At 41.6% G+C, this 288,358-nt stretch overlaps 1 protein-coding gene and 1 pseudogene across 5 annotated transcripts; both read right to left on the reverse strand.

Moving 5' to 3' along the window:
* Positions 1-250: 250 nt before the first annotated feature.
* Positions 251-191,921, reverse strand: CDH2 (cadherin 2). 5 transcript variants are annotated; one of them, XM_005279996.5, is made up of 16 exons: positions 189,846-191,921; positions 174,706-174,817; positions 56,576-56,802; positions 53,504-53,650; positions 51,144-51,299; positions 48,996-49,140; positions 47,096-47,268; positions 41,663-41,800; positions 40,740-40,925; positions 38,438-38,694; positions 36,696-36,838; positions 34,659-34,892; positions 34,062-34,295; positions 27,858-27,997; positions 12,836-13,000; positions 251-1,629 (listed from the first exon to the last, which is right to left on the reverse strand). In XM_005279996.5, the coding sequence occupies exons 1-16, from the start codon at positions 189,915-189,917 to the stop codon at positions 1,423-1,425; spliced, it is 2,736 nt and encodes a 911-aa protein (XP_005280053.1). In that variant the 5' UTR covers positions 189,918-191,921; the 3' UTR covers positions 251-1,422. The 5 variants fall into 5 exon arrangements, with proteins under 5 accessions (XP_005280053.1, XP_042710791.1, XP_065441491.1 ...); XM_042854857.2 differs by having other exon boundaries at positions 27,846-27,997; XM_065585419.1 differs by lacking the exons at positions 174,706-174,817; positions 189,846-191,921 and adding an exon at positions 153,372-153,388 and having other exon boundaries at positions 27,846-27,997.
* A 50,833-nt stretch (positions 191,922-242,754) lies between these two features.
* On the reverse strand, positions 242,755-255,946 carry LOC101949779 (small ribosomal subunit protein uS8-like; annotated as a pseudogene).
* Positions 255,947-288,358: the final 32,412 nt, after the last annotated feature.

Consider the following 288,358-nt stretch of genomic DNA (forward strand, 5'->3'; position numbering starts at 1 on the left):
AAGGTTTTGCCTTAATAGTAACACCACAGCCTATTCCTATTTCATTTTGGCACTTTGCTTCCAAACTTATAACAAAATTCAGACTTTCTTCTAGCCTACATATAGTTTATTCACAGATCATGTGAACTGAATGATGGAAAACTGCACACACTTTTTCACTATTATTCAATGAAGCTTTAGTATTCTGTATTTTTTTTTTGCTAGAGTCAGAGCTGCTCAAGTGCAAAAGAAGTCCAAACCAGCCACCAGATCCAAAATTAGCATTTTATTCAGAACGTTGGGGTCAGAGGTGTATCATTTATATTCTGGTACACAATACAGAGGCAAAGCTGTTGTCAGAAATCTCTTCAGTTCAAAAGCTCCTTTTTCCAACATACTGTATATTTACTAGTACCACCAGTATCAGGCCACCCCTGTCTTCTTTTTGGTACAAATTATGTAAAACGTTTGTGCTAAGAACTTTTCTCCCTCCCCAAACCAAAAAAATTAAAATAAAAAATAAAAAATAAAATTGAGTACTCTAACTACAGTTCAACAATTGAATCAATGTCACTTGTTTGCAACCTGTTTTGTAAATACTTTATCCATAACGAAAGATATAAACATGCAAAAACCTGAATCCATAGTCCAAATAATACATACACATGTTCTGAAGTTTCTGCACTTCCCAATAGACTATGCCAATAAAACATTATGTACACATACCATTTTTACAGTGAAGTGGGAAAAAAACAGTACCAGAAATTTTTAAAAAAAGTGTACATGGATTAAGACCAAAATGTGCCTAACATTCTACCATAAGAAAAAAAAAATCAATTCTGCTACAAACTGGTGATATGAAAACTCCCTTTATTTGCAACCAGCTGCATAAGTTTTAGAATTTTAGTGAAAAAAACCCTAACATCTAAAACTAGAAGTAATGTACATTTTTCAATCTCATGGTCATCTCCCCCAGATAATAAAATGGCTCCATGAGGGGTTTTTTTGTTTGTTTTTAAAATTTCCTTATTTTAATAAAAGCAATGCAATGTAACAAAAGCATGTTGAAGCATACGGTGATTTAATTTACTCCTCCCCACCCCAACATATTTTGTCTCTTTAATGCATCATTTCAGAAATCAGTACCATTAAAGCCTTAAACATAAAACTAATTCCGATCTGTAAAAGGTACAAAAAGGCACATAAAATCCCAGTGCTTCTGTACTGTAAAATTCAAGTGTAACTGAGCTCAATATTTTTTTCCAAACAGCATTGGATTACTGATATTCCCACTGAGCCCAAATTGGTTTGCAGCCTATGCCAAAGCCTTCAGCAAGCACTTGTGCTAGTAGACTACAAAGTTAAAGCCTAGCTTCTGTATGCTTTTTGGGAATATCAGTTGAAATGTTTGTACTTGTCCAAAAACAAAGTTCACTTTGAAGTTCAGTCATCACCTCCACCATACATATCAGCAAGTTTCTTGAAACGTGGGCCCCAGTCATTTAGGTAGTCATAGTCTTGCTCACCACCACTACTTGAGGAGTTAAGAGAGCTCAAAGATCCAGCAGTGGAGCCACTACCTTCATAGTCAAAGACTAGGAGGGAGTCATATGGTGGGGCTGTAGGGTCATTGTCAGCTGCTTTAAGTCCCTGAAATAAGGAGAAAAGAAGAAAGACAAAATTCTATATGTGATACAGAGAGCAAAAAATGTAACAAGAATATCTCAATTCTATCACATCCACTGCAGGCTGAGAAAACCAGATTCTTGCTCTTATCCATTTCCTCAGATTTCAACTAATGAAACAGCATTCATATTTTTGAAACTTCAAAAATATAAGTAATGAGTCTTCTGTTCTTATGGTCAAGTTTCCAGCATTAGCCGATTTTGAATTTAACTCAACATATGGTTACACATCTTTAGAGAACATTATTATTACTGTTATTTCTATTGCAGTAGCATCCAAACAGGGATTAGGTGCTGTACAAACCAGTATAGACATTCCCTGAGCCAGAGAGCTCATAATCTAAGATATACAATAGGGACCATCACTTGAAGAAGAACTAAGATATGGACAGGTTTCAGAGTAGCAGCCGTGTTAGTCTGTTCCCACCTGTTCATGCTCTCTCTATGTGTGTATATATATCTCCTCAATATTTATTCTACTCTATATGCATCCGAAGAAGTGGGCTGTAGTCCACGAAAGCTTATGCTCTAATAAATTCGTTAGTCTCTAAGGTGCCACAAGTACTCCTGTTATTTTTAAGATATGGACAGTTTATGATAACATGAACAAAACCACAAACCATTGGAATCAGGGGTTTGAAGGGGTAAAGAAAGGAAAGATTATAGGACAGACAAGTGTGTTTGTATAGATAACTTACAACAGCGGTTTCACATGGTCCCCACCTGACCACACTGAAAGACAGTAGGCCTTTGGTTAATCTGCATATGCCAGAAGACACTGGTATCTCCATAAATAAGTAATTGGGAGATATTTAACTTCACTCCTGCTCCCTAGTTTTCAGCACTCAGGTCACCTACCTCTAAGCCCCACCATGAGGAAGAGAGCATTAATACATAATGGCCTAGGCTTTATGAGTTTTACAGTGACCACACACGAACTCTCGTGCATTAGTTCACAAGTGCAAATAATAAATTTCACAAGAGATCAAAGCTACATGTACGATAAAAATCTAGACACGCGTTAATGTTTTTTTTTCAATTATTACTTTCTAGTGATTGTAACCTTTGTTTCAAATTCTTCAATCTATCAGACAGCCAAAAGACAATCCATAATTTTAAAATTCCGCTTCTAAGGCTGAGCAACATAAACTAAAGAAACCCAGCACCCTGGGTGTCACCATAATTATCAATGGAGCTCGAAGGTTTGGTGAAGAAGTAGGAATAAGACAGATCTGGCAAATACAACAGCCTGGGTTTGCTTTGTTGGTGGGGCTTATTTCAAGGCAGGGATAGCAGACAGCTGTTGCCAATCTCATTTTGGAGGGATGACAATATTTCATTTTCTGAGGACATTTTGAAATAAATACAAAGCTGGACATGACTTATATTTTCTTTTGTGGATGAAGGATTTCAGTTATCAACATCCTGAAGATGATTTAGAAGATCACTTCTATAGCTTGTCCTGAGGAAGTAAGTGACTTGAATTTCACTTTCAGGGGAAGGCCTGAAGGGTTTGGAGCACATCCCAGAATTCGGCTTTTAATGAGAGACTGTATTTTGGTGAAACAATTTGATGCGTTAAAGGACAGATGTCGTGGCCATCCATATCTGCCAACCAAGGAGAGAGCCAGAATGCTCCATGATTTTACAGCAGGGCTTCTCAGCCCACAGGATACATCTTCAAATGAGCTGCAAGCAGAAGCGGATGAAGGTCTCCTACCCTAGGCCAGAACAAGTGGTGGTCCCCATGCCAGAACCGTGGCCCGCCCCACCCCTTCTGCCTGTGGCCCTGCCAACAGCCCCACCCCATTCCACCCCTTTTCCCTGCAGCCCTGCCCCTGTTTTGCCCACAGTCCCACCCAATTCTACCCCCCCACACTGTGGCCCCAAGGCCAGAGAAGCTCTGTCCCCCTGCCATGGCGTAGGGGCCGCAGCGGGGAGTGATAGCGTTGAGTGACCGCAAAGAAACTTGGGATTTAGAGGGTCAAGACGTAACCATGGGAGACCATGGTTACATGCCTCACACTTCTCCTCAGCAGCTAGTGGGTGGGGGATTAACAGAGCCATTGCTGAGAAGGACTACAGCCAAAGCACTCCTCCCTTGAAGCAAGGCAGAGTAGGGAAGGAAATCTCTCTTTCTCCCCTGCTCTCTCTCCAAAACAATTCTTTCCTGCTGCTCCCCGAACCATCTTCTTACCCAGGTTTAAGCCTAAAAGCTCCGTCTGGCCTTACAGATTTTAAAACGTTAAATTAGCTCCCTTTGCTAGAATCTCAGAGATAATGAAAGGAATGGCCACAAAGGCTCAACAAAGAGGGTTGAAGTCTGGAAGACAATATAAATAGAGTTACCATCCTCAGGGGTTTTCAACCCTGCAGTTTCTTCCACTGGATGTGCAGAATTTTTTCAAAGCCTTCAGCTGAAGTATCTACTTTGGCAGCCACTGTCCACAGATAAATTGTCAGCCAAACTGCCATAAGGCTTAGTGAAGAATTTAAGAGTGAGGGCCCTGTCAAGCCTCTCACTCTTAAATTAGCACTTAAAAATTTCTCTGAGAACAGCTTCCTGACAAAACAGATTATCTGCAAGATTGAGTATTTCCTTGGAGATTATCCCTTTTCAGTAAAATTCATTCAATATGGTTTGACATGGCATGTTGTAGGTCTAATCATGTGATGTAACAGCCTATTGCATGGACATTGATTTTTCTAGAAAACACCCCGGTATCGCTAAATCAGTTAATCAGGCCACATGTCACATATGCATAGGAAAAGAAACACCAGTAAAACTATGCGCCTGATTCTCTTCTGCCTTGTGTAACCATTCATAAATATGTAAAATGAGAGTACAGTGCTACCAATGTGCTTTAATAGCATGTTATGCCCCCTTTGCCTGGGTGTACATGACTACATAATGACAGGTTTCAGAGTAGCAGCCGTGTTAGTCTGTATCCGCAAAAAGAACAGGAGTACTTGTGGCACCTTAGAGACTAACAAATTTATTAGAGCATAAGCTTTCGTGGACTACAGCCCACTTATGCATCCGAAGAAGTGGGCTGTAGTCCACGAAAGCTTATGCTCTAATAAATTTGTTAGTCTCTAAGGTGCCACAAGTACTCCTGTTCTTTTTATGACTACATAAGGCAGCAGAGAATCTGGCTCAGGATATTTAGTTTTTGTATATTTATGATACTAATAACCTCAGCCAAGAACATTTCTAGAATTTAAATAAATGCTTTGGGTTGTACAACGTCACTGAGCTGGTAATTAGTAGCCAGCACTCCAGTCATCTTTTCGAATTACCTAACCAGGATAATTGGTACCCTTTGTTATATTTCTTTTCTGAGTTTTCTATCCTGATAGCTGTAATAAGGACAAATGAGTCCATCATCCTAAATGTCTGTAGCTGGAGTGCAATGTCTTATCTGGTCCAACTTCAAAGCTCTAGTCTTTTTTGTTCATTTCTGCTCTTGAAACAGAAACACAATTTTACTTACTGAGCTATATATAGCTGGGTCTACATTGTTGAATGTTCTTCCTTTCGGTCAGTCCCTTAAGCTTGCTCGGGGCTACGGACTCCCATCCTTTTGGATGTAGGTAACAGGGAAGGAAGAGAAGTCCTGCTTCAGCTGAAGAGGTTATGTGGAAAGTATCAGAGCTATCTTGTAAAAGCCATTCACAATGCTGGCCTGGAGCAGAAATTCTGGAGCTATTCCTATAGTTTTCACAGTTGATCCACTCTCAGGATGGCCAGCTTGTGAATCTGACTCTGGGATACTAGCTTAATCGGTATCTGTAAATAAAAATAGTTTTCCCATGCAACAGTAGAAGTTCTGTCAGGCACTAGCCATCTACAGCATGAAGCTAGGCTTACAGACTGAACAATCTCTTATTATTTTCAAGTTGGTACTTGGATTTTCCTGGTTCAGCATCCATTGCTGGCAGTGGATGAAATAAAACTGTTGCTGTGCCATTGAGTTTACAGGATAGAACGACAATGAAAAATTCACTGTTCCAGAGGCTGTACTTAATGGGCAAACTGTTTCCTTGAGAAAAGGTACCAAGAGGCAGCATTATGGAGATATCAACATGGTTAAACTTAAGTTGACAATTGCACTTAAAGCAAGGTTAAAAATCTCTCTATTTCATCTTCTAATGCTCCAAATTTAAACACAGTAACTCTTGGGAGGACAAGTGAATTTTCCACAATATATCCTTGGCAAAATATTTACTACATTTTACAGAGGAAATTTAAAATGAGACAATTTCACCTTCCTGTTGCGGAATACAATCACCACACTAACCAGTCTGCCATCTATTTCTGTTGTCTGGTGCTATTTCTATGACTAGCTAGCTCTCCACTTCCTCAGATGTGTTCATTACCAGAAGGAGTCCCTGTCTAAAGGAGCCGGTAAGGTGATGTGGACTGGGCTTTTCCATCTTAAGAACTACAGGAGGTTTGCCAGATGGATAAGCTGCCTCAATAGTGGAGATGTAAACTTTACTCAGAAAAATTTGGCTTCAACTTTCCCCTCTTTCTGCCCATGCCACAGCCCCTGTTACTCAGAGGAGGCATGAAGGAGGAAGGGGAATTTGCACCCAGAGTTGACCAAGGAAGTTCAGCAACATTATGTTTACATAATGCTCTCATTTTATCTACTGTTACCAAATGACAGGAAAAGGTAAACTACAGAATCCTGAACAGGAATGGGGAACATTAGAGAATTAATGTTCTTGTGCTTACATTTTCATAAATTCTAGTTCTTTATCGGATCTGAGAGATGTGTTTGGTGGTGCTGGGAGGGGGATTGGGAATAAGGAAGGGAAGCCTAAGGGTTATATGAACAATTGTGACAATCTAAGAGTTGGCTTTTGAAGAGAGAGCACATTGAAGGGCTCCACCTTGCAAAGACCTTGGAGATATCCTATCTCCTAGAACTGGAAGGGACCTTGAAAGGTCATCAAGTCCAGCCCCCTGCCTTCACTAGCAGGACCAAGTACTGATTTTGCCCCAGATCCCTAAGTGGCCTCCTCAAGGATTGAACTCACAACCCTGGGTTTAGCAGGCCAATGCTCAAACAACTGAGCTATCCCTCCCCCACCTTAACACCATCAACAACAATATTACTTCAAAATGAGTGGAGGGTCCGCTGCATCTCATGGGATAGGGCCTATGGTTTGTGATTTACATTTAATTTACCTCAGGCTATGTCCTGTGTTGATTAGAATAGAGCTTTAGCCTCAAGCTCTCTACCATAATACAATTTCTTCAAGATGATTTAGTTGGTGTTGGCCCTGCTTTGAGCAGGGGGTTGGACTAGATGACCTCCTGAGGTCTCTTCCAACTTATTCTATGATTCTAAGATTTCTGTTCAGGGACAGTTGACTCTTGAAAATGTACTGTTAGATTGAATAAAGCTATTGCAACGTATGCTTAAATTACACTGGTATGCAAATCCTCAAGTATTCTAAGTGTTAATAATGTTCCACTTTTTAAAAACTCAAAATAGAATGCAGAATGTCTACAGAGGATTCCTAATAACACATGACTTATCTTACCAACTTGTTTGTACACTGGACTGGAAGAAAAGGAGTTTTTTCCTTAAAATTAGAGACTCATCTATCCACTGAAACAGACAAAGCAAGCAAGTCCCTGTGGTATTTTTTGTTTATGCCCGCAAACCATATTATAACTGTAAGTCACAACTGGAATTCTTTTCTTTTTGGAAAGTGGTTATCTATTAAGCATAACTGTTTTAATATTTTCAAAATGCTTGAATATTTTAACAGCATTGCATATTTTAACAGTTGTTTTCAACTGACAAGTCATTAGGATGGTACAGCATACTCAGTTACATATTCCTCATCAAGTTAGGTAGATTTCCTTGCGTATTACTTGAGTAATTTGGACCATCTCAAAAAAGATACATTAGAAATGGAAAACATACAGAGAAGGGCAACAAAAATGATTAAGGGGGTGGGAAATCTTTCATATGAGGAGAGATTAAAAAGACTAGGACTGTTCAGCTTGGAAAAGAGATGGCTAAAGGTGATATGATAAAGGTCTATCAAATCAAGACTGCTGTGGAGAAAGTTAATAAGGAAGTATTATTTACTCCTTCTCATAACACAAGAACCAGGGGTCACCCAATGAAATTAATAGGCCGCAGGTTTAAAACAAACAAAAGGAAGAATTTCTTCTCACAATGCACAGTCAACCTGTGGAACTTGTTGCCAGAGGATGTTCTGAAGGCCTGAACTGTAACAGGGTTCAAAAAAAGAAACAGATAAGTTCATGGAGGATAGGTCCATTAATGACTACTAGCCAGGGTGGGCAAGGATACAACCTCATGCTCTAAATTAATGGAGATACCCTATCTCCTAGAACTGGAAGGGACCAAGTCATCCAGTCCAGCCCCCTGCCTTCATTAGCAGGACCAAGTACTGATTTTGCCCCAGATCCCTAAATGGCCCCCTCAAGGATTGAGCTCACAACCCTGGGTTTAGCAGGCCAATGCTCACTGAGCTATCTCTCCAGAGGCTCTGGATATCCCTAGCCTCTGACTGCCAGAAGCTGGGAGTGGATGACAGGGGATGGATCACTCAATGATTATCTATTCTGTTCCTTCCCTCTGAAGCACCTGGCATTGGCCACTGTCAGAAGACAGGATACTGGGCTAGATGGGCCATTGGTCTGATCCAGTATGGCCGTTCTTATGACTAGGAATCTATGCCCTTGCACTACCTGCATTTTTATAAGATTCTCGGTGCATACGGTAGAATGAAAGGAAGAGGCTCGTACAGCAAATGCACATTACAAAGTTCCATTCCAAAGACCTTTTTTAGGTGCTGGTAGGGACAAAAGGACTGCATTGCCAATTCTGGTAAAGACAGTTCAAGCTCTTTTGCATTCTTTGCTGCTAATTTCTCTAGCATTTCTCCCAACAGCATTTCACCTGTGACTTGGATGTGCAGAGTATCCACTCTGATGACTGTCTGCTGTCCATTGATGTAGGCACAGCTTCCTTGTAGCCACTGAGTTAGAGACCTTGTTTTTGAAGCAAATCACATTAAGGCCAATAATTTACATAAACATTGGTTGGACCTGTTCAAAATCTGAACCCAGTCAAATTTGCACCAAGCGAGAATCATTCTCTGAGGCCAATAAGCCACCAGGTTACCACAAATATATTTTCCTGAACAATGACAAGGAATCCTTTTGATCCTTAGATCCACAGTTGCTGATCCTGCAACATCTGTGATTGCTGCCACAATCTACATGGCTGGTGATGAGGGCTTCAAAGAACTCCCCACAAGGTGTCTTTTGTCTTAAAGTCTTAGTGATTTTTTGTATATAAGTCTGTGTGAGGCTACTCCTCTTCTGACTTTAGGGACCTGTGGTAGTTCATGTAAATGTATGAGATTTTTATGATTCTATTTAACATTTTAATTTTAACTGGGACTGCCCATTTGGATCCTGCCGTGTCCTCCAAGGAGGAAAGTAGGTGAAACATCTAATTTTATTTGGTGGGAAGATATTTCTCTTTAGTTTTGGGACCTTCTTCTTTCATTTTGCCAGGTTTACTGCCTTGCAGCTGTAGTATTAAAGCACTCGGGGGAAAACCTGAGTGTATGGCTCTCCAGGTCATCACCGGATGCAGAGAGCTTGCCCTCCTCAGAAGCACAGCCATCAGGAAAAGGGAACTCTTTCGTCGTAGTTTCTCATGAGTGACTGCTGCCCTGTGCAAATGGGGGTGAGGTTGCAATACCCTGACTGGACAAAGAGCTTGCCATGGGGCCTTGGGAACCATCTGAAAAGATCTTCCTGCTTCCCAAGCTCGTTAACTTCCATTTGAGTACTTAAGGACAGACTTATGAGCATTTGGGGCTTTGCTAAATAAAATATTAAGTGTTTTGAGAACAGAAAGGGACTTCCCACTGCTGAAAAACAAATTAAAACTGAAATTATAATACAATTGTTCAGGATAAGCCAAACTTCCAACTTGTTCAACTGGCAAAACCTGAGGCAGATGCTCATGAGGGGCGTGGCTTAGTCCGAAGAGCCCCAGCAACAACACTGGACTGTCTCCAGCTTCCACAAGGAAGAGGTGTAGCTCATTGTTTATGGCTGATACCGCGTGCTAGAATGATGCCTTCAGTGATGACTGCAGAAGAAAGGTGCTGAAAACTTGAGTCTAAATGGTTTAAAAAACTCTTTTAGCATTAGAAAAGTAACTGTTATAAGGACTTCTTAAAAATAAAATGATGTGTTTCTGAAATGTATTACATATTCAAGGATCAGTCCACCAACCCTTACGTACATAGCAGTCAATGGTACCACTTATATCTGTTTACTCATGTGAGTAAGGGTTTGCTGGAATAGCTCCCTACATTGCAAAGTAAAAAAAAAGCATAACAGTGAACAGGGGCGGCTCCAGGCACCAGCACACCAAGCGCGTGCCTGGGGCGGCAAGCCACGGGGGGCAGACTGCCGGTTGCCGTGGGGGCGGCAGTCAGGGAGCCTTTGGAAAGTCCGTTGGTCCCGCGGTTTCAGCGGTAATTCGGTGGCGGGTACGCCGAAGCGCGGGACCAGCGGACCTCCCGCAGGCATGCCGCCGAATCCGCGTTACGTGCCTGACCTCCCACAGGCATGCCACCGAAAGCTGCCTGACTTCTGTGCTTGGGGCGGAAAAATACATAGAGCCGCCCCTGACAGTGAAGTATAATTGTAACAGGGTAGTTGGCCCCTTAAATGGAATTGGGCCCAGCTCTCCTGTTTTTCAATCCAGGTGTGCCCTAGTTTGGTGTAATGTCCCTAGAAATTAGAAGTGAGAGACACCCCAAAGGCAAGGGAGAGTTTAGAATGCTGAGTCCATAGAGAGAAAGAGAGAATCCAGAGTTCTGAGAGGAGAAAGAGCTCAGAGCTTCAGGAAGGGGAGGCCCCTAATACAGGGAGCAGTGGCGCTGGTGAAAGCGGAAGGCAGGAAGGCAGTCAGGGGGTCACCTACAAATGTCCCCAGGCCAGAGAGCCAGAGCCAGAGAGAGCAGCAGAGGGAGATGCCTGCTGGCTCTTTCAGCACGAGAGCTGAAGCCAGGGGCCAGAGAGGGTCGAGTCTGGAGAACAATTGAAGGGTTAGCCCGCTGGTATTTCTGGGCAAGTGCTGGAACCGTACCCAGGAAGGAAACAAGGGGGGAAAGCACCCCACGGTTGGCGTGAGGAGTGGTGAGAGACACCAGAAGCGTATCTGAAAGTCTAAGAGAGGCAAGAGATGCTGGAGCTGTCCTGGAGAGCTGGAGTGCGGTTAGATGCCAGAGCTGTACTTAGGTGTGTTGATGGACTGTTGGGCCTTGAAAGACATGATGTTTGCACTTTGCTGGGGAATTCTGGATTATGGTTGTGGGACTTCTGAAATAAATTAACCTTGGAGAAGAGCTATTTATATGTGAAGAGCTTTTGTGGAGTTACTGGGGATTCCATCATGTGAGAGGCAAATGAGGAAGGCAGTCCAGTCATGCTGTGGCCTGCTGCAGAAGGGCACCCACCCAGGGCCGCTGTATGCCATTATGAAGGAGGATGCAGGCAGGCAATCCGCTCCTGGGCAGAAGACACCAGAAGAGGGAAATCAAGGCAGGCAACCACTTGCACAGCCAACCTGAGGCCATGAGGAGAAGGTGCCTTGAAGGTAGGCTCCCTGCCTTCATTTCCCCTTTCCATGGCCTAGCATGTCCACATTCACATTAAATCACAACTGGATAGTATAACATCATTGTACAGCACACAGAAACTATGTCACAAGAACAGCTGGATGAATAATATGTAAGAAATAATTCAAATGGAGCTAGACCATCTCTAGTCCTTGTTTGGTTGTGCAAGGAAGTTAGGATCATCCCCAGAGAGGGGATGGAGACAAGGGACCCATGATGAATTTCACCTTTTTCCCCACTTGATTCCATACTGTCCACCAGCAAATCGTGATTTTCTCAAATATTTATTAGTTGAAATGTTAGCCATGTGACTGGTCACCTTGTCACATGGTTGGTTTCTACCCCCTGATTCGAAGAATGCTCAGAATCAGATTTCTAATGCAAATTTTGAATGTTCATCGAAACTGAATACTAATATTCTCTCAATGGTCACTTAGAAATGGAGGTCTGTGTTCATTCCTGGGAGTAATCTTGTTGCATCCAAAAAATATTCTAGCAAACACAAAAGAGGTATGAACATCACAACAGGGATTTTGTTAAAAAATTCAAATATTCACAAGAGCATTTTTGCAAAATTTTCCTAGCTCCAATCAGCAGTTACCTTAAACTGTTTATTCAGGTAACAAACACTTGAGAAAATCAGAGAATATAAATGACAAGTTATTCTTTAATATTTTTTCTGCCCAAAGTAATAAGCATAAAGAACACACTGAAATGTCTAGCATTTTAAGTTCCACAAAACAAATGACTTAAATATACCCAAACATTTGGTCAATGATAACAATAATTTTAAAAAATGTTTGTAGGCAAATATTTCTTTCATAACTGAAAATATCTTTTAAAGTAAATTCTAAATCTTCATTCACTGTCAATTATCTTTTTGTTACTTTGCAAGAATCAAAAAGGCACAGAGCCTCTTAAAAACTCTTTGACTAGGAAATTATTTAAAGCACTTACATAACATTTAATTTAGCTGCCCTACTCACTAATCTTGTTTGCTGGAACTCTTTTGGTCTTTTTAAGGCATTGAATTTCCACTATTATCTGGATTCAAAGGGTAATGTGTGAGGAAAATCAAAATGAACTTCTTCCATTATTAAATTAATCTGCATTAATAAATGAATTTAGGCTAAATTATAATTTTGTTAGTCTATTTATTACTTGGAACCCATGGTATAATCCCTCTTGGAGATATTGTGGTTAAGGCTGATAACATAGTGTGAATGCAATTAATATAAATGTTCAAAAGTTAATTGACATATCTTCCCTTTCTATTTGAATGAGTTAATTAAATTTGTCTGCACTTAAAAAGGCCATATTTATTTCTATCTACCAAGGTCATTTTAATTGTATAAGCAAGTTTAAAAAAGTTATTATGTTCCAAATGTAACAGCTATTCATGCAGAGTGCAATTAGCAACATATAAAAGCCTATCCGATCCTGCAAGGAAACTATTTTTTCTCTTTTACCTCATTAATGAAGTCCCCGATATCCCCAGGATGAGGAGCAGCTGATCTGACTGGGTACTGTGGTTCTGCATGGATTGGTCTTTCATCAAGCCGTCTGATCCCCACAGGTTTGATGGCATCTGGTTCTATGGTATCGGGTTGCTGAAGCTGGCTTAAATCATAGTCCTGAAAAGAAGGAAACAAAGAAAATGGGTCCAGAGATTTTTCAACACTTTTTATAGGAAAATAAAATAGAAAGCACACATTCAGCAAAAGACATACCTTGCAAATCATAACATTTATGGAGAATGATTCTGTAGGTATCCTAATGGAAATTTGCCATTTACATTCATGAATAAGGAATAAAACCATCATTTCTTTTATACTCCGTGTCTACCTTCGCAATACCATGTCAAATGTCTATATCCCATCAGCTTTGTAGTGCAGATCATCAATTTTCCATTGAGAACAAAGATTTGGAGTAGCACTATTAAGCGACTAAACAATTTGCCTAGTAAATGCTGATTTACAGCATGTAGCGCAGATGCCAAATCTGACTTGTATTTTTCAAACCAAATAAATGCCAGACACCCTCATTCTGAGACATACGCAAGTGCAGAGTGCTGCAGTTTTATAATACCTTCAAAGACTGAGTTTAAGACTGCTTGCTGATTTCATGTGGCTTCCATAACAGGAAAGCTAAAGGGGGAAAATGTCATGAAAAGTACAAAGCTTCTCAGATTTGGCTTTAATTCTAAGCACTTTCTGGAGATTACTCTTGGATCTGATCATTAAGTACTTGATTCTGCAGATTCAGAACTCTGGCTGGTTGATGACACTAGCACAGCATTATGAATTTCATGTCATTAGTTAAATATCTATAGATGTAAGATATAAATCCCCATCCTGGGCTGCATCTGAATAGTGCCCAGTAGCTGGATGCCAGTCCAGTCCCTGGTATATAAGTAGCATAACCTCAAGGCTGCGCTACATTATGCCAGCGGGCCACTGCCCCACGGGTCATTCCAGCAGCCAGGGGTCACCCGGCCACTCACTCCCACATTTTCTGAGACATGCCCCCTATGCTGGGACTTGGGTTGTGGGGAGTGTAGAAGTTGATGTGGTGGTCCTCTGCCATCAGAGAGCGTCCCCTGTATAGATGAACTCGTCATGGAGCTGGATCCATTGGCTTTCTGGATGCTTTGCACACTGAAGTGGGGATCAGGATCTGGCCCATGAATCTTTAGATCAGGACTATGCCATGTCTGGCTATCATCTGAATTAAATATAAAGATTGTTTTTTAAAATTATGGTCCTGAAGGTACTTTCAGAGGAAGGTGTAAGGAGTTAAACCATGCCAACTGTATTTATTGGAAATGTTAAAAATCCCATAATATCATTTAACATTACTTTTCCACATAGAATTGGTCTAGTAAAGATTATCATTTATAATCGGAGCTCTCTGTATGTAGTGGGTCTCATTAAAGGCACTTCAGAAAATGTGACACAGGGTGTTTTGAAAATGTTACTTTGTGACCCTCAGAAGATGACTAATAAAAGGGGTCGTGCAGATGGGTGGGTGGACAGGTCTCCTGATAGCAGTAAAATTTGTTTGGGAGAATTGTAACAAAATGTCATTTGCACTCTCCATCCCAAAATTTGTTACTGTTCCTCAGCTTTGGGATTGAGACCTTCTGATGGCCATAAATATGTAGTTAAAAAGGTGGAACAGCATTGATGAGCTTTGGGAATGGAATTGCATACATTTAAAATTTATTGCCTGTTTTTTAATTAGCTGGTAAACTCTTCCTCTTTCAAGTGCTCAATACACAAAACAGAATAATAAAGCTGTCTCTACTAAATAGTATGTGAGGTCAATACAATGTAAGAACTGATGAAAGGTATACAAAAGGAAGAAAGAGCTCTTCATCCTTTCCCTCTATTAAATAAAATAAGCCAAAATAGTTTAGCGACATGTCACTATCAGAAAATTCAAGTAGAAGTAAAGCAGAATTTAGATTTAAATTTTAGAAATTATGAAAACAGACTCTAAATATACTTCCCACACCCTTATGAAAGACAAAATGTGGAAAACATCAACAGAGAGTACTCAGCATTTCATGAGGACGCACTCGAGAAAATATGGTTAATAACCAATTGAATACAACTGTGAGGCCTTCTCTGATCATTCAATTTTTATGATGTTAAAAAAGGCACTTTTTGAACAACAATCATACAGCAATATAATAACAAACAAGTCAGGCACAACAATTTAAATATGTTAGAGCTCTTTTTTTTTTGTAAGTTTCTAAATATTTCTGGTCTCTACAGCTATGGAGGTTACTCCCTATTGCAAGTGGGCACTGCTAATGCCAAGTTTGTTTTTACACAGCCACCTAGACCTGTTGGTTCCCAGGGCTCAGTCTATGATACTCCCCTGCCTTGTTTTCCAGCTGTGGAAACTGGTCTCACAAGAATGTCATTATCAGGGACGGTATGGAACATTCACCAAGGTACATATTGTGCCTATTATCAGCATATATTATTCTCTGATATCATTAAAACATCATTAAAATCAATATCTACTATATCTATCTATCTATCTATCTATATATATCAGTGAGCCATGTGCAGGATCCTAACCACTCCACCAAAATAATTCTAATTGGCCCAAAGCCACACAAGCAGCATTTCCAACCACTTGTCCAGCCTGTTGCTATAGACAGCAACGCTTTACAACCAGATTGAGAAAAGAGATGGGCTCCACACTTTGACCTGGAGTTCTGGAAACCAGACAACAGAAGTGAATTCTAGAGTGGAGAACCCGACACCAAGAACATTCCATCTAAAACCAATTCTGCTTTTTGAATGAAGGGAAATGGTAGATTGAAATATGCTTTTGGAATCAGGTAGAAACAGTGACTCAGTGCTTTTTACCCAGCCATCACAACTTGATGGGTCCTTTCTCTCAGATACGCCACAAGTCTCCATGACCCTGTCACCCTCTGGGGTTAACTGTTTTAGCACACACTGCTTAGGACTACCCTTGAGGACTGCTCATGAACTTCATGTAGTGCAGAAAATGATGGCCTATCTATTTAGTAGTGCAATCAGTGTTTAGCACATACCACATGTGCTGCATGTATTGCAGTGGCTTTCTTTTTGCAATTCACAGAGTTGATATTAATCTAGAAAGCCCTATATAGTTTGGGTCCTGACTGTTTAAGACATTTCCTCTTTCCCTCTTTAAACATGCAGCCAAATCACTGTTTGGCCCTAGTTTACGAACATTACGAACAAGGCTGGTAGACTATCAGCAAAGACAGCAGACAATGCCTGGCAAATCTTTCAGGGTATCTCTACACAGCCAAGGTTGACAGCCTCAGGCATGAATGGCTCGCACTAGCACTCTAAGAATAGATCTGTAGACAGCACTTTGAAGTTGCGGCTTGGGCTGGAGCTCAGGCTCTGATGCCTATGGAGGGGGGCAGGCTTCAAAGCCTGAGTCCAATCAACACACTGTCTACTCAGCTATTCTTAGAGTTCTAGCATGAGCCCTGCAAGCCTGAGTCTGTTGACCTAGACTGAAAGATTTGCTGCCATGGGCTGTGTAGACATATCCTCAGAGGCTCTCTTTACTTACCAGCATTTTCATCTTCTGTCTAGCCCAATCTCCAGCAGTTCTCAAATTAATCCCTCCCAGGGGCTTTCACATCAAGCAGATCAAATTAACCACAATTTATGACTAGGTGTAAGAAAAGACAGTTAACTTGTTCCGTAACTGGTGTTCTTTGAGATGTGTTGCACCATATTAGGTGTGTGTGCTCGCCACATGCACTGGTGCCAGAAGTTTTTCCCTCAGCAGCATCCATAGGGGACCAGCTCTGGCGCCCTTTGGAGTGGTGCCCGCATGGCGCGGTATAAGGGGCACCACCGGCTCCCCCCACCCTCAGTCCCTTCTTGCTGGAACTCCAACAGTGGGGAAGGAGGGCGGGTCATGGAATGGATATCTCGAAGAACAGTTACGGAAAAAGGTAACTGTCTTTTCTTGCTCATGTCCATTCCATATTAGGTGATTCCCAAGCAGTACCAATGGAGGCGGGTAGGATTTCACAGAAAGGTATAAAAAAATGGGGAGGATGGATCTGGGGAATAGTCTGGTGCAGTGGGGGGCAACGGGCGGCCTGCACAAGGCCCATCAGGATAATCCGCTGGTGGGCCGTGTGACAGTGTTTACATTGACCGTCCGCAGGCACGGCCGCCCGCACCTCCCAGTGGTCGCAGTTTGCCATTCCCGGCCAATGAGAGCTGCGGTAAGTGGCGGCCAGCAAGTCCCTGTAGCCTGCATCGCTTCCCGCCGTTCCCATTGGCCAGGAATGGTGAACAACGACCACTGGGAGCTGCGGGCGGCTGTGCCTGTGGACGATCAATGTAAACACTGTCTCGCGGCCCACCAGCGGATTGTTCTGATGGCCCGCGTGCAGGCCGCAGGTTACCCACCACTGGTCTGATAGGTTGCCTTTGGGCGCACCCTCAAAATGATCGCTTGGCCCCCTGCTTGTTTCAGGTTGAACCCGACTGAGCAGAGGGTGGAGGTGCATGGTTTGGATGGCATTTATAGTCCTTGGCTTTCTTGTGAGGCAGGTCCTGATGAGTTTGGCTCTCTTGGCCCTGAGGCTGCTTCGGTTTGAACTGCTTATGTGTCTGGCCTGGGACATAAAACTGCAGAGTTTTCAGGGTGGTTCGGGAGTCTTTTAAACCATGCAGTTTGTTGTCTGTCTGTTCTGCAAACAGGGCCTGGCTGTCGAAGGGAAGGTCCTGTATCGACTCCTGAGCCTTGCTGGATAAGCCTGAGAGGAGCAGACAGGGAGCCTGCTGCATGGATATGGCGGAGCCCATGGAATGGGTGGCAGAGTCCGCTGTGTCAGACGCTGCCTGGAGGGCCGCCCTGGCCGCGGCCGTGCCTTCACCGAGGATCACTCGGAATTCCTTCCAGGATCCTTCAGGAAGGGAACCCTTGAACTTGGCCATGGCCTGCCACATGTTAAAGTCAGAGCGGCCCAGGAGGGCCTGGTGGTTGGCCACTCTCAATTGCAGGCTGGAAGATGAATAAACTTTGCGTCCAAAAAGATCCAGGCTCTTTGAGTCTTTGTTTTTGGGGGTAGCACATGCCCCATCCCCAGGCTGAGTTCCGTTCGGAACTCACGAAGACTCTAAACTACTACTAAGGGTAACTAATTCAACTATTAACTATATACAACTAAATTACAGGTTATGCAAGTTCACAAGAACGGAGAACAGGTAACACTAGTTGAAGCAGCAGACATTCCAGCACCGTCACTGGTGGCAAGAAGGAACTGAGGGTGGGGGGAGCTGGCAGCACCCCTTATTCCTCACCATGCAGGTGCCACTCCAGAGGGCACCAGAGCCGGTCCCCTACAGCTACTGTTGAGGGAAAAAATTCCAGCACCAGTGCATGTGGCAAGCAGATACAACTAATATGGAATGAACATGAGCAAGCACTAGAAGAAGAACCAGCAGGACTAGAACCTGGGATGTTCTAGGCCAGTGATACTTCTGCATTGCCATTGGAAGCTTGGGCTGGGTTTACACTGGAGGACCCTGTGAAGCTAGGCTCTTCAGGAAGTACCGCTCTGCATGGCCTGATTGGTGGCCCCTCACAGCCCACTAGTTGGCTTATGCTGGTATACTGGGAAGCCATCATGGGGAGCTGTCTGAGCAACAATTCAGACTGCCTGCTTGCTTCTGCTCTAGACCTTTCTTTGCTATACACCCTAGACTCTGGCTTCTGACCCTAGTTTGTCCCTAACTCTGCTATTTGCTTGCTGTCTATAACTTGGGGCCTGAAACTAACTTCCTGGTATCCTGACCTAACATGATGCTGCTACTCATCTCCTGACTGCAATTTAGTAGCTGACCAGTGCACACAAGCCACCCACAGCCCAGCCCTGACACTAGGCAGCTCTTGCACTAGATCAGATACAAAAAGCTATATCTCCTTCCCAGCAATCTCCCAGGTCAGGCTCATTGCAGTACCTCTTTGGAAGAAGCTGGGCCAGTATTGTGCAAACCAAATTATCAAACCAGATCTCCATAATATAATCCTAAATGATTACATTATAAGATCAACTTGAAAAAAATATTACCTTTTAGTAGGAAATATTTTGCCTATTATTGCTGCTAAATACTGAAATAAGTTTACTAAATATATAATTTCTCACTATTTTTCAGTTTGTTCTCCGGGTGCATTTGGTGGCACTTTGTATATTCTCACTGTCTTACAGATATATGAGACAGGAAGCTCACGTTGCCTTTGGTATTGTTTCTCAGCCCTTGTAAAGACCCTTGTAAACATTATCATTGAAGCAGAAAAATCTAACTTTTTTCCCTTTCCTTTTTTAAAGAAAGGTATAAAGAAAAAAAATCTGGACATATTATTGAAAGGGTGAGCGAACAGAAACCTGAGATTTTTGAATTAGGCTATTTAAAAAAAATAAAGTTGACAATATCCCTTTAAATCATGGATGGTGGTGACTTTGCAATGGACAGCTCTGAGGGGAGATGTGGGTCACTGTTAGAGCCTGCCTTGCATTCCTGAACCCAGATACCAGATGAGACAGGTATTAAATGTCAACAAATTGGCCAAGCCCCAGAAATTAACCACTTCCTAACTAGGAGGTGACTAACAGGGTCCAAAACCCCAAAGTTGATTCCTTTCTGGATCTCCAGCTCCACAGCACCTGGAAGCATATACCAAATTTCTCAACTACCAGAATAAGATAAAAATGCCATTTTACAATCCCCACAAATCACTCATCCAAGAGTATACCCCACTCCAAACAGAGAGGTTCCTCCCCTATCCTCTTGACATGTGCCTAAACAACTTCCTCCTGACACTACAGGGCAGTTGTCACCCACCAGTCCTTACTCCTAAATTGAAAACCTCTCCTCTTTCATGGTGTAAGATAGCTGTAATCCAATCTCAACCTTCCCTCCAAAGACCTAGGTCAGTGAATACCAAAAACCTGACTGTAGGAAACTGGGGAAGGCCCCCTGGATATGCTCACTTGTCTCCAAAGGGGTAAGTAAACATATACAGATAAAAAAAGCTTCAACTTCTCCCACAGCAACAAAACACTCCCTCAGCAGTTCAATTACATGAAGACAGTAGTCTTCTCAGCAGTCTAAGAGAGTGCTGTCACTGTAATTTCTCCCTGACTAATGTCTTCATTACAAATACCACCGAGGGACAGGAGACGGGGTTGCGGGTGCATCCAACTGAAGGCTCTTTCCCATCTTGGCAATGAAGGGAAGAGAAAGGAGCAACTCACTACTGAGCAGGTGAAACTTCCCTTTTTATAACAGCATTGTGGGATGAGGTCTTGATCACGAATTGGGGGCAGGAAAGGTGATTATAAAAAAGCAACTGTCTCTCTCACCATTTGGTCTTTGCAGAATCCCAGCAGGAGATGAGGAGACAGACCAGGAATCAGGTGCTCAGTGGCCACTACATGGATGCTTTGAGCCCCTCCAATGTATTTTGTTTTGGACAGCGGGCAGACCTTTTTCTGGAATAGATACATCTAATGTATGTGCTGTATTCCAGAACAGCTGTATGATCCCAGAAGCCCACCTATATTTTAAATGTAATAGGTCCTTAAATCAGGGAAGTATGGTAAACTAAATTAAAGACGTCCCTAGAAATACTCATTTGATGGTTACTAGAGTCTGTAATGCTATCATTATGAAGGGGAAAAGCACGTACAATGCACATATAGTTTCTCTGTCTCACAACTGTCTGACAACTATCTCTGACTGATAACTGAATGAAAAATGTTTGAAAGTGGTTCAGTTTAACAAATGGCGCTGTCTGCAGTGAATATTATCAAGAACAATCTCTTATGTAATTTCAAGGACCAACGACTGACCTTCCAATAAGTATGTGACACCGCTGCAAGTGGGAAAGAAAACTAATTATGCCAAGGAATATATAACTGGAAACTGGGTTTCAGCAAGTTCATCAGGAATACAATACAAAGTACTTTTATGCAACATCCTTCACACTAAGCATCTCAAAATGATTTACAGATAGGAGAAATTTTACCATTCATAAAAAAACCCAAAACAGATGTATTTGAAGGCAATCCAATTACAATATATCAGTTCTCCTGAGTAAAACTTAAAGATTGGACTGCTGCCATGCATATTTAAATTATACGGATAGGCACACATTATATAGGTTATAGTATTAAGCAAAGTATAAGGTTATATTCCCAAGTATTCAGGTGCATCCCAAATTTAATGTGTGAAAGCTGACACAGTTGCATTGACTGAGGCAAAGCAAGTATTTGATACAGCTGTGCAATCCAAATTGGAACAAAACAAAATAATAGGAAATATTTTGATACGCTCAGTACATGAAAGCTGTTAAGAGTTTGGAAGATTGTAGCTCTGAAATTGGCCAAATTCTGCCTTATCCTGTCTACATGCCTTGGAGTGAAAGAGGGAACAAGTCTAGCAGCTGAGGGGGAGGTTGTACAATTCAGTAGGATGGAGCCATTATCCTCTCTTCCCCCAGTATATACCTACAGGGGAATGTCTTGGTGAGTGCAGGCTACATCTTTGCAACAAGTGTAGCAAGAGGCACTGTGCTGGGACCTCTGGAAGTATGCTCATAGTCAGACCAAACGTCCATCTAGCCCAATATCCTGTCTTCCAACAGTGGCCAAAGCCAGGTGCTCCACAGGGAATGAACTGAACACCTAATCATTAGTGATCCATCCCCTGTTGCCCATTCCCAGCTTCTGATAATCAGGGGCTAGGGACATCATTAACATGCCACAGTTAACATGGAACCTTCTACACTACTCCAGAGAAGAAGGTGCTTCTCGTGCCACAAAGTTCCACCATGCATACATCTAAAATTTAATTTAATCTATTTAGAGAAATGCACAGCAAAACACTGGCACCTTAAAGTTTCCTCAAAGAGGATTTTTATATACCATGTTTTTTCTTAATGTGGAAGCAATGTCATGGCTTTGAGAGCAACCGAAGGTAATTTTAAAAAATGCTAAAAGGCAATGCCTGTTGTGTTTGATTGTGCCTAGAAGCTTCTAAAAATGGGTAGGTAAACCTGACAGAGTATTACTAGTATCTTCAGACTGGGTAGTGTCCCTTCTGTCTGAATTGCAGGTTTGTGCAGACTCCCGATGAACAGGGCAGCTACGACCTACTCTTCCTGTTCTGGACCAGCTGCTCTGGTTGTATTTGAATGTTAAGATATTTACTTAAATCATTATCAAGAGTTTAACAGATTTTTGTTGTGATACAGTGCATTATACTGTGTGTAATTAGAGAACTGGATCTGGTCTACATGAATATGTATCATAACTGCACAAGCCAGATTCTCAATCAAGTGAACGGGCTAGCAACCTCTGTAAAAATACAAAACAGTGCACAAGTAGGGCAAATTTTTCAAGATAATGCTCAGATCCATGAATAAACTCGTAAGAGTTCAAATACGACCGTCCACAATTCCCGTGACTGTGTGCATAAACTGCATGGCTGCATACACAAATGTCTAGTTGGCCACCTAACTAGCTATTTTCATATACAATTACCCAAGCTGCATACACAGCCAAAGTAATTGGGTGTGGAATCACAGCTGCCTTTTATTTTAAATGTAGGACTTTTAGAAATTATATCCAGACACTCCATATTGCAATTTGACTTGACCAATCTCTAAGGCTCAGACCCATTCACTAGAAGAACTATCAATTTCAGCAGAATTTATCTGCTGTTGCACCCACTTAACTTAAGTTACCTCTTAAATAATATTAAAACACCCCCAAACCCTAACCTGGGAGGCAGTTTAAACTGAAAATATTGGCCCCGATCCTACCAGGTGCACTTTGCAGGCTGAATCCTAGACTGGCTCAAGTCTACAGGCTCCAGGGTGTGCAGTGATCTACATAGGTGGTGCAGTTTTGCAGGAGTACTGCTATTTATGAAAAGCCATATCTGCACCAATAGTTGATGGCTTTTTTTATTTGCCATTCACTTTTCTGTTACTTTCTGCTGCTTTGGTTTTTCCCATTCGTTTTTATTATCAATCTATCTGGAGCATTACAACTTTATAATTTCCTAAGATAACCAAGGAACCAGCTATCGTTTTTTATTAATAAAAAGTGAAAGTTAAGCCCAAAGCTGCAAATAAAGCTCTACACAAGGCCCCAGATTCTAGATAGGATAAAATATATTGCAATGATTTTTGTAATGGAATTAAGAAAACATTACCTTTTATATAATGAGGTAATGGTTCACAAAGGAATGAAAATAATTCTTGCACATGAGCATTGTATGTAATCATTCAGAAAACAAAGTCAAATTCTTGAATACGCAAATTTGATCCCAGTAGGAATTTCCTTTTAATGATAATAATGAAGATGCCTACTGGTTTACAACAGTTAGTTTATTCATTATCATTAAGAACTCGATATAAAATGAATGCCAATCTTATATAACACAAAACAAAGGTTAAATGATGAAGGAAAATGATCTGATAAGCCCTTTTAAGTCACTTGTCTGATCGGAAGGTGAAAATAAAACATGATAGTAGGAGTTTACACTTTGATAGGGTAAATGAGCAATATCTTAATATATACAAGAAAAATATCAGTAGGGTCCACAGCACAAAACTGATCAGGTCTTAAGATCTAGATATCTATGAAGAGATTACTTAAAATTTCCATAAGTACATTTTCTTTTGGAATATTAAAGGGGAGAGCAGAAAGAATCAAAGGCTAGCTGGATAAACTCGGAGGGCTACTCAAATATAAAACATATTTCACTACTTAAGTGCTGGAACAAGTTTATTCTTCTAATTATCAGGAATTATAAATAAGCTTGATCATTCTGTAACATGCCAAATACTCTATGTGCAATTTAGAAATTAGATCCATTCCTGCACAAGTCCATTCTGTTTTTATTTTTAATCTTCTGATTATCACCTCTAAAATAACTACTACTAAGTATAATAATGCTAGTGAATGATTTCTGTCTCTCTCTCATACACAAAATAATTCTTATAATCAAAATGATGACAAACATCTGAGCTGTAGGCTTTCTGAATAGTTTTTGAATAAGAGTGTCTCTTGTAGAGAACTAAGATCTTAAGGGAAAATATACTCAGAAAAATCTTAACATTGATTTAGAAACTCTTGGAATGAAGAGGGTTGTAGGCAAGATAAAAATATAAGTCTAAAACAATAGGTCCAAATCCTGCAACACATATGATGAATAGCATTTACTCACTTGAGCAGTCCTACTGACTTCAATGGACCAACTGCATAACTGCTATTCAACAGGAGTAAGGATTGCAGAATTGGTCCCAGAGTTAATAGGGGATTTGAGTATCAATGTATGTAACCTACTAAAGAAAAATTGTTATATAACCTAAAACAATGAGAAAAGAAGGGAACGATTCAATGTTATTTGGTCAACATTTACTTTGACATCCAAGTCAAACATCCCAGCGGCTCCATGTAAATCACATCAGTGTCCTGATTTATTTTTTAAAATTACTGATGTTCATTGGTTGTGAAAGCTATATATATCAACTGTGTTGCACACATGTGCTAAGTGCATTAACACTGAGTCAACATAAGGTTTTGATATTTAGAGCTGACTGTAGTGGTTACAAATTGAGTGCACATCGTGTCAAGGGAGAGCATTATAGTGTCAGTCATTTGTCTATTATACCTATCACATTTACCAACGATGGCAACCTCAAAGTCATGTAATCTGTTGATGATCAGTGCTGTCATTGGTGACTACAGAACTTGTCTAAAGCCTAAACTAGATATGTAAATTCAGGAGATAAGTATGAGATAATATTCAGATTGCGACGATTTTCTTTCCCTATAAAAATGTTGGGCTAGATCCTCAGCTTTTGAAGTCAACAGAACTATGCCAATATACACGAGCTGACAATCTCACTTGTTGTCTTGTACTCAATTGACCATATCAACAAACATTGGAAAATAAACAACTCCCTCCCGCCCCGGCCTCCCCCCAAGAGTCAACAGCTGTCTTCAGTACTTAGGAGACGCTTTCTACCCATCTTAAATGGAACATCACCTCTTTACTCCGGGCAGTCTCTCTTGCCAATCTAAATGTATTTGCCTATGATACAGTGGTGGTATTGTCTGACATCAGAAGGATGTATCTGTTGATGTGCTGGCCATGGTAACCTTCACACTCATCTCTAGCCCTCTGCCTACCACAGGACAAGTCAGCGCTGAAGGGACAGAAATCATGCCCCTCGCCAGTGCTGGGACATAGGGAGAAAGTGCAATACAAGCAGAATCTGTAATACAGTTTGTAATATAAGGCTATCGCTGCCTCGCTTTTAAAAATCAGAATGACGAAACATTGCCACAGAAACATCACTATTATTTACAAGATGAAAAATTGAAAATAACATGATGCTGCCCTCAATGCTAATCTAAAAGAGATTTCTATTAACTAGAGAAAGAACCAATGTTTGGTTTGTATTCAAATACTGCCAGTCACATCCCATCCCATCAAATACCATTGTAAAAATCTCAAACATCAAATAGCATACGGTATTCATTCACATGACTTGTGAATGAGAGCAGTAACTGGGCAAAACATCCAAAGGCAGCCAGTCATGCCATTGGTTACTGAAAACTCCATTTGGATTCTTTGCAGGAAGACCGTGAGAGAGAAGATGACACACGTCTTTCAGGAATTTTGCAAAGTTTGCAATAGCAGCTCAGAAAAAAAAATGACTGCATGACTGGTAATAAAAGAACATCTCACAGTAATTCAATTTCAGATTGCACTACAACAACTATTTAATGAATTAATTGACATTTCTATGGCTCTGATCACCATATCTGAGCACTAAGATGAACCACATGTAATTCAAGTGCCCCAAGATACATGAGGGAAAAATAAAAAAATGTCACGCGCATCATTAACTAGCTGTTCAAAAAAGTATACAGCTTAAACAATTTTTAAATGACTGGGATGCAAAAATAAATAAAGTGTTAAAAAGCCATTGGCTGGGGAAACATCTATTGCTGTAAACTATGCAGTGCTTTCACTGAGCTGTGACAGAAACTTTGAACATGGAACCTTATACAGTTGTGGAAGATAAGGTTTGGTTTGATTCCTCGGTGTTCTGGAGTCATATTATTGCTTTCCACCAAAGTTTTTTGCTCAGTCAATCCTGACATTTTTGGCCTAAAGTTAATATTGATAAAAAGCATTTTCTCTGTCATTCACTGGTCACTTGTGGATGTGGGATAACAATACAATTTTTCCTTGTTTTAATTTCATACTGGATTGATCTTGATCGTACTAAAAGGGCAGCAGTTTTCTCTAGGAGGCCTTATTTTGAAAAGAGACTAGAACTGCAATTTAAATTGCTATTCTGAAAGTGCTGGAAATATGGGAGCTAGCAGAAGAAAGCTCTCATACTATCATTTATGGCAAAGGCACAAACATTAAGAAATGGCTAATGGCTAACGTCTATCATTTACAACGTTGTATAGGTAACTCTGCATCTGCAATACCTTGCTATGCCCAGTGCCTGTGGCAGATATGACTGCTACTTGCAGGGAACTTGTTGGGACATTTCAAACATGCATTTCCGATATCTACATTTTGCATTACACTGTACAAAAAGAACTACGAATGCCTATTACCCAGTTAAACTCAGATGGAACTCTAGATTTTACATGGTAAAATGTCTTATTGGATCCCTTCCTTTCCCCACTCCCCTGAAGCCCCTCCCCCCTCAGTATTTGAGTGTACATTTTGGTTAAGAACCTAACACTACTCAATAGAACTTTGCAGTGACAGGGCTTTGTGTATGAGTCACATGAGGTATTAACCCCCAGGTTTATCTTCAGGTGGTGTCCATGGGGTCATGCCCAGGGCCAGCTCTAGCCACCAGCGTCCCAAGCATGTGCTTGGGATGGCACTTTTCAAGGGGTGGCATTCTGGCCCTTTGGGGCGGCATGGCACTCCGGCCCCCCCCCCTTTTTTTTTTTTCCCTTGGGGCAGCAAAAAACCTGGAGCCGGCCCTGGTCATGCCCCAAATCCCTCAATTTTATAAAAATATCCCTCAGCCTTCTTGTTTGCAGGTATGAACCTTGACTCAATGGGAGACAAGGAGACTCTTCCTCCCTTCCCAGCTGTTATCATTTGCAGCTCCTTCTTCTACCACGTTCAGTACTCAACACTGGTAAGAAAGCTCCATCTATGGAGGGTATGTACATTCACCAGAAATATGTCTACCTGTCCCAGCATCCTGGTATTCCAATGATGGTGCTTCCAGAGATGGAGGGGAGGTGGATGCACCCAGTGCCAACTTGTAAACATATCATAGAGCAGCATTCTCCTTTGGGGATTGAACACCCAATACCCTCTTCCTTGATACCCAATTGAAATGTAAAGGGTTTCTAATCTGCTGCTCCAGCATTGGCCAATCTCTGAATAGCTATTATTTACAAAGAACCCCAAAGAGTTTTACTGACTTTAAAATATAGGAAGCATTCACTTACCACTGAAATACAGTGATGTTCAGAGTGGAATGCATTAGGCATTCTGCACCAATGACTCTACACAACAGTATTTTAGAGAGATAGTGAAGAATAACATTTAAAAATTGAAATGACAGGGTTATTTTAATTTTCTTTTAAATGTAATTACCTAAGTTGGAATTTGGCCAGAATGTGAAGGGAAGCTTAATGCCTATAAGTGGACAAGATACTGGTTTTGTATTTTATGCAAAAGGTAGGAGTTGGACACCTGTAAAACTGATTGGACCTCACTGGAAAACAATGCCTGCTTTCAGGATTCTATCTGTTACTCAGCATATGTATAATTCATTGCAAGAACTGGCTGTTATATAATGTGGTAATGGAAAAGAAAATTTATTGCACCTTCAAGTCTAAACCCACATATTAGAAGCACTAACCACATTTCTCACCTGGTCTTCTTCTCCACCACCTTCTTCATCATATTTCAGAATATTGTCCCTTACGTCATCTTCTGGATCGATCAACAGCTGTTTGGCCTGACGCTCCTTATCACGGCGTTTCATCCATACTACAAACATCAAAACTAGAACTAGATTGGAAAGGGGGAAGACCAGAAACAAAAACATTACTACTCTCCACATTATACTGTAGTTTACACCTTATGAAAATACATATTAAATCACCCCCTTTGATATTAAATCAGAATTCTAACCCATGACATGGAAGACCACATTCTACAGGCCACTATCCTCTGATCCCACTGAGGAATACCAAAAGAAACTACACCATCTGCTCAAGAAATTCCCAGTTACAGTACGGGAACAAATCTACATGGACACACCCCCAGAACCCCGACCAGGGGTATTCTATCTGCTACCCAAGATCCATAAACCCGGAAACCCTGGACGCCCCATCATCTCAAGCATTGGCACTCTTACAGCAGGATTATCTGGCTATTTGGACTCTCTCCTTAGACCCTACGCTTCCAGCACTCCCAGCTATCTTCGAGACACCACTGGCTTCCTGAGGAAACTACAATGCATTGGTGTTCTTCCTGAAAACACCATCCTGGCCACCATGGATGTAGAAGCACTTTACACCAATATTCCACATGAGGATGGACTAGAAGCTGTCAGGAACATGTATCCCTGATGAGGCCACAGCACGCCTGGTGGCTGAGCTTTGTGACTTTGTCCTCACCCACAACCACTTCAGATTTGGGGACAACTTATACCTTCAAGTCAGTGGCACTGCTATGGGTACCCGCATGGCCCCACAGTATGCCAACATTTTTATGGCTGACTTAGAACAACACTTCCTCAGCTCTCGTCCCCTAGTGCCCCTCCTCTACTTGCACTACACTGATGACATCTTCATCATATGGATCAACGGAAAGGAGGCCCTTGAAGAATTCCACCTGGACTTCAACAATTTCCACCCCACCATCAACCTCAGCCTGGACCAGTCCACACAAGAGATCCACTTCCTGGACACTACAGTGCAAATAAGTGATGGTCACATAAACACCACCCTATACTGGAAACCTACTGACCGCTATATGTACCTACATGCCTCCAGTTTCCATCCAAGACACATCACACGATCCATTGTCTACAGCCAAGCCCTAAGATACAACCGAATTTGCTCCAACCCCTCAGACAGAGACAAACACCTACAAGATCTTTATCAAGCATTCGTAAAACTACAATACCAGCCTGGGGAAGTGAGGAAACAGATTGACAGAGCAAGACGGGTACCCAGAAATCACCTACTACAGGACAGGCCCAACAAGGACAATAACAGAACACCACTGGCCATCACATACAGCCCCCAGCTAAAACCTCTCCAGCGCATTATCCACGATCTACAACCTATCCTGGAAAATGATCCTTCACTCTCACAGACCTTGGGAGGCAGGCCAGTCCTCACTTACAGACAACCCCCCAACCTGAAGCAAATACTCACCAGCAACTACACACCACACCACAGAAACATCAACCCAGGAACCAATTCCTGTAGCAAACCTCGTTGCCTACTCTGTCCCCATACCTACTCTGGCGACACCATCAGAGGACCCAACCACATCAGCCACACCATCAAGGGCTCATTCACCTGCACATCTACTAATGTTATATATGCCATCATGTGCCAGCAATGCCCCTCTGCCATGTACATTGGCTAAACCGGACAGTCCCTCCGCAAAAGAATAAATGGACACAAATCGGACATCAGGAGTGGTAACATACAAAAGCCAGTAAGTGACCACTTCAATCTCCCTGGTCATTCTATTACAGATTTAAAAGTCACTATCATAGAACAAAAAAACTTCAGAAACAGACTTCAAAGAGAAACAGCAGAACTAAAATTCATTTGCAAATTTAACACCATTAATCTGGGCTTGAATAGGGACTGGGAGTGGCTGGCTCATTACAGAAGCAGCTTTTCCTCTCCTGGAATTGACACCTCCTCATCTATTATTGGGAGTGGACTACATCCACCCTGATTGAATTGGCCTTGTCAACACTGGTTCTCCACTTGCGAAGTAACTCCCTTCTCTCCATGTGTCAGTATATAATGCCTGCATCTGTAACTTTCACTCTATGCATCTGAAGACGTGAGGTTTTTACCCCACGAAAGCTTATGCCCAAATAAATCTGTTAGTCTTTAAGGTGCCACCAGACTCCTTGTTGTTTTTGTAGATTTAACTGAATTATTTTGGTAGCTGAAAAACACTGTGTCTCACAATCCATACACTAACTATCCAGGATCTGAGGCATATATAATGACCTGACTCTGAGATGCACCCTTCTGGAAGTACAGCCAAAGAAAAGGGGGCAAAAGTAGTTTTAAGTCAGAGGTAGCTTTAAACCTAGGGGCTAGTCTACTTTATGATGGCTTTGAGTGTCCACAGGTTGGTCACTCCAACAGCCCAGAATAGCCAGAGATCAGCGTGGTCTGGCCAGATTTCACCTCCCTTCAACCTACCTCCTTCCCTCTAACAGAACATCTCTCCTTCTTGGGGCTGCGTGGGGTGAGGGCAGTGTGTTCAACTAGCCCTACGAGACCTGATGAAGTTCCCTACACATTTGGTATTTGCTGGAAGATGATTAAGCCACCTTTCTGGACCCTCTTTGCTTGCTGAATTAGTATAGTAAAAGAGATGCAGCAGAGCCCAGAAATAGGATTTCCATATTATATTAATTATCGTACAAAGAAACTGTGTTAAAGACTATTGTTAAGGCTGCAAAGTTAAGCACTCAACAGTTGGGATGTTTCAGAAAACAGCTGGGGTGTTTGACTTTTCTAATCTTATTTGTAAGGGCAGTGTGCATAGTTTCGTTTTCTGAAGTTGAGAATTGTTCTCTCAAAATAAAAAAAAAAGTTTGTGTAAACTCATGTGACAAAGATGGCTGCACACTGCTGATGACTCGTGGGCTGAAGACCTAGGTATCCTCTCAAAGTGTTGGACTATCTCAAGGAGGAGGTAACTCACTAGTGAAGGATCAGTGGAAATGTTGTGAAACAGACTATAGTTATTTTACATAAAAACACTCTAAGAGCTAAATTCAGCTCTCAGCTTTGTTAGTCTAGCTCCAAATTATTTCCAATGACTTCAGAAGAGTTACTCCGATGTAACCCAGTTCAGAACTTAGGACCTAAAATAGTATCTCCCTCTGAGCTTTTGTGTTTTCAGTTTGGTGGGACTCAGTTGTGCCTTTAAGGCACAGCCCTGCATTGGGGGCATTACAGAGCTGCATCACTCCATGAGCAATGCTAGGAATTTATCTCATCTGAATGAGGAAGAATGCCTCCCAGAGCCTGTGTGTGCAGCAAGTGCAGCCACTGCTTGCTAACTCCCGCACACGGTGGAGCTTACTACACTGCCCCCAACTGAATGGCTGTCCAACTCTACTAATATTAGTTGGACTTCACATAATGCTTTTCAGCTATAGATTTCAGAGAACTATTACAAAGATGGGGAAATTAACAAACAGGTTAAGTGATTTCCCCAAGATCAGAGGGACCGAGACGGTAAGAGAACCTAGGTTGCCTGACTCCCAATCCTGTACCCTAGCCATTAGATCAAGCCACTTCCCTGTGATTTGGAAATTAATAATTCATTGTTGTACAATCTTTTAAATTTCTTACTGTAACACTGGTGTTTCAGTTCAGAAGTATCTAACAGAATGTTAGTTCTAGTTAGGATGATATTCTCCCTAACAGCTGCATTTCTCATCAAAATGAAACACCTTAAACTCAGAAATGCTTAGACCTAGCTCCAGTTAAGCAATGACTTGAACACCAATCGCTTGTTCCAACAATACAGGGTCACAAACCTGTCTCCTAGCCAAGTCTGCAAAGTAGGATGCACACTGTGGGCAAGAATGACTTAGACTGAGTTTCACAATGAGATGATTCACCAGTGAATCTCTCTCAGAGTAAAACTGAGCTCTGAAGTTGTATATTATTTATTTATACAGTGCCACAACAGTGCATGGCACATCATATGCTCTGAAGAGTTAGTCTTTGACTTTGATCCAGAAGTCTGAGCCATGTGGATGCATGGTACAGGGTCCACCTGAACAGATCAGTTTGCGTGAACGAGGCCTAAGTTTAGACTTGGGTTTGAAGGCAAAAAAAAAGAGTGACTGGAAAGGGAAGCTGTGTTTTTTGTTTGAATCTTGACAATTCTCAAACTTTAGTTATTTTGTTAGTTTATAAGCTACAGTTGTTTAAAAAGTAGTATAAAAAGGTAATTCTTGTAGCAGGAGATGGGTGACTTCATTCCTAGTACAGAATGTACATTTCAAATTAGAACTAAAAAAGCATCCAGGTGGCAAGAAATCTCAATTCATCTGCCATGTAACTGTCTGAAGAACATTTGTAATTGATTTGGTAATTATGATAGCACTTCACTAAATCAATGGCTAACATTTTAAGAACGTTTCAGTAACATGGAAACATGTTTAATGTATCATCTCTGTGCACAGCCTGCTTTTCCTGGACAAACTGCTACTATGCAATTCTTTGCCAGGCATGGAAAGTTTATTCTTTTTTATGACTCCACTCCATCATTCTGGATATTCGGGATTGGTGCTGAGTACTCTTAACAGGTGAATCCCTTTCTTGTGTTTCCACTGCAATCAGAGATCAGCTAACCATATATGTAGGAGAGTTACAGTGTCTAATTTTACTACACTGGACAGTCAGTCATGGTGTTTGGTGATTTCCCTCATCAAATGCACTAGACACAAAATAGAATACCACTTTCAGCTTTATGCAGCACTTAGACCAGGGGTGGGCAAACTTTTTGGCCTGAGGGCTGCATCGGGTTTTGTAAATTGTATGGAGGGCTGGCTAGGGGAGGGGGTCATGGCCGCCCCCGGGACTCCTGCCCCATCCAACCCTTCCGGTCCCTGACTGCCTCCGGAACCCCTGCCCCTGACTGCCACTTGCCGCCCTATCCAACCCCCCTCCTTCCTGACTGTCCCCGGGACCCCTGCCCCCATTCAACCCCGTTTTCACCCCCGACCACCATCCACATCTGAACTCCCCTGCCCTCTATCCAACCCCCCCTGCTCCCTGTCCCCTTACCGCGCTGCCTGGAGCACTGCTGGCTACCGCCGCCGCCACCACGCAGCACAGAGCACCAGGTCAGGCCGGGCTCTGCAGCTGCGCTGCCCCAGGAGCTCACAGCCCCGCTGCCCAGAGCACTGCACTGGCGGCGGAGTGAGTGAGCTGAGGCTGTGGGCGAGGGGGAACAGTGGGAGAGGGGCCAGGGGCGATCCTCCCGGACCAGGAGCTCGGGGGCCGGGCAGGACGGTCCCATGGGCCGGATGTGGCCGGCGGGCTGTAGTTTGCCCACCCCTGACTTAGACAAACACATACCTCTGCTCTTGCATGACTAGCTGCTTGTCAGGCCTTGTAGGAGGGACTGTGATGTGCCACCTTCCCAAATCATAAACTACTTTACTTAATTCCATTGGGTTTGAGATAACAAAGCCAAATTGTGCCTTACAGGCACTGACCCCTGTTGGGGATGGTGTGGAGTCACACCTGCAGCAGCCTCGGGAGAGACTGGGCCTCTGATGGCCATGGCCGTGGCCTCTCCTCTTCTCCACCCACATGAGGCAATGTGCGCCCCGCAATGGGCCTGGAGGAAGGAGTCTCTGCACTCCTATGAGCACAGAGTATGGTAAGCACAAAAGGGCAGGTCCTTAACCCCCAATCTTGAAGTGCCCAAAGAAAGGCCAGCTGCCAGCTGGGCTCACATATTCCTAATATTGTATTAGTAATTATCACCAGAAAATCTTAACACTGCATCAAAGCTATAAAGTTGAATATGGGCAATTCTTTAGGAGGCAAGATCCTTGTCTGGTCCTGCTCATGGCAGAGAGATCTGCTCTAGGAATTACTTTGGGGAAGTTTTATGGCCTGCGTTATATAGGAGGTCAGACCAGATGATCACAATGGTCCCTTCTGGCCTTGGAATCTATGTATCAGCACTTGGATGGCTGAGGGGTAGGTATACTATTACCTTACACGTAAAAATCTTTTTGAAAAAAACCTCATGTTATCTGTGTAGGTTTGCTCTTGTGAAATACTATGAGAAGAGCTTAAAGAACCAATTTTCGAAAGACCCATGTACTTACTGAGCAAGATGATGATACAGAGCAGAATTGCAATGATGGCACCTGTGCCCAGTCCTGCACCAACAATCCGATCTACGTCAGTACAGTCTCCGTTTATGTCACATTGGCAAACCTTCACCTTCAGAATAGATGTGCTAGACTTGGGAGGATTTCCAGAATCTGTGATTATTATAGGAACATCATAGATACCAGCCTCAAGGAATCTGATCCTTAACGAAAGTTGGGCATGATCACCTATATGAGAAAATATGTTAAGTGTAAAAATAAAATGTACTGCTTATGTGGATGTTAAACAATGATGGGAAATTTACCGGTTTCTGAACTCTATATTAACCTTTTGTTACTGGATGTACTGGATGCCACATAAGGTGCCACAGACTTTGTATTACTGTGAATGTTAGTTTCTAAATCTAACTTTTAAAATGTCTCTCATTCTCAAGGGAGCTCACTTTAATGGCATTTGGTATCATTTCATTCACATTAATCTAAAAAATCCGAGCATCTAGGGAAACAAACATCGCCAGACAAAACGAAACAAAATGCAGGGAGTAGTTCATTTAAAAAGATTAAAGTTTCCGTTGTGTAAATTAATTTTACCACTAATACGAATGATGGTCCAATTCCGCTTAATACTAGGAGGAGTTTCTGGCAGTTCAAAGGCAAATGGTCCTGCATTCGGATCAATATCCCGGTCTGTTGCTGTGATGTTAGTTGCATTGGGCTGTAGCGTTTCACAGGTTGTAGCCTCTTGAGGATGCACTTGGGGAGCATTATCATTAATGTCAAGCAAATATATCTGAAGAGTGCCAGTCCCACTCATAGGAGGAATTCCTTAAAGAAACAAAAATTGGTATCTTGATTCTGCTTCCTATTAGAAACCTATTTAAATATTTCATATTTCAGCTACCAATGTACATGTGTTCAGTTACAATGTAAACTGAAATTTGATTTGAAAGGACAATTAAAACACCGACAACAACAAAACACGCTTCTTCTACCCCTACATTACTCAAAATATACCACATTGTTTTATAATGTTTTTCATGTTTAATGTCTGAATGTCACTTATTAAGAAACCTTACACATGCTTTTGAAATAACTGTGAACTAGACTTCAAGCTAGACTCTGACTGGGCCAGCCCAAGAACTGCTTGAGCCTAGCATTGATAGCAGTGTCAGTGTTCCCTGAGGACAAGAGTGGAGCCAACTGAACAGGACTGGAATTGGTGTGTACTCTCTGCATTCTCTGAAAGCATAAAGCAGGGGCTGCTTTGGCCTGCCATCAAAGCAAAATGCCTCCAGGAGCTCATGCTGAGCAGTGCCCTTCCACATACCTATATTTTAGGGCTCTGGCTTTATAAACAAAATCTGGCGCTTGGCCTGGAGGCTGCAAACCTGCGCATGAGTAGTTTCACTGTCTTCATAGGGAATGTTCTTTGAAGGCACAAGTGTCTGCATGATTAGGGCCTTAGCTGGTGAATACAGGAACAAAGGAATTCCCATACTGGACCAGAACAGTAGTTCATCCAGTCCATTAAGCTATCTCCAACAGTGGCCAACACCAGATGCTTCAGAGAAAGAGGCGAACAACCCTGCAGTAGGCAGATCTGAGATAATCCCATCCTCCAGAGACCTCTCCACCTAACCTCCAATAATTAGATTGACTTATGCCTCTAAGCATGAGATTTTACATCCCTTCCAAAACTCTCTTTTTTAGTATTTACTTTTCTAGCTCTGGATATTCTTATCTGTATAGTATCTAATACTTCTTTAAATCTTGTTAAATTCTACCTAGAATGACAATCCATGGTAACAAGTTCCACAATATAATTACCCATTGTGTGAAACTTGCCACTTCAATTTCATTAAATGCCCCTCTATGCTTATGTTATGAAATAAGGAAAATAGAAGTTTCTGCTCTACCTTCCTTATACTATTTACTATTTTAAATACTTTTATGATGTCACCTCTTATTCATCTCTCCTAAATTTTCTCTTCATATGAGATTTTTTCCCACACTCTGAATATATACCCCTAAATCCGCAAAATCCTTTTTGGAGATGAGGTGACTAATAAGTAACACAGTATCCCAGATGAGGGTACATCACTGATTAATGGAATTGTAATATTTCCCATATTAGTTCCCATCCCATTCCTTGTGCAACCTGCAATTTTGTTTGCTTCTTTAACCGCAGCTTGACACAGAGGAGAGGGCTACACTGAGAAATCCACGATGATGGCCTGGCCTTTCCCCCCAGGTGTTGCAATTAGTTTAGAATAGAAAGATATAGTGCACTTTTTCATTCCAACATGCATTATTTTGCATTTTTAACACTGACTTTCATCTGCTATTGTGTTGCCCATTCACCAAGCCTGATTAGAGCCTCCTGCAGCTCCTCGCAGCCTTCGCTGGACGGAACTGTCCTAAATAATTTTGTGTCATCTGCAAAATTTGCAACCTCACGGGTTAACCCATTTTTCAGATATTTGATCAATATATTAACTCCAATCTTAGTACCTTCTGTGAAAATTGACCATTTATTCTTACATTTTTGCTTTCCGGCTAGTATGATACAATGTCATTCAAATATACAGAATTAAAGCTTTCTGAATATATATAAATGTGAATACATACCATTGTCAGATGCAAGGAAAGTCGCATTATACATGTTATTTTCCACATATTGTGACTCTCTGTCCAAAACTGCAATTGTAGTTATCTGTCCACTAACTGGGTCAATTTTTAGCCAGTTTGCAGGATCTGAAAGCTTTGAGTACCTGCATATTTGACGATAAGAAAAGTTATTTATCCTCCAATAAGGTTTTCAAAAAATGAAACGTAACAAATATATTTTAACTCATTTTCTGAAAACGCATATATCTGGTACTGTACCAATATTTTATGAGTTTCAGTTTTATTAGCTTGCATTCTAGAGTTTTTTGGCTACACGTACTGTTTTAATAAAGAAAGTTTTTAAAAGCCTTGACACGTAAGTAAGCTGTTACATAACTCTATTTTACATCAGTTATATACAACTGTCTGAAATGTGAACATACACGTCTTAAATTAGTAAAGTGCACAATTTTCTTAAGTTGCATATGACTTATTCACTACAAGAATGCAGATTTCACATTCAACCATGATTAAAGTATTTTAATAGGAACTCCTACTTGAATTATAGCATGAGAGCCATTTATGCGGCCTTCTCAATTCTGTTAACCATGTGTGCGTACATATGCAAAGAGAGGGAGGAGATAGTAGACATATTCTGATTTGACAGAAGTGACCCTATTATTTTAAGATCTTTCAGTCCCAGTTGATGACAATAAATAATTGGTTTTCTATAGATACCTCAGTGTATCCAACTAATTTTACTGTACTCTCTGATTCTGGTCATTCAAAACCACCCTTCCTTATGAGAAGTTGTCATTGTATCAATTATTAGTTTACATAAATTACAAACTATCTTAGTTCATGTGATATTTAAAATAAAAACAACAGTGCTAGGCTACAAAGTTATAGACCTATATATGACTTTTATGGCCCAAAATGAGCAAATGTCAGCAATAACAATTAATTAACTAAGACTATGTCTACATTTAAAACGCAACAGTGGCATAGCTGCTTACTTCTCCCGTCACTCTAGTAAATCCACCTCCCCAAGAGGCAGTAGTTAGTTGATGGAAGGATTCTTGTGTTGACCTAGCTCTGTCTACAGGGAACTAGGTCATCTTAACTACATCGCTTAGAGGTGTGGATTTTTCACACTCTGAGCAACATAGTTGGGTCGATATAATTTTCTAGTGTAGACCAGCCCTAAATAATACAGAAAAAGTAAAATTATATGAAGTCTCATTTTACAAGGAAAGCACAAATGAGAGATTTTTTTGCCTGCATGAAATCCACAGTTGTTGGGGATGGGATAATAAATCCTGATCTGATGCAGGGCAGCCATAAAGTTGAGCCACAGCAATCACAGCCTACGACCCTGATCAGCAAGGTACATCAGCATGAGCATAAATTTAAGCCCGACTCAATTCACTGAGACAGCCCACATGCTTAAAGTTCAGTATGTGTTTAGGTACCTTGAAGAATTTGAGCCCTGTAAGCAGAAGAAGATGCCATAGTTTGCTGTACCTGCAGATCTGCACTAGATGCAGACTTATTTGCAGTCCACCCATAATTCCCTCTCTGGGGTGCTGTAGTAAACAGAGAAATCGTACATGGGCTCTTCACTTCATGGCCAACCCCAAAGAGAAATACAACATTCTGTATTCTGTTTCAAGTCTTCAGAGCCTGTGCAGAGGGCTGGGGGGTTAGGCCCAATTTTGAGATTAACAGCATGGGATAAGACAGGAATGTGCTTTACACCATACCTTAGAGCAGTTTGCTGCATGTAACGATCTGGGTCCTGAGCGGTGAAAGTAGTTAACATGTTACCAGCAAGAAGCCCTTCCTCCTGCCGTATAAGCTTAGGGTTTGGGACAAAATATGGACTCTCATTCACATCAATGACGGTAATGGATACAGTTGCTGTTGACTGAGGAGGATGCTGAATTCCCTTGGCCAAAGGCACTTGATTTTCCGCAGCTACAGTAAGTACAAACATCCTATTGGTCTCAAAGTCAATTGGCTGGCAAAAACAAAAGGGGGAAAATATTAGCAGTTGTTCATAGTAGTGACTGGCATGCAAACAAAACATTACTTTAAAAGTTCTTCTCTTTTATAATGCTTATATTGAGCTAGATGAACACACAGCCTAAACGAAAGAGAACTTCTGCAAAACCAGAACATATAAAGTTTCTATATGTTTTTCTGGACTACAGAATTCTGTAGCACTTCAGGACAATTTCTGCAGCAGCTCTTCTAGTGCCAAGGGCAGCTAGGAACATCCATAGGCAAAGGGATTCAAGGGGCAATGATAGCTAATCTGACCCCTGCTTAGTAGGTTCAGCCACTCCTTGTCCCTCAAGGAGCGTGTTCCTTTTTCACTGTGGCTGGTGTAGAATCTCCTGCCAACTTCTGCCCCCTCAAGAGTCCTTAAGCCAAATTAGTCCTAATCGGTGCTTACAACTTTTCTGGGGGGTTTCCTCAGAATGTCATTTATTTATCTAGATTTACTTTTTTGCCTCTCTACTGTCAGTTTAAAAAAATAATTTAATTTGAAGTATTTCAAGCAGATTATGCCCTTGGGAATTTTATTTAATTCTCTTTATACTGGTTTGATTCGAGTATCATTTTGTTTGCTCTTTCAGAGGTTTCAAGTTTCTAACTGTCAACAGATCTGAAATGGATTAATACGTTCCTAAATACAAGGCACACAGGCAGTCAAGTGTGTCTTGTCAGCAGAATCAAACATAACTGGTATCTCTCGAGAAATGACAATTATACAGCATAGGGACTTGTGGAAAAAAACAAAACAAGCATGCAATGTAGCCTAGATTGCTGTATAAAGCCACAGATTTCCCACCCCCCAAGGTACTGAAGGATGGATAAATAAATAAATAAATAAATAAATGATTCCACCATATCCCAAACTGGAACACAGGCATTTCAAGCTTGAGTGCTGGATTTCATATCCTGTCACCCACTTGAGTGGATGGATCCAAAAATGAACCAGACAAACTAAGAGTCCGGACACTTATCAGACAGATGAGAGGAAAGGGGACTACTTCTTGACAGATTCAAATTGTAGTACTGCCTTTTTATCATAACTTAAAAAATAAGTCATTCCTTCAGTCCAGGACTTTTTTGGCTGGTGAATGAAGATGAAGAACCTGCTCCATACAAGGCTTTTGAATGAGGTTTTAAAAATAGCATCGTCCTTTAGAAGCCTGTTGAAAAGTAGCTTCCTACCATCACTACACCACTCTCCTTCCCCTCTGATATCCTGATTGGCTATTTTGTGTCGTCAGCTGCCTAATGGGAACATACTGGCATCATACTTGTGGGGAAAGGCACCCCTAGGCCTGGAAGACCAATGCTGACCAAAAGAAAGAAAGCAGTTTGTTTACTACTCCAGCAGACAGCCGTTAATGCTAGTTCTGATGCCACCGCTAGGCGCATGGCTTTTTCACAGGCTAATTTTTATTTCTGGCAAATAAAGGTTTTCTAATCTGCTGGCTGGTGAGTCTTGCCCACATGCTCAGGGTTTAACTGATCGCCATATTTGGGGTCAGGAAGGAATTTTCCTCCAGGGCATATTGGCAGAGGCCCTGGAGGTTTTTCGCCTTCCTCTGCAGCATGGGGCACGGGTCACTTGCTGGAGGATTCTCTGCACCTTGAGGTCTTTAAACATGATTTGAGGACTTCAATAACTCAGACATAGGTTAGGGGTTTGTTACAGGAGTGGGTGGGTGAGATTCTGCGGCCTGCATTGTGCAGGAGGTCAGACTAGATGATCATAATGGTCCCTTCTGACCTTAAAGTCTATGAGTCTATTTAAAAGCTAGCTAACCTGATTTTCAGAATTGGTAGTTTTAGATTGTTCATGATAATGTAAGTAGGAGGACCATTCAAAAGGTGAACAAGTTACTTTCAGAACAAGCATGGTGAACATTAATTTTAATTTCAAAATTCGCACTGGCCTCAGGATTAAACAGCAGGGAGATACTTATTCTCTGTGCTCTCCTACTTATCTGTCTCTGCTTAATTTAATGAGTTGTGGATATCACTTACCTTCACAACAGTTACCAACCCATCATTACTATTTGGATCAGTCAGAATAGTAAATCGGCCTGTAGGATCTCCACCAGTCATTCGGTACATTGCGTTCCAGGCAGGAGTGTGTGGCTGATCCTTATCAGTTACAGTTAGATTAGCTACTATGACATCCACTCTATTTTCAGGTACCTCGCCATAGAACTACAACAAAAAAGCATACATTTTTACAGATTTTAAATTCTGTTTACCAGAAGCTGGGAATGGTCGACAGGGAATGGATCACTTGATGATTACCTGTTCTGTTCATTCCCTCTGGGGCATCTGGCATTGGCCACTGTCGGAAGACAGGATACTGGGCTAGATGGGCCTTTGGTCTGATCCAGTATGGCCGTTCTTATGTTCTTATATATATCAGTGTATAACAGCATCATGAAATACTCATCAGAGCACAGAAACTGGTATTCCTCTTAGTTCAATTGTATACTAAGAGGTGTAAATTGTCTTCAATGGAGCTATGACAATTTATATCACCTGAGGATTGAAAACCTGTGAGGATTCCTGATGTCTTGCTTTAGTCAATTTAATCAAAAATCTCTGTGATCCATTTATTTAAAAAAAAATCTGACAAATACTTTAATAAAGGAGAACACCACCTGGCAGTCTACCATTATCAAACAGTAACGTGAGCTAGCAAACTAAAACCTATCTGAAACCACCTAGAAAATGAGGGGGTTGATTCCTTAGCTAAATACTGTGTTTTGGATTAAGTATGGTATGTCCTAAGGGACAGATTCTCCTCTTGGTTAAATCCTTGCAACACAGCAGGCTATTAGATAAGTAACAAATATTTTCAATTCATATATATATATAATGTGAAAAACTCCTTAATAATGGCCATAAACATTCATACCCTTCATTTACTTCTGTCCTGTACTTACAGTCATAGCAGTGAACTCTGGAGGATTGTCATTGACATCTGTCACTGTGATGACAGCAGTTGCTGTGTTTGAAAGACCATATGTTGGGTTTCCTTCCATGTCCGTAGCTTGAATTATTAATGTATACTGCTGTACTTTCTAAAACACAAAATGACACCAACATAAGTTATAGACAAAAACAACATTCCAGTAGGACAGCAGGTGTTCCATAAATTGTGCTTTATTACGCAAAGAGCCTATCATACTGTTTATTCCAGTTAACATCAGTTGAAATGACTGAAGCAAAGTTTACATCACTAGAAGTACAGCAGTGGTTTGCATCTAAATATATTAAACTGCCTGCATTTTTCATACATCACTTGTGATTGGGGAGGCTTGCATGATATGCTCTTACTATGAATAATGAAAGAACTTTATACAAGTTACTGTTATTACCACAGAGGTAGAATTTTGACTAAACTTTTTGTTTTGTTTTAAATGGAAAAAAAGTATAATAGTTCAACCTGAATAAGTAGTAAATCCTAAAGGGTTTTATGAAATCTGAGCCAGAGAATATTTTTGTCCAAATGACTATAACTGCCAAGGCTTTATTGTAGTAAAGCCTAAGTATTAGAATGTAGCTGCAAATTCTTGATATCACTATGGAAACTGGAGCTGTCAAGGCTAACAGAAACTAGTAAAGTAACTGGAACACCCCCTTTCCTCCGTCCCTGATTATTTCTATAAATGTTAAACATTCCAAACAAGATATTCCCTTCCTTCTCCCAATTTGCCAGTGCCGGTTGCTTTATGTGTTGTTAAAAACAGCACTCAGTACAGAGAATCTCTATTCTTAAATCATTGCTGGAAGTATGCCAGGTCTTTCTGAGGCTCAGTGTTAGCTCTATGAAAAAGAATTGCCTGACAGATTAGATCTCAAAACCAGCTAGACCTTACTAGTGAATTTATAAGATTCTTTTTAACAAATTACGAAGTTTTTCTGTACATTTCTATTGTGAAATGTAAATAAAGGGTTTTTTTTACACTTCATTTACCAATTCAACTTCAGCTTTAGCACTCCCTAGCTTGGTGGGATGATACTATGGCATGAAATTCAGTTCTTCCTCCAGCAGAAAACCGGCAATGACATGAGCATTTGTTATTACTCTGAAATGTTACTTTCATGAATGGTTTATGGAGACAGCTAAAGAAATTTTTTTCTGTCAAAATAAGGATACTTAAAGAAAAGCACAGTTTTTTTTTATTTCCTACAAAACCACATCCTCTCCCCCACACATTCTGATTGCTTGTAAATTGGAGGTATGCAACTGATTATTTCACAAGATAAGTTACAAGACAGAAATCTTTGAGTTAACCCCTCCCCCACAAAATAATTACTTTTAAGAAAACTAACAAGGATCCATTCAATTAAAATTTCTCATTTGCTTTCAAATCTTGGATTGATATTATCATATACATAGTGGCCTCTGTTTTTAAAAATGTGTACACTTATAAGTGTATGCACACTTGCACCTGACTTTCACATGCAAAAGATCCAGGCTCTAATTCACGAAACCATCCCCATTTAGGGACGGACGTAAGTTTAAGTCCCTAAAGCATGTACTTCCATCCTTTTCTATACAGGGCCTGGACAGTGGGGGCAAGTCATTCTTTCTAAAACAATACTGTTTATATATAAAACTGATTCTGCTTCAAGAAAATACAGGTATAAAAATCCTCTTAAAGGTTTGTTCATGACACATAAACAAGACATGTAGTGATGAAAGAATCAAAGGAATACATTTGTTACATTTATGCTATGGAACAACTGTGCATTGCTTATTGTGAAACAATAAACATAACATAAAAATATCAGGCCAAATCCTGGGCCCAGATTCTTCTGTGGCAGAAAGATAGCAGGAGTTCTATGACCCGTCTTTGGCTCTGAAGTCACAAGTCCTGAAGCGCTAGAGAATTGTGTTAGGATTACATGGCTACCCAAGTCCTCCTCTTTTCCAGAATCTTATTATTTATTTTTGACGTGCACTCCACATATCAAGCAAACATAGGGTCCCACCCCAATGAGCATGCAATCTAAATATTCTTCTTAGTCTGACCCTCATGTGTGAAAGATGAACTACTTGGGATGAGATTGTTGGGAGGCATTGGGCATGCACAAGAAAGGAACAGCCCAGCACGCTTCAGCCTCTGTAGGACCTTCACAGCAACACCCCTGAAAAAGAACTGTCAGGTAGGGAGAGAAGACAGTCCCACTGGCTGAAATCTTTCCACTCCCACCCGAGGCAGGCAGTAAGAGAAAAGAGCACTCCACCTACCTAACCTCAGATACAAGGCAAGAATCATTGGTTATGTCTACACTACAGTGGCTACAGCGGCACAGCTCCGGTGTGGCAGCAGTGCTGCTGTAGTGCAAACAGTTCCTACACAGGGGTTTTTCCGATAATGTAGGTAATCCACCTTGTAGTTAATTTTCACCTGGGAAGTGAGTGTGGGTTCCCTCATTTCCCCTTTTACACACCAGGCCCAACACTCCATACCATGGGTCAGCTTGATATTCAGTTGGTTCATCAAGCTACCTAGAGCTAACATGCCGCTTACTACTCTATAAACAGGGCTAAAGGATCTGGCCTACATAGTTTAGACTTTTACAAAGAACAGGTATATGTCCAATGTTCTACGGGCCAAATTAAAGCTCTTACAAGAGGAACAAGCCTGGGTAGACATGAAATGATAGAACATTATCCAAGTGCAGCCTAGCACCTTCAGAATGCTCACTGGCAGCTCCTGTAACAGTGCAGTATGCACTTCCCCACTCCGGGTTAGAGCATCTGGCTAGTGAATGAGTACTTGGCCTCCTGAGACAGGTCCCTCTAACAGCACTATTAGAACTGCAAACTATCTGGCTTCTTCAACATGATCTCCTTTATTGAAGCAACCAACTGATGGCTGCCTCTGCCTGGGAGGGACACTCTATATCCTCTCCACTCCAGGGCAGTTGTTTTAGAGCAGTCACAATTTGCTCCTAAATTTCCAAATGTGCATACCATTGGCTTCCATCATCTGGAAATATACTAATGTTGCTTTAGTCTATTATGGATTAAAAATGCCTTTATCTTATTTTTGTCTAGTTTAGTATTTTAAATGAGTATTTCTCAGGCACTTTAATACAACAATATTCAAAAAAGATGTCAAAAGCACTTATTTTTTCCAACATCTTTTACAAACAATTATTCATTTGGACATCAGTAAAGTGATCAGTGAGTAGAATTAATGGCAAACTACTGTGGTGGAATGCCTCCTTTATTGTTAGTTTGAGGGTCTACAGGGAAGTCCTGATGTGGCAGCTGATTTCTTCTGTGGTAAATCAGGTAGTGCTAGTTGCTATGTAGTAGAAGACAGAGATATCATTTATACAGACTGTAAGTCCTTCTGAAAGTACACATGTCAAAGAAGATCCCAGGGCTCCAAAACTGGAGGTAGATGAAAACCCAAACCTTTCTTTTAGTTTAAAGGGCAACATCAAGTGAATTTAAGTGACTTTTCCAACGCCACATGGAGGAATTATTGTTAGAGACAGAATTAGAAGAATTCAGAAGTTCTTGGATACCAGTCCTGGGCTCAGAACAACTGACTAAGAATACCATTTCCCTTATTCATTATTAATCCCGATGTACTCATTTTAATTATGCTTTCAAAATGTAAAAGTAGTAATATTTTTTCTGTTTATTTTGCTCAAAAAGTTTAGGCTTTAGATGGCTTGATGGCATGAGAAACCCTCAACGAATCCTCCATCAATCTGAGTGCCAGAAAATTTATCCTACATGCCACTAGTGCAGTCCAGGAATGGAAGGAAGGTTAGATCCTTCCTCTTCATGTGGAGCTCCTGATCACAAGCCAGGAGAAAGGCTCCATTTCCCATCCCCCTCTTTTCCTGAAGAGCTGAGCAGGAGGAGGATGCAGCCTCTCTCCTGAGGAACTACTGCCACTTCTGAGTCACAGCTAGCTCCGGCTGTCCTTGTCAGCACTGTTCTGCCACAGCATTCACTGTGTGTGATTTTTAATTCAACAAATGCAAGCTGGCAAGCATGTCTGTGAAGGGTGAGCAATTATAGCACGGTTGTGTAAATTAATTAACACTAAAATACAGGTTACAGGACAGTTCACAAAAAGTTTTGAGTTATGTGCAAAGAAATGTAAAATGAACTGTGTTAAATAAATATATATTAAATAACGTTAAAGAAGTAAATATATATTTTTATAAGAAAATGCAAAAGGGAACTTTTCTGCTTTCTGTATGTGTCTTATTGATACAGCTTTCAAAGGCTGTAAAAAAAAATCAGAAAGTCAGTTTTTGTCTTATCGACAGTGGATTCTTGGTCTATGTAGAGGACAGGGCAAACAATGACTAATTTATCAGCCAGGCCCTAATCCCCCTAGCAAGACAGACTAGGGAAAACGGATAATGACTGGACAGAACTAGCCAACCACTCCAAGGCTATAAGAAACAGATAAGTAACAATAAGACAACTGTTGTAAAAAATAATGAATACATAAAAGCAATGGTTTAAAAAAATAAAATAAAAAAGACAGTACCAATTAGAGTTGTAGCAGAATAAAGTAAAAATGTATTAGAAAATATATTTAGAATGGAATGTTTATAAATGAGGTAATTTTAATAATTTGAAATTGTGTGCTGTTATGAGGCAAAGTACAAAAAATGTGTGTTTAACAAAGGCAGGTGTGTGTGTCAATGTTTGTGTGTGCGTGAAGCAACACAGGACATACGCCAGATTGGACCAGCATGAATTTAATAAAGACAGAAACAGCCTACCTGTGCCCAAGGACTGGGTAATTCATCACTACATTATCCTGCTCATCTACTTTACTTATGTTTTATGCTTTATTAAGGTGGTAAAATCTTGTCCTAAAATGTTCTTATTAAACCTTTAAACTAGTTAAGCTCAGTAAATGGCGCGGACAGTGTTTTTTATCCAACAATACAGTAAGGACGTTTGCTGGAAACCGCAGGATGAGTCTGTTTCTAGACTGAAATAAACTCACCTCTAGGCCATCCCATCTCATCCTCTCCCCCAAACCATATCCATGGCAAGACCCCCACCTTCCTTACTCCTTCTCTTCAAGACCCCTTCCTCTTTCTGAGCTAACTCCAGTGAATGTGAGTGAGACTAGATGCTTTACATTCTATGCAAAACAAAGCTTTAATTATCATTTACCCCTAGGATATTTGTCAAAATCCAAGTTTTCAAATCTTGGGGCTGGCCAGCTCTAATGGAGTACTGGTTAGGCAGTGCTGTGCAAGGGGGAAAAAATTACATTTGAAAAAAATGTGTAAATTACATACAAACTATTTTACATACGCACAAAAAGGGACAGCATTTAAAACACAACCTATAAAATTTAGGCCTGCCTTACCTCTCTATCAAGTCCAGCTGCCACTGTGATAATGTCACCAGTTTCATTGTTGATTGTAAACATGTTCGGTGAGGGGGTGCTTGGGGCCTGTGACAAGATTCTGTATCTCAGCATCCCATTCAGTGCATTAGGATCATCAGCATCAATAGCAGTAACAGTCATCACATAGGTTCCTAACAGCACAATACATAATTAGTGTTAAATAAATAGTTTACCTGAATTACACAAGGTCACTTACAAGCACAAAAATGGTCAAAACGTTTACTTCTTTTGATAAACATTACACATTCTTTCTCTTACCCAAAGGAAACTGAGTAGGCCTGAGTCCCAGGATTTATGAAGCAATTAAGATACATAACAGAAGATAACAACACTAGTGTTTATAAAGTATCAAACTTGCTTATTACTGAAAAAGCTCTACAGGCAATCAAACCCTGCAATTCTGCCATAAACACATTTAATTAACAATGAAGCTTCTAAAGTTTAAATAGTAGGCTCAATCACTGGGCCAAATGAAACATTTGATAATCAAAACATGTTTAATTTTAAAATGTGCCGCATGTGTTAACTGTGTATGAAAATCAACGCAAAATCAAAACAAGGGCTTTTCTAGATACTATTTCTTTCCCTTTGCAATCCTGACTGTTTAAAATCATGTTGGTTCTTGGCACTTGAACTTGGCATAATATGTCTTGAGAGAAACTGAAGGAACATGTCAGTTCCTAAAAATTCCTTGTTGCACTGCTAAGGAAATGGTTTCTGACACAAAATTTGCATTTAGATGTAAATCTGAACTTATTCCAATTTTGAGGGTGGTTCAGATACATTATTTGGTTCTGGAGAAAGTCCTAAGTTGTACAGTTTGGTTCCAAATCCAAACTTCCCCAGAATTACTGAGATTCACATCCAGGACTATATATAGGCTCCAATCCTGCAATTAATGGCATGGACTGTATTGTTGCACTGGTGCACTGTCAACTGCATGATTGCATCTGTATATAGATATAGACGCTAATTTTAGACTCTCATTTTTGTCAGCCTTGGCCTAAATAAATTGTATCACACAGATCACATAATCTATTATGTAATACATACTATATTAGGTGTATTTATTTTATATATAAAACAGAGAATGGGCTTAAAATGTATATATAATTATATAGACTCTCCAGGGATATTACATGGCATTTCCTTTCTAACAAGGAAGCTATTGTAAAACTTTTGTTTTTAAAATGTTGACATTGTCTTTTCTAGACATTGGGTCACTGGTTTCTTGCTTGATTTCAAAAGGACACTCAAGTAGGTTGCTAGAGTACAACATATGGATGTACAAATACCCCAAATTGCCACAGGACAAGCAGAGAAAAATGTGTTCCACAACCATATATGGTATCATTACTGTAAATCTATTCGACTTCTTTTAGTTTTTATTTTTAATCCCCTAGTGTTCTTTTTATTCAAAAACTCACTAGTCAGGGGAGAGAGATATTTACAGAAAGAGGCATATTAAAAGGTCACTAATCAGTTGTCTAGCAACAAACTAATCCTCAAAGTTACAAAACAACTGTTTGGCCTCCTTTATTTTTCAGGTGACTCCAATCTTGCATGGGTGCTGCCATAATATAAATATTTGGGTGCTGTCCAAATAAAGTAGTCCTTCCCCATTTTCCTTCTCTCTGCATTGTCCCTTACTCATTCCCTAACATGTGTAATGAAGTCTTTCTTTTAAATTAATTTTTAGCTTGCAAAAATGTAAATTAAAAATTAAGGGTAGTGGCAATCTAGCTTCCTGAAATTTTTGTCGATTGCACCTTTCAAAAATGTTACGACTTCTAAATGTATTTTTCTCCAAAACTAAAAAACCCATCTATTTTCACACAGAAAACCTGCTATATTTTACCTGGCTTTGATCCTTCAGGCACTGTCCCATTCCAGACTTGGTGTAAGAACTCAGGCCTATTGTCATTCATGTCAATAACATTAATGACAATGTCAATAGGATTCTCCACCTGGTTTCCATTTACATCCACTGCATGTGCTCTCAGCTGCAAAAGCCATTGGGAATTGTGTGAGTTTGCAAAACATATGAACATACATGGACATTAGCACAGACAGGAAATCTTACACTAACTATTTTAGCCTGATTTATTTTAGTATCTTGATGACTTAAATTTTCAGTTTATTGAGGGAGCCTTTGTAGATGGAGTTCAATGGGCATAACACATGTGTAACTGAGGGCAGAACTGAGCCCTTTACATTTAACGAAGGATATAAATTTCTTTGTTTTTTCTATCTATTTTTGAAGGCCTTTTTTCCTTCTGGAAATTTCTTCAGTTGAGAAAGAAAAAAAAATCTGAATAGTTCACCCAGGGGGGGACAGATTTCTGTGGGGCAGGTTTCAGACTCCCATCAGCCTATTTTACGGACTCCAAATGACTTTTGGAATAATAATACTACCTAATGTTTTATAGGCTTTTTGTACTTCTTAACCCTGATTGCCAGTGGAAAGTCTTCAGGAACACCCAATCCTGCACTATCCATATGGAGGTCTTCTGTCCTTCATCAGAAAATTTTTGTTGGTAATCCATCTGAAATTAATATTGCTTCATTTTTGTAAATTTTGAAATGGTATTATGGAAACTGTATTGTAAGAATATTTCAAAGGAAAGATAGGATTCTAGACAATATTCTTCATTTAAAGCCTAAAAAAGAAAAAGACTAATTGTGTATATCTATTTTGTTTTGCTGGCAGAGTATGGCAAAAATTGTTCTCACTAAACAACTGAAAATTCAAGAGTCTAAAGTTTATGCCTAAATTTTCCAAAGTGGTATTTGGTTGCCCTATTTGAGACACCTTAAAGAAGCTGATATAGAAAGTGTTATGTTGTGGAAGAGCTTCTCCCGCCGACATAGCTACCACCTCTCGCAGAGGCAGGAGTTATTAAGCCAACAGGCGAAATCTCTCTTGTTGGCTTAGAGTGTCTCCACCGTAAGCATTACGGTGGCATAGCTGCCTTGGTGCAGCTCTGCCACTGTAAATGCTGTAGTGTAGATGTATCCTAAATTGGAGATCTGGGAGGTAAAAACTTGTCAATGTAGCTCAGACGTCGTTTTGACACAGAGTTATAGGAGGCAGGGGGTGAGATTAATCTACCATGTTCTGGAAATGGTCTTAGAGGTTGTCAGAAAATTCCTTAGTCGCTATTACTTAAACTGGAACTGAAAGGGAAAGAGCTAAAACAAATTGTATTCGTTAATCCAAATTCTTGGTAAAATCCCATGAATTCTAGAGCTGCTGCACCCTAACATGGTCAAACTCTATGAATAGCAACTGCTAAATCCTCTGTACAGAAAGTAGGATTATACTTGCTCCTCAGATGGGCCAACAAATTGTGCACTAAAACTATTCTACTCTGGAAATTATCTCCAGGAACTGTCTCTCTTCCCTATTGTTTCAAGTAGGGGCCATTTCAGGTCAAACCTTGGTTTCCTGCTTTGCAACCAATTTTTTTTTCCTACTAGTGCTGCCGAAATATTTGGTCTACTTTGCAATTTCTCTAGAGCAAAGAACATAGCTTTTATAAACAGAGAGATCTAATTTACAATTATAATTCCATTAAAATGCTTAGATTTGCCCTGAAAATGAAACCTGGTAGTTTTTCTTCCCATCCATTTCTCAAATTTTAGCTGCTGCAATTCCAGTATAATTATGCCCAAGTTAGGGTGTTATATTAAAAATAAACTCCTGTCAAACAAACAATATGGTGGAATTTGTAATCAATGGTATAAATCAGAAAAATAAACTACAGCATTCACATTTCAGCCTTCTTTAATTAACTAAATACACTAACTCACATTTGTTAAGCTGTTTCAACATGCTAGGAGTTCCCTGTATTATGTATAATAAGTAGAATAAATATAAATTCCAATCCAGTATAAACTCTTTAAATCACATCTTGTAGAAAACTGTGCCAGATGCACAAGTCAAATTTGAAGCAGATGTTAATCTTTGATTTGATAATCTGGTTATGGTAAATTAAAATCTTACATGAAAGGAAGCTATCTGCTCCCGATCTAAAGGTTTCGTCACTGACAGTTGACCTGAGATGGGATTGATGATGAAGATTCCAGTTGGAGGTTGGTCAGCTCCTGGTCCAGTAACACTGTACCTCAGTGAAAGACTTTTATCACGATCAGACCTAATCTAAATGTCAAGAAGATGAGGTTTATGTTAGTTAAACAGAACAAGAAATTGGAACTGAGAGTGAAGAACAGTAGATTGGCATTCATTTTTAACATAATATTTAGGCTGAAATTATATTTACAAGAAAACAATGGCAGAGACATGAACACTAATACAATGTTTGGGCTTTTCAATAGTATAATACATTGTCAGAAAATCAGGCACTGAATTTTTCAGAAAAATTTTTCATGTAAAGTGACCCTTCTTATAAATCTCTACTTTTTACACTAATGGATGAATTATATTACTAAAAATAATTAAATACTCTTATCCTTAAATCTATTGCTTAGCTCCTAAAACAGTACACAAGATTTGTGAACACTAAAATATACTGTAAGACAGTCTCTTTCATTTACCTTTCAAGACCCATGTTCAGCATTCTGCATTTCTTTTATAATACAGTAACTCCTCACTTAACGCTGTAGTTATGTTCCTGAAAAATGCAACTTTAAGTGAAACGATGTTAAACGAATCCAATTTTCCCATAAGATTTAATGTAAATGCAGGGGGTTAGGTTCCAAGAAATTTGTTTGGGGGCAGACAAAAGGCGTTATATACTGTACTGTACTGTGGAGGGGAGGTGCCCCTGGCTTAGCCCTGGGGCTCAGGGCAGGGGGGTGCGGGGTCTGGGAAGGAATTAGGGTGTGGGAGGGCGCTCAGGGTGGGGGTGCGGGAGGAGGCTCAGTGCTGGGGCAGCAATTCTGGGAGTCGCGATTCTGGGAGCTGCCCCCACCCCCTCCAGACAGTCAGGGCCACCCGGAACGAAGGGGCTTTAGGGGCCTGGGCTAAGGGGGCCCCGGGGCCCTGGCCTGCAGCTCTAAAGCCCCTTTGGGAACGCGGCCCTGTGAGCACGGGCCGGAGGACTCAGGAAGAGCAGGGGCAGATGCACAGCCAGCGGCCGGAGAGAAGGGAAGGCCAGCCGGAGAGAAGTGGCGCTTTGAAGAGGAAAGCGCTGCTTCTCTCTGGCCGCTGGCTGCACGGCTGCCCCTGCTCCTCCTGAGTCCTCCGGCCTGTGCTTGCAGGAACATATTCCAAAAGGGGCTTTAGAGCTGCAGGCCAGGGCCCCGGAGCCCCCTTAGCCCAGGGCCCTGCAGCCCCTAAGCCCCTGCATTCCAGGTGGCCCTGCCTGCGGGGGGGGGGAGAAGTGGGGGGGGGAAGCTTCCCTGCTCGCTCGCTCCCTCCCTCCCTCCGAGAAAGTCCTAAGCACTGGGGTGAAACGCTGGGAGGGAGGGAGGAACGGAGGGGAAGGAGGCGGAGAAGAGGAACTTGTGCAATGCTCCCTTGTAAAGTCAGCCAAACAATGTTATAAGGGAGCATTGCACAACTTTAAATGAGTATGTTCCCTAATGGAGCAGCAACGTAACTTCGAAACAACGTTAAGCGGAGGACGTTAAGTGAGGAGTTACTGTACTCAATAGTATTGCAACCATTTAGGTGCTTGTGATCACATGGTTACTGCAGGGGAAATACTGAACTTTTAGCTGAGTTCTTGGCTAACAAATAAAGTAGAAATTGATTGTACAGTATGTTCACTGGTAGCCTTTGCTACACCTTTAAGAAAGTCACTTGCAAGTGCATAGACAGGGTAGAGCCATGTTCACATCTGTTACCCTGTCCACACAAACACACACACACCTTTTGGTAAATTGACTGTGCGGGCAACACTAATGGAACACCTCCCCCCTAATTCCCCTGCATCTTGTGCAGGAATGCCTGGTAATAGACACCTACTTGCTGTGCATTCCTGCACAACAGGCAGTGTAACCTCAATCAGCCATGTCCCTTTCCCTTGTTCCCCTCTTCTGATATGCCTATCTCTCTCCGCCCCCCACAACAAACACATACACAAACACACAAGTGGGGAGTTCCAGTGCAGGACGCAGCAGAGTTGGCTGAGTCACAACTGCCACCTTTTGCACCAGTAGAGGTTCCCCCTACTTCAGGGCAATTGCTGTCTGATTTAAATTCATTGTAATTCAATGTAAGAAGAACAAAGAGTTCTTGGCAGACCACAGAATTTGGCCCAATATCTTATGTATAGATGTAACAGCAGAATTTGGTCCTTTAATCTTTGATAAGCAGAAAGACTATCAATGACACCGGAAGTTCACTTCCAAGGAATTCTGAAATCACACCTCTGCCTTCTTGGTTGTTAATTACCTTACCCTAACTAATTCCTGAGGAAAAGGCCCTCTGGAGTTTTCTGGTAAGTTGATTGGAGGGATGACCCAGTCTCTCTTCTGTCTCTGCAGATGACTGCTGGGCTTATATTGTTGCCGTGGAAATACTATTTCTTCAATCTTCTTTTGGTCCTTAAAACAGACATTAGAATAAGAATTGGTAAAAATGTGTATATTGAAGAATGGTTTTCATACCATTACATGACAGCCTGAGACGCACGCTTCATGACATGTTTATGAAGCTATTTATTGGGTTCACAGTACATTATGGAAATAAGCAATATTATTACATTTTTCCTATGAAATAGTAGCAATTCCTTCATTTTTCAGCATGCCACTTGGAGGTCAAATGGAATTATAAGCAATTTATTACCTGGTACTGCTGTGTAAACTACTTTGCACTTTCTATATTCCAGTTTGATAGTAGTTAATATTGTGCAGAATTTTAATAGGATGCCTTTATATGTATATAATCTCATTAATTGGAACTACAGTTCAGGTAATGGGAAGCTGTATATTAAATTTAGATCTGGGTGTGCTAAATTATAATTTGAGTTCCAAGAGAAGTTTAATACATACTGGTAAGGAATGTCTGAAATATTTATGACCTTATTAAATCCCATAGAATTAATGCTGTAATTATTTTAAACCTATGTCACCCATGATGGATGTTGTAGATGACCCACTTTGCACAGTGGGCATTAATCTCTGCTGGGTGTCAACATTGCCTTTATATTCCTCTCTACATCTGTAGTTATTTCAGCATTTAGCTCTTGATGCACATGTGCATGCAGACATGTTACTCTGGGTAGGGAAAAAAAGCCCAAAATACATTCTTCGGTTACTTTGGGGAAAAAAGTTATTTTTAATCAAGTAAATGTGTCGGAGGCTAAAATCCGCAGGTGCAAACTGAAGGCCAGTTTCTGCTACCCTCACTCCCTTTGAGTAGTACCTTACAAGTGAGTAGCCCCAATTTAGTAAGGCTACACTGTAAAGAAAAACCCATGATGCTGAGTCTCAGAGCCAGAGTCAATTGGCTTGTGGTTGCGGGGCTTGGGCTGTGGGGCTAAAAATAGCAGTGTAGACATTCAGGCTTGGGTTGGAGCCCCGGGTCTGAAACCCAGTGAGGGCAGAGGGTCTCAGAGCCCAGCTTCTAATCCAAGCCTCAGTGTCTACAGTGCAATTTTAGCCAAGCCCAAGTCAACTGACCTGGACTCCGATTTGGTGCAGCGGGTTTCTCTTTGCAGTGTAGACATACCCTCACATGTAAGGCATTACCTGAGTGTGACTGAGGGCACCAGAACTGGGCCCAAAGGGTTTGTCTTCACTGCAAAAATGTGACCTCTTAAGTCAGGTTAGGTAACCTGGGTTAAAATAGCAGTGATGACACAGCAACTTGGCTTCTAACTCTGGTTAACAGCTGGAATTTGATCCCAGGCTTTCTTAGGGCTGGTCCACACTAACCCCCCAGTTCGAACTAAGATACGCAACTTCAGCTACGTGAATAATGTAGCTGAAGTCGAAGTACCTTAGTTCGAAATACAAGGTACTTACCGTGGGTCCACACACGGCAGGCAGGCTCCCCCGTCGACTGCGCGTACTCCTCTCGCAGAGCAGGAGTACCGGCATCGACAGCGAGCACTTCCGGGATCGATTCATCGCGTCTAGACAAGACGCGATAAATCCCAGAAGATCGATTGCTTACCACCGAACCCGGAGGTAAGTATAGACATACCCTTAGAGGCTTTAATTTGAGTTGCTAACTCAAGTTAAAAGCTGAGTTGTCACTGCTATTTTAACCTAAGTTTCTTAACTCATGTTAGCAAATCCAAGTTAAGAACACTACTTTCTTCGCAGAAAAGACATGTCCTCTGAAAGGAACAGTTTCTTGTGTGCGTATTTAATGTGAACCACCAAGTGCTTTATTAAGACTTGGCCTTAAATATCTAAAAAACGCAGAACAATTGCTTATTCTTAGAGAAATATCTAGCACAACTAAATGCAATCTATTTTGAAACAGATACTTAAGTCTTTGATCTGTAACTATAAGTTTAGCGTGGCTATATCAACCAATGAAGAATATTTATTTTTGTAAAAGATGCTTTGTAAAAGGAAGTAAAAAAAGCAGGCAGTGGTATAAGGGGTGGGTGTAGCATAACTATCACATTTACTACAGGGAGTATATTAGGTTAACTGTATATTGGTAGGTTAGATTTTGTGTTACTTTGGCTTGGTCTACACTACCCCCCCTAATTCGAACTAAGGTACGCAACTTCAGCTACGTGAATAACGTAGCTGAAGTTCGAAGTACCTTATTTCGAATTAGTTGAAACTTACCTTGGTCCACACTCGGCAGGCAGGCTCCCCCGTCGACTCCGCGGTACTCCTCTCGGCGAGCTGGAGTACCGCAGTCGACGGCGAGCACTTCCGGGTTCGACTTATCGCGTCCAGACTAGACGCGATAAGTCGAACCCAGAAGTTCGATTTCCAGCCGTCGAACTTGCCGGTAAGTGTAGCCAAGGCCTTTGGCTTGGCTTATATTGGTTTCCACCAGAGGGAGACTATCTTCCCTAAAAGTAGTGCTGGAATTCTAAATAATTTCCAGTCCCCAATTTGATTATTGAGGGACAATACAAATACTCTATGCCAGGAATGCTTTCCCGCTACTGCTGTAAATCTACAGTTCCAATCTAATCTTGATTGATGGATTCTAGCAGAGATTTGTTTATTTTGTGGTTAAATTTAACTGCTTGAATAAATACTGTAATGCTCTCCAGCAATTTAAAATAAAGAAATGACCACTTCCAATTTAAATTCAGGTACAAATCTCAAACTGTACAAACAATATGTTCAAATACAAATGATTTCTGGATCTTTAAACAAAAATGGGTTTCCATGACTTTAGCAGGGCTACAAAATAATAGATTATGGAACATTACTTTTAAAGACTACAGCTTTATAATTATTTATGCACTAGTTACCCACTAGCAGGAAGTCAGATGTTGAGGTGTGTGACAGATGTAGTCTAAAACCTATTTCCAAAGGCAAATGTTTTACCTTCTCTGAATGCTCTGCAAATGTTGGCTTGATGCTCAGCTTCACCACCACTTGCCACTGTTGCTGGGTTTCCTTGTCTTGAGCGTAGATGATGAATTCTGTGGGATCTGTAGAAAGCTGAAAGCTTCTTGCTGCATATACCACACCATCTTCACCTACTCTAAAATCTGCTGGTTCGCTGCTTTCAAACTGTACTTTCCTCTTTTCATCACAGCTTCTAAACCCCACTGTGAAACACAAAAAACATCGAGAATATAAGAACTGAAAGAACAGAGCCTGCTTAAACTCAGTCATCAGCTGGTGTTAGGTCAAGAACAAACACCTGTATCTTAAAAGCCTATTCTCCGCAGTCACAATAAACTCACGGTCATTTCATCATGTTAAGTGCATACATTATTTAGGAATTAAAAATCATATTTTATGGATCAGCCCATATAATAGTGGCATCCTTCAGAGAGGGAAGACCAAGTTCTATTTCTCAATCAGATTGCCTGTCATCCACTACAGAGGCCTTGAGCTCCACAACAACCATCCGCTCTCTCTCGCAAAGGGGCAGAACTGATTGGTTCCAAATACAGCTCCAGCCTCTTTGACCTTGACTGGAATTACTATCACTAATAAGTATATATGACAGCTGTAGCCAAGGGGTGTCAAAGGCAATAGGGGATTAAAATGAAGAAAACTTTGGGCTCTTCTACCCCACACAGAGGAGCTTCTGTCAAAGGGAGATTTTTATATTCATAACTTTTTAAAAAAAGGATAGTTTTTCATATCCAGAGTTAGATTTTATTATGACCTCATTAGACTTTCTGCAGAAAATGACAAAACAAGTGCACAAAAGAACATGCATTTTGAAAATTAAAACTGTCTTTTCCCCTTTATGAACACCTAAAACTACTGAAAAGGATTGAGTGGAGAGAAAGTAGTCAAACTGCTATCATGGACTGGGGAAAAAAATGCCACGGACATTTTTAATACGTGGCGATCATCACAAACTTGGTTTAGATTCAGCACCTCCAGTGCTAACGGCACTGAAGTAGCAGCCTAGAGGGCAGTGCAGCACACGGGGAGTTAGACCTACTTTCTATTCCTGTCCCTGCCACTGACATGCTGTATTACTGTGGACAGATCACATAACAGCTCCGGTCCTCCGTTTTCCCATTTGTAAAAGGGGAATTATAATATACGCTTACCTCATAGGAATGCTACAAATCTTAAAGGGATACAATTCACTTGAAATCCAGTCAATTTCAAAAAGTAGATTTAAAGCAGTTGCAGGTACTAGTCCTGACTATAAGTTCCCTTTAACAATCACATTTTCCTACTTTAAAATATCTTCCTATTTACAAATGTTTTCCTCTCCTCTTTTGCTATGTGAAAGATCCACTGTGAAACAGAATATATACACACTACTGTAAAATGCACAAAGTACAACAGATTTTTCTCTCTCTGATCCGCTTCATTTCTAGTTATCATCAGTGTTACTTGTAACAATAGCAAGTAAAAAATATCAGATGGAAATGTGGCTTTAAAATTGATGACCTTCCTTTAATGTTTTCAGAGCATTTTGAAACCGTTAGATTGTATGAACAACAGAAGAGTGAAGCATTATTATTAAAGGCTGGGCTGAAATGCAGATAGTGAAGATGAATCCTAGCCTTGTGCCTCATTCCAGTTATTGGACCTTTACACTGAAATGAATGATGCACAAACAACAAGTCTCCAAAAATCTAAAGGTTCCCCCTCAAGAGAAACCCTGCTAAACGCTGCACATCATATGTTGTTTTTTTTAAATATACTGTAGTTATAAGGAAGTTAGTGAGAAGAGAGATTATAATTTTTGGTACTTGAGCTCCAAGGACTGGTACCAATGTTCAAATGACAGATAAAATTAGTTTCCTCGCTAATCCTTTTGTGTCATGCTGGGTCTTCCACATGCCTCCCTTTGACCTTCTGATACACACACGCACACAAAGAAGATGACAACTGGAAAATTATATATATAAAACTTTATTTCTTTTTTCAAAAACACAGCAAATTCAATAGAAATTTTAAAATGTCAGCTTTTTGAAGGAAAATTAAACAAGAAAGTTCACCCTTTTCGGCAGTAAAACCTGCTTGAGTTGTTCGGGGGAAGGGGAATCTCCTTGAGGAATATTTAATGAAGTTCCCACCATATCATTCCATCAGGGGCAAGGTTCATTTCCTCCAGGGAAAAAGGCACACGAATGGCCATCAAACCTGGCAGATCTCACTGAATCTGGGGAAGGACAAGGCTATCCATGCAGAAGCTCTGAATCTCTGCACTATTTCATCCCCCCTTTTATCCCTGCCTGGCTCCTTGACAATACTGCCGCAGAGATCCCATGCTGTTTGTGGGGATGCTCCACCAAAAATTTCATCCAAATTGGGACTCCACTATTTTTTTCTAGATAAGTTCCCTTAGGCTGTACCTCCCAAGTCCCGCCTATTTCATAAGGTATAGCCAACCCCTTCTCAAACATGGATCCACAGATTTACAAAGAGGGCTCTGTGGGACGAAGGGACAGTGACATGGGGCAATACAACCCCAATTCCGCATGGGAGGAAGGAAAGCCACATGTAGAGGATCCCCTTCCTAGATGTGAGCCAATCCCTTATCCATACTGCTTCATTATATGACCCAATTTACCAAGGCAAGTTCATATTCTGAATTGCAACAGCTAGCCAAAGAAATACATGCATTCTAAATCAAGTAAAATAATTGGTTACAGCAACTCTGTCATTATGAAGAAATCGTTATAGTCCTAATTAGACATACTTCTGTGTTCTGACCTTCTAACCAGAATACAACCCCACACTAGACTCTATTAATTATAGAAATGTAAGAGTAAAAGTACCTAGAATGGGTCTTCTTAATTATCCTGAAATCTACTATTGAAATATCCTCAAAACAGCATTCAAATAAACTAGGGTAACAATATTCCACATTCTGCTTTAGACAATGCCATTAAGAGCAATCGTGAATCCTATTTACAAATAATCAGATCAGCTGTAGGGCTCTGTGGAGAAGAGAGGATCTTCTCAATGACTTTTTAAATCATTTCAGAGAAGAAAGTGAACAATCAGAATGGAATGGGACAGAAGCTAGGGTACCCAAGAGCATGTCTTCATGCCGGCTCTGCTCCAATGGAGATGCAGAACTCCCAGTAGAGAGGGAGCCCTGCAAGACACTTTGTTAAAATAGTTAGGTTTGGAAGGGTCAGCAAGGAGTCAGAACCATGCACATGACCCATGGGTCTTTGTCAGCCTTCCCCCACCAGCTGGGGACTCCTACTTAACAGGGGATTTCCCTTGCAGGGGAAAGGAATGATGATATTCGTCTGTGGATCTTGGGGGCATGATCTAACTCCTGACAAATGTGGGGGGGGGGAGGAGAAAGGGGTAATAAATGTAAATTGTAACCTGATTTATTTTTTTCCTTTTTCTTTTTTAAAGGTAAGACTTAAAATGAACACTGCAATGAGCATAGTTCAAAAGAACTATTGAGATATAATGATATGAAAAAATATAATTAAAAAAATATTATTCAGTAATTTGATGCATCCAATTTTATATACTAAAATTCATGAGAAACTGAAAGATTCCCCCCCCCCACCCCACTTTCTCTCATATAGATACTAATAACTCAAAAAAAAAAAATTAAGCTGCAATCCATTTCATTGATATTCTTCCTGCAGGCAACTATATGTTATAAGATTCAACGAAAACCGCTGTCTTTTGACAGCAACCTGCCTAAAATGTATAAAATTGTCAGTGCCCTGGCAGAATTATTCTCCTTCTGCAAAGAGCACATATTAACAAATTACAGAGAAGTATAACTGTTCATAATTAAATTACCTTGACAGAGTACAGGTTGAGTAGTAGCTACCTTTTCCCCAACTGCATGGCTATTAGTCTTGTAAATTTGATTCAGTTTAGTTTGCTTCATTTTTCAGTGCTCAACTGGTATCAACAAAGATGGAATCCTAATTATTTGCTTTCAATGCTAATTAGTAGTGAAATTTTGTAGAAGTAGTAAGGAAACATTTTTCATTGAGAACAGACATTACTGGTACTAATCATGTTCCAAACACCTTGAAAGGGATGCATATTTCCAAAACAATGTTACTTTCAAAAAAATTATTTATAATGGATATTTTTCACTTTAAAAAGACTTATCAGCTATATTTTTACAGCACATTGTTCTTTCAGTGCCAACAAAAATAACAGATATTTACATAGTCTTTTATTATTCTTTATTAATGGTATCCACATAATCAAATACAAATCTCTGCAAGTTAAAGGAGGCAGATTAATTATGAAAGGGTGAAATTTAGATTTTAAAAAGTCTTAGACCACAATCCTACCAACACTTACGCACATACTTAACTTTAATTATGTGAATATTCCCATTGAAGTGAATGGGACTCCTGGGTTTAAAGTTATTCCGGTGTGTAAGTATTTGCAGGATATGGGCCTTAATCCAGAAGCAAATTTTATATTTATGTTATTGTTATTTGTATTGTTATTATTTTGCTGTTAAAGATGGAGTATTTTAAAAGGTAATCCATTTGACAGTTTTGAATTTAGAGAGTAAATCAAATTTAAAGATTTAAGATTGATTTTTATTATATGCCAACCAAAACAAATATATATTTGTTGCCTAAAAGGGAAAAAAAATAATCTCTGCAACCACCAAAAGATAAATTAAATTCCTGCATCTCTGTGGTATTAAATAAAGCTCTCAAATTTTCTTGTATGCAATTAACAAAAACATATGTCTTAATGTGTAGTGTACAAAACCTGAAGTACTACTAAACATGCAATTTCATTTAGAGTACACTAGAGAACTAAACCATTCACATACTTGTGTCTAATGAAATGAATGATTCATAATATCTGTAAAATACATCTCTGCTCTCATGTACCTTACTAGTAACCTTCAATTAACTAGCATAATTTCTCATACAATTAAAATATACTTTCAGATGCTCCATTAACATGTTGGTTTGCAATTTGACAGCCCGGTCTTGCGATCTCCTCTCAGGCAAAACTCCCACTGAAATCAATGGGATTTTTAACTAAGGACTGAGAAAAAGAGTATAAGGAATGGGCTATGTTAGTATAATAAGTAAAGATACTTTCATACAAAATATTCATATATAACTTCATTTATTTGTGCTAATCCTAAAACAGTGAGGGGTACTTTGCCATTTGGATTTTTCAGCTTTAAAATGTGAGAGTCTATGCTTTCAGGTTAAAGGCAGAAATATGATTCAACATTGATTTTATTTTACAGAAAAAACATTACTTATCTTAGCCTAATGTTGTCCTCAGAGCTAATGTCCAATCAGTGGATATTTTGGACATTATAATTTCCAAGTGCTATTAAACACATATTTCCTAAAAATAGCAAACAAAATATGTCTTAAAATGGGAAACCCAGGTATATTTATCCCTGCAGGATAACTTCTCAGTGAATCAAACAAATAGCAACAAAAGTAACCATGATACAATTACACATCAATTACCCAGTTTGCATGCTTCTAGTCATGTTTCTTTACTTCTGACAGTGCAAGAAAGCATTTAGGGATGCTCTGCCTTGATTTCTGACAGTCTAAAGATTTTTAACATCTGAACACTGTACTGTTTCCAAAAAGAAAGGGCTATTTTTTAGGCCTCCCTAGGGATAGGGATAGGGAAACCGGAAAAAAAAATACACTGCTTTATAACACTGTACTTTGTTCAGACTGGTTACCCCTTTCTTTGTAAGGAGATCTACTACCCAATTTAAACACCTGAATGGAACCACTCATATTTCAACTTGTGGTACAGATTGACACAAGAAAGTCCATGAGACATCCTTCAATACAAATATAGGTAATCTTTAAGTAATATATAAAGTTAGATTTTTTTATACTATCAGAAGTGTAGCATTATTGTAGTTGTGAAGAAGTATATTCTAGCCTGCCTTATGCATCTTCTGATTTCAGAATCTTTATTACTGATGATGTACATAGAAGAAAAAACAAGTTTGGTTTCTGGGTAACAGGATGAGCTGCAGTAATTGCATTTAAAAAATATCTTGTCTTCACTTACAAGACAAGCAAATTTGATAGGGAAATCATTAATTGTAGAATAAATATCAAATATTAGGTCATTTTTACATAGTCACTTTTCTGATTATAACCATTCTTAAATGTTATACTAAAACTTTTCACTGACTCTTTCACAGATGCTTCAATATCAGTATTCTTTTTAACATGTTTTTTAATTCTTTTTTGTAGCACCTTTTGGTTCTGTCCTTACACACATGCACCACATTTTATAATTATTCCATGCACTACCAAAAAGATTTTTTTTTAAATCTAGTTACTTTTGGGTGCTTCTGTTATTTGGGGGCCTAACTTGAGACACCTTAAAGTGGACTGTCATAGAGAAGTTCCTTCGTGCTTTCAGAAAAGCGAACATACTAATCCACTAGTCCCTTTTAAATATCTTGGTCTACAATCTTAGGGTATCTCTACACAGCAAAGCAAAAACATGGGAGCTGACTTGGGCTCATGAGGCTTGGGCTGTTCCATTGCTGTGTAGACTTCCAGGTTCAGGCTGGAGCCTGAGATCTGGGACTCCGACACCGCTTATGTCCTACTCCAAGCCCAGAAGTCTATACAGCAATGAAACAGCCCCACAGCCTGAGCTCCGCAATCCCAAGCTGGTTAGCACAGGGTAGCCGTGGGTGTCTAGTTGCTGTGTAGACATACTCTATGTACTACATTCTGACATCCTTACTCATGTTGAGTAGTATCTAACGTCAATTAGTCATATGCAGTACATATGATACAATGGGAGTTGAGATGCTTATTAAGGGCCATATATAGCTCTTTGAATGCAAATCCTCTACTTTCACAACATGCGCTGCAAATTTGTGCAAACTCAGGGCAAGATTGTGAAACCGTTACTCACGATGATGTGGAGTTAATCACACAAGCAACACAATTGAAATCAGTGGGACTATTGGTCTGAGTAATTGCAATGTTAAGGGTTCCACAATCTGACTCTTAGTAGCTCAGCTTTCCACATCTTCATGTTGTAAGGCTCCTTTACTCAGTTCACTAATCCTTTAGTAACAAAAAACAAAAACAAAAAATAGTCTAACTAAAGGAAAAAATATATTTGCAGAGTTGAGACCTAAGTCACAGGGTTTGTTTATCTCATCAGTTGAAAACAGTACTAATATAATGGTTTAAAAACAAGTTGTGGTATGTATCAGTTTTAACCTACGGCTAGAATACAAATGTTACTTCTGTGAAATTTATGCACTTTTACACTGCGGATGAGTTAGAAGGGCAATATCCTGACAAAAATACTTTGTGCCAGTTTCTGCTATTTTTTTTTTTGCCATTCAGTACAAGAGCTAATTTCTTTCCAAGTAGCAACAACACTATATGCAACATCTTCATCAAACACACTGAGTATACTAAACACTGTTGTGCCAGCCAGAGTGCCCACGGTTGATGGCATCACACCAGGCGTTGTGGTATATGCGTTGTCCTAAAATATTGCATGTTCAAGGCAATCTGGGTGTTTATACCAGAGACAGAGAGAGACAGACAGAAGTTTCACCTTTATTTACTCTCTGTGCAGTTTTAGTTTTTAAAATTAAAAACTATGCTTTCAGCTGTACTGAATATTTTTGTTGCAAAATATAAATGAGAAATATTGAAAACGTAAATAAGAAATATTACACCTTACAGTCACTTTTTAAAAGCAAATTTTCATATTCAACACTACTTGGTTTCCTCTTAAGCTAGCTAAATCAATATAAGGGCCCTATATTTTTAAAGTTACCTGTGAACGAAAATATTATCACAAGACTGTTCAATCCTTCAATTCGCAGTGAAAGACTTGCACAGTTCTTTAATAAAACATGTCACCTACTTTCCATTTCCCATAATCCTCTTTGCTTGCTGAACAAAGTCATAATAGGCATGCCAGAATGAAAATAGGGATAAAGTTCTTTCTGTTTGATAGAAGTGCCTATGCAGCTTTTCAAAACAGGAATACTGGCCGTCAGCAAAACACAGATTTGGTATCTCAAACAGAGCCCAAATTACATCTGATTCACTGATCCTTTTCAGTTCTTTTCCCTACCGCTCACTAACACAAAGTCTTTCTGAGCTCTGACATCCCTTTTGTCTTTATTTCAGAAAAAATAAAATACAAGAGAAGAGAGTAAACATCTTGGGGTGAAGAGGAAAAATGTTTATATTTAGACAACTTTAGTTTTAAAATATATATATATTAAGAGATTGCAGTCCTCCTTCACTTCACATTATTTAACACACTGTTGGTAAATATAAGGTTATGCATCAATGCAGAGCTCCGCTGGAATTTTTTCTAACTGGTGCCAATTGGAAGAAAACTCAGTAATAAGTCTCATTTCTGTACTCTGAGTGTGCAATACACCTGCAATATTTTCTCAAGTATACAATTTTAGATAGTAATAAAAAGCAGGATTAAACACTAATCTCATGTGCCCACAATGCATCAACTCACTACAACTGCTAAAATCCAATTTGGTAATTAAAGAATATCTGTTGAACAGTCAGACCAGGAGACTGAAGGGAAAGTGTAGCCTTTCACACAGCCAGCACAAAATAGACCACCTTCCCAGTTTAGGCTCTAAGTAGGGACATTTCTTTGTCTTCAGTACATTTTAAAATAATGGCTTCTTTTCTAAGGCAATTTTTTTTGTGGTTTAAGAAACTGAGATGCTATTACTCGTCAGCACATTATAGAATTTAGAAGGCTGTTTAACTACAATAAAAATAATGACATATTAAATTGTAAAAGGAAAACAACCAATTTTTTCTGTTTGTTTTTAGTCATCCCTAGAAAATGCAAGAGACAGCTCTTCCCCCACCCCTAAATGCAAAAGCCCAGGGTGCAGAAGAGAGTCAGTGTTTGTGTCCCCTTTGCTATTTTCTCCCAGTCCCAGTTCCTGCACTGTATTTTCCACCATCTCTATATATTCAGGCTCCAAGTTCTATCTTATTTTTTGCTCTTCCCTCTCTCCTACTTTCTCCTTCTGCCTGAGTTTTCTGTTTTCATATTTTTTATGATTTTGTCTATCACTTAGCCTCTCTTTGCCCCAACTTTCAATCTACAAAATCTCCAATACTCTAAATTACGAGGTGTTGTGGCTGTCCTGCCAGTAGGCTTGCAACCTTCAATCATGCCCAGTCAGAGTGAGTCCATCACTTAATGTGATCTGACTGTAAGTATAGGGTAGGGATGGCTTGAGAAGTGGGGCTTTGTAGGGTTAGCGGTATGAGAACAGGTCTGGTGTGTTGATCCTTGGTTGCTACACATGCTTTCAGTCAACCTACTGTTCATGTGTGGATGAGACAATGGACGAATTCAGGTTTGTTAGGAACTGTGGAACATTTTGGGAAAGGGGGAGCCAACACAGGCACATAAAATTAAAAAGGTTGGAGAGGAGTTTTTAAACTAAGGGCTGGGGTAAAAGCCAAGAGGTACAGAAGAACACATGGTTTGGACAGACACATCCTTTAGGGGAGGATTTATTAAAGGGGATACTCTGTATCCCAGTAAAGAGGAAAGGAGAGACATTGATAAAGCATAGATAAGAGCTGAAGAGAAACAAATGAAAAAGAGTCCCATTCAATTACATCGTATGAAAGCAGACAACTAAATATTGACAAAGTTGATAAGTGATTGTATACAAATACAAGCAGTTTAAATACTAAGATGGGTGAACCTGAGTGCCTGGTATTAAATGAGGATATTGATATAATAGGCAGTGGAATGATGTTAATCAGTGGGATGTGGTAATACCAGGGGACAAAATATATAGGAATGACAGAGTAGATCATACTGGTGGGGGAGTGGCACTATATGCAGGAGAAAGCATGGAGCCAAATATAGTAAAAATCTTAAATGACTCAAACTATAAGAATATAGCAGTAGGAATATACTACTGACCACCTGATCAGGATGATGATGGTGATTGTGAAATACTCAGGGAGATTAGAGAGGCTACAAAACCAGAAAACCAAGTCATAATGAGGGGTTTCAACTTATGACAATATTGACTGGGAACATGTCACCAAAGGATGGGATGCAGTGATAAAATTTCTAGACACTGCTTTAGCTAGTCTTGGATCCCACAAGGGGAGAGGCAATTCTTGATTTAGTACTTAGATATGGTCTAAGAGGTGAATATAGCTGAACTGCTCAGTAACACCAACCATAATGTAATTAAATTTAACGTCCTTGTAGGGGGAAAATACTAAAGAAACCCACCACAGAAGCATTTAACTTGAAATAGGGAAACTACACAAAAATGATGAAGCTCGTTAAATGGAAATTAAAAGAAACAGTCACAAGAATGAAATGCCTGCAAACTGCATGGGAACTTTTAAAAAACATCATAAGAGAGACTCTAACTATACGTATTACCCTCTCCCTTCCAATAAAAATAATAAACACTAGGGGACAAAAAAAATGCCACCGTGGCTAAACAATAGTGTCAATTTGGAACTTAGAGACAAAAAATATATTTAAAAATTGGAAATCGAATCCTACAGAGCAAAATAGAAAGTAGCATAAACTCTGGCCAATCAAATGTAAAAGTATAATTAGGCAGGCTGGTGACAAATCTGAGGACCTATCCCTGACTGAAGTGTCAATAGAGAAGGTTTTGGAACAAAATGATAAATGAAACAGTAATAAGTCACCAGGATAGTATGCACTTGTGAGTTCTGAAGGAACTCAAATATGAAATTGCAGAACTACTAAATGTGGTATGTAACCTATCGCTTAAATCATCCTCTGTACCAAATGACTGGAGGATAGCTAATGTAATGCCGACTTGTTAAAAGGCTCCAGAGGTGATGCTGGCAATTACAGGCCGGTAAGCCTAACGTCAGTACCAGGCAGTTGAAACTACAGTAAAGAACAGAATTATCAGATACATATATGAACATGATATTCTGGGGAACAGTCAACATGCCTTGTGTAAAGAGAAATCATGCCTCACCAATCTCTCAGAATTCTTTGAGGGGGTCAACAAATAGACAGGGGTAATTCAGTAGATATAGTAGTGTAGTTGGACTTTCAGAAAGCCTTTGACAAGGTCCCTCTTGGGTCTTAAGGCTCTTAAGCAAATGAAGCAGTCATGGCATAAGAAGGAAGGTCCTCTCATGGATCAGTAACTAGTTAAAAGATAGCAAATGAAGGTTAGGAATAAATGACCAGTTTTCACAATGGAGAGAGGTAAATAGTGATCTGTACTGGGACCAGTGCTGTTCAACATATTCACACACGATCTGGATCAAAGGATGTCATAACTATAAAGGGAAGGGTAACAGCCCTCCTGTGTACCATACTATAATCCCTCTTGGCCAGAGACACCAAAATCCTTTTACCTGTAAAGGGTTAAGAAGCTCAGGTAACCTGGCTGACACCTGACCCAAAGGACCAATAAGGGGACAAGATACTTTCAAATCTTGGTGGGGGGAAGGCTTTTGTTTGTGCTCTTTGTTTTGGGGGTTGTTCGCTCTTGGGACTGAGAGGGACTAGACATCAATCCATGCTCTCCAAATCTTTCTGAACAAGTCTCTCATATTTCAAACTTGTAAGTAAACTGCCAGGCAAGGCGTGTTAGTTTTATCTTCATTTTCTCAACTTGTAAATGTACCTTTTACTAGGGTGTTTACCTCTGTTTGCTGTAACTTTGAACCTAAAGCTAGAGGGGGTTCCTCTGGGCTCTTTAAGTTTGATTACCCTGTAAAGTTATTTTCCATCCTGATTTTACAGAGATGATTTTTACCTTTTTCTTTAATTAAAAGCCTTCTTTTTAAGAACCTGATTGATTTTTCCTTGTTTTTAGATCCAAGGGGGTTGGATCTTGATCCACCAGGAGTTGGTGGGAGAAAGGAGGGGGGATGGTTAATTTCTCCTTGTTTTAAGAGCCAAGGGGTTTGGATCTGTATTCACCAGGGAATTGGTGAAGAGTCTCTCAAGGCTACCCAGGGAAGGGAATTAGCACATTGGGAGTGGTGGCAACGGACCAGATCTAAGCTGGTAGTTAAGCTGAGAAGTTTTCATGCAGGCCCCCACATTTGTACCCTAAAGTTCAGAGTGGGGAAGGAGCCTTGACAAAGGGTGAACAGTGAGGTTGCAAAACCTGCAGATTAACTATTGTGAATAATTTTGTATCAAGTCCGAAGCAGGCTGCAAAGAGTAACAAGGAGATCTCACAAAACTGGGTAACAAAATGGCAGATGAAATTCAATGTTGATAAATGCAAAGTAATGCTCACTGGAAAACATAATCCCAGCAATAGATACAAAATGATGGGTTCTAATTTAGCTGTTACCACTGAAGAAAGAGATCTTGGACTCATCGCGAATAGTTCCCTGAAAATATCTGCTCTATGTGCAGCAGCCATAGTCAAAAAAGCTAACAGAACATTAGGAAGCATTAGGAAAGAGATAGATCATAAGACAGAAAGTATAATTCCACTATATAAATCCATGTTACACTCACACCTGAAATACTGCCAGCTATTCTGGTCACCTCATCTCATACAAGATGTATTAGAATTGGAAAATGTCCAGAGAAGGGCAACAAAAATGATCAGGGGCATGGAACAGCTTCTATATGAGGAGAGGTTAAAAAGATGGACTGTTCAGCTTGGAAAAGAGATGACTAAGAGGAGATACAATAGAGGGCTATAAAAATCATGAATGGTGTGGAGAAAGTGAATGAGGTGGTGTTATTTACCCCTTAACACAACACAAGATCCAGGGGTCACCCAATGAAATTAATAGGCAGCAAGTTTAAAACAAACAAAAGGAATTACTTCACACAATGCACAGTCAACCTGTGGAACTCATTGCCAGTGGATATTGTGAAGGCCAAAAGTGTAATTGGGTTAAAAAAAACTAGATAAATTCATGGAGGACAGGTCCTTCAGTGCCTATTACCCAAGATGGCCAGGGACGCAATCCCATGCTCTCGGTGTCCCTAAGCCTCTGACTGCCACAAGTTGGGACTGGATGACAGGGATTGGATCACTTGATAATTGCCCTATTTTGGTCACCCCCTCTGAAGTATATGGCACTGTCAGAAGATAAGATACTGGGCTAGAGAGACCATTGGTCTGACACAGTATGACCATTCTTATGTCCTTATGTTAATCTCACCAGCACAGCTGGCTGGCAGCTCTCACAGATGGCCAGTCTGCAGGGGTTTAAAAAACCAGAAAAAAAGAGTTGCTGTATAGAACTGACATGGATGCCGAGACAGGCCCTGAAATATGGACATTCTCACGTCTCTCTATAGTTTATGGACTACTTGACAATTAGGCTACGTCTAGACTATGGACCTTACAGTGGCACAGCTGTATCGCTGCAGCTGCGCTGCTGTAAGGTCTCCTGTGTAGCCCCTCTATGACAGCAGGAGAGAGCTCTCCCACCAGTATAATTAAACCACCCACAACGAGCACCGGTGCTTTTGTCAGTGAAACTTATGTTGGTCAGGTGTGTGTTTTTTCACACCCCGATCGACAAAAGTTTTGTCGACAAGAGTTCTAATGTAGACAAAGTCTTAATCATTATCATCATACTTAGTTCTTATAGAGAAGTTTTCCATTCATAGATCTCAAAACAATTCACAAAGGAAGGTGGGTATCGTCATCTTCATTATACAGGTAGGAGTATGAGGGATAGAGATGAAACGATTTGCCCAAAATGAAACACTGACTACATGCGTCTTTCACCACTTTCTAGCCAACATTCCTGCAATAAATAAGTCCTATTACTCAAGGCTGTATGAGCATTAAAATGTACATTTTAATTAAAGGCTGAAATCTTGGAGTCTCCAAGATTTCAGCCTTTAATTCATTACTCTGTAAGGGATTTTATATGTATATGCACAATCCCTCCCCAAATAGCCCAGCGTGCAGAAGACATTTGGTTCTGCGAGTTGCTGTCTGAGCCTGTATCCTTATATATCTGAGTTGCTCCCTCAGCCGGCTGCTGTGGGAGCGGTGAGGGAAGGCAGGCATTTTTTCAGAAGTTGCCTTATTCTTTAACTTTTGAAAGAGGTGCATATTTGTGATGGAGTAATGCAATGAACCAGAGCTCATGCTGCTCTCTCCACCTGACTTGTGTCTCTCTGTCGGCTGTCCTATGCCCACCCTCTCCTAGTCTGGCACAATCAAAAAGCCCTGCCCCTGGGATTCAAACACACTGTGGTCAAAATTTTAGAAACTATAAATATTTATGACAATGCAGTGGCCTCTATTAATCTTTCATACAGAACAACAGTGTTGTGTAATATGTTCTAGTGATGCTTTTAATTTCCAGAAGATGTCTTGTTTTTAAATAGCAAATCAGCTCTTTAGAGAGTCTAGTGAAACTCCTGGAAAGTTTAATTAATGGGAAACATTGACACAGCTCTCTCATATATAAGTATTAAATATAATGTACTTGGTATTATGCATCAGTGTTTCCAGTCAAACTGTGAGTACGATGGAACTTAAGTAAAATAGAAATCTAGATCTGGAGATTCAATTTTAGCCTATATTTTAGGAAAAAATAAAATATATTTTTCAGGAAAAAATCCTTAATTGTACAAAAATATCCTACTTGTTTTAACTTGGTGATTTTATATTCAGAAGGCATGGAATCTGCAGAAGAAAAGCAGCGACAGCCTACCAATATTTACACTGATGTATTAGAGAGACAGAGCAATAAAACTCATAAATAATAAGGATTATATTATCAATGGATCATGTCCAGTCTACCTCTGGCAGGAAACTAGTTGCAGTGGTTGCTTAATGTTACCTAGACTACCCTCAGGATTTTTTTTTAATGAACATCTGCACACTGATATCTACCTTTAAAAACCATCCAGTAAATTGGTGAGCTAGTGCAGTACATTTCACATACAAAGACTGCCCTAGAACAGTTGTGAAATTTCAAACAAATTGTTCCTCTGATATTTCATTGTACACTTAAAATAAACTAAAGATAAGAGAACTAGCAGTACTTAGACTGACAGTGAATTGCTTGTATTTGAAGAGTATCAATTACGTTTTCATAGTCATTTGAATGCATTTTTAATATACTTTACACATATATAGGAATGAAAACATAGCTATAGCCATATATAATAGTAAATTTAAGGAGAGCGTGTCTGCAACATAGTGATTAAAGAAAACAAAAACGTATAAAGATACCAAAGGCATTGACAAGGTAATACACGTCTCTCATGCTGGAAGGAATCTCTGTTAGTATTTAGATTTTTCACCATTCTGATGGCTCAGTGCACCTGCTTGTATACATTCTTGCCCCCTCAACCCATTGTTGAGGTTAAATAGCCTCAGCGAGTTTCATTATTCTTAGAAATAAAGAAAGAAGGGTTAATATTAGGCCTCACATTCATTACAAATGAATAACATTAATTGGAGGGCTTCTTCTGACACCACAAACCCTGAAAACTCATCTATGTTTTATAAACTACAGCAGAATCTCATGGATGAATACTGCCTTATGTTCATTTTAGAGTTAGGCAATACTGAATATGTGCTTTTTAATTTTGACCTTAGTTCTTTTGAACTAAAACATTAAGAAAAAGTATAATCACTAGAAGAAATCTACTGCCTAAACACTATGCAGTGACTGGCACTCTATGAATACCATGGATGACTGATTATCTATGAAAGAAAGGGTATCACATCCTCATTGACATCAAGAGCAACACTCCCACTTCTAGCTGGCCCAGTAAGCAGGAAAGAAGAGGAAGAAAAATTTGGATCGCTGGTGTGTCAGCACAAAGAGATACCACTAGGTTACTAGACCAGCTTTGTTACTCGTGTTAATTAGAGTTCTTTGAAGGCCATATTTTTGACAGAGTCTCATGTTAGTGTCACTTTTGCCTCAGACTCAGGTTTCTTTACAAAATACGTAAAATTACTGAATTCTTTTACATAAGGCTCACCTGGCAGTAAAGCAGATAGAAATACTGATTGTAGAAAGCCATTGTATCTTTCCTTTCATCTCTATGCCTAACTACACCATAAAGTTCAAGCCCTTGAAAACGTAAAGAGCAGATAACTGTGCTTTTGTATGAGAAAAGTCAAATTACAAGTAATAATTATTTTCTTTCAAAGACCACGACCCTCCCTCATATACTCAGTCTAGGAGACTACAAAATTGCAAGGCTCAAAAATAAGCCACTTCAATTAGCGTAAACAGAGAATAACCAAAATTAGAACAAAAAAGTGTAATGCTAATAAAAATAACTGAGAGAATTGTTTTCTTGTTGAAATGCAGATGAGTCCAACAGCTATACAACATGAATACATATGATAATGCAGGACAGGAAAAAGGTCCTTGGATGTGAAATGCAGACAAATGAGAGGGATTGCAAATTCTACAGCATTCATCTAAGAAGCATCTTATGTTATTACACAGTCAACACAAATTAAGACATACTTTAAGAGACAGTACCAAGACAACGCTGTGCAAATGTATGCAATATATTCCAGGTAACATCTTATTAGGGAACCGACTGCCACAGACCTGGCTGAATATGCTTTTAATTTAACCATCATGATTCCTTCCAGCCACTGAAGAACAAAAAGGGAAATGAACAGACCTTTTGATATGTTTGAAGATGTGCTTCCTGTGACAAATGAAGCAAATTTTTATCTGTACTTTCCAGTGGGTCTTGCTAAGTGAAAAATACAAGACAGTGTAATTGAGATTCAGCTTGTGTTGGATTGGCATATTGGGTGAAAATGGCAGGAGGCTTGATTGATTAAAGTACAACTAAAAGTCTACTTTTAGAAAACCATAGGGACTGGAGTAGAATATTACCTTTCTGAAATCTATTGCAGGGTGAACAAAATTACAAGAGTTTGGAAATTACCGATTACATGTACCACAACAAAAATCTTACTGACATGTTGTTCCTGAAGGATTTTCATTAACATATTCAGAAACAATCCTTAACCTCATATTGCCTACAGCCAGAAATTCTCTGTGATAAGCAGCAATACATTTTGGCCTGTGAAATCCTGATTCATGAGGTTTCTAGGTCATGATACTGCAAATTTTCACAATTCTCAGTAAACACTACTGTGTTTGAAGAGAGATGTTACATATCAGAAACTTGTTTGCCTTCCACTACCTAGATTGAAAACTGAGGCGGCAATTGTCTTCTTTGCTCTTTAGTGACTAGCACGATGGGGTCCTGATCTTTGATGGGGGTTCTTAGATACTACTGACAAATAAATAATATTAATAATTTCCAAAAAGAGATGAGTTACTCTCAAGCATGTACCAACATTTGGGTGATGGAAATGCAATGTTTGGTAATTTGCAAAGAAAATAAGATGTTTGTTTTCCCTAAAGGCTACTACTTCTACTTCTTCCCCTTTTCCCAGCTATCTGGAGTCAGGTTGCAGGATTAATCTTTTTCCAAACTTGCCGGTCCATTGCCCGCTCCATATGCACTCCATCCTCCTGTACACAATCAATCCGCAGTTTACTAGGCAATTCTCTTATTGTCAGCCTGCTAATTCTAGTCTCAAATGCCTCCCTAACAGGATTCTCTTCATTCATGCCCATACCATCTCAACCTCCTTTCTTGCCACTTCTCTCTAATATCACAGACCTTGGCCTCACTTCTGATTACATCATTCTGCACATGATCCAGCAATGTCACCCCCCATATACACTGCCCTCAACCATCTCATTTCAATTGCTTCAAGTCTACTCAAGTGCCTCTCTTTGGTCACCCATGTCTCTGACCTGTACAGAAGAGATGGTCTTAACCATGGTTTTGCATAAGTGTTCCTTAAGTAGTCTGGGCTTCCATTTATCATAAATAACTCCACTTATCATGAGCCAGACTTCCCCCATACTCAGCAGCCTTGCTTGCAGTCATCTTTCTATTTCTCCACTTGTCACTAACCAGCCCCTAAGGTACTTAACCACAGGAACCTGATTTAGATGCTGGCCCTTGATGCTAATATTCATCTTTCTGGGTTGCGCGTGAGTCACCCACATGACTTGTCTTTTCTTTACTAATTCTATAGCCATAGTTTGTTAGTACCCTGTGCCAGACATCAATTGCCTCGAGGAATTACTACTCACTGATGGCCATTGACACAATATCATCTGCCTAGATCAATTTCGTACCACCTTCCATTTGGATATGTTTACTTACAAAGTCCATCACAATTAAGAATAGTAATGGACCAAGCACTGATCCCTGGTGGAGCCCAACCTTCATCTCACAACCCTCCGTTACACCAAAGGGCATCCGCACTTTTGTCCTGGAACCACCATGAGCACCCATAACCATCTGGACAAGATACTCTAATACTTCATAGAATCATAGCAAAAGCACCAGCAGTTGCCTACATACTTTGTTGAATGCTTTCTCCAAATCCAGGAAAGCTCAACTGTGCACAACATTTCCCTCCAGCTTCTTTTCCACCAGCTGTCTAGCAATAAACATACCATCTGTCATCCCTTTTCCTTTTCTAAAATCAAACTGATCCTTTCCTACAATGGGCTCCACTATTCAACAAATGTGGCTATCTTTGATTCTCTCTAGCAGTTTTATGCAGTGAGACAACAGCTTCATTCTTCAGTACTTCGACCAGTCGTGTATGACACCTTTTTTTTGCACATCTGGAGCAGTATAGACTTTCTCCAGTCTCTTGGGATTTAATTCTCTTTCCAAACTGCGTGCAGGACTTGTGTGAGCCAGCATACACCAACCTCTCTCAAGGCTTTGATGATTTCCACCACGATGTCATGAGGATCTGCTGCTTTTCCAGGTGCCATCTTCAGCAGTGCAGTCTTGACGTCTGCCTCTGACATCCATAATTATCGGTTGGCATGATGGTAATATAGTGCATAAAGGGTTCTCCTCATTAAGCAGACCCTCAGAGTATTAATTGCCATTAGTTCGTACCGTGTCCTCTGTCACAAGCCGTCTACCCCTGGGGGAATTCTATGCCGAAAAATTTAAAATTCTGTGCACAGTATTTTAAGCTTCTGCAAACTTCTGCATATGTTATTTGTCAAAATAACACAATATAATCATGTCAGTTTCAATTATTTTGGTAATTGATTTCAAAATACCTGTCAGCAAGTATGTTTGTAACAATACAGACAATAAAAAAGATTCAAGAAATGTTTTTTAGCAAATAGATTTCTTGTTAGGAATATGAATACAGAACTTTGAGAAATAATTCATTTAAACTACAATACTGAAATGTACTTCCTGCACCCCTCAGAAGCAGTGCCAAGGCTTGGGGGAGTCAGGGGTAATGGAGAAGCTTAGAGAGAGGGAAAGTTTCTGGGAAGGAGCCTGGGTGTGAACCTGCGGGGGAGTATGGGTGGGAAAAGTATGGAACAGTTTTTTGAGGGGGTGGGGAGGGCAGGTATTGATTGTTAGGGAGTTGGGGAGCCTCCCCCATACAAATCCTGGCTGACCCCTAGCCTCCCCCATCCAATCAGGCACATCTGCCCCTGCCCCCATGTGCCCCTGCATCTGCACTCAACCAGCCCGCTCTCCCCATGTATCCCTGAGCCCTCTTCCCCCTTGTGTCCCGGCACCCCCACTCAGCCATCCCCGAACTCCCACTCCCATTCAGCCCTCACCCCAGTCTGTCCTCCCCCCATTAACCCTTCTGAACCCCAGTCTGTGACCGCCCCTCCCCAGCAGCCCCATGTGCTCAACATGGTCAGTACCCCCATATCAAGTGTCTCCTGACTTGGCCCATAGGCAGGAAGCTGTGAGGAACGCAGCTTTTCTCTTCTCTATTCGCAGCTGGGGCTGCTTTCTGTTCTGGTGCCAAAGTGGCCCCTGGTTGGCAAAAGGCGTAACTGTAGCACTAGCACTTCTCAACAGAATGTATTTTCTGCTGAGAAAAAAAATTCTGCACAGCACATGAATTCTGCACATGCATGGTGGTGCAGAATTCCCCCAGAGTAGCAGTCTGCCTCCTGTGCTCTTCAGGAATGGTGTGTTCACTCTGTCTTCCTTTCTTTTGTTTCTTGTCCACATGATCACATATATTTTCTTTTCAGCAAGTTGAAGGTAGTTGTTAAACTCATTATACAGCTTCCCTAAAGCTAGGTTTATCGCCTGACTGCTTGCTTCGCTTCTTGCTTGGAGGCACTATATGTGGCAATCACTTCTTCTGAAGGGTTATTTTCCATCACCTTTCTGGCATCTCTTTAATTTCTTACTGCTTTCTGAACCTCTTTTTTCCACCACCATTCTTCAACAGATCATGGTCTACCCAGTTTAGCATGTCCACATAGCATCTCCGATTTTGGATCAATACATTCTTGAAGAGACACCACTCCTCTTCTGCTGTTCTAATTTGTGTATCTCTTGACTCAAACTTTGTGAGTGTCTCAGTAAACTTGTCTACAGTCACACTGCACAGTTTAAACATTCTGATGCATGTTTCATTGGAGCAAAGCTTACACTAGATTCATTTGCCAGTCTTGTCTTCGGGTGTGACAGTGTTGCTGTTGTTGGAAAAATAATGTGTTAAAACAAAAAATGTCCAGTAAGTTCTTGGAATGTATTAGGGACAACTTTTTGTTTCAGGAAGTGGAGGAAGTAACCAGGAGAACAGCTTTTTTAGACTTGATTCTGACTAACAATGAGTAATTGTTACCAAATCTGAAGGTGGAAGGCAATTTGGTGAAAGTGATCATGAAATCATGATTTCATGATTCTAAGGAAAAGAAGGAGTGAGAGAAGCAGAATAAAGGACAATAGACTTCCAAAAAGCAGACTTTCACAAAACTCAGAACTGATAGGAAAATTCCCCTGGGAAGAAAATCTAAGGGAAAAGGGAGTTATGGGGAGCTGGAACTTTCTCAAGACAATAATATTAAAGGCACAACTTCTAACTATCCCGATGCAAAGAAAGTAGAAAGAATAGTAAGAGGCCGATATGGCTCCATCAGGAGCTCTTTAATGACCTGAAAATCAAAAAGGAAGCTTACAAAAAGTGGAAGTATGAACAAACTGCTAAGGAGGAGTATAAAAGAACAGCAAAAGCACGTACAGAGAAAATCAGAAAGGCTAAGGCATAAAATGAGTTATACCTAGCAAACAACATAGAAGACAATAAGAAGTTCTTTAAATAGATTAGGAGCAAGAGAAAGATGAAGGAAAGTGTAGGTCTTCTACTTAGGAAGGAAGTAGAACTAACAATTGATGACATCAAGAAGGCTGAGGTGTTAACACCTATTTTGCTTCAGTCTTCACTATAAAGGTTAATGGTGACCAAATACTCAACACAATTAATATCAACAACAAAGGGGGTAAGAATGCAAGCAAAATAAGAGAAAGAACACATTAAAAATATTTAGATAAGTTAGATGTATTCAAATCAGTAGACCTGATGAAATTCATCTTAGAGTATTTAAGGAATTCGCTGAAGCAATCTCGGAACAGTTGGAAATTCGAGAATTCATGAAGGACAGGTGAGATCCCACAGAACTAGAGAAGGGCAAACATAGTACTTATCTTTAAAAAGGGGAACAAAGAGGACCTAAGGATTAATAGATCAGTCAGCCTGACTTCATTAGTTGTAAAGATACTGGAACAATTTGTAAGCACTAGAAGATAATAGGGTAATAAGTAATAGATAACATAGATTGGTCAAGAACAAATTATGCCAAACCAACCTAATTTTCTTTTTTGACAGGGTTATTTTACTGGCTTAGTGGATTTGGGGAAGTGGTAGGCATGATATATCTTGATTTTAATAAGGCTTTTGACACAGTCCCATGTGATATTCTCATAAGCAAACTAGGGAAATGTGGTCTACATGAAGATGTTACAAGGTGGGTGCATAATTGATTGAAAGACTGTTCTCAAACAGTAGTTATTAATGGTTTGCTGTCAAACAGAGAGTGTATCTCCTCGGTGGGATCCTGCAGGGGTCAGTTCTAGGTCATGTACTACTCAATATAGTCATTAATTACTTGGATAATGGAGTGGAGAGTATGCTTATAAAATTGCAGATGACACCAGGCACTCTGGAAGACAGGATTAGTATTCAAAATGATCTTGACAAATTGGAGAATGGGTCTGAATTCAACAAGATGAAATTCAATAAAGATAAATGCACTTGGGAAGGGGGAAAAAAGCATAACTACAAAATGGGGATTAACTGGCTAGATTGTAGTACTGCTGTAAAGGATCTGGGGGGTTATAGCGGATCACAAATTGAATATGAGTCAACAATGTGATGTAGTTGTGAAAAAGGCTAATATCACTGTGCGGTATATTAACGGGAGTGTCCGATATGACACAGGGTGGCAGCAAGGGAGATTTAGATTAGATACTAGGGAAAACATTCCAGCTACAGTGAAGTTTGTAAAGCATGACTAGGCTTCCAAGGGAGGTTCTGGAATCCTCATCACTGGAAGTTTTTAAGAACAGGTTGGACAAAGACCTGTCAGGTTCACTTGGTCCTGTATCAGCACAGTGGTCTGGACTTGTTGACTTCTCAAGGTCCCTTTCAGACCTATGTTTCTGTCTCTTGCCTCCTTTGCTTCAAGAGAAGATTGCCAGTTTTCAAATAGAATTTATGGCTCAACAGCTTGACTGAACTTGAGAAAATACGTGCCCAGCACACCCTACTGACATGACTACTTAATGAGCATGCTCTTTCTCTGCTGAGCTGTTTTTTCCCCCCATACATAGGAGATTATTATGAACATCTTGTATAAAATCACTTAAATGTGGCATCTTGAAAGCTAATATAAGCATATTCGTGACCTATCTAAATGATTGTTACAGTTATACATGAAAGACTTCTTTTTTCTTCCAGTGCATGAAGTGCAGTTCACCTCTAATACATCTCAGACACTTACTACAACCACAATGTGTTTTTATATGCATATGAAAATCCCTCTGGTCCATAAAGGCATCAGGTTCCGCTATCTAGACTAGAGAAAGTTGTTCAGTGAAACAACATACTGAATTTCTGTTGAAACAAAACTGCAAAGTGTGAAATAGCAACCTGTCATCAGACACTGAGAGCTTGATGTTCATCAATGGCAGCTAAAACAAGCATCCTCTCCCATCTATGTCTGAGCAAATTGACAAATACCATCTGCATGGCAGTGAGAGTGCAAGTCTTGCCAATCTACTTACTGCACCCCAGGACTATATTCCAGCTCTGGGTTGCTATTTGGGGTCTATTTCACTCTCTGAACATGACTGTTCCTCCAGGTTGTGTGATTTAGGACAGAGAGATAGATTAAAACAACCAAAACCACACTTTCTTCTGCTTGTATCATATTGCTTAATGCAGAGGTTCTCCATTGTGATTGCTTTATTTGGGGACATCTTGAGGTAAAAGACAAGTTTGAAAATTAAGGTCCCATTTCAGCAAGGTTTTTAAGGTCTTAACTTTAAGCATGTGAGTAATCCAATTAAAGTTACCCATGTGCTTACGTACCTTGTTGAATCAGGGCCTAATAATAGCTTAAGTGCCATCCTGAATAGGGATGGACTTGCATGAATCAGGGCCTTAGAGAGCTGAGAAGTCAATCTGACCAGGTCAGTCAATCGCATCATGTTACAATGTGCTTACTGCATGTCCACATAGAAAAATTTACAATGACATGAGGTGTAGGCATGTAACACACCGATGAAATGGTTGCAGAGCTAAAATTATCTGTGCATACAGTGTCTGCATTACATAATGGTGTAAGAGTTATAATTTTGGCATACAATAGATATGATAGCTGGGAGTGATTGATATTCTGTTCAGATTCTCTCATCATCACTTAAAATATGGTCTTTAAAGCTCACCTTCTGTGAGAGATGGATCTCATATCAGTTTTAGTGGCAGCAGGAGAAAGAAACAGCCCTAAAAACATGAAATTGAGCAGCTATGACCCTACATTAGGCATTTGAGCTAGATTTTAAAATACTGGCGCCAAAAAACTGGTAGTTTGCTTTGATATGCTGCCAAAGGAAGCCTGAATCTACTGAAAATTCAATGCTATGCAAAACCAAGCATCCATTATTAAATAATGCTTGTAATTCTTTAAACATAAGTTGGTGATTTTACAAAAGACAACAGACTGTGATATCTGTCATAATGTTAATGTGAAAGCCCCGACAGGTTCATTATCTCTCATCAGGAAACCTACAGAGATACAATTACTGTGTGCCATAACTGAGCAATGTACAGTACCCGGGACATTGTGAAAGAGGTTTGGGTCAGCAGCCAGCCAGTCAAATTAACAATTTTCTTAGCCCACAAATACATGATATGGCTGCTGCTCTTCATTAGCAACGTTTGACAAAGTTCATGACATGTTTTTCATTTCAAGTGGACAGATGTGCCTTTTAGTGCATAGGTTCATTATGAATGTAGTTAATCAATTTTCAAGAACTTTTTGGGTGACTACATTTTCGTCTAACCTTTCAGTTGCTGCAGTGCATTTTTTTCAGTGCTGCTCTTTCATTTGTACTGACAATACCAGAGAAACAGACTAAATAAGCTAAGACGTTTGGATATACAAACCATATATTTGTGCAGGATCCACTAAACTTACTAGTGAATGCATGTACTGGCTTGTCGATTTGCTTCCAAATCACAGTCAGACTCCTCATCTTCAAGTTCTGCTTCTGCTACATCTCAGCTTCAGTTTCTCTATTCCTTTGCTCTTGTCCTGTACTCTGCCAAATCAGCTTGCTTTGACACTCCACAAATGACTCCATATCTTTCCTCATGCTGCCCCTGTGCATGACAGCACCTCACTCTTCACCTTTGTATTTTAGAGCAAAAAAAATCCCTCAAACACTATTTAATGAGCTTGAAAAATAGTAGTGCCCTTACCATGAAGTCCAATATGCCCATGTTAAGAGGGGCAATGCTGGTGCTATATCACCCGGCACCTGTTAGGAGCCAACCATCAGTTTTCCTCCCCCATTGACCTCTCCCTCAGTTAGAGGGCCAGTTTCTCATCTCTTTTCCATAGGGTATAGCTCTCCAGGCAGCGACCAGAGACATGAAAGGGCCAGCTCGCCAGCAGGAGAAAGGACAGCTCTGCTTAGGAAAATAGTCAGCTCTTCTTCATGAAGGCTGTAGGAGCATAATATGGAACATGAAAAAAAATCTCTGAAATACTACTCCTTTTTAACATGGAATGAACAATCTTAACTCATTCTATGTACATAAAGGCTTCCTACAGGAATTCCTTGATTATTTCTCTGCACCAGACAAAATGGGAGAGAACTGAATTCAAAATCCTTTCACAAAGGAATCAAAAAATAGTTCTAAACTGGACATGATTCCTCAGGAATAGGTGATCTTGTGGCAACCTCTATCTAATCAGCCAATGCACATTGAAATTTGGAGGACTTTCCAACAGAAAATAGAATAAACTAGGTTTTAGCTGCCATATAATTAACTCCTTTTTTTAGGGTTTACATTTACAAGGATTAAGGCTTTGTCGCCACATAAAACTGGTATCACTTTAATTGTACTGGTAAAGCAGTACACAGTCCCACTTGTGTGAACATAGTTATACCAGTATAAAAATGTTCATACCCATTTAGATATTCCCATACAGGAAGGGAAGGAAGCTGTACTTCATTTACATTAATATACCATTTTTATATATATAAAAAAACATTACACCCATAAGTGAAATAGTTATACTGGTACAAAATATGTGTGTAGACCAAACCTAAGGGACATCTTCCTATTCCTCTCTATTATACTGAATACCATGTTTTGTGTTAACACCATCTTCCCCCACACTCATTTTTTTAGTAGATTACTACTATAATTGAAATAAAGCAGTCTTCACCTGGTAGGAAAAAAATATCAAATTTATTTCGTTTTTTAAAACTAGTCAAGGGCTATATACAAAAAGAAGAAAGGAAAACTGAACCAGAATGAACAAAAAGTAAAGAAATTAATAAAATAACCTTCACAAAATGCAGACATTTCAGCTACTACAGTTATGTTGAATAATACACAACAAACCATGTCCTTATCTAACAAAAAAAGCATTAAATAGGTTAATTTTATCCATATTCTCTCTCCTGATCAATGGAGATACTCCCTCTTGCTAGCCTCAGCAGATCAAAACTGTAGTTGGACGTGACAGTCATGCAAGAGAAATCTGAGCCTTTAAAGGAAAGTACTCAGCTCAGCTTCCAGTAGTCCTCTCACCGGCTGAGTTTGGGATTTTGCTTCCCTTTCAGGGAAAACATGAATCTGTCCCCAAATGATTTTTTAGTCAGGCAGTATTTTCAGCACGTATGGTATTTATTTAAAAAAAGAAAAACAACCCATACACACGCCTGACATTTTTTTTTCAGTCTCATAGTTATATTCATAAATTGAGAAATGTTGAGACACTCTGGCCAACTCCATTTGATTGTATCTGTGACGACTTTGAATGGGTATAGAGAACAGTTTGGAAAGTCTTGGAAAGAAGCCTTTGACTTCAAAGTACAACACTGACAAAACTAAATACAGTTTTGATTGCAGTTTAGTACCAGACTCAAAAATATTTTCCTTTCTGATGTTAATATTTAAGGTTCTGGAAGGTGCATCAGTGCTTCTTGAAGCTACTTGACTATGCTTTGGAGACCCACAAGCCAACTCTACATTACCCACTGAATAATATATATTTGCATATATAAAATTGCATATAATTTGCCTGTTGTCGTTCCCATCCCATTAACTTCCATCTACTTATCTGACTTTGGATTGTGAACTCTTCAAAGCAGAGATCATCCTTCTTGAGTGTTTTGGAAACTCTACAGAACAAAGTGTATGCTACTGTAAAAAAAAAAAAATTCTCCAGTGGATAAGACAGAGTACTGGATATACATCTATTCCTGCCTCTCTCATTGATTCACTGTGTGACCTTGAATGAGATACTCAACCTCACTGAGATACTTCAAGTAACCTCTGTACATAATTTTTCATATTTATACAAACTGGAAATAAATAATATTTAGCAAACCTTTATGAAGTCCTTGGAGATGAGCTGATGAAAGATGGCATGAAAATGCTACGTATTCATTATTATTACAATTATTGTAGCAGAGGATTACTCATATTATAGAATCCACTAATAAGAACGCTGGGCAGAGAAGCTTGTTAGCACATAGGTATATAGAGCCTTAAATATTTCTCTGATCTCAATGGTACACTATTTCTGCACTTCCTTTAAATGTCAAGAACTCCTCTCTTCTTTCCAAACACAGAAATGAGCCTCCACTTTCTCTGGAATATGAATTCAAACTTGGTCATATAAGCATTGATAGATAACAATTTCAGTGGAAAATGTAAATGCCACAGAAACGTTTCCACCGGTGAGTTTTCCATCTTTAAGCTGCTGCAGGGTCAACTCTACCATATAGGGAGAACAAGAAGTCATCTAGGGCAACAAAATACCAGGGGCAGCAAATTGTTTAATGACTATTTTGTTTACTGTGCAAGTGACTTTTGACTAGGAAGGGAAGTAATCTTTCTGGTTTGCCTGGGCAGTCAATACTATAAAAGCATTTGTGCTTGACTGGTGTCTGGGGAAATCAGAGATGGAGAGTTCTAGATTTGCTTCTTTATCAAATCTGCCAAGTCTTCTACTGCATGTGAAAGACTTTTATATTTTTCATTTTGCTCTCATTTTATTTCAAGTCATATGACCAAGAACATTACTAAAGGTCTAAATAAAGGAGTATGTATTTGACAAGTTTCCCTTTCCAAAGGTTTGCAATTTAAATGAGTATTTTCGCCTTGTTTCTAAAAGAAAAAACACAACATGTATATTTTACACATAAAAATGTCAATACTGATAAGTGCAAAGTAATGCACATTGGAAAAAAAATACGCCGAACTATACATACAAAACAATGGGGTCTAAATTAACTGTTAACACTCAAGACAGATCTTGGAATCATCATGGATAGTTCTCTGAAAACATCCACTCAATGTGCAACAGCAGTCAAAACAGCCAACAGAATGTTAGGAACCATTAGGAAAGGGATAGATAATAGAAATAGAAAATATCATTATGTTACTGTATAAATCCATGGCACACCCACATCTTGAATACTGCTTGCAGTTCTGGTCACTCTATCTCAAAAAAGATAATTTAAAATTGCAAATGGTACAACGAAGGGCAACAAAAAGATTAGGGATATGGAATAGCTTCCATATGAGGAGAGATTAAAGACTGGGTCTGTTCATCTTAAAAAAAAGTTAACTGAAGGGGGCTATGAGTGAAATCAATAAAATCATGAATGGTGTGGAGAAAGTGAATGAAGTGATGTTATTTACCCCTTCACATAACACAAGATCCAGGGGTTATCCAAGCAAATTAACAGGCAGCAGGTTTAAAACAAACAAAAGGAAGTACTTTTTCATACAACGGACACAGTCAACCTGTGGAGCTTGTTGCCGGGGGATATTGTGAAGGTCAAAAGTGTAAGTGGGTTCAAAAAAGAGTTAGATTAAGTTCATGGAGGCTAGGTCCATCAATGGCTATTAGCCCAGGTGGCCAGGGATGCAACTCCATGCTCCAGGTGTTCCTAACCCTCCAACTGCCAGAAGATGGGCCTGGATGACAGGGGATAGATCATTCTGTTCATTCCTTCTGAAGCATCTGGCACTGTCCACTGTGAGAAGTCAGGATATGGGGATAGACGGATCATTGGTCTGACCCAGTATGACCAGTTCTCAAGGTTCTTATGTTCCTAGGCTGAGAATTTGTATGGCAAGTTAAAATAAATTATAAATCGCTGAAAAATTATTTATTTGTAAACTGACAGAACTTTATAGCTATGCTATCGGGTACTGATTTAATAACAATAATAATAAAGATTGATTTCTTTATTTATTGGTAATTTATTTTAAATTAAATTGCTTTAATATTTTAAATATGGGAAATTATAACACAGCTGATGGCAAAGAGGACCTTCAATAATAATCTTGAAAACAATTTATCGCTCTTTCACAAATCTTATCTAGGCAAAGGAGCTATTTTTACCAAAACTACTAAAATTACTGTATGAAATGAGACAAATGTAAAACATTCAATTTCTTGAAGACTGAGAAGGTGACTTTGGTAAATATTGATCTAATATCCATTTACAGAAAGGAACAATCAACCTTTCCAAATGAAAATGTTTGTTTAACATGAAACACAGAAATAACTAATCACAATTCATAATCTGTTAAATTATTAAACTCAAATACCAACATCATCTCTGAGAAAAAGCCTTAGTTTTGTCTTTTTCATTATTTTGATACTGCACAGTGGATGAAATTATAGTTTCAAGGTCTTCATAATTATGTAAACTCTATGCTCACAACATCAGCTGATTTACTAAAAACAGCACATACACATGAAACAAAATGATTTATTGTGCAATTGAACGGATAATGCAGGGCAGCCACATTATTAGTGTGAAATTATACAAAGGCTGAAAAGCTTATTCTAAACAGAACCAACTAGCAATGTCCTGTTAACGCCTGAAAGGGAAGCAGATTGGAATCCAATCAAATAAACCTTATATTCTCAAAAGTCTATATAAAATTTTGAAAACATCTAAAAGATTATAAAACTTAAATTGAGAAAGTCAGACTCCAGATAAAATATAATTTCACTGTTCCATTAAAACTGTTGGACAGTATACTTGCAGTATCTTCTTGCTATTTAATAAATTAAATTAATGGAGATATCCTATCTCCTAGAACTGGAAGGGACCTTGAAAGGTCATCGAGTCCAGCCCCCTGCCTTCACTAGCAGAACCAAGTACTGATATTGCCCCAGACCACTAAGTGGCCCCCTCAAGGATTGAACTCACAACCCTGGGTTTAGCAGGCCAATGCTCAAAACCCTGAACTAACCCTCAGCTCATGACAATCAAAATCTGAAACTGTTAGAAGGTTCTTTGTATTGTGCTTTCTATAAATGCTACACGAGAGAAATAACTTAGGAGAATACTGACACAATAATAATTAAATAAATGCTAATTTTCAATTTTCAATTGTGACTTCATTTTGAAAGTTACACCAAGAATACAAGACTACAATCATAAAGCACAGCTTTGTGTTTAAAATCTAAATAAATAAATGCCAAAAAAAAAAAAATCTGAGGAAATATAGTGTCACTGCTGTAGAATAAAGTCACTGGATCTGCAAACACAACGCTAAAGAGAAGCAAGAGAATATTGCCAATACTCCAGTTGACTATACCAACTCCAACTGACTCCAAAGGGAGTTTTGTGTGAATGAGCACTACAAGAATTGGCCCTTATTTGTCTATATTAGGGGAAAGTCCTCAGCTGAAGTCAATGGAGATATGACAGTTTACACAAGCTGAGGCTCTGCCCTAGGATTTTTCTCTCTAAAATTTCCCACCATTGTTACCCCAGTGGTAGGAAAATGGGAGCGCTAGTATCAACAGGGCATCAAGCAGACATTGGCGTTTCAAGCACTGTACCATATAACCTTGCTCAGACCAAGTCTAGATGACAGTTCTAAAACCGCCAGCTACCAAGGATGCCTGGTCTATGCTAGAACTTCGACGATGGCTCCTGTCAGTTCAGATTGGTAGAAAATATTAGAAAAATCCTAATGTAGACAACGGTTAGGGAGTACAAGAGTTGGTCTCCATAACTGCAAGCAAAGAAGAATGGGAGATTTCTTCCAAGTTATTTATGGTAATGCTCACACCCAAAAATATCATGTTTTGCTCTCATCAATGGCACAGAGCACAAAAGCTTCATTAATACATGCTAACAAATGCCTTAGTACTTCCATCTACATGCAAAATTGAAAGTCAGTGGGAGCCAATTTACCTTGAAGATGCCAGTGTGTGAAGTTTGAACATACTAATCGTCTGCAACAGGGTTTAGACCAATTTAGTGATCTCAAAGAAGATGGGAATGTATATACTTATAGGCACATCTGGCAGCATCACATTTAGTTAAGGTTTCCTAAACCCTTCTATTATAAAAGACCCTCCTTTTTTCAATAGCTTATAAAACTTTGCTAAACTTCAACTATTCTGGCTGAAATTTTCCATACTGGGCATCTGCCCTGGATTGCATTTTTTTTTAAGTTTCTGCAAAATGGTTCAACTACTCCTGAGAATGAGGTTGGGGAAAAAAATGTTTAAAAAATTCTTACAATTGTTGATCTAAGAGGCTCCTCTATGCTTGGGAGCAGGGACTTAAAATCTAGCAGAGCAATCACGCTGGTATTGAAGGGGTGTCTTTTGCTTCCCTGAGGAAATCTGGTTGAATTATACACCTCAGTCTGAAAATAGCCAGTTGCACACGCTCAGTAAAGGCTGGCAACAAAATGCTGTGAACATTCCATCCCCACTGAGAATGCTCCACTCCTACAGAGTCCCATGCTAAACACTATGAGCTTGCTACACACCCACAAAGCACACTGAGCATGTTCCAGCCTGGGGCTGCGACTCTCCTCCTGGCTGATGTGCTGCACACCAGAACTGAAAGAAAGGAAACCGTCTCTCCTGTGTTCTCAATTCTCCTCTCCCAGGACCCAGGCAGTGAGGAGGAGGAGGAGGAAGCAGCCTGAGTGTTAATTAGGTGAAGATTTGGGGAGGGAGGATAGGGTGACCAGATGACCAAACTAAAATATCGGGACACATTGGAGTGCCATCAGCCCCGCCCACAGTCCACTCCCGCTCCTCCCAGACTCCGCCCCCACTCGGGCCCAGGTCCTGCCCCCTCCCCGCTCAGCCCCCCCCACCGCGCCCTTCCTCATCCCCCGGCCTGCCGCTGGCTTGCTGCGTCCCTCCTCAGTCCCCCACCCACCGCTCGCCTCCCCGCCCACTTGCTCACCCACCCTCTGCTCGCCTCTTCACCCCCCCGCCCGCCACTCACCCCTACGGCGCTGACTTCCCATCTGCCGGGTGGGTGCTCGCCCACCCCCCGCCTCTTCCTGCCCCTGCACTGCCCTTGTCCCACCCCCATTTCACCCCCTTCCCCAAAGTTCCCGCCCCTGCCCTGCCTCTTCTCCACCTCCTCCCGTGTGTGCTGCGTACCCACTCCTCCCCCCATCCCTCCTGGAAAGCGCTAAGTGCCACCAAACAGCTGTTAGACAGCAGGAAGCGCTGGAGGGGAGGAGGAGCGGGGATGCGGTGCACTGGGGGGAGAGGGGGAGAAGGAGGCAAGGAGGGGGGGAGCTTGGCTGCAATTTTTCCCCGTGGGTGCTCCAGTCCCGGAGCACCCACAGGGTCAGCGCCTCCCTCCTGCTCGCCTCCTTAGCTGATTATCGGGACAAATGGTGTCCCGATCGTACATTGATCGGGACACGGGACAAAGGGTTAAATATCGGGACAGTCCTGATTGTTTCGGGACATCTGGTCACCCTACGGGAGGAAGAAGGGATAAGAGGGAAACAGGGACCAAAGCAAAGGGGGAATTGTACAGAATAGAGGATGGGACAGCAACAAAGGGGGAGAAATGCAACAGAGACAGAAGGGGACAGGCTACAGGATAGGAGATGAAGGCCACAGGCTAGTGGGGACAGGAGCAGAAGTGTCTAATCACTAGAGAACACTTCCCTCAGAACATGGGTTAGAACCCATGATGTCTGAGTCCCAGTATTCCTCCGTTGCCCACTGGAAAGTGTTTCCCTCACCCCATCCAGTAGATAACCGACACAGAGGACAACAGCCTACTATTACCACCAGTTACTCAGTTAGCTCAAGTGACAGAACACTAAAAGGTTAGGAAATACCGAGTTTATGGTTGTTCATGCAGCCTTCATTCAGTCCTCTTTTACATATGCATTATGATCTAATCTTTAATTATGTGATCACATTCTGTTTTTCCACATCAACTCTACCTCATTCAGTGCACAAGATGGATAATACATTCTGTTAAACATTCTCCATAAAATTTGTGAACATGTTGTATCTTTTCTGCATACTTAAAACATTAATGTATTATATGACACATTGCTACTGATAATAAACAGAGATATTTATCTATCTGTAATTGTTGTTCCCTATCGCTATAACAGTCACCACGCTTGGGGCTGGCTCCTGCTACAAGTATAGCGGAATTTTCCATAGCTTAAAGTTTCAAAACCACTGACTTAAAAGCTCCTGAATTGCAACCTCCAGAACCCTTAGCGCTCCCAACTATTAGCTCTCTCTGAGCAAAACGTGGTATAACATGCCATTAGGAAAGTTTGGAGGGCAGGTGAGCATGGACATGCTTTTAAAAGTATGTGTATGTTTTGAAAGTCTAAGCTTAAATTTGCGACTTGCAATGATGTAAGAAAAATAGAAAGACATGTTAACGCAGCAAAGAGCAGGCAGAATAAATGGTAAAATGTGCCTCCCATCACCCGAAGGAGAGCTCTGGGTGAGCTCAAAAGCTTGTCTCCTGCCAACAGAGGTTGGTCCAATAAAAGATATTCCCTCACCCACCTTCGTCCCTTGGTTCAGTGGCAGGAGAATGCTTACTTTTAAATTTAAAACTGGCCAAAATGTTATACTGTTAAAACAAACAGTTGAGACAGTCCAGCCACAAAATAATTAGGAGCCAGAAGAGTTGGGACACTCAAAAATTTTTTAACATCGATAAACCAAACATTTAAAGTCTTGTGTTAAGCCTGATGCCAAGCAACACTGCTCTAGCAAGAGTATACAGGTACCCTATGCACTTATGTGGCTGTTCTAAAACTCTCCTGTATAAAACATGACTTGAGGTTGGATGCAGAAGCAGACCTACCAGTAAGCCTATTACAGAGCAGCAATGAGAGATGCAGTCAGACAACTTTTTCGACATGGTTGTCTTGGAGATAACAGAACCTACTATATTGGTTACAAAAGAAACAAAAAGCCGGGTGCATTTTCTAAGGCTTTTAGTCTACTCCCTTTCATGTTGATTTTGCGGAGAAGGGCTTTGCTAAGATGGGCACGCAAAGAATGTTGGCAGGATGACTAACTGATTGAGATTGAATTCTAGCACTAGCTTTGGATGGCATTTAGGATGGGTTCACAGCACCACTTTATCCTTAGAGAATGTAGTATTTCTATTTGGTGGTCAATTGACAGAGATTGAAGATGGCTCAGTTGGGGAGTTTAATACTGCAGAAGTGTTACCTTCCATGTAAGAAATTTAAGCTCACAAGTTGAAAAAGAAGTCCCATCAGCTTTGTAAGGCCCATATTAGTATCCCATGACACAAGAAGTTTTCTGAATGCGAGATTTTAATTGCAATTAGCCTCTCATGAATCTGAGTGATTAGTAATTGCAGATAAATTGATCAACTTTTAAACATGATTATGAAAAGCCCGAATAACTGCAAAATGTACAGTTGGGGAAGAGGGCTGTGACCCAGATTGACAAATAAAAGAGGCAATGTCTAGCAGCTTGTCTAAAGGGTTTCACACAGTCCTTTTGGAACCAAACTGTGAACTATTTCCACTTGATTGGAATGCTCTTCTGATAGATTCCTTCAAGCAGCTGGAAGCAATTCAGATATCCAACCTCTGGTCATGGGTGTGTGTGATACAGTGGCCAACAAGTAAAGCACACTATATCTAAGAGACCAATTTCCCGCTACGCATAGAATAGGAAAGAACTGTGGTATTTGTGTGTTAACTATTATTGGCAAATGGCAACCATTTTACTTCATTTTCTTATTTGCAATCTCTGATTTTTTTTTAAAGTGGACATTACTGCTTCACGGTATCAGTAAAAATATCAAAGTATCAAATTTTACAAATCCCTCTCACTTTTGGAGTAAGACAAAGCATGAAAAATTTCAGCTCCCAGGGAATTTTTAAATCAGATTACAGTGGAATGAAGACAGAATTCTGCAGTTCTAACTATTGAGTTGCTACCACAACTCCATAATCCGGTAACTTCTCTACTGAACTGTTCAATTAATTAGCATATTGCACCTTTAAATGTCTGATCCATCCCATGCAAGTAACTGTTCAGCACCTTTCAATTGCTAGAACGACTACAGCAATAAAGTAGCATTCAGTTTAAGCGGATCCCTCCTGGGAGTTTCTATCAAGTGCATGCTGATAAGGACTGTTTCTATTTTTCATAATTTTTCTTGATAACCTAATTCAAAAATAAGTTTTATTGAGTATAATTGCCTTATCTTGAAAAAGTTAAAATTGAACTAAGGAGCTGTCACCACCCATCTTGTTATTTGTTTTAAACAAAGGGGCTAAAAATCACAGTATTACCATTGCAACTGTGGTGATTCATATCAGTATCTTCAGGTACATGCTGCCACCCTGCCTGTAGTACTAGCATTAAGTGTCCATATTGTCGGGTGGTGGCTGGCTTCCATGACATCTGCCTGAACACATGTGTTATAAGGATGATGACATGGTGATTACCTACCCCCGTACCTGAACCTCTCGCAGGACAGACTTGCTATTGCTTTGCACTGCTGTAAAGAGGTGCTATTAGAGTTGTACTCATTTCTGATAAAGAGGATCTGGATTCTACTCCTGTACTGGATAATTTGTTTGTGTGTGTGTGTGTGTGTGTGTGTGTGTATTTGTAATTGTAATTGTAATGATTTTAAGAGTTATGATTTTTTGTACATTCATTTTAAAATTCTATATCTACACTAAAAATTTGGCTCAATACATTCACATTCAGTTCTGATTAATGTAGGGGAACATGAGATGATCTAGAAAAAACAATTGTTCACTGATAATACTCCTCATCATAGTCTCTTTCTTCACGCTACTTCCCCCTTCATCTTACAGTAGATTGTTTCTTGACTGAAGAGGAAGAGTCTAGCAAAACACACGTCATTAACGTTAGTGACTGTTCTTGTCTGACTACTCCTTGTCTTCATAGACTCACAGCCTTTAAGGCCAGAAGGGGACTCTGTGATCATCTACATCACCTCCTGAACATTGCAGGTCACAGACCTTCATCCACCCATTCCTGTAATAGACCCATAATATCTGCCTGAGTTACTTAAGTCTTTAAATGATTATTTGAGGACTTCAAGTTACAGAGAATCCACCATTACACTAGTTTAAACGGGTAAGTGACCCATTCCCCATGCCAGAGGAAGGCAACCCCCCCCCCCAACCTCTGGGTCTCTGCCAATCTGACTGGGCCCTCCCCATCTAGTATCCTGAGCCCTCCCCATCTAGTATCCCATCTCCGGCCGTTGGGGATATTTACAACTAGCAGTTGCATATGGGCCACAAACCGTTGTATGCTGTCTCATCATACCATCCCCTCCATAAAAACTTATCAAGCTCAGTCTTGAAGCCAGTTAGTTTTTTTGTCTCCACCCCTCCTCACCCCCCCCCCCCCCCCCAGGAAGGCTGTTCCAAAACTTCACTCCTGTGAAGCTAGAAATCTTTATCTAATTTCAAGCCTAATCTTGTTGAGGCCAGTTTATATCCATTTGGTCTTGTGTCAACATTGGCACTTAACTTTAATTCCTCTCCCTCCATGGTATTTATCCCTCTGATGTATTTATAGAGAGCAATAATATCTCCCCTCAGCCTTCGTTTGGTTAGGTTAAACAAGCCAAGCCACTTGAGTCTGCTCTCATAAGGTAGGTTCTTCATTCCTCTGGTCATCCTAGTAGCCCTTCTCCACACTTGTTCCAATGTGAATTCATCTTTCTTAAATGTAGGAGATCAGAATTGCACACAGTATTCCACATGAGGTCTTACCAGTGCCTTGTATAATGGTACTAACACTTCCCTATCTCTCGTGGAAATATGCATCCAGAATTGCATTAGCCTTTTTCACAGTCACATCACATTGGCAACACAGTCTTCCTATGATCAATCAATATACCCAGGTCTTTCTCCTCCTCTGTCACTTACAACTGATACATCCCCAGTTTATAGCAAAACTGCTTGTTGTTAGTTCCTAGGTGCATGACCTTGCACTTTGCACTATTAAATTTCATCCTATTCTATTATTCTAGTTTTCAAGGTTGTCCAGATCCTTTTGTACGATATTCCAGTCCTCCTTCATATCAGCAATACCTCCCAACTTCATGTCATCCACAAATTTTATTACCATACTCCCACTTGTGCCAAGGTTATCAATGAAATATGAAATAAGATTGGTCCCAAGATCAATCACTGAGGAACTCCAGAAGGGTACTCCTGGGGGAATTGTGTGCCAAAAAAATTAAAAATTCTGCACACAATATTTAAAAATTCTGCATAATTTATGTGTTAAAATAACACAATGTAATCACGTCAGTTTCAATTATTTTGGTAATTTATTTCAAAATACCTATCAGAAAGTATATCTGTAACAATAAAAACAACAAAAAAGATTCAGGAAATGTTTAACAAATAGATTCCTTGTTAGGAATAATAATACAGAACTTTGAGTAATCATCAATTTAAACTACAATACTGAAATGTACTTCCTGCACCCCTCAAAAGCAGTGCAACGGTTTGAGGGAGTCAGGGGTAATGGAGGAAAAGGGAAGTAATTGCTGGGAAGGAGCCTGGGTGTGAACTTGGAGGGTTGTTGGGTGTGGATGGGAGAAGTCTGAAATAGTTTTTTTGGGGGCGGGGATTGTTAGGGAGTTGGGGAGCCATCCCCATACAGACCATGGCTGACCCGTAGCCTCTCCCATTCAGTCAGGTACATCTGCCCCGCCCTCATGTGTCCCTGCACCTCCCTCCCCAATCCCCATGTGTCCCTGAACCCCCACTCATCCACCCTTCCTTCCCCCATCCCCATGTGTATCTGTACCCTCACTCAGCCAATCTTCCACACATCCCCATGTGTCCCTGCACTCCCTTCAGCCACCCCTTCCCCCGTCCCTATGTGGCTCTGTGCTCCCCCACCCAGTCCCCATGTGTCCTTGCACCCTCACTCCCACTCAGCCCCTGGCTCAATACTGTCACCCCACTAGCTCCTGTGCCTCCATCCCAGTCTGTCCCGCCACTAGCCCTTCTGAACCCCAGTCTATGTGAACCCCCTAGCAGCCCTGTGTGCCCTGCTCTGTCCAGCTCCCCCATATCCCATGCCTCTTCACCTGGCCTCCCTCTGCACAGCTGGCTGAGCCGGCTGTCCTCTCTTTTGGTGCCACAGCAGCCCCTGGTGGGCAAAAGGTGTAATTGCAGTGCCTACCCAGCAGAATGTATTTTCTGAAGGTGTGGGGAAATCTGCAAGAGACATGAATTCTGCATGTGTGCAGTGGCACAGAATTCCCCCATGAGTACCACTGGTAACCTCCCTCCAACCTGACAATTCATCTTTCAGCATGACCCATTGTAGTTTCCCCTTTGGCCAGTTCCTTATCCTCCTTTCAATTCTTATATTAATCCCCACTTCTCCAATTTAACTAACAATTTCTTATGTGGGACTGTATCAAATGCTTTACTGAAAACTGGGTAAATTAAATCTATGCATTTCCTTTGTCTAAAAAAATCAGTTATCTTTTCAAAGGAAGAGCGAGCTCCGGCTGGTCTGGCATGATTGACCTTTTGAAAAAACATGTCACATTTTATCCTAATTACCATTTACCTCTATGCCCTTAACTACTTTCTCTTTCAAAATTTGTTCCAAGATCTTGCATACAATTGAGGGGAAACTAACGGGCCTGACGTTTCCGGGATCACTTTTTTTCTCTTTCTTAAAAATAGGTAAAATATTAGTAGGGCTTAAATTCTCATTGAGTATTTCCCAGAGGCTCGGGGCTTCAGCCCTGTGGGGAGCACTGGGGCTCCTGCAGGTTTGGAAATATTTACTGGAGCTCTGCTCCAGACAGCTCCGCTGAATTTAAGCCCTGTATATTAGCAATTCTCCAGTCATAAGGTATGATTCCTGAGTTTATGGATTCATGAAAAATCCTTGCTATTGGGCTTGCAAGTTCCTTTAATATTCTTAGATGGAGACTTTCTGGGTCCTCTGATTTGGTCCCATTTAGCTGTTTGAGTTCAATTTCTACCTCTGATGGGGTAATTTCTACTTCCATATCCTCATTTCCATTAGCCACCCTGCTGCTACCCCTATGCTCTTCATTACCCTCATTACACACTGACACAAAGTATTTGCTTAGGTATTGGGCCATGCCTAAATTATCTTCAATCTCCACCTGATCCTCAATGCTTAGCAGTCCTACTTCTTCATTCCTTGTTTTCTTGTTATTTGTGTGACTATTGAACCTTTTACTGTTGGTTTTAATTTCCTTTGCAAGATCCAACTCTGCTTGGCTTTTGACAGCTCTCACTTTTCCCCTATACTTTCTGACCGCCAAGAGGTAGCTTTCCTTACTGATCCATCCCAGCTTCTATTCCTTGTAAGCTTCCTGCTTTCTCTTAATAATCTTCTGGAGATGCTTACTCATCCAGTTTGGTCTGCAACCCTTCCATATTCTGTTCTGACTGGTTGTAGGATAGATGAAGAGGTGGCACTTGAATAAAGGCTGTTTCAGTAAATTAATGAAGACTAGAATCTCTTTCATTATTTTCATTTACAATGATATGCCCTTCAAGTGGATATATCTGAACCAGCTAAGAGATTTCAGAAGCAATAATGACAGGGACAGAAAGCCTAGGTCAGGTTGTACCTGGTTGTGCGATCAGATGAGGTGAGATGAGAACTTCATGGATCAGTTACTACCAATCCTCACAGGTTTAAAAATCAGATTTCCCTCAGCTGTAAGAGGCTGTTAAGACCACAGACGCTGTCTCTCTCCTGAGCTTGGTCAGGATTTTTGCTACCAAACAGAGCTGAGGAAAAGGCACACTGTGTTAGTTAAAGTAACTGGTGGCTGGCTGGGATAATACCTTTGAAAAAACAGGCCACTTAAACACCTACTTTAGGCAGCCAGTTTTTTAAATCTTGGTCCAAATTTCTTGATTGTGGGCTCCCTCTCCAGGGTGGGTGCATCTGCAATTACTGTACTATTACTGATCTGGAAATCCTTTCCCCAGTGTCAAGCGTACCTAGACTGTGAGTCTTGGAAGGACTCTATTACCCGGAGGTAGTGGTTGCTTCTATGTGCTTTTTCACCTCTAAGTCCTCAAAATCCACTGAGGGGTGCTTTTACATGGAGGCATGCTATAGATATCACAAATACTACTGTAGCTATACAGCCTGGCATCTACAGCCTGATTCTTATTTAAACCGGTTAACTCTGACAAATCCTATTTGCTGGATTTCCAATGTCATGGATCTGGTCTTGAGTCAAACCAAGTCTACCAGGATCCCAGTTGTCTTTTGGGTTCTAGCCAAGTACCTTGGAAGTTTAGAATGAACACTTGTGACTCCAGCCCTCTGATGATGGTACAGATTGATGCTTGGATTTCTTCTAAAGTGCAGTCCTTGATTAGCCAATCATCTGGGTAAGGGAAAAATATTCACTCCCATTCTGTGTGTTACAACACTGAAGCATTTCCCCAGTGCCAGACTGAACATGAACATTGTGAACTGACAAACATAAGATGCGTCTGGTGGCAAACATACCGATGCATCCCAGTATGAGTTTAGTGTCTCAGTATATCACCTTCCTCTAGCAGAGGTAGAATTGCACTTGCATACCTCATTTTGAATTCTTTTTACAATGAGCAAGTTGATAAAATCTGAAATACAGATGGGACAAGTGTGTCTTTGTACCTTAAAGCATATTTGAGAGGACAATTTGGGAGGATTTATGAAAACCAAATATTATACCTCCACCTAATAATGTTGAAGACCCAAATATACAAGCTGATCATGCCACATCAGACATTTCACAGGAACATAACATCCAGACTCTTGCTGTGAAGTTTAGGAGAACTAAATAATCAAGTTGTGCCCTCCGTTTTTCATGTATCAACACCAACAATAAAGACTGAACTCAGAAAATAGATGATCATTTTGTTGATGATTCGTGAGGGAGAACAACATATAAAATACTGTTCCTCAGTTCTACTGAATTTGCAGAAATAAAAATACATTTTGTCAATAAACTAAATAAATATTTGAAATACATACAGATAGCAGTAATATACATATTTCAATGATATTTTTATTGTCACTTTTCAGATCCTCTGCACACTGTAATGAGCAGGAGAAGCAGCTGTAGGATTTAAAATATGCATACTCTTTGAGATGAAAATTTTTCCTTTAACGCAGTGGTTTTCAAACTTTTTTTCTGGCGACCCAGTTGAAGAAAATTGTTGATGCCCGCAACCCAACAGCGCTGGGGATGAGGGGTTTGGGGTGTGGAGGGGCTCAGGGCTGTGGCAGAGACTTGGGGTGCAGGGGTGAGGGCTGCAGGGTGGAGACGGGAATGATCAGGGTGTGGGAGGGGGCTCTGGGCTGGAGCAGGGAATTGGGGTGCGGGAGGCTGTCAGGGCTCTGGGATGGGGGTGCAGGAGGGGACTCGGGGTTTGGGGGAGGGCTCAGGGATGTGGCAAGGGGTTGGGGTGCGAGAGGGGGTCAGGGCTCTGGGGTGGGGCCAGGGATGAAGGGTTTGGGGTACAGGAGGGGGCTCTGGGTTTGTGGGGGGCTCAGGGCTGATGCAGAGGGTTGGGGTTTAGGAGGGAGTCAGGGCTCTCGGGTGAGGCCGGGGATGAGGGGTTTGGGTTGCAGGAAGGGGCTCTGGGTTGGGGGGAGGGGAGGGCTCAGGGCTGGGGATTGGAGTGCGGGCTTACCTTGAGTGACTTCTGGTCAGTGGCGCAGCGGGGGTGCAGAGGCAGGCTTCCTGCCTGTCCTGGCACCGCGGACTGCACTGCGCCCCGGAAGTGGCCAGCAGCAGGTCCAGCTCCTAGGTAGAGGCGCGCATTGGTTCCCATCCAATGGGAGTGTGTAGCCGGTGCTCAGGGCAGGGGCAGCACCTGGAGTCCCATGGGGCCCCCCGCCTAGGAGCCGGACCTGCTGCTTGCTGCTTCTGGGGCGCAGCGCAGTGTCAGATCAGGTAGGGACTAGCCTGCCTTAGCTGGGCAACACCACCGACGGGACTTTTAATGGCCCAGTCGGCAGTGCTGACCAGAGCTGCCGTGACCCAGTCCCTTCCATTCCACGACCCAGTTCTGGATCGTGACCTACGGTTGAAAACTACTGCTTTAACGTATGCTTGCCATGCACAGTGTATCCCTTTTTTGGAGAATATCTTCAAATAATTGCTCAAAATTAGCCCATGTGAAGTTGCAACATAATGGTAGATCAATCTATGAAAATTTGGTTAAACAAGTAGATATTATAGGTATTTAATTTTGCTTATTGTATTATTGCAATATTTCAATGCAAACTCTCTTCAAGGAGATGTGGAGAATTTTAAAACCCTCTTCTATTGTTCCTTCTACCCATGCCAAAACAATACAAAAAAAAATTCTGATCCTTCCTCATGCCCCCAGAAAAACCAAAATTTTAATCCTGATTTTTCGTACAGTCCATCAAGGACATTATCAGGAATTAGAATTTCTACTATCTCTGTTTATAGTCAGGTGACACAAAGTAGTTGGTATTCATCTAGTGTTTGCTAAATTGTGCCACTGTACTCATGTCATACCAGAGAGAGTCTATAAAAAATTAATTCATCATAGCAAAGTGGGGAAACAGTGATCTTCAAGTTACCTACATATTTATAATTTCTTTCGTCACCGTTTGAAATCTATAAAGTTATTTTTTTAGAATTTACAGGAATGCTCAATTTCCAAAGGCCTTTACTTGTAGAATTCTTTGCTGTGTGTGGCAGAGCTACATGGAATGCCTAATTCTAAAGTTATTAGCCCACCTACCAGGCTTCAGTAAAACCGAAACAAGCTCATTTAAGAAAAACAAAAACAAAACGTGACATAATTATAATAACTAGAATCAAGAAGGTTCCCCCGCCCTACTTTCTCTTTTCATAGAACAGAATGAAACGCTACGAATGTATTAACATTTAGATTAGCAGACTCTGTGTGCTCTCTGTAACAGTAATTGGTTAGCCAATTTACAGAATCTTATCAAAACTAGTGAGTAAAATAAATATTTGCAAACTTACATCTTGAGGCTTTTATTACACTAAATAATAAAACTTTTTTTTTTCCTTTTTAACAGAAGCCACTAGTTTCCATTAAAATGTTTTATGGGAATTCCAATCCTTACTCAGTCTGTACTATGAAGCTTTATATAGTCTATGGATAAAATTCCAAAGCCAGCTAGCATTTATCCTGCCAAAATTCTCTTGGGGAATTTGAGGTTCAAAGTTCAGCTCCAACACCCCTCTAACATATTTTTCATGACATCTGAAATTTCCAGACTAAAGCCAAACCTCCAAAATGTTTTTGAAATCAAGAGTTACCTAACAGATCAAGCTGAAATTGCTAGAATAAAGGGAGAGGGAAGAGGATGAAGAAAAGAAAGGGGTTGGTATTAACTAATGTACGCAAAACCAATAATGGCCTGATCCTTCAACACTTACTCATACAAGTGGTTGTGTTGAGGTTTTGTATGACTAAAGCCTGGAGGACTGGGCAGTCAGGCCCTGATTCAACAAACTGCTTGAGTAGGTCCTCACTTTAAGATGTGAGTAATCCCCAGTGAAGTCAATGGAACTATTCATATGCTTCAAATTAGGTATATGCTTAAAAATTAGGGTTATAATTATCTCTGTATCCTGATGTTAACTGAAGCAGCCAAATTTTAGTGCACTCTTGATATTAAATCCAAGATGGCAATGCTGTTATGCAGTTCATTTTTACCTTATGTTTATAGCTCAATTCCACATAGCCTTTCCTTATTTATCTCCCTTTCTCCTCAACCCTCTGTATTCTGTCCTTCTTCCCCCTGCTTCAGACAATTATCCCACTGTGCAGAAGCAGAGAAAAGCCAGAAAGTGCAAAGGAGCCTAGCCTGTATCCCAGCTCTGGGATTGTGTTTCAGAAAAGCAGAGGGACGCTAACTAGGCTCATACAGTGTCAGATTCACTCGGTTTCCACTGACACCACTGGGAAGGCTTTATTGTGGAGAAGAATAGACACTACAATGCTGCAAGGAGATTTTTGCAAAGTTCTTGTCAATATGTAGGGAGGTGGGGGTGCCAGGAAAAATGGGATTTCTGGGATTCAGCCATTTAAAATGTAAACTGGCTTCATAAAATTTTTTAAATTGCCGTATAAGACAACATCAGAAAAGCACTTAAAATTGGACATGGCTGTTTGTTGTCACCTCATTACATTCTCTGAGGCATAATAAAAATTACAAACTATATTGTCCCATGCAAAATTATTGTTCGTTAAACCACATTCACATGAACAGAAGCAAGAGGACTGCGATTCCTGTAACCAACATTCAAGTATTTTATACACCTGTAATTTTTGATACTCTTATCTCATATTATTAATCATGGTTCAAAGCTAATAAATTCAAATAAAACCACACATTTACAAGGAAATATTTGTTTCCCTAATATAGTGTTTACACATCAATTTTGGTAACAGCTTCTTTTCATGTAGAGACAAAGATAAGTACACTTCACATAAAAGAGATCTGGTTACCAGAGCTGTTATTAAATAGTTTCAAAACGATCTGAGTTTGCACAGCAGAAACATTTAAAAGTTTCTGACAGAGATGAGTCCTTCATTTTGTCATCCATTTTTAGATCTTTAAAATCTATACACTACTGTTAAGCTAATACTTATTCCAAGTTGAGTAAAATTTCTACACAAAATAAAAGTCGAGAATATCTAGGCTCCTGAAGAATTGTGATTACAGAAGATTGCATCTGTAATGGATACTGCATATTTAACTTTCCTTTTGGAGAGCGCAGTAGGAGACTGCAATCCTGATTTTTTACACAAATATATACCTCTAAATGTGAAGGTTTTCTTTGGCCCTGATTCTGCAAAGGGTTATAAACATGCTTAATTTTACAGGCATTGAGCTCAACAGGACTACTCATATGCATCAATATTTTCAGGATTGGGGCCTTAGATTGTCAACTCTTTGGGGTAGAGATGAAGCTCTTGTTGTCACTGCAACAATTAGCTGAAATTAGTTATTCCATTACACTCCAGCTATTTAGGCCTTGTCTACACTTGAAATGCTACAGCGGCATAGCTGCACCACTTCAGTGTAGATACTACCTACACCGATGGCAGGGGTTCTTCTATTGGCATATGCAATCCACCTCCCCAAGAAGCAGTGGTTAGGTTGATGGACCCACTGTCTCCACTGGGGGTAAGGTCATCTTAACTATGCCACTCAGGGATGTGGATTCTTCACTCCCCTGAGTGACGTAATTAAACCGACTTAATTTTCTAGGGTAGACAGGCCTCAGGGTGGCAACACTCTTAGTAGCAACAACACTCCAGCTAATCAAAATGGTTAGATTAGAAAACCGATTGGATTAGCAGTTGAGGAATTGTAACTTGAGTTTCTGCATCCCCACAGCATTACTATTAGAGCTTCAGCAGCACTCCAGTTTCAACCCATCCCCTCCGAGGGACCACCTAGCTCCAGCTAGAGATTTTTGTATGTGGACGGGAGTTGGGATAAGGGAAAAATTTGAGTTATAGCTCAAGCTAACAATGAGCGAAGACAAGCCCCAAGTCTGAACATGTGTACAGCACATAGGACACTGATCTTGACTGATGGGTCTGTGCACTTCTGCAGTATAAATATATTAAATAATAATGAAGTAATTACTAAAATATAAAATGAGGGGTAATCTTTTTCAATGGCTGTTTACAACTTACACCTCTTAATGTGTGCCTGTATAACTTCTATAGTGCAACTAGGTGGGGGAATATAAGTAAAAATAATAAAATACATAATCACCCAGATAAAAAAGACAGTTATCTTTTCCGTAACTGGTGTTCTTTGAGATGTGTTGCTCATGTCTATTCCACAGTAGGTGTGCGTGCTCGCCACGTGCACCGGTGCCAGAAGTATTTCCCCTAGCAGAACCCGTAGGGGAGCACCCCAGCAACCCCTGGAGTGGCACCTCCATGGCGCAGTGTAAGGGGCGCTGCGTGCTGCCCCCACCCTCCATTCCTTCTTGCCAGACAACTCCGACAGAGGGGAAGGAGGGCGGGATGTGAAATAGAGACGAGCAACACATCTCGAAGAACACCAGTTAAAGAAAAGGCAACTGCCTTTTCTTCTTCGAGTGATTGCTCATGTGTATTCCACAGTAGGTGATTCCAAGCTATACCTGTTGGAGGTGGGTAGGAGTTCACAAATTCTCAGGACGAAGCACAGCCCTGCCGAACTTGGCGTCCTCCCTGATTTGGGAGATGATCACATAATGCGAGGTGAAAGTGTGAACTGAAGACCACGTAGCAGCCCTACAAATGTCCTGGATGGGGACATGGGCCAAAAAGGCAGCCGACGAGGCTTGCACTCGAGTCGAGTGCGCCTTCACAATTGGTGGCGGAGGGATTCCCATCAGGCCGTAACAGGTATGGATGCACTAGGTGATCCAGTTGGAGAGCCGCTGAGTGGAGATGAACAGTTGCAAGGACTTTCTGAACGGCTTAGTCCACTCCAGGTAGAAAGCCAGACCCCGTCTCACATCCAGCATATGGAGGCGGTGCTCCTTACTAGTCGCATGGGGCTTGGGGCAGAGAACCAGCAGAAAAATGTCCTGACCCATGTGATAGGCAGAGACCACCTTCAGGAGGAATGAACGGTGTGGGCGGAGCTGGACCTTAGCTTTATGAAACACCGTGTACGGGGGCTTGGAGGTCAGGGCCCTGAGTTCCGAGACCCGCCTAGCCGACAAGATCACAACCCGGAAGGCCAACTTCCACGAGAGGTGTGACCAGGAACACGTGGCTAGCGGCTCAAACGGGGGCAACACCAGGTTTAGGTCCCACTACTGTGTCCTCCTCCACCAGCGCTTCCTTCCTGTCGCGCTCCTGGAGGGAATCCTCGAACCTGGGCAGGGGGCCCCACAGATTGAACTCATATCAGCCCAGGAGAGCTTGGTGGTTCACCACCTGTAACTGGAAACTCGAGGATGAATACATTTTTCTTCCAAATGAGTCCAGCCTCCTTGAATCTTTATTTTTCGGGGTAGAGGCTGGTTGGTCCTGCAGTTCCCTGTGGTTGACCAACTCGACCACCAGGGAGTTAGGAGCAGGGTGGCTGTATAAGTATTCATGCCCCTTGGCGGGTACAAAATACTTGTGTTCTGCTCTCTTAGAGATGGAGGCCAATGAGGCCGGGGTTTGCCACAGGGCATTTGAAATTTTCACCACCCCTTTGTGGAGGGGCAAGGCCACTCTGTCCGGTGCCGAGGAGGACAATACATTAAACAGGGAGTCCGAGAGCTCCTCCATCTCCTCTGCTTGGAGGTGGAGGCTTGATGCTACCCTTTTTAGGAGTTTTTGGTGGGCCCTAAAGTCCTCCTGCGGGATGGAGGGAGGACGGGCTGTAATCACCTCATCCAAGAAGGGTGAGGAGGCTGGTGCGGTACTTTGTGTGTCCACCAGCACCAGAGGGTCCACCACCTGGTTAGTCTCCGGGCATGGTGCCGAGGATGTACATCCCATCTCCCCTCGGAGGTCTGGAGAGGGAGACCGATTGTTCTTCTGAGGCTCCAGCCACCAAGCAAGCCCCCACCAGGAGCTGTGTCAGGGACCACGATGCCAACTGGTACCATTGTGCTGCCCACGGGACCCAGTACCACTGCACCTGCTGTGGCACTGGCAGAGCTGGCTGTTCGGCCTGGCCCAACAATGGACGAAGGGAGGCCGAGCTGTCATATGTCTTGCCACTGTCCCTGGACCAGAAGGAGCGGTGGCGCCAGGAGCGATGCCGACCATGGGACTGCGATACCAATGTGGAGGACCAGTACTGTCAGTAACAACTGCTCCACGATCAGCTCTGGCGGGTGGACCTGTGACTGCGAGACGGCAGCAACTGATGCCCGGGGCAGTGGAGGCGGTGCCGTGGCGGGGTCCTGGAGCGGGATGTCGAACGGGAACGACGTCACTGTTCATGCCATGACCGGCTGCGATAACCCCTCCGAGACGAGGACCTTTGGCGTCATCTGCCTCGGTCCCATCAGTGTTTGCTCCTCGAGGCGGAGCGATGCCAAGAGTCTCAGTCAGATGGAATCCAACCAGACAGCTTGGTGGGTGCCGAGGGCGATCCATGTGGACTTTGCCCTGAACGGGCAACGAACAGCATCGGGAACGTTCCCTCGATCAAGACTGGTACCAAGCCGGGGTGACTGGGGAGATCCCAGTGACAGCTTGCCTCTGGAGCGCAGGGCCAACATCGGTGGTGCTCCAGATACCGGCATGGACATAACATCCTGGGCCGCCTGCAGGGCCTCCGGTGTGGAGGGCATCCGGACATCCGGGGAGGCCTGCTCCGAATAGGCCAGGCTACTCCGCTCGAGTTGAGTCGGAGGCCTAGAGGCTGGTGGGGATGGAGGACTGCCCGACATGGGTCTAGCCTCTGTCCCGGGTTTACTCTGGTGATGCAGCGAAGAAGGCCTCTTTCCAGCCTTCTTGGCGTGCCCTGTGGATGGGGAGTGGCGCTGACTAGTCGATGGCACTGAAGGGTCACCATGCACAGACACAGCGGTGCCTGGTGCCAACTTGGAGCGGCGCGCTGGAGCCGGGGTCAGCGCCGACTCCATCAAAATAGCCAGAGCCTAATGTCCCTTTCTTGGTCTGAGGCTTACACGACTTGCAAATCTTGCAGCGATTGCTGAGATGGGTTTCCCCCAAACAGCGCAGACAGTCCGTGTGCGGATCACTCAGTGGCATTGATTGCCTACAAGTGTTGCACTACTTAAAACCCAGGGCACGGGGCATGCCCCACCCCGGGCGCTCTAGCTAAACTAAACAACTAACTAACTACAGGCACTGCACACTGAACGAACAAGCAGTTTTGGGGACGAGCTCCAGCAAAGCTGGAGCAGAGCAGTTCCGAAGCAGCTTCACTGGCGGCAAGAAGGAACTGAGGGTAGGGGAAGCGCGCAGCACCCCTTATACCGTGCCATGGACGCGCCACTACAGGGGTCACTGGGGCGCTCCCCTACCAGTACTGCTAAGGGAAAAACTTCCAGCACCAGTGCATGTGGCAAGCACAAACACCTACTGTGGAATACACAGGAGCAATCACTGGAAGAAGAAACCAGAGTTTTCAGTTTATCCTATCTCCATATTTTATTTGAAGGCCCTCATCTAAAATAAATTAAATATGATCACATTTAATTCAACAAATAAACAAATCAGAGATTAGATGTAGTTTATTTAGAAATATATTAGAGAGACAGGATGGGTGAAGTAATATCTTTTAGTTGACCAAGTTTTGCTGGTGAGAGAGAGAGAAGCATTTGAGCTCTTCTTCAGCTCTGTGTAGCTCAAAAGCTTGTCTCTTTCACCAACATACATTGGTCCAATAAAGAATATTACCTCACCCACCTTGTCTCTCTGATATCTTGGGACCAACATGGCTATACCACCACTGCAGACAAAAATATGTTACATACAACTTCTGCATAAAGTGACTCATTGAAGTATTTCAATGCACAAGAACAAGCAAACAGATTCTAAAAGTTATGGAGTGGTATTTCATATTACAAAGTGCATCTTAGGGTTGTTTTTCCTCTCTTTTGTGAAGACAAAGAGACTCAGAAGTTCCTTAGAATTCTCAAAGATCACCAACAAAAAATCCTCACTTTTTTCAATAGAAAAAAATAAAAGAAAGAAAAATCTAAAGAGTATATTTCATGTTTTTTCCTGATAACCTAATCAAAGTATTTGGGATCGTTTTAATAGTTTAGGCCTTAATAGGAAGTCAGGACACTTTTTCACAAACACAGACTCCAAAACATATCAGTCATTCCACAAATGAACATCTGTGATATTTTTAAAGCAAGTATGCAAATGCATATGAGTTATAAATTATTTGCTTTTCAAAGCATGCACAATTATTTTTTTTTTACATTGCAATACATTTAGTTTCAGAGTAAAAAGTAAAACTTCACACAAACAAAGAGATAAGGCAGTGGTTACTTAAATAACTTACCGGTAATTCATGTCCGTTTATTTATTGAAGGAGATTTTGCATTTAAGTACATACAGTATTCTCTCAATATCATGGGGTTTTGTGGGCAAGAGAGATTTTCAAACTGCGCCTATGCCCTTGACACACATCCCAGAATGTATATGATATCTCTTCAACTTAGCCAAATAAATGCAAGCCATAATGTATGAATATTGCAACATTATTTGTCTCTCCAAATCAACCATTTCAAATACAACTGTAAGGGTCAGTCTGGACTAAGCAGATGGTGTTTGCTGCTGTAAGAATAAGAGCTATCATAGCCAATGTTCACCTGTTGCATAAAAGACCATGGTTTCTCCTTTGTCATTAATAAGGAGTACATACAAGGTCCAGAGATTCAGAAAGGGGCTCCTTGGAAGCAGAATTCAAGAGGAAAACAAAAAATAGCTCTAAAAACCTCTATCCCAAAGGTGCTATCAGAGTGATTTACATACTGACATCCTTGATTCTCCCAAGTAGCACAAGAATCAATGGCAAAAAATTCAAAGAGGGCATAACTTCTCTCCAGGTTCCAATTCAGGAGGCATCTTTGGCTGTCATGGGATAGCAATCCTCCCATCTAGGGCAGAAACAAGGATAGAGGAGCACAGACCTAAGTAATAATTAAAAAACAAAACCCTATTTAACTATCTTAGTTAATGAATGACAAGCACCACCTATTTGTCAGGCAAAAGTTCTTAACACTGTGCAGCTGCACATTTCCATGTACACTGCTAGCCAAGAAGAAACTGCAAAGAATCTCTTTCTAGAGAGACAAGGTGGATGAAGTAATATCTTTTATTGGACCCATTTCTCTTTCTAGCTGATCATCCAAAAACTGGTTGGATTAATGGCTAAACTCATATTTTTCTCAGAAACTACTATAGTTTTACTGTTATAATAGATCTTCACATAAGTAAGAACATCTTTAAAGGTTGCAAGAGATAGACAGATAGCTAACAATGTTTAGCGCTGACTATAGATAGCATTTTACATCTCCAAAGCATCATACAACCCCCCACAATAGCACTTTGAGGTAGGTAAGTATTCTCATTTTATAGATGGAGAAAGCGACACAAAGGTTAAATGTCTTGCCTAATGCCACACACAGCAAGTTGATGGTAAAACAGACATTAGAGCTTAGGAGTTCTTGATGTATATTTCTGCGGTCCTTCCTCTAGACCATACTGCCTCTCCACTCCCATAAGGCTGTGCTTGCTATACATAAGAACACAGACTTTGAAACTAGGTTTGCCTAAAGTGAATTTCTCTGCCCATCATTCTGGCACTGATCATAACCAATCTTTATGGGTGTGGGAAGTATGCTCTTTTGTAGGTCAGAATTTAAGTCACCAGTGGAAGGACTCTGATACGATCCACAACACAAATAGCTAGGCTTATCAAATCACATTGACACAAGCCACAAAAAACACTAAAAACTGATCAAATGTATAGATGTACTAACTCATTTAAACAGAGGTACTTCAAGTTCAGTGGACAGCCTTCTGCAAGGGAGAATTAATATTTTTTCTGTTAGAGCCCAATACAGTATGTGATTTGTTCTTACTAAGGAAAACAGGAAAAAAGAGGAAGTCTGTTTGTCAGTGACTGATAAAGTCAGTACAGATTACAAGAGGGTTATATACACTGCTACCCAGAGGGGAAAAAATTACAGATACATTTGTTTACAATTCTGGGGTTGAAGACTGCCTGACGTTAGAATCAACGTCTAAGGGAAACTGGTCTTCCAAAAATCTCTGCTCTGACACAACCCTTCCAGTGAACTGTAGCTAGATTTTAAAAACAGAACTTCTGTGCAGTTGTCCTTAGGGACTCATAGGCTAACCTGACCTTGGATGGATAGAGGCTGACCTGGCAAAGGCTGCTAGCAAGGGATCCAAAATAGCCTTTACAATATGGCCAATTTGGGTTGCAATTAGCACTGCCGCTTCGGGAGGAGCAATGCCCTCATCTGGCTCGAAATGGAGTTGACAGGCACAAACAAAAAGCCCTCCCATAAATTGCTGAACTGTGCCCAACTGAGCAGGAAGAACTCAGAGGGAAGCTTTAAATCAGCCATTGAAGAAAAACTGGATGAGCTAAGTATGCAACTGGTAGACTACAGTGGCGGCAAGATGTAAGCCAATTGTATCCAATGGTGCAAGGCCTAAATCCATGGAATGATAATGCCAGTGTCAGAAGCAGGCAGGAGCTAGTGCGGGGGAAGGGCAGAAATGAGAGCTCACAAAGCAACTGTTGGAGCGGTAAGACACATCAGAAAGTGCATGCCTAGTTTACTGGTACATGCCTACCATATATTTGGCTTCATTGCCTAATGCTTTATTATTAACCATTAATGCTTAATGGTTTATTGTTATTACATCATGGCTTTTTAAATAAAATGTTAGAGGGTTGTTTTTAATTCATTTGTTTCCTGTTTCAGTTAAAGGAGACATGAAAGTGCCCAAAGCACCACAAATTGCTGCTTGAAAGGGCAGCATAATTCAGACAGACACAGGCAGTTTAAAAGTGTCAGTTTCCCCCCTTTCCCCACTTTGTAAACTTTGCAGCTCAGGAAGCTGATTTGTGACCCTCAAACCAACTCCCTCCCTGCTCAGCTTCTCAACAACATTCTTTAAACTGAAACCTGTCACGCTGCTGAGCATTGCAGCCAGGCTGAGAAGCATCCATCTTCCTTCGAAGGACCTCTGCATAAAGAACGCGAACAGTGTGCTTCAAAGGGACTCTGCTTCACTCTCAGCACAGCCTTTTGGTGCGCAGCAGTGCTACAGAGGCTTTAGGAGTGCTTTTAAGATAAAAGTATATTGAACAAACCTGAATTAGAAAGTGATTTAAGGCTCCCAATTCAGTTTCTTAAAATGCAAAGTTCAGCAGATGTGGGAAAAGAAGGGGTACAGAGAAAAAACCCATAGGTTTAAGGGTGGGGAAATACACTAGAAAACATTTATTTTTTAAAAAAATTCTGTTTAACCTAGTGAATGTTTGAACTTCCTTACTTTGTCTTGATGAGATCCTAGCTTTGCACTTTTGAGTTCACCCGAAGTCCCAACTGACCAATCAGAACATAGCTGTGATAATCAGCATCCACAGACAGTCTTCAACACACTATTAATTTATTATTAATTATTATTATTATTTTTAAGAGAACTAGTTGAAGAATACCAGGGCCTTGGGCCAACAGAGAAATACAGTTGGGTGCACCTGAAAACTCCAAATCTAGGTCTAACTCAGAAAAAGCCAGTGCACTTACGTGGATAGATATTGCCTTCTTAAATGAAGAGAGTTTTATTTCCTCTTATGCTTTCTAAGATTCTGAGATAGGGTGAGTCAAAGGGAATAACTGATCAACAGCTTTCATAGAAGTCTGCATCTATGGCCACAGAAGTAGGAAACACACACACACACACACACACTCACCACAGACTCACAACTGTAAATGAGGTGCTTCTAAGTTATAAGTTTCAGATAATTAGTGCCATTTCCATTCTAGCAAAATGATAAAAATAGAAATAAAAATAAATATTTGCTAATAACTTCAATTTCTTTAATTAATTTGGAAGTGAATGGCTTGAACAAAACCTCTTTACATTCATTCCTCAGTTGACTAACAGATGGGAAAGAAACACACACACACACACACACACACACCCCAGGATGCTGAGGGAAGCAATTTACTGGTCCTGCCACTGGCACAAGTCTGATGACTATTTAGGTTCTTGTACTTTGTCCACTACTGCGGTATGTAATTACCTGATATTGATAGGAGAAGAAAAGAACAATACTTGCTAGAGCTGGGTTCCTAGGTTTGCTTCAGGACCTGCTTCCTGCATGACTTATATAGCTTATAATGTTATTTAATAAACACTTCACTCCTACTGAACATTTTTTGACAAGGAAGAATCTTTGGGTCAAATTCTGCTCTGTTATATCAGTCTAAAGCTGGAGTAACTTTACTAACATCCATGAAGTCACTCCAGATTTACAGCATTGTAATGGTATAAATGGTGCAGAAATTGGCCCTGGTGTCTGTATAGCATGTATTGTTATAAACTCAATGCATATGACATGAAAATATGGTTAATAAAATGCATATCTGCTAACTCTTTGTGTTCTGATGTGATTTTGGGTTATATCACTTGAACCCTGCATGGGTAAAAAACATCTTTTCCATCTACAACTAGTAAATTAAATTAAAATCCTACTGGTGATGATTTAGCGAACATACGTTTAACAAATAGGGATGTACTATAAAAATTGGTGTTTTCCCACCACCTCTCTGAAGTAACTGACAGTTAACACAAGATCCACAAACCAAAGAGCTCAATATATGAGGACAAAAGAAATCAATTTTTGAATTTAAAAAAAAAAACACACAAGGACAAGTTAAAATTCCATAATTCTTCAACAGCAAAAAAGCAGGGCAGACGCTTTAAGATTCTAGATTAGCATTTTCAGTGACAAATTCTGCCTAAAGTTGCATGTGGCATAATTTAATTTTTAGGGCGTAAGGGTTTGAGACGTTTTTATTTTTGTACTTTTATAGGTTGTTATTTAAGAAAGTACTTTCAATAAAACATTTCAAAATTAGTGATGATTAATTTAAAATAATTCAAAATCATTAAACCTACTAAATTCACATGTTATCTGAAGAAGACAAAAAAGCTTGCTTATGCGTCAGCAAACTTTTGAAAACAGTAATATTTCTGGTTCTTGGTTTTTAAACTACTGTGCTATCCCAAGAGCCATATCCTTGTTGTCTAGAATCTTGTTGAGGTGTCAGTAGTCCGAATTTTAAAAATGACTCATTTTATAGGCTTTATGTTCTTTCACAGTTTACAAGTAACCCTGTAAGTTTTCATTTTATTCATATTTACTTGGACATTTTTATGGATTTTATATTTTTTTAGTGCTTTATAGTGTGTGCTATACACTAGTGGCATGATTCTCAAAGCGGTTGAGGCTCCTATTTCTTCTTTCAGACTTCCTTTAAACCTGTTTATTTTTTCCTACTATTTGCTGAACTGACCAAAAAAACCAAAACCAACCACCATAAGTCCCTGGCCTAGGACTTCCTGAATCACTGTCCAGTCCCTTCTGGAGACACAAAGTGGGTTGCAGAGCCATCCTAATGGAGCAGCTGAAGATTCCCTTGGTCTTGGGGAGTCCCAAGATGTCATAGAGCTGGGGCTAGCCAGCTCTACACCACTGAGGGTGTCCTCCCTTTCTCCCCGTCTTGCAACTCTGAAGCTCAGCAACTCTGACAACCAAGCCACACAATCAATTACACACAATCTCTAAAGGTTCTTGTTCATGCTGCAGTACTGGCCTTCTCTTTTAGACTCAGTCAACCCGAAGTAACTGAGTATGCAGGTACAGATGGCAACAAGATATTATGTGGTGGAGGACATCATATTAACAAATGGAAATCATACCTTAAAAGAATAACAGAAAACCAAGCTCCAAAAATATGTGGGCTTTCATTTTTGAAAAAAAAAATAAAAAAATTATTAGCTAAACAGAGACAAATAACTACACAACAATGTAGAAAGTAACAGCCACTTGGCCTTTATCAATCTAACACAAAGGAAAAAAATGAAATCAATTTATTAAAAATAATTTGCCCCCATCACCTATCTCATTTCTACATAACTAATTTGTTCCTTATTAGATGCCTACATTCAAAAAAACAAAACGTTAATCTGAAATGCTTTAATTTCTTTTTGTCTCCCAGCAAGCATTATTCCATTTTCTTGCCTTTGATTGTTTAAACATTCCTGCACATTTAATTTTCTATTTCTGAATTTAATTTGGAGGACAAGACTGTGAAGGATTATTTAGTGCACAAAGTAGAGATTTATCAGAAGTTACTGCTTCATAAAATCCCAAGAGAGGAAGATGAAAACTTCATGTGTACGAATTTAATTGATCTATTTTTAGTAGGCTCTAATCTGTGCAAATAATGTTTTAAACATACAATTATTTTCCTATTAATTTTGCAAGAAAGCTAAAACAAATGTACAGTGCAATAGGCAGGATATTTAAGTTAATATAAGAATAATCATTACCAATATTAGCACTTCAAGCTGCCTACATGTACATATTTACTTCTTTAGGCTTTCAGTTTTTTTGTTTTGTCTAAAGACGCACAGGATCCTAAAATCAGCTATATTAGATGCAATGCAATCTGTATTCTGTTAGTTTTTAGGCCCAAAGTCATACAGTTAATAGGGGCAATCAGTCATCCTAACATAATCCTAAAACTATGAAAAGTTAAGAACTCTTTTAGTTTCTCCTCAAACCTAGTTATGACTCTTGTTCTAAAAGAATGATCTCTCACTTTTTTAGATTGAACATAATTGTTTCATGCCATGATGTAGAGCACACAGTCTCTACTGGGAAGAAGTGTATCTGTTCACCACACTATTTACAGTCAATCCAAACATGAGGGTATAATCAAGAAAAAGGAAAAAAGTGTAAGAAGTAATTATTTTAAATACAGTACGTACTTACACACACACATACACACACTTATATGTGATGAGGGTTTTGCTCAAGTTCAATGGGGCCTTGTATTCAGTTACAGTTTCCTAGCCTATGCTCTCATCTGATTAGAATTTCTGTATCCTCTGGTCTTGCAGAATTCCTGTTACCTTCTTTTGTGTTAAGGCACTAAAGATGGCAATTTACGTCTAATTAACGGAACTGAGTCATAATGAGCTCTTTTCTTTTAGACATGATTTGAATGTTAAATGTCCAAAATAACCACTAAGACTGGGCTTTTAGTCCTGCTTCATCTTAAGTATTTGCAACACAATGCTCTCATTCAGGCTTCCTGCTTTGCATACAGTCAGAGGGTTGGAGGTTATCCACATTGAGAAATTCTTAAGATGGTATGCACAAAGGGATTTAACAGCATGCCACCAGCTTTAATATTTTAGCTATGCAGCCATGTTGAAGTAGGCAAACTCACTGTCTCATCCTTCAGAATCTGTCGATCTCCAGTCTACCTTTGAAATGGTATCCTTTTACCAGTTCCTGAATTTGATAGCATTCTTTATGAGGGATCAATTTCCATGCAAAAGAGACAAAAGGCAGGATGAAAGACAAGTTAGAAGCAAAGCACACAAAGAGCTGTGCATCTGTGTAAAGAAAAGCATGATAAAGCAGTTCTACCACTGATCTGTGATGATGAATGAAGATGTAATGGTGAAAATACAAGATTGCAGAGAAACCAAAAGCTAAAGCCAGAAGAAGACAAACAACTATATTTTAAGTGAAACAGTAGCAGAACTTCAGTCTCAAAAAGGAGAAAAATATTACTGATTCAGCATATCTTGATTTTAACTGCTGATACAGAATGAATAAAAAATTTAACACCTCCATTAGATACTAAACATAATTCAAAATGCAACTCAAGATTATATTTTGCACTCCTGTATTTTTGCCATCATGTGCTCCAAAATATATTTATAGTACCACACATAGAAATAAAAAAGAAGTATATGCATAGGGCCAGATATTCAGCCAGGCCAAAGACCCAGTCTGGATCTTTTGCACATACAATGAACAATGGATGGAAATAGCCATTGAAAAGATATGTCAAATTTAAATCCAGTAATTCAAAAAACAATATAAGAGCAGTTTGAAATTATATCCATTCCTACATCAAGAACAATTATTATGGTACTTCAATCACATCTTTTATCTATTTAAAAAAAAATTGTTTCTCTCTCTTCCATTGTGCAAAAGAACAAAAAACCATGAAAACTGAAGAAGGCCCTCATATTGCAAAATGGTTTATGACAGACCCTTACAGCTGCACAGATGCTTGATGACTTCGATATTAGTTTGGATGGGCGTAGCAGGGCTCAAAAGTACACAGGCCATTATGCAGGAATGGGGACCTATCAAATTGACTCTACAGGGAAAACAGGGAAACTGACTATATACAAACTGAAAAAAATAAAGAAAATATTTCTTTCTAATCACTTTTTTCATGTTATTAATTTTACTTGTAACAATAACAAGTTAAAAAGATTTTCTACATAAGTGTGGTTTTAAACTGACAGAATCCTTTTAATGCTTAACTAGATTATTTAATTGCTGAAGATATGTAAGTAATTATATATCAATCTGCTAATATTTTTCTCTGCATTTCATTGCAAGTGCAAAGTTGTGCCTGTAAAAATATTAGGATTACAGATTATAAAAACTTTTGAAACTCAGTTTAATAATTAAATGTGTAAGTAGTCCAATAAAAAGGATCACAGCCCAAATATTTCTAGATTGTAGTCTGTAATACTAAAAGCCAAATATTTTATATAGAGTAACAACACATGTATACAATAGCTATGCTATTTAATTCACAGTTGCCTTATGTATCTTTTCCCCACATAATCTTCGTATGCGATCCAAACTTTGCTTGTAAAAGCACTGGAAAAGGGGAATGACAGCTTTGATGGTGTGAGTTGAACACAGGGCAGTGCTTGCCTACAAAGTTTAGTTTTTCTTTTGCAAGGATAAACTGTGAAATTTACACATAAAAAAAAACAAACCCTCTAGTCCTGAGATTCTAGATTTGTCAAAAGAATTGATGCCCTATTAGCTAAAATATTAAAACTGACAGCATTTCAGAAAAAAAATTCATAATGATTCTGACTTGGTTAAAGGCACCATTTACAAAAATAATAATGTAGATATGCAAAGTTATAGTTTTGTTAAGAACTCTTTCCATTAATTCACTATTCTATTTTTCACCTCTCTGTGATAGTAATGGTTTAGTACACACCGTTCCCATAGAAATATTCAAAAGAAAGAAATCAACCACAAACTATAGCAAACAGTGCATAAACTGTTTTTCATTTTGTAAACACACTCAAAATGCCTAATTTCTTAACTCAAGGCTTGTGAAACAGTAAAACATCAATTACAAAAGTTCACCTGCAGACATTACATGTTAACAAATATTTAAATAAATCAGTATCCTAGTCAACTCTAACCCTAAATGTCCATTTAAAGGTGCTAATCTCTAGGCCTTTACTTCACATGGTGAAGAAAACTGGTATGTCCATTAATGTCTGACTTCTGCTGGGGATTCCTACAATTTAGTTCAGGAAGAAAACACATTTGAAATACAGTAATATAGAGAGGAATTTGAAGACACACATGATTTTAACACTTTCTGACTTGAACAGTCGATAGGCTGCATTTTTAGTTCACTTTTCACCTTTGAAAGAAAACGGAAACAGGTAAAGCAGATTTTCACAGATTCATAGATTCCAAGGTCAGAAAAACGACCATTGTGATCATCTAGTCCAGGGGTCAGCAACGTTTGGCATGCGGCTCGCCAGGGTAAGCACCTGTAGTAGTGAGACGATTCTACAATAAATCAGAAGCGGCGCGGGCAAGGGATGTGCTGGCCGCGGCTTCCCGGCATCCCCATTGGCCCAGGACGGCGAACCATGGCCAGTGGGGGACGCGATTGGCCGAACCTGCTGCGTCAGCAGGTAAATAAACTGGCCTGGCCCACCAGGGTGCTTACCCTGGCGAGCCGCGTGCCAAACGTTGCCGACCCCTTATCTAGTCTAACCTCCTGCATAACACAGGACATATTTAACATCATATGACTTGATTAACTACGAAAATCAATTCAGTGCACAAATCATTGTCATAATTATATGATATTTTTAGAAATAAAAACGAGTAGCAAAACCCACTGTGATACTTTTTTTCAGTGTTCTAGATGAGGGCATATCCTAGCTTAGGGCACCACTAAAAATATTTGGCAGTCTCCCCTTGTTCCTAGTAGACAAAAATCAACACATGGCCTGGTATAGTATAGCACAAAGTTGGTATTTGCGCAAGAGAGGCCTAGGACAGGAATATCATACACGTTATGTATAAGACAGATGTTTTGTGACAGAGCTACAAGGGAAAGATTGCACATATCACCTATTTGCACTATACTTGGCCAAAACAAAATTACCACAAAAATACCTACAAATCTGTGAGAAGAAACAAGTTTAACTTTGAATACCTGAGACTAAACATGACTTCTATTCTTGTGAAAATGGTAACAGACTGCAATCCAATATTTATTGTAGAATCGTCTCACTACTACAGGTTGCTTTGACAAGATTCCAGAAAGTCCATTCCTGCCATGTCCCATTTCTGAGTCAAGTCTTTGAAGATCTCAGGGGGAAGCACCATCTAATATGTTTGCCTTTCTAATTAGGTGACCAGTTGGGTGCACGGAAGTTGGGTCTTTGAAACAGAGAGAATAGTCTGTGGGCTTCTGTTGCAAGATTTCTGCTCTTGATGCTTCCTCAGTTCCCTATGTAGGATACCATGTCAGTGCTGTCAGACCTGATTAAGACTGATATGCCCTTGGTTATATGTTCAAACCTTAACCAGGAGAGAAACACAACTATGGTCTCAAAATATTACTCAGAAGCTGAGCTCTTCTGCTTGACCACAAGCCACCAAACAAACAATAACCCGGGAGAAACTGTAGCTATCCATGCAGACCAGCATCTCTCAGAATGTCTCTCAACAATTTCTGCTCTAGTTCATAGATTTTTCCACCTAACTTTTGAGGGTCAATGCACATGAACTTTCAAAAGTTTTACAGTAGCCAAAGCTTGCGGCAAAATGACTTTGTACCTAGCCAACAAGCCTACAGTACTCCTTTGAGATTTGCCACATCCCATATCCAGGAGTCACAAAATTAGGAAAAATGAATAAGGAATCTTTCAGTCCCAGTTTCCATCCAAAAGTACTTTCTATATAAAGACAATATAAGAGAACTTGTAAATATTTCCCTGTGGATTTGAATATTCTTTGTAAGGCAATACCTAAGCAGTTATAATTAAAAATAAATAAATATTCAGCATTTGCAAGCAGCTACCAAACAATACCTGATTTATCACAATTCTTGCCAATACTTAAACCAGAAAATAGCTGTAGAAACTGTGTTAAAGTTGCCAAAGGAAGCCTACAGATCCACCACCACACCCCTCCAAAAACAATTATTGGATGGGGAACTTGGTGTTTGGGAAGAGGTACTAATCTCAGGAGGAAAGTTGATAGTTTGCAAAGTAAACCCAAGATGCTGCCTGTTGTCAGAGCCCAAGAGTGAATTTTCATGTGCAGGATGGGCAGGAACTCTCTTCAGCAAAGAGTGGCTATTGGTATTTGTAGTTCCAGAGCAGCTGGGATTATAAATTAGAGCCTGACAAGGTATTTTGGGAAGGAGTTAGGGTATTTAAACAGCACTCTTCCCCCTGAACAAGGGTGAGACCTAGAGCAATCCGGAAGGGCTGAGTCTCTCTCTCCTTTTGCTACTGTGGTTCTCGGGAGAGCCCTGCGGTTCCGCGGATACCAATTTATATCAGTGGATATCCGCATCCGCGGGCATAAATTTGTTTCCGCTCAGGGCCCTCCTCATAAGCATGTTTCTTAGGAACAGCTGATAAGTTTTGGACAACACTTCTGAAAGAGGACACCACATATTAGTCCACATATGACCTCATTGTCCATAAAGATCTTTTGAAGACAACTGCCAGTTCCTTCTGAATATGTTTCACTATCAGATACCTCTTCTTCTTTACCTTCACCTTGTCCCATCAGTAAGGGTCTTGTTCTTCATCTCCAAGTGTCCTTGTCCAGTGCATCTTCCAAGCTGAAATCAACCTTCTTCATGTGCCCCATCTAGGGTGACCAGATCACCCGAGTGAAATATCGGGACGCACGGGGGGAGGGGGCGTGGCGGGAGGGGGCGGGGCAAAAAAAACCCCACCCTTCCTCCACAAGCGCTGGAGGAAGGCCAGGGAGACGCAGGGGAAGCACGGGGCCAGGGTGAGTGAGAGTCCGGCCTGGTCCTGAGCAGGCAGGACTCAGTCGGGCAGTAGGGAGAGTAGGGGGGCAGCCCACAGGGCCAGGGGGCGGCTGTTCTCCCCCCGGGCAGCGGGACTTGGGAGCAGCCGCTGCTGCAGCTCCCACTGACGCGGGGGGAGGAGGCGGCTGATGGCCAAGCTCGGCGGCTGCGGCGCCCGGGCCCGAACCCCCACGAGCCTGGGCTTGCTGTGGGGACCCAGCAGCGCGCATGCTGCGCCCAGCCCCTGGCCAGTCACATCTGGGCTGCTGCCCAGCCGGTGCTATCCCGCCATGGGATAGCACCAGTTGGGCAGCAGCCCAGAGGCAACTGGCCAGGGGCTGGGCTGGGCGCAGCGCGTGCGCGCTGCTGGGTCCCCGCAGCAGGCTTGGGTGCCAGAGCCACAGCCACAGCCGAGCTTGGCCATCAGCTTCCTCCCTCCGCGGCAGTGGGAGCTGCAGCTACGGCTGCTCCCGAGTCCCGCTGCCCGGGGGGGAGAACAGCCGCCGCCTGGCCCCACGGGCCGTCCCCCTCCTCTCCCTCCAGTACCGCCCGACTGAGTCCTGCCTGCGCTGGGGCCAGGCCGGACTCTCACTCACCCCGGCCCCGCGCTTCCCCTGCGTCCCCGGAGCCTCCCTCCAGCACTTGTGGAGGGAGGAGGAATGGTGAGCCTGGGGAAGAGGCAGGGATTCGGGAAGGGAGCCAATGGGGGGAGGAGGGGGCGGAGTCGGGGTGGGGTGGGGGGCGAGCACTTCCGGACTCCAGAGCATTTCCTTGTTTGTCCAGTGTCCCGACTGCACATCAGTCGGGATGCGGGACAAACAAGGAAATATTGGGACAGTCCCGATAAAATCCGGACGTCTGGTCACCCTAGCCCCATCAATATCTGAAACCACCTTTCTCTAGGTCTTCCTTGTGGTCTTTGCCCCACGAAATACTCACTCTTGCACCGTCTGCCCAACATATTCCATATTTCTTTGTCTCACATGATCCAGCCATTCCAGTCAACACTCCCTCAGCTTTTCTGTGACGGGGTTACCCACATCACGATTCATACCCATTTCTCAGCATAGCCGATCAGCTCTCATCTTACCCAGCATTCACCTGAATATTCCCATTTCAGCAGTGAGTAGTAGTAGTTCTTTTCTCTTCCTCATTGGCCAACATTCTAACCAATACATCATGGCTAGCCTAATCATGCTTTTCTACACTTCACTCGTTAGCTTACATGGCATATATCTACTGCAGAGAATTTCCGTCAACTCTCTCCATTTACACCAAGCACTCTTCATGTGGCTTCTAACTTCCACCGCCATGTTCCCATCCAGGACCAGCACTGAACCGAGGTATTTATTATTGCACAGACTTTAACTCTAAATCATCTAGTTTTACTGGCTTATGGTTGTCCCTCTCAACAAAGCATCACTTGTTTTTCGTCTGTAACACAGTATATTGGTCCTTTAAAAGTAAAGGGGGACGGACGACCCCATTCCAGTGGGCTGTAGTCCACGAAAGCTTATGCTCTAATAAATTTGTTAGTCTCTAAGGTGCCACAAGTACTCCTGTTCTTTTTGCGGATACAGACTAACACGGCTGCTACTCTGAAACCTGTTGGCTGATTTGTAAGCCATTTTCTTCTAATGCAGCCCTCCATAATTCTAGATCCCTTTCCACAGTTAGTATTTATCTTCACAGCACAACATAATATCATTGGTGAAAAGCGTGATTCGTGGAGCTTCTCCCTTACTCTCCTGTGTTAAGTTGTCCATTAAAGTCACAAATAGGAATGGGCATACAGCTGATCCTTCAAGTAGACCTGCCCTCACGGTGAATGAGTCATTGTAACTGCTGCTTCTTCTCACTACTGTCATGCTACCCTCAGGTATGTCCATGAGGGTCTGAACATGTGTCTCCAAAAGACTGCACAACTGCAGACCCCACCATAACAAGTTCTCTAGGAACTCTGTCATAAACCTTTTCTAAATCTGAAAACACTAAGCGCTGTCTCTTGTGTTTCTTCCTGTACACCTTCAATATATGAGTTGCAAACACTGCATCCTCTGTTTCACTAGCAGACACCTATTTTTCTAAGAGCATGTCTACACTTGCCATTTAAAGCACAAAAAGTCCCTTTTTTGTGCAAAAAACGCAGGAGCATCAACACTTGTTAATGATTTTTTGCGGTGAACAGAAAACCACCTCCACGAGAGGCTTACCGCTGATTCTTTTGTGGTGATGCGCAAGTGAAGACACCTTCTTCCTGTGAAAACAAATTTTAGCCTCCAGAGGATATCTAGGTGACTCTGGCCAGCACCTCTGCTGCTCTGACACCAGGTAAACGGACGTCCACCCCTCCTCCTGTAAAGCCATGGGAAGTTTGAAACTCCCTTTCCTATTCTGAGTGCTCATCTGCCCAGGTGATCATGGCCGCTCCACATAGCAAACGATCCCTTACTTGGAGCAATGCCGAGCTACTGGACCTGATCAGTGTTTGGGGAGAGGAGATTGTGCAGTGCCAGCTGCGTTCCAGCTGTAGGAATGTCAATACCTACGAGCAGATTGCACGCAGCTTGCAGGAGAAGGGGCATAACAGGGACACACTGCAGTGCAGAGCGAAGGTGAAGGAGCTGAGGAACGCATACCACAAGGTCAGGGAGGCAAGTCAGCACCATCAGTCTGGTGCTGCGCCCCAAACCTGCCATTTTTACAGTGAGTTGGATGCAATCCTAAGTGGTGACCCCATCTCCATTGCAAAGAGCCCAGTGGATACTTCTGCATGTCCGGAGGCAGTGGAAAGTGGCCCTAGCCAGGAGGAGGTCATAGATGAAAAGGAGGAGGCTGAGGAAGCTGTGGAGCCCGTTGCTGCGTGCACTCAGGACCCTTTCTCCACTCTGGAAGTGTCTAGCCAATGTGAGCGGCCACGGTCTGCTGAGGCAGGAGAGCAGAGCTCTTGTAAGTTGCTTTGCTTTGACAATGCATAAAGCAGGTTGAGGGCACAGAAAAGTACTAAGGTAGCTGTGTTTGTGTGCTGGGTGCACTCTCAAGTGGAGATACATGATAAAAATAAATGGAGAGAAACCATGACAAAGTGGAAAGAGGGAGAGAACCGAGACTGAAAAGAGAATAATGCTTTCCATGGGGAAGCCACATAGAGGCTAATCAACATTTTGGAGAGTCAGACAGATATGTTTCATTCTCTCTTTACACTGCAGAGTGACCTGATTCGTGACCACCCCCCATTGCAGCAAGTGCAGAATTCTTTCCCATGCACTCCCCAAACTCCCACTGCACTTTCTTATAGGCTCACTGAAAATTTTTCCATTCCTCCATACCCCCAGACAGCTGGAGTTATACACAGCTGTGAGGTGTATGGGTGCCCCACCCTGTTCCACCATCACTGAGGATGGCTGTATGTGCATGTGGTATTTTCTTTTTTTTAAATAAAAGCACAAATTTTTCAAAAAGAAGCAAGCTTGATTTGTGTTCACATTTCTTTACATGTCATCACAGCTATGAGTCAACTAGCACTTCATCTTCATTGAAATTACACACAGAACCGCCATGTAGCACAGCACATGCTATTAACACTTCCTTTCCCAAGCACAGCAGCAAAGTTTAATGATTTTCATTTTCAAACTTTTCCCTCCAGGCATTCCGGATCCTAACTGCCCTACATTGTGCCCCTCTAATAGCCCTGGTATCTGGCTGCTGAAACTCAGCAGCCAGGCGTTCGGCCTCCATGCTCCACATATGAGTAAACCTTTCGCCCTTCCCCTCATAGTGTTATGTAAAATACAGCAAGCCGCAATAACCATGGGAATATTTTTCTCAATCATTTCCAGTCTACTGTACAATCATCTTCAGCGCGCTTTCAAAAGGCCAAATGCACATTCAACAGCCATTCTGCACTACTCAGCCTGTTGTTGAAACATTCCTTACTGACATCTACGTTTTCAGTGTATGGCTTCATGAGCCATGGCATTAATGGGTAAGCTGGGTCTCCCAGGATCACAATGGGCATTTCCACTTCCCCAACGGTGATCCACTGGTCTGGAAAGAAAGTCCCTGCTTGTGGCTTTCTGTACAGGCCAGTGTTTCTAAAGATACGTGCGTCATGCACCTTTCCGGACCATCCAGTGTTAATATGAATGAAACGTCCACGGTGATCTTCTAGTGCAGTGGTTCCCAAACTGGGGTTCGTGAACCCCTGGGAGTTCACGAAATGTTACAGGGGGTTCTCGGGAAAAAAATCCCTAATGGCAGACAGAGCTGTCCATAGGGACCCCATAGGGCCAGCAGCCCAGAGCCCCTGGACTGAGATTTAAACTTCAAGACTCCTTATAAGAAATGGAAAGGGAAGTGGATATTTTTTGCTGTTTTTAAAATTAAATAGGCAGCTAGTGTTCTTCATAATAATTTTAAAAACAATAAGTTTAAGCTTTGTTGTAACATGCGTTGTTTGCCTGGACTGCTCAGGACCTGAATGCTTGTGTAGGAGGAACTCTTCAAGTTGTCTTCTTAAATACCTTCATGCTGTTTCAAATCTGATACTCCTTGATGAAACATAGGAGGCTTGTCTTATAACAGGCTTATTCAAAGTGATACAAGCTATGAAAGGAAAGGGAGATCTTGGAAGAGTGTTGCCGTTTTCATAATGTAATCAAATACTGTAATGATGAATAATTAATAATAAATAGTGTGTAATAAGCATGTCATAAAAAAAAAATTTATATTTCCAAGATCACTACTTTTATAATTTATACTCAGGTAAAGGAGAAAATCCCTGGATATATTCATTTTTAGGAGCGGGTTCGCGAGACTTGACATTTTAGTGAAAGGGCTTCACAGGTTGTTAAAGTTTGGGAACCACTGTTCTGGTGCCTGCAAAACCATGGAGAAATACTCCTCATGATTTATGAACTTGGTGCCAAGGTGGGCCGGGGCAACAACAGGGATGTGCGTTCCATCTATCGCCCCACCACAGTTAGAGAAGCCTATTTCTGCAAAGCCATCCAAAATATCATGCACATTACCAAGAGTCGTGGTCTTGCGCAGTAGGATGCGATTAATGGCCTTGCACACTTGACTTACCATGGCACAACGGTCGATCTCCCCATTCTCAGTCTGATGTCCTTGCGACACAGGTCTGGGGAAAGCTCAGCACACAGTTCCATGAAGGTGTCTTTCCACATCCGACAGTTTTGAAGCCACTGGTTATCATCCCAGACATGCATAATGATACGATCCCACCACTCTGAGCTAGTTTCCCTAGCCCAAGAACGCCGTTCCACAGTGCTCAGCTCCTCAGTTAATGCCAAAAGCAATCAAATGTTACTGCTTTCTATTTCAGGTAGCTCATCAGGCATCTCTGACTGCAGTTGTCTTTGCAAGTTTAAGAACAGCTGCACTGCCACGTGCGATGTGCAAGTGACAGTTATCATAGTGGACAGCAGTGCAGGATCCATTCCTACTTGTAGATGTGGCGAGGAAAGCAGCCAGACAGCAAGGGGTGTTACAAAATGCCGCAAAAGAAACAAGGACGTAATGGGGCTGCTGGGACATGAAGCAGTGCATCACAGGGCACTGAGCAGGGACCCAGAATGCCTTGCACTCACCTCCCCTTCTCACGTGACCTATCATCAAAATGGAGAGAGCTGCACTGTGGGATAGCTGCCCTAGTGCGCTGCTCTATTCGGCGATGGAAGTGCTGCACATGTAAACACTATCAAGTGAGTACACAGACAAGCACTTTTCTTTCACCAGTGAAACTGACAGCGCAAAAACTCTGCAAGTGTAGACATACCCTAAATAGTCTTAACTGTCTGCATTAAAATGTCTGGAGGTAAAAGAGATTTTCTTTTATAATGCTATAGAATCTCAACAAGCTTCCACCAGAATGGTAGGTCTTTTAGGAGCTTGCCATTTAAATGCACAGCAATGTTCTATACTCATTGTTAATTACTCCTTTGTCACTCATATCTCATCATGGGTCTGAAGATACAGGGATGATCACTTCCAAACCAAATGACTGTTAGTGTCCAGATGAAGGAAACAAACCTATGTAGCTATTTGAAGTCACAGTCTTTCAAGAACTGCTAGGGTCCTAAAGCTGCTACAAATTCATTCACTCTGAACAAGAAAATCCTCATTTTGAGTATTATTTCCTTTTTAAAACCAATCCTCTATCTCTCGCTCCATTGCCAATGCAATTTAAGGGTTGGCCTCTGTCCCTCTTCTTCTCCTAAAAAAGGATAAGGACATTAGTGCAAGAGGACCAGAAAGCTTACCTAACATGGCAAATGGAGGCTCTATCAGTGTGAGGGAATCCCAGGAAGGCACAGCTGGGTCTATGCCACGTGTTTTCAGTCCCCTGGCATAAGGAATAGTGGCATGGCTACAGCACCTTACATTTTGGCAATTTTCAGCTGCACAATATTCCCAAGGGGACCCTTATCAGAATGGGCCTATTCTGACCTTCATCAGGTTCTAATTCAGACTCCAGCTGCTCTGAAAGCACAAAAGTGGCTAGCCCTATTCTCTGGTACTACAGCTTGGGCAGGGCCTAAGATATTGTCAGGAACCCAGCTGCCTTTGGGCTTGATCACCCAGCAATCCAATGAGCTCAGCTGGGTCCAATAAACCCTCACTAAGTAACTATGCTCCCTGATTGGTCAGAAGACCCAAGAAATCACCATTTACACACTGCAGCAACAGCCGTACACTGGCTGCTCAACGTACCCATTCCGCTCCAGCCCTAGTTCTGTCATACCTCTGAACTCCTGATTCCTGACTCCAGGCTCTGACTATTGGCTTGCTTCCTGACCATGACTCCAGTTCTGTCCTCTGATTCTGCTCCAACCACTAGGGAAGACTTTTGCTTCGACCACTAGATTGTACTGCCTGTGCCTTCATGTGTGACAAATATGGCCCTGTTAATCCAGCTCCATTCCTATCCTTTCCTTCCAGTTTTTTAGTATCTTTATTCCTTAAGAGACAGAGCGCATGCCTCAGTCAGGGGCGTGTATCAAGGGGACAAGCAGGGACATGCCCCCCGCCCCCAATAATTGGTGGGAGCACAGAACTCCTCCGGACCCAGGATTGCAGCGGGGAGCTCACAGCTCCTCTGGCCCCAGGGCCGTGGCGGGGGCACAGAACGTGCTCCTCCAGATGTGGTCGAATTTTTATTCCTGCACACACCCCTGGCCTCAGTTAACCTGCTCTTCTCTCATTTCCTTTCCTAATTCCCTAGACTTTGCTCTTTGTAGATTTAAGAAAGAGGAGAAAGTTGAGGGACAAAAACGAGATGGGAAGACTGATTTATGAGAGATGATTAAAAGAGCAAAATATGTTGTCTATATCTTGGCTAAGCAGCAAATGGGGAAGTCACAATAATTATTATCTGCAAAGTATTTGAAGAACATAAAGAATGATATAAGGCAGTGTAGTCCAAGAGGGTATAACTAGGGCAAAAGGCTATTTAAAAAAAATTAAAACGGGAACATAGGCAAACTATCAGGAAAAACACTTGAAAGTAAGATTCACTTGGCTGTGCAATTGTCTGTTCAAAGAGAAGAGACGGAAGTTCAATTTCATGGAAATTTTTAAAACTCAAGTATAAATATACACCTCTACCCCGATATAACGCGGTTCTCAGGAGCCAAAAAATCTCACCGTGTTATAGGTGAGGTCGCGTTGTAACAGGGTAGGGAGAGGAACCGCTCCCCGCCCCAGCTCACCTCCGCTCTGCCTCCACCTCCTCCCTGAGCGCGCCACCGCCACTCCGCTTCTCTCTCCCTCCCTTCCAGGCTTGCCGCACCAATCAGCTGAGGTGAGCTGGGGCAGGGGGCCCCGGGGAGGGCCACAGCAAGTAACGGGTGCAGAGGAACCACTTGCGGTAACACGAATTCGGATATAATGCAGTAAAGCAGCCCCGTCCCCCGGAGCGCTGCTTTACCGCATTATATCCGAATTTGCATTATATCGGACCGCATTATATTGGGGTAGAGGTGTATATGACAGGAACAATCCTATGCTGGCTGCAATGGCGAAAGTGGACTGAAATCTCCCCTCCTTCCCCGACATCTGTAATTTCTATAATCCTATACCACCTCTAGAGAGAACAAACCTTTTCTGCAGTAGAGTTTCTTCTTATAGTCCTTCACAAGACCCATAATGGTGGCAATTACTGTGTCATTCACCTGTAGTGATCATTCACTTATATTGATCAGAGGCAAAATTAGTTTTCTTACCTGTAATTTTGGTGTCTCCTAATATGGCTCCACTGCTCTGGACAGAAGTCATACCTCATGGGAAGTGGAAGGCACTGACCATCATCCACCAACCACGTAGAGAGGGTAATAAAGTAGTGAACAAATACAAAAATATTCACTACAAATAAAGGAAAGACAGAGGTGACTGTCTGTCAAAGAATAAAGCCCGTTGAGAACCCCTCTGGTAAATAGCCTTTGAATTAAAAAAATACTATATCTCAGAAGGAATAGTTTTCTCTCTCTCTCTTTTAAATATATATATACACACGTACATATAACAGCCTAAGATTTCAAAAGTGACTACGGTAGTGATTTGTGAGTACCACAGTTTTTGGGTGCCCAATTCAAGGCATTTTAAAGAGGCAGATTTTCACTGGACAGGTGCATAGCACTTCTTAAAGTCAGAGATCTTTAATGTGTCCCAAGTTGGGCCTCCCAAAATTGAGGCACCCAAAATTGCTAGTCACTTTTGAAAATTTAGGCCTCTATACATACATATTTCAGGTCAGATCTTCTACCTCTATTCTGCCCTAGCAGAGCATCTGGGGATTCCTCCTGTCACCCATTCCTAGTCCATCCTTCCCGACACAATGGGCATTCCGGGATGTGTGTCAAGGGCATAGGGGCAGTTTGTAAATCCTAGGTTTGCAAAACAGCCCCATGAGGGCTGCTTCAACCAATGCAGTCAGATCAGTGCTGCGGCTGCTCATATGTTCAGCAGAGGTTTTGGGGATGCAAAGCGAAATATGTCTTCCCCTCCTTTCTCAGCTGCACCTAAACATCTTACTCTTAATTTTTATTTATTTTTAATCATTTATATCTTTGTTCCAAAAAGCATTCAGAGAGATTTCAAGACTTGTTGCCTGAAGACGGCATGCACTGAGAACAGCAACTCAGTTCAAAGGAGGTTCCCAAATGGGTTATGATTGAAAAGGGATGAAAAGAGCTGACTGCTTTAAGTGGAGCTCACCATTATAAGCTTGGCACAGCCTAGGGCTGGTGTTCAAGGTACCTTAACTAGAGAGAGTTGAAAATAGGGGTTCTAGCAAAAAATATAATAATTACCATACCTTTCCTGATTAAACATTTTGTCTAAAAGCCACAGGGAAGATGATTGAGAGAAACACAACATTTGGACATACCCTTAGCGCATCCTTGTCTGCTGACTGTCAGTGTCCAGGCTGTGAGCCACAGCAACAGAGTATTTAAGGCATCCAGGGTTACAGGAGAGGTGATGACAGAACCCCTCAATCGTCTGAATTGCACTCCAGAATGTGACAGAACCCCTCCTCTAACATGAAATAAACCTTCTATATGGTATTCTAGGATAACTTTCATAGGGAAAGAAAGGAATAATGTTTTTATCCAGGACCCTGCTGAGGGAGTCACCAAATGACACACAACAATTCCAAGAAGTAACTGTTTACCAAGATTCCTGGTACGAAGCTACAGGCATAGGAGATCAGGAAGACACAAGGAACCTTGGTGAGTCTGTTTCACTATATTTGGTGGGGGGGGGGGGGGGGGAGCGTCTTTTTTTTTAACATTAGACATCCACATTTTCAGAATTATATAGGTATATAAAGATTTAAGTTAGCTTGGCTAAAGAATATATATGCACTGTGATTTGTATAGAGTACAGCTTAGCAATTGTTGGAAGGCCTTGAAAGATGGTATGCTTAATTGGAAATACCGAACTTGGAATTTGGCTTAATTGAAAATACTGGATCTGGAGTATGGCTCCTAAGATAGGAGGAAAATCTTTAAAGAAAGAGACCCAGTTATCAGGAATGGGTTCTAACCCATTTTAGCAAAGAAAGAAATTCAAGGAGCAGGGATTATAGTCATGGAGGTTCCGATAGTAAAGGTATAAAAGGGTGACCTCAAAGAGTTCATTGCTAGTGTCCAGCTGGACCCAGCCAACATGGGTTTGAGCATCCCGGGACTAGTCCTGTTGTAAGTACCTGATCAACACTATAACTGCATGTTACCGTATGGGTGTGATGATTGTTTAGCCATTTAAGGCACGTTTGGAGCAGCTGTATAAATACTGTTCATCCTTTTGGATTTAATAAAAGAATTTATGGTTAAATTAGTGGTGGTATCTTGTATTAATAATAATAATTCAAATAACACTAAACTGGAGAAGACAATTGCAAAGAACAAAATTTCTGAATATGACCTGATACAGAGTTGTGTAACAGTGTGTCTAGACAGATACAATAACTTCTCTCCACACAAAGGCCAAATAATTCAATCCCCAATCCCTGGGCAAACCATCGCTCCCACGCACATGAATTATGGAGATGGACATTGTGCCAGTAGATGCCTGTAAGAATTGATCTGCTTCCAAACTGTCACCAGTTGCTTATTCTGTGGGTTGGAGGACCCCCATTTCCATCCACCACAGCCATTCCACCCATATGCATACCATGTGGGCGACTGTCAGTTGGATTAAGCAGTACTAAGGGCCTTGCATGGGCCTTCCTCACTAGGGTGAATTTCATCTTTAGACACAAATGATAACCAAACTTGTGATTTATTAGTAGGGCTGTCGATTAATCACAGTTAACTCACGTGATTAACTCAAAAATTTAATCACGATTAAAAAAATTAATCATTTTAATCGCACTGTTAAACAATAGAATACCAATTGAAATTTATTAAAGATTTTGGATATTTTTCTAAATTTTGATATATATTGTATTCTGTGTTGTAACTGAAATCAAGGTGTATATTCTTTTTTATTACAAATATTTGCACTGTAAAATGATAAAAGAAATAATAGCATTTTTCAATTCACCTCATACAACTACCATGGTGCAATCTCTTTGTTGTGAAAGTGCAATTTACAAATGTAGATTTTTTTTTTGTTACATAACTGCACTCAAAAACAAAACAATGTAAAACTTCAGAGCCTACAAATCCACTCAGTCCTACTTCTTCTTCAGCCAATCGCTAAGATAAACAAGTCTGTTTACATTTACAAGCGATACTAGGGACTGCTTCTTATTTACAATGTCACCAGAAAGTGAGAACAGGCATTTGCATGGCACTTTTGTAGCTGGCATTGCAAGGTTATTTACATGCCAGATATGCTAAACATTTGTATGCCCCTTCATGCTTCGGTCACTATTCCAGAGGATGTGCCTCTGTGCTGATGATGCTCGTTAAAAAAATAATGCGTTAATTAAATTTGTGACTGAACTCCTTGGGGGAGAATTGTATGTTCCCTGCTCTGTTTCACCCACATTCTGCCATATATTTCATGTTATAGCAGTCTTGGATGATGACCCAGGACATGTTCATTTTAAGAACACTTTCATAGCAGATTTGACAAAACTAAAGAAGGTACCAATGTGAGATTTCTAAAGATAGCTACAGAACTTGACTCAAGGTTTAAGAATCTGCAGTGCCTTCCAAAATCTGAGAGGAATGAAGTGCGGAGCATGCTTTCAGAAGTCTTAAAAGAGGAACACTCCAATGCGGAAACTACAGTACCCGAACCACCTAAAAAGAAAAGCAACCTTCTGCTGGTGGCATCTGACTCAGATGATGGAAATGAACATGCGTTGGTCCACACTGCTTTGGATTGTTATCAAGCAGAACCCGTCATCAGTATGGACACATGGCCCCTGGAAAGGTGGTTGAAGATGAAGGGACATATGAATCTTTAGCGCATCTGGCACATAAATATCTTGCGACGGCAGCTACAACAGTGCCATGAGAACACATGTTCTCACTTTCAGGTGACATAAACAAGAAGCGGGCAGCATTATCCCCTGCAAATGTAAACAAACTTGTTTGTCTGAGCAATTGGCTGAACAAGAAATAGGACTGAGTGGACTTGTAGGCTCTAAAATTTTACACTGTTTTGTTTTTGAATGCAGGTTTTTTTGTACATAATTCTACATTTGTAAGTTTAAATTTCATGATAAAGAGATTGCACTACAGTACTTGTATGAAGTGAATTGAAAAATACTATTTCTTTTGTTTTTTTTACAGTGCAAATGCTTGTAATAAAAAATATAAAGTGAGCACTGTACACTTTGTATTCTGTGTTATAATTGAAATCAATATATTTGAAAATGTAGAAAACATCCAAAAATATTCTATTCTATTATTATCAAACAGTGTGATTAATTGTGTGATTAATCACAATTAATTTTTTAATTGCTTGATAGCCCTATTTATTACACATTAATATTCTATAGCACATTTTGTACCTATATTTCACAAAATACATTGAAGGCATTGGTTTAACTTAATCACGGTTCACTTTATGTTCATATGAAATCAATTACTGACGTCAACAAACAGGGGACTGAGTAGAGAAGCAGGTATGGAGAGAATTTAATGGAGTTTCTGTTGGAAGCTCCTCAGTATAAAGGAGGCAATGTCATGTACATTGCCTATCCTAGGGCCTGAAGGAATACACTTTTTTTTTAAACCCTTTGTTGTTTTAAGGTTGGCCTGACTATGATTATCTCGCAGCCTCAGTTTCAAAATGGCTAGTGACTTTTGGGTGCCTTCACTTTTGAATCTCTAGTCTGACACATTATAAGGGCCTGATTTTCAGAAAGTGATTCCTTTAATGTGTGTCAAGTGGGGCACCCAAAACTTGCAGTACCCCAAATCATTACTCACGTCCTAAAATATTGATCTAGAGAAGTTCAAATCAACAAAACAAAGTACTTTTACATAATAATTTTAAAGAACTAATTAAAAAAGAACAAAATATTTAAGAATCTGGAGCAAAATGAAGAGAAGAGAACTACTCCTAGTACATGAGCTGTGCCTTTCTACTTTAAGAGCTCATTCTCTACACAATATACATGAAAAACAGCCAGGGCAGTGGATTTTTACGTAGGGCTTGCCATGTTCAATTTTGGAACGATCATGGATGAGTCATAGAAAATTAAGGTAAAACGATGGAACTTTTTCAAAATAGTTGATAGCCATGGTTCTATTAAACCACACCTCAATTATTGTAGTATCAGAGTGCCCTTGCCGTTTCTGAAGAACTTTTCCCCTGTCTGCCCCAGCTCTTCTATTCTCTCAGATATGGCCATTTTCAGGGAGCTCAGCAATCTAACCTTCATTCTTCTTCCTACCCTCCCCCATTCCACTTCACTTTTCAAGGATAGACAATCTAGATTATGAAATGATATTTCTTCACTACATTTGTGTAGTAGGGAACCCTAGAGCTTCTAGCTACTACAACCTAGCATTTAATTAGCTGGCACTTTTTTCAGCTAGCTGCTCTTTTGATTTTGTTTCTGAAACCTTTGCACAGTGTGGCTACCTCTCAACAGCAATCTTAAATTGTTGGCCACACCACTGGCCAATGGAATCAAATTCAAACACACTTACTGGTTTAAAAGCCCTGTTGTAAACCTCTGAAGATGCAGGAGAGCAAGACTCTTGACTGCCTGACACCAGTCATCTCCCAATCACAGCATCACTGTCACTCTAGTCTACTTTGCTTTCAACATTTCTCAGTAGTCTTTGCCTGCAAGCCCTCAGATGGTCCCAGCATGCTGTGGCCAACCATCCACCTACAGTTTGTTCCACTACATAGAGGATTCATCAAGGCTTTTTTGCAAATACCTCATTGGACAAGTTTGTATGGTTAATGAAAAACATAGGAGAACTAATGCACTATATTTATAACTGTAAAACTGGGGGAGGGGGTGAAAGAGCAAGAGAGAAATTTAGATGACAAATCTCCTTTTTTGGCTATTCATCTTAAAGGCAGAAAAAGAAATCAGCATCTCTGAACCCCAGATATATGTTACAAAATACACTGGATACATTTTTTTTCCAGACTACTTCCCTCCAAGAGCAAAGAGAGTATTAAAAAATGTTCCAGACTCTTTTTGACACTTTATTTTTCACTCAATGTTACTTTCAAGGTTAAAATAGAAAAAGAAGGAGGAAAAGAGATCATGGTAAAAATACCAAGTGTAATACTAAAGTATTTTTCACTGATGTAAAAAAATTTGAACATATTTAAAATAATCCAAAACAACTGTTATGCTTTTAGACTTGCATATCAAGAAACTCAAGATGAAAGATTCTGTAAATAACAAACATTAAAGCATGGAACCTCTTGCCTTTCATAACTGAATCTTATTTTCAGTGGCAAATTATCTTAACAAAAAAAGGGAAAACTGATTGGTAGGAGTATCTATTGTGTTTTTGGTCATATGCATGAGACGCAATTTTTCTTTCAGTGTGTTAGGAAGCAGGTTTCATGTAAATTTCTAGCTATTGGTTGCATACAAGGATCAGGCAAATAATGGGGAAAGTGCTATGAATATACATGTGTGGATTAATTTATTATTATAGGGTCCCAAAATTGCTCTCTGTCTATATATATACTTTCACTCAACACCACAAAAGTAAGGAAACAAAGTTTTTGCAAATGAAGCAACTGGAAAATATTTTTCCTTGAAAAGGATAAGTGAAACTTTCCTCGTGCATTTTAATAAGCCAGCTTGCAAAAAAGGAAGCAGGTGAAGACTACCAATTAACACCTTCTGTAGCTAGCACTTTGTTGTCTAGCAAAAGAAAAGCCCTCCCACTTCTGGCCATAAAAGACTATGCTTTCTTTAGCATGCTTCCTGAAGCTACTGACAGGATTGATCTTAAAAAGAACTGATTGTTTACAATCCAAATATTCTCTTGTTACAAATTAAACCCGATTACCCTACAGTTTCCATTAAACACACACCCTACCCCACCCCCTTTGGGAGGCAAACAAAGCAGGATTGTTTTTTCTGCATCTGAAAGGCTGCAGATTTTGAGAAGTGAGAACTACTCACTTATGTGTTAAAAGCATATGTGTTCAATGTGCATAAACTGTAAAAAATGTAAACAGATTCATTTCCTAATATTTTAATCTTGGCATTTGACCTAAGTGTCCTTTCCCTGCAATGAAATAAAGTACTGCAAACTACCAGTCACTAACACATCTAGAAATATAAACTTCTTTAGCACATTTACTCCTCTTTAGCATATGCCCTCATTAACTTTTTTCTTCTAATTGCAACTGGAATTTTCAGCCCACTACTGAAGGACAAACCACAAGTATCCAGCTAAACAGGTCCAGCTGTCGAGATACCAAACAGATTAAATGCAATCACACACACTTGGGAGCCTGCCAATTCTAACACATCCTGATAGGCTGGTGCTCAGTTTTTAATCACACAGCTGCTACAGGACTCAACTTCAGCAGTAAAGCCAAAGGCAGGGTTATCAGAATCAATTTTGTTTTAAACATTTAAGGATTTCTTGCAATTCACAAAACTTGTGTATGCACTGCATGACTGCATGTCAACTAAAAACAGTACACTATGACATCTCTGTGCAGGACAATAAATTTTGATAAAACAAACTCCCCTTCTTCCTCCCAAATTTCCGGTTGCCATTTCTGAAAGACCAAATTCCTCTGGTAAGCATTCAAAAATCCTATTTAAAGTGGCAGGAGGCACATCTAGCTATTCTTTTTTTCTTCTACATGTCTTCTATGTCTCTTAAAGCAACACATGCATTAAATGTTAATAGTTCAGTATATTAGGCACCTTTCTCCTCCCTGGAAGTCTAAGGCCTTGGCTACACTTACCGGCAAGTTCGACGGCTGGAAATCGAACTTCTGGGTTCGACTTATCGCGTCTAGTCTGGACGCGATAAGTCGAACCCGGAAGTGCTCGCCGTCGACTGCGGTACTCCAGCTCGCCGAGAGGAGTACCGCGGAGTCGACGGGGGAGCCTGCCTGCCGAGTGTGGACCAAGGTAAGTTTCAACTAATTCGAAATAAGGTACTTCGAACTTCAGCTACGTTATTCACGTAGCTGAAGTTGCGTACCTTAGTTCGAATTAGGGGGGGTAGTGTAGACCAAGCCTAAGCTACAATTTTGGGGGAAAAACAGAGGGTTGAGATAAGAGCAAGAATGAATGCAGTGGTTCGGGGGAGAAAGAGTTGTATTTTGAACCAAATGGCTTGTATTTACATGTGGTGTATCCAGCATTCCAATGAAACAGAGGATCCAGGCAGAATAATTTTCCTGACCCCACTAAAGTTTGCACTGCAACTCCTGGCATGATCAGCATCAACCAAAGGAGGGCACTGATGTGAGCAAACAATACTTTATATTTAGCATGCATGCAGGTAAGCTGATCATCACAATTCTAAAGGCTAGTTTATACTGTATCTCTCCATTCCTAAAAACAAAACAAAAAATCCTACTTAGAGTCAGAACACTGGTATAGTTGAAATATATTTAATTTATGGATTTAGGTTTGATTAAAAGCTTGTAATCTCCAGAAGGCTACATAAATACAAGTCACACCGTCCCCTCTCAACTTGCTCTGAGACAACATATATGGATGTAAAAACGCAGGCTAGCATGAATACACAGTCTAATTTTAACATTACCACGTAGAAAATCAGAAAGGATATAAACAGCTGACAACACCTCCCTCCACCCTGCAATCTTACTTTGAGAATGAATATAACTCTGAGTTATGTATCTTCTGGAAGGCTTCCTACAAAATTATACCCACAATCATCTAAGTAACAAATTATGGGGTTTATATGACAAAATAAGCAAATTTGGATTCTGCCCCAGATCCTTAGACAGCAAATGACGTCTGCAAGAGAACTTTTTTTCACAGTTCCTTTACAACCATTTCTGCCTCTTTATCACGTAATCTCAGAATTTCTCTTTCCTTATTTTATCACCCAGGATGTTTACATGAAGTTACTCTTATTTCTTGTTAAGCAGTAACTATTTCAATAATTAAATTATCTCAGTAAATACATAATCTATATAGTACCTAAATACACATAACACTTTACAAAATAGTGTAAGAGAGTCCCTGCTCCAAAACAGAAAAGGCAGTCCTTGCTCCAGGTTATAGCATCACAAAATCTCAGTTTTTGACATCACAAGGCTAGGTTTTGACTAATCCGAATACAACTGTGCAGGAGAGTTAAGGTCCTCTGCAACCCTCCACATGACTCTGTTAGAGCTCTCTCACACTGTGGCTTGGGGGTCCCAGGGAGACGGGGGTTGTGTGTGTGTGTGGAAGAGAATTGCGCATCCATGATCACCTCTCGAGCACATGAATAGGGAAGACGCAAGGAGTTTGAGAGAAGCCATGGATCTAAGCACTGACCAAAATACTTGACTAGATACCAGAGGGAAAGTAAGCTGCAATCTGAAAGGGGATAAAGTAACTTTTCTCCTTCCTACCACTCCCTGCAGAAGATGTACTGAGACGGAGCCGTAATTCTTTCTCAGAACTCGTCCATAGCTAAGTGGTGCCCCATACTCAGGACTGAGCCTGAAGGATCAATATAGTTACAGTCAGCAGCTGTGCAGAGGATTATGATGCCCAAACTATTGGACCTTCAAGTGGAAAACAAATAGTGGGGGCAGATACATTCTGGGAAACAAGTTTTGTTACATTATCCCACGGGTCGGCAATCTTTCAGAAGTGGTGTGCCGAGTCTTCATTTATTCACTCTAATTTAAGGTTTTGCGTGCCAGTAATACATTTTAATGTTTTTAGAAGGTCTCATTCTATAAGTCTATAATATATAACTAAACTATTGTTGTATGTAAAGTAAATCCGGTTTTTAAAATGTTTAAGAAGCTTCATTTCAAATTAAATTAAAATGCAGAGCCTCCCGGACTGGTGGCCAGGACCTGGGCAGTGTAAGTGCCATTGAAAATCAACTTGCGTGCCACCTTTGGCACGCGTGCCATAGGTTGCCTACCCCTGCATTATCCTGAGGAGTTGCATATAGAAAGAGGGAAGGGAAATACAGAAAACAAGGGAAAGAACAAAACTCTACAGAGAATGTCTTCTAAAATTTTCCATGAAGCAACATCAGCTCTTTAAAGAGAATCTGGCTGACTAGTGGAATGGGTGTAGCAAACACTTAGTGGAATTTCACTAAGCATTCCCTGTCCAGAAGATAACAGACATCACAAGATGTGTATACTGTGCACCAGACAGACCAAGGATAGAAATAATAGTACTCAGTACTTTTATACTGTTTTTTGTCTTCTGTATGCTTTGCAAACAAAAAATCAGCCTCACAAAATCCCTTTGAGGTATTTTGCCCAGAATGATCTATAAGCTCCTTCAATGCCCTGACAGCTTCCCCCAACCGTTTCTGCTCCTCCTCCCCGTCCAGTAGTGATAGGCTCAGTTTCTGTTCCCCTTAAGAAGGATTCTCACTTCAGTGCTATCTAAATGTCTTAAATGAAGCCTCTGAAACCCCATATTTACTCCCATAAAGGATAAATCAAGACTGACAATTATCCACATTATATTTAATTCCATATGAGCCAAGGGTTTCAAAGGACTGGTAATGGGAAACTGAAGACTTGATTCTCCATTCACTGAAACCAGGGTAAATCAGGAGGACCACATGGAGCTACCTTGGAGTGTAGCTGGTCTGAGAAGCAAACTGGGCCTGAATCTTTCTCCTCCAAATCACTGGTTCAGCTCCAACCTGTGTCAGTAGAGACCTAAAGTTACCAATTGCTAAATGGCCTGTCTCAGTCCAGCTATTAATGAATATTCACATTGCAAAAACACATCCTCCCGTTTGGGAGCCTTGTTATCCAATCTCAGCAGAAAGATTAAGGGGTTGAAAGGTCATAAAGAATGACCTGCCCTCTCACGCCTTCAGAGGTTTCTCTGAAGTTTGAGGAAAACAAGCATAGCGAAGCGTGCAATACCGCTGTTCATAAAGTATTTGTTACAAGGTACAGAAATCAACTTCCAGTACACCTAAACCAGCAGCAGACATGAGTACTAGATTCATTAAAAATAAATAAATAAATAAATAAATAAAAACCCCTAAAATCCAGAGCCTACAAATGAACCAAGCAAAGCATTTCTTAATTTTATTTTTTAAACTGTTTTATGGGCAAGTGCTAATCTTTAGATGAAAAAAAAACACTTATTAATAGCACAATCAACAATTCTTAAAGGCAGTACACTAGATGAAAATTAAAATTGAGAGTGATGTTTTCTACAATGTCAAATGTGCTGAACTGCAGTATAATATTCTCCACCCCTTAAATATTTCTTTGGTCATTTTAATGGCAGGGCTCATTTAGCAGGCAATAGGTAGAGAAATGCCTTACCCAGCTTCACCTGACATTAAATAGAAATTACTTGAAATTCTTTCAAAATAATAATCTTACTATTCTACTTGTTTTTCCAAGTTAATGGCTCTATATTGTAGCTTTATCCATGTGCACCGACAAAAGAAATGGGAGCATATTGTATATGTTCTTGTAGAGATTTTCTTTGTATGTTACGGCATTTCCTTTAATTGTATTTTATTCTTTTAGACCTGAATTTGTCACCCTTACTCACAATTAGTAGTACACAACTCCAAAAAAAAGTCTGATGGGCCTCAAGGGAACTAGTGGCAAAGTAAGTAATAACTCAAGTAAGGTTGGCAGAATCTGGGCCTGATTCTTCATCTTGCAGTTGTATACATGTGATGTTCACAAAAATAAATCAATCAAAAAATCAAACATGTAAAGTATATTTTTTCTAATTTTCATTAATACTCATGCCAAATTTTTTTAAAAAGTCTTTTGAGTTTGATTTGGTCTTTGCTTTTGCTTTAGGTCATACGTGAGATTGGAAGTTTTTCCATCTCTTTACCATTTAACTTTAACTGATGTTATAGCATGCGTGAAACTATTAGCTGTTTGCACCTACTGACAGATTTAGTAGAAATGACATTCAGTATCTATACATTGACATATTTGGAAAGCCTTGTCACCCGTAGATAACTTCTTACATCACACCCACTATGGGTTCCTTGAAGTATGCAGGCCTGCTTATTTCTGCTATGTGACCATAAACTCGTTGAACCAAAATAAACCACAGCCACTTTCTGCTTTTATTGTTCTACAAGCTAGTTAGTGATATTTGAAGAATTCCACATGGTGTGCTAATGACCTCAGCATAGCTGAAGCAGAATGACTGTTAGAAATGCTGTATGTACATACACACACACTCTCACTCTCTCCCCCGGCCGCCGCCATCCTGGATCTGATATCAAGGTGATGGCTAGAGCTAAAGACCGCTTTGTTTATGTTTTAATACTGCTCTTTTTAGATAATTGGTTTTAAACAGTACTAATATTTGTAATAATCAAAGAGCAATTTTATATATTCTCTCTTTTTACTTGTGCTGTACTCCCTCAAATATACTTTATTATAATCTGCGATTGAGCAACTGAAGTATAAATGTTATACTTAAAAATAAATCAAATGGTATTAAAGACTATAGAACCACTCACATCTTGCTCATGTTTGTGTGTTTAGACAGACATTTACTGATATCAGTCACCCCACAAACTCTACGCCAAAACTGACTATTAGAGGTCTGATTTAAGCCTACAAAAGTCAGACAAGTCCAGCTAAAGATTGAAATGTTATCCTCAACTTTTTGCCTATAAACTGACTGTTGGGGAAAAAATCAAAATCAATAATGGTTTGGTTATAAATGTAATATCTAGCAGCGGTACTTTGAACCTCTTATTTTTCATGATATATTCTGCTCTTCTCCCTCTGTATGCTTCAGTTGAATTTGTATCTGGGTTTTGTTTGGGGGTTTTTTGTGGGGACTCTGCTGTGGTGTTCTATCCTGTTATGGGAGGAAAGCTTTCTCAAGTCACTCCAGTTCCTCCAAGAGCTTAGTGCATAACCAGAGCCCTTTGAATAACAACACTATTGTCAGTGGCTTTTGTGAGCTGCATTGTCCCAAAAGGGGCACAGCTTAAGGTGGTTTAAGGATGGTGGTGTGGTTTCAGAATCAAGGCCTTGAACTGATACCAGAAGCAGCCTGGGAACCAGTGCAGGAAATGGAGGATGGGAGTGAAAGGTTCATGGTGTCCTGCCCCTTTTGCATTAACTGGAGTCTCCACATTACAGGACATGACAGATGTGTGAATTGCTGTGGCCAAATCCTCATCATGGTGGAAGGGGCAGTTTCCTACCAGGATGAAAGCGGTTTTTACCACCAATACTACACCTGGTTGTTTACGCTTAATGATGATTTGATGCTGAAGCTTTGTACCATCTTGACAAATGGAGCATGGGAAGGGAAATTACCTCCATGTAAGGAGGAAACAGTATCATTGTTAGTTCCTCTGTTTTCCCCTTCCAACCAGCATCATGCCAGTCTTGTACATACAGAGTTTGAGCCAGCTCCCTTTTATCCGTGTGCTGACCTCCTGTATATATTGTGGCATCTTTGTAAAGAATAGTATCAGTTCCATCTATGGAAAATGAGATATACAGCTGGGTGTCAAAGACAGACTGCTTCACCCTGTTTTATGGAGAATTGGATGTTATTGTATAGCATTGTGCCAACACAAAACACAATAAGCAACCTTTGGAGCTACTGCACATATGGAATATTTATCACTTAAGTGGGTTACTCAAAAAATATTAAGAAGTGAAGTTATTTAAAGGAATAACTCCACTGCCCCACAAATAGTGGATAAAAGGTCAAAATTTTCAAAAGGGGCCACTAATGTTAGGTGTCTCAAGTTTTGGGTACCCAACTTGAAACACCTTGAGCCTGGTTTTCAGAAGTTTTGAGCACCCACAAATACTATTCAAGTTAAATAGAACTACAGGTTCTCAGCACTTCTGCAGCATCTCTGAAAATCAAGGTCTAGGTATCTTGAGTCGGGTACCGAAAAACAGACACAACCAAAATGAGTGGCCACTTGAAGATTTGCCTGTGAGTTTGTAAGCCTTCTTCTAACAGCTAAATAACATTATTTTTTTTTTAAATAGTATGACTATTCATAGGACTTCCCAAAAAGTCATACTTCCCTTCTATTGAAATATAGACAAGGTGTAATTTAAACCCACACACAAATTTAAAGAACGATATCAATATTAATAACCATGTTGGATATGAGGGGTGGAGGAAAAAAGTCTGAATGTTTTTGCTAATTTAATTTTTTTCTATTATGCAATTATGAATGACACAAATTTGACAGTAAAATGATCTCTTAAAAGAGAAGGCAGCAGCAGACCTGCACACATTATATGCAGCCTGCAACATTTTCCTCATCGCTTAATTTTGCACAAGAGGACCCAGACACTGTCACACTGCAGGGCCCATTCTCTCACTTTTACACGAGTGCTCCCATTCAGCTAGGCAGATTATGCTCAGATGCAAGGAGCAGAGAGAAGGCATTTCATGGATCTCCTTTATTTCAGAATGGAGAAGCCCCTGGGAAACTCCCCTTGAGGGGCAGGGTGGTTGAAGAAAGAAATGAGAAGTTCCATCTGCCTGCTGGGAGGGCAGAAGAGTGGAATTCCCTCCACCAGCAGCCATCCCCCAACCAATCCATCCTGTATCAAATATAACATGTACTCTGATCATCCCTCCAAATGACAAGCGACCCCTTGAGATTCTTCAGACACAAAAAAGGGCTATGGGCATTTGTTGCTGTGACACAGAATGCCAGACATTTCTTCCTAGGAGGTGAAGGGGGATTGGCTGCTAGTGGGGTGCTGCTCTCTGCGAACGAGGGTTTCATATGGTTCTTTCTTCTCTCCTTGGTAGGGACCTGGCAGCTCCCACAGGAGCTAGGTCTACTCTGCCCACCATGCTCTGCTCAATGGGAAGCACATTTGTTAATTAGAAAGAGCGGTGAAGCCTGAGACTTAGAACAGACTTAGTTGCAGCCCTCAGGATTCTAGCAACTTGTCAATGTGGCAACTGATACCACAAGTTTCATCATACTTTCTTTACTGTGGGTGGGAGGATGAAAGAAATAACTTATCTGAGAACCAAAGGGATGGACAAAGACCAAGGCAAGTGACGTGCACCACTATTCCAAACCCCAAGCGAAGGAATACAATGTTGTGTATGGAACAAACTTTCAGGGTTAAGTATGAATTTCTACAAAATACAATGCATTTTAAACTCTGATTACATTTTTTGTGCTGACTGCAGGTTACAGTCAGTAATGACCTCTTACCATTCGCTGCTATGTCAATGATTTTAGAAAGAAAAACACAAATTCTAGTGATAGTAAAGCCAATATCACTTAACTGTTATTGACATATTGCATAATTATGCAACAAAATCAGCCTCACTTTTACTCAAATTTATTGCAGCTTGCAAGAAAGATGACAAAAACATCAAACTGATTTGTAACTATCAGGGTATGTCTACAATACCCGCCGGATCGGCGGGTAGCGATCGATCCAGCGGGAGTTGATTTATCGCATCTAGTCTAGATGTGATAAATCAACCCCCAAGCATTCTCCCATCAACTCCTGTATTTCACTGCCGGGAGAGGCGCAGGCGGAGTCGACGGGAGAGCGGCGGCAGCAGTTGACTCACCCCGGTGAAGACACCACAGTAAGTCAATCTAAGTACGTCAACTTCAGCTATGTTAGTCACGTAGCTGAAGTTGCTTAACTTAGATCGATCCCCCCAGTGTAGACCAGACCTCAGACTCCTAACAATCAGTAATGAAAGGTAACTGGGGAATACAAACTTTTATATTTGGTCTTTTTGAAAAATATATTTTATAGCTTGTAACTGCATTTAAAAAGATACCCATGGTAAAGCCAACCACATAAGGTTTTCTTATGGGAATCACAGGGAGCTACTAAGTCTTTTCTTCTTCATGGCACGTCTCTCACCTCCCAAAAGATGGCATTTTAATGTTCACACTTTCTTTACACAACACCTTTTATTAAAGACTCGCAAAGTGCTACACAAATATCAATCCCCGCAAAGAACGTGAGGGAGCTATACTTGGCCTCTTTTTATAGATGCAGAAATTAAGGTAGAGAGTGAGATTTTAAGTCTAAATTTTAAAAGGTGACCTCTAATTTTGGTATCACAATTTCTGAGTGCCCAAATTTAATCACCTGATTTCAAAAGGTCCTGAACACCAGCAACTTCTGTAGACTTCAAAAGCCAGCACCTCTAAGAATCAAGCCCTGTGTGTCCAAAGTTGGACACCCACAATAAGATACCACTTTTAAGAATTTGGCCCCTACTAACTTCTCCAAGGTCAAAGCGCCAGTTTCTAAATTCACATGAGAAACCATTCTTTAATACATGTCAAAAGATGATTGATTTATGTTTTAGTTGCAATGTTAAAATGTGTGCTCCTAGATTTTAAACACATTTCAAAACCAGATTACTGTAAATAAAAAGGAAATTAAAGGAGTAAAAAAGAAATGTTACTTTCATTAATTTTTGGTCCCATCAATGAAAACCAATTTTAAAAAAAATCTGTTCAGGAAATTAGAATTATTGGCATAGTGTATTTCACAATAAAGGCCCCTCTGGCCACAGCTGTCAGCTTTTACTTTTGGAATTAGGATCTGCCCACTGGCATTGAGATAGGTTGTAGATAATAGGCTCATTACAAGTCAAGGACAAATAAAAAAATCCATGGAAACCACTAGGAAACCCTAATGTTACTTATCATGTTCACATTATGCAGTTGCACATCAGTGCTCCAAGACTAACAATGCTATTTTATTACATATCTAGCTTTCCAATTAACTAAAATCCCACATAAAAAGATTTCAGTCTGTCACAGATAAAAAAAAAGAAAAAGGAAGAAATAGTTCCCCTGACCGTAGGGATAATGATCCAGATTAAAATAAAACAAAGAGAGGTATCACAAAAATCAGTATATTAGGAGAAAAATATGTATAATATCAGATGTACATCCATTATATTTCAAATTCTAACATACACACAAGTGCAGTAATCACCAGATGTAGCTCATCCTTGCCCAAACCAAAAAATAGTATCAGTATTCTTTACAGAATACAATATTGACATATATATGGTTTATATGAGATAGTAAAACCATCTACATTATCTTTTTCAGAATATCTTTTCTATGCAAGTTATTGTGTTTCCATTTTGTGCAATTTTCTTAATAAATAAAAAACTAAGCATAAGAAACCCACTGAATTTGTGTCTAATTTTGGTCCATACTCAAGTTTGCTTTGAGTTATAAGCCCATATTAGGCCCATATAAAACATATGGGTCTAATTCTTCTGGCACTTACACAAGTTTTACACTTCAAGAGTCTATAAAGACTACTGATGTGAAAGAAGAATCAGGTCCTGCTGGGTAAAGGTATGTACAGTAAATAATTAAGAAAGGTTTCGGGGTTTTTTAAATACTTATTTAAAAAAAATTGTACTAGGAATTTCCAAGTATTTGTAAAGACTATAACTTAACCCTATGATTCTATGAAAAAGAAAAACTGAAGCATTCTAGCTGTTGCTCTAAACTTCAGACAACCCATGAACTGATTATAAATCATGTCACCCCCTAAAATACAGTAATTCTTGTTCTCAGTTACCTCAAGCACTCATCTTCCCATCTCAGTGCCATTCACTACACACAAAACACTCTGGGTATCTGCACCGGTCTACTTGTGCCTTAAAAACTCCCTATTCCCCCAGCACAGACAAGCAGAAGACAGCTGCAGGTGCTCCCAAGGATTCCCTTCAAAAGCCCTGGTGTAGGAGGAGCATTGAGGCAGGGATGTAGCACTGCAGCCAACAGAGCAGCCAAGAAAGCAGCCATAAATTAGACAGGCCCTCAAAACTACCTAAATTATGCTGAGAACCTCTCTAGCCTCTGAAACAGCCCAGGATTGGGAGGGCACAAAGGTGACCTAAAGCCATCATAGCTCGCACCACTCCCCAGTGGGTTGCAAGTTCTGTGCTTCACCTTTTAGAGGCACGGCACAGAATCTCACCCTCTGAATAGACTGCAGATTTGTCTGCAGTGCAAATCCAGGCAATCTCACACTTTGGAAAAAAAGAAACATCAAAGAGATTAAAATGGAACACTTGGTTCTCATATTTCATATGAGGGTGTTCACTAATTGTCAAATAACTGTGATTTACACATTCATTAAAATGTAATGGTAGAGGAAAGGTCATCCTGTTTGCATATGAGGTACTAAGCCATTCACTATAGTTTTGCAGATCTACTGCACCTAAAATGACAACAAATCAACGCTCTTCCCCAATAAGAGGCAGCTAAGCCATTATCTTATAAATTTTTACATCTTAGGCAGTCAGTCAGTGTTGGCCATTTTCCAAGTGTTCTGAAGCACTCTATCCTTATGTGTCATCACCCAATATACTGAACAGTTACACATGAGCTTTGGGAGGGGAGAGCAGGGCCCCATACATTTGGTGTTTGCACAGTCATGACACTGCTGCAAAATTGTATTAAGAGAATCTAAACTTTCTTTTTTGTTACATTTCTATCCCTTAATGCTGGAAAGAAAATCTTCTAAATATGGAGAGTAAACCAATTCAGAGCTGAATTCCTGATTCTGCAAATGGCTTGAAGCAACAGCTCAAAGGTATGAACTACCACATATTTGAATGTGCATTAACTCTGAATGCTAATGATGGCACATTAAATATGAACACTATTGATTAGCCAACTTCTGATCATTTTAGTAAAACTATTCAGCTACTAGTTATCAAACAATACAAAATTACCTCTCAAGCAGTCTCTTGTGTGCTAAACGCCCAACAATCCTCTGCTGCTTCTCCTGACAACTTGTACACTGCAATTGTTTGTTAATACAAAACATCTATTGTACACTGAAAACTGCAAGAAAAATAAACCAAGTCTGGCATAAATATAAACACTACAACGAATACTTTGCTGACTGTGCTGTTCATTTTATATTTACTTCAACTGTTTTAATTTGCTGCAGTGGAGTATCACTGAATTTAGATTCAGCTTACCATGGAGGGCACTGGGTCTTGGCCCATAAAGATGTCAGCAAAGAAAATTTTAAAATGAAAGACTTCCACATTCTTATAAGAATAATGATAAAAACTTTTTATTATGAATTTATACTATAAAAAACAGCAATAAATCCCAAACCCAATAACCCAATTTTTACCTCTCATGTAACTACAACATTACATACAACTTACATATTATTCTCCATTTCACAAATGAATAGGGTTACCATATTTCAGCAAGCAAAAAAGAGGACGGGAGGAGCCCTGCCCTAGCCCCACCCCTCCCACTTCCCGCCCCCCCAGAACCCCCAACCCTCCCCCCGTTCCTTGTCCCCTGACTGCCCCCTCCTGGGACCCTACCCCTAACTGCCCCCCAGGACTCCACCCCCTATCTAAGCCTCCCTGCCTCTTGTCCCCTGACTGCCCCAACCCTTATCCACACCCCCACCCCCAGACAGACCCCTGGGACTCCCACGCCCCATCCAACCACTCCCCACCCCCTGACAGCCCCCCCCAGAACTCCCAACCCATCTAAACCTCTCTGCTCCCTGTCCCCTGACTGCTCCGATCCCTCTCCCCACTCCTGCCCCCTGACAGCTCCCCCCCAGAACTCCCAACCCCCCCCCCCCCCCCGCTCCTTGTCCCCTGACTGCCCCCTCCTGGGACCCCTGCTCCTAACTGCCCTCCAGAACCCCACCCCCTACCTAAGACTCCCTGTTCCTTGTCCCCTAACTGCCCCCTCCTAAGACCCCCCCCCAACTGCCCCCCAGGACCCTACCCCCTACCTGTACCCTGACTGCCCAAAACTTTCTCCACTCCCCCCAAAAAGCCCCCCCCCGAACTCCCGACCCCCCCCCCCCCGTCTCTTGACTGCCCTCTCCAGAACCTCCCTGCCCCTTCTCCTGCCCCCTGGCCCCCTTACCCTGCTGCTCAGAACATGGTGTTGGGCTCTGTGCGAGCCGGACACGTGGCTGCGCTCCCCAGTGCAACACACAACCCAGTCCCTGCCCCTGCACAGTGCTGCGGGAGCGGGTCGCTGGGCTGCAGGGGAGGAGGAGCTGCCGGCTCAGAATGCAGGGGGGGAGGAGGAGCTCTACAGCTGCTCCGGAGTCCGTGACTTTCCTGCAGCCCTCCCAGCCGCTCGCTCTGCTCTGCCTGGGGGGGAAATCCCGGACATTTTGAGTGATTTACAAATTCCCCCCGGACGCTATTTTTAGCACAAAAAGGAGGACATGTCCGGGTAAATCCGGACGAATGGTAACCCTACAAATGAATGCAATTGGCTAATGATGCACCATGTTGAGAGGGTTGCATAAGAGATACCACAACCACTCCACTCCACCTCACCATCGTCACACCTAGTCTATTAACAAGACAGTACTTTTATAGAAGATGTGCCCACAAGCGTAGGTGCAGGATTATATTAAAACCTTATCAGACAACATTCTTCTGCTATGCCCACAACCATGCATTTTAATTTAAAAAAAAAAAGTTATTTTGTAAAATGCTATCTACTCTGACCCAGGCAAAACAAAATAGCCAAACAGAATCCCACAAAATAAGGATTCCATTAAGTTGGGTTTTTATTTTGTTTTTTAATAAGACTAGGATGGCGATCAATTTAGCTCACAGCATGGTCATTTTAAAACAAAACAATCTCATGGAAAAACTTTGCAGTTCATTTTCAGGAAACAAAGATTATACATTGAGGATTTTCAGAATTGGTATGGAGGAAAATAAGAAGTGTAGTTCAATCCTTGCATAATAGGAAAAAACTTCAAACATAATTTTCACTGTGTTTTATAACAGAAAAACAGACACCTTCATATCCCCTGCAGTGATCCTTAGCAGGGAATTGGAGCACAGACTTCATTACAGAGTATTGATCTTATTAAACAACAGGCTCTGAATTTATTGATCAATTCTAACTAAACCCCTTACTGTTTGCTAGGCCATGCATGATGTGCAGTTCTGGATTACTAAACAAAAGAGTAATACAACAGTATTGTTGGTCAAACAGTAGTTTTTTTACAGTACATAACAAAAGTTACATGACTGACCTACTAGCAAATAGCACAGTTGTAGCCACGTCAGCCACGTGTCAAAAGCTTGTCTCTCTCACCAACAAAAGTTGGTCCAATAAAAGATATTACCTCACCCATCTTGTCTCTCTACTAGCAAACAGCATACAGTATTAAAACTAGAGTTATTCTGCACTCCGCCTCTGTTACTATACAAAATGTACAGTAATCTCTGAAAGTTCATACTAACCTTAAAGGGGTACTAACATTAAGTATTCAGAGCCCATATAGTTTTTGCTACTTGAAATCTTATTTTAAAATGGGATTCCAAGATTAAGATATCATTTTGTTCATTTTCATTTTTATTTAAGGGAATCAAGAATTTCTATCCTGATACTCAATACAGTTGGCTTTAATTTAAAAACAAACTGGAAAAAAATGCAGATTCACATTCAGTGGGTGATGGGGTGCCTGCCCCACACTGGGCTCTAAGGTGTTAATAGAGTCCTTGGGAGGCTGCGCAGAAGGCAGCCAATCAGAGAGGGGCAGCCAATCAGGGTTGGGCTGGCTCATATAAGAAGGGCTGCAGAGCAAAGTAGTTTCAGTCACTCTCTGGAGCTTGAGGAGGGAGGAGGACTGGCTGCCTTGCAGGCTGAAGGTAGCAAGTGCCCCAGAGAGAGCAGTGCTGCAGGCAGAGACATGGGGAGCTAAAGGCAGCTTCTGGCGGGCTGCAGGGATCTGCAAGCTGAGACCCTGAGGCAAGGACAAAGAGGGTGCTGGGGACCATGGGGAAGTGACCCAGGGAAAGGTATTGAGAGGTTGAAGGGGATGCAGCACGTAGCTGCTATCTACAGAGTCCCTGGACTGGGAGCCAGAGTAGTGGATGGGCCAGATTCCGCCCCTCCCCTGCCATGCCATTGAGGAAGTGGCCAGACAATTCCTTGCAGAAGACACTGAGGGAAGTGGCTGGACAGCAGACTATTACACTGTCGCCCGGAAGGGGGGAGCACAGAGTGCGGCACAACCGAAGGGCTGTGTCACAAAGAGGACCTCATGGTCCTGGGAATAATGTGGGTCCCCAGAGCAGAAGTGACAGCAGCGAGGCACCACCAAAAGAGGGCGCACTGGCGAGAAGAACTAACCCCCGGGTCCGCCTGCAGGAGGTGCTGCAGTGGTGAGTCACACATTGCAAGACTTTGATCCTGCAAAGTAAGGCCCAGATCAAGCATTATGATCTGCGTGGGTGCACTACTACACCACATGGAGCCCTGCTGACTCCCAATACCTGTCTGGATCACAATGTAGGCCAGGGGTTGGCAACCTTTCAGAAGCAGTGTGCCGAGTCTTCATTTATTCACTTTAATTTAAGATTTCACGTGCCGGTAATACATTTTAATGTTTTTTAGAAGGTCTCTCTCTAAGTCTGTATATTATATAACTAAACCATTGTTGTATGTAACGTAAACAAGGTTTTCAAAATGTTTAAGAAGCTTCATTTAAAATTAAATTAAAAAGCTGATCTTATGCCGCCGGCCTGCTCAGCCCGCTGCCGGCCTGGGGTTCTGTTCACCTAGGCCGGCGGCGGGCTGAGCGGGGCTGGTGGCCGGGACCCCAGGCCGGCGGCGGGCTGAGCGGGGCTGGTGGCCGGGACCCCAGGCCGGCGGCGGGCTGAGCGGGGCTGGTGGCCGGGACCCCAGGCCGGCGGCGGGCTGAGTGGGGCTGGTGGCTGGCTCCTGCCAGCCAGGGTCCTGGCTGCCGCCCCTGCTCAGCCCGCTGCCAGTCTGGGGTCCCAGCCCTGCCCACATAGAGTGGGTACCTACCTTCTCCCTGGTTCTGGTCCATTCTCTTCCTCTCTCTCTGCACTGAGCTGAGGGTGGGAGTGCATTGAGCACAGGGCTGGAGGCGAAGGAGCAGGATGGGTGTTGGGGTGCTGGGCGTTGGGGTGCAGGGTCTGACCAGGAGCTAGAATGAGGGAGGGGGCTCAGGGTTGGGGCAGAAGGTTTGGGTGTGGCGCGCTTACCTGGGCAACTCCCATTTGTTGCGAGGGGTGCAGGTGGGAATGTGTGGGGGGGGGGAGGGGGGTGCAGGAGCTCCCATTTGGTGTTCAGGGTGGGGATGTGGGGGGTGCAAGAGTCAGGGCAGGGGGTGTGGGGGGGCTGGGTATGTGTGGGGAGTGCAGGAGTCAGGGCAGGGGTCATTGGGGGGGGGGGGATGCAGGGGGCTGGGATGTGAGGGGGTGCAGGGGTCAGGGCAGAGGGTTGGGGGGTGGGCTGGGATCAGGGGAGGTGCTCCCAGCCCCCTGCCCTGAGTGGCTGACAGCAGGGGGCTAGGGGGATAGCCCTGATTCCACCCCCCCTTCCCCTAGGCCCCGCTCCTGCCTCTTCTTCGCCTCCTTCCCGGTCTGAGCAGTGAGGGCATTGGGGCGCCTCTTCTGCCCACCCTCGCAAGGGCCGTCGGCAGCAGGGAGGGAGAGGAGGCGGGACACGACGCAGCACGCTGGGGGAAGAGGCGGGGGAGGGAGAAGCTTGGCTGCCAGCGGAGCCTGCTCTACTGCAGCAGCCGGCAGGACCAAGCTTGCTTCTGCCCCTTGCCCCCCGCCCCCCCCCCCCCCCCCCCGAGAGAGCGGTAAGCGGGGGGTAGAGAAGAGCGGGCTGGGCCGGGCAGGATTTTTAATGGCACGCTGCTGCCTGCCGGGGTCCCAGCCGTCGGCCCCGCTCAGCATGCTGCCGGGGTTTGGCAGCGGGCTGAGTGGGCCCAGCGGCGGCCGCAGCATGCCATTAAAAATCGGCACGCGTGCCATAAGTTGCCGACCCCTGATGTGGGCTATCAAGACATAAGGGTCTGTCCACAAAGATCCCGTTGCCGAACTTTGTTCTAAAAATCAAATTCATTGTTTGTAGTTTTGTCACAATTTTAATTTGCTTATAAGTAAAAGTCTCTTCAAAAGCAAGAATCTCTAGTTTTACTTTTTTGGGCAGGGGTGGGGAGCTGTGTAACGTATCTAAGGCATGAGGTTTGTTCTTTTTTAAAAATCAAAAGAATACTTTTAAAGAATACCCCCTTTAATAATTAAACATGATCTTTGGCTCTGTAGCTATTGAAGTATAAGTACAAAATAGAAAGTCCCAGCTCCCCTAGTTCCAGAACCTATGGCTATATGCATGAAATATTTAAGTAAAGGTAAACAAGGTTTGAATAAAATAGACTTCATATAGTTGTAAATGGTGGTACAGTAGCATTATAAAATTGTCTGAGTCAATGTATAAATTAGGATGTGAGTTGTTGACTTTGTTACTTCTTCATAGGAATGTAGGGCTCATGAAAAAGTGCTGAACTGATAGTCCTGGAGATTGATAAAACAGAGAAAATATTGGAAATACTTTTTCTTAACTACCCCATGTATCTCAACTCTCACTTGGATGGAGTCCTTCCAGTTGAGAACAATTACTTGTCACTCCCTTTTCCTCGTTCCTTTTTCTAGTAAGTTTAACAATTAGTGCTGCAGCCTTTACTCCAGTGTTTTTTAAAGTTTTGGGTTGTGACCCACTACTGGGTCGCAGCATGTAAGGCACTGGGGGTTGCCTGGCTCAGCCCATCGACGGTCCTGCCCAGCTAAGGCAGGCTAGTGCCTACCTCTTCCGACACCACGCTGTGCCCCGGAAGGGGCCAGCAGCGGGTCCAGCTTCTAGGCAAGGGGGCCACAGGGCTCCACGTGGTGCCCCCCCCCAAACACCGGCTCTGCACTCCCATTGGCTGGGGGGGGCGGTGCCTATGGGCGAGAGACGCTTGCGTGCCTCCTCCTAGGAGCCAGACCAGCTGCTAGCCGCTTCCGGAGCACAGCGTGGTCTGCGGTGCCAGGACAGGCAGGAAGCCTGCCTCTGCACCCCAGCTGCGCAGCTGACCGGGAACTGCCAGAGGTAAGCCCGTGCCCCAACCCCATGCCCCAAACCCCTGCACCAGCCCTGAGCCCCCTCAAACCCAGAACCCCCTCCTGCACCCCAAACACCTCATGCCCAGCCTCACCCCAGAGCCTGCACCCCCAGCCCAGAACCCTGACCCCCTCCCATACCCCAACCCTCTGCCCCAGCCCAGAGCCCCCTCCCACACCCTGAACCCTTCATTCCTGGCCCCACCCCACAGCCCTCACCCCGCACTCTAACCCTCTGCCCTAGCCCTGAGCCCCTCCCAAACCCCTCATCCCTGGGGTTGCGGGCATCAACAATTTTCTTCAACTGGGTCCTCAGAATTTTTTTTTTTAAACCACTGCTTTACTCTATTCTGAAACCCTTAGTTCTGTGAGTGAGCCTTACTCACATATGTGATCCCACTTCCCACTGAACTCAGTTATACTACTAAATGTAAGGATTAGTCATCTAATTAATGGATGGTGGCTTTTGTGACATGGACACATATCTACCAGAAACTGGATTGAGACCAACACATTTTTTTTCACAATAGGCTACTGAAGAGTCATCAGTTAGTAAGTCCTTTCATATACAACTGACAGATTGAATGTGAACTAGTGACCTAGAAGTGAAAGGCTATATTCCCCATTACCAATCTCTTGAGAACTGAATTAATCAATTTTATAAAAGCAAGTGTGTGCATTACAGCACTGTATTCTTAAGTAAGAAAGGAAAGTGGTGTTCTTTGAGTATAAGGGCATATGCTCAGTAAGAGAACTGCAGATTTTGGTTGGCATTATAGGGCTGGTCTACACTGGGGGGCGGGACAGTGAATCGAGCCAAGATACTTACACAACTTCAGCTACACGAATAGCGTAGCTGAAGTTGTGTAAGTATCTTGGATCAAATTATCTGGGGTCCACACGGCGCAGAATCGACGGCCGCAGCTCCTCCATTGACTGCACTACCGCCGTTCACTCTGGTGGAGTTACGGAGTCTATGATGAGCACGTTCGGGGATCGATATATCGCGTCTTAACGAGACGCAATATATCAATCCCGGATAAATCTATTGCAACCCGCCGATATGGCAGGTAGTGAAGACATACCCTTAGTCTATAGACACAATATCCCCTTTTTGAAGAGCTTGGAAGTCTAAATAATAAGCATAACATTGCAGGTTAATTCTAATAATAATAAGCAAACAATAAAAAATGGGTTTGACAAAGACACTTGATAAGAATTGTTTATAAAAATATGTTCCAAATAACTTACTACTCTGAAAGCCATGTTGAATGACAAATGCTATGGACTTCAAATCAAAGCAGAAGTGGGACATGATTAATTGCTATCCTCATGCACTCACAACTTTTATCTATTCAACAAACTTAATGTGCATATGAATAAGGAAAGACTGAAGATAGTTAAACTATCAACATGCCAATGACTCTCAGAGCAGAGTAGGTTTGAACAGGGATTTTTTTTAAATTAAAATCCAAATTTTAATTGCAAGAGCTTTATTTACCTTTTGCACAACCGTTTCCCCTTTCTATATTTATTCTGAGGTGTTTTGTGGAAAACAACTATACATTACATTTTAAGATTCAAAAGCAGTGTTCCTTCTGCAATGCAAAACCTCAGAACAAATATCAGATGACATTTTAAGTGTCATGTTTCTTTTTGTGTTATGTCTATAGCTATTGTAGTAATTACTCCATATGCAGGCTATACAACATCATTAGACAGAATAAAAATAAAATCGAAAACAAATTTTACTATTTTTATTCCCATTGTTTCAGTGGGGCTCTGGATCAAATCCTGTTGGGCAGAACTAGTAGGTAAGCTCTGGGGAAACAAAAACAAACAAACCCCAATCTCTATATTTGACTTTTAGTGATGCTTAACAACCACACATTAGTCAAAGACAAGTTTTGTAACCTTTTCATTAACCCATTTTAAAGCAACAACTTGATTTAGATCCAATACTGTTATTAACAGACATATCACTGAAAATAACCAAGAATTATATTTTTCAATTTTGACAGAGGTATGCTAAAGGCATAAACCAAAAGTGTATTTAGATGTTTTGCCTCCATTTGATTGCTAGTTTACTTGTATTTGAATATCAGTTTTCCAGCTAATTAGAGAACGCCACCGATCCCATTATAGAAAAAGTAGTGTTCCACTACTAACTGCAGTGCCAATGCCTTTATAGACAGGCTTCAAATATTACCTGCATTTGCACTGAAACAAAATTAGTACATATTTCAGATTTTAAACAGCACAGAATCCAATTTTTAAACACTTTTGTATTAAACACTTTCCATTGCTATTGTCAGATTTTCTGTGACAAATTATGCCTTTCAATTATTTTTATCCTTTTAAAACCACACTAAACTTAAAACATACACAGGGCTTGAAAATGCTGCCTGTCTGTGGCAAGTAGGAATCTTTCACAGGCTAGTGTTTTTAACATCTTCATTTAAAAACAAAAAAGAAAATGTAGTCCTTATGGTTACAAAGGTAATACTGCACACAAAGAACAACTTTCTCATGCAAATAAGGCTTAAGTCTGAAGGTGGAGAGCTCCAGAATCTGTCACTACTCAGAGCTCTTCCAAACTGCTGCAAATGGAAAACTGAATTTACTGTTCCTACTCAACCTTGTGGGCAACAGAGAAAATAAGAACCAGGTCAATTTCATTCTGCTGACCCTCTACTAAGAGCAAGATCTCTCCCCTCTCACCAGCCATACCACCAGAGAAAGTGATCCCAGCCCAGTGATGGACTAGGTGCCTTAGTTCTCAGAGATTACCTGCATCCAGACTCGGGAAGTAATGGAATTGGTTACTACCATTTGCAATAGAGTTGAGAACTATGGGCTTAATCCTCCATTTACATTAATGGAGATGTCCTATCTCCTAGAACTGGAAGGGACCTTGAAAGGCCATCAAGTCCAGCCCCCTGCCTTCACAAGCAGGACCAAGTACTGATTTTGCCCTGATCCTTAAGTGGCCCCCTCAAGGATTGAACTCACAACCCTGGGTTTAGCAGGCCAATGCTCAAACCACTGAGCTATCCCTCCCCCCTTTATGTCTTAACATAATGTTATGTAGAGCTGAGAACTGACAGGGAGCAAATCATGTCTTCCAAATCCTCAGATGCCCAGGCCTGGCATAAATTATAGCTGCAGGAGGACAGCTTTAAATGATAGTGCTGGCAGAAGCCCTCCCACCAGCAGAGAATCCACCATAGTGGAGTCTTCCTCTGACATGCCCTCTTCCCCTCTCCTCTTCCCTCACCTGCCTCTTCCACAGTAAGACGATCCCTTTTGCTGGATGGTGCACCTCTAGCAGAGACAGCAATAGTGAGAGGAAGAGGTCACAGGAGGCAGAAGAGATGCCTCTGTCAGCTTTACACTGACTGAAGATTTCCCCTGACAGAGAGGAAGTTCTCCAATGGAAATCTCTAGCTGGTGTAATTTCACTTTGCACTGTATAAGGGCTGGATCCTCTCTGTTCCTATTAGCCAGCAAGGGACCATTAAGATGATCCAACCATTGTATCGCCTGAACTTGGTTAGGACCCTCACTATCAGAAGTTCTGGCAAGAAGATGAAACATTGAGTTTTCCTTCACAGGGGACAGAGAAGATAGCCTTCACCAACTCTGATCTCCTTTCATCATTAGAGGCAGATGATGGGTGGCATTTTGTTCAGGGGTGTGACAGTGCTAGCTGTAGTACCCGGATCACGGAAGATTGCTATACCATAGAGATAGCTACAGGCTCAGCTGAAAGCAGTTAACCACCTTCTGTTGAGGGGATTACAAGCACATGGGTGGTAATTACTAGGCTACTGACAACTGGCAGTAACTGGTAGGTGGGAGGAACAGGTAGCAGGTGAGAGGAGCTCAATGAGTGAGCTGCGTGGAAAGCTTCTGATGCAATATGCCTATGTCATGTTCTGCTTGCAAAAGAACTGTGGAATAACAGGTACATGTGCTGAAAGGGAAACAGCCTTGTTAGGGAGCTTATTTCTTCACCCTCTCACTACCCTGGTCCTTCTCGCATGAACAGAGAGCAACAATACCCAAAGTTCAAAGGTGCAAACAATTTGATGTTTAGTGGGGTGAACTTTCAGCAAGCATGATTCCACTTTCCTTCCTCAGTGTCCCCCTTCCCAGCTCTGACACCACAGAGCCGTCCCTGCTCCCATTCCACACCCATTAGCAAAACATGAATCCAGTTTCCCCCACCCCCGTTCCCATTCTCCCCCCCCCCCCCCCCTTACTTCCTGGTTGACTGCAGACTATATAGTAAAAGTTGAGTTCTGCTTAGCTATACTTAACCAATCATTTTACTGAAATTTAACTAACTAATCCTGACACAATAGGGAAGTGGAGACTACAGTGAGAGAACAACACAGAAATGAAGATTTCACATCCCAGCTATTGATAAGTGAGTTCTTGCCAGACAGGATGCTATCAAACTAAGTTTCCTTTTACATCTTCTAGGTTCTTCCCTTTCTCTGGAGGTGATAGGAATATCAGGACAGGATTGTATTTCTAACAGCCCAATAGCATCTTATTTCAATGTGACTAGTTTGGAATGTAAGGATGTGACCAGGCCTTAGACTGTCACAGTAAGAGAAGGCCCTTACACAGATAGAATCAAAATCACTGTCTTTCTTTTATACCTCTATAACTAGCTAAGTGATAAGAATACACCTAAATTCTTAAAGTATAGGCCTTTGCAGCCAGGCCTGAATATCTATATCCTAACACTCCACCCCTTTTTTTCTTTTGGGATCCTTCTGCCCAGGTATCCCTGGAAAAGCCTAGGACATATGGCGACACATTTTCTGATAGGGCCAGGCATCAAGGTGGAAGGTGTTGATATTTTATTTGTTCCATTGCCCCTTGTGTAGCATAGTGCCCTGCACCTTCTCTTGTACGGGGATACCACATTTATTTTAATTAGTGTTCCAGACTTCCCATTATAGTGGGCCCGAGAAGGTTGGGTCTGGGTTGTTTAGTACACTGCAGTGTGGGGAGGGTTTACTACATTACTTCTAGGTTATCTCCATATGCAACATAACACAAGTCCAGTTAACAATACACAATTCACAGCAACACCGAGTCCTGACCACTGCAGTATGGTCCAATATTTGAGCCACCACCAAAACACTGCCTCTCCTTCTTCGATAGGGTTAAGATTTTAATGTGTTCAGTTGCTGGCAGTTGCAACAAGCTGCCCCTGAACGTTTTACGTGCTTTTGTTCATATTATAAGTTCATTGAATGTTTACGGAAAAATGGGTTATTGTCCAAACCAATTTAACCACTTGAATCAGGCCGTATGCCCCGGTTTGATTATTCACAGCAATAAGATTTACAGATTCATTTGTGCACTAAAGTTCAGATGGCAACCTGTAGATGTGTGTAGTTTGGTTAGGGGCTGGTGTAATTGTGCCCCCTAGTAATATGTACATTTTCAGCAAAACACTTCATACACAGTACACCCAATTGTTCACCCCTTGCCATAGGCCATTGATCCTGCTCCTCCATAGCCATAGGAGAGGAGCACAGCCAAACATCATCTTTGATTTACACCATTTTACACACACCTCCATTGATTTTTAGTGAGCTTCTCCCCTTTTTATTATTTTCATAGGGCGTGTGGGTCCCACCTTAGTTGCCGTTTCATTTCCAGGTACCATGGTAACTATTACACAGGTGCTGGCCTTCTGGTTGCGCATTTTGCATTCCCAAACACATTCCTCCCCGCCCCCCCAGGTCAGCCTTTTGAAGCCATCCCCCACCCACGTCATGCTAGCAACAAGACAAACACCACAGACAAACAACACAAAACATAGATTCATTGTATTCTGGAAAAAGAACGGGATGCATCTGAAGAAGTGAGCTGTAGCCCACAAAAGCTTATGCTGAAATAAGGTTACCATATTTCAGCAAGCAAAAAAGAGGACGGGAGGAGCCCCGCCCCTGTCCTGCCCTGGCCCCGGCCCCACCCCATCCTGCCCCTCCGACTTCCCCCCTTCAGAACTCCCAACCCTCCCCCGGCTCCTTGTCCCCTGACTGCCCCCTCCTGGGACCCCTACCCCTAACTGCCCCCAGGACTCCACCCCCTACCTAAGCCTCCCTGCCTCTTGTCCCCTGACTGCCCCCTCCTAAGACCCCCCCCAAATGCCCCCCAGGACCGTACCCCCTACCTGTACCCTGACTGCCCCAACCCTTATCCACACCCCCACCCCCAGACAGACCTCTGGGACTCCCACGCCCCATCCAACCACTCTCCACACCCTGACAGCCCCCCCCCGAACCCCCAACCCTCCCCCGGCTCCTTGTCCCCTGACTGCCCCCTCCTGGGACCCCTGCTCCTAACTGCCCTCCAGAACCCCACCCCCTACCTAAGCCTCCCTGTTCCTTGTCCCCTAACTGCCCCCTCCTAAGACCCCCCCCAAATGCCCTCCAGGACCCTACCCCCTACCTGTACCCTGACTGCCCAAAACATTATCCACACCCCTACCCCCAGAAAGCCCCCCCGAACTCCCGATCCCCCCCGTCTCTTGACTGCCCCCTCCAGAACCTCCCTGCCCCTTCTCCGACCCCCTGGCCCCCTTGTTGTTGGCCTTTCTTCGCCTAATGTCTCTGTGAACTTGCTCAGGAACTGCCTGAGCCGCTCGTCCCCGCACGCTGGGCAGCAGTGGGGGAGGAGCTCCAGACTGCTGGAGGCGATCTGCGAATGCAGGGAGGGAGAGAGGGAATGATCTCTGCTGCAGGGGGGAGGAGGGGCTCTCTCTGGCTGTCAGAGCCCCATGTAAGTGGCACCATCCGGCCGGCTGCCCTGTTAGCCGCGCGCGCTCTGCATGCGGCGGCGGCGGCCGGGGGGTGGGGGGGGTGAGTCCGGACATTTACAAATTCCCCCCGGACGCTATTTTTAGTTCAAAAAGCCGGACATGTCCGGGGGAATCCGGACGAATGGTAACCCTATGCTGAAATAAAATTGTTAGTCTCTAAGGTGCCACAAGTACTCCTGTTCTTTTTGCGGATACAGACTAACACGGCTGCTACTCTGAAACCTGTCATTGTATTCTGGGTTATTCTTCCACTGGCGCCAGCATGCTTGTAGAGTGTTTGAAAAACAAAAGAAACAATTTTCACCCCCTCTGGTGGGGGTGCTTAATAATAATACCAATTCCTTTTACAAATTTCCTTGCTAATTGCAGGAAAAACAGAATTACCACCTCCAGGCTGTCCTTATTTTGTTCTAGAGTCAGGCTAGTGAATTACCCCACTCAGTAGTCATTTATGAAATTCATGAGGTGGTGTACCTCAGTTTCCCCTCTTGTACAACAGACCAGGTTTTTAATAGTTTCTCTGCTGTACCAAGCTTTAAGTTTATTTTCAGGTAATAGCGGAGAGACAGCTTCAGATTTTTGCTCTGTATACACACACACACACCCCTTAGAGTTAACCTGTCCCCCTTATTTTCAGACTTGACTTGGTTTTTTACCTCCCTTTTCTGGAGGGCCATAATCTGAGTCTTCTAGTAACTTGTTTGCTGACCAGATGTATTTATTATTAGCAGGTTCTTTGTGCTGCTACTTATGGGCAGTTTCCTCCTTCCCCCATTAGCTAGGTAATTTGCATTCACACAGAGGCTTTCTTGGCTTGCTTTTGGATTTAAAGCTATCAGCAGCTCAGAGGCAGTCTTTAAAGGGACACATTCCACTTCCACCAGAGTTCTCATTACTTTTCACTTTCATCTCCTGCACCAAAACACACACAGATCTGAAAAAGAAAGCACAACCTATTGTGGCTCCTTTTGGAGCCCTAACAGGATTTTAATTAAGTACCATGTTTTGTTTGCATTTCTTTTACCCCTTTTCCAATATACACTGCACAAATTCTGGGAAAATGCACTTTCCTTCCTTAGTTTAACCTCCATAACATTATATTACCATATTAATTTTACACAAGGTGTAACTGCCTCCCCCATACCCACAGAGTGTTCATGCACCTCGACCAAAGCAACAGTCGATCCCCCAGAACCACCCCAAGGCTCTGTGTTCCCATCATTGCTCCCCTTTTCCTTTTTCTATGCACACACACACACAATTCTATTTTCTCTAACATCCCTTGCACTGTGATTTTTTTTTTAAACACAACTGTACATCCTGATTACACTCCCATCTTGCACAACCAGAGACAGCCAGGGGCAGTCAAGTTAAGTTTCAGTAGAAACCCCTGACATTCCTTTAGTGATTTTGATTACATTACCCAATAGTCAAATAATTTTGATCAGATTATTTCTCTGCCTGCTGCCTGTAGCAGTCCCTTATAGACCATTTCTATGGGAAAAGGGCCCATTTTCCCTCAGAATAGCTGTAAAGGCTTTTGGGGACAGAAGCATAGTGGTGGTAGTAGCCACTCTACCTGACCCCCTGGTATAGTTTAATTACCAAGCTTCCATCCAATGTGACTGCACAGAGTTGCACATACAGTTACATTTATATAACTGGGTTTTATTATTAAACCAAAAGCTTGCTCCTTGTAACACCACAACTGTTACCTTTAACATCTTCACAACTTTCAAAATGTTTACTTTCCTCCAAACCCTGTATTATTAATTTTTGCAAAAGGTATTTGTAACTTTTCACTTACTTCTTTAAATCACTTGCTTCTACATTTAGTTTTTTTAAGGTTGTGCACTTTGTCTTAACAACTTAGCCACCAAGTACAATTATTGCCACACAGCTGCCTTAACCTGTGCTGTCTTTACCTTGAGACTGTTCAAAAGGCAGTAAAACATTTGTCTCCATGGTTGCCCATGGATCTTTTACTCCAAAAATTCCAGTGGACTACAGCAGACTTCTGTCATACTTTGTCCCAAACAAAACAAAACACAACACAAAACATTTCACATAAGTATCCAAAGTACCCTCCATTAAAACTTCAGAAAAACAAAAGTGTGGAAAGGCAGGGGAAGAGGAGGGAGAAGAGGTGGAAAGAAACCAATTAAGCCTGTTAGGTCAGTTTAAAGTACAGGCTACCAGCAGCAAATTAAGTAAACTGAGAGAAAGGAGAAGGAAAAGAAGAAAAGGATACAGTTAGCTCTGAATCAAGAGTAGGCTCCCTACGTTGAAACAGTTGGGAACCCTTACCCCCAGGTTCTCATCCTGGCTCTGGGAGAAGAGTGGGGGTTGTTACCTGCTCCTGCAAACCCTGCCATTTTTCACTTCAAACCTTTTTTTTTTCCTTCCCACTCCCCCAGGACCACGTCCCAGCACCTGTCTCTAAAGGTGGTCTGTTAACTCTGCTTCTGACTCTAAACCCTGCTGTGCCAAATTATCTTTAACCACCCCTAACTAATTTACAACCCTTGCTGAAACAGCACCAAACTTGAAAGATTACTGGTAGCTTCCCATAATGCTGCCCTTACTTCAAACCTCTCACAAGTGGACTGAAGTGCCTCCTTTCCCTGGAAGGAATTCAGTCCCAATGGGCAGGGACCTTCTTCCACTACCCATATACCAAAGGAGGGTGGGCTCCTCAGCCACCCCCCATCCCTCTGGGTCCCCTAACACTTCCTCCATTTCCTTTTTAATCTCATCCCAGGCTGACCCCTGCACCTGGCATGAGCCATGGTTCTTCCTTATCCATTTATCAAAAAAATCCTTTACCCTGGCTTGCCAGAACAAGGTCCTTACACAAATAAACAGTGATTTTAATTATTTCTTTTATACCTCTATAATTAGCTAAGAAATAAAAGTACACCTAAATTCTTAAAGTATAGGCCTTTGCAAACAGGCCTAAATATCTATATCCTAACAAGCCTGTGCATGTTTATGACCACCAGGCAATGGGAACAAGGCAATGCAGTGTGGCACACAGGGTAGCTGAAGAAGTGCCCTGTGACAAGGTGACTGATGAACAGCTGAACTTCTGGGATCTCCCTTTGGAAGAAGATCTGTTGCAGCACTCCTTGGTCCAAGGACCATTTCTGACAATCCATCACTGATTCGCTTAGCCTGTCTACAATAGTTTCACGCTGAGGTAGATTGCACTACTATGATCTAGATGAGAAGTGCTGAAAGTATGTATTACTGAAGCCAGGTCATCATCAGCAGTGACAAGCAGCAGTTTTCTAGCTAGTTCTTACAGACACTGCTATGTGAAAGCTCAGCTTCAGTGCAGAGTCCCGAACTGCAGACTAACAATGATTTGTGGCTATGTATCCTTAAGCAGTGGAGGCCATACTATGGCTGTAAATTCTTCAAACTATTTCTCTTCTATTTACAAGTAAACTTCCATCTTGTTAGGGTTCAGCTTCAACCAGCTATTCTTCATGCATTTGCTGATCTTAGCCAGATACTGGGATAATGAGGTCTCCATGTTGTTATTATAGGTTGCAAAAAATGGGACAGATAAATGCATATTATTATCATATGAACCCATGAAGTCCCCCAGGTTCTCCTAGTGGATATATTTAAATATTAAATAGGTCTGGGAAGACACTTGAGCCTTGTGGGTCTCTACAAGTGAGGGGTGGTGCAATTCTCATCATTATCATCTTAATGCCTCTTTCCCAGAAAGAGTTAACTCATTTTAGTGAGTTTCCTTGGAGCCCTACCACTTCTCGCAGAATGGATAAGAATAGCTTCTGACAGGTTTCAGAGTAGCAGCCGTGTTAGTCTGTATGCTTCTGAGTGACTGTACTGAATGCTGGGGAGAAGTCCAGGAATATTAAGGTCAATTCCCTCTTTAAATGGGGTGTGAAGAATCTCAGTCTAAAGAGGACTCAACCGATCAAGGCTCTCCTTTTGCCTACCTGCCTAAGCTACTTGGCCATGGGTCTTCAAGGTCACTCTCTGAAGGTCACTCACCTAAGTCAGTGGCAAATCTCCCATTGACTTACAAGATGCAGGATCAAGCTGTAAGTCATTAAAACTGAGCACATTCACGGTTAAAGCTACCATTCTGCTTTTTACTCTCCTAGCAGTACGCTAGTTGCCTCTGTAATACACACTTCTGTGTGCTCTATCCACTATACAAAAAGATACATTAAAATAATTTTAAAAGGCCACAATCTACTTAAACACAAGTCATTATCTGAACAATACCACTATCTAAACATACCGTAACTGAGATACTAAAGAAAGTGCCTTTTCTCAGTTTGTTTACATTTTGTCTAGTCAGTTTCCCTATATTGTCAGTCAGTCTTCTCTGTTTGCATGGATTTTGTGGACTGCACAAGGGAGAGAAAAACATTTTAAAAATAAAGTGTGATTGTAAAACCACAAGAACTGGCGGGGGCTCAGCCACGTGTCCTACCTGAAACTACTTTTAACATTTTTTTAAAAATAACTAAAATTTCAACCTTCTAAGGTTGCCCATGCAATCTTTACTCTGTCTCATACAGTGTATGCATTACAATGTATTCTTTAATTACATGGTTATATAAATATATTTCCAAAGGAAATAAACTGGATACTGATCTGTGAATGAAGCAGCTGAATTATATTTTTACTTTCATTGTTCAATGAGTGGCTCCCTGGTCTCATTCATTACACCAGGTCCATTCAATATAAGTGACAAAATCTGGCCTCAGTTATAGCAGTGTAAATTCAAAGTCCCCCGCTTTCAAAAGATTTACTCCATGTTTACATTTTGGAATCTGCAGTCACAACTTGGCCCAAAATCAGACACTGATCTAGACAACTCCTGTTTCATTCAGTACATATTGTCTGTGTATTGACATCCTGATTCCTAATTATGATAGTAAGTTAAGCACATGCATAAGAGTTTGCAGGATCAGACACTGACTGAGATAGGATCCTGTGGAAACAGTATGTGAGACTGCATCAAAAGGCATATGAAAAAGGAAATCATCAAAATATGTGCAACCGCAATATTAACACTGCCTTTCATATGCATGCTTTTTTCTTCAACCTTACTTTTTTGTTAACATTGCTCGTTGTATGGAGTTTCCTAGTTTTTCTTTTTAAGGAAAACTTGTAAAACAAAAATCCCATAATGTGAAACTATATGATAGACAGCAACAGAATACTGTGGCCTGTACAACATGTGCATTTCTACAGAATCCTTGCCTCTAATCTGTGAATTAGGCATAGTAACACAAATTCATCTCTGGTATAACTCCATAGAAGTCACTGAAATTACACCAAGTCAGAGTGACTCAAAATAACTTAGTATTTGTTGATTGATGTCAAAAACTTTTAACACAGTATTATTTAATTTAGTCATTGAGTATTTACCTACTACTGGAATTCAGTTATATTTAGTATGGTAATATGTTCTGCAATACAGGATATTTCCCTATATCTGTTCAATTGGAAGCTTTAGTAAGTTTGTCTCCTGGGTTGTTAGAAAGATGACAAGTCAACAAAAGATGCCATTGTATTTCTAAATGATAGAACGGAATGTATAATTACACACACAATGTGAAAATCAACAGGGTTTCATGTAGGAATTATGTGAATACATTCTCACTTGCATTTTTGTTCTGCAATTTCCAATACAGTGTTTTTAAAGTTTGTTGTTGTTTTTTTAATTGGAGGCCTCCATGACTAAATTCCCCACTTTTAGGGCCAAATCCTCGGCCTTGTGTGTTCTGGTCCCTCTGCAAAACTCTGATATAGCCATAGCCTTCCCATAAAGAGAGATGATAGCTAAAGAATGCTGCACTCCAGTGATCCCAGGAGGTATAATGGTCCTTTGAGAGCTATTACCAACTGGCATAGTTTAGAGCAGCCCTAAGGCTGCTCTAAATGACATTGGAAATGGTGTAAAACTGGCCTTAAGATCACAGTCAAAAACAACTCCTTTCCAGCTCCCTGTTGGGCTGGATTCAGCCCTTACACTTAATAATTTTCTTACATATGAAGAATACTATATTTTAGATCTTTATAAGCATTTGTTCATACAATAAAGAGGAAATGAAATACCATGAATGAAGTATTTCTCCCCACGAATAACTTCACCATAAGCAAAAGTTCATTCTTAACTAGAATAAGAATTTACACATTCTAACAATACAGGATTTACCTTTATATCTCTATAAATGGATTTTTACCATATCAAAATTCATTGTAAACTACTGTACTGAAATTCAGGAACAGAAGTGTGGTTTTGTTTTGGGGTTCTTTTGGGGGGGCAGAGGGGGGTTAACAGGGTTAAACAAATACTTCTGTCTTTAGTTTCAGGTATTCCACAAGAGAAAAGGAAAACAAAGAAGTTCTGATTGATGTGACAATTGTATAACTCATTTGAAAACAGCATTTCATCTTTTCATATCCTCTCTTTATTTTCAGTATTTGCTTTTATCTGTCAAGTAAATGTAACAAGATGAAACTGGAATATAGGGTTTAGAAAAGCTAAATGTTCAATATTTGAGCTTAAATTCAAATGGCAAAAAATATTTATTCAAAATTCAGTAAGGGCTACTACATTACAGACATGACTACTCCCTTGACAGTTTGGATGTATACACAGGACCAAATTTTAACCTTCAGTTACAACTAAAAGCCCCAGTGAAGATAATGGGATTTCATGAATGTAAGTGAGGACTTAATTTTGACCCAATGTGTATATCCAAAATGTTGTATTTAATTACTATTATGTACCACATTTTATGTACATATTATTATTATTTTGATCAGTTATTAAGACAAAATATTAATAAACAGTTTAACTAGAACTGTAAAGAAATTAAAATTGGACACCCTCACTTAAATCAGATGTAAAAGTTTACAAAAACTGAAAAGCCAAAAAAAGATGCAGAGTTAATATAGATATTTTACATCTGTTCAATAAGTTGAACAAATGTTTTATACATACGCTAGGATATATTCTATATTTAACTGGGGAGCGGGGTGTGTGTAAGAGAGCAGAGAACCACATTACAATGGACAAGAAGGAAGTTCTGGCTTCAGAAAGGGAATATTTTGTTTTCCCGAGGTCAAGTGTTTGAGAATAAGTTAAAATCTTTGAGAAGCTGCAGAAGGAGCCAGGGCACTCAGCCTCTCCGGCATTTGGGCTGCAGGACAGAAAAGCCATGGCGCTCTGCTGTTTGACCTCCGCCAGCAGCCTGTCTGCACTCCCAGCTGCCAGCATGGAAGACTCTTGTCAATTTTGCTTTCACCCTGCAGGCAGTAAATGAAATTGACAAGAGCCTACCAGGGAGGCAGCCTCGATTTGATTTTCCTAATGGAAACAGACATTTTTTGACAAAATTAAAATTCTCCCATGGACAATTTGGATTTCACAAAAAGGGAATTTCCTGTTGCAAAATTATTCTGAGAGAAAACTCCTGACCAGCTCTAATGTTAAGGTCTGATGGAACACAAAGAAACATAGTACATGCTACTGGCACAAGAGAGTAATTGTTTACAGAAGGAAAGAGAAGCCTTAATAGAAGGGTTATTGGCTCTAATTTTAAGCACAGTATGAGGCGTTCTCTCTTCTAAAGTTACTGATGAGCAGTTTCATTCACAGCATAAAAGACAATGCATATTCACTTGCACCAAAAACAGTCAAGTAATCCCATTATCAAGGAGAGAGAAGATTACTGTAATCTCCGACCCCTCCTGGGGAGCAGGAGGGCACCAGGTCCTTCTAGATGATGGATGACACTGTACACTAGATGTCATAGGCTCCAAATACTAGACATAGGGTCTAGCACCTAGTGAAACTGTCTCCAACTGCCTCGCTCCTTTCAAAGTACCCAGATACCCTGCATCCCTGCCCTATTGTTGAATATGACTGAGTGCCACAGACCCTTTCTCTTCTTGGCAGCCTATATCCCTCCAATCAGGAGGAAGAAGAGCAGCAGGAGATTCACTATTAACAGTTCATGACATAGCTCCTCTGCTGACCTATGACTGTTCAGGAGATACATCACACTGCATTACTGTTTGGTGGTAGAGGTAGGGGGAAAAATAAGTATAGGGCTGTTTAATTGCACTCCACTTGAATTCCTCCTTTACCTGATTGGTATACCCCCCTCCCCTTTGATATTTTTCATGGAGTGCCTAACAGTGGGGTTCCTTAAAATAGCAAGAGGATCCTCTTCAGGCACCTTGGGAGAATGTGGCTTTTCTTTCTCTGCCCGAGAGTCAGGCCAGGAAGAATGAAAGCTTGGGGTCTCACAGGACATGTGACCATGTCACCTGGTACTGGAATCCATCTTAAACCTAGTGCTTTTCCATTTAGAAGGAGGGGTGGGGACCCAGAGATTCCCGCCTTGTGCCAAAGCTATATAAGGAGGTGGAACAGAACAAAGGAGGTTCCAGTCATGAGAAATCCCCTAGTTACCCCCTGAGCTGGAGCTAACAAGAACTGTACCAGGGTAAAGGATTGGGCCCAGACTAGGAAGGAGTCCAGTCTGTGAAAGAAGCTTATTGGAGATTTTATCTATTATCAGTTTCTTAATGTATTAGGCTTAGACTTGCATGTTTTTGTTTTATTTTGCTTGGTAACTTACTTTGTTCTGTCTGTTATTACTTAGACCTACTTAAATCCTACTTTTTATACTTAATAAAATCACTTTTGTTTATTGTTAGTATTAAGGAATTAGTACTTGGGGGAGCAAACAGCTATGCATATCTCTCTATCCATGTTATAGAGGGTGGACAATTTATGAGTTTACCCTGTATAAGCTTTATACAAAGTAAAATGGATTTATTTGGGGTTTGGATCCCATTGGGAGCTGGGTGAGGTGTCTGGGTGCTAGAGACAGGAGCACTTCTGAAGCTGTTTTCAGTTAAGTCTACAGCTTTGGGGCCTGTGGTTCAGACCCTGGGTCTGTGTTGGAGCAGACTGGCGTGTCTGGCTCAACAAGGCAGGGTTCTGGAGGCCCAAACTGGCAGAGAAAACGGGTTCAGGGGTAGTCTCAGCACATCAGGTGACAGTCCCAAGGGGGTCTCTGTGACCGAACCCATCACAGTAGGGTTCCTTAAAATAGCAAGAGGATCCTCTTCAGGCACCCTGGGAGAATGTGACTTCTCTTTCTCTGCCTGAGATGGGAAGGCTGAGGAAGCAGTAGTAGAAAAATACACCAGCTGATGTTCCTTCAGCATCCAGGGGAATGAAGAAATGGCATTAAGGAGTTCACTCCAAGCCCAGCCTGCAAAGGAATGCATGACTGGCTGTAGAAATTCCAGAGGACCCCCAATTGGTTCATTTCTCAAGTTGCTAGAAGTTATGGGAGCATAGCATATGGCCAGCAACCAACTGTCTTTATATTCATGCTACCTTCCATCTCCTATGTTTCCATTTCCAGACTCCATAACATGGACCTCATACAGAGTCTGAGATAATGAGAGACATCAACAACAGAGAAGGAATTAGAAAACCAGCCAACAGGGCCCAAGTAACAGGATTCTCCCAAAAAGTAAAGTCTCATTAATGCCGCTGATTTTTTACCATTCTCCAACCAGTTATTTTTTTTAAATCAACATTGATATTTTCAGTAGTTCATTACAACTACAAAAAAAAATCATAGACATGCCAAAACAAAAAAGCCTTGTTAGTAATAGTTAAGACTGAAGTGTTTGTACAAACAATATTTTCCATTACACACATTTAAAAAACAAAATACTAAGCTCCACAGAAATCATTAGCTATGGTTAACTATACAATTAGAACCCTACTTTAAAAGACCATTAATTAACACATACCTATATAGAAACAAAGCTTTTATGTGTAACACTGGACAAAAAATATAATTGGGTTAAAAAAATATTTAGTTAAGTTACTGGAGGAGAGGTCCATCAGTGGCTATTAGCCAAGAGGGTCAGGGATGCAACCCCATGCTCTGGGTGTCCCTAAACTTCTGAATGCCAGAAGCTGGGACTGGACGACAGGAGATGGATCACTGGATACGTTGTCCTGTTCTATTCATTCCCTCTGAAACATCTGGCACCTGCTACTGTTGGAAAAAGGGATACCGATCTAGATGGACCATTGGTCTGACTCAGTACGGCTATTCTTATGATCTTAAAACAACCTTAACTCTGCCTTGTAATGATGTCCTGAAGAAAAAAGAAGAAACGGAGATAACCTTACCCATCCGTAATCATTGTTTCATCTCAGTGACCAACACTAGGATACCTTCTTCTTACCCATTCTGTAACTGTGCCAGCTCTGAACATTATTATAAGTACACAATCCACATTAAAAAATCCTGATTAGAAAAAGAACCCTCTTAGCACAAAACTTAGAGCACACATGCAATAACAGGACCGACAAAAAATAAAATATCTTCATAAGCACTACCACAGACTAACAGATCAAGCATCTGTAAACGTAGGGTCTGATTTTGCAAACATGAACCCAAGTAATTTTACTCAGATGAATGACTTCAGTGGGAAGTCACCCAACTTTACTCACCCGTGTAACTGTTTGCAGGATAGACTCCAAAAGATTTAGCTAAATAAGCTAGAAATTTATTTGTAATAAACAAGATCTTAATTCTTTTTCTCATGCTAAACTAAAAACAAGTTAATGTGACAAATCAGCACAAGCAAGGACGTTAATATTTAAAATCAAACTCCCTCCTTAACTTACCTTCTTTTGCCCCAAGTATTCCAAGGCATATGTTATGTCACCTAAATCACTGATTATACTTCCTTGTAGCATGCAGGCACAAAGGATCAAGACAAGGACAGAGTTGGCAGTAAATTAAAGGTAGAGTTTTATCTCTCTCTGGTTTTTGCTTTCATTTGTGCATATCAGAGGTGGGCAAACTACGGCTCACGGGCCACATCTGGCCCGCGGGACCATCCTGCCCGGTCCCCAAGCTGTTGCCCCAGATGGCTACCCTGGCTCAACCCCTACTGTTCCCCCTCCCCCGCAACCTCAGATTGCTCGCTCCGCCGCCGGCGCAATGCTCTGGGTGGCAGGGCTATGAGCTCCTGAGGCAGCACAGCTGCAGAGCCCGGCCTGACCCGGTGCTCTGAGCTGCGTTGTGACGGCAGTGGCATGGTCTGGCTCCAGCCGGGCAGCGCGGCTGTAGCGCCGCCAGCCACCGGTGCTCCAGGCAGCGCGGTAAGGGGGCAGGGAGCAGAGGGTGTGGATAGAGAGCAGGGGAGTTCGGGGTGGTGGTCAGGGGGTGGGGGTGTGGATAGGGGTCGGGGCAGTCAGGGGGGACAACAGGAGGTTGAATGGGGGCAAGGGTCCCGGGGGGGGGCAGTCAGGAAGGAGGTGGGGTTGTATGGGCCGGGAGGGGGCAGTCAGGGGACAGGGAGAAGGGGTAATTGGATGGGGAAGGGGTCCCGGGGGGGAGCCATCAGGAATGGGAGGAGAGGTTGTATGGGGAGGCAGGGGTCCGGGGGCGGTCAGGGGACAGGGAGCAGGGGTGTGTGGATGGGGCAGGGGTCCCAGGGGGACCGTCAGGGAACGGGGGGGGGGGGGGGGGTTTGGATGGGGCAGGAGTCCCGGGGGGGCGCGGCAGTTAGGAGGTGGGGGCCGGGCCAAGACTCTCTCCCCTAACCGGCCCTCCATATAATTTACGAAACCCGATGCGGCCCTCGGGCCAAAAAGTTTGCCCGCCCCTGGTGTATATCAAACTTTTCAAACTATTTTAACCTTTAACTTCCAAATTGGAATTGCTTCTGAATTGTTTCTAGGTTTTACTCTACTACCCCAGTTTTGCCCTCCAGTAAAGAAGTCCTATTAGCCAATAGATCACACAGACTCAAAAGAATCAATTTTTGAGTCTAGTCCCTGAAAGCCAGAGAATTGTCTTGAGAGAAGCTCTAGGGTGAATCTCTATCAAGAAAGCACACAGCTTTGTCTGCAGCTAAATCATCATAGGGATTAGGAGAGGAGTGAGGGGCTCTTAATACCATTTTGTTGTCATAGAGATTTCTAATTTTCTCCAAACCTAGTAAGTCTGATTCTGAGTTCATTTACACTTATGTAAAGCCAGAGTAACTCCATTGAAATGATTGGAATAATAATAGTGTAGAACATTTGAGAGGGAGCACAAAATCAGCCCCCATATCATCTATTTACATTTAGGAGCCATTATGAATTAGGGCATAGTAGCATGCCTGTACTGCATCTTGATCATAGGAACAAAGTAATTTTAAGATAAAATGACAGCTAAAATTCTTTAATCCTGCTGTGAACTTTAACTTGCAAATGAAAGAATGTTTACCCCCCCCCCTCAGCCCCCCCCCCCCCCCGGGACTGCATGAACTCAGACTGCTGACACAAGTGAAATGGAAATAAACAAGAGATGCTTGAGCCTGTGGGCTGAGCTTATCAGAGCTTGCACCCCTAAACATATGAACAGTCCCCATTGCTGCTGGCTCTAGGAGCTGTTGTAGAAACAGGAAAGGAAGACAGGCAACATTCAATGAACTAACTCCCTACTCCTCTATCTTTAGAAAGAGGCAAGTGTAGTGTGAGGACAAACACAAGAGCCACGCTTTAAGCAGCAATTAGAAAACTCCCTGACCAAGAAGTTCCTATCTTTATTAAGCTCCCCACTGCAACACAGCCTCTTGGATTGTTTCTACTGCTCTTGGTGATCTGCATGCTTTTTGCAAAATGTCCCATTGGGAGGCTTCTATTACATTCTGCCTATTTTGCTGGACATGGTTGCCATCTGTGGCTTGGTGTCTTGCCACATAAAGCATATGCAGTGAAAGCATGGAGTGGGTGCAGAACTATGCAGCCATCTCTGCCTGTACTGCTCCTCTCTTCTCTTCTCCTCTCCCCAGCCTATTCCCCGTGCTCCCCACACATCCCAGACTAGTCTGAGATTTGTGATAGCCCTACAGGTTAGGAAACTCTGTATTAGAGGCACATCTGCTGGAAAATGTAAATATTTTTAAAGATGAAACAAAAATTCAATATTGCAAATATCTCCCCACCACCTCTTTAGAACAGACTACAGGTGAAGGAACCTAGAAATAGAAATATATATATATATATATATATATATACACACACACAGAAAATACAAGACCCAGTGTGGTTCATTAGCTGTGGAACATCACCCAACATCCTATACAGTAAATGTCCATATAAAATATTTTAAAACAGATTCCCTGTATCTGTTGTATCTTACTGAGTGTGCAACTGAAAGATCTCTCAGGCCTGGCTCTCTGTTCAACATTCACGTAAGTCTGACTTTTATTTAAATTTTGGGAGGGAGGAGAACATAATATTCTAAAAATAGAAACTTTAAAGATGTTGGCTGTCTAACCATTAAGACAAAAGGGAATTAATGAAAAACGTGTTAAATGCATGGACATTTTCTGAGTCAACATTTTTTATGAAAGAAAACAAAGTGTGTGGTCATTGTCTATTTTACTTCTGGCAAACAGGATAATAAAGTCTCTTTGCCTGTGATATCAAAGTGCATAGCCAAAAAAATCTTTAGCGCTCTCATTTCTGAAACCCTACAGGAAACCCATCATTACAGAGTGAATCTGAAGTAACTCCACTGACTTCAAAGGAGTTAAGAGATATGAGACTATTTACTCGTGAGATCAGAATCAGATCCATAATTTTTCTTTAGAAAGCAAATGTCATGCAACTATACTTAACTTCAATTGTCATCTGCATCTAGCTTAATAATCAGAAAATGGGCTTTTCACAACAAGCATATTTCAAAATGAAAGTATAATTACATTTAAGTCAAAGCCACGCAATGATGGACTGTATGTTTATGTGTAACAGCAAATTATATGCTTTTAAGCATGTCAAAATGTTCAAAAGAATTAACCATTATAATAATTCTACTGAGGAAGTTGTGGTAGGAAGACAAACTCCCCCAGGTCATTTTTCAACTAGTTCATGCTATCTCACATAATATGATATATATTGTATGCATTGTACATTTTTTCAATTCCTACTTCCCTAAAATGTCATACATTTTAATATCTTTCAAGGGAAGATTGGCTATAATGCTTCACACACTTAGTTAAAAAGTAAAAATCAGTAGCGTACTGAGTGGCTCATGGAGCTGGTAATGAATGGGGGAAGTCTTTCATTGTATGGCACTGTCTCAAACCCCGCTTAGATTAGTAGTGACAAAGTCATTACCATCAGATGGTTGATATGAAATGAGTTCAATATGTCAGTACAATTCTTAATAGACAGGTATCCAAACTATTTAAAAAAAAATCTAAGGAAAAAGCTTTGTCAGAAGTTTCCGAGGAGGGCAAAGGCTGAATGGCCAAGGAGATAGACCAGGGCAACGTAGGGGAGATTTCACTGTCTATGTGGTGTCTGTTTTATGATTAATTAGAAGCAGTCTGTCTCCAGTGCTTCCAAACTGCAACCTTTCATAACCTTCTTAAATTGTAGATTCTTCAGGGCAGGGACAATGCCATCTGTTGTGTTTGTACAGCACCTAGCACAGTGAGAACTGTGGGTGCTACTGTAAAATAAGCATTAAGTAATAAATAAAAATATAAACAATTCACATGCGGGGGGGGGGGGGGTTAAAAAAATCCCCATCTTTATTCATACCAAACTACCTCAATTTGGCAAAATATTTACTTCAATTTATTACATTAATTTCTACGCTACCCTTTTCACAAAATAAAGTCTGCAATGGAAAGTGTTTAGTTGCTTGAAATAAAGCAGAATACTTGAATAACTCAGTTTCTAATACATTAAAGTTAATCAATTATTTCTGCATTCAAATTTCCATTATAGTTTTAAAAAACACAAAACAGGTCCGTAAAATATAATTATGGGGAGATAGTGCAACATAGAGTTTGCTAAATCAAGACTAATGCTTTTGTTTCAAGGATCCGTTTGTGTGTTAGCTTCCTTTAAGAAAGATCTTTTCATTTAAATGTCTTGATCTGTGTAGCCATATTCATATGAGAGAGAAACAATGAATGGAATTAAATTAGTCCTTATTTAAGATGTATTTGAAACTGCCTGAAACTAATCCTGTTGATCAGCTCCACAATTTCTAAATTAGCTAGAAAGCAATTTCTTTGATATTCACAAATTATAAAACAGCAAAATTAATGCATATTTCTTACATTTTAGACCATCTGCTGACCATTGCTATTCCACTTAATTGTAACTATTGAGGTGCAATTTTATACACTAATAAATACTTAGGAAATATGCCACCTCGCATTCTAGAAAGAGAAACAACATCTGTATCTCCCCAAAAATAGACATACAGACCTGCATATTAAATCTCCAGTCTAGAAGATACCTGGGCCCATGGAGAGTCCCACTAAGTTCAGTTAAATTCCGCATAGGCACCAGAGTCTGCACTTGCAGAGCTCCTTGTGAGTTTAGGACTTTTTTAGCTTCATTCTAGGCTTTGTGCCATTTAGACATAGAACTGTATTGAGGTGATGAAGAGTCACGCTGCCCAACGGGTATCACTGGAGATATTCTGCCTCTCTGGAAGAATTCCTCCCAGAGACCCCAGTGCACAGGGGGAGCAGGCACACTGCTACACCTCTTGAAGGGGTACAGCATACTCCCCTACATCCATGTGACTGGTAAACTCCACTGGCCAACACATGGAACAGTGGAGCCATGACTCTGTCCTCTCTGTGCCTCTTCCCACCCACTTTGGAGCAAGGTGGGCCTCCAAAGGAATAGTAAGAGAACAGCCTCAGTGCTTCGCTGAGCACAAGGACTGCAGTTATGCATGACCCCTTTGTGGGTCATGTAAAGTGGAAGGCTCTTATTCCCCAATCCCACATTGATCATTCATGTAAGGGCCCTTTCTAGTAACACAGTGGGGACATATGCTAATAGTGCAATTACTGGGAGGTAATATATAAGAAATACAGTTCAGTATGAAGTCTTTGCTGAGGATTACATTAGAAGAGAGGCAAGGGAATATTTGCCAGAACTCACATATCTCCAAATAATTGTCAGTAGGAGGTTCACAAGTTACTGTTAAGGTCAACAAACTTTCCCTCAAGTCCCATTACAATAAGTTGAGAAAAAAATCAAGTAATATAGCTGAAATAAAAAAGGTCTTATTTAAGAAGTTTAAAAGAAGCCCTTGAGTCCAATTTATGTTCAAGATTATAGATAATAAGAAAACAGAATGTCTCTTCTAACAATACCATTGAGAAGAGGCTGTCCTTCGTTTAAACCCCTCGATATGACTGCATTGTAAACATCTTCGGGAAATCCAGTCTTGCATAATATGCCTTCACAAGTTGCTTTTATTGGTGCCTGAAATGCAAGACAAAATTTATGTAATACTTGCAATCCCATTCAGCTGAGAAACATTCCACTTGGCGTAAACCCCGTTTTGTTACCGTCTTTGTTTCTAACTGGCTGCAATTAGAACTCTGAGGGCAAAGGGTTAATCTTTTTGATAACTGGAATGGAGGGAACAAATCCCACTTGTCTTGTAAGATCTAAATAATACACAATCTTGATTCCTCTAACAACTGAACATTTCAACTAAAACAGTCATTGAGACTGAAGTGGAGTCACAGAGGGGACCAAAAACATTCCTTCTGCTGGAAATAAACATTGCACAAAACTGATCACCAACTTTTTCAGACACGGATATGTTATTTTTGAGAGGAGAGATTTAAGCATCAGTTTAAAATGTTTGGTTGTGGGTACTTTTCTGTGTCTGCATTCACTCAATGGGTAAATAGCTGGGAGAAAAAAATCACAAGTGCAACATTCTAATCAGTTGAACCTATATTTAAACAGAGATCACAGAAAGGCCACATACTTCTACTACAATCATCTTCTATGAGAAAGAGAGAAGGAGATATTACTAAATCAGCATAACACGGCAATATATTAGCCACTGAAACTGAGTTTACTATCTCACGTCTAAAAATAAAGCCTTTTCCAAATCACACATCATTTTCACAGTTTGAAGAAAATAACTTCCACAAAAAACATTTTAAATGGGTATTTTCACCGTTCTCCTTTATTTCCAAGCAGGTTTTAAAGTTATAGAGTTAACCTATCAACTATGCATAGTCATCAGTAACCACATACAATTCTATGAGGCAAAGGTTTTCTATTTGGTTCATTTTTTATATTAGTGGCACACATAGCAAAATTCTAGTTTACATGTGGCCAAATAATACTGTATGGTTACAAACATTCGTGTTGTTTAAGCCACAGTGGCCATCTTTTGTATGATCCTAGTACTTACTTTGTTTAAAATAATGTATCAAACAAAAGAAGAAGTGTTTGTGATCATAATAGAACAAACACATTGGACTCCCCTTAGATCAGTGGTTCCCAAACTTTAACAACCTGTGAACCCCTTTCACTAAAATGTCAAGTCTTGCGAACCCACTCCTAAAAATGAATATTTCCAGGGATTTTCTCCTTTACCTGAGTATAAATTATGAAAATAGTGATCTTGGAAATATAAAATTTGTTTTTATTACACAGTATTTATTATTAATTTATCATTACAGTATTTTTCTTACATTATGAAAATGGCAACACTCTTCCAAGATCTCACTTTTGTAGCTTGTATCACTTTGAATAAGCCTGTTATAAGACAAGGTTCCTATGTTTCATCAAGGAGTATCAGATGTGAAACAGCATGAAGATATTTAAGAAGCCAACTCAAAAAGTTCCTCCTACACAAGCATTCAGGTCTTGAGCAGTCCAGGCAAAACAAGCAGTCCACTTGTTCTTCATAATAATTTTAAAAACAATACTAGCTGCCTATTAATTTTAAAAACACCAAAAAATATCCACCTCCCTTTCCATTTCTTATAAGGAGTCTTGAAGTTTAAATCTCCTCAGTGTGATAGATATGCTTGCTTTGAGTCCAGGGGCTCCTGGCCCCATGCTGCCTGGGGTTCCTAGGAACAGCTCTGTCCGCCATTAGGGAATTTTTTACCGAGAACCCCCTGTAACATTTTGTGAACCCCCAGGGGTTCATAAACTCCAGTTCGGGAACCACTGCCTTAGATGGTCTTATGGGACTCAAACATATTCATTTTATGGCTCTCAGGTCTTTTCACTCATTAGTGGGGATAAATGTACCAAAGTCTTTTTTCCATGGCACATATTGGTAGTCAGCATTCCAACTCCCATTACAAGAATTTTATCACTTGGAGAAATTCTTGAAGTGTTCAGCTGAGCCCACATCCAGCTGATCATTTCAAGAGTTGTACCAAAACAGCAAATCTGTCAGCATACTGCAATTTTATTTTTAATTAACCTACCATCCATTTGTGAGGTAGTACATTTTATCAGAGTAAGCACCTGTAAGAGGGCTCCTAGTTGTCAAGTGTGTTTGTGTCCAATTAACTTTAAACTGTGGACTGGATTTAATTGTGACTTAAAGTTCACCACAGATCTCCCAGCTATGTACAATTACTTACATGCTTTTACACTTTATAGACAAAAATGCTTAAAACAAAATGTAAATGACAAATGCATATATATAGATATAGATATAAAATGTAAGATTGCAAACAAAGTTATAACTCTAAGTTATGAGGGACCTGTACTGAAAGCTCAGCTAAGTATCAGATTTATAAGTGACAAAGATGTTTAGAGGTTTTTTCAATATTGAAAAACTACTAAATCAAAAATAATTATGACTGAATCTTCCTTTTTTCCCAGCTTTATAACGCAAATATAATGGTTTCATATAGCTTCCATAATTTAAAAAAGGAATTGTTTAAACTACTGTGCAAGGTGATCTCAAAGTAAACGTGATAGGGAAAAAATGGGAAAAAATAGTCTTTTATGTATGGTATCCTTGAAACAAATAAATCTAGGGTAGGCAATTGAGTAGGTAGCAGGATTTTAAAAAGTCTGCATGGATGTGCCTGGGAATCCTTCAGCCATTCCAACAAGCTATATGTACTAAACAACTCTTATAAACTGAAACAATGCCCAATGAAACAAAGACTTCGGGACATGAATAAAGAGGCCTCTTTATTCCTTCATTTGCAAGCCCTCAATTTTATCCAGAAACAAAAGACAGTACGCTGTTCCCAAAAACAGTCCATTGTAAACATTCTTTGGGAATAAAACCCCAAAGGGAGGCAGAATTCTAATGCTTAACAAAACCTGTGTTATGCATTTTCAATTAAATAAAGTCATAGCTTGAGCCATGGCAAGATCTGGGTCATATCAAGTTCAGCTCAGAAGTATTAAAAATCATTGCTGGGTTTAAAAGATAATATCTCCCAGAAAAACAATCTGAACTAAAAGTATGAAATTTTATGATCAATATTGAAATTTGTTTTCCTCCCCTTACTGTCTGGGCCAAATCAAGAAGGAAAGGGAGATTATAAGGCATATTGTTGTAATTTACAGAGTTTTTTCTGTGACTAGCACAGTCCAGAAGACCACCTCGAGCAGAATATAATATTAACTGTATATTCATCCACAAGAGGAGATTACTGAAAAATTTACCTTTTAATACAGATAGCAATTGCACGCAATGTTACCAATACAAAGCCTTCTGACTTTAAGGGGAGTTTTAAAGCCTGGAACAGGGGCAACACTTTGAAAATTTACATCTAAGGCTATATCTTCACTGCAGCATTAACCCAACCTCTTATCTGAGCTTTAGCCCAGCTCCCTCTACCATCCTCCCCTTCCCCCCCCCCCAAAAAAAAAACATTTTACCAGGGTTTGGAAGTGCTTTAAGCCCGGGCTAGCTTATCTAGATGGGGGCATAGGTCAGAGCCCAGGTTACACTTTAACTCAGACTAGAACCCAACCACTTGGCATGGAGGATGCAGGCTAAGTCACTCAAATGCTGACAGTCTGACTCCACTTTTTCTATTCCTGCCCCCAAAGATAGACAAGTTCTCCCACAATTGAACAAAGCATGGAACATCTCAGCACAAAGAACAGGATATGCCCCCAAACACACATAGGTGAGGGAAGAAACAGTGAGGACACAGTAATGCAGGTAGGGCTTTACACCCAAGCTAAGCTAACCTCGGTTATAAGTTAGTTACCCTAACTATATAGGTAGTTTCTAATCAAGTCTATTTTCTGGTTTCCATGCATTATGGAAAGTTGCAATGTAAGATACAGCAAACAACTGGGTAGTTCACTCTTTCTTCTTGATAATTGCACATTAATTTGCAATTGTGGTCAGACATAATGTTACATTTGGGCCCCAATCCTGCAAACACTTATGTATGTGCTTAACTTCAAACAAGCATGCAGTCCCATTAAAGTCAATGAGTGAAATCCTGGCGCTACTGAAGTAAATGAGAGTTTTGCCATTACCTTTAATGCCGGCCAAGATTTCATCCTATGGGACTACTCATAAATTTAAACCTAAATTTATGTGTAATTCTTTGCAAGATCGTGGCATTGTTTTCCACTGTTGGCTTGAATGGGTGGAAGAAATGTTCCTTTCATTCAAGTTTTTATTTTTGTAAGCTCAACACTTCCAAATTCAGCTTCAGAGCAACCTCTTCATGGTCATTCAGTTGGCTGTATTTAAAATGCTCCTGATTTGGTTTCATTAAAAGTTCTTCACATCTAATCTGGTGTTGTACCCCATTAAGCCAGGGGATTTCAAATGAGAAATTGTTGATTCTTAAACCAACAGTTATGTTTTCTTTAAAATACTTACTTTACCCCAAATGACAAAAATCTGCTTTCCCACCCATTCCTATTGTAAAATGAATTGCAAAGCAAAAAGAAAGTTGTTGTCATTGACTACTGCTTTTCAGTTCATAAAGAACTCCAAACACCATTTTCTTGCTTTTGCCCCCCACATACCAGGTCCTTACTTCACTCTCTTTGCTAGAGCACAAGTGCATTGTTGAAGTACCTAATGTAACATGAGGCTGTTGAAGTTGCAGCTCTCCTTTCGTACAACTGGGAGAGCAGGGGATATAAACTTCTAAAATATTTGATCCACCAAAGAGGCCAAGGGTTTCCATTAAGCATAGAGAACAAAGATCCCAATATTTCAATTTTGAAAAGAAACTAAAAGAAACTTTGGAAAAGTTTGAGGCCATCTTTATATATCTTAAAAGAATGTAAAAGGACAAAATTACTATTTTGAATTGTGCTCCACAGTTTATTTTAAAAGGAAAACACACACACTTCCTAAATCTGATTTGCCATTATGTATAATGCCACTCCTTACAAAATTTTTTGCTGTTAACGTATCTAAAATCTACTTTCAGGGCCGTCCTCAGGCATATGCGGCATACGTGGCTGCGTAGGACACCCGAAAATTTGAGGCACCACCCTCACTGGCAGCAGGGCGGACTCCAATCTGGCCCCTCCCCCCCTCCCTGACCTGAACCCCTGGCCTCTCCCCTCTGCCCACTCACTCCTCAGTCAGCCAGCTGAGGGCTCCAGCTTGGGCGGGGCCAGGAGCCAAAGTCTGCATGTGAGTGAGCAGGGGGAGCCAGGCCAGGTGGCGGAGGGCAGGGCAAGGCTGGGAACAGACCGGGGGGATACCCAGAGGCTGGAAAGGGGGAGGAGGGAGCCAAGCTCAGGGGGGTAGAGCCAGGCACAGGACTGCAGGGAGCGGGGGGATGGAGGAGGAACTGGGCTGGGGATGGGAAGGGAAAAGAGCAAAAGAGCGGGGGTGGAGGTGTCTTTGTCTGGCTCAGTGAGCGAGCAGGGAACGCGCTAGGGCCTCCTCGGGAGCAGGCTGGTGGCCCCGGGGGAAAGCAGCTGTTCCGAGCAGCCCCACAATGTACCTGCACCTCTCCCCTCTTCTGCCCACGTGCCCTGCCCAGCAGGCAACTCCCTGCAATTTCTCTCCTAGTCTCCTTTTCACTCCGCCTCCCTCTTCTCTGAAGTTTAAGCCCAGATGCCGAGGATCCTCTTTGGACCGTCACCTTTTCCTCTCCTTCCTTCCCCAGCAGGGATCAGCAGCAGACGGGTGCTGGGAGGAGGGAGAGGCACACACACAACCAGGCTGGGGCGGAAGGAAAGTTAAAGGAAAATAAAAGAAGGTGTCCTTTGCTTTTCCTGCCCATTCACAATATTCGGGTGTCAACAAGAGGAAACTGACACTAAAAGAAAAGGAGGAGGGGGATGTACCTGGAGCAGAAAAGCAGCAATCAGGGTTGCAGAATGCAAGGGAGGGAGTGACCACTAGCTGGGAAGGAGGATGGACTCGCACTTGACAAGGCTGGAATAGCTGAAAACTTTTTATTTAAAGAAGGGGACATTTTTTTTTCCTTGTGGATCCAAATATCTCAAGGGCTGCCTCTCAAGCTGGTAGCATTTTGAACACGGGAGAGTTCTAAACAGTGCAGAGTTGAGTGGGATTTTAAAGGTCCCTTCAAGAATGCAGCACCTTCTTCCTCACCCTTGGGAAAAACCTTTAAAAACTGCCTTAAATAATCCAAAACAAGAGCCACTGTTCAAATGAGACTTGGCTGGTTATGGCTCCAGCCCCACTGTTGAAGCATTGTTGAAACTGCATGCCGAGTTATACCCAGTACAATCCCACTGAGCCAGGTGTGGCAATCAGGTGTGTAAATCAAGGCAGAAAAAAAAAGACTGGTGCCTGAATATAATTCCTTTTCTTTTTAAACTGCACATCCCAAACACCTCTTTACTTTTCAGAATTAGAGGGAAATCCTCTATTTTAGGGAGAATGAAAGGCCTTTTGGGAGTTGGCCCAGAGTGGTGGCAGGCAAGGACCTGGATGAGGGACTCAGCCATTGGTATCAGCTATTTCTTTTTTGTCATTCAAATGGATTTTGGGTCATGGCTGACATCCCAGGCATCATGTAAAACACTTCCCTGTGGCTTTTTGAGGTGCACACAGAGGTATCTTACTGCCAAGTCCCTATTCTAGGAGAGGAAAGATGGGGAGGGGAGGGAGAAGGCTGCAAGGTGATCTCCCACCTCCGTGCAGCCAGTGGCCTATGCTTGCCACTGCCATGCTGGAGCCTCCACATTTAATTATTGACAAAATTTGCAGAATTTAAAAATATTGTGCACAGAATTTAACTTTTTGGTGCTGAATTCCCTCAGGAATATGGGGTGCTGGGCAGTTGGGGGGGGCTGTGAGAGGGGCACTAGGCAGTTTGGGGGGCTGTGGGTGGGAGATCGCTGGGCATAGGGATCAGAGATGGAGATCTCTGCATGAGGGGCCACTGGGGGCTGCTGGGCATAAGGGGGTGGGGGGTACTGAGCAGGGGGGCAGTGTGGCAGGGCATGTTGGCAGCATGGGGTTGGGGGCACAGGTGGGAGGGAAGTGCAGGGGTTAGGAGGGAAGGCGGCACAATTAAACTGTTTTTAATAAAGTGCATGTGGCAAGTTTTCCAATACTGTAAGCTTGTTTGTGTTGCAAAGAGCAAGTCGAGCATAGGGGCACCAATTTAATACTACTACATAGGGCCCCATAAATCCTAAGAACGGCCCTTTCTATTTTATTGACCTTCAGGGCACTTGCAAGGCCTACTTCTTTTCCCTAGCTGCCAGGGATTGGTGGGATATCATAAGATCTGAACTATGTTAAGCTGCTGGGTGATGATTATATATTATTGGGAAAAAGTGGAGTCCCTGGAGGAGTTTGTACAAATGTATTTTTTAAATATGTCAAGTCACGCCTAGAGGAAAGGATAAACATTGCTTTTATGAGTGTGTTTATAAATCAAATCCATAAATATTGACTGAAACAAAACAATAATTTAAGCAAAATGTTCAAAAGACTTGGCAGTGATGGACCTGCCATTTTGGAAGCTGCAAACCCTGTTCTCATAAATCATTTATGAAAATTGAAAGCCTACATTTTCTCTCCTCACTCAGGCCAAACCAAACTCCCATGGACTTAAGTAAAAATTGCAGGATCAGACCCAATTGTTAATCATAAAGATTAGGGTGTTGTCTTGTGAACTGGTAAAAGAATTGCAAAGAGAAGTTGAGTAATCCTGACACCCAGACCAAAACTGATCCCTCTCAAATCAGTAACAAACTAAAAACTCTTTCAGTAGCTGGTTTTGATACAATATAAGCTTTCCTTGAATTGATCCATATTTAAGGACGCTGCCCCTTCCTCCTACATTCCCTCAAGATCAACCCTCTAAGGAGGCCGATATTTAATCAGTCAATTAACGAGGGCTACGCTGAGGCAAAGGGGGATAGTTGAAATTTAGTTTATAATAATAATAATAATAATTTTAAAGCAAAAAAGGTATCCCTTTCACACACACCTCCTTTCATCTGTGACTTATCTTCTTGCATCCTACACTTACACACACATGAGTAATCTCACCCTGAGTTCAATGGGACTACGTGCGTATAAGTAAGAATACTATCTTTCCTCAATGACACCTCCTCTATCCTAATCAGGTGCCCTGTGCACTCATGAAACTGTAAGAATAAGTTTTTAAATGGATATAATATTGGGTTTCTTTAGTAAAGGGTTTAGTAAAGGGTTTCTTTTTTAAAAAGGAAGTGTAACTAAAAACATGTTACTATAAGGCATGTCAGAGAAGTTATTTAACACCCCTGCCCTTCACTCCCTCACCTCCCAAAAAAAGGAAATGAATCTAAGGCTGAACACTGGGCTGATTAACTAGCCTTACAGGGACAAATTGATACGCAGTACACTTTGGGAGTTGTCCAATATGACAGTACTACTTTTAGGCTCCAGTCCTGCAAACTTTTATGCACATACTTATCTTTACATCTGTGCATAATCCCACTGGGACTACTCACATACACAAAGTTAAGCACGTGTAAAAGTCTTTATTGAATTGGGGACTTCAATATTCAATCAATATATATTTTAATTTTTAACATAAGAAGGGAGGAGGACAAAGACATACCAGTAGGAAGATATACATTCCATGATATATTTCTCAAAATTATAAATAAAAGAACAAAGCATGAAAATATAGCATTATTCAGCAAAATGTATAAAAAAGCCTTTGATGCTGTACTTTTGTAAAGTTAACTGATTGGTTTAAAATCACCTCCCAGTTTTGCTATTGACCTTTCAGTTATTCAAAATACTGTTGTATGTAGACATTCTACTGCACTCCTCATTCTCTATATAAACTCGAAAAAAATCATGTGGTACTTAAAAGACTATACCACACATGGGGGAATAATTCATTTTCACAAATGAGGTGGGCATACAAACAATCACAAGATGAGGAAAGAAGCAGAGTATGAGTCACTTATGTATGATCTCTAGTGAGTAAAAATAACTTTACTCCCAACTTCCTCAAGCTATTCTTACATTTATACAGTACGTTTTTACAGCTTGCATACTTATTTAAATAATTTTTAAATAATTGAAGAACTCTATAAGTTTCACTTGCTCTGGAAAAATCACCTGTATTAAGATGGGACCTGATGTGGCTCCCAATGGAGTTACTGGGAGTTTGCCATTGACTTGAGTAGTAGCCAGATGAAACCAATGAAGAGAAGAAGCTAAACTTTTGGATATACGTATCCTGTGCCAAATTCATTGCAGTTTTAAAATAAGGCCACTTCACTAAGTTCCCAAACGTATTTTATATTATTTATTCTGACATCTTAAGCTGAATTTATTTATTGGCTTGTATTTCAAAATCGCACCAGAGCAAGTTATGTGTATTTGAGGGGGAGAAGCAATGGGGGCTGAAGGAAAAGAGGAGGGAGGCTTTATAAACAAACAGATTAAAAAGTATGGTTTATTTATATAAACTTACTTTAACTTCCTGAACATATATAATATAAACATAATATACAATGCTAATGTAACTCTATCATCTTAACAGCAAAACAAATGAACTGGGTTCATAAAGTACAAAGTAATTTATGTGTGTCAAAACCCAGTTATTTTATCTCAAAGAAGTAAGTTTCAGACTTAAAGATGATCTGATATATTCTAAAATAAATGAAAAAAGCTGCAAAAGATCCCAAATCATTTCACAAAACACATCTTTTAATGGTATCTGCCATTTTAATAATAGGAGTAAGACCATGTAAAAAGAAAAGAGTTCCTTCTTTTACTTTTCTGCATTTTCCTAGGAAGTGTGGATGACATCACTAACACCTAGACCTTACAATGACTGTAGCTCCTTTGGTGGTTATAGGTTTTAGTGATCCAGGAGAAAATAAAATCTTGAAATCAGATCTTACCAGGTTAAAAGTTTCCCACATACCCTTTAAAAGTGGATGTACTTGGAATAGTAATAATAATGTTTTGCACCTACAGAGACCCTTCCACTGAAAATCATGAAAGTCTACACATGGCAAGTATTCTACTAATGATTCAGGTTTCCATGAGTTTTTAAATAATATTTAAAAAATGCTTTCTGTTCACTTTCAAAGGAGCATGGTGAAGATGAAGTCTAGTCAGTTTAAAAAAAAAAAAGAGTTAAAAGTAGTTACTGGTATTCCTCCTGCCCCTGAATCCTCAACCCTGTGTCTGTGGTTATACAATCACATTTTGACCATGTTCTTTTAATATATTTTTAGTGAAGTAATATTTGTGAAATATACCAACCATAGAATTGGAGATTGAAGCCCTTCACAAAAAAAAAAAAGAGACAAAAAAAAAACCCACCACCAAAAAACCACAACACACACAACAGCAATAGCCGCTACCTCAACCACCCTACCAATGTGCCTTAAACCTGACCTAAAGAGACCACTGCTAGAGGTAAGAGGGTAGTTCAATCCACACAGGAATTCAATCATTTGGTTCTCGCTGACGCTGCTAGCAGGGATGTCACTTGGGGTGGTGGTTTTGCCAAAAGGATAAATTTACTACGAAATGTAATAAAACCAGTACAGTCTTCAAACAGTATTAACTTTCATTCTGTCTTTCTAAGTTAAGTTCAAACCAGCAATTTAGGAGTAAAAGGCTCCATAGCACATTATTACTTATCTATTTTTTCTAACATGTCTATCACCATAGTCTGAGCACCATCCAATCATCTTTCATAGATTAAAAATTACTGTCCCCCTTCTGAGTACTTAATTGCTATTCCCCTTCCCAACAAATGTTTGAAGGGTAGACACATTTCTGTCAACAGCACCACTCACTCACTTTATTTCTTCAATTCTACGTCCAGCTTTCCTGTTTCTATTTCAATTTTGTCCTTATCCCCAGTTTAAGCTCCAATGGTAGCAGTTGATGTTTTCATAGATTTGAAGGCCAGAAGTGACCATCTAATCTGCCCTCTTGTATTAGCCATAGAACTTCCCCAAAATAATAGAGCATATCTTTTAGAATAACAGCCAATCTTAATTTAAAAACAGTCACCAATGGAGACTTCACCACAACCCTTGACAATGGTTAATTTCTCTCACTGTTAAAAATGTACGCCTTATTTCCAGTCTTAATTTGTCTAGCTTCAACTTCCAACCACTAAATCATGTTATCTGATAGACAGAAGAGCCCATTTTTAAATATTTGTTTCCCGTAGGTCCTTATAGACAATAATCAAGTCACCCCTTAACCTTCTCTTTGTTAAGCCAAATAGATTGAGCACTTTGAGTCTATCACTATAAGGCATGCTTTCTAATCCTTTAATAATTCTCATGGCTCTTCTCTGAACCCACTCCAATTTATCAACATCCTTCTTGAATTGTGGACACCAGAACTGGACAGAGTGTTCCAGCAGTGATCACACCTGTGCCAAATATAGAGGTAAAATAATTTCTCTACTCCTACTCGAGATTCCCGTTTATGCATGTAAGGATCACATTAGCTCTTTTGGTCACGGCATCATACTAAGAAATCTTGTTCAGCTGATTATCTACCAAACCCCCCAAAAAAATTTTCCAGCGTCTCTGCTTCCCAGAATAAAGTTCCCCATTGTGTAAGTATGTCCTACATTCTTTGTTCCTAGATGTATATATCTACATTTAGCCATATTAAAACACAAATTATCTGTTTGTGCCCAGTTTACCAAGCCATCCAGATTGCTCTGTATCAATGACCTGTCCTCTTCGTTATTTACCACCACCACCCCACGATTCTTATAGTAAAACAAATCTCTCCTTTTGCCTTCTCTTCCCTTCCCACCCCACTCCCCACTTTGATGTTAAGCTTTTGCATAGCAGCTACAGAATCATGTTAAAATAGTTCATCACCAGAGACTAAGGGCCAGTTTCTAATCTCAAATGTTCTGATATGTTGCTGAAAAACTGAGTTTAGTATCTGCTCTGAAATCCCACCTTTCTCAAACATAAACTGAAGTTACAAAGGTCTAACTCCTGATATTTTTCCAGTTCTAATGATCTTTCAAATAACTCAATTGTGACCGTTTCACTACACCACTAACAAATGATGAAGTCATCAATAATTTGTGGGAATGTGTCTTCAATACAACAAAGATTTGAAATGACGAAATAAACAAATTATCAGCAAATAGGAAGCTTGGACATTTTAGAACAATCTCTCACTAATTAACTTCTATTTACCAAAAGTAGTCAATATTGAAAGAAGTTATAATGCATCTCTGAATTGTAAGTTTTTTCTTAGCAGTACATAAGAATAAAATCTGTTTAAATAAAAGACTGGTTTTCAGATATGGGGTTATAAAACTGATTTCATACCTAAGTTTCAACTTTGTTATACCCTATTAAAAACAGCCCTAACCTGAATTAGTAGATACCCAAACAAGGGGGAAATTGGATTTCCCAACCGTAACTGAGTGATACGCAAAAGCAATTAGGCTAGTTCCTGTCCTTAATTCATAGTTTGTGTTTTAATTTAAAAATCAGTCCTGCGTGAAAAGATGGTGGAATAATAGCCTACTGCAGAATTCATGATTTAAAGATTTACTAAGTGATATGGTGTATAAACAGAAGCAGAAAGGCACTTACAAGAAAGGCCACACAAAAACACCCATAAAGAAGCTGCAGGTAGGCTCTGCCAAGTTAATAACACAGAAACAACCGCCATCCAGACTCCCCCACTACACACAAACTCAGATAACAAAACCAACCTTTTTAGTGACATATCAAAACAAGTTTCTGAGAAGGGCAGCAGTTTCATATGGAAGGAACCTTGGCGCCCAGTCAGACACTTTTCTGTCACGAGAGAAACTAACATCCTCTTAAGCTAGAGAGAAAATCCCCCAGCTGTTTAGAATCAATGTTTCAGCACCTCCTATGCAGGGTGCAGCCATCAAACCATGGTAAAGGGGTAGAGAATGTGGGGGAGGAGGCAGAAAAAAGTGACTGAAAACAGAGGAGGGGGGAAGTGAGAGGGGAGCTATCTGAAAAACAAGGAGGGATTTTAGTTCACTTCAGTGTCACAAGCAAGGGAGAGACGATGTAATCCAGGCTCTGCACCATGGACAGTGACTCTGCTGCTGCTGCTGCTACCGCCTCCGCCTCCTTCTACCCAGCCACCAGCCCCTGCAGGACCAGGGGGAGGCCAGCCACAGCTACCAGCCTGTTCCATTCAGCATACACACACTGTCCCGCTAGTGATATCTCCTTCTCCTCAGTACCCACACACTGCGCTCCCCTCCCCCAGAGAGCCAGAAATGCCCCAACCATAAATACCATTAAGGGGGATGATCTGTGCCATCTGTCCCTCAGATTTACTGCCCTCTCTGCCCCTTGCACCCAGCTTCACACTCAACTCATAGCAATGCCAACAACCCAGATAATGACATTCATCCCACACACCCCACCCAGGAGCACTCTCAATCTCCTACCCTAGAAAGGACAAGTAACCCCACCCCAAGAACCCCCATTTCTAACTCTGTTGCGCACCCAACCACCAGAAGCACAACATCCTATCCCTAGCCAGCAGCACCCAAACCCCTTATTGAGGAGGACATACAGTGGGGATACCCATCCCAGAATTTAGGGACCTAGTCACCCACTGATCACCCTATCCCAGGTACGCACTCCTCCCTCGACCTCCAAAGGATATTTCCCCCTCCTCCAACTCAACACACACACACACACACACACACACACACACAGAGGAGTCCCATCCCAAAGACACTCACCCACTCTAGGGACATCTAAACTTACCCCCCCACACACACACACACACAAACACAGGCTGCACAGGACCCCAATCCCAGGGGCACCAGCCCACGCTAAGGATACTCAGCTCAACCCTTGCTCCAGAGCCACTCCCCCTCACACTGAACAGACCCCTACCCCAGAGGCACCCTGCCAGACGCCAGACACTCCCCGGCCTCCCAGGCGCTAGGGTCCCCTCCAGGGAGAGGGGGCAGGGATGTAATACACATTCAGACTGAGGAGCTGTCCCAATGGAAATTCCCCGTTAGTAGCAGCGGGGGCAGGCGAGGCTGCCAGGCGGAGGAGGCGGCTGATTAAATTCTTCCCGGGAAAGGATTAGCGGGCACATGGCTGGGGGAGGCGGCGGCGGCTCTGCCTGCTCCTCCTTAGCGGAGCCCAGGGGGCGATCCCCGAAGACCCCTCCCCAAAGCCGGAGCTCCAGCAGACGGGCTGCGGGGCGCAGTACCCCCTACCGATAGCACCTCAGGGGTGGCGCCCCGAAACGGGCTGGGGTCCCAACCCGAAGTCCGTCCCCTTCCTCCCTACTAGCCGGTCCACCAAGCTGAAGGCGAACCAGCTCCTAGCCCAGCCCAAGCACAATGAGACCCCCGCTATTGCCCTTCACCCCCCAGCCCTTCCAACCCCACGGGACCCTCGCTTTTGTCCTCCCTCCCCAGCCCTACCAGCCCCAGGGGAGCCCCGCTATTGCCCTCCCTCCCCAGCCCTACCAACCCCAGGGGAACCCCACTATTGCCCTCCCTCCCCAGCCCTACCAACCCCAGGGGACCCCCGCTATTGCCTTCCCCCCAATCATCCCAACCCCAGGGGACCCCGCAATTGCCCCCAGCCCTACCACCAAGCACAATGGGACACCCCGCTATTGCTCTCCCTCCCCCCAGCTCCCAGGCAGAGCGGACCCCCTCTCCCAAGCAGCAAGGCACCAGCTCTCGCTCTCGGAAGCACTAGCCACCAGCTCCCATCCCTTCCTCATGGGGCACCAGCTCCTCCGCCGTCCCTGCCCGAGGCGGGGGTATCATGGGGATGGGGCACGGGCACCAGCTCCGTCCTACCAGCCCGAGGCTCGGGCACCGGCTCGCATCTCCCCAACCTTTTTTTTTTTCCCCCCTCGGCTCGCCTCGGCCCCAGCCGTTCAAAGCAGCCACCTGCTCCCTGCAGCCCCCTGCCGGGGCAGAGGAGACAGACCCAGCCTGCGGGGCAGCGCAGAGATACCCTCCGTGTCCCCCCCCGCTCCCCTTTTCCGGCATCGCCGCGAGCAGGGGAACAAAGAGCCACAACCCCGACCCCCCTTCGCCTTTACCTGCTGCAGGGCCGCCAGCAGCAGCAGCGGCGGCAGCAGGCTCCGCGGCGGCGCTCCCGCTATCCGGCACATGGAGGCGGGGTGGGTGGCGGGAGGGAGCGGCGGCCACCAGCGGTCTCGGGATGCCGAGCAAGTGCGGGGATCGGCGGAGCAGGGGCGGCTGCGGGCGCTGTCTGCCCCCCCTTGGGCTGGCGCCGAGCCCGTGGCGCTACTGCGGGGGCTGCTCTAGCTGGCTCCTGTGCAGGGTGCAGCGGGGAGGCGACGGAGGATGGGTTAAACTCGGCACCGGGTCAGGCGGCTGCTCCTCTGCTTCCCCCCGTCCTTGGTGCAGGGAGAGAAGGGGATGGGCTGGTGGAGGAGGAGGAGGATGGGCAAACAAAAGGCAGGGGGATGAGTAGTGCCGCTGCCGCTTCTGGCTCCTCAGCGGCTCCTTTGCTGCCTTCCCTGCTCCTAGAGAGCGTCCTCCTCGGCTGAGTTCAGGGCAGGCAGGTCCCCTCGCAGTGGGCAGCCCACTGTGCACCGGCAGCCCCGCCGCTGCTCCCGCTCTGCTGCATGCTCCGCTCCCGAGTCTCTCTCCCCGTCACTTTCTCACTCCTCCCCTCCCCCGAGCAGCCCCGCGCACAAACCCCTCCGCTCGCACAATGATAACAATGCCAGCCGGAGCAGCCGCTGCCTCTCTCGCGGCGTGCGTGTGTGTGTGTGTGTATACGCCTTCCCTGCGCCTGGCAGCTTCTCCTCCCTGGCTCTCCCTGCCGGCCGCACGGCCAATGGGAACCCAACTACCCGCAGCAGCTCAGCCCTGCCCCGCCAGGCATCATCCGCCAACAGGGTGGGCAGCAGCTGCCGCCCAAAAGAAGAGGGTTTGCTGCAGCCAGAGGGGAGTCACTGGGGGTGTCTGTGAATTGTTTGCAAATGTAGGTTGAGCTCTTCTAAGCCGGGGGAGGGAAAAATTCCCCGACACCCCGAGGATACCGCGACCAGACAACAAACAAATAATAACAATTAGCCCGGAACTTGGTCTGTAATTAGGAAAAAACACAGAGTGAGGAAAGGGCGGGGGGCGGGGTGAGAAATCGCCCCCTCTCCCGCCTCGCCAAGGAAACGAATGTGCAAAAGAAACAAACAAACTCCAGGCGCCGGTAGGAAGCGCCGAGCGTGTCCATTGTCTGATGCAAGGCGATCGCGGCGAGCCACCTGCTGGGGAGGGGGGGTCGGCGCTTGGCGGCTTTGGCTTGACACCTCTCCCGCCATCGCCAAGCCGTGCTTTGAACAGCCCCTTAGGAAGTTGCGGTCACTGTTTGTTACTTGGTTAGCGAGTTCCGTTTGTTTGTAAACTAGCGGCCTAATTTATCTGCAAATGTTTCCAAAGGCTGGAGCGAGGGTGAGCCGATAGCAAGGGTGAAAAATGGGGAGGGGGTGTATAGGCACCTATAGCAGACAAAGCCCCGAATATCAGGACCAGGCGTCGGCAACACCATGTGGTGCAAGGGCCACTTGATAAAATTACTGTACTTAGTGACGGACTGGGGGGGGGGGGTTATGTCATTTAATTTTTTGAAAAATTACCACTGACCTCAACATTTTTACCAGGGACACGTTGCTGACCCCTGGTCCGCACGTCTGATCACCCTAGGTAGGGTTGAGCTCCAGCCTGTGGGTCCAAAAAAGGTCAGCAGGCATAACGGAAACGAGGAGGGTTGCTGAGTGAACAGTTACAGCAGCAAGTATCAGTGCTGGGTCATTTGCTGCGCTGGCAAGGATTCCCCCTCACCCACAGGTCACTGAGCAAAGTTGTTTTGTGTCCATGCATCAGAGCTCCCATCCTGGGACATAGGAAGGGGAGGATTTATAGGTGTTAGACCCCTAGACTGTCTCACAAGCAGCAGATGCAAAATGGTGCGTTCCTTATTTTAAAGCATCTCATTTTACAGTTGAACTTGCAAGAAAAAAAATCTTTGTTTTGCTCGTTGATTTGGAAATAATAATGCAAACTGCCATGCAGCGATGTTGAGAAGAAGGCTTGCATGTATCTTTCTATTTAGTTAGTGATGGGGAGGGGAGAATCTACAAATTAGTGCAATGTTGATTTCATTAGCTTCAGCCTTCAAAATACCGATCATTTCTGAGTTATGATGAAGCTCTTTACCCAGCCCAGAGAGAGAAAGAAGCCCGCTCCGCCGTACTCTCCTCACCTTAAACCCTGCCTGTATGCATCTGATTAAGTGTGCTATAGCCCACGAAAGCTTATGCTCAAATAAATTTGTTAGTCTCTAAGGTGCCACAAGTACTCCTGTTCTTTTTGCGGATACAGACTAACACGGCTGCTACTCTGAAAGCTGCCTATATGGGCCATGGGAAGCCATACTCCTTTTTCTCCCTCTCCTTTCATGCCACACCTTGTCCCAGCCCCACACCCTATTACAAAAACTGGGATGAAGAGACTTACTGTTGTGCTAGCAGTTCCTTGCCACGGGGGGAGCCTTGTTAGGGTATATCTGTACATTCAGGGCTGCAGCGGCGCAGCTGTACCGCACAGCTGTGCCACTGGGTCCGGTGAAGACAATGCCAATTGGAGAGAGCCCTCCTGTTGGCATTAAAAAACCACCTCCGTGAGCGGAATAAGCTATGTTGGCGAGAGAAGTTCTCCCGCTGATGTTAGCGCTGTGCACATGAACACTTATGTTGGTATAATTCATGTCAACACCCACCCACCCCCCAGCGACATAAGTTTTGCCAACATAAGCTGTAGTATAGACATAGCCTTAGTCTACAAGTATATCTTTACTACCAAAAAAGTATGTTTACAGTGAGATATCAGGCATGAGTTCACAGACGTGTAGACTTTCAGGCCAGCAGGGACCACCATGATCATCTAGTCTGACCTTCTGCACATCACAGGCCACAGAAACTCACCCACCCATTCCTGTAATTGACCCATAATGTATCTCTTAATCAGCTGTCTTGATGTAAAATCCTAGTGGATTATATATTGGAGCTCGTTGTGTCACCAGAGGTCTTAACAGAAAGGAGAATCAGCCCCAATGTTTTGCAAAACAACTTTGTGACTTTTTAAAAGGCTGTGGTCCATGGGCCCCTAACGTTGTATGTTGTCACAAACAGCTGGGATTAATTTCTTTAAGAACTATAAATAATAGAAATTGCAAAGGCCAATAATTAGGATTATTAGAAATTCAGCCCATGACTCATTGAAAGTGACCCTGAGCTGCACTGCTGCTGTTTGGAACATGGGATAGGGATAGAAGAATGAGTTTACCGAGTTTGCACTTGAGCGAGCATGGTGTTGGATTCAGGTAGCAATATCAATTTTTATCTTTTCCCCAGGCTTCCTTGGTCTAAGGATATTTCTGTCTTATCTATATTTCATTTGTTAAATAATATAGTGAGGATAAAGTGTGACTTTTTATGGGTAATAGATTTGTATTTGTATTTTCTATGCAAGTAGACATGATTATTAATATTTGCATAATTATTTTATTTATTGAGAATTATTTTCATTTATCTAAAGCTTTAGATGTTTTACAAAATGCAAAGCATACAATATAAACAATCTCTATGTATGTAAAATAAACAGAATGTCCAATAAGATAATAAAATAATAATTACCCAGCATCTAATCAGCCCTGGCCCTTCATATCTCTCAGCACATCCATTTCCAAAATGTTTGGAAAATAATAGCAGTGTGTCTGGAAGGTTACCACATGCAGTGTCTGGCTGACACTTTTCATGGTGCTGTTGCTGCCATTAAATTACTTAACAGAAAAAGTCATACTATGAAATAAAAATTGTTTTCACAAAACCTTTCTATTCAGTCCTTCAGCCTTCAATAAGCTGCTGTCAAAGGATCGGATTCTTCCCTCATTGACACCATTGCAACTAAGATCAATATCTGGCCCATGGCATTTTCCCACTGCTGGAGATGCTCCTACAGCAATGCAGTTCATGCTTTTCCAAACCCACCTGCTCAAGAGCACATTTTAATCTAGCTATTTTAAGATGAATGTCATGCTTATGAAAGGTGCCAAGATCACCACCACTGATGACTCTTGTCTTCTATCCATAGAACATGCAGTGGTGGAGCAAGCTTTCCTACATCACTCTGGCAGTGCAATCGAGCTCAACTTTGATCTCAGAAGGCACCTGTATCATTGAAAAGTTAGTTCAGTCTATGTTAAATCTGCAACAAAGGTGCTAACCATTTGTCACCAGAGTTTCTGTGAAATGGGCACTGGGAACCGAACTAAGACCACCAAACCTTTTCATGTAGGTCACCCAACAGCCAGCAGATGGTGGCAGAGGTGATGCGTGGAGGGTGGAAGGGGGAGGATGCAGGGTCACATCCCCCTCCTCCCCCGATTTCAGTTAGGGTGGGAATCGGGCTGAACGTGGGTGAGAGGGACATGCTTGGGAAAGGCACTGGCACCTAGCATCCCACTAAGCCCCGTTAGGAGGTGCCTGGAGCAGGGAAGAGAGCCTGGGCTGGTAGCAAAGCTCTGCCAGAGTGGGCGCAGGGAAGCCCGCTGAGTCCTATCCCTTCCTTGCCCACAGTTACCAATGCTCGGCAGTACAGTGTCCGGAGCCCGCTCCAGCACATGCCGTGCCCAACGGGGAAGCGATAGGAGAAGTAAGTGGGGAAGGAGCTATGAGGGGGTGGCGCAAGGTGGTGCCATGTTGAAGTGGGTGTGGGAGGTGCAGGGGGGGGGGAGTGGAAAGCAGCTCCATAAATCAAAACTCCTTTGTCCCTTGTGTGCCTGCTCTGAACCCTGCGGCATATCACCAGAACCTTTAAATTGTGTCCCCCTGCCCCCATCAATAGTTATGCGTCGCATTTGGATGGCAGTAACTTCCAGGGTGGATTGATTTAAATCAAAGATTTAAATCACTGATTTTAATAATGATTTAAATCACCAAGCAGGAAACCTTGATTTAAATTATTGATTTTAATCTTGTTTTGCATCTGTGCTTTTTAGTTATTTCCTAAAGGAAAGTTGATTCTCATTTGCTGATAACCATTAAAATGTTGATTTGCAAATAAATCCAGCCTTTGTACTAAATTTGATATTTCCCTTAGCTAACCAGGAGAATACATTATATTTAGACACATTTAAGTAATTATATAGCCTACTACACATTTATTCAGATTCTTAGTTTTTATTGTTTTTATTATGTTAGCAAATGGTGAATGACTCATTTCTTATTTATTAGATGATTTTTTTTTTACTCATGATTTTTATTCATAGAATGGAAGAGGAAAACAAGCTTTTCTCCTTTTTCGGTTCTTAGTTGGTTTCTCAGCTTTGAATGAGTTGGTCACTGGAATGAAGAAAATATTCTCTCTCTGTACCTGCAGAAGAAGCTACTGCTATCAAAAGCTGATTAGGTACCTTACCCCAGATCTTCAAAGGGAAGTCAATGGGAATTAGGCACCTAAATAACTTGGAGGATCTGGGCCTTCAACAACAAACTCTGGTTTCAGGTGCTTAGCCAGTGACTTCCTCCAGTACAGTAGTTGGACTTCCTTTAAAACTTTGGCCGCAAGCAGGTACTGCTTAATATTTTTATTTAATTTAAATTATTTTAATACATTTTAGTAAGTTTAGGTCTTAATATAGATAGTCAATTTCAAATTTAACTTTAAGTAGGTTTATTTTTAAAAATAAAAATGTATGTAGTTTACATTAAAATTGATTTAAATGTAAAAGAACAATTTTAATTAAATTGTTGATTTTACTTCACCCTGGTAACTTCCGGTCTGCATTTGAACTGGTAACCTAATGCTAAAAAGCTTCATGCCATAACCAATTCACTGTTTACATTTACTTTTTTTTTTTTTTTTGAAGTAGCATAAGGATAATGGACATAACTTAGTTCAACCTAGAAAAACTCAAGGGGTTTCAGAAAACCCACATTAAAATCCCATGGGAAAACTAATTAGTAGATTCCCCAGTCCCTCACCTCTTCACTCTGTGAGCACACACAACTCTAGTTATTGAGGTTATCACAGTCTAAGTGGAAAAACATGGTAATGGTAGCTCCTTGCTAGGTTATGGACAGGCAGTACAGCACAGGGACCTAACCTTGCTTCCAAGGATTATACTTTAAATAATATAAAGAATATTAACAAAACAAACTTTCTGGGAAGTAAAGAATCATGCTATAGAAACTGGCCAGGAAAGATGCATATAGCATCTATTGGACTTCTCTTTCCCCGGTGGCAGTGTGCTTTCACTGCTTCCCCGGCAAGTGCCTAGAGTGTGTAGAGAAGGAGGTAGCTTGAGTGGAGCACAGAGGGGCGAAGTGGGAGGTGGGACGGACGCATTAGTTCTTTTGGATGTAATACTGAAAATAAATTTGTACTTCAATATTTCTCAGACATGAAGTGTTAGAATCATTCACAGACCTTCAGGTCCAAAGACCACTATCAATACAAATAGTAATTCTACTCTCTAGATACTTTATAAACTCATAAACTAAGGCCAAAAGGATCATCTAGTCCAACCTCCTGCACATTGCAGGCCACAGAACCTCTCTCACCCAGTCCTGCAATAGGCCCATAGTCTCTGGCTGAGTTATTGAAGTCCTTCAAATCTTGATGTACAGACTTCAAGTTGCAGAGAATCCACCATTTAGTCTAGTTAAAACCAGCAAGTGACCTGTGCCCTATGATGCCTTCTTTTGTAATGGTGATAATTGTATTTTCTATAGAGGAAACTGGGAGATGAAGAGTACAAAGCTGCCCAGCATTATGAAATGATTTATATGCTGTTTATGTCCTCCTATATTTCAAAGAAAGAAACACAATTACATGAGTTCTAGATCATAGACTGTGTTCCCAAAATTGCAGATTTAAAAAAAAGAGACCAGAAGTGGTTTCAAGGGTCTGGTCCAGTGGTGCTAGAAGTTCAGAGCATTCAGAAATGTTGTAAGATGTGGATTCATGATTCACAGGAATTGCTTTTATTGACAACTAAGGTTAATTATAGTGGTGCTCCTCTTCAAAGCCTTGCAATTTGGCTGTAAAAATTCACTCCAGGTTAAAATTTGATACACTGTGGAAAATCCATTGCAGCAATAGTCTCCATACTTTCAGAAAAATCTGTTTGATGATTAAAAAAGATCTTTTCCTGGTGTTGACTGCTTTTTTCTATTTGTAGGACTTCAAAATGGCTTTGTTCTTTGAAATGACATTTTGGAGACTTTTTTGTTGTGTTGTGCAAATAATGCAAGTTTAAAATATCCCTAAATGCTGTATGTATTTACATGAGCAGGTCAGCAATCTGCATTTCATTAAATCTTTAAAACCTTATTTAGTGCGGCGGAATATTCCTGTGGTTAAATAAGACATTTGGAAGCTTGAGGATGTGGGTTTCATCCTGGCTGTGCCATAGACTTCCTGGGCGACACCCTTAGGGATAACAATGTACTGGCCTATGTACCTAGGCAGGGATGTAACTGGGAGTAAGACACCTGATCCCCATCCCTTCGCCCCCCCCCCCACACACATACACACACACCTGTGTGGCCCCTCGAGATGTTAAGATCATTTAGGAACTTTACTATGGATTTAGGTGCTTAATTTTAGGGTCTGATTTTTGAAAAACTTGACTCTGTATTTGCTTCTTGTTTGCCTTTTGTTTAGGAGTGTGAACTGTACTGAGTTATGCTTGAATAGCTTCTGAAATGATGCTAGGGATTTTAATTCCTTAACACTTATTTTAAGGTTCTTTCTAATTAGGGCCCATGTGCTAAAAAACAAAAAATCCCATTTCTAAAGTGTCACATTGAAATTTTTCATAGATTTTTAAGCCCAGAAGGGATCATTATAATCATCTAGTCTGACCTCCTGAAGAACACAGGCCATCAAATTGCACTCAGCAATTCCTGTATTAAGCCCAATAACTTGTGGTTTAGCTAGAGCATATTGTAAGAAAGATGTCCAAGCTTGATTTAAAGTGATGGAGAATCCACCACAACTCTTGCTTAGTTGTTCCAATGCTTTAGTTATTTTCATGGTCAAAAAAACCCTGTGCCTTTTTACTTGATTGCTTCCCATGAAGATATTGAATTTGGTTATTGTGTGGTCATTATTACTTCACAGGTCAATTACAGTCACATCTTGAACAAAATCCTGTGTCAAGACTAAGTCTAGACTTGTTTATGAAAAATGGTGAGAGTAATGCTTACCTACTTCACGGGTTGTTGTGAGGCGTTAGTTATTAATGTTTGTAAATCGCTTTGTGCTCACAGGACAGAAGATGTTATATAGTATAGTAAATATAAAGTATTATTATTTATCTAATAACTGAATGTTAGACTGAGACTTGGGCTACACACGATGCAAAGGTGAGTAAGAACCGCCATTTCCTGAAATTCTTCAGTGAACTATCTGGACCCTATATTTCACCATACAGGAATAAATAAGTCCTGCACACATACATATTGCTGAGTGATAGGGAGCAAACAGGGAATGGATGGAGCACTTGCTTCACGTAGCCCTGCTGCCCTGAAGTACTACCCAGCACAATTGAACTGATGTGGGGAGTGTCAATTTGCCGTTCGTATAGGGCTACAGCAAATTACTATTCCACCTGGTCAAGGGGGAAGGAGGGAGAGTACTGAGGCCTGGTCTACAGTAACCCCCCAATTCGAACTAAGGTACGCAACTTCAGCTACGTGAATAACGTAGCTGAAGTCGACGTACCTTAGTTCGAACTTACCGTGGTCCAGACGCGGCAGGCAGGCTCCCCCATCGACTCCGCTACTCCTCTTGCCGAGCAGGATTACCGGAGTCGACGGCGAGCACTTCCAGGTTCGATTTATCGCGTCCAGACAAGACGCGATAAATCGAACCCAGAAGTTCAATTGCCTGCCGCCGAACCAGCGCGTAAGTATAGACATACCCTGAGTCTCAGAGAGGTGTGTGAGGCACAGTGCCTCAGTTTACCTTACTTACCACCCTTTGCTGAGAGCTGTGCCTAAAACAAACAATCCATATTTAAATATGGCTAAATGTAAATGTTTACATCTAAGAACAAAGACTGTAGGCCATACTTACAGGATGAGAGACTATACAGTAACTCCTCACTTAAAGTCGTCCCGCTTAACATTGTTTCGTTGTTATGTTGCTGATCAATTAGGGAACATGCTCGTTTAAAGTTGTGTAATGCTCCCTTCTAACGTCGTTTGGCAGCCGCCTGCTTTGCCTACTGCTTGCAGGAAGAGCAGCCCGTTGCAGCTAGCTGCTGGGGGCTTGGAACCAGGGTGGACCAGCAGCCCCCGATCAATCAGCTCCCTGCTCCCCTAAGTTCCCTGTGAAGCAGCTGCCTGCAGTTCAGCTATGTCCCTCCCCCCACTGCCATGTGCTGCTCCTGCCCTCTGCCTTGGAGCTGCTCCCCGAGACTCCTGCTTGCTGTGCTGGGGGGGGAGGGAAGGAAGAGAGGGGCTAATGTCAGGGTGTCCCCCTCCCCTCTGCTCCTGCACCCCGCTTACCCCATCTTCCATAGAGCAGGGCTCAGGATGGAGGGAGCTTGCAGCAGCTGCGGTCTCAGCAAGCTGATCTAATTAACAAGGCAGTGTACTTAAGGGAAATGCGCATATCTCCCTCCATTCCTGATGCCTTGCAGAGTGAGAGAGTTAACCCGAGAGGGCTCAGCCAATTGCTAGTTCATCATTTAGCAGCAAAGGAAATATCCCACCCTCTGACTCCTCCACCTCAACCAAGCTTCACAATCATCATCACTGTGTACCAGTTTTAAATTATCAGAGGGGTAGCCGTGTTAGTCTGAATCTGTAAAAAGCAACAGAGGGTCCTGTGGCACCTTTGAGACTAACAGAAGTACTGGGAGCATAAGCTTTCGTGGGTAAGAACCTCACTTCTTCTTCAGACTTGCATCTGAAGAAGTGAGGTTCTTACCCACGAAAGCTTATGCTCCCAGTACTTCTGTTAGTCTCAAAGGTGCCACAGGACCCTCTGTTGCTTTTTACAGTATTAAATTGTTTGTTTAAAACTTATACTGTGTGTCTGTGTGTGTGTGTGTGTGTGTGTGTATATAGATAGATATAGATATAGATATAATATAGTCTTTTGTCTGGTGAAAAAAATTTTCCTGGAACCTAACCTCCTCATTTACATTAATTCTTATGGGGAAATTGGATTCGCTTAACATCGTTTCACTTAAAGTCCCATTTTTCAGGAACATAACTACAATGTTAAGTGAGGAGTTACTGTATTCTGGAAAGCAGAGACTCTGAAAAAGATTTGGGAGTCAGGGTGGATAATCAACTGATAATCTATGAGCTCACAGTGTGATGCTTTGGCAAAAGGGCTACTGTGATTCTGGGATGTATAAAGAGGGGAATCTCAAGTTGGAGTAGAGACATTATTTTATCTCCATATTTGGCACAGGTGTGAATGCTGCTGGAATACTGTGTCCAGTTCTGGTGTCCACAATTCAAGAAGGGTGTTGATAAATTGGAGAGGGTCCAGAGAAGAGCCATGAGAATGATTAAAGGATTTGAAAACATGTGGTATAGTGTTAAACTCAAAGAACTCAATCTATTTCATTTAACAAAGAGAAAATTAAGGGGTGACTTGAATGCAGTCTATAAGTACCTACACGGAGAACAAATATTTAATAATGGGCTCATCAATCTAGCAGAGAAAGGTATAACACGATCCAATGTCTGGAAGCTGAAGCTAGACAAATTCAGACTGGAAATAAAGCATATATTTTTGAAAGTGAGGGTAAGTAACCATTGAAACAATTTACCAAAGGTTGTACTGGAGTCTCCATCACTGACACTTTTAAAATCAAGATTGGAAGTTTTCCCAAAAAATATGCTCTAGGAATTATTTTGGGAAAAGTTCTATGGCCTGTGTTATACAGGAGGTCACATTAGATGATCACAGTGGTCCCTTCTGGTCTTGGAATCTATGAAAGAAAGGCATAATCTATTCTCAAATAAGTATCTAAGGAATCTGTTTTATTAAGTATTATGGGCCTTTCCCTCCACTCTTTTTTCATACTTTTAAATTTCACAGCAAAATTGTGACAAACTCACAAGCACATGGAAACTGGACTGATTGTGGGGGGAGGGAAGGAGCGGAGTCAATTGTACCGGGCTCTGAGTTCAGCGACCCCCACCCCCAAAATGTCTGTAACATCTGTGTAAACAAAGTGAAATGGGAGGGGGTAGGGCCCTAATTATCATGATGTAACAGCCCCAAATATCTCTCAATGGGCCTGAATGGAAATACAGAATTAAGCCTGAAACTAAACTGAATACACCTTAGGACACCTGCAATACTCCTGCTCAGCATGATTCTACATCACACGAATATGAGCTGTATATTCTTATAATGCAAAATCCCATCAAATAAAATTATATGTCAGTGTTTACTACAAAGTAATGCACATTATTCTAACTATGTGAAATCACGATAAATAGAATACTGAGCCGATGCATCTTAAGCATGCTATGTAAAATCTGAGCAAAAGTTTGACTCTGCCAATGTCAACTGAAGGACAGCATTAAATTTGTTCGTATCAAACTGAGTCTGAAAAAAATCAATATGATATCAATGTAAGGTTTTGCTAGTTTGAAACTAAGAGGAAATGAAATAATAAAAACATGTAACCATAAGACTCTCCAAACAGTCACTGATTTATCTGGATCCACATTTTCTTGTTAAAAAAAAGTCTGTTAAAATAAATACACTATTAAAAAAGGAAGCAACACTTTTTATTCTGTTTCTGTGACACATCATGCTTTGCTGGAAAATCTATGGTATAGCCCTTACATTAAAAAAAAAGAAGAAAAAAAAGGTATTTCGTACAGGCCTAATCACCCTAACATCCCATAGGAAGAATAATTTGGATAGTTTCCCCCGTATGAAGAAATGGATGAGAAAAGTATAGGAAAAATCTTTTTACTTTTATTGAACAAAACCACTGTAAATAAAGGCCGTGAACAAGCAAAGCAATTCAGTGCCTTTTTTAACTTTAAGTACTTAAGTAATCCCACTGACTTTAATTGAGTTACTCACATACAAGTTAGGCACCTGAGTAAGGATAAACTGGATTAAAAGTGCTACTAAATCATGTTAGCTAACACAGTCTACCTAACACTTCTAAAAGTCTAGTATAAATAAGGCAGTGTACTTTAAACATATGCTAGCTGGTCAATGGAGAATTCCACTGACTTCAATAGGCTTTGAATCAGGCCTTTTAGAGACATTGTGCACCTGTATCCTATTGAAGCAAATGTACAACAACTCCACACACTGGCCTATGTTGAAGTGGGGTGGATTTCATTTCCCCATCTCCTCCATACTCAACATGCATAGAGTCTGAATATTTAGAATTTATGTAGGTGGAGGATTGAATTTCACTCTAGAAATAACTTCTGAATAATCTTTTTAAAATTCTATAGACTCCTACTTGTGTCATCTCTATCAAATTCTGTAGGACTGTTTCATAAGACTCTGGACACTACATTTTTAAACGAACACTGCCAAGTTTCTTTCACTGTGACAATTGACCCATATTGTAAATCGTGTGTTGAGGATTCCTGCATATATATATTTAAATCAATCTATATCCAACACACATCATACTTTTTATGATAGGTGATGGCCCATATACAGTTTTTAGTGGGAGATGCAGTAAGTCTTCTTAATGTTATTATTCAGAAAAGATATATCCACATGTGTGTGTATAAATTATTTACTGTACTCCTGGAGATAAAAACACACAATGTGGGGTAACCTTCAAAGACTAACAGTGTTGACAAAATGTGTCCTTTTAACAAACCTCTTTTTCTCTTCAGGTCTCTTTAGCGAGAGAATAACTCTGTTATTTTAAAGAAGTTAATTGTAGCTAACACTGAAATGATAAATAAAAGATTTGACTTTCTAGAGGAGGCTATTTCTTCAACTGATAAAGGAGTAGCAATGCCTTTCACAGAATAATGAGATTAATTTTAAAAACAGGCTCAGCTTTGGACATTATGTCCAAAGGCAATGACATGATTTTTATTATTGTCTTGAAAGAAAATAAAGTCTTATTTTATGGAAAACAAAATGCATATCAGGAACATTAGGCAGTAGGCAATCCTCTGACTTTGGGGACTTAGCAAATGAAAGTTACTTTTAAAGTTGATGACTGAACTGCTACAGGGTACATTTTAAAAGGGTTTAGATACATGCCTCCTATTGATTTCATTGAGATTCATGCAGATAAAAACCTTGCACAAGTAGTCCAGGATTTTCTTGAGTTGATTGCTTTGGAAACTGTTTCACAGGCAAAGCTAAAACAAGATGAAGGACAAGGAGTACTTAACACAATTTTAGTTTTATGTACTACCTTGTACTTAAGAAGAACTGTGTTCTTAACACTGCTGAGATTTCCTTTGCAGTGAGTTCTTCCCTACCTTTTAATCTATTTAAATGTATACATTATAATAGGATGTTCTATCACATGATCACAGAGTTTTGCAGTGAAAGACATTTGGCATACACACAATGGAGCAGAGTTAAGGATGTTATGGGAAGCTTAATTCTGAATTTACTGACTTTAGTACAACAGAAGTTTAAACTTTAACTAGTGTTAACATAGGTTTTCCCCCATGTAATATAGTTTTATTTAAATATTGTACAGTATGTTGTAAAGTCCCAGCAAATGGAAGTGGCAAGCCTCTAAAACCTGACGGTGCTAAGAAAAGAGATAATTTATCTTTCCTGATGACATGAGCAATTGCTCTATGTTTAGAATTTCTCTCCTATAAGAAATGTAGAGCAAATACTAGGTTTTGCTCCACAACCTCAATCCAATGTCCTCTGGAGCAAATGAAAAGAATCCCATAGAAGTCAGTTGAATCAGACCCCATATAAGGTGAGCTCTGTGTTCCATTCAGAAATTGTCAAAAGATTTTTTGGAGAAGGTGTACAGGTAGCAATTACTATGGACTACAGCTACTGATATATTCCTGATTTTCTTCTTTTAAGCAAAAGAAGTGACCTTCTGAATGGTATTTAGTATACTATATACTTATGTCAAGTATCAGGGGGTAGCCGTGTTAGTCTGTATCTACAAAAACAACAAAGAGTCTGGTGGCACCTTAAAGACTAACAGATTTATTTGGGCATAAGCTTTCGTGAGTAAAAACCTCACTTCTTCGGATGCATCCGAAGAAGTGAGGTTTTTACTCACGAAAGCTTATGCCCAAATAAATCTGTTAGTCTTTAAGGTGCCACCAGACTCTTTGTTGTTTTTATATACTTATGAACGTTTTAGATGAACAGACATTTTAGATTAATATTAATATCATAACTCTAAAACAGATAGCTTTTTACATGTTATAAATGAATAAAGTATCTTCTGAGAAGTACTCTTTTCAGACCAGAGATATAGTTGTCCAATATATAAAGGCAGAACACTACCATTGGGCATATATATACAGATGGGATATAATGACTTTTACGCCGATCCTTGACTGAAATAGTAAAGAGTGCGAATTCCTTACCATTATTAAAATTTAAGTCTTCACTGCTGTATGTGTCAGACAAAATGAACCATTTTATAACTGCAGGTACTATTTTCTCTGATTCCTTTGTTTTCTCCTCCAAGACTTCTTAATGCTATTTTAATGATAACATTACATGTTATGTTCTTTTTTGCTGCAGTTTGCTGACATGAAGTTTTATCATATGTGATATAGAGGAAAACCACAAGAAAGCTATTTGAAATACCAATTTAAGACAGCAATAGGCTCATTCACTAAGTACTATTTATTTCATACCAGCTCTTGCCATTTTATCCCTGATTACTATTCATCTTTATCTCTCATCTTTCCGCTATTTTTATTTTTCCTCTGTCTTCCACAGCCATGGCTTCCTTTGGTTGCCACATATTTTTGAACTTAGTATAGTTCGGTTATATTTTTCTCCCTGTTAATATTTAGAGAGGAAAATATACAGGGTTGCATTACCTGCTCATCAGTATAGTGGGCTCTTAAAAGATTTGGGAATGTAGCTAGTAATAGTTTTAGCAGCATTAGAGCTAGGTGTAGACTTGGGCTGCCTAAGCCAGGGCAATAAGCCTTTTTCACAAGATCATCTTCTCCAGTCAGGCACCAGTTCTCAATGATGCACAATGGGATCTCATCACAAAAAAAAAAAAATCCTTATACTCATTATGTTAAATGGATTAAAATATGTGAATAAATGGTAAAGGGATCATTTTCACCCAAAGAACATAAGAACATAAGAAAGGCCGTACCGGGTCAGACCAAAGGTCCATCTAGCCCAGTATCCTGTCTACCGACAGTGGCCAATGCCAGGTGCCCCAGAGGGAGTGAACCTAACAGGCAATGATCAAGTGATCTCTCTCCTGCCATCCATCTCCATCCTCTGACAGACAGAGGCTAGGGACACCATTCCTTACCCGTCCTGGCTAATAGCCATTAATGGACTTAACCACCATTTTTAACCATTCCTTTTTAAAGGAAAAAAATTAAATATAACTGGTATAATAGGGATCACTTCCTTCTTATATTATAGGCTTTAAATACAAAGGCGGCCACAGTATTTAACTCCCCTACATTCCTGCTTGACTTTCACCTTCCCATCCCTTCTCTCCCCACATCTTCTGCTTTGGCCCTGCAGCCCCAACCTAAATTTAGCCACTTAGCTCAAGAAACTGAACTAGAGGCTTTAATTCAGCTCCTAGTTCTACTCCCCACAGCTGGTGGCCCTTCAAGCACTACTCAGTGCTGTTAGGAATGGAGGCAGCTTTCCTGGAGTCCTTCTGCAGCAGAAATGCTACCGATAGCACTTTTGACTGTACATGTTTTAGGCCAAGGGCTGTCTCCTGTACAGCACCCAACACAATGAGAATCTGATCCTTGACCGGGGCCTCTGGGTGTTACTGTAATATAAACAAACAATATACAAGGAAGGCAATCCTTCCTGGCTCACCTCATGTTCCCTTCATTCTGTATGGCTATTCGCTTTCCTGTGCCTCCTTCCTCAAATATTTACCCTTTTTATTTCTTATACAGCTGCATTGAATGGTACATTTGGGCATTTAGCTTCCTGTGGAACCTCAATACATTTAAACCCAAATATTTCAGTATTTGGATAAACCCAAATAGCATGGATAAGTTTGTGTTTTCATGGCCTTTTTGCCTTGGAGAAGAATTAATGGGACTAATATAATAAAACCTGGACATAAAGAATTTCAGAGGAAGGTAACCACATCCCCTATGAAATTAGTGAGCTTCCTTCTGAGTCCTTTTATTATTAAATATCTAAATTGTGATCGCAACCAAGAGGCCCCAATTGGGTTTTTAGCCTCATTGTGATGGGTACTGTACAAACATAGACAAGAGATAATTCCTTCCCCAAAGCGTTTACCTCTCGATCCTAGCCAAAGTGTGTGGGTCACTGGATATAGAATTCCTGAAGAGTGGGTGAGCAGGAATTACACACATTCCACCTAGTCTAGTTCTGAGAAAAGACAGCTGAAACCCACAGATGAGTCAGATTATGAGCAGATGCCGTAGATTACTTTAATGAGTTCATTTAGAAAACCAAGAAAAGGGGACTGTGTGGGTTGAGAAGGTTCTGTCCTGACTAAGAACAAAAGTAATGTACCAAATTTTATTAGGATGTGAGAAAAGACAGGAATTAGAAAGGATTTTTTCAGCAATAATGAGATATTTCATAATAACTTAAACTTAATAAACATTGATTCACACTGCTGCAGTACTGATAAGTACCTACATTATAGCTATTGTTTAAAAACTCTGCTAAGGTTTTGTAAAAATTGACAACTAGAAACTGGCAAAAAGGTTTTACTTAAAAAATGACAACCAGATGCTTTTTTAAAAACATGTAGTTATACCTGAATAAAACAGAACAAGAATTTTCATAAAGAAGTTTGAAATGCCTGCTATAATTTTGCACTAATCTATTGTAGCAACATTTGCCCTCTTGTTTTATAACTCCACTGATTAAAATCCACTCCAGCTTGCAAGACCAGATTCAATCCCTCCTCCTTCCTCATCCTACATTACCAGATAATGTCTAAAATATTTGCTGCTTCTTCCCACACAAGATTTCTAAAATCCAAACTTTTATCTGTTCATATCGCTAAAACTCTTATACAGTCTCTTATCAAGTGGAAGAAAAGAGCCTCCTAAATGACACAACGAATTAAATTCACCACCATGAGCAATCACTGAAAACTTTTGAACTTTGCCCAATTCCAAAATGTATTCATAAAACCCAACTTAATGAAGGGGTCAAGAAGTAGTTGTACTAGGAAAGCAGGACAGCCCCTTCCTGAATCACTCCTTCCCACCCCACCACCCACACATTGCCATGGTATTTGGCTAGACTGATATAGAAAAAGTGGGAAAAAAGACTACGTAGGTAGGAGTGTGGAAAATGTGGGCTGATATGAACAGCCTTGGATGCAAGGAATTTCTGCTAGTTTATGTCACTGCTGTTTATGTGAAGAGGTTCCAGTTCTTCTGGATCAGAGATAGCAAAGTCATATTGCCTCCACTCAACCACAGAACCTAGCACCTCTTGTTGTCAGGAGCAGTGGCGGCTCCAGGCACCAGCGCTCCAAGCGCGTGCATGGGGTGGCAAGCCATGGGGGGTGCCCTGCTGGTCCCTGCGAGGGCGGCAGTCAGGCGGGAAGTCCGTGGTCCCACGGATTCGGCGGCAATTCAGCGGCGGGTACGGTGAAGCTGCGGGACTGGCGGACCTCCCGCAGACATGCCGCCGAATCTGCGGGACCGGGGACCTCCCACAGGTGCGCCGCCGAAGGTAGCTTGCCTGCCATGCTTGGGGCGGCAAAAAAGCTAGAGCCGCCCTGTAGCAGGATGGTTACCCGCTCCTGCCCTGAGAGGTTTAAAACAGCCATGGAGGAGGGCTGTGAAAGGGCAAGATGCTTGGGCTGATTGGGAGGAAGCAGGCTCAGCTGGGGCCACGCCCCAATCAGGGCCCCACTGGCCCTATAAAGGCTTGAGCCAGGAGTTCAAGTAGACAGTCTCTCTCTGCGTTCAGAGTGAGAAGGGCCAGGCTGTAGGGGGCTTAACCAAGTGCCTAGAGTGGAGCATGGCTCGGGAAAGGCCAAGGGAGCCGGGGGAGCTCCAGCCTAGGAAAGTCCCAGGCTGCAGGTCTAGGGTAAGGCCAAAGGGGCACTTGGATTGCAGGAGGCAGCCCACGGGTAGGCAGAGGCAGCAGGTCCGAACCCCTTTGTCTGTGATGAGTGGCTGATACTGCAGTCTGCCTTAGTGAATGGGGCTAGATGGAGACTGGGCAGTAGCCAAGACTGAGGTGAAGTGGGGGTAGTGGGTGGAGGTTCCCCAGGGAGGGGAGACCCTAAGACTGAAGGGGGCAGCACCCCGGGTACAAGGGCACCGGGATCCAGGGAGGGACACGGGGGCCAGAGGACAGGCAGATCACTGGCCCGCAGAAGGTGCTCCGGAGCTGGACTGAGCTAATTCCTGGAAGTCACCAGCAGGAGGCGCCGCAGGGGTGAGTCTGCTCCTCTACAGGCCCCTGGTCAGGAGTTATCTTGTTGTGCAAGATGGCCTTATGAACCATCAGGAGCAACAAGCCAAGCATAAGACCTGAAACATAGGACCTCTCCTTCCAAGAATTTGTCCTATTCACAGAAGTTGTATTGGGAGCACAGAGAGCAATCAGGAGCAACATCTGCAACTCTGACTCTTGTCTCTCCTGGCTAGTAAAAAATAGTAGGGAACATCTGGGTCCCTCAGCATGTCAGAACAGTAAGCCTCAGTCCTCCTTTGACCATTGCAACTGGCTAATGTATTTGGGCCACTTTCCTCAGCCCCAGCTCCCCAATCATGGTTAGCTGTCCTGGGTTGGAGAAGTCCAAGGATTCTAGCTGGTCAGTGCTGCCTGGGCTACTCTGGGGGCTCTACTACCTAACCCAGCTGGAGTGATTTCAGCTGCCCACACCAGAGTCCCTTTGGTAGGCTGCTGCTCTCTCAAGTTTCCTAGCTCCGCTGCCACTCTGCATCATCTATCCCATTGAATGTGCTGCCGCTTTCACTTGTCTGTTCCTTCAGAAATGCTAGCAACCTTCTCTTTTTTAAACTCTAACTTACCTTTGAAAAAAAATAGTTTGTGTGGAGATATCATTGGACAATGCGCTTTGCAATATACTTTTAATTTCTGGTTTTTATTTTCTTTGCCTCTAAACTTTAGAATTCTTTAGAACTGTAGTGAAATTTGAGTTCACTATTCTCCCTTTCAAACTTATTCTGGAGTAAAAAAGAAAGTAGTCAGATTCTCATTCTCACTGCTGGATCATGAACATATTTAGGCAGTAGGATATTGCTTGAATTTTTTTGCTGCTTCATACTGGGTGCCATTCCCTCCTCCCCCTCTGTATTTTAACTTCTTCTTGAGCTAGTGACAAACTCCACTGCAGAAACAGTCTCAGGCTTAGGTCAAGAGGATTAGATCAAGCAGCACTTGCAGCTGTTCATCATAGTATTTCATCCAGACACTGAAATTCACTCCAGAGAATGTGTGTTTGTCTGCAAATGCTGTCTCTGAGACTTAGAAAGAAGTAGGAAACAAGTTAAGATTCTCAAATAGCAGCCACATAGGATGAAGTTTAAAGTCATTCCCAGGGTATAGATCCTGAACTTTTGAAATCAATGTGAATTTGCCATTGACAGCAGTGTTACAGGTTTTTGACATGTGATGTTGATAATTTGAGTTTTAATTGTTATAAATCTTTAACTTTTTGAATCTCAACACCTACAGTCATTAAATAATTATTGTCTACATAATTTCCTACAACTGTGAAAATGTAAATAGATAAAACTAGAAAAAATGCTTACACCAATAATTTTATGCAACTGTGAAAATTTTAATGGCTAAAAATGGGGGGAAATGCTTTAAAATTATCAATATTATCATTTGAGATTACTCAAAAAATAAAAATCAAATTCTGCCAAGCCTATATATAGCCTGCATTTTCAGTAAAATGAATACTCAAACCCTTTTCTTCAAACTTGATTTGTTTTGCGGATCTTATGTAGTTTAGGTAAAAAACAAAACAAGTTCGAAGACTGTATACTGTATTGTAATTTACTGCTTGGAAGGTTGTACAAAAATTCCAATGTCCATTATATATTATGTTATGGAGACATCAGTTCATCTCCTTAGTCAAGGTTTAGGTGAGTTTTGCATGTAAAGCAGGGATTCAATTTAAGTGGCATTACAACCCCATGCACCAAGTCACAAAACCACTCACTCGTGTGAGTGAAATTTTCAGTTCATGCACAAATCTGCACCAGTAGGTGAGTGAGCAGACACACTCCTCACACAGCTGAGACTCCTTTTGCAATTCCCAATGGAGCCAAGGAGAAGAGGGCACTGGGTAAAGAAACCTCTTCCTTCTCCAGCAACAGTAAGTGAACAGGCTGGGGTGGGAATTTACTTCAGTGGCATGTATGCAAGGGAACATCACAGTGTATTTTCCCCTTCTTTCCATTTATTGCCTATTTGTTGTTGTTCATGTCAGAAGGTAGGGGCCCAGAAGTGTATGTTTGCCCAGAGCCCAGTGGTGGCTTAATCTGACTCTGCAGATGAGCTTTACCTTTATGGTAGAAAGTAGAGATGGATGAAATTTTTTCAGCAAATACTTTTTTTGCCAAAGGATTTCCCTTATAACCTTTCACCCAATGATTGGGGTACTCTCCTGGGATGTGAGAAACCCAGGTTCAATTCCACCCTCTGCCTGAGGGGGAGAAGGGATCTGAATCTTCCACATTGCAAGAAATGGCCCTAGCCACTGGGCTAGGAGACAGTGTGGTATGAGTCTTTCTCAGTCTCTTCTGTTGAAGCTGTTCCATTTTGTATAAAACACTATAATAATTGGAGCAGGGACTTGAATTTGGATCTCTTTCATCCTAGGTGAGTACTCTAACCCTCAGGCTCTAGAGGCATTCTTACTCTTTCCCTGCTCCAATGATTATCCATTTTCATCATGAATGACTATGAATTGCCACTATGTAAATGACATTTTTATAAGACCAGTTTTTGTCTGAAATTGTTTTGCCATAAAAAATACCTGCCTGTGAAGTATGGCAGGTCTGTGATGCAAAATTTCATGGCTTCACTCCTCCTGAACCCGGGTGGACAAGATGGGCTGGACAGGTTTATGATATGGCAATTTGTATGTACTCTTATTCCTGTGTATTGTTTTTGGGCATCTATAGCATACTCCCCCTGCAGTGAATGCTGTGAACAAATATCAAGAATATGCACAACTGGCTTGTAATGTAGTGTACAAACCCCACACTAGAGAACAAGGGGTTAAGGAGAAGCTTTGGGCCCAGGAAAACCTGCCCAGCCACACCTGCAAAGCCTGCATAAGCTGGAGGCAGGGCTTAGAGGGGGTCACACGGTGGAAGGGAGAAGACCTGTGCTCTGAGTTCTTGGGAAGGAGCATCCCAGGAACTCTTGCAGCCTGAGGCTTGGAGATACTGGCCTGAACAAGCCTATAAAGGAAGGACTGGTGACTGCTGAAGGCCAGGAACTCTAATTTTATGTTCGTTTTTTTAATTTACCATACAGGAAGAGGGTAGAGTGGTAGGAAACGGTCAAGGAGGCATCTGCATAGAGTCCCAAGGTGACTATCTCAGTTGCTTGTCACTGGGCCCTGGATTGGAGCTCAATGGAGAGGGTGGGCCCAGGCTCCCCTACCAACTCCTGAAGAGGGGACAACAACCAAAGTCTGTCCCTTGGTGGAGAACTTAACTGGGGAAGAACCTGAAGGTACAAGGGACCAGACCCTAAAACCCCAACCCAAGGGGGAAGTCCTGACTCCTGAAGCCCTTGCTGATATCTGAAGATTTACACATAATGTACATTTTTATGTGTACCCTGAAGGGAGTGGACTCAAACAAGTGACCCAGCCAGAGGGGTGAGTCACTAAAAGGACAGACTCCCGCATTGCGGATCCATATTGAGAAAGGGGAACCTGCCATGACCAGCCTGAACACTTGACAGCACTGCCCATGCATGTTCCTCTGCACATGGCTAAATATATTTCATATTGTAAAATAAAAAATGTTGTGAGGTCTAAGCGGGTCCAAGATTTAGAGTTTTGTTTTTTTAAAAAAGCAAATCTTCTACCAAAAAACATAAAAATCAGTAGAAATGTTTCAATTTTTTAAAATCCCAACTTTTTTTTTTTTTTTAAAGACATGAATGTCTCCCTGAAATTTGAACCCAAACACTGGTATCTTAAACTGTGTAAGTGAAACTGCCATGCAACTAACAATAAATCAAAGTGAAATAATCATTGTCCAAATTCAGAGACAAAGTAAACTATATGAATAATAAATTCAGTTTAAAAAATTTTAATATTAATAATCTAAGTCGTAGTAACAAGTATTTATCATAGGTATTATTTATATTTATGATGACTATAGTTCAAATGGTCTAACACTTCATTATTATTTTTATAATTTTAGCACCTTGGAGCCCTATTCATGGACCATAGCCCATTGTGCTAGGTGGTATACAATCACACAACATAAAAATGGTCCCTGCCCCCAAAGCGTTTACAATCTAAAGTATAAGACAAGGACAACAGATGGACACAAGCAGATAGAAGTGTGGGGGAAAAGGGAAACAAATGAGACAGTATAGAGTATCATGATAGGCTTCGATTTCAGCACACCAGCAGCCAACCTTGTGAATTTTTTGGAGGCATCACAGAAAAGGAGAGTTTTCAGGAAGGTTTTGAAGCAGGAGCAACTCCCACACATGAGGAGCAGCATGGGAGAAAGTACAAAGGCACTTGTTTGAAAATTTAACAAGTGGGTGATGGAGGCTGACGTCCTGGGCTGATCAGAGGTGGGAGTCAACCTCTCAAAAGCAAATGAAAGATGCTCCATAGGATGGGGATAGGCCGTGAAGGGCCTTGAAAGTGAAGACATGTCACTTATGTTCTGATGCAATGGAGAAGGGGAAGCCAGTGGAAGGATGCAAAGAGAGGGATGCAAAGCAACGGGCTAGGAAAATGATCTTTGCAGTAGAATTCTGAATGGGAGAAGATTGCATTTGTCAAGGCCAGAGAAACAGACATTGCAGTAACTGAGACACTAGATGACAGCCTGGGTGAGAATTTAAGTTGTGTGGATGGATAGGAAAGGCCATATTTTAGAGATGTTACATAGAAAGAATCATCTGGATTGAGACATAGCCTGGCTGTGAGGATCTGGAGAGAGAGAAGAGGCAGTCAAAGATGATGCCCAGGCTATGATCCTGAATGACAGGTAGGGTGATGTTGTCCACGGTGATTGAGGAAGAAGGTAGCAGGGAAGATGTGGCTGAAGAGGTGGCAGCGGGAGGATTGAGAGCTCTGTTTTAGCCATGCTGAGCTTGACCTGACAGCTATACATCCACAAGGAGATGTCAGAGAGACAGGCCAGAGATTTTAGTTTGGTGGAGTACTGGTTCTGAGCTTTAGCTAGGACAAGGTCATTAGAGACTTTGGCAAGAGGAGTTTCAGTTGAGTGCAAGGGGCAGAGGCCAGAGTGGAGAGGATCTAGAATAAAATTGGAGGAGGGGACCTCAAGGCAGCATTTGTAAACAATCCATCAGCAGCAGGGGTTCTCAAACTGGGGGTCAGGACCTCTCAAGAGGTCGTAAGGTTATTACATGGGGCGTCACGAGCTGTCAGCCTCCACCCTAAACCATGCTTTGCATTCAGCATTTATAATGGTATTAAATATATTTAAGTGTTTTTAATTTATAAGGGGGTCACACTCAGAGGCTTGTTATGTGAAAGGGGTCACCAGTACAGAAGTTTGAGAACTAGAAAGGCAGCAGGGACAGTAGTTGGAGAGCCAAGGGTGAGACTAAAGAATGCTTGTGTTGTGAGGGGAAAGAGCAGAGGAGAATGAGGAGTTAAGAAGAGTATGGGAGGGGATGAGTGTGGGAGGTCAGGTGCTGGGATGGGATGGGATCACTGGTTGGAGAGGTTCAAGGAGAAACTTTTGGATCTCTAACAGGGAAGATGAAGGGGATTCTAGGGGTGGAAGGGAAGCCAAGATGAGGGGAGTGGGAAGGTCACATCATATTTTGTGAATTTTCTCTTGGAAGAAATCAGTGAGATCCAGTACACAGAGAAGTGGAGGAAGGAGGAGGGGAGGTTTTGAGGTGGGAGTCAAAGCTGATGAATGGGCAGCTGGGATTGCAGGAGTGAGATTTAGCTAAATTGAAGTCAAGTTGTTCAGTAAGGAAGATAGCAGAACTGAAAGGAGGGAATGAATTTGTAGAGGAGGAAGTCAGGCTGGTCACAGGGTTTCCACAGCAAGATAAGGAGCACTGGAAGCAGTTGTTGGGATTGAACCAGAGGTGGGGACTGGCAGGGTGGACCTTGTGATGAGAAGGGAAAATGAGTTTCTGTACAAACAGTTTTGCCATTTCTGAGAAGGAAACCAGTGAAAAATAAGTGGACAAAGAGTGGTAGGAATGGGGTAGGGAATGGGTAGAGCCTTGATGCCAACTCTCCCAACATGCTGAAAGGGTGGGAGTCGTAGTTTACTGCTAATATACCCCAGCAGGAAATTATTCTCAACTTTCCTTGGGAAGAAGGGAGAAGCAGAGAGGGAACTGTTTCTCAGATAGGTGTCTGAGGCACAATGCTTCCTGGGTCTAGAGGTGGGGTGGTGCAATTCAGGCACAATCCTGATCAAGAGATGGTGCCTAAAGACCATATAAGCCCACAGAATGTTTGTTTGGAATATATAATGTATTACACACACATCTATTTAACCTGATAGCGTCCTCTTTAATAATATAGGATGTGTTCTATTGCTAAAGTAGCTTATAGGGAAAAAACATTTTTAATCTTACCAACATGCTGCGTGAGCTGTAGTTTGTTCTGGTTTACGCATCATCAATAGAAATGTAAAGTACATTTTAATTGAAGAATCCTCATCATAGGTAGTGGATGGCATGTGATGTGTGAAACAGAAAGAACCCAGTTTGAACTTGTAGTGTAGATTGTTAGATAAAAGGCAGTTAAATAAAGTCTCTGCTTCACTTGTAAACTGAGCAGATTTAATCTGGAAGTCACAGAGGGAAAATAAATGTGGTACATGATGGATGTCATTTTTATAGTGTCATTTTCTCTGACCAGAGTTACACTATAACAGTTCCACTGATGAGATATGGGCGCCACAGGATCCTCGTGTCTTATAGAATGTTAACTGCAAACCCCCATCCTTAAAAAACTCCCAAACCCAACAGCAATAACACACGCAACAATCAACATTAACATAATTTAAACCCACATCAAGAAGAAACTAAAGAGCTACAGCCGGCATTGCTACGTTAATAAGTTCCTTTGTTTCTATTTCCAGGTGGTCTGAATTCAGTTTGAGTTACTAGAAAGTAAAAGTATTTATAAAATGCAGTGGTACCCACGAAGTGGTATTATTATCCACTTAGTGTTATTCCAGTATCAGGTAGAATGATCTCCCTTTTAATGAGAAGAGAGGAAGAACGTTGGAACCTGAAATGTTGAGTGTGGGGAGTGGCAACTGGAGACAGTATGTTTGCCACAGAAAGACCACCTTAATGAAATAGAGAACAAGTGAGTGAGGAAATGGTTCTAGGAGGCAGAGTATAGCATGAGACAAGAAAAACAGTGAAAGGAAAGTAAAAATGAGTCGAAGAAGGGAAAGAGCAAAATAAAGAACACTAAAAACAGAAACCAAGTGAGAGCAAAGAATGTGGCAGGGAAAAAACAAAGAAATCCAGCTGAAGAGAGGCAGTATGTGAGCACCTAGATATCACTGAGTGCACCAAGGGTAAATTTAAAATTTATTACAAGCATCTGTGTGGTCCCAAGCACCACAGTACCTGAAACCATGCTAAGATGTTTCCTTCCATTCTTACTACACCCAAAAAACATGTCAGTAGTACCTCATGACTGAAGGTTTTGAAAGCCATAAATCTGAATGCCTCCTCCATCTATTGCAACATCAATAACTGACAGGTTTCAGAGTGGTAGCCGTGTTAGGCTGTATCAGCCCCACAGTGGGCTGTAGCCCATGAAAGCTTATGCTCAAATAAATTTGTTAGTCTCTAAGGTGCCACAAGGACTCCTCATTCTATCAACAACTGAGAATTACTATTTACTGAAGTCTAAAGCATTAAAAAACTTCTGATGTGCAAAATGGCCTTATCACTTCCCTTTTCTGGAAAAGATCATTGAAATGTAATGAGGACAGTAGTATCAAGAGATGAATTCTAAAACAAGAGCTGGGTGTTCAAGGGCTGCAGGCAGCTTGGACTTGCTTTGGAAGGCATTTGTATTCCCCCCTGCCCCAGTAGTGGATCTAAGCATTTCCCTGATATTCACAAGGATGTGGATCCAATTGGAAGATAATTGAGTGGCTGTAATGAATTTTTGACTGGGACACTGGATGAAATTCAGGGAGGGAAGATGGCGCAGTTAGTCTCTCCTGCATTGTCACAACTACAGTAGCTTCAGAGAAACACTCTTGGCTCAGACTGATCTTTGCGGATGAGCAAATTGAGATTTCCTCATAACAAGAAACAGTTGGTTTTGAAGTCAGTTGGAGTAAATGTGTTAATCGAATCCTCTACCGGGGACAGTTCTGTGCAGAATAGTAGCTTTTTTAAAAGGTTAGAGAAGGTGAGTTTATTGTACAACATTTTCCCACTCTTCTGGCATTTGCTGTGGTAGCAATATGGGGTGCTGTCTTCTTGCCTCGAACTGTTCCTTACGCCTCTGGAGAAATTCTGTATAACACATTGCAGAGGAAATGTAGTTATGTAACAGAATGTCACCTTAAAGAACATTATTATAGAAGAAATATTGGAGAATTTTTATACTGTATGGAAAAAAAAGTTTGGGATATTGTACCCAAGATTCTACTAGGTGTAGCATGTGTGCTGAGGGGTTACAAGGGAGCCAATTGTGGCTGTGAGAGCCTGGGGCCAGTTTTATGCAGGTTGACAGTCACCCCCACAGAATCATCTACTAGCCAAGAATTGCTGGAGTTCATCATGGAGTTCATCATGCTCTGGTGACACTTCCTCCTCACCCCACCTCATCCATGCCAGGGAGCATCAGGATGGCAGGTATCAGGGCTAGCTGCATTGGCGCCACACCTCAGCTAGAAAGATCTGTTTATCTTCAGGGTTCTTTGCACCATCAGGTTAGACAAGAGATTCTGGCTCTTTGAATTCACATAATCTAAACTGTATTTTGCCCTCTAAGGATGTTATTACTGGTGAAATTGAAAACACAGCATGAATTACAAACTTATTGTAACTGTGGAGTGTACTTCATTTTGTAAACATATTGGCATACAAGGATGAGAAATAGTTCAAGCAGAGTCAGCTGTTAGTTATTGAGGCCTTCATAAAGGAATTTGGACTCTGAATACACAGGAGAGACCAGCAACCTATGCTTCCCACTGCTTGCTTGGCTGAGCGCTACCTGCCCTTGAACAGCATCCGGGTTGCTAACCCACTTTTCAATTCTTTTAGTAGAAATAGAACAAAACTCATGATGAAAAACCTTAACTCTAGTGAAGTTATTATTCTGAGTGATGCCCAAGGTAGTGCTCCAATAAAGAAAGATCATTTTAGGGTTTTATTAAAAAAATAAAATTAAAGGAAATTTCAAAATGAAAAGTCACTTTGAATTGAAACTTTTCATTTTGAAAATGTCCAACTGAATCATTTTGATTTTTAAGGTTTTTTTCCCCCAACTGAAACAATTTGGTGAAATTGACACAAATTCACAAAGTGTTTAGTTACCTAATCTTGATTTTTCTCTGGAAAAAAAAGTCAAAAAATTTTGCTCAGCTCTGCATTGGATATCAAACTCTGTCATGCCTTTTGACACAAGAGTAGGAGAACCTGAATGCACAGCTGTGTTATATCAAGGGCCAGCTTAGTCAAAATTTTAGAGCTAGTTTGTCTCTTCTCACCAAAATTCTTGCTCTCTTTTCCAGAGTCAAGTTCCATGGAAGCCCTTTATTTTCCAACACAAGGGAACTCTGCATGGGCCAGGTAAATCCTACAGAAGGACAAAGTGACTGCTCAGAACCCTAGAGGCTAAGTAGTAGGTGGAGAACACACGCAACGGAGTTCCCATCACCTCTGTTGGACTTCACAGCTCCTTACTTCTGCTTCTCTCATACAGCAGCCCAGAAGCTAGTACTGCCTGGAGGAAACAGGAGTGCCCATGATGCTGCTTGCATGGAGGTGGCGGCGGCAGGCAGGAATATACCTGAAACTATCTGCCAGAGCAGCTGCTTGGGGGCGGGGTGGAGATGGGAGTGGTTGGATGGATGTTCCAGAAGCTCTGCTGCCCTTTGCTAACTTTTCTCTGTATTTTTGGCTTAACTGGCCTTTTTGCCATCTAAACAGACCCTGCTTGACAGGAGGTAGAAGTTATTTGTTCCCCTTGCTGTCTCCCAGCAGTCTGTCAGTTGAAGATGCCCCAGCCCTCATGCAAGATGTCAGGTACAGCACCGCCTCTTTCCACACTTAACTCTTCTATATCTCCCTTTCTCATGTATGGGTGGGAGGGAGCACAAGAAAAAAGGTACATTTTGGTTCTTTCCTCTAATCGGCAACTGTCATTGGAACCATATAGATACTCCTGTGTCATTTTCAACTCTAGCTACTTAAATTAAAAAAGTAAAGCAGTGGCCTCACCGTTTATACTCTCAATCACGCTTTGCAAGTGCAGCTGTTTGTTTATATTTTGTAAATAAAATTTCACTTTCATTTTAAAATGTTACTCTAATAGATTTTTTTAAAAACTCTGATGAAGCGGGTGTGGGTTGCTTTCAGATAATGTTGTGGGGAACAGAGCAGAGAAAATAAGCAGTAAACTGGCAGTTATGCTGGTCCATTGTACAGGTAATTTACCCTCACTTGTCTCCTTCACTAAAGCCCAGAGAATTGAACTGTTCCTGACTAATTTAAGCACAATGGTTCAATATATCCACACTAGTCATGTTTACTCATGTTCTGAACCATTGCCGTTTTGCCCCACATCCATACTAATCCTGCTCTAAACCATTGCAATTGCAAAGCTTTGTGGGTAGCTAACCCGCAGCCCCCAGCAGATTTCAAAAGCAATGAATTCTGGGGGTGTTCAGAAGGACTGTGGTGCACACTGGACCAGTAGCAGGAGGACTGTCTGAACTATTTTAGTATTGGCTGCACTAGCACAAAAGCAAGTTCAACCTAAACTGGTATATAGTCCTGCTGAGAGCAAGTATAATCCAAGTGGTATTTGGCAGGAGTGCAAGCCATTTGGTGCACTTTACTGTGAGGCTGTGAGTTGTTTTACAAGCACTTTAAGAGATCTGCATGGTTCTGAGCTTGGTAAATTTCTCTAGTGTAGACAAGGTCTGAGAGTGGAGATGGGGAGGAGCAAACTGACAGAGTTATTACCATTTTGGGGAGACGAGTGCCAAAAGTGGAGGGAGCAGAGAGCCCAGAGGGAGGAGCAGCAGCTGCTGAAACACATGTAATTTCTAGATTGCATAGGAGGAAGCCAGATTATGACCTTTGATCCTCTTCAGCAGCAGTGGTGGCAGCATGCTAAGGGCCCAGCTGCAGAACTGTTACTCGTGTTGTTCACTAAACAGTTTAGCACTGCCCAAAAATTGGATTGAAAGAACAGTTGAGTAGACAGAGGAAAAAAGTACACTAAAATAGACAGGTGAAGAAAAAAGGAAAAGAGGAGTAGAGGAAAGTAGAGTGGATTGAAAACAAACAACCCAAGGGAGATATACCAAGGAAACTTTTTAAATATTGAAAAGCTAATACCAAGACACCTTTGGATAATGTGAATACATGTGATTCTTGCAGAGGAATCAGCTTTTGAGGGGAGCTCCCACGTCCCTAGTCCGACACTGTTCCATCACTTTCAATCCCTACATCATAGTCTCCTTCTAGCCTGTGATCCACTGCTCCCGATTTGCTGTATTCCTCTTTATACCCCTTTCCTAAGCTATAGACTGGGCCCTAATATCACCTGCCCTGCAGTTTGTTTGTCCACTGTACCCTAATCCTTAAATTCATTCCTATAGGAAAGAGGTTAGGCCATCTAGTCCTTTCCTCTACTAGTACATGTAATATATATTCTCTATAATGCATTATACAGAATTATCTCTAGGGCTTTATCCAGTCTATTTTTAAAATACATTTATTTAGGTTGCAAAGTCAAGTTAGGAAATGGCACTTTTACAGTTGTCCAGGCACTTTAATTCTGCTGCCTTGTGCAGCCAGCCTGTGCACTGAATGAGGTCCAGTGGGGAAAAAAAACAGTATGTCATCATGTAATTGAAGACTATGATAATGGATATACACAAGGGAGATGAATGAAGCTTGCATGGGCAACCATAAATCTGGTATTTAAAATTTTTGTGAGTACTTATCTTTGCAACTAAAACAACGTTTTTTGCATGTAATTTCTTAGGCCTTGGCTACACTTACCAGCTAGTTCGACAGCTGGAAATCGAAGTTCTGAGTTCGACTTATCGCGTCTAGTCTGGACGCGATAAGTCGAACCCGGAAGTGCTTGCCGTCGACTGCGGTACTCCAGCTCGGCGAGAGGAGTACCGCGGAGTCGACGGGGGAGCCTGCCTGCCCAGTGTGGACCAAGGTAAGTTCGAACTAAGGTACTTCGACTTCAGCTACGTTATTCACGTAGCTGAAGTTGCGTACCTTAGTTCGAATTAGGGGGGTAGTGTAGACCAAGCCTTAGGGTTCCCCCTCCCTCTCAGAAAAACAAATTTCTTGTATACAATGATAACAAACCCAGATTTTATGCATCACCAGCAGAGTTAGGAAACTGAACCTTCAACACTGTAGAACAGACACCATACGAGCTATAGGCATAACTATGACAGCTGGCAGCCAGCAAAGACTTATCCCCAAGGTGGAGGAGGAAAGAGATGGGACACTGACACCACATGCTGGGACTGTAGAGTTTATGGAAGATGCTTGGCCCAGCTCTCTCTCCCTATTCTCTGGGATTTTGAGAAACTCCTGTCCCAGATGGGGCTTCCAGAATGGGGATGGGTTTCTGGGGCCATGCACCAGGTATGGCGATGAAGTTGCACGTTGGGGTGGGGTTCCCAGCCTGGACTGGCTATCTTCACCTCCTACTGCTACAATTGCTCTGGCAGCTCATAGTACTTCCCAGTGCAGCATGTGCAGGTGCTCATATGGCAGAGGCTGGAGGACTTTTCCCTGTTGAATTTTAAAGACTAGCTGCAAATAACAGAGGTGTTAAGAGTTTCTCTTTAAAAAAAAATTAAAAAATAAAAATAAAATTCTTCTATGATGGAAGGTGTTAGGCAATCTAATTAGAAAGGTCTCTATAAGCTCCTAGACTTTCTTAGGACCACTATTTCACACTCACAGTAAGTTTTCTAGACCTGGTTGAATGTTTTCTATTTGAACGTTTTTCCATCTCAGAATGCCTTTTTGACAAAATTGAAACTTTCTGCAGTAATGTGTTGATTTTGACAAAATTTCATTTTGAAAAAAAAAATCAAAATGAAGCATTTCAATAAGATCTGTTTTGGCCTATCAGAATGGAATGCTTCCATTTTTTGTTTTGAAATGACTTTCAAAATTTGATATTATCAATGATTACAGTATAAAATAAAATATGGAAATCAGAACAAACATGTTTCAAGTTCACTGAAATGGAACATTTCAATTTACAAAAAATTCTCAAATTTTGTTTTGTAGAAAATATCAATGTTTTGTTGTTATTCGGAGTTGGAATGAAAAATTTTGCAATCGTAAAATTTCCCATGAAATGAAAATTCTAGTTCCCACACAGCTAGCTTTCCCTATTTTTTGGTACAAATTAAATTTCCTTTTCTTAAATTTCATCCCATTAGCCCACTTGCCTCTCAGGGCTCAAAGTGAAGAAGCAGGGAGGGTGAAGGTAGGAAGGGGGCAGCCACCTGGGAAAGGAGTACACCAAATGGGATGTGAGTAGTGTTTCACTATTATTCCCTGTTTGCCATTTCATTTGGTGAGGAAAGTAAGACTTCAGCAGGGAGTTTACTGTATTTCTGCCTGCACAAAGGATCTGTCCTCTGTCACAGTACCAGGCATGCTAATGTTTAAACTAGAGCCTTCTGCATGTATTTCTACATTTTTATTACTCAATTGATGTCCTAGATGCAGACCACAATTTAATGCACTTTCATCAGTAAGTGTTGACAGTTGTTCTTTTGGTAAAACTGAAGGATGCTATCAGAATATCTATCATGTGTAGCACTCAGAAGTACAGCAAAAATTTATTCCTCTTAACACTTAACAGATGAGGAGATAGAAATGTTAAAAATGTTTCTGCATTGGAAGCATCAAAGCAAAACAACCTAAGCCTTCCATCCCCCCAAAAACCAAACCAAACAAATAGGGTCAAATTCTGCTCTGAAAATCTACTACTTAAAATCTTGAATAACCCTTGGAATCACATTGTCCTTTTCAACCCTCTTCGCCACGCTCCTATTTACAACTTTTGCTTGACATATTTGGCTAAGTTTTAGTAGTTCTGCTTTTCAGGCAGGGGCTGAGAGCACAATTTGGTCCCATTTGTCTATCTACAGCAGTGGTCTCAAACACGCGGCCCGTGGGGCTATTTTCTGCAGCCCGCAAGCCCCTCGCAGCCCCCCCACCCTCCCCCAGTGTTTACCTAGAGCGGCTCCTGCCAGACGTGCACCAGGGGCAGGGCAGGCTCTCTGCCTGCCTGCCCTGCCCCCACAATGCTCCGGGAAGAGGCTGGATCGTGGGGAAGGGAAGGCAGAGGGGCTGTGTGTTGCTTCAGGCACCGCCCCCAGCAGCTCCAATTGGCCAGGAACAGGGAACTGCGGCCAATGGGAGCTGCTGGGGGCGGTGCCTGAAGCAACACACAGTCCCTCTGCACCCTCTTCCCCATGTTCCAGGATGGCAGGAGAATCTTCCTTGGTGAAAGATATGGATCTCTTTTTTTCCCAAGCATGAAATTTGACATCCTCCTCCAAGTTTTGCATTAGGAAATGTGCTGGAAAAGTTTAAAGGAAAAGAGTGAGATACTTCAAGGTCTCGGTGAGAGTCCAGATGAGTTGGAGGGGTGCTTTGTACCGATGAGAATGGTATTAGGAAATTAAGCACTACAAAATTACAATTAAAGCAGCAATATAGATTACTAGGATACTGTTTCTGAATGTGGGTGAGAAAGTGAATGGAGACAGTTCTCTATACAGCTATTTTTACTGAGATTATGCTGCATTTATGCACTCCTTTTGGAAAAAAATCATTTTTGATACACTTAAGAGCAGTAAAGGATAAGATCCTGACTGTAGCACCTAGCTTGTACAGCAGATCAACAAAATACAGAGGTTTTTTTCCATTGCCTTACTCTGAACACAAATCTAAAAGCAAACCAGACAATAGTAAGGTAAAAGGGGACTTTCCTCAAATGGTGAGCTAAATATTGATCAACAACTAAAGATGAAAAGTAACTGTCAGATCTACCTGTGTTGTTTTGATATAGACCAGTGAGAAGAAATTGTGTCATTAGTTATTCATTAAACATTATACTTCATATGCTGTGCACACCTTACTACTTAGTTTTGAAATTCTTCTAAAAAATAAAGAAAATTTAAGTTTTAGCTGTAGAAAATATTATAAAAAGTGACTGACAAAGAGGTCTAAAACAAGACCATTGTTCAGTAGAGGTAATGAAGGTTGTATCAACAACAGTGATGGTGAAAGCTTGCCAGGCAAGTCAAACAGCCAACCAAAGAAGACCTTTTGAGAAATGGCATGACTGAGACTTGATCTGCACTACAGACTTATGTCAGTATAACTACGTCACTCAGGGGTGTGAAAAATCCACATCCCTGAGTGATGCAGGTGTACTGACCTAACCCTTGGTGTAGACAGCACTATGTCGACAGAAGGGCTTCTCTTGTTGACATAGCTACCGCCTCTAGGGGAGGTGGAATACTTATGCCGATGGGAGAAGTGCAAGCACTACAGCAGCACAGCTGCATTGGTGCAGATGTGCTGTTTCAGCATTGTAAATGTAGACAAGCCCTAAGGAGAACTTCTTTCCTCTCCCATTAGGATTCTAGAAGGTGTTTACATTGGTCACTCAGAAAGCAGCAAACTGAAAGTTCAAATGATGCCCTCAACTTGTTTCTTCCTTAATGATGTTCTAGCTTTGAATTTAGTCTATTTTTAGAAAATGATTATCAAGTAAATATGGCAAGGTAAGTCTCATTAAAATCACTGTTAAAATATTAAACTATAAAGCCTACTGCACAAAACTAAGTTAAAGACTAATCTGGTACAATAAAGTTGACTAGCCATGCTTTGAAAAAAATGGAGGTAGAAAATTGACACATTATCACTTTTCAGTTCCAATGATCTCCTTTGATAACCTGGTGCGTCTTTCATTATGCATTGTGTTGGCAGAGTAAGGCAATGAAATAACTCTGAATCTGGTTCTGTTCTGCTCTTTCAACTATGGAACATGGAAGCATAAAAATGCAGCTTATCAGTTTCATATGCTTAGTAGGAACCGCCACTGATGTCTATTTAAATCTACTTACACTAGTGGAATGTACTCATTTCAAGCTTTATTTCAGCTAATGCCATGGTTTCAGAAGTCTTGTTATTTGCCACAGGGCAAGGGAAAACTCAAACGTAGCTTTAAGGAACCCTGGTCTTAACGTCTACTATAGCCACAAGCAGACAGTAATTTCTATGCTTGTTGTACTAAAAGTTTTTGATATAAATGTCATCCAGTTACAGTGGAACATTTTGGTTGAATGGCCTGAAACTGAAGCATGGGGAGACATAATATCTCAAACAGGGTCTTGGTGAGTGAAATTCCCTGGGATGCAGTGGAAGGCCTTTCATCACTCTTAACTCCAGTGGTAAGGTGATCCAGGAGCATATGTGTCTACACTGCTGTGTAGTGTAGTGTGAGGATGGGATCTGTGAAAGCCCCAAATAGACTGGAATGGGGATAATGGTCTTTGGGGGTAGAATGGGGGAAGAGACAAGTGGATCTTAGACTATGTACATCCAGTGCTTGGGAACAAACCAGAAAAAAAGCTACAAAAGGGTAATGTTGCATCAATGTGACAGCTGAGCAAATTGTTTTTGGCCAATAGCTGGTTGGCCAAAAAAATGCATTTGGGGCACCAAAACTATTTGTGGGTTCAACTAATAGTTTTGGCTGGTGGGAGGGGAGAACCTGGAAACAAAAGTTTCAAAAATGTCAAGATAAACAGTTTTGAAATGTCATATTTGAAACATTTCATTTGACCTGAATGAAATTTATTTGGTTTGATGAGAAAAACTGAAGAAAAAAAGTTTTTGTTTGAGGGATGACTGAAATTTTGGAGGGATTTTTCAGTTCAGCCACCAAACTGAAGATATGCACAAATTGGAGAAAGTCCAGAGAAGAGCAACAAAATGATTAAAGATCTAGAAAACATGACCTATGAAGGAAGATTGATAAAGGGTTTGTTTAGTCTGGAGAAGAGAAGACTGGGGGGGGGGGGGCATGATAACAATTTTCAAGTACATAAAAGGTACACAAGGAGGAGGGAGAAAAGTACACAAGGTGGAGGGAGAAAAAGTATTCTCCTTAACCTCTGAGGATAGGACAAGAAGCTATGGGCTTAAATTGCAGCAAGGGTGGTTTAGGTTGGACATTAGGAAAAACTTCCTGCCCGGGTGGTTAAGCACTGGAATATATTGCCCAGGGAGATTGTCTAACTTGCTCTTAAAAATCTCCAATGATAGAGATTCCACAAACACCTGTCAAAGATGGTCTAAATAATACTTAATCCTGCTACGAGTGCAGGGACTGGACTAGACGACCTCTCAAGGTCCCCTCCAGTTCTATGATTCTATGAATAAAGTCAATTATTCACTCAGCCGTAATCCCTGTGATAAACACCCCTGATTTAGGAGGTGGTGGAATATTTTATTCCCTCAAGATCCCTGAATTACTCCAGCATTACATGGCCACAAATGAGGCCTGATCTTTGGCACAAGCCACCAGTGGCTCTCATGGTTCAGCACAAGCTGTGCGACTCATGGACCTGCCCTGTCTCCACCTCTGATCTCACTGCTGAAGGGAGAGAAGATGTTTGCTGCATTTGTTGGATACGGTCCTTCCGCTGATAAATATGAAGAGGAGAAAAGACTATAATGTCCTATATCAGCCTATTAGTCTGATGTGGGCCAATATGTCATTATTACAACAGTCTCCAGGGGCCTCATTTCAGACGGGTGCCCATCACATCAAGTGCTGTAGAAACACATGGAAAGAGATGGTCCTGCCCAAAAGACCACACAATTTTACTGAAACAATGAGAATGAAGGAAACAGGGACTGAAGCACCTGGTTACATAGACTAGCTATGTACAGAATTAGATTGAGAGTTTTATTTTTGGTTATATGTAAAATATAAATAGAAAAATATTGATTTCAATAATTCTCACTGGCCTAACCTTTAATAGGAAAGCAGATGTGAATATTTTGAGAGCTGTCTGATAAGAGACAAGTCAGATAAGTTTATAGAAATAGGTCATGACAAACCAAATAGACTTCTTTAATATAATTGCCAATTTAATAGTCAGAGGGGACATGATGGCTATATTACAGTATATTTGAATTTCAGTAAGAGATGCCGTAGAGCACTATATAAAAATCTTATCAAGAAATTGGATAAAGGTCAAATAAAAAAAAATACAATGACAGAGTAAAAACTGGCTAACCGGAACACCTGTGGGCTTTAATAGTAAGATCTCCAAGGGGGAACAGTGACAATATCAACTTAGGTGCCATATGGATTATTATTTAGACTATACATATGCAGTCAATATATATATTGCATTTTACATCATGAACAATAATATATTATGCTACTCTACATAGTTAGCACCAGATTTTGGCTCCTCTTGTGTGGGTGTACAAGTAGGAGGAAGACACTGGCAACCCACTCTATTGATTCCTTTTTGGCATGCAGAGAATCCTGCATGTTGTTCTGTGAGCCAGGGAGAACCAGGGAGGTGTGTTTGGTACAGTCGGCAGAGCTAGTAACCAGAAAGAGGATGGAACAAGGGCAATGGTCAAGACTGTCTTGTACACTAGCTGAAGGTCTAGGCTGGAGGAAGCGTACATTGCACCCCGTTAAGGGGTGTAGCAGTTGCCACTTTTCCATGCACTCCTTCTGCAAGCTGCATTCTATGGGGTTTAGTGGGTGGTATTGCTGAAGTCATACTCTGTCCTTTTAAGATTTTAAACTGTGCAATCTTAATGTTCCATTAAACCTAGAGTTTGATATTTTGTGAAGTTTTCTTTAAAACAAAAAGATTTTTGAAGTTAGGACTTAAATGGGCCCAACTAAGCCCAAAGTTCACACTTCAGGGGACTCATTGTCAACACTAGACTCTTTTGTTGGAGGTAGCAACGGCAGGAGCACTAGTGTAGACAGACCACTGGGAGCCGCCAAGGTTTTAATGAGCATGTTGTCTACACAGTGGTTATAATTAGACATGCCAAACCCATGAAAAAAATGCAGATTTGGGCTTGTTTTTGGTGTAATTGGCTTGTGAGTTGCTTGTAGGCTAGTTTTTGGCTTGTAGCTTGTTCTAGCTTGTGGCTTCTTTTTTTTGATTGGCTCCCGGCAAGCAGGGGCAAGCAGGGACAAGGGGCAAGCAGGGCCAGAGGGTGCGGAGGAAGAGAGTCAGGGGTGCACAGCGGGCCCACCACAGTCCCAGACTGCACACCATGGTGATCTAGTCACATACAGTGTTGAGGTTCTTAGGGATTGGCTTGCTTTGGCCTTGTTTTGAAATGGGATTTGCTTGATTTTTGGCTTATTGTGAAAGTTGGGGCGCTTATTTACCACGTGAAAGTTGGCAACTGTTGTTACAATGCCAGAAATCTGTCTACACTAGTACTCCCACCAGTGGAACTGCACTGATTGTAGCAATTATGGGTAATTTAAAGAAAATACTCTAGCGTGGACAGCTAGTCAGATGAATGTTTTGGATGAGTGGTCGGGGGGGAGGAGGAGGAGAAGGTGACATGGCAGAGAATTCCAGCTTATCTTGTCGATAGTATTAGGATTCAGATAATAAACAAATGGTCCAAATGTTGAAGTCTCACAAATGTAAATTTATGCATGTAAATTTATGCATATAAATTTATGCGCTCATCATTAAATGCAAGCCACAGTGCATCCAGGGCCCTACAATTCTTACTGGTGTGGCTACTTCAATGTAGTTACATCCATGTCTACAGTAAGGGTTTGTACTGGTAGAACTACATTGCTATAGTTATGCTGCTGTGAATTTTTGAAAGTTTTCCTAGTGTGGCTGGCTCCAAATTGAGCTGACACTGGCTAACAAATGCATACCATTGAGTGGGTTATTGCTTACAGGAAGAATGGCACTTTCTTTAGCCAGCTCCAGCTGGCATCTTGCCTCACCATAGAGCACCTCTTCCCAACTGCAAAGAGTTCCATAATTAGGAGATAGTAAGTTCATAACCCTTTAAAGTACAAAAATTAAATGGTTATATTGGATTGATAAGAGGAAACTGCTGAGGTCAGCAAGCTGATCGCGGACCCTCTACCACTTTGGGATCTTCTGTTTTATCATCTGACAAAAGAAAGGGAAGAGACTGTCCTAGAAATGCTTCTTTTCTGCTAGCTGTTTCTAAGTTCAGCATCAATAAGATTTGATTCAGTTTTTCATAATGACATGGTGAATGAAGAATTTTTCACTTGTAGACATGCTGGGAAACTATTTTCTGAGTAAAATATTATCAGAGTAAAAGGCTCAGCCAAAGGAACAGAACTGGAAGGCTTAAAGCTTTTACTCTTAAAACTGAAGATTGAAGCATTTTTTCATGAAAAATGAAGGATTAATACAGGGATGCCTTGCTTTGTTTTTTTACTATGGGACCCGATTCCTGAGGTTCCGTTTCAGTAGTACTCATGCAGGAAAAGCATGAAATCTGAATTTACAAAAGTAGTAAATCAAATCTCTCCCTCACACAATATTAAACATTCAAAATACGCCAAAAGACCACAACCTAACCAACTATGTTTTTCTTTCCCAAGGATGTGATAATACCACTTACACCACTGTTATATTTTCTGAGTTAGTGGCTGCCCTCCATAACACCAGATGTATGTTAGGAGTAACGGTGTTGAATCTGGGAAGAACATAAATATTAAAAAAATAATGATTTACAGATATGGACATTATGTGCTTCCACAAAATTATATTACTGGAAGCTAAATCAAAGTTAAAGTACTTTCAAAAGGAATTGGAATAGGATGGGAGAAGCATTAGACTTCAGTCTCTGAAGTTTAGTGTGCGTGTGTGTTGGGGAGCGGTTAGTGTTAGAGCCTTATGATTATATTTTAATATAATTTTAAGACATAAGTAGGGTAATTTAAAATGATTAACTAACATCCCACTGTGATGGAGTTGGGGAGACCCCATCCCATGCAGGGTGAGTTCACTCTGTCCTTCAAGCTGTCCTCAGTCTCCAGGCCATGAGACCTAAGGGAAGGAGTCCATAGAGATGCCCTGATCCGCAAGGTTTACGGCCCCCTGGCCGGAGTCTATGGAATTGCCTTGCTCCACTGGGCAATAGGGTCACGTCCGGGGGCTAGACCTTCTCTGCCGGGCAGTAATGCCTAGAGGCCAGAGTTCATAGGGGTACCCTGGGGTTTGCAAGGCAGTAAGGCCCGATGGCCAAAGTCAGTAGAGATACCGTGGGTCTACAGGGCAGTAAGGCCTATCGACCAGAGTCATTAATGATCCACTGGATTCGCCAGCAGCCAGGTCTAGCAGTCTGAGACGATGGAGATGCCCTCCAGGTGTGGCTGTATGGCCTAGCAGCCAGAGTCCATAAAGTTGCCCTCTGGGCGGGGCTGTATGGCCTAGCAGCTGGAGCCCATGTCACCTTCTGGGCATGGCTGTATGGCCTAGTTGCCAGTGTCAATAGGGTAGCCCTCTGGGTGGGGCTCTAGGGCCAGCAGCCGAAGTCAATAAAATCATCTTCTAGGCGGGGTTGCGTGGCCTAGCGGCCAGAGTCAATAAAGTTGCCCTACGAGCTGGGCTGTATGGTCAAGAGTCTGCCTGGGGGGGGTGGCGGTGGCGGTGGCGGCCAGACAGGGGGATCTGGGCCCTCCCTGCTCCACCGGATCCAGTCTGTGACCTGTGCGTCTTCAGGGTCTCTGGGTTCTTCAGCCAGTGCAACTCCCTGTAGCTAAGACCTCCCTGGGGTGTCCATAGGTAGCTGGGTGTCCGTGTGGGTCTCGGCGTCTCTGACTTCCACAGTCCAGGGCTCAAGTGGTTCCTGGGCAGGAGCCAGCAAGAAGCGTCCTCCCTCTCCAGCGGTCAGCCCCAATTGAGCCCGTCTGCTCCCTCTTATACTGCTGCTACACCTGGAGCATGCCCGGTAGGGACATGGGGGCCTGACTTCCTCTACCTACAGTGAGGAGTTAACCCTTCCCCGTCCAGTGCGGGGTGAGTTCACCCTGTCACACCTATACTGAAACTTTTGTATTGGTGCTGGATCAACTTTAATAGAAATCTGCAAGTTGCTCAATCAAACTCTCAGCACTTCTTAAACCAGAGTCATGTGACACCATGCGTGCCCTTGTATTAAAGGACTGTAATACAATTTTTGTTTCTATAAGTACTCCCAACAATATTGAGTAGGATTTTGGACTACTTGTGCACTTTAAGTCTGTATATAGGACAGTGGAACTCATGGAGGCATCTCACTAAGCCAGTTAAAAACTGGCAGTCTCTAGCAAAACTCTGAGCACTCAAAAGGATACTATTGGTATGTAAGTGATCACGATTAGACTTAAGCATAGACATTCTATTAAGACAGAGGAAATTCACACCTCTTTTGGTGCTATGGTTTCATTCTGGTGGCCTTGCCTGCACTAGGCTATTTAGCCAAGCATTTCTCATGGTTGTTCAAGAATTGGTTCAGTTGCACTAGCAACAGTGGGAGCTTTAGGGGGCAATAAGGGATTAGTGTCTGCTGGTGTTTTAACCCCAGCAATGGCTGATCAAGGCAGGGCTAGGCCTTAAAAATCACAATACCTGCTACCACTGACTGCTTTCTCCCCCATCCAGACTGTTCTTGATGGCTGCCCCAGTGGTTGAGCTCTGAGGGAGAATGGCAGGTTTACTCCAATGCAGGACACTTGACTATGGAATTTATTCCCTCTTGCAGTCTAATAGAACCTCACATTGATTTGTTTTTTGATATGTGTAACATGCATGTACTCTCTGGTGTTTCCACAATTTGAGGATGTAGCAGGGTGGGGTTGGGAACTGTGAAATGAAAGAGTCAGAGCTGAGTGTCATATGCACCCATTGTTGGCAAAAGTTTGTTTACATTTTTTGTAATACACCAGATATGATGGGAACAATATATATTTACATAAAAAGAATAAGACCCAGTGGGGCTAGAAATTAATTTTTTAAATGAAAGCTTACATTCTGTAGAACACAATAAAAATCTATGGGAAATAGGCTGGGAGATGCTGCAGCCTCTGAATTTGTGGATTGTTCTCACAAGAATTTGTCCTTCCAGCGCATGATCTGCACATCATGTTGTCCCACTCCTATGCCCCTCAGGAAGGAGTTAAGCAAAACCAAAGCCCAGTTGTTTAGAAACAGGTCCTTTTGGGGGGCAATAGTTGTAAGGCAGAGATTCTGCCTTCTAAATTTCCTATCTGAATATTAAGTATCAACAAAGCTTTTAGTAGCAGGAAAATATACACCACACTATTTGGGGAGTATATAGCATTTTTAAAAAAAATTAGTGATGAGCAGCCTGGTTTGGTGGGCAAATGAGGAAAAATTGACTCAGACCTCAGGCCAAACCTTAAATTAATTTTTGTCCAGCTGGATGTTGTCTTTGAATTTTGTGGATTCCACGGTTCCCTGGATAAAGGGGATAGAAGTGAATGTTGCTTCTGATTTAGGGAAGCCCCATAATTCATGAGATTTAAAAAAAAAATCTGCTGGTGGGAGCCCCCATGGGGCTGAGAAGGATGCACAAAAGACAGAAATAGGATCCAAGTTCCTCCAAAGTTGTTTATCTTGTTTGTTATCATGACATGACTCAGAAATAACCAACAATCCACTACACTAATAGGAGAGGTTGTAAATGGGGGAGGAAGGGAGCAGGAAGCATTTCCTCTTACGCCTAGTCACCTGCCAGTGTGTAATACTAATGTAAGTCTTCACACCCAATTCCAGTTATCTTCAATAAAAGCTCCGTTTATTTGCCAGAGGGTAGACAAAGGCAAAACCAAAAATCACAATAAAAGTCAGACAGAATGCAAACACAGTAGAGCAGTGGGTCTCAGGCTGAGAGTCAGGACTCCAAAATGGGTCATGACTCCATTTTAATGGGGTCGCCAGGGCCAGCATTAGACTTGCTGGGGCCGAAGGGCTCAGGCTCTGCCCTGTGCGCCCCTCCCCGCTAACTGGGGTCATAAGTAATTTTTGTTGTCAGAAGGGGGTTGTGGTGCAATGAGGTTTGAGAACCACTGCAGTAGACTGATACGTTTGACTCAGCTAAAGTCACAAGCAAAAGGCATTTCAAGCGGTATGAAAGCCAACATTTTAAAATTTGTTTACAGTGTCTAAAGTTAGGTCGCTAAATCCTGTTAAACATCTGAAAAAAAGGAGTGATTTTCAGAGGCAGTGAGTATTGGCAGTTGTCATTTACACTGCAGAACAACCCCAGTTCCCATTACTACTATAATTCAGGCCACTTAACTGTATTTTAAGCTAAAACTTTAACCAAAGTTTTCAAACAGGTAAGTCCTGTCTCACTCAGCTGCTGCTACATTTTTGGTCTAAACATCCAAGCTTCAATCTCTGGGAGTTTGTGTGTGTCTCACATTTGAGCAAGGAATGTAAAATATCACCTTTTTTCCTTGATGCACCTTTGCCTTTGATCTGAAATGAAGCAGTTCCCAGTTTGATATCCTTTCATGGAGGGGATCCATCAACTTTAGAGTCCATGCCCAGGAATGCATGCTTTTCTTCTCGTCACCCAAATGCAAGTTACTTTTGCTAGAACACAAGTGTCACCCCCACATGGAGTTGCCTCACCAGATCCTCACTGTAACAGACACATGCCCTCGCCTGTGGATTCTGGACTCTTTCAGATGTTGTAAAACCAATTATCTGCCATTGTTCCATGTTTGTTATTTGTGTCTTTTTCCAGTTACATTGATTACAACAATACTGATTTGCATTTAATCAGATAATTTCTGGTCCAGTTCCATTGTGTAAACTGGACCGCCAGGTGTTCACATAAAAATCCATTAGTGTGTTTTCCTTCAACATCTCTTGAGATGGAACGGCCTATTACCATGAAAATGGAAACAACCCCGATTCTCAAGCAGGGTAAGTGTTGCATGGCATAACTTCAAGACTTCTAAATATTAATCTTACCAATTTTTTTAACAACACAATTCAGATCAGACAGGCAAGACACCATCACACGTAATATCAGTCTCAAGTTGAAGGATTTTTTTTTTTTTTAAAGTTATAACAAAATCAGTGTAGCTGTTTCAGAATTATGAGACCGGGGGAAAAAAAGGCACACACACCTCCCATATGTTCCAAATTAACTGTTGTGTTTATATAAGCAAACGATAGCTGAAAATAGAAACTTCGGCCTAGATCTTCAGCTGGCATAGCTCCACTGGTGTTAATTGGACTATATCCATTTATATCATCTGAAGATCTGGCCCTTTAAATTTCATTTAATAGCCTTAGTAAGAAAAAGCTAAGCTAGCTGTTCATATTTTATACATCTTTTAAAATATTCAGTCAATATTGTAAAAGACATATAGTCGTGCTTGTACACTATACAGGAAAACCCAGGCCCACCCACTACTCTGGGTTCCAGCCCAGGGACCCTTTGCCCAGTAACAATGGTCTGCTTAAGCTCGGACCTTGTTGTTTCTTCCCTAGGCTCTTTCTTCACTATTTTCTGGCTCATCCTCTAGGTTACCACTGGAGCTTCCTCCACTCCCCATGACCACTCTCCCTAGGCCTTAAGGAGAGAGTGGTCATGACCACTCTCCCTAGGGTGACCAGATGTCCCAATTTTATAGGGACAGTCCCAATATTTGGAGCTGTGTCTTATAAAGGTGTCTGTTACCCCCCATCTTGATTTTTCACATTTGCTATCAGGTCACCCTAACTATCCCCCTCTTGGCTTCTTGCCAGAGTCTGTAGTCCAAGGCAGAATCCCAGGGCCTTACTCTCTGCCTAGACCACCCGCTTGTATGTAGTCTATACCACTCCTTTCCTGGGAGTGACTACAGAGCTCCTCCCTGCAGCCTTTCTTCCAGGGCTGCCCACAGGATTCAAGGGGCCTGGGGCAAAGCAATTTTGGGGGCCCCTTCAATAAAAAAAAAAGTTGCAATACTATAGAATACTATATTCTCCTGGGGGCCTGGGGCAAACTGCCCCACTTGTGAACCCCCCCCCCCCCCCCGGTGGCCCTGCTTTCTTTTATTGCAAACTTCCTGGTTTTATACAAGTCCAGCCTGGCCCTGGACTAATAATTCATCTTCAATTAGTCTGTCTAGCCCTGACTCTCCCCCAGATGCAGGCTATATATATAATTGGCCCCGTCTGAGCCATCTTAATCCCGTCAGGGCTGGCATGGATGTACCCCAGATCACAGGCACAAACAAGTGGAGAATCATGGATGACCTTTAAAAATCTTGGTATAGCTATGTTCTATGTTTCATAATGTCATTAAGCTAGATAAAGCTAGAACATTAGGTATGCATAGTTAAGAACATTTGAATTACAGATAACTCAACCAGCCTTGATTTAGGTAGGGGTGAAGTGCTTGAGTAATGGAGCAATATTGAGGCAGCTCCAAAGACAACAGTAGTGCTAAGCTCCTAGTGTATTGCCAGTGTGTTTAGGCTCATGTGTTTTGAGGCCTAACCCTGGAGCTAGTGATTCCCACAGAGGTAAGCCAGAGTACGTTGAATTTAGACATATTCTGATATGTGTAGAAATATGACTAAATAAAATGGGATTATTGAATGCACAGTGATTTCTGCCTTTTACAAGTCTTCTTTTTTACTCACTTGTGAATTACAGAAGTTAAAAAGATCATTCAAACACCCGGCAAATAAAATGTTGACTCTTTCACCTATAAGTTCTGCCTCAGCTGTTGCAAAGTGAGCTATATTAATGTTTCTGAAGAAAGCAAGCTTTATTTTGGGAGAGATTCTTTGACAGTACTTCCCCGAGAGTTGACTCCTAAAGCTGGATGCCCTCCCCCACCAGCAACAACCCCCCCCCCCAAAACTGGTGTGTATTCATTTTGCACCACTTTTCCTCTCTTTCCACAACTCACAAAAGTGCTCCTTCAACAGATAAGCTCTGCCAAGGTTGTAGAAGGAACAGAGAGTGAATTTATGCATGATGTGCATCTGTAGGGAGTTAAATAAATGAAGTCTGAATTCTTTCCATTTATTGTAAATCAGAGTTCTGATAACAAAGGCCCTGTCTATATCATGGGTGGATGCAGCCCATTCACTTTTAAAACCATACTTAAAAGATATGTTATAGCACAATGACATGTTGCACAGTAGCTGCTCAAACTATATTAGAAACCAGCGTAGCTGGAGCCACAGCTATGGCTAACTCTGTCTGAGTTCCAGTTTAGACCCAGCTGAAAGGGTTACTTTTAATATGCCCTGAGGATATTGAACTGGTGTTTATGATATGGGGGGTGGAGGGGAGGTGGAATGAAAAACTCCAGATTTTGGTTTGGAAGGTCATGGTGCTGATATGGTTTTCTTCTGCTAGCCACTATGGTAGTTCATATGCAGCAGCATTGGAACTAGTAGTTCTAACAGATAAAGGCCCCTAGATGCTTATTTATGCAGTGATCTCAACTTCATGACATAATCTTTAAGGAGATTGTGACATTTTTCTAGTTTTACTGATTAGCTCATTGGAGCAACTGAGTGACCAATGGGTACAAGATACATTAAGCCATCTGCATCATACAGTTTTTGGTGATCAAATCCCTTATGAAATACAGTACATACTTGGTAGTTTTCTTTTTTTTTTACAAGTGTTTAATAGTGGCTGAAAAGACAAACAATGTTTCATGTGGCACAAAATAAAGGAAGTCCATATTACCATGTACTGGATTTCCACTGCGATGTCCTGTCAGAGCATGACCCACCTGGCAGCAGGTCTCCACTGGTATGGTTCTGTCCCTGTGAGGTCTGAGGTAGTGGGCCAAGGCTCACTTCAGTCCTACTCCCTCTGGGATGTTAAGGCCCAAAAGGAAATCAGGAACAGATAAACAAACCCCCACCCCTGAAAGGAGGGTAATCCAAAGAACCTTCAACAGACCTCTACCCCTCCATTTAGGGAATGTGTCTAAACAGTCCACACTTCTTCCAGTCCCCCAGATTCTGGTTGTCCCTTCTAGCAGGGGCATCTCCAGCCAGCAAGCTAGCTCAGTCTTGGGACTGTAACCAGGCTTCTCTCCCCTCAAGAGAAGCAGTTCTACTGCTTTCCTTCCTGGCCAGCCCTGGCCTAGGTCTCCAGCTTTTAACTCCTCCTCCACACCCTGCAGCAAATTTCAGGTATATCAGGGCGGGTCAAGTGGGTCACAGGGTCTCCTTACCTGCTTCATTGCCAGTGTGGGACCTACCTACCCCATCACACCATTTTTAAAAGTTATCCCTGTGGGCCAGATCCATCCTTAGTATAACTCCATTGAGTAGAATGGACACACAGTTGGGGGAAAAAAAGTGGTCAAACTGGATGTAAAGCAGGGATCGGCAACCTTTGGCACGCGGTCCATCAGGGAAATCCACTGGCAGGCCGGGACGGTTTGTTTACCCGCAGCATCCGCAGGTTCGGCCGATCACAGCTCCCACTGGCTGCGGTTCGCCATTCCAGGCCAATGGCGGCTACGGGAAGTGGCGTGGGCTGAGGGATGAGCTGGCCACCACTTCCCGCAGCCCGCATTGGCCTGGAATGGTGAACTGTGGCCAGTGGGAGCTGCGATCAACCGAACCTGTAGACACTGCAGGTAAACAAACCATCCCGGCCCGCCAGCGGATTTCCCTGATGGATTGTGTGCCAAAGGTTGCCGATCCCTGATGTAAACGATCCAATGAAGAAAGTCTTAAAGAAACATTGTCATAGAAATATGGGGATGGATCCCTAGATCCACCTAGACCTGGGTGACTCAGACCTGCCCCTGAGGGTATGTCTATACTGCAATGTGAGCTCATGCTTGAGCCTGGGCTCAAGCCGACCTCCCCCATTGTGTCTACACTGCAATTGTACTAACCCAGGGATTGGACCCAGGGTCCCTGGACCCTGCAGGGCTGGAGGGTCTAAACTCGAGTTAAGCCTGTACCCAGGGTCTGAGCCCTATTGCTTTGCAGCATAGACGCAGCCCCGCTTGACTGTGGTTCTGGGAGTCAGCCAGAAGTATCCCACAATTCCATGGGACAACTTCCTTAGTCTTTTCTATCCCAGAAATCTGCAATCCACCCTATTGAGAATGAAAGCCACCCCTCTTTTGCAGGTGGCAGCAACTCAGGTCAGTGTTAATCCATTCTCCTCTGATCATCAATCCGTAAGCACACTGTCAGCGAATCTCCTGGGTTTGCAATGGAGAGCGAACAGATCAACCTTTTGAAACACAAACTGCTTCCTTGGGTGGGGGAGAGGCAGTAAAGTTTTCCCACAGTGCACCACAGTTCTAGGGATAGAACAGTTGCATTTCAGGGTGGGGTGCACCAGGGAGTCTGGGATATGGTTACTTTGACTCAGGACTGCTCACTGCAATGTGGATACCAAGCATCAGTTAGAAAAGCCGTAACCTAGGGTTAAAATACAATATAGATGCTCAACCCCAGGGTTCCCCAACAGAGGTCAGCTGACTCAAGTCCCACTAACCTTTGGGTTACATTGCAATGTAGACATACTCAGAGAGATAGCTTGAGAATCTGTTTTGTGCTTACACTTTGGCAATACTTAAAAAGCCTCACTGAACTGAATTAAAAAACAAACAAACACACATCTGTACTTGACATAGGATTCAATGGGGCAGGAGGTAGGAAAGGTATCTAAGTAATATTTCTGCCCAAAGCTGGGATCATTCTTGCCTAAATTACACTGGAAGGACTGAGATTATTTCACTAGTCAGGGATCACCAGGGTGTAAAGTACTTTGGCCACACACCCCTGAATCCCCTGCCTACCCCTGACATGCCCCCTACCCTGAATGGGCAACATAGAGTCCGCTATATCTGCTTTACATTGCCTGGAAAATTCACCACTGGAGAATCCTCCAGTGTTCTGTTGGAGCAGATTACTGGCTGCCTTATACAGTCTGAGTAGCACAATGCAGCTAGCCAGAGGCCTGAGGATCTGGTTCATAGCTGTGGAAAAAGACACCATAGAATGTGTCTAAATTTAATTAACCTCGTAAATATGAAATGTATCATTGCTGCTGTTGTGTATGAGCCAACAACATTATAGAAATAAGAAGGAGCGGGCGATACGTTGTAGTATTTTTATGTTTGTAAATTACGCTCATCCCACTCTCCTGGTCCACTGTCACTAAGTGCATAACAGATAGGGGGAGTGAGTGGCAGAGCATACAACTCCTGATCATCTTAAACGGTGGGTGCAGAATACGGGCATTGGGATGGAAGGAAGGAAGGATGGTGCTTAGTCAGAAGCCTTGGTCTCCTGTTTTGTGATTAGGCCACTATATCAACAACCATCCACCGCCACTTTAATTGCATAAGTTTAATAGGGCGGGGGGGGGGGGAGGAGGAGGGGAACAACAACAGTTCAACATTCACATTTTCATATTTCTGATTCCTTCTCCTTCACTCCAGAAAGCAAACAATACTAATGTATTCTATTGTCGGTTTGCCTATGTGGGATATTGTCCCCCAAGCCTTGAGATAGAAGGCTATTTCTTCTGCTAATCCAACCCTCTAGAGGCATTTTAGCAACTAATCGGGATGAATCAAATCATTCCTGCTGCATATGATTAATTCTGAGCCAATCTAATTTTTATTAGTCATGGGTTTCAGTTACCTAGATTTGCATGACTAGAATTGCCCTTGAGCACATGAAATTTCTTTGTAGATTTGATTTGAAAATGTAGTGGGTAGTTCCCCCCTCTTTCAACCCATTTTTGATGATTGCTAATCCAATTGTGTCTAGATTTGCACCCTTCTTGGTACATGTTGTAAAATAAAATCTTTGTGGTGGAACTTGAAAAATCAATTTGCTTACCAACGCTGTGATTTTTAAAAAGTGAATTTAGGCCTTGTGAATGAGACGTACAACATCCATGAAAGGATTAGTTTATGGAAGTCAGCTCTTAGAAATTGCTAAACAAGATTCACTTATTCTTGGATCACTTGGCCAGGGAGTCAGAGTTTGCTCTGAAGATACAGTAGCTCTCGTCCTCTAACTGCAGTTTAAACTATCTGAGGATCTGTGTTTCAGTGGCTAGGTGCATTACTATGTTGTATCCTTCTAGGAGTGAGGGTTGTAGCCTCCATTTTCTGCTCATGCAATTTGAAGTAGCTCTCTTCTGATTATTTAGTGGAATATATCTGTCTTAATGAAGGGTTAGACGGCTTTTCCCCATATCTATTTGTCTCCACACAAAATAGATTAAACCAAGACAGCCTATGATTCTTCCAAGAGCTGCATAGAACTTCAGTGAGCCTTTAAAGGTCAGGGCTTTGGAATGAGGGTGCCAACAAGAGGACTAATGGGCATTAATACTGATGATGTTTTTTTCTGGCGTTGAGAGTGGAGTGAAAGTGCCAACCCAGTTCACAGAGGCAGCCATACCACATACGGCCAAACAGAGGTGGTTTGGAACTAATGATTCAGAAGTTAAAGGCTCCATACTATTCCAAATCCCCTGAGCCATCCAGTCCCCATTTTATTTCCCCCATTTTGAACATCTGATTCTAGATAATCAAATATATCTATTAAACAAGAAGCAGTTCTGACTCTTGCCAAATGGTATCAGAACAAATGCAAGAAAAGCTACAGCATTTCCTTTAATAACATTTTCTCTTTACAAAAAATCCCATAGAGATGCAGCAGACATATGTGATATTAATATTCTGTGACTTAACTGATGCTTAGAAGCATTTGGGAAAACTTTGACTGGTGCTTACACTTGCTAATGAGGGGATCTCAGATACAGGCATACAGTAGAATAAAGCAGTTTATTTTTCAGCATGACATTGCCCCATCTGAGTGGGGAAAAAAAACCCAAACAAGCAAGCTACATATGAGATAATGTGGGCCACTGAGCTGTGCAGCAGGGTTTGTGAAGAAGCTAATGACTGGAGGCTAATCTCCGTAATCTAAGTGTGTACACATGCATCCTCTCCCTCTCATTAGCAGTGTCTGAACATTCATCTTCCCCACCTGGGGACAGCAGGGTGCCTGGGGGACAGCCAGGAGAGAAGGCAAGCGGGAGTACTTTTTCCTACATAGATCAACTTCACCCCGGCTGGAGACAGCACCTTCCCCTACTTGTGAGAAGCAACTCCCTCAAAATAAGACTAGAACAGTTGCCCTTTGAGACACCAAAACACTTCAGAATAGCATCTCTTCCTTTAAGAAACAGACTCCTTCAACACAATGATCAGCTTTGTCACATTTGAGACCCTCTACCGCTCATATGGTCCTTCCATTAGCCACCTACTTCCCCCATGCTCCCTGGTTCATCTGTTAGAAAATAGCTCTGATTTTGCTACTGGGGATGGGGAGGTGGAGGGAAGGGCAGCTTAAGTATATTGGTTCCTTGCCTTTTTCCTTTAAAAGTGGTGCTAGGAATTTATGCATAGAGATAATGCCAACAGATTGATCTACACTGAACTAATGTCACTGACAGCTCCTGTGTTCGACTCATTTTAAATGCCTTTATGGTCTTGCAAAAGCAAAAAGATATTCAACCACTAGATTTTACAGAGCACATAACTACTCATTTCTCAGAGGAAACAGCCACAGGGAATTCCATATTGTAAATTCACAATGAAGAAAAAGTTGGCACCTGCATGTAAAGTTACTCCATTTGTAGATGTCAATAAACATTCAGATTGTAAAACAGGCATAGTCACTCGGAAGTCTATACCGCTGCATTTTCATGCAATTGTTTGTTTACTTTGAATGACTTCCACCCAAAAAAACATATTCCAGTGGTGTAAAGTTTTGCAACCGAGTACCGTGCTAACCTTATAGGGCTAAACTCTGAAGTTGATACCATGCATAGTCCCATTGAAGTCAGTGGAGCTACTTGTGCAGTGAAGTGCTACTCAAGATGAATAAGGGTGTCAAAGTCTGGTCCCTAGTGAAATTTTCTATAAGCAACTTTTTTTTTAAATTGAAGACATACTGTAAGTGTTAAATATGACTTACATTTTATATCCTGTCTCCTGCAACAGTTTGAACAGAGATGAACAGTAGAGAATCAAACATCTTGCTCATCACTAGCCATCTATGTACCCAGTTTTTCCCCAACTGAAGCAAAGATACAGGAATCATGCTACAAAACTGATGAATTCTTTTTTTTTTAAAAAAAGATGTAAATTAATAATGCTCTAGGCAGGCACGATTTTTCAGGGGATGGAGAGTACACACTTGTTTTTACTTTAATTCCTGACATGGCCCACTTTTTATTTATTTATTTTTAAATTGTATTTATGTACTAGATGACAGCAAGTTTAGTTTCCTCTCATGTGTTAGAATTCTGAAAGAAGTTTCCTCCTGCCCACCATTCATATGTAGAAACGGCTCCAAGTGGTTAGAGTACTGGTGCCACTCCTGTTGTTATCTGCCATTTGTTCATTATGCAACATCAGTGTGAGGATAATGAAGAAACCCATAAGTAGAGTTTATATGAAGTTTAAATGGAGCATATGAGTGATTTAGTTTAATTGGAAGAGTCTTGATATGCAAGGGACAGCTTTCCCACACTGTAGAAATCCATATGTTAAAATACTTCTGTTTTTAGAATGTCATAACATAACAGCCAAGAGTTGCCAAAATGAGGCCACTGTGACTGTCCTGCTTTGACAGAACTGCTCATTGTGCTGCAACCACCACATCCACAGCATATTTACAAATGCAAAAATTCAAAGCTGTTCAGTCTGCTTCATTATGACAACACGTGAGACAATTCAGGGGGTATGTTTTCGGAATGGCACACAGGACGTTAGGCACAGAACTCCTGTTAACAATAATAAGAAGTGGGCATTTAATGCCGTTTATAGATTGGAGACATATGAAAGCATGCGTAGTGATAGAGATAGATCAATAGGGAAGGATTTTTAAAATCAGAATGCAATTCCTCTACCACACAATTGGCAATAGTAAGTATTTCCTAGTAATAGATCCAGTCTGCTTCTACTGAAACAGCATCAGTGCTATGCATTTTAATGAAACTTGCTCTCCAACAAATGCCATTTCCTCCCTCTTGGGCGGGTTCCAGTGATTCTATAAAAAAGAAAAGGGAGCCGCTTTGATTTTTGGAAGATTTCCATATTTATTTGCATGACATTAGGGTACTACAGGTTGAAATCCCAGCAGGGTTATCTGTCTGGATATGTAGGTTTTTATAGGGTTGTCCATCCTTGTGATATGCCAATTCCTAACTCAGCTCTTTATTTTTTTTCCCATTTTAACAATTTATTAGTATGCCTCTTTTACAAGTTTTAGAAAAAGAATTCCAGGATTTTGCCTCCTGTGTGTTTTCGCCTTGCTTCCTCATGGTCCATGATGCCAGCGGAAGTTGTCAGCACTATGTACCCAAACTGAAGTGAAGGCAAAAGGTTATTCTGCCACTTTTCCAGGTCCTTCAACTGAATATCAAATCTGGGACTGATTACACCACACTTGTTCAGTCTGGCTGTGAGATTAACAACAATTTTCCCAGCTCTGTGATCATCAATGATCTCAAATTCATCAATGTAACCATGCTTCATCATCACAGTTAAAAAAACGCAGGATTACTTTAGAGCACGGTCAAATGAGAACTTGACGTTTTCCATGTTTCTCTGAATTGTTGATGCTCTTAAGGGCGGCGGCCAGAACATTCATGCGCACCATGATGCCGGTGCAGCAAGATGGCAGAAAAAAGCCTTATCACAGGCAGATGGATTGAGTGTCATGCAGAATACCTTGTGAAGGGTCTTTCCAATGTGACCTTAAGAACCAAGGTTCTGTCTGCTGCTCCGATTGGACATTAGAAATCTCTTATCGCTTCAGTACAGAAAGGATTCATTGTCCTTAGCCCACATTCCCTATCACACTGTTGTGTGCTCTGCTACATCCCGGTTGGATTTCTGAGTCATGTAGTTTACAAAAGGCTAAAAATCACTGATGTTGCTGCACGATACACCTGAGTAAGTCCTGAAAGAAAAGTAAGTAAAGACTTGAGGATTTGGACCATGGTCTGCATTTGTTTTTAGCACCTTTTATTGTAGTGGTTTAGCAAACCCACTATGAATCTTGATCTGTAAACTTCCATGATTTAATTTGGGAAACTGTATTTAGGTCAATTCCTTCATGCCATGATTACTGTGGTTTACTAGCAGAAAATGCATTGCTGGCCACTAATGTACTAGCAATTACTGGCATGAAATGGGATAACTGCTTTTTTGCTGAGGCCTTCTCCATCTAATTTTGAACACCCAGTACCTCCATTGGACATCTTGAGAGAACTGGGAAGCTCCCATATTGAGGCTTATCCTAACATTTTTGTTCAGGAAATCACTCAGTTTTCCCCCCATCCCACCCAGAATTCAGTAGGAACAGTTGAAGTTCCCTGTCTCCATTATAATCAGGTGTTTAGAGGTTGCCCCATACCCTTTTTGAAAAACAGAAAGAATGTGTCCTAGAACTTAGAAGCAACACAAATATAGGATGGTACCTGAACTTCCTATATTTCTAAGTGGGAATGATGGGCTGAAAAACATGCTAACATTTTGATATTTCTGCTTGAGAGCAATTTGAGGAGCTTTGTTGTAGTTTAATTTACTGTAGTGAGTTATTGTGCCTTGTCATATGTAAAGCTGTGAGGTCATTATAGGGGAACTTGTGACATTTTTAACTTTCCTGAAGCAGTTTCGAAATGAACATAAAAGTAAAAGCAGACACTGTGTCTGCTCCAAGCCGCTATAATTAATAAGGGGTCTGATAAGTAAAACAAGTTATGGAGCTTTCATAGAGGATTAAATCCTGTTCATAAAGAAGCTACATGCCATGCAATTGGGATTGTTGTGCTTTATGATTCAGAAAGAGTGGACAATGCTTTTAGCCATGTGAAATGCAACTTTACTGCCTTGCTAAAGTGCTTTCTTCCTGTATGCCAGCAACACTTATTCATGATGCCTCTGAGGGAGAAACAACTCACACTGAAACAATCAAAAAGTAAAGGCACAGACTTTGATCTAAGATGTAAAATGTAATGAATGACACCTGCAAAGACCACTTCACTTCAAATGATATTGTTAACTTGCTTTGGTCCAAAACAGGGGTGATGATCCAAATAATGGATTTTTTTTTTTTAAGAGGAAACTTTATAGATCCATCATCTGCTCCAAGTTGAAGAAAGCTGCTTGGCATTTACTATAAATTTCAGCTTTTCAGGTTGACAGTGTCCCTTTCAGATTTGTCTCACATTTCTACCCAAAACCCCCAAAGACAGATAACTGTGGTAAAATTACTGTATGTGATATTTTGTATGCCCTTCCTCATAGTTAGTCTACATTTGTAGAATCAGTCATTGCCAACTAATAAGAGTGACCATGTAACAAGAGACCTATATTTTGTTAGAGTACATAACTGCAAAAGGGACAAGTTACTTTGGGGCCATAACTCTAAATGTTCTGACTTCTGTGGATTTAAGTCCAAGCCTTAGAGTTTCATTAATATCGCTCTCTGCATTAGATGTAAATACTCCTTTGACACTCAGCCAATACATGTAGTATTGCACAGGTTAACTCAAACTAAAGTTACCCAAGAAGAACTGGCAGCTTGTGCTACGTGACTCTTTATTGTGCTATTTAACAAGCCAGGGGGTACTTACCAGATAAGTTGTTGTACAGAGGGTGAAATTATGATCCCATTGAAATCAGTGGAATTTCAGTCATAGATAATGTCATGGCAATGGGATTGGCACAAGAGACGAGCTAAACACATTTGGAAGGGTTTTGCTAGCTGCATTTAAGTGCTCAGAAACCTGAAAGAAGGGTCAATATCTTGTTACACTCCTACTTTCCATGGCAGCATAAAGGCTTTCTTGGCATCACTGAAAGTACTATCAGAGTCTATGTCCACTGGGGTACGATATGGGGACATTAGGGTGAACTCCTGGTCCCACTGAAGTCAAAGGTGTATGACCCACCTCTGGTAGCACTCCCACTGCTGTAACATTAGCTCTAATTTTTACTTAGACTGCAAATAGATAAAGTTTGAGGTAACAGTTCTCATATGCTTCAGAGCTGCCAGATTGGAAACTAGCTAAGAAAACAATGCTAAAAAAACTCTGCTGAAAAAGCTAAGAAATGCTCATCTAATCAGGGCACTAGAACTAATACTATGGTATAAAAATCTGAATAGAATATGGTCCTGCTCCTACAATTATCTATGAACATGCTTCCCTTTATGCACAAGTATCATTGAAGTCCATAGGACTGGTCACATGTTTAAAGTAAAGCACAAGCCTGTTTTAGAGAAAGGATCTATATTAATTAAATCATGTGATCAATTCCTGCCAATCCAACCCGTGACTCAAAAATGCATCATAAAAGCTGTATGGAAATTTCTGCAGGTGCACAGGCAATGGGAAACAGATTGTGCCCATTACTGCTGAAGTTTTCATGAATGTGAAACATTATGCAAGAAACATGCTGGTGTGGAAACTTCACAAGCTCAAAAAGGGAGAAATCTGGAGTGTTTTCAGTTCCACTGCGAATATTTTGTATGGCTCTATTCTATAGAAAGTGAAGGCTATTATAGAAAATACTTCACTCACCAATGAAATACAGTCATCTCTGGGTAAGTACTTTTAGAAGTTCCTAATTATAGCTGTAACTGACAGAATGTAAAGAGCTGTTTCACTAGAACACTTTGAACACTTGTAGCTTCTTTTTTATTTTGTGAAAAATAAAACGAAGTATGGTTAAATATAAGCTCTATTTGGAATTAAAGTGACATATTACGCATTACAGCCAAATATTAAATTTCAGGCAACAGTGTTCAGTACTGTGTTGATTTCTTTACAGAGAGCTGTGTCAAACTGTGAGATGTTCAAATCAATGTTCAGCATACAATAATTTGCACCTTAAAGTTTTACTCATAGCTTATTTTAGTAGCTTAATTTCTACTAGACACAGCTTGCGTGATCCAAGATCTCCAGATTTCTGTACGAGTGAATTGGGAGAGTTCTGTTAGGATGATAAAAAACAAATGAAAAATGTTTGGTAAACTATTTAGTAAATATAACCTTTCCTTCTACTTCTTCTCTACATTCTAGGAAAGAAGGCACTCTGCTCATAAAGACTAATGGGTCTGGTAATTCAGAAAAACCTCAGACTTCTATTAATTTAAAAGTCAGCCATTGTGTAGCCAGTCAGCCTGTGAGTATTCGCTGTGTTACACTGCCATTTTATTGACCTCAACCTTGGACTGCAGGTACAAACATGGATGGGGTGAGTGATAGCACAAAGTTTTCATGTGCTAGGGAGGTGAGTCATCTACCATGTTGATATCTGTACTTGGGGTGGTACTGTATATTGTGACCTTTATTCCATAGGCGCTGCGCTAAATGCGCCAAATCTGGGTCTTAACATTTAGGGTGTGTCTACACTGCCATTAGACATGCATGGCTGACTCAGGCTTGCAGGACTGTATAATGGTGGTGTAGACGTTTGGGCTCAGGTTGAAGCCCAAGCTCTGGGACCCTCCTACCTCACCAAAGCCCATATGTCTACACCGCCATTGAACAACTCTTAACCCGAGCCCCGTGAGCCCAAGTCAGCTGGCACAGGCCAGCCATGGGTTTTTAAATTGCAGTGTAGATGTACCCTTAATCAGTGTGGCAGAATCATTCTTAATATGGCTCACAGAAAAAGCCTGATTTTAAAAAACAAAGCAATGTTCCTTTGAGCATACCCCACTTGAGAGGCTCACTGGTGTCAACAATTACCCTTCCATAATCAGTTGTCAGCTATCTTCATCCTACTTTATGGGTTATTCTCCCCTTCTTAATCAAATTGGCATAAATAGGTCAGGAATTCTATCTACAGGTTTTATTCAATAACCCCTCTTTATCTCTTACTTGTTCCAAGTCCTGTCCAATTTTCTCTTACTTTTCCATGTGTTCTGCCCTCCCTATAATCACTTCTGTTTGATTACTGCCATTGAGTTCCTGATTGTAATTCTTTTCTGATGAGAGATCTCAGAAAGTCTGAGGTTTTACTCCAAGCCTTGCCAGAGACTGACCTTAGGCGAGTCATTTAGGAGCAGATTCAGATATCTTTATTCACACTGAATAGTACTTTATTCCAAGAATAATCCCATCAAATACAGAACTAATCCTGGAGTAAAGTACTATTCAATATAATTATTGGTCTATGGCCTGGAATCTCTCTCTCTAACTCAGATCCCCACCTGTAAAATAAGGATAACGACACTTCCCTGTCTCTTTAGAGGAAATGTTCATTAGCGATTGTGATGTGCTTTACATCTTTGAACAGAATGACTCTGAGACAGCACTGTGGTAAGTAAAAGACTATACATAAGAACACTGCTACAGTCACCTTTTACTCTAATAACAATGGGATATGTTCTCTCAGTTCCCTCAGGCTTCCCTGCAGTTTCGTTTCCATATGCTATGCATGTTTCAATAGGATTTATTTTTCTCCATTTTGTAAAGCTTCAAGTTTATTGTTTGTGAGGATCTGACAAGATTGTATAAAAGTCTAGGGTTTATTAACTGTAAGAATACAAGTTTTTCTCCCTTGGGAGGAAGTGTCATCTAGTGGTTAGAGCACAGGGCCAGCTGTCAAGAATTCTAGGTTTTATTCCCAGCTGTGACACGGACTTGCTGAGAGATCATGGACAAGTTACTCTAGTCTAGCCCACATCCTCAAAGGAATTTAGGCACCTACCTCCCCATTGAAATGTATAGGATTTGGGCACCTACCTGCCTTTGAGGATCTGAGCCTTGTGCCAAAGGCAAAACAAGGTTACTTACCTCTTAGAAGTGCTCAGAGGCTTAGTTAATTAGGGCTCAGTTAAAGCTGAGGTTGTGCATAATTATGTGATGCACTGTGACTGAAAACACCCCTTTATTCACACCCTAGTGTAATCATCTTTGTACAAAATATGTCTTGTAAAGGTATCATTTGAGAACTAACTCCCAGGCCAATAATATCAAGGTGAAATGTATGTAGCAACATTATATGTAAAGTTATGAAATCCCCCTGTATGATGTTCTTAGCACATGTTCAAAACCAGACAGCCCTGCCCAGGCAGAAGTATCCTGAAAGAAGAAATGCAAGCAGAAGAAATGTGTGTTTCCCTCAATTTACATACAAGTAGTAAACAGGGTCCGCAAGATAGGAGGAAGAAGAGCTGTCAGGAGACAAAGCAAATTTGCATTTTAGCGAACACAGGTGAGAAGAACAAACATCCTTCACCACCAGAGTCCATGTCACCTTCATTACTGTTTCAATAAATGTTGCTTTGAGGGGTAACAATCAAAAGAATCCACTTCAAAGGTTAACTGGACTATAAAAGAGGGGCAGAAAACCCCAAGCTCTCTCTTTCTCCTTCACCTAAGACAAAGGAACCAGGAGGGGTCCTGATTTGAGGATTTAGTCAGCCATGTTGCTCGGAACACCTGGTAAGGATTACTTGAACGAAGTCTAGCTTGTTAAGTTTTAGCTACTAGGAAGTGTTTTCTCTTTATCGGTTTTGTAACAATTTCTGACTTTAATACCTTATGCTTGCTCTCATTTAAACCTCTTGTAGTTAAATAAACATTTATTTTTAATCTAAACTACTCTAGTGTTGTGTCTAAAATGAATTGCTTGGTAACTCCAGTTAAAGCAGCAAAATGTTGAATATTGACCCTTTACAGGGGTGACAGACCTTCAGTATCTGAACAGTCCAGGAAAGCGCTGGGCAGAGAAAAAACATGTTTTGGGGAAAAGTCAGGATTGGGGTCATCCTGCAAGTAGTAAGCAAGGCTGGTGGAAGCCCGAGTGATGTGTTGCTGAGAGGTTGCTGGGGTGTGAGCTGCGGAACCAGGGCTACAGCTATACACAGACACTCAGGCTGTGACCTGCATGCTGGAAGGCTGTTTGTGAGAGGACCGGGTTGGGAGCTTAGGGTTGCAGGGCAGGTGGTGACAACCCCTCACTGGTCTGGGTTGCACCTGGAATGGGACATGCACCTCCCCCTTCAAACATTCTACTGGCAGTAGCTGGAAGCCTTATGCCTACCCAGAAAGCTACAGCTTGAAGTCTGGTGCTTACTGATGTGAAAAAATGGAGAAGAGGAACCTGGCTATGGTCACACCCCTACATCCAGTCACTCCCAGTCTGGATTGATCAGCACTGCTGGCAGTATTTCAGGCTCCTCTTGGGAACATGCAACAGCATTATGGATTGCAACATGATGTGCAGACCACGGCATCCACATGTGGTGAAATTTACCCAAACTGAATCTCCAGACCTTTTGACCTTTGCCCATCGCTAATTTATTAATACTGTTAAATTTGACATCTTCTCAGCTCTAGTTCTCTGGAAAATTAAGAGTCATTTGGGTGAAGAAAAATTTTAAAAGCTACAATTCTCACACATTGCCCTGAAGTATTATGGGATGCCAAAGTGCATTTGTTTTAATTCAGCTGAAGCCAATTACTTCTTAATTTTTCAAACCCATTTATGCAGAATATCTTTATGCCATGAATAGGTGCATGTTTTCCCCCCTCCTCCATAGTAAGATTGTATGATTATATAATCATATGCCAAGAGAACTGTGGAAGAAAGAAGATTCCAAAATCTTCAAAGAACTACAGTGTTTCAAGAGCCATCAGTCTTGTTATTTATTTCTCTTGCACACACAGTACTGTTCTGCAGAGTCTCCCTTTCATGAGCTAATCTATTTCATGGGGCATTGCCCTCCGCAAATGACTAATTTTACTGGCCACAATCTGGTACTCACACAATAAAATGAAAAAAGTATCAGGGATTGATTAGTTGATCTAGGCACTGGCAGTCTATACCTACACTGCTGCTCTGTGTGTATTCACAGCACCAGCCAGTGCTTCTGCCGTTCCAGCTTTGTTGTTTTGTTTTTTTGTTTTTACCCTGCAGCATTAGCACTGATTGCAACAACCGATTGACTTGGTTGCCAGTGTGAAATATAAAACAACAAAATCTATGGTCTGGCTAGCTCTGTGGATAATATGCTGTAGCACCAGTCATCTCCTGCCTGTGGCTATGTCAGCTGAGCCATCCACAGACCATTTATTCCATTGGTGTGGGGTTTTTGTTTGTTTTTTGTTTAATTTCTATGAAAATCAGGACTGGGACCCAGAATGCTTGGAACTTTGCCAGGGTACTGGCGAGTTAATAGAATGGAAAGAAAATAAGAAGTACACTGACCCAATTTCTTGGACTAAATATACTAGCAGTGACAAGAAAAGCTACTCCAGTATTTGTTCTTAAAATGATTTTTCAGATTGAGGCTTAGGACAATACATTACAAATGGAGTTAGGGATCATAGACTGAAGAATATTCTTTGGGCTCTTGATTCATTGCAAAGGGCTCTCAAACATCCCAGGGTCTCAGTTTTAAACACACTGTTAGTTTTCAGTCTCTGCACTGCTTTCTGCCCAATTCCATTTTGATTCAAGTTTCTGTTCACCTTCTTTGCCCCCTTTTAAATTAGGGGTTTTAAAAGAGCAACATTAAAAATAAACATGTAATCTCCCCTACATTTCATGAATGACAGGTCCATGGAGGCACTTAAAGGAGCGCATGCATACCCATTGCTCTTTTGTGTGAGCAAAAATCCATCCATCTGCATCTATATGTGGTGAGTAGGGTGACCAGACAGCAAGTGTGAAAAATCAGGACAGGGGGTGGGGGAATAATAGTAGCCTATATAAGGAAAAAAAAAAATTGGGACTGTCCCTATAAAATCGGGACATCTGGTCACCCTAGTGGTGAGAAACATTGTAGCATTAAAGTTTTTCAAACGCAGAATGGGGGATGCTCTTAAAACCTGATCATACACTAAACAGGAGTGCTTGAGCCAACCTTGTCACCACCCCAGACCTGGTCCTGACAATGTGTCATCCAAATAGGCACCAAGGTCCAGAGAATAGTGCTGTGGACTATCAGGAGACTTTTCAATACCTGGGTCTGTTCCCCCTGTAACCTTAGGCAAGTCACGTCACATCTACCTGCCTCAGTTTACCCCTCTGTAGAATATATATAGAGGTCCTTTGTAAAACACCTGGAGATCTCTGAATGAAAAAGCAATACTACACAATAAGTGCAGAGTATAACTACTCTCAAGCTCAATACGGCCTGTCAATTTGTCAGCATTCATAACTAAATATGCCAGAGTAATTGTAACCCGCACCAAACTACTTAATACTAATAAAAATATTTATATTTCAAACTTGGCCAGTCAGACAAACGTTCTGTGATAGCTAGTCACCTACTGGTGCCAGAAGCAGAGCTACAGGAGTACTGACAATGCTGTCAATAGCTCGTCCCACAAAACTCCCCTGCAGTCCTTGCCTCCTTCAGTCCAGAGGCATGGAGTCTTGCCTCAATGCCTTGTTCAATGCTTTTCCCTTCCAGTGATCATTCCAAAGCTGATGGAAAAAAAGTAGAGGTGCTAAGGTGGAGAAAGAGGAGAACTATTTTTTGGAGGTGTTCCATGGAGTAGATTTACATCAGTGTAACAGAGCAAAATGTGGTTTAGTAGACATGGAGACTAAATTTTCCTCCTAAAGCAAGCAATTGGCCCTAAAATAGTTCTAGTGAGGAACTGCATACAAGGTCATAATCTAATTTAAGAAATCTCTTGTGTGTAAAATTTATCCTAAGTGCTATTAGCATGGGTATGCTAGGTCTGGGCCCATGTTGTCAGGTATACAGTTAGTGTATTTCTACATTAATTTATAGAGGTTTTGTTGTATGGGAACCGCTAAAAATTCAATTCATTTTAAGAAAGCCTGGATAAGGAAACCGGATGGCTGGAACAAATAAAGGAAAACAAACAAAAAAATCAATAGTCCTGTTTCTGGTGCATCAATACTTGGGTGTGAACACATTCAGAATTCAGAGGGGTAGCCGTGTTCGTCTGAATCTGTAAAAAGCAACAGAGGGTCCTGTGGCACCTTTAAGACTAACAGAAGTATTGGGAGCATAAGCTTTCGTGGGTAAGAACCTCACTTCTTCAGAAGAAGTGAAGTTCTGAAGAAGTGAGGTTCTTACCCACGAAAAGCTTATGCTCCCAATACTTCTGTTAGTCTTAAAGGTGCCACAGGACCCTCTGTTGCTTTTTACATTCAGAATTGTTGTCTTAATGTTTAGTCTATTAAGTGTCACCTGGTCCCAATTTGTCACCTTTCAAAGCCACTCATTTTCTAATCTTTCCTTTAAACCAGGAAATAGATTAAAGCTCAGGAGTTTTACTAAATATTCTACACCCCTAACATATGCTCCGGGGAGGGTGGAAAGGGGGGAGCGGGAGAAATCACAGCCCCAAAATTTCCCTCTTATGCCATTCTGTGACGGTAGCAAAGATGGAAGTTGTAGCATAGGCAAGGCACAAGCTCAGAGAATGGTGATAAACACGCTTATGCCCCATCTACCTTATAATTTCCAGCATTGCTATCTCCAGCGAAGCTGCACGAGAGGATAATTATGGGTCTGAACTTTTCCAAGTGCAGAAACATTTCATATGGATAAAATGCTTTTATTATCCAAATCTGTGAAAGATACTGTAACCATTGAATTATGCTGTGAGTTTGCTATATTATATGTACATATGTTTTTCATAGTTTAAATAATATTTTGGGTAGAGGTTGGTTAGACTGAGCTACAAACCACTAGGAGACCGTGTATTTTATTTACTGGTGTTTTGTATTTAAATTAGACCACTGAGGCCAGAACCTCGGCTGATACAAAGCGGGGTAGCTCCATTTAAAATCAGTGGAACTATGCAGAATTACATCAGCTGAGGATCAGAGCCCTGTAGTTAAAATGAAAATGATGCAGTTGGTACAATATATATAGGGTAGGTGGAAACACTTCAAGCTTTCATCTTGGGCCTTGTCTAGGTACAAAAGGCAAAGATGAAAAAAAGTCCAAGTCCACTGTTGTATGGATCTGTTCTTCACTGCCTTTCACCTTGAAAAATTATTGACATCTGTGGAAATTGGGCATAAAATGTTACCAAGTGAAATTCTCCAGTTGCGTGCAATTTGCACAGGTAAAAAAAAAAAAAAAAAAAAAGACTATGGGTATTTCCACACTGCTATCGGAGGTAAATGGGGGCAGAGATGAGGTTACAGCACATGTAGGCAGACCAGAGCTAGCTTTAACCTAGCAATGATGCTGTGGCAGCATGGGCTTGAGTGCAGGCTAGCTGTCTGAGTGAGTACCTAGGAGGGCTTGTACAGGCCATGCTGAAGTCCACACTGCCATATCTTCACTCATAGAATAAAGCTAGCTTGCATATGCCTATATGTCCTGGATTCACACATCTGACTGCAGCGTAGACATACCCTAAAGGTGCAAGGACAGTGGAGAGTCAGGCTCTAGAGGCCGGATCCTGAGGGACATTAACAGCTTTCAGTTTCCGTTCATTGAATTGGAGTTTAAGGGTGCTCAGTGCCTTTTGTTTTCTCTCCACTGCATTGTGTATTATAAAGGATTATTGCATGGTAAAGAGACTACTAAAATGATTCTTAAAGTGCCAAATTGTAAATTGTAAGACTGGAACAATGCTTGTCAACATTTCAAAGACCCTGTAAAGGAAAATCCTAAGGAGTTGTTTGAAAGCAACTCCAGGAGGAAACAAAACAGACTGAGCTGCCAAAAAAGCAGAAAAGCCACCCATGCCTACACTCTACAAAAAGGGAATCTTCAGGGCATTTGGACTGAGAACAGAAATTATCTGGAAATCCCAGGCTGGCAAATTAACTTGAAAGCATTCTCGTTTGAAGTGAATTTTGGACACGCGTCTGCTAGGCAGAAGAATCCAACCATTACGAGAACAATGGAGGATACAGCAGAAGGAGGCATGGCCAATCTCTAAATGGGCATGACTGCCTGGGATGGACATCCAGCTGATCAGAACATGACAGAATTATGAAACATTCAAGCACACATCAGTACATAAAGACTAGTTGCTCCCAAACCCAAATCAGCAAGCCAGTGGCTTGGAGCCAATCTGGCAGGTCTGTGCCAAGCAGACAGCTTCCATGGAGGAAGAGGCTAGAGTCCTGAAGGCCCACCATCAGATTATGATAGTTTTAGGATTTGAAGATGGGTTTAATTCTGGGAGATTTAGCATTAGGCTACAGGTCCCAATATCCATATTAGTAAGGGAAAGATTGAAAATCAAATCTTTCAAAGACACCCTAGCAAGCATGATGGCTCCTCTGGTGGGGAGGCTGTTCTACAGTAAGCATTGCCAGAGAATTTAGACTAATGATGTACCTGATTTTCCTTGTCTCGTGTGCATCCTGCACAAGGAGAAGGAACAGAACTCCAAAGAGTTAAGGTGGGGCAGACCAGCACCTAGTCATGGCCACGTACCCTATTTTCGCAATAACCAGTTCTGTGGGATGGCCACATCAGAAGGAACATGCTACATCACCCTAAAGGCTGCACACAGAGAAGCTCGAAGAGAGACTATGCCATTAAAAGCATAATTAGCATTGTAAATTCACATACAGCATTTTGATTGTCTACTGGATGGTTTTGTCTTACTTCAAAACTGACAATATCATTTATGTTAGATAAAGCTGGTAAAGTGAGTTTTACTTACTTAAATTCTTGCTGTCTCTGAGGAGTTCACTTTGGTACCTCTTGCTCCATGCCTCGGAGTCCCCTCTTCAACTCCCTGAATCCCTCAGTGGTTCTCTGGCTGTCAGTACTGTTGAATCACTAAGGCAACTTGGCCCACTTCCCAGGTGTGGGCAGTTGCTTTTACTGCAGTACCACCCTCTGGCATCAGTTTGTAGCATTGCAGTGATCTTCACTTCTACCCTCTCCCCCCATCTGGTGACCACTTCCTTGGCCCCATGACATGATGGCCTGTCTCTGTCATCTCTGTCCAAGCCTTAAAAGTTCAATCCCCTTTCAGACTAACTAAAGGTCCAGCTGAAAGTCAGAAACAAATTTCCAAATACTAATTCTTCTGCCCTCTTGGACTATACTGCAGTTCTCTGCCTCTTGGCCACTACTCCTGGGCTCTGCAAAAAAATTTCCCACACTACTTCCTCCTAGCAGGTTTCCCCCCCATTGTCTCCCCTCCCCAGAGATTGTCACCTTCCCTCAGGGATCTCCCTGTTCCCTGTAGACCCTAGCTCAGAGCACCCCAACAGAAGTCTGTCTTGCTCCCTATGGGTCTTCCAGCTTGATTTCCCCAGGCCCTTTGCTCCTCTCTCCTGGGTCTCCTCCCTTGACTGAGTTCAGCTCTGTTTAATCAGTTCTCTCTCTGATCATCTACAGCTGGGGTCAGTCATTCTAATTAAGCTCCACCACACCCAGCTGGGCTCACTAGATAACACTAAGTTGTTAGCTCATAGGCAAGACTAAGGAACAACTGCTAGGTCACAGGTGAGGCTGAGCCCAGCTTGCCTTGAAGGGCTAGTCCTCCTGTGACACCATGTTACAAAAGTCCACCCCTTCTAGAGTTAACAAAATAAGTCTAGTGGAAACAAGCTTATCTTCCCACCTTTCTCAGGCTACATAGTTCTTTCATGGTTTGCTCAGTGTGCATTCTCACAGGATCACACAGTGTCTTCTCCTTCACTGGGCTACAGCTCCTCATCCAGTCTCCTCCTGGGCTCAGCAGGCCATTTGCCCTTTGGGCAAAGGCCATGGAAAGAGAACATCCTCCCACCCTCACTGAAAGTCCAAGTCTAGAGCCCTAAATAAGTATGGGAATAAATTCTGTTTACATACTCTACACTATCCTGTCTAGCCCTCTTCTTAAATTCTATCTCCATCCATTCCCTAGTACCCCCAGCCTTTTCCAGACACCATTTCACCAATCTTCCTGCTTATTACAATGCAGATCCCAAAATTAAATCATACTTCCAGTCCCTATCCTCTCCACTAGGTCACAAGCTCCTTCTTATATAGACTTGACCAATCACTTGACACCTCCACAGAGTCATATGACCCCAAACAATCCCTCCAGGAGATTATATATTCCAGGGTTTCCTTTTCTTAAAGGACCAAACTCTCAATTATGGCTATGCTCGCACCTGTCACTATTACACATTCTTTTCAATATTGAGATTTTTCCAAGATTTAAATCAAATCAACATACCATTATTAGTAAATAAGGGGACTACAGCTTGATTCTAACTGCACTTGAAACTATTATTAACACCACCATCTTCTCTAGATTATGTTGTGTAAATTTTTAAGGTAAAATATCAAGCATCCCATATATTGTTTCCATTCCCTGAATATTACAATCAGACTCATTTCTTTTCATCCTTGTGCTGGCCCCTCTAGAACAGTCTGAGGCTCAGTGATGCCAGTATGTGGAAACTTACACAACTACTTCCTGTGCAGTACTTGTTCTGTGGATAAACAGGGGACTTTAGCTTCCAATGCCATCATTGGTATCTTTCACAAGTACTACCTTTTACTAAAATTGATAAGGATAAATCTATCTTTTCAACTGGATATAGTTCCATCTACGCTACAGCCGGAGTGACATTTGATGTAACTTGGTTTTCACATAGCCATGTGACCAAGTTATAGCAAAGATGATTCAGTGTGTTCTCCCTGCAAATTAGTCCTATTGTGTGTAAATCTGCATTTGTCAGTCCACAACTATCTGGCTGCCTACCTGAGTTTTCCCAGCGCAGTCTGGGAAAACTAGGCAGCTATCCCATAGTACAATCAGTGTGTCCGTTACTTCAGCAGGTGTAGATTGGGGGTGAAATGTGATTTCTGAGACACTAATGTGGGGTATTTTTCTCATTTCCTTTGCAGTAGGGTCTAATTAATTGATGCTATATGTGGTAAAGGTTGATGATAATTTTATCTATGGGCATGGTTGTGGTTTAAATAGTTGTCAGGGTGCCTACAGTTTAGGATAGGTGCTTCTTTTCTCCCTTCCTATACAGTTAGATAAATATATAATCTTGATGACAATGACCTTCATTACATCTCAGAGCAGATTATTGCTCCTGTGGTCTCCATTTTCTCAGTGAAAGCAATAGATAAAATTCACTCCATAAGTAGAGGGCCCAAAGTTGGTCTGGTCTGGTAACCTGGCACCACTGCTGTGCAGAGTGTCACCTGGCTTAAAATTGCAATGAGATGAGATTCAGACTTTTGTGTATTCAAGGATAATATTTTGCATTTACCAGTAGTACCTATTGGTATGTATATTTAGTCAACCATCCACAAACCCTATCATCTTACCACCAACCACCATATATCCAGAAGTAAGGATTATACTTCATACCTTGCTAGTATTGCTTTTTCAAGAAATCACAAGGGCATTTTTTTTTACAAAGAAATTAACAACTGGCAAGAACTGAACATACTTAGAAAATCCAACATCCAACTTTAAATTCTAGGACAAAATTAAAATGAGCAACACCATAACATACTTGTCAAATACCATAGTGCTCATCTGGGAGCCCACAAGGAAGGAGTGTGTTAGGATGGGATTTTCAAAGGAGTCCAAGAGCATATAGACATTCTGTGGAAGCTGGGCACTGATCTCCCATAGAGATCCCAGTCTTGGCTTGTATGAGAGGGTAGGGAGAGAGCACTGGGGTACAGTGCAGAAAATGTAAATCATTTGATGGAACCTGCCTGTTTTGATTTTGCAAGGGACAGGAATAAGGTGCTGCTGGGTTGGTGAGGCCTTTTGTTGCAGTGGGACTCTGAGAGCAGGCGTCACGATGAGGGTGGTGTTAATTGTTTCCATCATGGTGCCAAAGGTGTGGCTGATTCTCCCTCTGCTGCATTCTCGTCTTTCTTTCTCCTCCTCTTACCATCCCTCACCCTCTTTCCCCACAGCTGTGTCTTGTATTCCATCCCTAAAGGACTTGCTACTATCCTCCCCATTCTATTACACCAGGATTCTACTTCATCATCTGGGGTACACTGACTGAAGGAGCTTTCTGCCAGCTTCTTCTATTTTCTCCCTGGCAGAGATAATTGAGAAAGCCAGAACCATGGGCTTTTTGCTTCCTGCATGTGGTCTCTGACACTCTGAAAGCTGCTGGTTGTTTAATGGCCACCTGTTGGTCTTGTCTGGTCACCAATCTGTCACTGGCTTCTGCCTCCTCCTCTTGTGTGTCTATGGGTAAGGAAAGACTTGCAACATGTTCAAAAGGAAATTTACACCATATTTGGCAGCAGCGTCGAGTCAATGGGTGCCAAGAATATGACTGGCATCATTTTCTTGGGTCTTTCTCTAGTCTCACATGTGGGTTTGATGTATATTCAGGCAAGCACATATGGTAAAATAATTTTAAGAAAAAGTTTATTCTACATATAGCTGGGTGAATATTGCAAAGAATGTTTTGCAAGCACTTACTCAGATATTAAAATGCATTCCTCCAACCATCATCACACCCACTTTTGTATTTGTTGTCTATGAATAAATTGTGCCATCAAATTTTACTGGGTCTGAGTGTTTATAGCAATCAAATTTCAGAACTGGATGCATGAGTATTTATGCCAGAAGTATTTACTCCCTTGCCCATTTAGGGAACAAAAAGAATACTGTGAGACTATTAATCAACACAATGTGAGCATAGGTGAACCATCTGCCTTGTCAGTGTTACAACCTGGTTAAATACTGAATCAAATTTTGAGTGAGGGCCAGCGGGGTCACATTTTTCTTTCCTACGATAAACACATGTCATTGAAATCCTGATGCCAATGGTCCATTTTGATCAAACCAACTCTTTCCCCCTTTTAGTAAGCAACCTGTAACCAGCACTCAAATTTGGCACTTTTCGGGCTGCGTCTACATTCCGAGCTAGGGTTGTGATTCCCAGCTCGTGTACACATACTTGCACTAGAGTATAAATTGCAGCATAGATGTTGTAGCACTGGCAGTGATAGCATGGCTTAGCCATACCGAGTATGAAATGACATGGTTCAGGTTAGTTTGTACTCAGCACGTCCAAGTCGTGCAGCCGCTGCCCTTGCTTCCATGGGTACACTACTATTTATACTCATGCTAGCTCTCATCGGGCTAGCACGAGTATGTGTATGCGAGAGGGGAATCACACCTCTTGCTTGGAATGGAGATATAGCCTCAGTGGGAAATTTTCAAAGTGGTTCACAGGGATTTAGTACCACTGCTTCAGTGGGTGTTGCATGGTTGAAACCCTTGTACGTTGCTTTACAAATTTAGAGGGAGATGGTCAAAGGCAATGGGAGTTGGGTGCTGCTTTGTGCCTTTGAAAATCTCCCCCCTCACTCATACATAAAATATGGACAAATACTGTATTTACCATATTACAATGTGCATCTTCACATTACAGTGTTCTTTCTATACTTTATCAAGGCCAGTTTCCCTCTGAATGGAAGATAGGGCCATAGGGAGATACTGTCATGAATCCTAGCATTACTATGTGCCCAGAGGAAAACTCAGTTTATTCTTCTGGGGTAAGGCAAGCTCCATCACTTGATTCCCTTGAGTCAGAAATCCGTGTTTAGAAATAGTAATGTGACCGCTACAAAGGCACTCAAAAGAACCCCAAGCACCAGGATTGGTGACAGTGGTGCACTGGAGCCAGTACTAACTTAAAAAAACCCACTGAGGATTATGTGACAATTCTTGAAAAAGGGATGTGATATAAGTGGCACAGAGAGGAGAGACCTCATCACAGTTAACAGAAATAAGAATCTCCCCCCCCCCCCCCCCCAAGCCTGAGTTATGAAGGAAAAATAGGATGGAAATAATGAAACTGTACTGACAGATGTTACCTAAAGTTTAAGGGACAGCCAAATTCTAGAGCCAACTCATAAGAAAATAAACAGGAATAAGGGTTAAAACTTCAAAGATAGAAAACACAGGCTCCAGTTGGGTAGTGTAGTGACAGAGCAGAGGTCAGATAGGCAAATACAGATAGATGGGCACCACAGATGGCAGCTTGTGAAAAAAACAGAAGTAGTACTGGTTGCCGATTGTCTTCTCATGCAAGACAACAATTTAATGGATTCGGGGCTGCCTGTAATAATTTATAAATACTCAGTCTTGATGGATTTATTTTGTTATCTACTGCGTGCATACACTGAGCTAGTTCAATAGCAGGACTCTCAGGAAACACACCCAGGAAGGACAGGAGTGGATTCTGATATACTTTTCTTCTCAAATACTTGAGACACAATGCAAGAGCAATCTGCTTTGAAGTTCCACTTCCAACACTCTGCTGAGCTCATGAAATTGGCCTTGGGCAGTCGGTTCAAATGTGTGAACTGAGACAACAAAGATTTGGGGCTGGATCTAAAGACACTCTCAGAGAGACGGAGAGTGAAAGTGAACCCAGACTCCAGAGGTTGGTGTCCTGGGGGAAGTTAAATCTGCTCGTGTTCCCATGAGGAGAATAGTGAGACACTAGGTAAGACAGACACATGTGTAGGCCTTTTGTTGCTTTAAAAACCTTTTCTCGTATGTTATGATTTATTATTACTGTTTTTAGAAGGTTGTTTTTGCGGGAGTCCTGGTTGGTCACAAGCTCCAGAAAAAAAAGAACCGCAGGTACCTAAACACAATCAGACTTGTTGGGATAAGCACAGCTGATCCACAGGGTACTGTAGCCCAGGACCTGGTCTACATGATTCTGCCCCATTAGAAGGGAGGTTTCAGAGTAGCAGCCGTGTTAGTCTGTATCCGCAAAAAGAAGAACAGGAGGACTTGTGGCAGTCTCTAAGGTGCCATAAATTAGAAGGGAGGTGTATTCAGATGAAAAAAGTGGTTGGAGGAGCAGCTAGCACTGTACCCCTGAAAAATGGCAATGGAATATGTTGTGAGTGTAGAAGTGGCAGCAGGAGTAGTCACATGAGAATATCCACTTGAAAAATAACTTTGTGGTAATATAGCAGAAACCTATGAACAGCAGGTAGCAGACTACCTCTAGCACTGTAGTGAAGAGACAGTGGATAGGAGAAGACTGGCAGTATGTGTGTGTCTACATTCACAGCAGGCAATCTATTGAGTGTCAAAAATTCCCTTATCCCATTCCTAAAAATACAGATACTACCTGTTCAAGGCAGGGCCGGCTCTGGCTTTTTTGCCGCCCCAGGCAAAAAAGCCTCCCGCCGCCCCCCACCCCCCGGCGGGAGCGTGGCAGGGGAGGGCGCCGAGCCCGGCCACGGCCCAGCTCTCCCTGGCGGGCCGGAGCACCGGGGGAGGGCGGCGAGCCTGGCTGGGGCCCCGCTCTCCCCGACCGGCCAGAGCGCTGGGGGGAGGGCGGCGAGCCCGCCGCAGCTCCGCTCTCCCCGACTGGCCGGAGCGCTGGGGGAGGGTGGAGAACCCGGCCGGGGCCCCGTTTTCCCCGACCGGCCAGAGTGCCGGGAGGAGGGCAGAGAGCCCGGCTGGGGCCCGCTCTCCCTGACCGGCCGGAGCGCCGGGGGAGGGCGGCTCCGCTCTCCCCGGTGGCTGGAGCGCCGCAGGAAGGCGGGGAGCCCAGTTGCGGCCCCGCTCTCAGCCCTGAGCACCGCCCCCCTCAAGGTGTCACCCCAAGCACATGCTTGGTAGGCTGGTGCCTGGAGCCGGCCCTGGTTCAAGGCAAGATGGCATACATGCAAATTGCTTACCAGATGGTACAACTGCCTTTGGAAGAAGCATTAGAAAATGCAGTAAAATATGGTTGAAATCATATTGCAGTGTGCAAGCTAAATGCAATATAGTGGCAGTTGGCTTGCTGTGGTTGTCTTTTTAGAAGCCAATAGTTTTATTGGGAACTGAACATCCATCAGAATCCACTTCTCTCTGTTGCCCCAGATTTGTATCAAAGCCACCAAGCAACAATACTGTGAAAGCATTTGATAGTGTCAAGAAAAGCTTCATCTCACCATGAAAATTTGAACCAACACTCTGATATCTGATATATAATGAAATTGGTGAAGAGTTTGTACCTTTGTTTGTCTACTCTGCCCCATCAATATACTTACATTACCATAGCATCTGAGTGCCTCCCTAGTATTTAAAAATAGAACTGACAACAAACCCTCCAGATTTATGGCTTCAGTAAAGTGACAAATGTGATGTGTGCCACCAAGAATGAGCAATGTACTATGTGCCATGTTTTGCACATTGCACTGATTTTATTGCCCATGACTTGCTATGCTGACAAAACAATGTAGAAAACACATTGTCTTATGCATACAAAGAGCCAATACCGCATGTGGATGTATGCACAGAGAGAAAGAGTCCCACACAAATGCATCTGAGGGAAGAATTTGATATAGAGTCTAGTCACTTGAGTTGCACTTTGCCTGTTCTATATTTACTCTTCTTTATTTTCGTAGATTTATAGTTCAAAGACATCATGGCAAAGGTACTTTACTGATATGTCTGAAGCCAGTTTAGAACACTACTATAAGATTGCAAAAAAAAATGAAGTTACGAAATAATAAACAAGAATAGTGGAAAGTCGGATTTCTACTGACCATTCTTCATGGTTGTATGACAGTAGCACCCAGAAGCTCCAGATAGGTCAGAGCTTAATTGTACTGGGTGCTGTGCAAATTGTAAACCAAGTTTAAACATGTCTGCCAGGGTTGGCAGTGGTGCAAGTAGGGTGACCAGACAGCAAGTGTGAAAAATCAGGATGGAGGTGGAGGGGTAATAGGAGCCTAAATAAGGAAAAGACCCACAAATCGGGACTGTCCCTATAAAATCAGGACATCTGGTCACCCTAGGTGCAAGAGCCTATGTCTGGGGCAGACACGACATCTTGACAGTACTTTCATTCCTTACAACTAAGTGGTCTATTAAAAGTGAACCAGTTCAATAAACCAAAGCTAACAAAAATCCTGACAACTCATTGTTTTTGTCAACTTCCATATCTCCCTGCATCTTCAACATTTCCTTCGTTATTATCCTCCCAATCTTCCTCACCATTTAGTTTACCTCCTGTGCTACACCAGCTGACACGTGTATCTTTTTCATTTCAGATGCTCCTAAAGCCTTGGGAACTGCTTCCTGAAGAGACTGATACAACTCTGGGACCCAATTGTTAGAAAAGTAGTTGGTACTGAATATTTGCTACTTGTTCCATAAGTTTCTAGGCATCCTTAGTTTGCATTAGGGCTGCCAAACGATTTAAAAAAATAATCGCAATTAATTGCGAGATTATTCACCTCATACAAGTACAGTAGTGCAATCTTTTTATTGTGAAAGTCCAATTTACAAATGTAGATTTATTATTATTATTTACATAAGTGCACTCCAAAAACAAAACAATGTAAAACTTTAGAGCCTACAAGTTGAAGCATGAAGGTACATATGAAAGGTTAGCATATCTGGATACAGTATATGGCACTACCAGTTACAACAGTGCAATGCAAAAGCCTGTTCTCGCCTTCAGGTGACGTTGTAAATAAGAAGTGGGCAGCATTATTTCCCGTAAATGTAAACAAAATTGTTTGCTTTAGTGATTGGCTGAACAAGAAGTAGGACTGAGTGGATTTGTGAATTGAAAAATACTCTCTTTTTTACAGTGCAAATATTTGTAATCAAAATAATAAAGTGAGCACTATACACTTTGTATTCTGTGTTGTAATTGAAATCAGTAGATTTGAAAATGTAGAAAAACTTCCAAAATATATATAATACATTTAAATTGGTATTCTATTATTGTTTAACAGTCTGATTAAAACGGCGAGTAATCGTGACTATTTGTTTTTAAATCTAGTCAATTTGTTGTGGGTTAATCACATGCATTTACTGTGATTAATTGACAGCCCTAGTTTGCACAGATGGGAAAAAAATATTGCTTGTGTTTTGCATGTATTTTGTTCACTTTTGCAATGTATATGGGGCTTTGTAAGATGGACTTTGCTGAATTTTGATAGTCTTTCAAATATTTCTTCAGTAGCAGAATGGATCATATGAGAGACAATTTGCATATATTCCATCCTACCTTCAGCACCTGGTGCAATACTTTACCACTCTGCTTCACTTCCTCCTCTCCTCTTAAAGATTATTACCCCCAAACAGAGAATGGACTCCCTGTGCTTGATCTACTGTTGATTATATATCCCACTGTCTCTTCTTTTTATCTCCCACACTACTGCAGCATGATGCCCACCTTCCCAAACATCACAAGAGCCATCATGAAATGCATCTGCGATAACACACACTGCTGAATCTAATTCTCCAACATTAGTCAATATGACTCATCAGATCATGTGCAAAGTCAACTGATGGCAGCTCCCCCTTTGTTGATCAACACAGAATAAAGAGTAGATGGTATAAGAGCTGGGGGTGGATTTTAAAAAAAAAATCATAGAAACCTTTTCACCAATATATGTAATCCTCATTCAGATTACATTATTGGTTCAGCTCACTGATGTGTCAGTGGATGGTTACATGTTCTGAAGGTCCTTTTTCCTGAATACTATACATCTGTTCTCTCTTATAGATGATTCATATGAAAAAAGAGATAAACACATAAAACTTGAAAATGCCACACCTGAACCCTTAAGGTAAGACAGCTGGCTAATTCTTCAGTTTCTGGGACACCACTTTAATAAACATTAGTTCTTGTAATTATTGAACGTTTTCTCATGGAAACATTTCCATCATATTATTTCATCTTTGAGTCCATATTAGCATAATTACTTGATTTATGACTACAATTTGGGAGTTTTAGAAGCACAAAGGACATAGCTGGAGAATAAGAAACTCACTCTGGAAAGCCTCTGCATTGCCAATTGCATGACTGGCTTGCCAGGGCCAATTAACATTTTTTTCCCATTTTTCCCTTTGATTGACTTACCAAAATATTCCAGACTTTCAGAATCACTCAGGCTCCTTTTTCAGGTTTTAGAGATACATAGCAACATGAAGCACATTCATGCAGAGTAAGTGCTCTTTGGAGTATTAAAAACCACTTAATCTGTATAAATACGCGTCAGGTTGCTCAGTTTTTACACCACCTTGAGAATGAACTGTAGCGGTTAGAAGCTGCATAATGCATTTATTTAAAAGGAGATATATAATCTGTGATACATGTATCTTCCCAGTGATTATTGTCAGAACAGCAACTTATTCTTGCTTATATTTTTGTATTTCACTGCACTGTATTAATGCAAGCGACAAAGAGAATTCACATTGTATGCCCTCTTACATTCAGAATTTTGTTTTTATCAATGTTGATTTAGCGGATAAGCATGAGATATGTATAAGTATGGAGTGATTTTTGCAAATCAGTGCAGCAAGAAGGATTTATACTTTTAAACAGCTACATGTAAACAGTATTTATTTCCTAATCTAGCTAAATATGTTAGCCCATGCATAACAAAGCATACCTTTTTAGTCTCCATTGAATCTAATTTTCATTGTCAACAGAGCTGAAAGAAATAATGTCTGACACACCACCAAGAGCATGATATTGGAATGTCAACTATTTCGCTTTTGGGGTTTACATCACCACATAGTCTAATAACTCCTTACACCACAATTTAATTATTTCCAAAAATAGAAAGCATGCTTGTATTGTGAAGCATTCCCACAGGATATCTTACATGCCCTCAGAAGAATCTAACTTCTATATTTAACATCTTTACAGTGGTAGCTGTGTGTCATAGTATAACGATTCTTGCACATAGATATAATCCAACTGTTCTCAGTGGTGTATATAATAGTGCATCCAAATCCTATCTACTCTTAGATATATAGTTCTTAAGTATAATACAATTTTGGTTAAAAAATAAGGGGTGAAATTCTGGCCCCATTAAAGTCAATGGGCGTTTTGTCATTAACTTTAATGCAGCCTGGATTTCACTCAAGGAATAGAATAGAATAGACTGCATTCAATTTCATCACAACTTTTGATGTTTGGCATCAGTATGTATATTACTAAAACAAGCATGGAGGAAGCTTGTAAGAAAAAACAAGCCCACATTCTGTGGGCCAGGGCATAGGGTGATTCAGTAGGTGTCCCTCTCTCCTGAATGTATGCCGAGGCCCAGGATGCCAGGGGTTATTGTGCTGCTGGATATTCTGGGTCTGGGTCGTTAATGCTGAGTACAGGGAGGTGAAAACTCCCCCCTCCCCCCTACCAGTGAGGTTCCCTGCATGCCAGGGATGATTTGCCTTCAAGGAAGGCAGGATACATTATTCCTATTGGTTTTCTTAGGGGTAAAGCGGCCCTCTTACTGGCTCTCCTGGCTGGGTTCCCATCCCAGGCAACACCATCCACTTTTGGGGCTGCACTGTCTCTAACAACTCCATCCTGCCAGTTATGAAGTAGGTTGCAGATAGAGCCCTGCACAGGACTATTTTTTAAGTTACGCTTCTGCCCTGGCCTGTAGTACCCACTCCCACTCGCTCTGGCATTGTTTCTTGCATTTTTATCCTGCTCCCAACCACAAAAACCTTAGATTCCACAAATCCCACAAGAGAGACTGATTCCCCATGCTACTTAAAAAAAAAAAAAAAAAAAGAGGTCGCCTTATATATATATATATATATATATATGTATATAAACCAACCTCACATACATACATATATGGTATTCAGACACAATTTACTACTAAACATTTTGCTTAAACCATGTCAAAAATACTTTAACTCTTGTTAAAATAGACATCAAATCTCTTTCTATTGCTCGCTTAAATTTAAGTATTAAAACCTTTATTTTAAAAAAAGAAAAACTTTCTTTACATTGCCAAAATTCTATTTATGACAAACTGACAAGAGATGTAGTGTTTTCCTGCAAATCATCACAGACTGTTTTTTTTTGCCCATCCAATCCCACCTGCAACAAAGTACATTTTACCCACTCCTGCTATTATGACAGCAGGTCCTGTGGAACTTGTGTGATCCCAGTGCAGCTGTAGGCTCTAGTTGCAGAATCCCCAGATGCCTCTTTAGGGCAGTTTTAACTCTCCTGTGAGCACACCTGAGCAGCACAAAAAGGACACAGCATTTGCTGGATGCAGAGTTTAATTTTCCCTTATCTTGCTCACACACACAAAAAATGAGGATATGGCCTGAGTCACAAATGATGCAGCCACATATTTGTCTTGCTCGTTTAGTTACTTCCCAGGGTTCTGGCCAGAGGTTTTGATTTCGAGAACTCTTTCCCATTGTAGTTGGTTGAATAATATTTCTCAAATAATTTCACAATATTTTTCAAATTATTCAGGTTTCTTTTCCCCCATTATTCATCCATCTTAAAAACAGGCTGAATAACTCTCTCTTTCTCTCTCTCTCTATGTACATGCATTTCATGATGCATTTTGGAATACAACATGCATATCTTTCCCATTGTTGGACCAGGTCTAGTACCCTTCCACATAAACTATATGACTCCTGGTGTGCATATTCAAATGTTGTGTGAGCTCACTGCTGTGCAGGGGTTCTTCTGTTTGGAGCTTAGTGCAGGACAGGGGTCTAACATTGTTTCACTGCTGATGGCTAAGGATTCTACTATACGGTGTCATAATTCTTGAGCTCTGTAAATGTGTTTTATAGTCTGGATCATTTAATTTTGTTAGGCAAATGTGCTTCAATTTTAATGATAAAATGTTCTCATGCTCATCTCTAATAACTGTTTTTCTCCTTTGTAACAACTGATGCATAAAGTCTAATCTTTTGTAGTTGAAGGAAGATGTTCTTTGAGGATTGATTTAGGATCTGCCTTTGTCTTACTAATTTTTAATTACATGCAGTCAGACCTGATTAATCTGAATTAGTATGCAAAGCCCATTTTTAGAACTAAATAAAAATCAGATTAACAAGTAAAGGGTACATACAAGGATGTGTTAGAAGATCGGTTAGAAGTGAATTCCTTGTTATTCTTAAACATACACATTTCCATCCGTACAATGTCTGCCTCCACATTGACTATTTAGTTCTGCTGTGTTATAGAGCTTTAATTTCTTTTGGTCCTGACTGGGCCTCTAAGCATAATAAATAAAATAATTTTAATCTTTTATATAAGAGAAACATGGACGTAACAAGTTCAATCCAGTCAAGGCCTTTATGAACAAATAAGTGTTCATAGCTTTTAAAGATGTGTTTAAAGGCCACAAGGCACTTTGCTTAGCCCTTACCACAGGAGTGGTCTCATTGATGTCAATAGGACTTAAGCACATGCTTAAAATTAGCATTTATTGAAATGCTTTTTCTGAACTGGGGGCTTGCGGAATAGGGCTGGATTTACTCATCTGTGGACAGTGTGTTCACAGATATTCTGCAAGTAGAACATTTAACTATATTTGTCATTTTCAATTAATGATTGCATTTTACTCAATGAAATCTAATTATTGCCAAGAATGACTTCTATTTGTCAAAACTGTCCAGTGTTGTACCACTTTAATAGCAGCTAATTCATATAGGTTGTAGAATAATCTTAATCTAAAACATGGTATATTATACTGTTAACATTATACTGGAATAGATTTTATTAAAAAGCTTTTCAAATACAATAGAAAATGCATCCATACAAAGCTGGTAGTACATTAGCTACTTTCATTTCAAATGACAAATAGACATCGAGTGTAGACAACAAGGGCTTTATTCTTGACTGACCTATACCCTATTCATGCTCGATTTTTTGTTCTTTTTTTTCTCCTGGAATTTATTTCCATGTTGTGTACAAGAAATTAAAAATGACTCAAATTATCAAAATGGTTTTAATTGGCATGCAGTAAGTAATTTCGCTAGTACATTGTCAAGATGCCAAGATGAAAGGGACTGAAGCTCATGGAAAAAGACAGAATTGACATGAATAGATAAAAGCACTTGTCCATGAAAAGTAAACAAACTTAGAAAAAGGTCTATGTGCAAGTTAGATCCAGCTATGTGACTGGGCTCACTGAGCCATCCCTGTAGATTATTAATTAATTATTATTATGTATTATTATAATAAAAAGCTGAACAAGTTGAAGACGCAGGTGGAGACAAAGTGTTTTTTTTTTTTTTTGGTGATTCATGAGTAAGGCTATGTTTTAGTCCCGGGTATTTTTAGTAAGTCATGGACAGGTCACAGGCAATAAACAAAAATTTACAGCTCGTGACCTGTTCATGGCTCGTACTATATACCCCTGACTAAAACTTAGGACTGGGGTGGGGGTACTGCGGGTGGTCGTGGGGGGTGGCCCGGAGGGCGCCGTGTGTTCTCGGGGAGATGGGCCAGGCGTGCCGCGGGTGCACGGTGGGGAAGCAGACCAGGACCCCTGCTGGTGCTGCGGGGGTAGGCAGGCAGCGGCGTGGGTCCCAAGCCCCCTGTTGGTGCTGGATGGGGGGGTTGGCGGAGCTGGCAAGCTCTCTACCTGGCTCCTTTCGGCTCCCCAGAAGCAGGGACATGTCCCTCCCTCAGTTCCTAGATCCATGCACTGACCCCGCAACGGCTCCGCAGCTCCCACTGGACAGGAACTGGTGGCCAATGAGAGCTGTGGGGGCAGTGCCGGTGGGTGGAGGCAGCGCATGGAGCTAGGAGCTGACGGAGAGAGGGACATGTCCATACTTCCTGGGAGCCCCCCAAGGTAAGCGGCACCCAGAGCCCTTACCCCTTCCCGCACCCAAACCTCCAGCTCTGAGCCCCCTCCCACACCCAAACTCCTGCTGCTGCTGGGGAAATAGGGTGCGGTGGCCCGAGACAGTGTGGCTGGCCAGGGGCTGCCTGAGCTGCTCAGGAGACCTCCAGGCCAGCTGCACCGTTCACTGCACAAGTCACGGAGGTCCCGGAAAGTCACAGAATCAGTGACTTCCATGAAAAACTCGCAGCTTTATTCATGAGCATTTTCTCTAAGAACTTTTGATGTATACAGATGAGATTAATCCATGACCATGGTGATACATTGTATATCTAATTTCTCCTGTTCTTCAACTCAAAGGCCTCCAATACTGCAAACACTTGATTATGTACTTAAATGACGTACTTAGGTTCTTTGCTTAACTGGTCCCTAAGTCAGGAAAACTCATTTCTTTTCCTTGTCTATGAGAAATGCCTACATTTCCCATTGATTTGTATTTCATCTATAGGTCTCTAACAAGGATCACATTATTGGCAGACCCTGTCTCATTTTCCCATCCTCCACCAAAAAAGAATAAACATAATGGCTGTACAGTTGTTTAAAAATCTGGCACTTGCCCTTATGAACTTTAGCTGTTAGAAACTCTGTTCCAACATTTCTTAAGAGGAAATACAAATCTGGCCATTTTAATGTAATTCCTATTGCCCTTAATTCTCTTCTTTCTCTCTAGATAAATAAAAAGATTAATTCTCCCACACTCCTGAAGCTCTGCTTGGCTCTAAATTAGATCAAGCTGGGAGTTTTCCTCATTACAGCAGTTCTCCCCTGCTGGCAGAAGGACTCTTGTCTCTGTCACTTGTCGGCTGCATGTCTGCTTGTCCTTACAATTAAATTGTAAATCCCACATGATCATCATTCAGCCAGGAAGAACAGTCTATCTGGGCTTTTAACATATTTTTAAAGATACATTTGTATAAATAAATTCTTATATATATTGCTTCTGGACAAACACTGATGCTGCTAATAAGGTTTTAGACACATAGGAAATATATAGCACTGGAAATATAGTGGAAGCTTTAATTTTCAGATTGTGTTTATTTCAACAGAAAGGCATCTCAGATTCAAATATGTTGGGTAGTCACTTGAGTTTCCTGGTCTCTTCCCTTTGTGTAGCAACATTGCTTTCTCCAGGCAAGCATATTCTGCTGCTCCACTTTCCAACATTTTATTTATTAAACTTTTAGTTTTTTTTTATAAATGCTTCATAGGTGTCCAGCCTAGACTCTGGGCCATCCAGCTCATAAATGAAATTACACTATTATCAGAATGCAATACAAAGACCTGACCATATCACCTGGACATAAAATAAGATAAATATCCACCAGTGAGTATGAGGTTAGTCAACTAAAGCTAACCTCCACTACCGCAACCAGAAACCCACCCCATCCCCAAAAGCTTAGGGAATAAAAATGGGCAGTGTGCCAGGAAGGTTGACAAATCCCAGTTCAGTCTGACCATGGATGGGGAGCAAGTTTCAGAGCGGAAGGCCCCTCACACTGAACAACCTGCGAACAGTACTCTCCTTTTTATACCAAGGGAGCTCCTGTTTGAGCACTTTTGCTCATTACAGCTGCAACACTATGGCCCAGGGAAAGAGGTGATACCTCAGGTCATTAAGTCCTGAACCATTTATGACGTTATAGGTTAATACCTTGAATTCCTCCCAAGATCTTACTGGAAGTTAGTGCAGACTCCTGAGCACCGGTGAAATGTGCTTCTGATGTGAAGTGAAGTGCTGGAAACTCCATTTCTTTCACTGCAAACTAGACTAGACAAAAAAATAATAAGCAGTGCATCACATGCTACAGAATTATTGAATAGTCTCAAGGTGTAATCCCCTGTAGATTGGTGTGGATTATTGGGACAAGGTCCACATACTACACTCTTCTTGTCAGGTGCAGATACATTTACAAATTGTGAGAAATTAAAAATAATGGGAGTTCATCTTTCAAATATTAAGCTGTGTGTGTCATAAAAATATGTGGAAACACTTTTAGTGTTTATGATTATGTTCTACTATACCCTCACTTATTTTGAGAGATGAGCTGATGAGAAATCTGGCAATTTTTGAGTCAGCTAAGTATTCGTGACTATGAAAAAGCAAATTTGCTCATCTATCTTTGGAACTCTGAACTACCATATTCATTAACAACACATAGTTTATCTATGCCCAAATTCAGCAAAGTGGTTAGGACATGTGCTTAACTTTAAGTACATACTTAAGTTCCATTGGGACTTGACTTCAGTGGGACATGAGCTCACACTGAATCACTTGCTTAAATGGATTTGCTGAGCTGGATTCATATTTCTGAAATGCAGCTATATCTGAAATTCAGACGTGAAATTCAGATAGACAAAAAGAGGTGAAACATTAAAGCTTCATGATTTTTCACCTCAAAATTGCATTCCAATATCACTTTGCTCTGTTGATTATTGTATTAATGAAGACTAAGATAAAGGGTGAATAGGTTCAGGGGGAGTTCAAGGAGGAATAATTCTAATCTCATAGGTTTACTAACCACAGTCCTTCGTGAAGCAAAATCAGTGTACATAGTAAAAGGAATTGTTCATTTGAATTTAAAAAAATTCCCCATGCAACTGGTAAATTAACTGCCAGTGGCATTTTTTGAATGTTAAAGTGTATGTTTATTACAACCGTTCTAAATTTAGATATCAGGATAAGCTTCTGGTGATGTCCTGGTGTAACGGGTCAGTGACTCCCTCTGCGGCACCTCCTGTCGGTTGTCCTGGGAATTAGTTCTTCGACCCAGGAGCACCCTCTGCAGGCCAGTGTCTTGCCTTGCTGCTGGTCCCTGTGTCCCTCCCGGACCCCGGTGCCCCTTCTGCTGGGGTTCTGCCCCCTGCAGTACCCCACGGTCTTTCTGGGTCTCCCCTCTCCAGGGAACTCCCAACCCCCTATCTCCACCTCGCCTCAGTCTTTGGCTACTGCGAGTCACCATCTAGCCCCCAGTCACTGGGGCAGACTGCAGAATAATTGCCACTCATCATTGGCAAGAAGGGTTTGGACTTACTGCCTCTGCCTACTCTTGGGCTGCCCCGTTACAACCCCAGTACCTTTTCGGCCCTTAACAAGGTCTGCAGCCTGGAGGTTTTCCAGGCTGGAGCTCCCCCAGCTCCTCTAGCCTTCTCCCAGCCCTGCTCCACTTTAGGTACCCTGCTCAGCTCCCCAAAAGCCAGGCCCTTCTCTCTTTACAGGCAGAGAGAGAGAGACTCTGTGCTCCTGGCCCACTTATAAAGGCCAGCTGGGCCTTGATTGGGGCGCGGCCGCATCTGTGGCTGGCTCCCTGATCAGCCGAGGCTTGGTGTTTTCCCTAGCAACAGTCCTCTCGCCGCCTCAGCTCTCTCTCAGGGCTGATTTCAAGCCCTTTGGGCAGGAGTGGGTGACCATCCCGCTACACCTGGATATCAGGACAAGCTTCTGGTGAGAGCTACTAAGATGTGGCTTAATCTCCCTGGTGACGTGTTGGAAGCTCTATTTCCTTCATTGAAAACTAGACTAGCCAAACACTAGTAAATATATAAGGAAGGACACACCGGATGACCTAATCACTCTTTTCTGCCTCCAATGTCTATGATTCTATAAGAAATACATCCCTTTATATGGTAACGTGGGTATCTATATGGCCCAAAACAATATTAAAGCTTTTTGCAGTCGGATATTAGAGGATTGTGCTAGGCATAACTCATCTACACTCTAATAAAGGTGTGTGTGTGTGTGTGTGGGTGGTGGTGGTGGGGGGGGAACCTCACCTCCAATCTGGCTAACAATAAAACCCCTTAGAGTAGGAGTATATATTTTAAAACCAACACAAAATAATTATTTCATCTCTAGACAACTCAACCTGCTACCTCAGCATTTTGTGTTGCCTATATTCTTATGCAGCCCTATTGAATATAGGTTTTTCATTTTCTTAATATTTTGTCCATGTAGCTCTCTCAAATTAACTATTATAGGAATATTTTAGGTACCCAGAGCCTTCTGATTGCACTGGTATCACACATTTGAATCTTTTCATAGAAGCTTAGGTTACCACAGGAACCGCACCAGCCTCATCTGCTTCTTTATTTTGAGTTGTACAAACCATGCAGTATGGCACACACTCATCCCTGCTTTGGCATGCCAAACATACAAACATTAGAATCCCAGAGATCTATGACTAACCATTCTCTTTCAGAAAAGTTCTACTCTCTGTTCCTGTTGGAATCAGGCACAAAGGTAGTGAACACAAAGGGACCTTCAGCTCTTTGCCCATCTAGGTCTGGGTTTTCCTGGTTTTCTATAGGTCCCATCACTGTGTAGCCAGGTGCTTCCCAGGTAAATTAGATTTGCATGGCAAGGTCCCTGGCAGACTTCAAGGAGTCTTATGCTTTTCTCCTCTCTCTGGTTTTGAGAAACTGCTTCGTATATACATATATTTTCCTTTCCTTCTCCCACATCATTCTGGTTATGGTGTGGAAACTTGATCTAAGAGGAGGTGGTCTTGCAGAATGCCCTATTGGTGGTCAGTCAAATCTCTTCTGGAAGCATGTTCCATACCTGTAGCCACCCAATTAAGAAGGGGGCAGGGAGACAGTGGAGGGATTGTATCCCAGGGGTGATCTGCTCCTGCAAGCCTTTCCTGTTCAGGAGGTGGGCAGGAGTTTCTGTACAAGTTGGAGCCTCTAGTGTCCTTTTGCCTTCAGCCCCCTATACAGTGAGTTACAGTAATCCAGTCTGGTGATGATGTGTGCATGACTCACTGGGGCCAGATTCTTGTCTCAAAAGAAGGGATGAAGTTTTCTAGCATGCTGGAGGTGAGAGAAAATATTTTCTGCCAGTAATTAAACCTGATTAGCTAGGCTTAGTAATGACTCCAGCAGGACCCACATTTTGTGGCACTTTGACGAATAGAAGAGAAATCTCCTTTGTCTCCATTGTCCTCTAGTTCTTTGAAACATTTCCCCATTCTGATTGGCATCACTTTGGCCTTTCCCAGGCTGAGCTTGAGCCAGCTGCTGATATCCTGTAGGCATTGTTACATCTTTTGGTACTTTCTAGAAACAGGCCCTTACTATGGAATACTCCATCTGTGCATCTATCTGTGTGTATGCTTCACATTCTGTGGGTGTGATCTACTTTCCTTACATTGGTGTAAATCCCTTGAAGTCTACTGAGTTACTCATATTTGCACAGGTGTTAATGAGGGGACTTAATGAGCGGTTGAATACTGGTTGTGATTAGTGTATTCGACAATTATTTTCATTTTCATTTGATGGCAAAATTATTAGTAAGCACATTTTTTCATTATTCTACCATCTCCACAGTTGGTTGAACTGTAGTTATTTTCAGTGCCTGAAATTTATATAGTTTTTGTTGTTGTTGTTCTTTCTAATAATATTACTGGCTCTTTTTCTCATTTCTGTCTAGGAAGTAAGTTGTTAACACTGAAAACAACAACAAAAAGGAGATCTTTCACTTCACTTACCTTTACCTAAAATATCCTTTATTCAAAATAAACTTGAAGAGTATTACATATGTCCTTTATTCCTTTTATATCTCAAACTTCCATTACTGTTGGGTCCCAGTGGTGTGTCAGGTTGTAAGAAACGGAGATTGGTCCTTCAATAAGCATTAAAACCTAGGAAAACATATCATTGTCCAGAGTGCATACTTTTACCTCAGAACATTGCCTGAAATTTTGATGTATGTGTTTTGTATGCTGTCTCAAAAGTGACACAGGGATCCTAAAGACGAACAGATTTATTTGGGCATAAGCTTTCATGGGTAAAAAAAAATCTCACTTCTTCAGGTGCATCTGAAGAAGTGAGGTTTTTTACCCACGAAAGCTTATGCCCAAATAAATCTGTTAGTCTTTAAGATGCCACCAGACTCCTTGTTGTTTTTGCGGATACAGCTACCCCCTGATATAGGGATCCTGTGATGCAGGGTTTGCTATAGAAATTATGTGCTGCTTATTGAATATCAGAGTAAGTTGTTTTGAACATCTGTATTACTTAGCATGTAAGTTATTACAGTCCTTGGGCTGCAGATACTTACACATCTTGTTTTTGGAAAGTTGTTCAGTATTTCCCTTGATATCAACTAGTCCCTCACATTTTGGAATATGAAAGTCTCAGATCCAATAATTTTGATGCTTCCACTTATATACATGGAGTATAGAAAAGGTTTGAGGCAATGGCCTTCTGTCATTTACTCAGCATGTAATATATCCTTTTCATTATTAGGACATGTGATAACATGAATGATAGGGCTGAAACGCTACACTCCTTGGAAACTTAAGGATAGTACTGCCATTGTATTTAATGCCTTTCTAGCAGTACTTCAGTTCTAGTTTGCATATTTTATTGTTATGCTTAGACTTATCTTTACAGGCTTTATACATTATTATGAATACTAGCACAGTATGTTAAATACATCACTTAAATCTCTTATTTTCTATTTCTATACTTTGCAGATTTAAAGAAGGAATTTTCAATTATATATTGAAATATGAGCTGTTATTTTGATACAAAACTATCTTGACTCTTAGCAGTGAAAAGGAGAGACACGGGGCTAGATTTACTGGTACACCCTGGCTGCTTTGTGTTGCTCCAGTGAGGCAAAGCAACCATAAACCTGGTTTAACTGGCTTTTTTGCATTGGCGGGACAGTGCAAAGCAGCCGGAGCATGCTGGTGAATTCAGCCCATTAATTTTAACTAGAGACTGGGCCTGGAGCTGGGTCTTTAATACCTGTGGTCTACAGGTCTCTCTGCCTTTTTGGAGGAATGATTAACACGACTGTTGACAGTGACATATTTTGAATCCCACTCATTTGACTAATAATTCTTATTATAGCCATAAAACATGATGCTCCTTGCAGTTATCAAACAAGAAAAAAATAGTTCTATTATCAACAGTTTCATTTTAAGTCTCTCTTCATATTTATGATGCTTCTTCTCAAGGATCCAATGGCAGAAACATTACCCAAGCGGCAAGGATCTAGGGGCAGGCTTACTTTGAACTACTACCCCAGTTTTTAATGGCCATGTGGGGCAGTTATACTGGGCAGGGATCACCAGAGTACAGTATGTCCTGCTCCTACTCCCTTCTACTCCTGACGCACATCTTATTCTTGGGGAAGAGAAGAAGGTAGAATAGAGTCTACATTTTGGGTGTCCTGAGCTGTTGTTGGGCAGCTTTCGACCCTGCTCAGCCTGTAGCATGGCCCAACATAAGTTTAAAATATAACTTCATGCTAAAGACAGATGGGGTAACCCTAATATAAAAATACAGACTAAAAGTCATATAGTCCCTTTAGACCCAAAGGATGTTATGGATCTTGATCAATTAAGTTCGATAGAAATATTGTATCAGTTAGCGAGCCTCAAAGATAACACAGAAAGATATAGGTGCTGGAACTGGGGGTGCTGCCGCATCCCCTAACTTGAAGTGCTTTCCATTATATACAGGGTTTACAGTTTGGTTCAATGGCTCTCAGCACCCCCACTGCATAAATTGTTCCAGCACCCGTGCAGAAAGACCCCACTTACAGTGCTTTGTCTTCAGAATAGGGATTGCCTCCAAAGGTTCCTTGGTTGCAGCTGGAGCCGAGTCCAGTTCTTCCCTCCCTAGAAATCTTTCAAAAAATCCAGGGGCAGGCCCAGTTATAAAAATGCAGTTTCCTATTAACAAACTCAGTATGCTATCCAAACAAGATTAGAAAACTCTGGGGGCTAAATATGACTAAACAATTATCTGATTCCAGTGGAGGCAATATACACTCTGATATTAAGAAGACACCGGGGGATTTAAAACCCATTTTATCCAAAAAGAAAATCAGATTTGAAATATATTGGATTCGGGAAAAACTGCACTCAGCCAGTATTGTAAATCATTAATCTGGGTTACAGATATAAGCCAAACTCATGTTCTTTACTCCATGGGACTATCCAAAATCCCAGTTTCGGGAAATAAATTTTTGCCACTATTGAGCATCATGCTCACTGCCATGGGATCCAGGCCTCTGAACTCAGACCAGTTCCAGATTTCTCTAAATTGAATAAAGCGTGACTGACTACCCCGAGCCCTGGCTCAAACCCTACATTCTAAATGTTAACATGGCTCCTTTGTGGTTCCCCTTGCTGCCTCTGCTTGTGCCCAGTGCTTGCTTACGAGCCAGAAGACTAGCATCAGGGGTATCCAAAGGGTAGAGGTGACCCCATATTGTCTAAAAATCCAACAGTGGAGCCAAACCTCTCACCCAGCAGCGCCTGCCTCCCCTAGAACTGTGACAGGCAGCACTACCCAGCGACAGAGCACCTTGTTTCAATCCTCATTTCCCTGGGCAGCAGCTCTCTCTCAAACCACATCCACCTGCAACTCAGCTAACGGGGTGGGTGGGGGGAGCTCATTACAATACCAAGAACCTTGAGACAGTGGCTTTGAATATTAGCTATTCACACCTCAGTTCATTCTGGTCAGTCTGTGTTCCTTACTCTTAAAGTTATTTAAGTGGCTTGCTGGATGGGCCCAGGGCAGGTACTATTATCACTCCTTAAGATGCTTTAAAGTAGGCGCAAGACTGACTGATGATACACTTTAACTCTGTCTCCCTGGAGGACTGAGAATGTTACCTCCTCAATGCTTCTAGAGCCAGCAAGATTGAGGAGACATTTTAGTTCGGTCCATAACTGGACTTCCATATGTCAATATGCTGTAGAGTTTATCGAAATGCCCTTCAGCTGGGGCATATAACAGTGGATGTGTATCTCTTACCACTTACTCCCTGCTAGCAGAGCAGACTACACTATCTATTTTTACAGCGACAGACTGAAAAGTGGTGGTGAACAGGAAAGGAAAACACAATCATTGACACCTCTTCATTAGCACAAATCTGCTCTATCACCTTGGAGATGGTGTTGCATGCTGGAGATATGGGCCCAGGATGTGCTTGGTTATGGTGCTACCAGCACAATGCCCCCCTTTTCAACGGTGAGAAGCAATGGGCCTGGGGTGGCATTGTGGACAAAAAAATGAAGAAGACATTTGGAAAGAGAGCAAAAAAGCTGGGAGAAAATGCAAATAGCGTATAGAAAGGAGAGCGTGGAAGGAGAGACATATTCAGAGCAAATATTGGGGCAGATCCTCTGTGCTTTCAAGGTGGCACTGCTTGGCATGGACAACGACTCAGTTTCCTTTCTCATGCAATAGTCTTATTTCTTTCTCTAGACATTGGCATCCAAGTTGTCCTCACGTAACCCAGTTTATCAAGTTGTCTATTTTTCTCAGAAAAATACTAAGTCAAGAAAAAAAAAAAAGAAAGAGCAAGAGAGAGAGAGAGAAGAAATTCTATCGGTGCATCAAATGCTTCAGGCCCATTTTCATCTGGAAAAATAATAAGGAATGAAAGGGAATGTGTCAGTGAGCGCCTATGACCGACAATACAAAAGCAGTGATGAAAAAGTACCTTTAAAATACATACATCTGAGTCAGCTGCAGAAAGCCCAGCAGCATCAACAAGTTGCTCAGACAGCACAGAAATGTCCAGGCCAACATTTGAATGTCCAGAGACATTTATATCATTCTCCTCACCATTCTACTCTTGGTGATTGTAACAAAACTATATCACATTTTCCATTGAACTAGGAAATGTTTCCCTCGAGCAAATAAGTAAAACAACTAGTATGAAAAAGTTAAAACTCTTAAAGATCTGACAGCTGGTAAAGATCAAAATCTGAGCAAAGACTCAGCCAAACATAGTAAGGGCAAATGCTGTATAAATTCCAGAGCCAAATTTAGTGTGGTAATAAAATAATAATATACATAACCATTTTTGTGGGCCTGATTATCATTGTATCTAAGCACCTCAAACTGATCCTCACAACACCCCTGTGATGTTGTTATTGTCCCTATTTTATAGGTGATGACTTAGGGACAAAGGAATTTGGGGCTCATTCATGAGCCCAGCAGTGTGCCAAGGCAAAGGAGTAAGGGGGATAGAAGAAGTCCCCTTATCCCTCTGTGCAGGGTACCTGCATCACCAAATCCCTTGAGGATAGGGTGAAGGGCAGATGCTTCCAGCCAACTACACACTTGATGTTCCTCTGGGTGTGGAGTGGGTGGGAAATCTTAGCCAGTGCAGAAAGGAAAAGGCCTGATGTGGGTTACATGCCCCATGAAGCAAGGGGGACATAGGGTGCAAAATGTGACCCTCAGAGTCCCTGCCCCACTCCTGGGCCAGTGCAGCTATGCCCAGTCCCTTATTTGGGCTGGGATTGCAAGATGTCATTCAAGCCTAAAATGACTTGCCACGGGTCAAACAGAAAGTCTATGGCAAAGCTGGAACAGACTCAGATCTACCAAGTCCCAGTCCAGTAGCTTAACTATGAGGCCATTCTTCCTTCCCAAGGTTCATACTTTGTATGATTTGCTCAAACAATTGGTGTAAGTGCATAATAGTGGAATATTAATTAGCGGCATCAGTAGTTGAGGAAAATAAATATACCTTACACATCAAAGACCAAACCTACTCTTACCAAAGTCAATGGCAAAACTGCAATTGACTTAAATGGAAACAGGATCAGGTCCCAAGTAACTAGAAGCAGGAGAAGACACTAACAATAAAGTAAAATAAAGCAGGTCCCCTATATATTTTTCCCCAAGCCACATCTTTCTCCAACACAATTGGGGAAAAACACAAAAATCAGTGTTACATTAGCGATCCTCCAGTCATGTGGGTACACAAACTGATTTAAGCGGAGATTACTTACCACAGTCAATAGTCCTGCAATTTCACATTTTAGTTCTTTCAGAACTCTTGGGTGAACACTATCTTTTCCTGGTGACTTATTACTATTTAATTTACCTATTTGTTCCAAAATCTCCTCTACAGACACCTTAATCTGGGACAGTTCCTCAGATCTGTCACCTAAATAGAATGGTTCAAGTGTGAGAATTTCCCTCCCATCCACTGCAGTGAAGTTGTAACTTGAAAGGAGCAAAGCTGGAACCACAAATCTGGATCCATTTGAATATCAAGGGGGGCTGAGGGAGGATGGTTCAAATTAGAACCCAAACCTATCCTTAGCATTTAGTTTTTGAACTAATGTGGTTGGAAGTTTGTGACTGAGGGCAGAATCTATCTCATTAATTGAAGCATCCATACAGGGGATGTTTTAGAATATAAAATAGGGTGACCAGACAGCAAATGTGAAAAATTGGGGCGTGGTGTGGGGTAATAGGAGCCTATATAAGAAAAAGACCCCCAAATTGGGACTGTCCCTATAAAATCAGGACATCTGGTCACCCTAGTATAAAGGGACCCAAATAGGGGTGGGGATAAAAGCTATCAAGGGTCTGAACACTAAGGCAGATGTGAAACTTTCTGATGGCTTCATGGGGTTATTGCTGTTTTTTTATATATTTTTTTCTTTAGTCTCTCCTCACCTACTCTCCATTTCTCCACTGTCCTCTCCTTTTCCTGTTTGCACTTGTTCTGTGTTCAAGCATAAGAAGCAGGAGACCCAAGACAAGGTAACATTCAGGCTCTACTCCTTCCTCCACATATAATGCACTTTCCCACCAAGCACTTTCTGAAAGTAGAATGCTGACGAAGAAAGTACAACACTCCCACGCCGATTGGGGAAGTTATCTGTTGAAATATAAACTACCTGTCTGTCTCCCCTCCCTTTTCTCCTCCTCCCAATTTCTGTCCTCTTCCTTTCCCCATATTCCTATTTTTAAAAATATCCTGTTCATTTTAAAGGTCAGTCAATGCACTCTGCAGCTGTGCTCTAGCCACTCCAGCTCAGTAGCTTGTGAAGCAAGACTTGGAAGTATGTTAGACGTACCAACTGTAATTAAACAGGAACACCATTAATAGCATTCAGAGGAGTGCGAACTGCAGCACCGCCTTTGCATTGACAAGTTGAGGGCAGACAGTGCCCAGGAAGAACTACTTAGTGTTGGATGCACAGCCTTTCAAAATGAATCCTCATTTGCAAAGCATGGTCAAATATATTCCAAGCTATTCCGAAATGATCCTATCCTATAGCACAGAAGTCCCTATTTATTGCTCCTAGGGCCTCTAGGACTTTGAAGAATTGTGATAAATGAAATGCAATATGTTTGTCTAGGGTTTTCTAAAATAAACCTAAAGTTCAATTTTAAAATCATTGTATCTGGCAACCAACATGGAGAGAGACTTTTGCTCCTTCTTCGCATTCTCCACTATGCTGGGTACAGACTAGTTCAGTCCATCTTCCTCATTAGGGTAGTACTTAGTGTTTTTTCACAGCCAATCACCCACAAGCTCTGCCTATATTTCTTCTTCTGGCCCTCAAAGCGAGAAAAATAGCAAAGATAAGAAAAAGTTAGAGGTAATAGATTTACTCCTTGTCCAGGGAAGAGATTTCTATTACAGGGTAGAATTCTTTCCTGTTACAGGCAAGGTCTTTCAGCATTGAGAAAATACCTACCTTGACAAAATATATGGATACTGTCAAAAAAGTTTTCTGTGGGAGAAGAAAGGTTGAAGCAGACTATACAGCCTTTCTTATAGGCAGACCATAGAGAGCATTAACTGTGGGTCACTGATAATGAGCTGTGATTGTGAGTGTGGTGTATGAGGAAAGGAGATGTGTAATGTAGTGATGTGTCATTTCCATCAACAGACAGGGTGTCAGAAAGTTATTTGTCTTCTCCTTTGATAGAGAGAAATCTGTCTCCTGCTGCAGCACAGTCATCATCCCACAGCAGACATATGTTTGAACTGGTAGGTTCTTCTTTTGTTTCTGGGCCTCTCGGGGATTGCCAGAGTCCATCATATCTTTGATCTGCAGCAAAGCCCCATTACAACAACAATAGACAGGACATTTCAATGCAGTGAAATGAAAGCCATCTAGTACATCAGCAATTAAGCAGAGTACTCATGGGAGAGATTGAGGAAGATTTTATCTCCAGATGCCTTTGTCCAAAGAAGGCCTTTTACATTTTTTACTCATAATGTACACAAGACCATTCAGTACTTGGTTGTGGGGGAGTACCCTGACCAAAGTTTACTTATCAACTGATTAGAGCTCTGTTATTTAGCAAGCCCTGCTAACATTTTTAGTGCATCTTTGGGAGATCATCATTCATATGACAATCCTATCAAAGTGTTTTACCTGGGAATCCCAAGATCCTGAGCATTATTTTAAAAATATAAATGAAGATATATGTATGTACATAGGCTATATTTTCAAATAGCAGGGGCTATTAAAGAAATAGGCACACAAATTAGACTATAAGTGCACTCACTTTTTTGCATGCACAAGACATTCTCTAATATTGGAAAATTTGGACCTAACTCAAAATAATTTCCGTTAGGTATGAAAAGTCTGTTTGTTTTTTTTTCAGGATAGTGGAGTTGAATGACCAAAGGGGCATTGGGAAACTCACTCCTGTGGGTGACCGGACCCAATGGCACAGGCAAGTAATTGAAACTCACTTAATTTTATACAATGAAAACCAATTTGACCTGAGTGGAAGAGGAATTTTACCAGTTTAGGTTTGCAAAAGTGTACCAATTGATGGAGACCACTGGGTCCTGGGATTGAGTAATTTGACTGGAAGTGTCAGGTTTGACAACTTGGAACCTCTGTTTTATTTTTTAAGAAACTTGCTATTCATGTTGCTAAACTAATTATGATATATTTCTTTTTACAGATGCATCCCTACTTGTTTTAAAACATGATAGGATTCAGAGCACTAAATACAGATGGCAAATCTGATTGAAAAATGTGTGGCCTGATTCACCACTGCTTCACTGTAGTTTTGCAGCAGTGTGACTCAATCATTTTCAGTGGCATTACATCCTGCCAAAATCCGGAGAAATGCAGGGGTGAGTCCAGCTGTGGGTTCCTAGTCTGGTTTTATTTTTTATTCCAATTCTGAAGGTATTCATCTTTGGAATTTGGTCTCTCCTGAGTGTCAGAACGTGAATCTAGTGACCATCAGGGCAAGATGCACCTATTTATGGTATCTGATTAACTTTTCTGTTTTTAACGTTCTTTAATTAAAGGGCATAGCTCCACATCTGTTTTCTTCCATTGTGTAGTCTCCAAAATTTAGGGAGAGTTTTGCATATTTCTGCATTTCTTGCTTTTGGGTTGAATTGGAATTAATAACATACCATGATATAGGCTGTTCTCACTGTCAGGACCTAATTAAAGATTTTTTTGAGGTGCCAAATAGGAGCAGGGCCTTAAGGTGTGGAATAGGGGATTTAGAGGTAATTTATCTTCATATTGGTCTCACTGCCTGAAGGAGCGATGGGGCCAGGCCATGAGTTGCCACATTCATGTAGTTTCATGGGACCAAAAGAGGTTGCTTGCATTGCTAGTGCTCATTCTGCTAATTTTCTTCTTTGGGCTTTTCTGCCCCTGGAGAACAACTCCACGTGTAGACAAGCCCTTAGTATTTCAGGCACAACACAAATTTCACAAGAGACAGAACTCCTAAGATTTCCAATGTAAAGCAGTTCAGAAGCTAAAAGTATGGCTAAGAATGAACTAAATGTGAATGGAATGTGTGGAACCTTTTGAAGTTTCCCACACTGTTAGCAAGAGTTTCTTTGTTTAATAATAAGCAGGACTCCTCCTTTCTTAACTAGTTTGATGCTGTATTTTCAACAGAAGCATTAGCCCAATGCATAATCCCGAAGGGATCAGAAAAACAAAATAAACAAATAACTACCCCCCAAACCTTTCCGTCTACTTCTGAAATGGAGCTAAAATTTCACAATAAAGCATTCTGATTCTCTATCAATGTTCTAATAAATGATAGGTGATGCTCCTAGTACACTCACAAAATATGGGTAGGTTGGTACTGGAAATTGTATGGATTGAGGGCTGTCTATGCCCCATAGAGTGGCATTGAAAACATGATTAGATACAAGGAAAGGAGGAGATTTCTTCATGACATTTCAAAGCCTTTTAAAGAACAGCACCGTCAGCTTTAATTGCAGGGCAAAATCTTCCCACAGGCATGGACTGGTCTTTAAAAGTTTTTAAGCATTTTTAATGGTATTATTAAGATATAAAGCATTGTCATTTAAAAGCTTTTAAAAATATGCTCCTTATCTTCTCCTTTTCAGTACCGTGGTCTAGCTTAGGCTAGCAGAAAGGCTGTGCATGATTAGTTAATGTCTGATGATACTTTAATTGACACTATATAGAGATGAAAGCAATCTGATTTTTGTGTATGTATTTTAGTGCCCTATAAAGATGCCAAACGGACAGCCCCAGAGACTGATTGTCTTCTCCTTAGCCAGTAAGGTACAGCATGCGCAGGGTAGTTCAGACTTTGTTCCATTCAATCAGTTCTTGACCTATCTGCTGAAGCTGCCATCGGAGTTTCAGGTTACTGCCATTTGTGGTGGTGATTTCTGTGGACACCTTAGGAATTGGACTGACTGAAATCACTGACACATTTCACCTAGAATATGAAATAGGGGAAAGGCTTTGTCTCATTGACTATGTCTATGCAATAAATTAATTTTCTCCTTTATTTTCTAATCAATATGCTATGGCTGAAAATATTCCTTAAAATGTTCCATAGAAACTGAAGGTGTGCTCAATCAGAGAGGGCAGCTGGTCTGGGACTCAGACAAGTCCCATCTGAGAAGAAGTCAGCCAATTTACATTTAAAAAGACTCTTCCTAAGAAGGGAAGTTTACTTAGATCCTGCAGAGTGGGAATGCCCTTTGAAAAGATACTAAGTGTGCCTTGGTTCAAATGAAGTCCTTGAAATGCCTCTAATGCAATCATGGTAAGTAGGAGGAAGTTAAAAGCTTGTGTATTGGCAAACATGCAGTTAGCATTTTGACACAACTTCAACTAAGATTCTAAGGATAACTGCCTCTGGTAACAACAAAGAATGTGCTTTCTGAATTCAGGTCTGGAGCTGGGTGGACTAGGAAAGAACAGACTTTGAGCCAGATTGAATGTAAATGGAGTTGTGCCATTTTACAGCCGGTGACAATCTAGCACACAGATTTATAGCAGTGTTGCCAACTCTCATGATTTTGTCACGAGTCTCATGATACTTATTGTTTTTCTTAAAGCCCCAGCTCATGGAGTCAAGTGGCTACGCGATGATTTCTTCATTCTTAAAGAAAAAGTGAGTTTCTAGTCCTCGTGTCTATGGAGAAAGCTTCAAAATGCACCCTAAAGGCTCAACACGCAAAAGGGAAATTAAAAAAACACACCAAATTTTTACATAATCTCATGATTTTTGGTGAGCCTGACTCAGGATTTTTGAAATGTTGGGGTTGGCAATACTGTTATAGGCTAGAGTAAACAGGAGACTGCATACTACAGTGAAAGCTTTGTTATCTGGCATGTTGGGGAAATGGGGGGTGCCGGTAAGTCAAAAATTCCAGTTAATTAAGACGGGGGAGTTTGGGTGCAGGAGGGGGCTCAGGGCTGGGGGTTGGGGCACAGGAGGGGGTGCAGAGTGTGGGGTCTGGGAGGGAGTTTGGGTGAAGGAGGGGTTTTGGGGTGCTGGATTTGGGCGACACTCACTTCGGGTGGCTCCCCGCAAATGGCGACATGTCCCTGCTGTTCCTAGGCGGAGGCGGCTCTGCATGCTGCCGCTGCCCACAGGCACCACCCCTACAGCTCCCATTGGCCCCAGTTCCTGGCCAATGGGAGCTGTGGAGCAGGAGCAGGAGCAGTGCAGTGGGGCGGGCGGCAGGGGCAGCACATGGAGCCCCCATGGCCGTTCCTCCTTCTAGTAGCAGCAGGGACATGTTGCCGCTTCAGAGGAGCCACGTGGAGCCAGGTAGGGAGCCTGCTGGCCCCTCGTCAGCTGGACTTTTAATGGCCCAGTCAGTGGTGCTGACTGGAGCTGCCAGGTTCCTTTTGACCGGGCGTTCCGGTCCAAAACCAGACACCTGGCAACCCTATTGAAGATCAGAAATGCTGGTTTATAGAGCTTTCCGGTTGATAATGTGCTGGATAACACAACTTTTACTGTACCATGTAATATCTATGAGTCCAGGCTACTACAGTGCAGCTGTCACTGTGCTATCTGAGCATGCTACAGATTTATTCAAGAAGATTTGTTTCTCTCTACCTTCTTCAGCCTGAAGGGCTTTTAAAAAAAAAAGATTCTGTCTGAGTTATTGAGGGAAGGCCAGGTAGAAGAAGCAGGTGTTTTACATTTTGTTCTGAAGGCACTGAGGTTAATAATCATTCTGATCTCTTCTCAAAGAGAGCTCCACAATAGTCATGGGAGGTCATTTCCAGGAAGAGTGAGGTGTTATCTCAGGTAATTAGGTACAATCACAGAGAGACGTTTAAAGATGAAGCCTGCAGCCCAGTTTAACCTTTGTGAATAATCACATCACTCATAATAGCATACAGCAACTGGCTGAAAGTAAGTTGATATGCCTTCTGTGTTTGTATGGATTACTTCTCTCTGTATTCTTATAAGCAATATTTTCACTTCACCTAAAAAGCTCAATTCTGAGAAATGCTGAGAACCTTCAAGCTGCAGTTCAAGGTGCTCAACATCTTGCACGGTCACACCTATAATTTGGATCTGGCTGTAATGTGGAGTTACAGGTGACCTGCTGACTGCACATGAACATCCTGGGAGATGAAAGCTACTGCCCCCTTAGAGGAGGAAGAGGCCGGGTGAGCTTAACCTGTGCCAAGGTTAATAAAGAAAAGGCAGGAGAAGGGCAGCAGTTTTTTCCCATAATGATGCCACCACCATCACATGGGACTCTGGCATAGCATGTCTTCTGACTTCATGGATGCCAAGTCCTGATTGCCCACTTTCATAGTTTCCCATTGCCAATCTCTGAACTATTGAATCCCCACAAAACTAGATGAATTAAAAATGTCAGCTCTTTATAATGTGCTAATGGTGGATGATTTTTAATTCCTTTCAAAATTTCAGAGGGAAAACAGAACGGACATCTGGGACACACTTTTTTATTGTTCATATAAGTCAGAGGCACTCTTGTTTTGCCATGCAAGTTACCTTCTCAATAGATGATGTTATATAACCAAATATGCTGAAAACAACAAACAACATGACAGTGAAACTGAAAAAAGTCTGGATTTCTAGAATCCTCAAGGCAAAAATAGATTGCTTATAGCGTACCTTGCAGCCCAGTGTCCATTGAACAATTTATTTAGAATTGCTGAGGAATTCTGATCATGACCCCTGCCCCAGAAA

The sequence above is a fragment of the Chrysemys picta genome, chromosome 2 (assembly GCF_011386835.1).
Source record: "Chrysemys picta bellii isolate R12L10 chromosome 2, ASM1138683v2, whole genome shotgun sequence".
Taxonomy (NCBI): domain Eukaryota; kingdom Metazoa; phylum Chordata; order Testudines; family Emydidae; genus Chrysemys; species Chrysemys picta.

Bases quoted from the DNA above. Each gene is read 5' to 3' on its own strand.
- CDH2 (XM_042854857.2), bottom strand. From the start codon at position 189,917: ATGTGCCGGATAGCGGGAGCGCCGCCGCGGAGCCTGCTGCCGCCGCTG. The intron at 174,818-189,845 runs GTAAAGGCGAAG...CTTGCATTTCAG, and splicing joins TGCTGGCGGCCCTGCAGCAG to GCACCAATAAAAGCAACTTG. The intron at 47,269-48,995 runs GTAAAATATAGC...TTGTGCTGTTAG, and splicing joins GCCTGAAGGATCAAAGCCAG to GAACCTATGTGATGACTGTT.